Raw genomic sequence first — 275,944 nt, forward strand, 5'->3', positions numbered from 1 at the left:
TTAATACTACATAAATTCATCAAGTTCATGTACTTAGCAGTCATCCAGTATTCCAACTGTGTTCTAGCCAGTAGCACTGAAGTGTGTGTTGAATAAGACACTTTGGAGTACTGCTTAAAATTGTGATCTGTCTATAAGCATTCTGCTTGTACCCGCATTTCGTCAAATCCCACTAAAATGACAGCAAAGAAACAAAAAAGGTATGCACCACAAAAAACAAAGATAAGAGGAGGGAAAAACAGAGAATTACAGATTGCAACAAGTATTTGGCCAAGGATAAGTGTTTGGAAGATAGAAAGTAGACGAAGGAATAGTAATTAATTGAGCAGAGAGGAAGAATTCAAAATCTAAGAATGAAGGGGAGGGCCAGTTCCCCTCAGAGACTCTGTAAATCCTCAACATTTGGGACCTGCCAGGTCACTGAAGGGGAAATCAGATGCAGACTCAAAATAGGAGGGATAGGTGAAAGTCTACATATGAAATAGTTAGACCCCAGTTTCCTTTCTAAAATGACCCTGCCCAGCCAGACAACTTTTGCTCAGTGGATCAGAAAAGGTGCATTAAGGAAATGCTCAGTTCCCAGAGAAATAGAAGAGTGACAGAAAAAAAAAAAAAAAAAAAAAAAAAAAAGCTCTCCAGACATTTACAGTTGGGGTAGCTCAGTAAAATGCTAGTTCATTACTACAGCATCTACTTGTGAATTTCCCAAATTAGTACTCACACAGGGAATTTCTAATGAAATGTTTACTTTTTTTTTTCTTTTTAAGGTTTATTTATTTTTGAGAGAGAGCACAGCAGGGGAGGGGCGGGTTGGGGCGGGGACAGAAGATCCAAGGCAGGCTCCATGCTAACAGCAGGGAGCTTGATATGGGGATCAAACTCATGAACCACGAGATCATGACCTGAGCCTATATCAGATGCTCAGCCAACTGAACCACCCAGGTGCCCCTCTAATACAATTTTTAGAGTCTCATTCTTAAATATGAATAGCAACCCAAGAATCACAACATTTGATGAATATCTCCAACATGGTAAGAAAAGCATGAAGAAAGTAAAAGCAGGGCACCTACCAGGTGGCTACATTGGTTGAGTGTCTGACTCTTGATTTTGGCTCAGGTCATGATCTCATGGTTCATGGGATTGAGCCCCATGTCTGGCTCTTCACTGACAGCAGGGAGCCTGCTTGAGATTCTCTCTTTCTCTATCTCTCTCTCTCTCTGCCCCTCCCCTGCTCATTCATTCTCTCTTTCAAAAATAAATAAACTTGAAAAAAAAAAAAAGATCAGAGAAAACACAGGGGAACAAATTATCCAAGAAATAATAGAAGAAAACTTCCCGGATAGGGCCCACCCAGAACAACACACTTTTTAAAAAACCCACTTCAAGGTATAGCATCATTACATTTCAGAACACCTTGGATAAGGAAATGAATTATAAAACTTTTCAGAGAAAAAAAGCTGATCACAAAAAATGGAATGATTCAAATAGCATTGGAATTGCAACTAACCACTCTTGATGGCAGAAGACAATAAAGCACTACCTTAACAATTCAGAGGAAAAAACTGTTTTCGGCCTGGAATCCTTCACAAAACTAAACTGTAAATCAAGTAATGTAGAATATACAAAATTTTCATATATACAAGGTCTCAAGCATTATACCTCCATTCTTTCTTAAGCTGGAAGATGTATTTTAGCAAAATAGGGGATTAAAATATGAAAATGGAAGATACAGGAGAAGATCCTAGAAAGAAAAGCAGCAGGGAAAGTTGTGGCAGGAAGGAATGTCCCAGGACCTCTGAAAAACAACCAGGCCAGAGACGAGGAGGATGGTAGAGGGCTCCAGGAACAGCTGAGATAAATGGAATAGAAGTGTTTGAGCATACAGAACATAGTATAAATAAGTATATGGCAGAGATACTGGAACAAGGAGGAAAAACTAACAATAGGTAGATGGAAAACCATACAAAAGATAAAATGAGGCAATTACTAACTTCAGAAAAAGGAAAAGCTTATACAGAAATAGAGGTGTGATTGCAATGCATTACTTGGCTCAGTGAACAATATTTATACAGTTTCAATGATGTAATGCTATTGATTTAACAAAAAATTATATATAACACTAATCAAACTCAACACCCAAAAACCAAATAATCCAGTGAAGAAATGGGCAAAAGACATGAATAGACACTTCTCCAAAGAAGACATCCAGATAGCCAACCGACACATAAAAAAATGCTCAACATCACTCATCATCAGGGAAATACAAATCAGAACCACAATGAGATACCACCTTACACCTGTCAGAATGGCTAACATTAACAACTCAGGCAACAACAGATGTTGGTGAGGATGCGGAGAAAGAGGATCTCTTTTGCATTGTTGGTGGGAATGCAAGCTGGTGCACCAACTCTGGAAAACAGTATGGGGATTCCTCAAAAAACTAAAAATAGAACTACCCTACGACCCAGCAATTGCACTACTAGGCATTTATCCAAGGGATACAGGTGTGCTGTTTCGAAGGAACACATGCACCCCCATGTTTATAGCAGCACTATCAACAATAGCCAAAGTATGGAAAGAGCCCAAATGTCCATCGATGGATGAATAGATAAAGAGATGGTATATATATACAATGGAGTATTACTCGGCAATCAAAAAGAATGAAATCTTGCCATTTGCAACTACGTAGATGGAACTGGAGGGTATTATGCTGGGCGAAATTAGTCAGAGAAAGACAAAAATCCTATGACTTCACTCATATGAGGATTTTAAGAGACAAAACAGATGAACATAAGAGAAGGGAAACAAAAATAATATAAAAACAGGGAAGGGGACAAAACAGAAGAGCCTCATAAATATGGAGAACAAACAGAGGGTTACTGGAGGGGTTGTGGGAGGGGGGATGGGCTAAATGGGTAAGGGGCACTAAGGAATCTACTCCTGAAATCATTGTTGCACTATATGCTAACTAATTTGGATGTAAATTTTAAAAAATAAAAAATGAAATTAAAAAAATTATATATAACGATATTGGAGCATAGAAGAAGAAAATTGGAGTTGGGAAGTGATATTCCAGTATTTATTCACAATGGCAGGAAGTCAACAGGCAAATCAAGAAAATAGTGATATAAGCATATAAAGATATGGAGGAAAATTATCAGTGAAACTAACTAGGAAAGTTGAGGGTGTTGACCTGAAGGGCTGGGAATGGGTGTGGAGAAGGGTTGGGTAGAAGACTGCTGGTTTTTATCATAAGCTTTACAGTACTATTTGACTTTTAAAACGATATATATGAATGTACTTGTGTGTGTATGTGCTTTTTCCTTTGACAAAAATAATTTATTTTTGTGGTGCCCGGCTGGCTCGGTTGGTAGAGCATGAGACTCTTGAGCTAGCGTTTGTGAGTTTGAGTCCCACATTGAGTGTGGAGATTACTTAAAAGTAAACTCTTTAAAAGAATAGTTTATTTTTTATGTTTATTTATTTATTTTTTGAGAGAGAGCAAGTTAGGGAGGGGCAGAGAGAGGGGAGAGAAATCCCAAGTAAACTCTGTGCTCTCAGGGCAGAGTCCAGTGTGGGGCTCAGACTCACAAACCATGAGATCATGACCTGAGCCAAAACCAAGAGTCAGACGCTTAACTGACTGAGCCACCCAGACACCCCCCAAAATAGTTTTTTAAGTAGATTTACTGTGGACATTGTTAAAAGTCTTATTTTGGGGCTTGATCCTATGAGATTCCAATCCAGTAAATCTTCAGTGTAACTCAGGAATCTGAACTTTTAACTAGAACCTCAAGAAATTTGGATGCAGATGGTTCATGGGTGATACTTTGAGAAATATCACCCAGATCCCCTAAATTATATAGGATGTATTGTAAGAATGTGCAGTTTTTTTCTGGAAGAAGTCCATAATTTTCTGATTTTCTTTGATTTCTCAAACCCCCCAAAAAGTTTAAAAATTGCTATTCTATGTCTGCCTTCTTTCTTCCAAGAATAATTGAGATTCCATTAATTATTTAAGATCAAAAGATAGCTAATTATTGTTGTAGTGAATGAAACACTTCATAAAACTCATTACGTAATCACATGTATTGAAATCACCGGCAAAATTCTTAGTCAATTGCTTAGTATACTACCAAGGTAAAAACCAGAGCATTACTACTGCAGTGTATTGAATATAAATCTAGTAGCTTAAAAAAGTTAATGTGTATCCATTGGCACCTACCAGTAGTGTTGACCAAGTCTATAGTTAAATTTATCCAGCTGAAAAAAAAATGTTCATATATGGTCATTTAGTGTTATCTTTAACAGTAAAATAGTGCCACATAGTGCTAGAGTCCAACTAGAAAACTTAATGCAGGTATTCTGACAATTCACACTTTTATTTAACAAATTTAGTAATTTTATGGTGAAATCCAGCCTTTCTCAAACTTAAGCTTTCAGCCTATAAAACATTACAAGAGTTAATGAGATGTGATTTGGATTAAACTAGACAGCAAAATGTGATTTCAGATTAATTGCTAGAAGGAATTAAATTTTGTTTTATGTTTTTCTTTAAACTTTATACCTTAAGTTAGAGAAACGAATTTTTTAATTTTAGTGACTGTAAAAGGTATGAAACATTTTATTTATTTTTTACATTTATTTATTTTTGAGAGAGAGAGACAGAGCGTGAGCAGGGGAGGGGCAGAGAGAGAGGGAAACACAGAATCAGAAGCAGGCTCCAGGCTCCGAGCTGTCAGCACAGAGCTCGAATGGGGATTCCAACTCACAAAGCATGAGATCATGACCTGAGCCAAAGTCAGACGCTTAACTGACTGAGCCACCCAGGCGCTCCAGGTATGAAACATTTTAAAAGATAAATCACATAGACCAGCACAAATCAGTAACAAGTTAATATTAGTTGTATGAATAATAATATACAACATGGCTATTATTAGTTATTTAAGCTGATTATGCACCAATTTGCATATCAAGTGCCCCTTTTTCATATATTAAGTCATCTCTGATATCCTTAAATGTGACACACCATTTCTTTTTTTTTTTTAATGTTTATTTATTTTTGAGAGAGAAAGAGAGAGAAACAGAGTATGAGCAGAAGGGCAGAGAGAGACACACAGAACCCAAAGCAGCCTCCAGGTTCTGAGCTGTCAGCACAGTGCCGAAGGTGAAGTCACGGGTCACGAGATCATGACCTGAACTGAAGTTGACGCTTAACCGACTGAGCCACCCAGGCGTCCTGACACACCATTTCTTAAAAATAATAGCAAGGTCAGGGGCACCTGGGTGGCTCAGTCCATTCAGGGCCTCACTCTTGATTTCAGCTCAGGTCATGATCTCATGATGGGTGAGATTGAGGCCCAAGTCGGGCTCCGCGTTGACAGTGCTGATCCTGCTTGGGATTCTCTCTTTCTCTCTCTCTCTCTGTGCCTCCCTCCACCCTCTAAATAAATAAATAAATAAATAAATAAATAAATAAATAAATAAATAACAAAAAATAATAGCAAGGCCATTCATACCACTTTGTGTCCCAGACTTTGTTCTATGCATTTTCCTTGTATTATCTCATTTAACTCTGGCAACCCATGAGGTGTGGGGAAATAGGTTCTACTTACATAAATGGGTTAGAAAAAAGTTTAGGGCAGAAAGCCACCACCACAGGGTGAAAACACCCAAGGTTAGCTAGCCAGATACTGTACTGTAATGGGATCACGAGTAACTTGTTATATCACCTGCAGGAAATCGCTTTCCATCTGAAGCCAATAATCTATTGTACTTTGATCACAAACTCCACTCCCCACCCCCCAGCCTTTGCTACTCACACACAAGTTAATGATTACTCTATGATTGTTTTCTTCACGTTCCCCACGTGTGTGAGATCTTGTTTTCTTCACGTTCACCACGTGGGTAATATCTTGTGAGCTCAGTAAATATGGAGACAAAAACGCTGTTTGGGTCTCTTGTCTCCTCCCAGACTTAACCCTCTCTTGTATACAATTCTGCGTCCACTCTCTTGCTAGACAAGAGAGAACTCCAGACTTCTAGTCTGTGACAACAAGGGAAGTATTATTATTATTCCTATTTTACAGATAAGAAAACTGATACACAAAGCTATGTAGCTATATGCAACCAGTAAACAGCTGAGCTGTAAACGGAACTCATCTGTCTGGTATTGGAATCTGTCCTCTTAACTGCTCTGCTATACTCCCACAAGGCATATTATTGTAGAACAATCACATAAACAATTACATCAATATATAGTAACTTCTCATGTAGATTTTTAAAAGATGTATTTTAAAAGAAAAATATCACTATAAAATTTGTTTTCATTGTTTTCGCAGAACAACTGGCCACTGACATCTTGTGGAAACCTCATGTTTCAGGGAACACATTTTCTGAAATGAAGGCCTAAAGAATGGTTTGAAATTTTCATTTCTGTTGTTCCTTTTTAGGTATGGGTCTTTCTGTCAGCTTCTTCTAAATTTACTTGACTCCCCTCAGTTTCTTCTCTTTCAAGACTTAGTAAGAAGACACCTTCATGCAACCCTCTGGATACCAAAATGCTTGCTTAACAAGCCTGCATTTCCCATTCCTCCTTCCCACAATTAAATGCTTATTCTTTGAGCTACACTTCTTAATTATTTTCTAATCAAGGTGTAAGTGAGAGCTAAATATAACTACATTTCATTTTTTGGGAAAAAAGTTGCTAAACCATATTACATCAGTGTAAAAAAAAAACATATATCATATTAAATCTAAGTGTCATAATAAAGTGACAGCTTTTCTTTAATAGCCAAAAATTTTGGGGTGCCTGAGTGGCTCAGTTGGTTAAGTGTCTGACCCTTGATTTTAGCTGAGGCCATGATCTCACAGTTTCAGGGGTTTGAGCCCTGCATCAGGCTCTGTGCAGGCAGCACAGAGCCTGCTTGGGATTCTCTCTCTCTCCCTCTCTCCCTGCCCCTCCCCCACTCACTCTGTCTCTCTCAAAATTAATAAATAAACTCAAAAAAAGTAGCCAGAAATTTTTCATCATGCTTTGATATCCCTGAACTAATATTTCTACACCAATTCTCCCACGTGATTTTATCTTAATGTATAACAACCTTTATACTTGAAAATCTTTGATTATTCAATTGTTATACTCCATAAAAAAATATGGGTTAATTAAGGCTCTAAATGTTAAAATACTCTATCAGTGTAATTATTAGTAGTATGAAATTTATCAATATAACATAAATTTGTCATTCTTAAACATAAAAAATTAAATTGTGTTGTAAATGCTTTTCTCGGTGACAAATGGAGCTGGATTCAATTTTATTCACTCCTCCGGATGAAGATTATTCATTGTAAGAATGAGACAGGTTCAACATTCATTTATGCTTTTTGTTTGTTTTTATAGTCATAAATGCTGAGAAACTTTATTAAATATAAATAAGGAGATGAGAATGCAAGAAAGTTTGCACAGCATTATAATTTTTTCCATCTAAGTTATATTTTAAAAATCACTGTGTTCCGGGGCATCTGGGTGGCTTAGTCAGTTAAGCGTCCAACTCTTGATTTCAGCTCAGGTCATGATCTCTATTGCACGGTTTGTGGGATGGATCCCCGTGTTAGACTCTGAGCTGACAGCCTGGAGCCCACTTGGGATTCTCTCTCTCCTCTCTCTCTGCCCCTCCTCCACTCATGCTCCTTCTCTCTCTCTCTCTCTCTCTCTCTCTCTCTCAAAATAAATAAACCTAGAAAAAAATTACTGTGTTCTATCATCATAAATTAGACTGGTGTCCAGTAATGTGAAAAACTATTAGAAGTTAGCATTAAGTCTCAATTGTTTTTTTTTTTTTAATATTTATTTGTTTATTTTGAGAGAGAGTGTGTGAGCAGGGGAGGGGCAGAGAGAGAGAGTGAGAGAGAGAATCCCAAATAGGCCCCGTGCTATCAGCATGGAGCCCAACATGGGGCTCAGTCCCATGAACTATGAGCCCAAATCAAAAGTTGGACACTCAACTGACTGAGCCACCCAGGCTCCACCAAGTCTCAACTGTTTTTTTTTTTTTTTTTTTTAAATTTTTTTTTTCAACGTTTATTTATTTTTGGGACAGAGAGAGACAGAGCATGAACGGGGGAGGGGCAGAGAGAGAGGGAGACACAGAATCGGAAACAAGCTCCAGGCTCCGAGCCATCAGCCCAGAGCCTGACACGGGGCTCGAACTCACGGACCGCGAGATCGTGACCTGGCTGAAGTCGGACGCTTAACCGACTGCGCCACCCAGGCGCGCCAAGTCTCAACTGTTTTTAATGGGCTTTCTATTCTCTTCTATTTGTTTTCCCCCTTTCCAGTTAATTATCATACTCTGTAATTATTAAAGATTTAGAGGATATTTTGATATCTGTCAAGGGCCAGTCCCTCAATCTCAAAATTATTTTGGCTAGTATTTACCTTTCTCAAAGGTTTTTATGATCAAACTTGTCAAGTTTTAAAATCCTGGGTTAGTATGTTTATTGAAGTGTACTGAATTTTAAATTAATTTGGGCATATTTGATATAGCTCCAATACTGTCTGCTCATTCAAGACCTTACCAAGTCTCTCTGTTTATGCAAGCCTTGTTTCATGTCCCACAGTAAAGTTTTCTAGTTTTCTTTTCATGAGTTTCACATTTCTTTAGAATTTAAGATAACACATATATTTTGACCACTTTAAATGCATTTTTCTTTCTGTGTCCTTCCTCTCTTCTTTCTTTCCTTTTTCTTTTTCTCTTGCTATAATCTCTTACAAATAGATTGTAAATTCTCACAGGATTGGGAATGGACTGCCCTTATAACCTCCTAAGTGATTAAAGCTATGCTAGAATGGTTGCTAAGAAATACTTGTTGAATAAATAAATGAATGAAAGGCTTGATTCATAAACTAGAAATGCAACAGGAAGAATCTAGGGGATATTCCAGGAAAGACCTCAAAAGAATTATAATTCCTTAAAATGGATGACAAATTATGGCTTGGTTATACCACAGAACAGACTTGACAGGCTGTTCTATAAATACACATATAACATATATGTAACTTTAAAACAATGTTTATATTTTGAGAGAGAGAGAGAGTGAGAGCGTGAGCAGGGGAGGGGCAGAGAGAGAGGGAGGGAGACACAGAATCCAAAGCAGGCTCCAGGCTCTGAGCTGTCAGCACAGAGCTTGACGCAGGTCTCGAACCCATGAACCATGAGATCATGACCTGAGCTGAAGTCAGATGCTTAACTGACTGAGCCACCCAAGCACCCCTATACACACACATACACATAGACACACACACTTTTTTGTTTTTAATTAAAGAGACAAAATGACCTGGATATTAAATTCTCCTCCTGTAGAGTCACTCAGAGATCCAGAGGAGGTAAATATTTCTGATTTCCTCAGACTTTGAGAAAAATGCTAAAGTTTTTCTACCTGTGAGTTTTCCTGAAATATTATTTTCATTGCATATCAAGGGTAATTTAAACTTTTCTTTTAAAAAGGGTTTCTGCTGCCTCAACATCAAAGATATAATTGGTCATTTAAGTAAGGAACATGTTACACCCACAGACTAAGCGGTATCAGAGGTGGAGAAGGGATTTTTGAGGGGAGCCCTTCTGTACATTTTGTCTATCACTTCAACCACTCACATTTAGTCTGTTTCCTGGAAGATTATCATCATTGCAGACTGCTCCCATCCTCCTGTGTCTACCTACCACCTTGTAGACATGGCCATGGAGGTCGGTAGCCATTGCTATGGGCTAAGAAAAGTGTGTGCAGCCTCTGTACTCTGTGGGTGGGGCGATGGGTGGCAGGGGGTGGCATGTTTGAGGCACTAGAGAGGTTGCACCTCTGCCGAGGTGCAGAGGCACCTCTGCCGAGGCACTAGAGAGGTTGCACCTCTCCCGAGAGGAGAGACCCTCTCTGTTCTGGAGTTCGAAATTGAAAGTGGAAGATTTCTTAGGCAGCAGGAATGTGACAGGAAGTTCCCCTGACCTGAGACTTCTGCCACAGCTTAATGAATAGAGCCTGGGAATGTGGAGAAAGAACTGATCATTTTTGCAGCTTCACCTGCAGGCTTCCCTGTTGTCATGTGGCCTCAAGTGAGGCTGAGGAGCCACCAGAAAACATTAGAAGCTTTAATCCAGAGAAGCCTGAGGAGAACCCTGCTCTTCCTCAGGAGAGGGAAGTCCTTTAAAATGACATCTGTTTTTCTTACTCTGTAGGACTTCAGACCCTTCCTTCCCCTGGCTTTCTGTGCAGTGGCAGGAGCAAAGAGGTGGTCTCAGAATTTCTAGAAAGGCCTCAGTCCTTCCAACCCCACAACATGCACAGCCTTACTAACATTGTCTACCCTGAAACCATCAGGATTAATCACATTATCCCTTTATCCCGGTTTACATCATCACTGCGAGAAGCCAGTGGATTCCCAGGTCACCTCCTTTACTCCAATCCCCATACAGCTCTTAATCTCATTCTCCTCCCTTCTCCCACCCTCCCCTACTCTCAAAATGCATCCCCTGTGCTCACTATAATGCCTAATCTGTCAGCAGCAAAATTCCTACATATTCTCAGCCTGTCCTGTGAAGGTCCCCTTTCATTGTCCTGCTCCAGCTGAATTCTGAACCTCTCCAGATGAACCCTTCCTTGTAGCCCTCTCTAGTGGTGGTCCTTATCTCCATCACATCCTACATGCCCTTGGCCTAGAGACAGAGTGAGGGTGCTCCTTGCTTCCCCCAATCTCCAGCTTTGAATCTCATGTCATTAGATATACCACCTACTGTCCCTTATTGTCACTTGCTCTTATTTCTCAGAGATTAGCAGTTGACTCGTGGTCACTTTCTCCAGTAGTACTCCTAACATAATTCTAAGTAATTTCAATATCCATTTGGTCAGCTTTCAAATATCCTGGCTTTAGTTCCTTAACCTCTTCTTCCTATAATTTTGCCTTTCACCCTTTACCAATCGCTCACTATGAAACCATACCATAGACATTATCTGTAACAGTAACTCCTTCCTACTCTCAACACCAAGCGTCCCTCTAGTACCACCCCTACTCCCTCTAGGACCCTGACTCCAACAGCCCTGTCATTCTGCTGAGATCTACAGTCCCTTGACTCTACCACCATTCGCTTATGGGTTATGTCTCATTCTCCTTGGATCCTCTCATTCCTCATCACTTACCATTAAATGCCTCGGTCAGTAATTAGAATCACTCCCTTGCAGAGAGTTCTAATTACTTACTAAAATCCGTCCTCCTTTCTTCCAAAATGATAGAACTGTAGCTAAGCACAGACCTGACCATACACACTGCATTTCCCAGGCTTCCTTGCATTTAACCACAGACATGGAACTAAAATTTTGCTGATGGAATATGAGCCTAAGTAGCGTGTGGTACCTGTAGGCTAGTTCCCTAAAACAAAAGCAGTGCTTCCTCCTCGCACTTTCTTTGCCCCTCCTGATAACTGGTAGATGTGCCTGCTATCCAGTCTCTACTCTATAGCTTCAGACTGGATCTCTTCTAAGAAATCCAAATTCATATAGCCAGCTCTTTGACATAACCATCTGAGTGCCTCACAAGCACCTCAACTTGATCATGTCCATAATTTGATACCTGACCTCCTTCCAAATCTGCTTCTCTTTAGACTTCTCCATCTTATTTGATGGCAACTCCGTCTTTCCAGTTGTTGAGGTCAAAAATCTTAGAATCATTCTAGACACTTTCTTTCTCTCCACTCCAAATAGAATCTGTCAGCAGAACCCACAGTCTGGTCATTTATCCCCACATATACTGTTGTCATCTTGATTCAATCCATTGTCATCTCTTGCCTCTTACCATAGCCTCCCAGGTGATCTCTAACCCAGTCCTTTGTTCTCATTATAACAGCTAAAATGATCTTTTTATTTAAAAAAATTTTTAAAAAATGTTTATTTTATTTTTGACAGAGATAGACAGAGCATGAGCAGAGGAGGGTCAGAGAGAGAGGGAGACACAGAATCTGAAGCAGGCTACAGGCTCTGAGCTGTCAGCACAGAGCCTGACACGGGGCTCGAACTCACGGACCGCAAGATTATGACCTGAGCCGAAGTCAGACACTCAACCCACTGAGCCACCCAGGCGCCCCTAAAATGATCTTTTTAAAAATGTAGGTCACATCAGGTCATTCCACTGCTCAGAATATCCCAGTGATTTCCCTATTTCCTTACAGTCAAAGGTGAAGTTAATAAAATGGCCTTTAAGACCTTACATGTGCCGCTCTAACACTTCTCTGACATTTCTCCCAATATTCTACCTCCTTGCTTATTCTACTCAGGCCAGGGTGGTCCTCTTTCTGTTTCTATAACATACCTTCTCTCAACTCACCTTAGCATTTGGTATTTTGCCTGGGATGTTCCTCCCATGATATTAGCATGGCTCACTCCTTCACCTCCTTCAGGTTTTTACCTTTTCAGTGAATCCTTTCCAAGCCACTCTCTTTAAAATTACATTTCTCTAGAAGTAAGATTGATGGGTCAAAGAGCATAAGGGGCACCTGGGTAGCTCAGTTGGTTAAGTGACTGACTCTTGATTTTGGCTCATAATCTCACAGTTTGTGAGATCAAGTCCACATCAGGCTCTGCATGGACAGTGCAGAGCCTGCTTGGGATTCTCTCTTTCTCACTCTCTCTCTCTGTCCCTTCCCCACTCACTCTCTCTCAAAATAAATAAATAAACTTTAAAAAAAGCATAAGCATTTGTGTTTTGATATTAAAATATTACCGAATTACTTTCACCAGTTATATACGAATATACAAGTTTCCCGTAACCTGGTCAATTGAGGCTTCAATAGAGCCTCAATTGAATTTTGAATTTTTGACAATCACAAAAGCGGTGTAGTTTTAATTTTTATTTCTTCTCTTATGAAGGAATTTAAATATCAATTTAAGAGCACTTTGTATTTCCATTTCTGGAAACTGGAAGCTCATATCATTTTTCCACTTTTCTAAGGATGTTGGTCTCATTTATTTGTAGAAGCTCTTTGTACATCATGGAAACGAATACCTAGTTTGTCATATCTGTTAGAATAAAAATTTCCCGGTTTGTCATTGGTCTTTGACTTAACTTATGGTGGGCAGAATTTTTAAAAATTGAAAATCTAATTCATTAATATTTCCTTTTTTGGGCTCTGAGTATAGTGGCATACCATAAAAGAACATACAATATCTCCCACCTGCGATAATTTTTTTAGTCATACTTTTATCCCCCTAACATTTAAATCTTTTATCCATCTGGAATTCATTTTGATACAAGATGTGAGATATATTTCCAATTTTATTGTTTTTCCAGATAGCCACCTATTTTGTCCCAACACCATTTATTAAATGCTCTATTTTCTCCATTGACATAAAATGCCACTCAGGAGATTCTTAGGCAAACTTTAATGGCTGTGAGCTTAGGTTGATGTAACAACGTGTTTTCTCTTTGGAAACCTCTGCTGGCAGGCAGAGACCTCAAACTTGCCATGAAAGCTGCAAACAGGTCAAACCTGTAATATGCTGAAAACCCACACCCAGTAAATGCATACATAATGTCTTCAAATTGGAGCTTGAAATGTTGTGAGCACATGATTCTCATATCGTTAGTTCCTCCATCCCACACACATTCTCTCCAATAATGTCAAAAGATGGCAGGAGATAGTCACATGATCTTTGGCTGTTTTTTTTAATATGTGAGGAAAACCAGAATATTTGCAAATCGCTTTGAACTATGGAGAAGAAAACTGCTATTGTAACCCTCATGTTAACCTTTTATACATCAAGCATGTTGTTGTAACATCAGCATTCTGGGGTTAATGAAGTTTTATTTTGATTAGTATAAATTTATCTCTCTGTGTTCAACTAGCTATGAAACCAGGTCACTGGGTATGGATTATGAGGGCCGAAATTTTGAGAAATGGAATGAAACTTTTCAGAATTGATGATGTCATATCAGACCATTAAAGCTGTTTCACCTGGTATCTATTATGATGTTTTTTGAACTAGAACACACATTTATTGTTCAGTGATAATCATATTGATAGTGCTGACACAGATATACTGCAAAACACAGCCAAAACTTTTGAATTAAGTTCTTGAATCATCAAAAATAATTATGAGAAATATAATTTAAGTTTCGGGGCACCAGGGTGGCTCAGTCGGTTAATCGTCCAACTTTGGCTCAAGTCATGATCTCATGGTTCATGAATTTGAGCCCTGCATTGGGCTCTCTGCCTGTGCTCTCTCTCTCTCTCTGAAAAATAAATAAACATTAAAAAAAAAATAAGAATATAAGTTTCAAGGCTATTTGGCTGTGTTCCTTAATGGAAATACTGTATGACATAATAGGGGTTTTGTTCAAAATGTAGAGAGTGAATTTCTTGATCCTTCCACCTTTTACTTGAGTAATTTGAGCAAGTAATCTAACTTCTGTAAGCCTTAATTTCCTCATATATAAAATGGTGATGATAATAGTACTTACTGTTATAAGGATTAATAAGAAAATCCACTTAAACCATAAGTATGGCATTTCCTTCCTATCTGATTGGCAAAGATCAAAAAATTTAATCATATATTGGGTGGTGTGAATATGATGGAGACAGGTACTCTCATATATTGCTTGAGGGAGTATAAATAGGTACAGCCACCTAAAAAAGTTTGGGTATCTATCAAAATCACAAACACAAGTACAAACCTTTGACCAGCAATTCCTCTAGCTGGAATTTATCAAGCAGAGGTACTATTTATTTGTTTTTTAATTATTTTTTAAAATTTAAATCCAAGTTAGTCAACATATAGTGTAATAATGATTTCAGGAATAGAATTTAGTGATTCATCAGTTGCATATAACACCCAGTGCTCATTCCCAACAAGTGCCCTCCTTAATGTCCCTTGCTCGTTTAGCCCACCCCCCACCCAACACTCCTCCAGCAACCCTCAGTTTCTCTGTATTTGAGTCTCTTATGGTTTATCTTCCTCTCTGTTTTCATATTATTTTTGCTTCCCTTCCCTTATGTTCATCTGTTCTGTATCTTAAATTCCACATATGGGTGAAGTCATATGATTTTTGTCTTTCTTTGACAGACTTATTTTGCTTAGCATAATACACTTTAGTTCCATCCATGTTGCAAATGGCAAGATTTCATTCTTTTTGATTGCTGAGTATATTCCATTGTATTTATATATATGTGGTATAAGTATCCACATACATATATCCATTCATCAGTAGATGGACAAATTTGGACTCTTTCCATACTTTGGCTATTGTCGATAATGCTGTTATAAACATTAGGGTGCATGTGCCCCTTCGAAACAGCACTCCTGTTCAAGCAGATGAACTTTTTTTTATTAAAAAAATTCTTTTTTAACGTTTATTTATTTCTGACCATGAAAGGGGGAGGGTCAGAGAGAGAGGGAGACAGAATCTGAAACAGGCTGCAGGCTCTGAGCTGTCAGCACAGAGGCCGTCGCAGGGCTTGAACTCACAGACCGCAAGATCATGACCTGAGCCGAAGTTGGACCCTTAACCGACTGAGCCACCTAGGTGCCCCAAGCAGATGAACTTTTAAATGAACAAATTATTAATCATATGCTGAAATTTATTGCAGTGTTGTTATAGTAAGAAGAGTGGAAACAATCTAAATTTCCATCTACAAAGGACTGTTTTGGACCCATGCAAATCAAATACCATGCTGCAAAAATTTGAACAAGAAAATGGGGTGTCTGGGGGGCTAATCCTTTAAGTGTCTGACTTCAGTTCAGGTCAGGATCTCATAGTTCATGAGTTTGAGGCTGGAGTCAGGCTCGGTGCTGACAGCTCAGAGTCTGGAGCCTGCTTCAGTGTCTCCCTCTCTGCCCCTTTCCCGCTCATGCTCTGTGTCTCTCTCTCTCCCAAAAATAAACATTAAAAAAAGAATAAGGACATGTTTTTTAAGTTTATTCATTTATTATTTCTACGAGAGAGAGAGAGGAAGAGAGAGAGAGAGTTAGAGAGCGCAAGCACAAATGGGGGAAGGGCAGAGGGAGAGGGAGACACAGAATCTGAAGAAGGCTCCAGGCTCTGTGCTGTCAGCACAGAGCATGTTGTGGGGCTCGAACTCACAAACTGTGAACTGCGAGATAGTGACCTGAGCCAAAGTCCATGGCTTAACCAACTGAGCCACCCAGGTGCCCCAAACAAGGAAATATTTTTATTATTTAATGGGATATTACCCAAATATATTATTGGTAATTAGAAGAAGCAATGTATATAAACAGGTGATGGAAAGTACATGACATATATATACATTTGCTCGTATAATCACAGAAAAGCCTAAGAAAAACACTATGATCACAGAAAAGCTCAAGAAAAACACTCAGGAAATGGTAGCATTGATGTCCTCTACGGCTGGAATTTCCTGGTGGAAATTGTGTAAGAATTTCCTGAATGTCCCGGAAACTTTTCACTACATGTCTTTTTCATTCTTTGATTATATTCTGTGAATGTGTAACTTATTTTCTAAAAATAACTCAATATGGGGGTCCTGCCTGGCTCAGTCGGTAGAGCATGCAAATCTTGGTCTTGGGGTTGTAAGTTCAAGCCCCACACTGGGTGTAGTGATTACCTAAAAAAGAATTTTTAAATCTTTAACAAAAATTTAAAAAATAATAAAAATAAACCAATATAGGGATGCTTGGCTGGCTCAGTGGGTAGAGCAAGCAACTCTTGACTTCAGGGTTGTAAGTTTGAGCCCCATATTGGGTGTAGAGACTATTTAAAAATAAGATCTTTAAAAAAAAATAAATCAATATGAAGTATATAGAAAACTCATCACGCAGTAAGCATGCAATACATATTAGCATTTATATATATAAAATTCCAACTTCATTGTAATTATTTTGTAGTGAAATAAGATATCCAGAAAATTTTAAAAATCAGCTGTTTAAAAAACTAAATATTACTACAAGTTTTATAATATAGGAGGTAAGTTTGAACAAGAAAATTGGTCTTACTATAAATTGCAAAGACATTTCTTTTAGCCCAGGAAGTCTTATGATTTGGGTCTGTTATCATTTACATTTCTCATAAAGGTATTAAACTATTGGTAATTTTAAAAACCTACTTATGCAATAAACATGATTAGAAGGAAAAGTTTTCTGTATACAAATGCAAATGTCTCCTGTTAGTCATTGTGCAATTGGAGTTTTGGTAGATAAAGGTGTCATTTAAAACATTACTAGACTGTTTTTAAGAGGATTTTTATTTTTTATTTTTTTAATGTTTATTTTTGAAAGACAGAGAGAGAGAGAACAAGCTTGAGCAGATGAGGGTCAGAGAGAGAGGGAGATCCATAATCCGAAGCAGGCTCTAGGCTCTGAGCTGGCAGCACAGAGCCCAACGAGGGGCTCGAACCCACAAACTGTGAGATCATGACCTCAGCCAAAGTTGGCCGCTTAATCACCTAAGCCACCCAGGCACCCCAGACATTACTAGAATTTGACAAAGAAATAAAATACCGAGCATACTTTAGTTTGTTTATTTATTTATTTATTTATTTATTTATTTATTTATTTTCAACGTTTATTTATTTTTGGGACAGAGAGAGACAGAGCATGAACGGGGGAGGAGCAGAGAGAGAGGGAGACACAGAATCGGAAACAGGCTCCAGGCTCTGAGCCATCAGCCCAGAGCCCGACGCGGGGCTCGAACTCACGGACGGTGAGATCGTGACCTGGCTGAAGTCGGACGCTTAACCGACTGCGCCACCCAGGCGCCCCCCGAGCATACTTTAGAATCATTTCTTTATTTACAATTGAGTTTGCTTATAGTTCTGAGTTTTGAGTAAATTTGGATGAATTGAGAACAAATGGAGAATTCTTTTTCTATTTTACTTGTATGTATTTAGACGATCAGGCTGCCCTAGCTTCTTTCTCAATAGAATGCACAGCTAGGTTTGTCATTCTTATCAGATATTCTACTATTAATATCTTGTTCTCCCACATACTTTGGTGATAATACATTCTCTGGTTTTTAATTTCTTAGACATAGTTTTTAAGCTATGCTATAGATATATCATATTAACATGTATCCCTCTAGACTCTAATCTCACAGTCTGGTATTTTCCAGAATGTAAGAAAGCTTAGATCATATGGCATCTTGCCTGTGAAATTGTTAGAGATTTCCAAAGTTGGATCTCCCAATTTTTTTCACAGTGTCTTAAATCCACCTCTACATTATACATATACTATAACAATCTGTCTCTTTTAGCAAACAGTGAACTCCTGTAAAACAGTAACTCTATTTTTCATCCTCATACTAATGTCTGCTGAATAAAGACCATTTTTTCCAGTAGATGTTACACTACTAATGAAAGTATGTCAGCAAATATTATCACTTTATTATATCTGAGTGTTTTATTAAATATAAAAGTAAATCAAATGATTAGAGTTCTTATCCAGCATGTCTCAAAAATCTGAATACAGAGGAATTATTTTCCTAGATAAAATTCCAATTTAATAGTGTAATAAATAATTGTGTTCTAAATGCCTCATTTTAAGCTTAAAAGATTCATTATTTTTTAAGTAACTGAGTACACAGCCTCCTTCCAACAGCTTGGTCCAATGATCACTTCTAGGGGAATATTCAAAGAGCAACTGAATCTGTTGGCTACAGATTCAGCAACAATTCACATCACTAATAATAAAACCAAAGTTGTTAGCTTTGGCAGATGTTCCCAAATATCTAGATAGAGTAATAGAGAAATGTTTTTTTCTGACCTAAGGGGCAAGTTTTATGGCCTGCAATAGAAGCACACACAACTCTGATAGTTTGTCCTGGAGGCACATTCTTTAGCCTCTCAGCCAGTTTCTTCCTCTGTGAAATGGGATTGAAACACCAGCCTCACTCACAGTTTTTTATAGCCAAGGTTGTCTGTTTATCGATGATGCTTTGTAGTACAGATTTCTGGGGCTCTCAACAGAGTTCCAGAATCTAAATAGATCCACTGTTGCAAATTGAGAAAAGTCATAACCCCTTCTAAAACGTTCCTCTTTAACAAGGTGAGACATTCTTTCTGTGGGCAAAAATACAAACTCATTTCTTTGCTGCCCACTGGTCTGGTACCCAGGGCACTTAAATTACTCTTCAATCAACAGCACAGAAACTTTTCATTTCACATTGTCAGCAGTGATCTCAATGATGTAGCTACAATGCAGAGACTATTAAAAGCTTAGCTGATAACAAGTGAAAGGCAGCAGGAACTGCATAAGGAGCATTATAACCATGAAGTCCTATGACCTCACTAAATATATCCATCCTTCAAATTTGAGTTCTAGAAATCTGTACACCTGGATAGACAGCACTATTCTGGCCAGCTGTAAAAATGACTTAACAACATGTTCATTTGCATTTTTGTTTGAGGGTCAATAAAAGAAAAGACCTGGGGGAGTAGTACATTCTGTGCTTTTGGTATTATCGGGAACACTATCCATCATGCTATTTATGTTCTTCTTATAAATTAGGGGAGAACCTAGAAATGGCAGACCCATTAATAACTATTTCATTTAAGTTTGAAAGGTCCTGAATAGGAGGGGAGGCGGGTTTGAGAGACATCATTTGAAAGATAGGAGGGAGAATAGACAAATTATGACAATGAACACTACTGAGTACCTACTGTGTGCCAGATGCCTTTAAGTATTTCTAGCCTATGGTATCTTTAAACAGAACAGGGAAGGGGTGTCTGGGTAGCTCAGTCAGTTAAGTGTCTGTTTCTTGATTTCAGCTCAGGTCTTAATCTCACGATTGGTGAGTTGGAGCCCTGCATCGGGCTCTGTACTAATAGTGTGAAGCCTGCTTGGGATCCTCTCTCCCTCTCTCTCTGCCCCTCCCACCCACCTCCCATTACAAAGGATGTAATTTGAGTGTGGGAATTTATAGCTGAGAGCTCAGGTTTGAACACAGCAACTTTGGTGGGACAGGATATAGGAAAGAGGACTCAAAAACTTCCATGTGCCAGTGGTGCCTGGGTGGCTCAGTCAGTTAAGCACCTGACCCTTGATTTCAGCTTAGGTCATGGTCTCACGGTTTGTGAGTTTGAGCCCAGAGTGGGGCTCTGCACTTACAGTGTGGAGCCTACTTGGGATTCTACCTCTCTCCCTCTCTCTCAAAATAAATAAATAAACTTAAAAAAGAAACAAAAAACTTTCCATGTACCAACTCATCTTTTTAAACTTCAAACTGTCACCACCAGTTAATCAGTACTTATTCTGAGTGGTTGGCATTGACATTAGGATACAGAAGATAACTTATAAGATATGTAAAAGCATCTGGCACACTGTACGTATTCCGTAATGTTACTTTTACTTTTAATTCCCACAAATCATTCTGCCAAAGGAACTGGATCTCACCGTGGAGAAAAATTCTTTTTCCAAAGACATTTATAGGTCTAGAGGAATTCTATATTGTACTTATCATTTTCAGTAAATTTAAGGACATTAAAAATAATACTAAGATTATTCAGAATAAATGTCAATATTAAGCATTTAAGACATTAATAAACCCAAATTATTTCATTAGAGATACAATGCCATTGATTATAAATGTCTCAGCAATGCCATCAGTGACCTCCATGTCACTAAATTCAGTGGATGTTTATCAATCCCTTTTTTACTTAACCTCCCAGCTTTACCAGTCAACCTGCTTTCCACTCTCTCCTTGAAACACTCTTTCCTTGGATTCCATGATACAACATTCTCTTGCTGGTTTGTCTTCTTACTTTTCCTTTTTGCCTCCATTACAGACATATCTTTCTCTCTTTGGCCTTTAAATCCTGCAGTTCCTCAAGGCTCTGTCCTAGGACCTCTTCTTTACTCATTCCCTACCCTCTTCCCCCAGCAATACACCTGTCCTCGTGAAATTATCTGTATACTAATGTTACCTAAATTTCTATCTCTTAGACTTCTATTATATATCCAATTAACTATTCAACATCTCTACTTGAATGTCTCAGAGGCACCTGAGACTCAACGAGTCCAAATCCAAACTTATCGTGTTCCACTCAAATTATCATCTTCTTCCAGTGTCCCCATCCCAGTAAATAGCCTTACCACCCATCTACTTGTGTATCCCAGAAAGCCAGATATCATCCTCCATCCATTCTTCTAGGTCACGTCCCATATCCAATCTATTATTTGGAACTGTTGATTTTATACATACTCCCCATGTGCCTTTCTCATCCATCAATTTTCATCCATCTTTACTATCATCACTTCAGTATAGACTACTAACTGCCTCACTGCCCTCCTTACATCCATTATGACTCCCTTTGGTTTTATTCTCCATTTTAGAGCCAAAATAATCTTTTAAAATGCAAATATTTTAACATTAACCTATGAAAAATACTACACTGGCTTGCTTAGCATGTCATAAAAGTCTCTGTCAATCAATAGAAAGTAACACACCCTTTCTCTATAAACTCTTCTACTTAGTATAACCCTTGTCAGAGCCATCAGGATTTGTTACTTGCATATCTACTATTAGTTTCTTTTGCCTTCAATCTCTGCCTCAAATTAGGGAAATTCATGGAGATCCAGTAGATTGGCACCAAGTCTCCAACCTCCATGCAAAGTGATTAGGAGGAAATTTTATTACTGCTCTCATTTTCTATGGAAAAATGTTTCTTCTCGCTTCACATTCTATAGATATAGAATATCTCTCAGAAGGCAGAGAAGCCTAATCCGTGTTAGGATGCCAGATCAAAGCTAAGTTATGTAAAGATAAAACAAGTCCAATGTTAATGCCATGAGGAGCTCAAGGATCATTTACATATCATGGTATTTCTTACACAATATCTAAGTCTTATATATTTAAAGATAGATCATCAGGTTCTATCTTTCTAGCACATAGGAAAGTGGTTTTGGAATCATATCAAGCAACTTTCTTAACCTCTTCAGCACTTATCTGTCTGATAAATAAAATAGGATAGTAAGACTACTACCTCTGACACAGAGTTATTTTGAGGATTAACTAACATAAAGCATGTAAAGCACTTCGCAGAGAGCCTGGCACATAGCAATGATCAATAGGGCCTAGTTATTATTATTTGTGTTTGTGATAGTCATAATAAAATCCATTTTAAGGATGTACTTTTAGATTAAGCTAATTTTTTTTCCCTTGGAGGAAAGGAATATTAAAGATTTTTTAAAAGTTTACTTATTTGAGAGAGAGCGAGAGAGAGAGCGAGTGCAACAGCAGGAGAAGGGCAGAGAGATGTAGACAGAATCCCACTGATGGCGCAGAGCACGGTCGGTGCGGGGATCGAACTCATGAACCACAAGATCATGACTTGAGCCTAAAATGGACACTTAACCGACTGAGTCACCCAGGAGCTCCACGAATATTAAGGATTTGAACAATGGTTTTGTTAAATCATTGTATTATTAATTTTGTTCTATTAGATAAATACACATCTCACAACTGAAAACAGTTAAAATTAATCTTATTATTACTCCTCAGAAAAAGAATACGTGCAAACTCTAAATTAACATTCAATATCCTTTTTTGATCACATCACTTCCAGCTCCTAGATGATTCTTATCATTTTAAGAGTTCTCAGGCGCAAAGTCCACTGCACTATTTCCATCTGTGGGATGTTTTCTGCTGGTGGCAGAGACTCTACTGTCCCCTGGTGGCATCTGCTGTCTTCCTTGGGTTCAGTTTCCAGCTCAGAAAAAGTACAATTATTCTTACTCATAAATTTTAGCAGGCAGAGCTTTGAGAGTTGCTTTTCCATTCTGATCTGTCAGGGTAGAGATTCTCGGTTAGGACTCTCTCCTACATGTTAGTATCTCATCAACACCAATGCCTCCTTTAGAAGCAGAATCATTTAGTCTCCTTAAGGAGTTGCAGATTAGCCTCTTGGAGTTCAGTTTTGCTGTCAGAGCCTGACTCTCAACAGACAGGATCCTGAAACTTTCTTCCCAGACTCTGGTGTCCTTTCTGACATCTTACCTTTGATAAAGGGGTTGGGTGTTATTTCAAACTTGTCTGGCTCCTAGTTGGGATCTCAATGATCCACAGTCTATGCCCATATAAAGGTATGAACTCAGATGTGTGAAACAAAAGTTTTCTTTCTATTACTCACTTTAAGTTCAATTTTGAATGGTCTATTCCAAAGGGTTGATAATGCCATAATCTTTGCCAATTTCTGGTATCTTACTTTCTCCTCTTGGGATTGGATCTAAACTTGATAATGTCTAGTGTTGCAGCCAGTTTTGGGGCAATCCATATTCTCTCTGGGGCTTGCTGCCTTCCTGAGGCTGTATTCAGGAATCCAGGCACATATTTGCTCTGCTCTCAGATCTCATAAACCCATCTATGGAGGTTTGCTGGATTTCCCAGGGATGTGACTGGGGAAGATGGTTCAGAGACTTCTCGTCTCTGAGACAATGGAAATCTGCACCACCATTGCCTCTCCTCTTACTCTCCTCTCTACCATCCGACCCCCCCAGTCTCCAGGATAGGGGATGAGTTTGTTTATTTGAGTTTTACTACTACTATTATTTTTTTTGCAAGTGGAAAGCCATGCTCTTACAAAAGATGTTTTGTCCAAATCTCTTGCTATGCCAGGAGTCTTTTTTGTTCCTGTAAAGCCAAAACTTTTAGAACTCCAAAGCCAGGAAAACTGGTTTACCCTCTGTTTTCTTTGCTGTCACATATTTCTCCTACAGCAACGAGTACAGAGCCTAGCTGTTTGTTTGGGTGGAGTAAGGGGCAAAGAGATTGGAAAGGAGAATACTGCATGGGGGGTATGATCTATAAATATTATCCTACCACACTTATGAGGGACAGAAATAATAATAGAGCTCTTAGACAAATACTCATCCCTCTATTCAGATGAAATTATGTTCTTAGCCCTAAGAAATAGTGCATGCCGCTTGCTCTTTGTTTCTGCACACAGGCAAGACTTCAGAACTCTGAAGCCCTGTTTTAGTTAAGCGGACAATGGGACAGGTTGTCTTCTAGAAGGATTTATCTTTTCACTAGAGATCAGTACTGGAGTGGTTTTGAAAGGTATGATTCTGTTACCCAAGTTTGTTCTAGGAATGTGACAGTTTATATAAAGCTGCTACTTTACTGTGAAAAATCTAGACACAGTGAGAGTAACATTTAGTCTTTTACACTCAGAAACTTGTAGAACAGGAAGAATCACATTATATTTTCTGAGAATGCAGAGGTATCCTCAAAGCACCTTTGCAGTTTGAACTTTCATTTTGAAGTATGCTATTATTTTAATAAGGTATTAGCTATTTATAATTAATAATTGCTTATGCCTGTTGAGTACTATGTTTCTGATACTAAAACATCTAAATAATTCTTCACCTAATCCTCATAAAAACCTTAAGAAAGGGCACCTGGATGGCTGACGGTAGAGCATGCGACACTTGATCTTGGGGCTGCCAAGTTCAAGCCCCACGCTGGGTGTAGAGCTTAAAAACAAAACAAAACAAAACAAAAAAACAACTTAAGAGATACCTATAGTTATCCTAATTTACCAATGAGGGAACTGAAGCACACAGAGGTTAAGTAACTTGTCCAAAGTCACAAGTTAATTAGTGATTGAATTTGAACCCCGAAGCCTGATGGCACAGAAGTGCTTAACTATCCTAAGTAGTTAATCACAATGATATTCATAATGATAATAATGGTTAGGAGGTTATGGCGTAAAAGTGACAATTCTCAGAATAATAAGCTAAAGGCTACCTTTAAGCTAGAGGAGTAGAAAACTTTTAATGTGAATTTATGTTTTGATATTTGTGAGACAAACTGGAAATTGCCATTTGCAGCCTGGAAATGAGAATGGATTAGAGAACAATTTATTTTGATTCATATTCATCAAAGGACTCATGAGTTGTGTGCTGAGCTTACTTGATCCTCAGGGAACCACAAAGAATCAACACCATGGAATTCAAGGATGTCAACTGGTAAGGAATTAAGATTTTACATTAGTTTTAATGTGCTGGAATTTGAAAGGGTCAGCAGGAAGCACTGATAATCTTCTCAAAGCATACGCAAAGACACATGGAAATAAAATTTCTTGTTAGCATTCTGTATAACTCATTCATTCATTCAAAACAATTTATTGAGCACCTACTACCTGCTGGACACTGTTAGAAGTGCTCTGGATAAAGCAATGAACAAAACTAAATTCTTGTCCTAGCAGAGTAATTCTAATGGGAGAGGATAGATGGAATAATGAACAACTGGAATATCACAAAGTGCTAAAGAACATACCAGTTCTCTCCAAAATTAGGCTTGATCAGAGGTGAGTCTACGTTCCTATGAGTAGGTAAAATCTTTACACAAATTCCCATAAGGGGAAACTGGACCATAACACAGTTTTATCAGGGAACGAAACTGCTCTTTTCTGGACGTTCAGCTTCACAGTCATCAGTAAAAATGTTAACATTAAGAGTAACTTCTAACAATAAGGCAGTAATAACATGGCCACTATTGATTAGCTACCACCAGGCTGTGTTAGGCACTGTGCTAAGCAATTTACGTTTCAATCCTCAAAACGACCCCCCAAGGTGAGCATTTTGTCCCATTTTCCAGACAAGCAAAATGAGTTTCAGAGAAGCAGTCACTCATCCGTTAGCGGCAGACCTGAGGCTGGGATGGAGAGGACGGTCTCCAAAGCTCTTTTACACTACCGTGGTAGGAAAAGCGATGAAACATGTGCGAAAACAATAAAAACGATCGGGGCTGCAAATTCAGTACGCGAAAAGCAAGAAAGCACAGGGCAGAGAACTACAGAGAACGCGCACGAGCTCCAGCGCGCGGAAACGACGCCGGGAGGAGGCGCCGGAAGTCAGGGCGCGGCTTCCCGACCTCACGCCGGAAGTAGCTCGTCAGCGCCGCCGACAGATCGTCGCGGAGAAAGTAGCTTTGGGGTCGAAGGTGCTGGGCGTCTACGAGATTGTCTGAGTTCGCTCCCAAGCGCATCTGCAATTCAGTAATGTCTCACCCGTCCCCCCAGACTAAGCCCTCCAACCCCAGTAACCCCCGAGTCTTCTTTGACGTGGACATAGGAGGGGAGCGAGGTGAGCAGAGTCTGATACTTGGGGAGTGGCCCCGAGGAAGCTGGACTTACCAGGATTTGGGCGACTCCGAGGGTGGCGTGCGGTTCGGGCCAGGGGCTGCACTATGATGCGAAGGGGATGGCTCCCTAGACTGGACTGTTGGAACAAATACTGATTTCCAAGGCTGGGTGGAGCCCGCGCCCTTGTACCAATACCATCGGTCGCGCGGAAGTTTCTGGAAATTTCTGGTTTGGGGATTGTGGCGGCCTTTAGTTTGTCTCTCCTGATTTGGTTGTACTTCCTCGCCACCTTGCATCAAGCAGGCATGAAATAAGGTTGTTTTATGTACGTAGTGGGGCATTCGGACAACTGTGATAGGCGTTTGTTGAGTTCCGGTCACGCCGTGTCTTTTGCCACGCGAGGTATATATCAGCCGCTGCCATGTGGTTTATAAATAGAGCGACTTTTGTTTGTTGGTTTTTCTTATTACCTATTTTTAACTTAGAGGTACCGTCAGGTTGGTGAATATTTTCTGTTTTGGCATTGGGAAAAAGGAGCTCAATGTAGCAATGTGGTTGCCTAGGCTACGTCAGCGGCTCGGAAGCTCCTAGGGTCTTGTGAATTAGCGTATCGATTTGTAACTGAATTGCTCTTGTAGAACGGGTTAGGTTTGTGGGGCTAGGCTGTGTTAACGCAAATACTAACGGACACATCAGGATTTAGGGACCCCGTGGATGATAATGGACGCACATGTACATTTAGTTTGTTTTGAAATTAGCGCGAGGTTTATTTTACCTGCCTTAGGAGTTGTCTAAAATGGGAACAACTTCACATTTTTGCTTGAGCGGCTGCATTAGGCAGATTCCATAGAACACAGAGGCTACAGTTATACTTAAAACTCAGCCAACCTGACCACTCAAAGGATATTTAATTTTCTCCTATTGGTTACTTGGTGGTTATAATTTCTGAGTACAAGTTAGAAGAAATTACTCAGAATTTAAAACCATTTGCACTTCATAGTGTCCCTTATATGGTGTTAATCTTCTAGCTACTGTATTTATGATCTTTTGTTAAGATGTAGAAAAGTAATTGCTTCAGACTCATTAAGATACATGACACTTTACATTAGACTAAATTCGAATGTTAGAAAAATGACCAAAAAAGAGAACTTGATATTTCAGTCACTAGAATTTTACCAGCTCCCCTTTTAGCATTTGCATATTTGGTTGTTTGTATACTGACATGATTTCATTTTTTATTTTAGTTGGTCGAATTGTCTTAGAATTGTTTGCAGATATTGTACCGAAAACTGCAGAAAATTTTCGTGCATTGTGTACAGGAGAAAAAGGCATTGGACCCACCACTGGGAAACCTCTCCATTTCAAAGGATGTCCTTTCCATCGAAGTATGTGTAAAAATTTGAATCTGATTCTTTTTTTTTAACGCTTATTTTTGAGAGAGAGAGTGAGTGTGTGTGTGCGCGCGCGCGTGCACGTGGGGAAAGAGCAGAGAGAGGGAGACAGAAAATCTCAAGCAGGCTATCAGCACAAAGCCTGATGTGCGACTCGAACTCCCAAACAGTGGGATGGTTCCTGACCTGAGCCGAAACCAAGAGTTGGACGCTTAACCAACTGGACTACCCAGGTGCCCCTTGAATCTGATTATTGTAAATAATTCTGTAGGCATTAGGGAAGAAAATACCAAGTGATAAAGAGTGAAAGTTAAAAATTACTGCTGGTTTCAGGAGGATGCTTTGACATCTGAGGCAGTAGCTCAATTTTATAAAGGTTGAGCTGTGAAAAGTGGAATTCTGAGAGGGTGCTAAGGTTTACTTAGAAATGGAATGCCTTAGCTTCACCAGACATCTGGCTCTTCACACCAGTGGGATTAGATTGAGAAAAAAGGGTGTGCTATGATAAAGAACAGACTTTATTTTTATTTTTTATTTCTTAAAGTTCACTTATTTATTTTGAGAGATAGAGAGTGCATGCGTGTGTGCAGCACAAGCGGGGGAGGGGCATAGAGAGAGAGACGGAGAGTCCCAGAATCCCAAACAGGCTCTGTGCCTACAGCTACACTCACAAACTGAGATCACGACCTAAGCTAGATCAAGAGTTGGATGTTTGACTGATGGAGCCATCCACACGCCCCAAGAAGCAGACTTTAGCTTGACTGATGACAAAAAAGTTATACCTAGTACTGGACAGGATTGCCTGGGAAGGCTGTAGCTGATTGAAAGATTCAGTGTCTTGGTATTATTTTAATTAAAAGATGACACTTCACAATGCCTGTCACCCTTTGTTTAGTGATTATTTGATGGTTCCCTAGTAGGCTCTAGGTTCCATGAATTCAGGAACTAAATCTTTTCATCGTTTTGTCTTCAGCATACAGTATAGTTATTAAATAGGCATTCAATAAATATTTGCTTAATGAATAAATAAGTTAAAGCATAATCATGAGTAGTATTTTTAAAAGAAACTTAAGAAAAAATTAATGTTGATTATAAAATGTTTAAATGTTTTACATTTATGTTTAATAAAATACTAAAATATACTAATAGAATGTAGTATTCAGAAGAGAGTTGATGTAGGAGGCCTGAGACTGCTTTCCTTAGAAAGGTTTGCTTGCAGGATGGCCATTAGCTGGAGTTTAGGAACTTGGCACTTGAACGATTCCCTGAATCATAATGATGGTTTACTGTGCCTAGATTGTTTGTACACACACTTTGATTTATGCTGAACATCTCATTTCCTTTTGAGAGTCTGAAATTTTGGTACATGGCTAGGTAGAGAGTAACTGCATGATCAGCCCTGATGAAAACCCTGGATGAGTCTGTAATGGGCAACAACATTGTGCACATGTTGCTGCATTTTTTTTTTTTTGCTGGGGGAAGAATGTGCTATATGACCTCTCATAGAAGCGAGAGAGTGTAAGGAAGCACATGGATTCCTCCAGACTCTGTTTATTATCTTTTTCTTTTATCATCTAGTTGTGTATCTTTATTACATTATTGTAATGCAACCAAATGCTGAGGCCCATGAATCCTAGAAAATGTCTGAACATGGAGGTGGTCTTGGGAACCTTTGACACCAAGTGCTAATACTTGCTAAAGTACTTCCATTATCGTATAACAAATCTCAGAATAATTGATCTTATTTAGTAGACTTTAATGAGTAACGTGCCTAGCCATGTGCATGGTGAAAAGCAGTTGCTGTACTTAAATTGTTTCCTAGAAGAGACAGATCATTACAATATGTGTTGTAAAGGTAGAATCAAGATGCTGTGGGAGGAAAATTGATGAGATCCAACTTGGGGATCTCAGTGACGGTTTCACAAGGAGGTGCCGTTTGAACTAATTCTTTGAGTATTAGTGAGTGAGCAGGCAGTAAAAGTAGTTTGGACTCAGACTATGAAAAATCTTTTAAGAGTTTGGAGTTGTGGGGATGGGTGGGGAAAGACAGGAGAGTGCTAAGACTAGAGTCATGTTTTAGGAAGTTCATCTTTCTTATTACATGTTCATTAGTTAACATTACTATAGTCCTCCATATTTTAGTTTCTAATAGCTGTTTTCCTTTTTTGTAGTTATTAAGAAATTTATGATTCAGGGTGGAGACTTCTCAAATCAAAATGGGACAGGCGGAGAAAGTATTTATGGTGAAAAATTTGAAGATGAAAATTTCTATTATAAGGTAAAGTGGACAAAAGGGAATGTTTATTGCTAATAGTCTGGGATACTTGTTGGACTAAGAACCAATAAATGTTTCAACGTGTACTTAGATTCTCCTTTTCTTGTAAAAGGTATCATATTTGTAAATATATATTTAATATATATTTACTATTTTTAATATAGAAAAATTTGATCCACTAATTTTATTTGGCAAAAATACAATGGTTATGCCTGTGAGATCCAGGTTTACATACTTCAGTAAAGCCAATGAGTTTTTAAGAGTGGCCACCATATGGCAGAATTGTTTCCAGGAAAAATGTTCTCATTATCAGAAGGATGGTAACTTGTGCATCTTTATGCTTGAATTTGAAGAGCAACAAAACCATCGCTAATATCCAGGATGTCAGGGGATTTGCAAAGTAACGGATATGGTTAATGTCCAAGCTCCTAAAGGACATTAGTGGTGCCTATGCCTTCTTATCTTCATTTTCCCAAGATGTAATTGGGGTATATTGCATCATTCAAGTTGTAAGAAGGGACACGTAAGTACAAAAGTAAAGTAATATCTTTGGAAATGAGGAATATGAGCAAGGTAATTAGGATAATTTGAAAAGAAATTGTCATCAGTCTTTTAAACAGTATTCATTGGCTGCAATTGTATGTATTTAGTACTGTCACTGGCACCAGAGGGTTTATAAAAATGAATGGCTTTGATGATAATTTAAGATCTTACCAGGAAGACAAGATTAAAACACATGGGACAACTGGAGAATAAATAATATGCAAATTAATGCTAAATTGATTGAGACTTTATATATTCTAGGAGACAGGTATGATTTATATATTCTTAATTATTAGGGGAGACATTGAAGAGGAATGGGTACTTAAACTGGGCCTTGCAGGGTGGCCAAGACTTGGTTAGACAGGAACTAAAACATAGATGCCGGTTTGAAGGATATGAGTGAGGAAAGACAAAGGCAATAGAAAGCTAAGAAAATAAAGTTAATATTCTATTTGATATTGTGGGAAAAGCACCAAACTTTGGGAATGGAAAAAAGAGAAGCTACCTGAAGAATGAAAACTAAGATTATGTGATCACTTTGATCAAAAGAAAGGGGGCCTATTGAAATGATGGTTTGTGCCTTCTACAAACTTGGTAGCCTTGAAAGCTGAAGTTTTTTGGTTGCAGGGGTAAAAGGCATTTTTGGTGGGAAGACTAACAGGACAGTGCATGACCCGACAAAAATTTAGAAAGTCTAAGGATAAAGTGGAAAGATGAAGACATTGGGTTTCATAGAATCTTTGAATAGGTTGATGCCAAGTAGAAATTTGATTTTGAGATGTATGCAGCAGTTTGTTTAGGTCATTCTCTGGAATGGTTCTCTGAAGATTCACCTGGAGTGAAAGCCGTAATGTTTGTATTTTTTTTTTTTTAAGTTTTACTTATGTATTTATTTTGAGAGCATGCGTGTGTGTGCGCGCACACGTGCGCGTGCATGGGGTCAGGGCAGAGAGAGGGGAGAGAATCTCAAGCAGACTCCACGCTGCCAGCACAGAGCTGACCTGGGGCTAGATCCCACAAACTGTAAGATCATGATGTGAGCCAAAATCAAGAGTTGGATGCTTAACCACCTGAGCCACCCTGGTGCCCCTGTTTGGATTCTTCTGAGATTAGGAAAGTACCTAACGAATGTCCTGTCTAAATTGAATGTCCCATCACTGTTCCCAGTTTATTGATGTGTAAAGGAGGAATCAAAGTGTAGGCTCATAAAAATGGGAAGACTGTTTCCTGTTCTCAGACTGTTCCCTGTTCTCAGAAGAGAGAGCATTCCTTATGAAAAGAGGGCAGAGTACAATCATTAGATTTCCATAATGCAGCATCTTCATCTTAAGTTGAGATACAAATATGTTCTCAAAATGGCCTGTTTAGAAACCTGCCCCCCCCATTGTTTTCATTATTTTATTTGGTTTCATAAACTTTTCTTAAGGTCTAAAAAGTGATTAAGTGCCCCATGTTTGTGGATTAAAGGTTGCAATTTATACAAAATAAAATTACATTGTTTGCTCTGAATAACATTAAAGCCTGCCCTAGTTTTATGTGAATGGTCAGTGAAAGAATAATTCACACTAGGACCACTAACCTTGGTTTTCTTTTAATGATTTTTATTTCTACAGCATGACCAGGAAGGTTTATTGAGCATGGCAAACGCAGGCTGCAATACAAATGGTTCTCAGTTCTTTATCACAACAGTTCCGACTCCTCATTTGGATGGGAAACATGTGGTATTTGGTCAAGTAATTAAAGGAATGGGTGTGGCAAGGATACTGGAAAATGTAGAAGTGAAAGGTGAAAAACCTGCCAAAGTAAGTAAAAAGTTATAGTGAGATATACTTGTTATCTTAATTACTGCCTTAACCATAAGTAAAAGGATCAGGTGATTATTAGTTGGGAGAATGTTGGGATGACTTTTGGTATTGAAGCTTGGACTGCCACTTTTTTTTAAAACTTTTCTACAGTGGGAAAGATGAGATTAGGGTAGCTTTTAGGAGATTTTTATTATTTCAACTTCAATTTTGGTGATTTTTTTGTAGGTTTCTTAACTCTTTTCTATACCTGCAAAACTTTGAATCAGTATGTACAGTAGTACATAGTAGGAAGAGGACAGGAAACCAAGAATCCTGTCTAGACTCTGCCATTTAACTGGTGGTTTGGCCTTGATCTTGTTATTTAAGTTTTCTTGGCATGTTTCCTCATCCTGTATAAATTACTTGAGGGTTTAGACTAGATTATGTAACTCTGTAAAGAACCTCGTATTTTACATGTGTTTGAATCACAGTGGCCAGAATACTACCTAACCTAGTTGGCAGGGTTGTGTGTGGGAACTGGAAACTGAAATACTTAGAGGAAATAGACTGTTTCTCATTGTATGACAGAAACAGTAGTAAACTTGAAAGGACATGCCTCACCGAAAGAAAATTATATAGAAAATGATAACATTTTCAACTATTCTCTGTATACTGAGCCGCTAAATAGCAGTAAAACACTTGCATAAAATAGTGACATTGTATTGTATAGTGGAATGTATATAAAGGGCATTATTGTAATTAGAGCAGATAGATGAGACTTCGGTCAATCTGTCATTTTAGAAGTGACATGGACAGTGTTGCACATAACTTATACCTGTATAGCTTTTAAACCTAGATCTCTTGTTTTTAATCTCATTAATATGGTAGTGCATCTCTACAATTTAGGATTATTTTTACAGTTGTGCGTTATTGCAGAATGCGGAGAATTGAAGGAAGGGGATGATTGGGGCATATTCCCAAAAGATGGCTCTGGTGACAGTCATCCAGATTTCCCTGAGGATGCAGATATAGATTTAAAAGATGTGAGTACTTTCAGATTAGTCAAACTTTATTAAAAATAGTACTAAAATTTTGAGCTTTGTATCAGTCTGTCTTAATGATAGAACCTAGCATTTAGCTACATTAATTACTAAAATGCAACATATTTGTATTTTTTTTTATACAGGTAGATAAAATTTTACTAATAACAGAAGACTTAAAAAATATTGGAAATACTTTTTTCAAATCCCAGAATTGGGAGATGGCCATTAAAAAATATACAAAAGTTTTAAGGTAATAAAATATTTTTAGTAAGTTAATTTTAATAACTTGTAACTTGAATTATAAACTGAAATTCAGAGTTGTTTATTGTCTTTTGGGCAAAATTACTTTGTAGAGTAATAACCAGGTGTGTTGAAATAGTTGCATTTCTTTTGTTTCCTCTAACTTCTTATTTTGAAAATTTCAAAATACAGGAAAATTGAAAGAATAGTATGTGAATACTCATGTACCTTTACCTGTTTTCACTAATTTTTAACTTTTGCTACATTTGTTTTTGTAGAATCATTTTGAAAGGAAGTTACAGATACCATGACATTTACCCCTTCAATGGCTTAGCAGATATTTCCTAAGAATCAAAAACATGCTTCCACATAACCTTCTGGACCACTGAAAAAGACCCCCAGAATAACATTCATCCAATAATATTGTCTAATATGTAATCCGTGTGATTTCCCTAATTATTTCACTTGGTTTTGTGTCTCTAGTCTCCTTTAATCTTTGGTAGTTCCTATTTTACATTAGGTTTTCTAAGTCATTTGTATTTTGTGCAGTCTTAAGTCAGTTGTTTCATGGAATACCATCTGTATTTGTTTGCTCCCTCAAGATTATTTTGAGGTTAAATATTTTGGCAAGACCACTTAAATCAGTGGTGTTGAATATTTCCTATGATACCACATCCTGAAAGCACATGTCAATTTGGCCTATTTTGAGTTTTGGCATTTGGTTAAAGTGGCATTAGCCAGATGCTTGTGTCATAAAAGTACCTTTTCCTTTTGTAAATAATAAGTACTTTGTGAAGTGATCCTGTGAGATTGTGTAAATATCCAGCTCCTAATCTTTCTTTCATCCAGTGGGTGTTAGCATCATTGAAGATCTTTGCCCGAATCAGTTATTACATTGATGGTGACAGAACTGATTTTCTAATTTATCATTCATAGCTGGCATTCTAATGTTTGAAAGAGCCTCTTCCCTCTTCCCCGCCTCCCTTTTTAGTACCAGTGTAGATCTATGTTTTTGGTTTTTTTTTTTTTTCCAGTTCAGCTTGTTACTGTACTCTCCTTTTTGATGTTCAAAGGGTTCCAATTTGTCCAGTGGAAGTCCCCTTTCCTGTATCTGTTTGACATGTTCCTATTAGTCTCTGAGCACTTGCTTGCTTTCACAAGGTGTTCTATGTTCATCTTGTTTCTTGATTTGGTATTAGCAGTTTCTCCAAGGAGCCCTGGCTCTTTTTATTGGGGGATTGATTTTAGAAACCAGATTCTGAGAGCCAGGTGTGCTCATCATTTCTGGGCCTTCTTCCGTGGGCAGAGCTAAGAATTGTATTAAAATACAGTTCAAAGTCAACAGTTCAAAGTCAATAAAGTCAGCTGTATTAAAATACAGTTCAAAGTCAACTCATTCTATACCCTCTCCCACAGTGAGAACCTTGGCCCAAACATAATTACATTGGAACGTAAATAATGGAGATCGTGAGTTTTAAAAATTGGGACATGTTAGTAGTGCATGATTATCTTTAGATTTGGGGATTGTTGTTAAATTGGTTTCTTTGAACACTTTTGGGGAAAAAGTTGGAACAAATAAAAATAAATCTAAAGGAAAATAAAATTATGATCATTAAGAATATTAATATTAGTATTTGATGAGCTTTTTATATCAGAAGTGACATAATACTTTTTGACATAGTTGAAGGAGCAGGTTAAGTCGTATGTGGCGTTACATGCCAACTTTATTAATGTATTCTCCAGATACGTGGAAGGTTCAAAGGCTGTTATTGAGAAAGCAGACAGATTGAAGCTGCAACCTATAGCTTTAAGCTGCGTGCTGAATATTGGTGCTTGTAAACTGAAGATGTCAAATTGGCAGGGAGCAATTGACAGTTGTTTGGAGGTAAGTTTCTTTGACATCAGACTTTTTGAAGGGGTTGGTTTATGATTTATCAACTTGAACAAAAACAATTTTATATACATTAATATATTTTATTACATAGGACCTAATAAGACTTGATGAAAAAGTTCTTTTATCTCTAAATACTTTGGACCTTCAGTTCTTCCTGTTAATCCATTCATTTAGCTTATAACATTATGTAACTTAATACCAGTGAAGTTATTTTCCTTTTCCCTTCAGAGCACAGTATCAGCTCATTTATTCATTTTAACATATTGAGCACCTATTGTGTGCTAGGTATTGGAAGACAAAGCCAGGAATGATTAAGATTATGGGTTGTGGAGCCAGTCAGACTTGGGTGTTTTTGTTAGACTTCCGTTACTAACTTTGTGTTGGGTAAGTCCTAATTTTAGAGAGTTGTAACATCTTTATTATTTATTTATTTATTTGCTTATTTTAAAGTTTATTTACTTTTAGAGAGAGAGAGAGAGAGATGGCATGAGAAGGGAAGGGGAGGAGAGAGAGGGAGAGGCTCTCAAGCAGGCTCCGTATTGTCAGCACAGAGCCTGATGTGGGACTCAAACCCACAAACTGTGAGCTCGTGACCTGAGCTGAAGTCAGGAGTCAGACATTTGACAGACTGAGCCACCCAGATGCCCCAACATCTTTATATTAAATGAAAATAATGCTTGCCTTATGGAATTGTTACAAAGATTATATAACATGTAAGAACATTTAGCACAGTATTGGGTATAGTTTAAGCACCTAACAGAGATAGGGTGGTTTTTTTTTTTTTTTTAGATACGAGAGAGAGAGAGAGAGAGAGAGAGAGAGAGAGAGGTAGAGAGAGAGAATGTCAAGCAGACTCTGTGCTGTCAGCACAGAGCCTGAACTGGGCTCCAACTCACAAATCATGAGATCATGACCTGAGCCAAAACCAAGTAAGACATTTAACCAGCCGAGCCACCGAGGCACCCCGAGATTAGGTGTTTCAGTTAAAAGACTCATACTCTCAAGGAACTTTTTATTTGGCTGAAGAGGGAGTCCGTTTCAATTTAGGGTCATCAGGATTTACATAGGGAGAATGGATACTACTGAGACACTCAAAGGTCACCTGTCTTCATGGTGACATCCAGGGATACTGACTGATAAAGCTAGATAGGTGGCAGCATTATCTCCTTAATCGAGCAATTATGACATTCTTCCTATTGCATAGTTGAAAAATTTTCCAAACTGTGTATTTTAGAAAGACCCATCTCCAGTAATTTTTATGTATTTTGCACATTAAGCAATGTAATTAAATCAGCTATGCCCAGAGTAAGTAGAAATCAAATGAGATCTGGGGTGCCTGGTTAGCTCAGTTGGTAGAGCACGTGACTCTTGATCTTGAGGTTGTAAGTTTGAGTCCCATGCTGGGTGTAGAGATTACTTGAAAAAAAAATTTTTTTTTAATGAGATACTAATTTGGTAGGATAGGTAGAATAAGGGCTAGTATATTTAGAAGGGAGCATACAACAGGGAAAAATTTATCCAAGGAAAAGTTTGGTCTTCACTCTGGGTTTCTTTTCTTTCTTTCTTTCTTTCTTTCTTTTTTTTTTTTTTTTAAATGTTTATTTCTGAGACAGAGAGAGACAGAGCATGAGTGAGGGAGGGTCAGAGAGAGACGGAGACACAGAACCAGAAGCAGGCTCCAGGCACTGAGCTGTCAGCACAGAGCCCGATGCGGGGCTTGAACTCACAAACCATGAGATCATGACCTGAGCCGAAGTCGGTCTCTCAACCAACTGAGCCACCCAGGCGCCCCTCTTTTTTTTTTTTAAAGTAGTCTCCACACCCAATGCGGAGCTTGAACTCCTGACCCGGAGATTAAGAGTGGCATGGTCCACTGACTGAGCCAGCCAGGTGCCCCAACTCTGGATTTCTTTTGGACCTTTGTGAGGCAGATAATATGCCTTTTGTAGTAAAATCTTAGTATTGACCTTTAGAAGATGTGAATAAACAAAATAGGTTATTTCTAAAATGTTTGTTTCAGAGCAGAGACCTATTAAGTGTTAACTACTGCTCCTTAAACTCATAGATTGCAAGTAAAGAGTGTAACATTTTTATTCATGTTTTTCTCTGATAATTTAGGGTCCAATCAGGAGATAGAAACTATATAGTAATTTGAAAAGAGAAAGTTTAATATAAAAGTACATGTAAGAGGAGATTGGAATAATGAGGGATTGGCTAGTAAAGAGAATTCTGAAGAATATGGGAATAGCAGATAGATATCTATCTGCCATATATAAATACATGGAGCTGGGATGGAGCCTCAAGGAAAAGTCACCTCTTGAAGGCCCTTAGGCTGAGATCCGTACTTCATTGGAGAGAGGATAGCTGTGACTTACTGGTGGCAGAGAAGTTCAGTGGGTACCATACTTGTGATTCCCTGTAGTGCTTAGGGAAGTTACCTGCAAGGGAGCTCCTATTGACCAAGTAGTGCTGTTGACCAAGTTCAGTGCAGGAGGAGCCCAAGAGAAATGCACTGGAACCTGCAAGAGAAACAGCTTTTCTCATCCGTGTCCCTTTAGTGCCCTCTACTGACAAAATGTAATGTGCCAGCTGGCAGAGGGTATTTACAGGGTCCATCCAACTCCATTATCACAGAGCAGTAAAGGGTTGATTTGTAGCTGACTGGCAGTAAATTGAAATCTAGCACATATATTTAATAATATTTAGATAAAAATATTAATTTTACAATTTTTTTGTAGGCTCTTGAAATAGACCCATCAAATACGAAAGCATTGTACCGTAGAGCCCAAGGATGGCAAGGATTAAAAGAATACGATCAAGCTTTGGTAAAATTTTGTTCTAAATTTTAATTTTTTTAGACAACCACCTTCATAAATCATACATCTAATTTCTTTAAATGTTTTTTTTTCAATTAAAGGCTGATCTTAAGAAAGCTCAGGAGATAGCACCAGAAGATAAAGGTAAGTTTGTACTTTTTATAGTGAAAGTTCATTTTGTCCTGTAAGAATTCACCTTCATAAACCATTGTATTTTTTTGCCACTTAGAGACCTATTTGTTCAACATATATTACAGAATGTCTGTTATTGGGCTAGGCATTGGCCATACTGCAGTGAACATCAAGATCCCTGCTCTCAAGGAGCTTACATTCTGGTCTCTCTTCAGAATATTGATTTTCACACATCTGAATACTATTTTTCTATCATATCATTTGAGATCTGGTTCCTATTGCTGTAATTCTAGTTGAAAGCACAGCACTAAAAGATAAAGTATTTATGATGAATTTAATGTTTGGGACCATTCCTTAAGCTGAATGAGGCCATAATATAAGTATTCTAGTTACTGGATATGTTTTAGGAAAGCTATGGAAAGTTAGAGCACAAAAATTTGTTTTTCAAATAATGTCTGCTACAAATAGTGATGGTAGGCCTAGGTATTAAAATATATCTTCAGTTTCTTACTACTAAAGTAAAATAGGAAAGGCACTTCTTTCAAATTGACAATCTTCTAAAATTATGTTTCATGGTTTTTGTGTTTGTGTGATGTTTCCCCAGTAAAATATTCTGTTAATAGAGCTCAGTTACTTTATGGACAAGAAGAGTTTTATCAACGGCGGAGGGCGTTAACTGTCATACTAAAACATCAGTTTGTTGGGCATCCTCATTTTTTGGATGTTTTGAGAAATAACTCTTATTTACATATTTATTTTACAGCTATCCAGGCAGAATTGCTGAAAGTCAAACAAAAGATAAAGGCACAGAAAGATAAAGAGAAGGCAGCATATGCAAAAATGTTTGCCTAATAAGGAATTCAGTTTTACTTACATATGCATTGATTGTATAAAGGCAATAAGAAAATTTAAAGGTTTCTGTCTGTTATAGATGATCCCTGATGTGTTTCCTTTGATACTTCAGTTTCTCATTGTTTACAGTTTAGGAATACTGAAAAGGGTTCACTCTTAATAAAATGGTGTTACAAAATACAGTGAAGTTGGTTCTTTTTAATGGCTATTCTGCATTAGTTACAGAGAATAATGGTGTCCAGCCTGTTTCTAATCTCCTAAAGACACATCTGTTGGATAAACAGATTAAAGCTTAAGTTTGTATACTGTTTCCCTTGATTCTTTGATGTATTTCTTTGTGGTTGGTTTTTGCTGGCATTTTTATACTTACATATAATACAGATATACATGTTCAGGGGTTGGCAGACTTTATCCAGAGGCCAGAGAGTAAATATTTTAGGTTTTGTGGACCATGATCATCTGTCACAACTACTCAGTTCTACAGTTGTAGCCACAGACAGTATGTAAACCACTGGGCATGGCTGAGTTCCAATAAAACTTCATAAGAAAAGTGGTGGGCTGGATGCTCACCTCTGGTCTAGAATAATAATACGTTTATACTTGAAGTCTTGAATTTGACAAGTGCAATATACATTAAAGGCCAATAGTGTATTTGCTATTGGTACTGAATGTCTGAAGAATTAAAGAGGTAAGCAGATGCTACCTCATTGATAAGGTTTTATGTAAGAGGCATATTCATAATTTTTTATGGGACAATTTTAGGTATAGGTATAAAATTTTTATTTCGTTGATAATTTTATAAACATTCTGATCAGTAATACGTGGTAAGATAGTTTGACAACCTGTTGACTTCTAAATGTTTAGTTAGCTTGCCATACATTTTAAAGAAACTCTCACAATTGCCTGCAAATGAAATCAGTTGCAGTTTACATTCCATTGTAAGCAGGTCCTCCACCGCCTTCAGGTACCACCCAGTTAATATTCTGACTTGGATCTTTAATATCACATGTTTTACAATGCACACAATTCTGAGCATTTATCTGTAACCGAAATCCATCACCTTGTTCCAAAGGTACAAATTCATAAACTCCTGTAAGGAAAAATAAATAATACTATGAAGTGTGTATTTTGACTTTTAAAATTCAAACATAGAAATTGAACCCCTGCAAACAGTAGCTACAGAAACCTTAAAGGTTTGTTTTCTGAATGTTTACCCGTAGAGACTATTATGAAGATCTTGGTGTGTGCCATTGCTGTTAGTATAAATTATAGATAAAAGGGGTGCCTGGGTGGCTCAGTCGGTTAAGCGGCCGACTTCGGCTCAGGTCATGATCTCACAGCCCGTGAGTTCGAGCCCTGCGTCGGGCTCTGTGCTGACAGCTCAGAGCCTGGAGCCTGTTTCGGATTCTGTGTCTCCCTCTCTCTGACCCTCTCCCGTTCATGCTCTGTCTCTGTATGTCTCAAAAATAAACGTTAAAAAAAAAAAAAAAAAACTAGTTAATATTAAAAAAAAATAAATTATAGATAAAAGTAGAAGGTACAGCAGTATTGGCTGAGTTAGTCTTACTAACAAGGGAACAACATTTAGCAGTTTTTGAGCTCCAATGTTATATGTGTGCTATAACATAGCACATAGCTACAGTTGAAAAGACAGATTACATCCAGTCCTTCCCCCTTGAAGATTTTAAAACCAGTGTGATGACAGAAATTATTTAAAAGTAAAGTCAAAAGACAGTTGGGGTGCCTGCCCTCAGAGAGCTTATATTCAAATTCTAGTCCTTCCAGAATGTACTAATTTTCATATATCTACATACTATTCTACCATATCATTTGAGACCCAATTCCTATTACAATTCTCATTGAAAGTTCACACTAAAGGATACAGTATTCATGATGAATTTAATGTCTGGGACCATTTCTTTGAGCTGAATGTGGCTATACCCTAGTATTTTAGTATATATACTCTCTGTGTATGTGTGTGTAGGAGCAGCCATGACAGAAATGATTTTAAGTCCTGTGAACATGGAAAGAGGTATTCTTTGGTGTTCCATAATCCTTATCTTGGTCTGAGAGTAGAAAGGGAAAAGTTTTTGACAACTGTCCTCTGAATTAGGCTTACCAAAAAATCCCTATTATTTCAGCACTGATAGAATAAGAACCATAAAAATGAGCTTTCTAAAGGAAGGTGTATGTAGGGGGTCATTTACAATTTCCATGCAATGAAAATGGTAGACTTCCAATGGTAATGGAAGTCTATTACCAACATGGTTAAAACAAATACTTGTGTTTTAGGAATGGATGGAAATCACATTACTGACCTGCAGGGCAAAATCGCTGTTCTGGTCCATCATATATTGACAGATTTCTGTTTACAGGAATACTGTCATCCTTTAAGGTTAAATGTGCTGGCTGGTCATGTTCATGATTAGTACCACTTAGGGCCACAGATGACAACAGGTCAAAGCTGATCTGTCCATCAGGTTTTGGATACTCAATAGGTGTGCAGTCCTTGGCTGGCTTGAGCTGATCAGAGTCAGAACCTTAAACCATTTTGAGAAAGATGTTTAATAAAAATAAAACACTAATATAAAAGTACTTTATCAAACATTTTTATGAAAACTTGAAAATACCCTACCAAAGAAAAAAACTTTAACCCTCTTATGGTAACAACACACTATTAAAAATACTGAGTTCATTATTTCTCTACTAAGACAAGTTCAAAACGTTAAATTTACTTTCTCTACTACTTAATGGATTATATTCATGAGGTTAAAAAAATTTTTTTTAAAGGTAAGCTCTACCCCCATCATGGGGCTAGAACTCATGACCCCAAGATCAAGAGTCACATGCTCTACCAAATGAGCCAACTAGGTGCCCCCCATTCATGAGCAGCTAATGATTTTAATACTCATACTCAAGTATGTTGGAATTACCTTTATGTTTTAGAGTCCATGGCTCCATTCCTCTAAATATCCAGTAGAAGATTCCAGTGTAAATCATCCCTCCATATACACCCAGTATTCCATGGCAGGATGGTCTTATATTTCTAACAGAATATAGCTCTTTCCACACCCATGATTTCTTCAAATTGTCCTCATACTCAGTTACATGGAGTCCTTTTATTAAAAACATGAAGTGTTAGTGTCAAATCACCTCAAGGAGTATAAAATACTTTATCATGAAGGTATTTTGCTGCTGAAATACTTGATGAGTGAATCTTAAGTAAATTTAAACAGGTGGTCATGTGAGACCACATCTGAAGAATCTTTCCTGTGTAAATGTTGGCATCTTCCAAAAAAGATAACCATTTGATATATGTTGTTAACAGGCAGTAAGACATTTGATTTCTTAAACTAGTAGCGCAGAAAATCCATTTCAAAATTGAATGAACCTGAAATGGTTACTTACAAAGTTCATGCTACTATAAAAGTGAGGCATTTTATAACTGATTAAATGAAACACTTCTACCTCTTACAAGTTGAATTGTGTCCCCGCCCCCCCCCCCCCCAAAAAAAGATTATTTTGAAGTCCTAACCCCCAGGATCTCAGGATGGGTCAGAATAAGGTCACTGCAGATGTAATTAGTTGAGGTCATATTGGAATAGAGTGGGTCCTTCATCCATCGACTGGTGTCCTTATGCACATGGAAGAGAGGTGAAGATGGAGGCAGAGATCAGTTATTCTGCCACGAGCCAAGGAATGTCTGGAATGATCAGAAAGCTGGGGGGGTGAGAAGACTAGAGGCAGCAGAGTAAGGTCCCATCAATGCCTAGAGAACTCAGAATAAATTCCCGTTGTTTTAAGCAGCCCAGTTTGTGGTACTTTATTGTGGCAGCCCTAGGAAATTGTAACAATACCTAAAACTTGCTGCATGCATTTAACTGGTTCTTCTTAACTGTCACAAACTCCATAGTGACTATACACTTCCCAGTCACAATGTTGCCTCTTCTGGCTCCATTCCCTCTCCCTCAGGCTGTCATCCTCAATCTAGTCTTTGGTGATCTACTTGCTTCAGTATCATCTATGTGCTGGTACTGTGTGTCAAGAAGGTGAAAGTATGGCTGGTGGTCCCAATAAGGAAAGATAACTTGGCAAGAAAATTAGGAAAAAAGTTCCACTGCTCAACAATTACACTCCTTACCTATTCTGTTCTCCTTGAAGTAGCTTCTTGCCTTTTCTATGTTCTATCTATCTCCTTCCTCTTCCACATCCTAGACCTCCATTTCTACAAAGATACTTAAAGGCATAATCAGGTGTCATACTTCTACTTGGAGGAACACTTGTTATTTGGAATTCTAAGGAATAAGGTTTATTTATCAAATATCCGTTGAGTTGCTACTATATGCCAAGTATTTGGGATTCATAATGGACAAAGTCCCTGCTCTGCTGAAGCATTTTCTACAAGAGGCAGGAGATAAAGTTGATACATAAGTATCTTCCCAAAAGGGGGAGAATACTATATAAAAAACACCGTGTGTGTGTGTGTGTGTGTGTGTGTGTGTGTGTGTGTGTGTGTGGAGGGGCGGTGTTGGGAGTGCTCTGTGTGTGTTGCAAATTAAGTGGTATGGTGAATGTAAGGCCACCATGAATGCGAGTTTGACATTTGAGCAAAGGTGAAGGCAGAGAGGGAGTTAGCCATGAGTAAAGACCATGAGATGGGAACATGCTTGGCATGTTTCAGGAATAGTGAAGAAGCCAGTGTGGCTGGAATGGAGAGTAAAAAGAGATGAAATCAGAAGAGTAAGAAAGCTGAGGCTTTTATTTTGAGAAAAATTGAGAACTATTAAAGGGTCTTCATAGATTAACAGAGGTTTCAGTGTTCACTCTTCCTCTCCACCACCGCAGAAGGCAAAGCCTGCAAAGGAAAAGGTGCTGCCGGGTTCTGCAGTGTGCAAAGCTGTTCTGTTTTCAGATTGAAGACACTTCAGTATTTGTGAGGTATCTTAGTGTGTATATTACATACATGAAACGGAATGCAGTACTGTCGAACTTGAAATCATTTCTTCTTTTAAATTAAGAAAAACATTTTTTAGGTTTATTTGACCAATCTCTGCACTCACAACCCCGAGATCAAGAACAGCATGCTGTACCAACTGAGCCAGTGAGGCACCCCAAACTCGAAATCATTTCTAAGTAGGTGAGACATCATTGGTACTATTCTACTTTTGATCTGAATAAAACACAACATTGCTGGAAAAATCTAATTACTGAGGTTAGTTTTCTTCGCACAGCACACATTTGAGTGCTTTGTGTAAAGGGACAGATACAATATATATCTTTTAAATATCGGTTGAAATATGCATAAAAAAGACCTCAAGAATTTTAATTGTATTTATTTTCATTCTTTATCTGTATATTAAGTATATGTCTAAAAAGATTCTTTTTAATATCTCAATGAAGACCTTGACAATTTTCTATGCTTTAAATAGGAATTTCTTACCTATTGTCTTTGATTGGAGATTTTCACCAGTTAGTTGATTAAAAATAGATTCTGCTGCCAAAATTCCACTTTTCATTGCTGTGTGGGAACCTTTGATCTTGGGAACATTCATGAAACCAGGGCTACAACCAATTAGTAAACCACCAGGAAAGGTGAGCTTTGGTATAGACTGAAGGAAAGAAACATTCAAAGTGCATTTTTAGTTCAAATTAAACAAGCAGAACAATATTACAAATTATATTCTCTTAAAGTCTTCTAAAGCTATAGGGAAAAATTTGAAGGAAAAAATCAGAATAAGGGCAGTTTCCACCCCCCCCCCCTCCTTTTTAAGAATGAGGGTTACACTATTACTACTATTCTAGGACTTCTTCCTCTTCTGCCCCCTGACTAACCTACATGAGACAGATTTACAACCAGAAATTAACATACATTTTTATTTTTACATATCCACATCTAAAAATACTCTGTAAACTTAAACAACTATTATAGAAATTGTAATCTGCTTTTACATACATTCTTGGTAACATGATTTACAAAGGATGTTAACTCTATATCCCTGTATTATTTTACTTTGGTATCTAGAGATGGAAACTTAGGTTCTGATCATGGTATCGTGACAATTAGCTACTACTTTAAAGATGTATTTTAATTAAGTTAAGAATAAGTTGAATTTCCAAAACAAATTTTATTTATTTATTTATTTATTTATTTATTTATAAAGTTTACTTTTTTGAGAGAGTGAGAGCACAAGTTGGGGAGAGGGGCAGAGACAGAGGGACAGAGAATCTCAAGCAGGATCTGCACTGTCAGCATGGATCCTGATGCAGGGCTCAGTCTCACAGACCGTGAGATCATGACCTGAGCTAAAATCAAGTCGGACACTTAACCAACTGAACCACCCAGGCGCTCCCCCCACCACCAAATTTTAAGACAGTTGTCTGGGCCTTAGTATATACTTTTCATGAAAAACAATGTAATAAAAGGTAGTGCTGTTATTTGGGTTACCCAGTAAAGCTTATATATACCCTACAATGTAGTGGCTAAATTAGATTGCATGAGAAAATGTATTCTAACTATAGTTTGAAAACGAAAGAAGAGAGGACCAATGCAGAGTTTCCTCCTTCTTTATTTTTTCTTCTTTAAGGGCTTCCTAAAGTAAGCCACAAGACTGTGTTGAGAAAGTGGTGGGTGGTAAGAGTTTGGCTGATGGTGCCAAAAGGGACACAGAGGGAGGCAAACCGTAAGAGAATATTAGAGACAGAAGGGATCATCTTCATTTTACACATGATCCCACAAAGCCAGAGAAGATATGTAACTTGCTTCAAATCACTTGGTATAGATTTTAGAGCTAATTTTTAAGATCATCTTACATGTTTAATATTTTTACAATAGTACTAACAGCTTTTATTATTGCTTATTTCATTGTTTATATATAATTAATACATTAACTGCATTTGGTAAGATTTATTTTGAACATATACTAAAATAGAACAATTCAGGGTAAAAGCTTGACAGAGGCCACCTAAAAGGCATGACTGTTACTAGGTAGTTGGGATTAATTAATTACCTTTGTGGAAAACTAAATCTGTCTTTGTTTCCTTGCTGCTAAGGAGTAATGGAAAATATCTTGGATCATATAGTTTTAATTTTCGGGTTAAAAACCAAGCAACCAACAAGAAGCCTATAAATTTATCTCAAGAAATCAATATATTCTTAAAACTAAACTCACAGTGTAATTTAATTTAAACTATGGTGTGACACAGTTTTATAAACACTAGATGCTCTGCTTAAAAGTTTCTTTCTATAATTTTCTATTCTTTATCTAAATTTGTTACATTATATTTTCAATGTTTACTTTATAATACAGAAATAAATAAAAAATTTTGTTACCTGAAAGCCACCTTCATTCAGAGCTCTGGCTCCATATGCAATTCTTTTTCCACCTTCCAATGTCGGCTGAATGCTGGGATGGTGTTTCCACCTCTGGAACTCTCTAAATGGGCTCAGATATGGATTCTGGTAGTCTAGACCAACCTTAAAATTTTTATATTTAAATTTAGTAAATTTATATAGACATTTTTATTTTAAATTATATCAAACTAAAGTGTGAGCAATATTTATGAGAAAGCATTAAGTTTCCTGTGCTCAATAATACTTGGAGAACTATAGGCAGTAACTCAAACCTAACTGAATAAAATCTGTTTGGAAAAGAAAGGGTAAACAAAAGGATACCATGTGTTTGTATTTGGCCAAACTTTAAAAATGTAGACCGTATTAATAAATCTTTGTGCTCTGTAAATAAAAGTTCAAATTAGAAAAGTATTTGTAGGTAAGTGGCTAACATTATGTTTCTACGAAAGGAGCTGTAATTATTTTTCATGTATCAATACACACTCTGGTAATAAACTAATAAATTATATGTGGTGCTACTAAGGCACAAATGAAGAAACAGAATGTAATCATACTTAGAAAAAAAGAAGACAAGAAATATTAGAGGCTACATTTTACAAGGCATTATCAAAACGCTAAAATTAATACCCAAAACTTTTTTCCTCTCAAAAAATTAAGTCACTGGAATAACTATACAAAAATGATATACTGAACACTTGGCTATCTGTCAAAAAACAACAATAATGCAAATTTAATGTATCACATAAAAGTCTAATTATGACATTAAATTATAAAGTTGCGACCAACTGCAAGGCGCAGAAACTTTATTTTTTCCATTCCTTGCAAGGTTCAAGATGTAATTTACTGCAAAGACATAAGTGGCCAAAAAGGGAGAAAATGCTTACATTTAGAAGTTACAGATTTTTTTGAGGGGAACACGGCGGCGTAAGAGGACGCTGGGCTCACCGCGTCCTGCTGATCACTTAGATTCCACCTACACCTGCCTAAATAACCCAGAAAATCGCCAGAAGACTAGCAGAACGGATTCTCTGGAGCCAGGCGTAGACGAGAGGCCCACGGAAGAGGATGACGTGCTATTATACATGGAAAACCCGATAGACTCCACCAGAAGTCTGCTAGAACTGATACATGAATTTAGCAAAGTTGCAGGATACAAAATCAATGTACAGAAATCAGTTGCATTCTTATATACTAATAATGAAGCAACAGAAAGACAAATAAAGAAACTGATCCCATTCACAATTGCACCAAGAAGCATAAAATACCTAGGGATAAATCTAACCAAAGATGTAAAAGATCTGTATGCTGAAAACTATAGAAAGCTTATGAAGGAAATTGAAGAAGATACAAAGAAATGGAAAAACATTCTGTGCTTATGGATTGGAAGAATAAATAATATTAAAATGTCAATACTACCCAAAGCTATCTACACATTCAATGCAATCCCAATCAAAATTGCACCAGCATTCTTCTCGAAGCTAGCACAAGAAATCCTAAAATTTATACGGAACCACAAAAGACCCCAAATAGCCAAAGTAATTTTGAAGAAGAAGACCAAAGCAGGAGGCATCACAATCCCAGATTGTAGCCTCTACTACAAAGCTGTAATCATCAAGTAGGCATGGTATTGGCACAAAAACAGACACATAGACCAGTGGAATAGAATAGAAACCCCAGAACTAGACCCACAAACGTATGGCCAACTCATCTTTGACAAAGCAGGAAAGAACATCCAATGGAAAAAAGACTCTTTAACAAATGGTGCTGGGAGAACTGGACAGCAACATGCAGAAGATTGAAACTAGACCATTCACACTTTCTCACACCATTTACAAAAATAAACTCAAAATGGATAAAGGACCTGAATGTGAGACAGGAAACCATCAAAACCCTAGAGGAGAAAGCAGGAAAAGACTTCTCTCACCTCAGTCGTAGCAATTTCTTACTTGACACATCCCCAAAGGCAAGGGAATTAAAAGTAAAAATGAACTACTGGGACCCTATGAAGATAAAAAGCTTCTGCACAGCAAAGGAAACAACCAACAAAACTAAAAGGCAACCAATGGAATGGGAAAAGGTATTTGCAAATGACATATCAGACAAAGGGCTAGTATCCAAAATCTATAAAGAGCTCACCAAACTCCACACCCGAAAAACAACCCAGTGAAGAAATGGGCAGAAAACATGAATAGACACTTCTCTAAAGAAGACATCTGGATGGCCAACAGGCACATGAAAACACGCTCAACGTCGCTCCTCATCAGGGAAATACAAATCAAGCCACACTCAGATATCACCTCACGCCAGTCAGAGTGGCCAAAATGAACAAATCAGGAGACTATAGATGCTGGAGACGGTGTGGAGAAACGGGAACCCTCTTGCACTGTTGGTGGGAATGCAAACTGGTGCAGCCACTCTGGAAAACAGTGTGGAGGTTCCTCAAAAAATTAAAAATAGACCTACCCTATGACCCAGCAGTAGCACTGCTAGGAATTTACCCAAAGGATACAGGAGTACTGATGCATAGGGGCACTTGTACCCCAATGTTTATAGCAGCACTCTCAACAATAGCCAAATTATGGAAAGACCTGAAATGTCCATCAACTGACGAATGGATAAAGAAATTGTGGTTTATATACACAATGGAATACTACGTGGCAATGAGAAAGAATGAAATATGGCCCTTTGTAACAACGTGGATGGAACTGGAGAGTGTTCTGCTAAGTGAAATAAGCCATACAGGGGCGCCTGGGTGGCGCAGTCGGTTACGCGTCCGACTTCAGCCAGGTCACGATCTCGCGGTCCGTGAGTTCGAGCCCCGCGTCGGGCTCTGGGCTGATGGCTCAGAGCCTGGAGCCTGTTTCCGATTCTGTGTCTCCCTCTCTCTCTGCCCCTCCCCCGTTCATGCTCTGTCTCTCTCTGTCCCAAAAATAAATAAAAAACGTTGAAAAAAAAAAAAAAGAAATAAGCCATACAGAGAAAGACAGATACCATATGTTTTCACTCTTATGTGGATCCTGAGAAACTTAACAGAAACCCATGGGGGAGGGGAAGGAAAAAAAAAACAAAAGAGGTTAGAGTGGGAGAGAGCCAAAGCATAAGAGACTCTTAAAAACTGAGAACAAACTGAGGGTTGATGGGGGGTGAAAGGGAGGGGAGAGTGGGGGATGGATATTGAGGAGGGCACCTTTTGGGATGAGCACTGGGTGTTGTATGGAAACCAATTTGATAATAAATTTCATATATTGAAAAAATAAAATAAATAAAAGTTATAGATCCAAACCCAGTGCTGCTTTCATTTTTAGTGACAGCATGCCTAAGTGGAAAATGGGCTTTGAAGTCACACAGACTCAGGTGTGAATCCTGCCTCTTGTCATTTAATGGGTGTATTTGAGAAAGTTGTTTAACTTGTTTGGACTTCAGTGTCCTGTCAGTAAAATAAGGACAAACCTACTTCTTAGGATTATTATGAAACTTAGAATTCTCAGTGAAGCATCTAGCATAGTGTTGGGCATTTAGTAGCTATGATTCCTAAAGTATACATAAAGTATATTTATAGTGTTTAAAAAGCTATAGACTAATGCCAATAATAGCCACAAGCACTTTACAGACTGACAAAGTTAGAAAGGGACCTTTAAATGAAAAGCATTTTTTTTTTTTAAGTAAAAAGCATTTTACATGCTGCAGATATCATAACACTGATGATCCAATGACTCTAACAGAATTTTCCATATTGGGCATGTAACTTACCACAAAACCAAGAGCTACCAGGGGTTCACCTTCATTTAAATGGTAGAGGAAAGAGCCTCCATAAGTATGTCTGTCCAAGGGCCAACCAACAGTGTGATCTACTCTTCCAGGTTTCCACTTCTTTTCATCAATAATCCATAACTTAAAAAAAAAAAGTCCTAGAGTATTAAATATTTTCTATCACCACAATATATATAACTTGCCAAGTTTTATGTCTTAGTTATGAAAGTTTCAAGTCAAAGACTGTAATACACAAAAAAAGTAATACACTGAGAAACACAAAAAAAAGTACTTCGCATATCAAAGAAAATTATATCAAACTGCAGTGTGATAAACCGGACTAAAGGAAACAGGTCAGAAAAGTTATGAAGTCTATAGGAAACACCCTGAAGAGATGAGGAAAACTTCTGGGGTGCTGGTAATGTTCTGCATCTTGATCTGGCTGGTGGTTACATGGGTGTGTTCACCTTACAAGAATTACTTGAGCTGTACACTTAAGACCTGTTGCTTTACATATGTTATTCTTCAATAATATAGTTTATGCTTTCCTGCACTACCCCCCCAAATGAAAAAAATTGCTCATCTATTTTCAGAATGGTTAGTTTTAATTTTAAACAATTTCCATCTGAAATATTATTTAAAAATCAGATAATGTTACGTGCTATCTGCAACCTACCAAAACAATTAAGCCTTTACTCACAATAAATCTAGTTATATATGGAATTTGAAACTTTCTGAGCTTTACCCTAAAAAAAATTAAACAAAAGGGTTATAATTAATCTTTTACACTCTAATAAGCACAAGGTTTGGGAAAACAGAGATCGGATAAACTGAGAATATATACAATACTTAACCTAATTAAATTTTAGGTTTCAAATCAATATACTATGGCTGAGCATATATTTCATAAACTAAATTATCTTCACAGTGCAATTTTGAAGAAACAATTCTTGTAAGATGCGGTCACCCTACAAACAGCATATGGGTATCAGGTCAAATCTTATTAGGGCAGATGGCATTATAATGAAAAAAATTAATATTACAAGTATTTTTGGGGTGCCTGGGTGGGTCAGTTGGTTGAGCATCTGACTCTTGATTTTGGCTCACGTCATGATCTCACAGTTTATGAGTCCGAGCCCCACGCTGGGCTCTGCACTGACAGTGTGGAGCCTGCTTTGGGATTCTTTCTCTCTCTGCCCCTCCCCCATTCGCTCCCTCTCTCTCCCCAAATAAATAAACTTAAAAAAATATTTAAGTTCAAGACTTTGATTTCAAACAACATTTTTTAAAAAAAGTTTATTTAGTTATTTATTTTGAGAGAGAGAATACAAGCAGGGAAGGGGCAGAGAGAGAGAATCCCAAGCAGGCTCTAGGCTGTCAGTGGAGAGCCCGATGCAGGGCTCGATTCCATGAACTGTGAGATCATGACCTGAGCTGAAACAGTCAGATCCTTAACCGAATGAGCCACCCAGGCACCCTTCAAGCAACATTTGATAAAACAATTACATGTAGATACAATTTAGATAATAATGGAATTTGATTAGCAGTGCTTTCTAGCCCCTTAAAAAATATCTGAAATCTTTTTACTCATAATGAACATCTCAAGTCAAGGAAAAATATAACAACTATAAAATTATATCAATGTTATAAACTACATAACAATACAAACAAGTTTAAATTCCATATTTCAAAATGAAAATTACAAAAAACAAATCAGGATACCTCCTTGAGTCCAATTCCATAGGTTTGGGGATCACAATTGGCTCTCAAATCAAACTTCTTATATAGTTGCTTGGCTAGATGTCCATGGCAACCCTCTGCAAAAATTGTAACTTTGGCATGTAGTTCTAGTCCTCGCTCAAATGTTGTCTAAAAAACAAAAACGTTAAATTGCAACATTTGACAATTTAAAAAATATTCACATTCTAGTCAGTTTTTTTTTAATATGAAATTTATTGTCAAATTGGTTTCCATACAACATCCAGCACTCATCCCAACAGGTGCCCTCCTCAATACCCATCACCTCCCCTCCCCTCCCTCCCACCCCCCACGAAACCTCAGTTTGTTCTCTGTTTTTAAGAGTCTCTTAGGTTTTGGCTTCCTCCCTCTCTAACCTTTTTTTTTTTTTTTCCTTCCCCTCCCCCATGGTCTTCTGTAAAGTTTCTCAGGATCCACATAAGAGTGAAAACATATGGTATCTGTCTTTCTCTGTATGACTTATTTCACTCAGCGTAACACTCTCCAGTTCCATCCACGTTGCTACAAAGGGCCATATTTCATTCTTTCTCATTGCCAAGTAGTATTCCATTATGTATATAAACCACAATTTCTTCATCCATTCATCAGTTGTCTGGTCAGTTTTGAACTGAACCATGATTCAGGTATGGAAGAAACAGTACAAATACATAACCCTAGAAATAAAACTAGGTACTGCTGTAAGTGGAATCTAATTTAAAATGTTATAATATATCCTGTGTCTCTGTTGTATTTTTCTTTATAACTTCCAAAGTACCTGAATGAATGCATAAGAATTAAAAAGGAAATAAAGCATGCTCCTGCTAAAAAAATTCTCTCCAAGTGAAAATAAAGTGAAAAGTGAAAAGCCATTTCCCCCTGCTCAATTTTCCAGTCTCATCATCTGAAGCAAAAAACACTATTAATAGTTTTCTTGTGAATCATCCCAGAAAATTTCCATGAATAAAAAATTATACAGAGACTATTTATATCCTTCTAACACAATCATACCAAATATACTCTTTAGCTACTTGTTTTTCACTTTAATTATACTTGTCCTCTATTGTTCAATGTATATTATAAAACTGAAATTTTTTTCCAAGTAGAAAAAAAGCTACAATTAAAGTCTTTACTTCTTTTTTGCTCTATATATTTTGCGCTTAACACCTACCATGATGTAGATACTCAATAAAGTTACTTAATAAAGGAATACAGAATAATCAGGAAAGTCTATTATGAAGCATATCTTTTCTGATATTTCTCTACTCATTTTGTTTGCATGTATGTGTGTGTGCAGACATTCATACAGATAGTAGTTTTACACTGACAAACTGTTTTATAACTGCTTTCACGTTAGTGATTTGTCTAAGGCAATATACACCAAAGAAGGCATTCATTTTTAAAAAATATTTATTTATTTATTTATTTTGATGGAGAGAGAGAGCAAGCAGGGGGAGGGGCATAGAAAGGGAGAGAAAGAATCCCAAGCAGGCTCCATGCTGTCAGCACAAAGCGTGATGTGGGGTTCGATCCCACAAACTGTGAGATCATGGCCTAGGCTGAAATCAAGAGTCTTGATAAAGTTAACTGACTGAGCCACCCAGGCATCCTCCTATAGCACTCAGTTTTAATGCTTGAATAGAGTCCCCTAATTTTTTAAACAATTCTCAATAGTGGGACAATCACACCGTTCCAGTGTGTTTCACTATTATAAAGCATTTCTTACATGAATATACTTGGTGCTAAATATTTTCGGTCTGAATGGTAAGAATTATCTCATTAATTTAACAATAAATTAATTTCTTTGGTTACTGGAAATTCTGAACATCTGTCACGTGCTTACTGGTAACTTTTTTTTCTTGAGCAATACTTACTAGTGTCATAATAATGCATACATGTATATTACACTTGCATACACATCCTATAAGTACTCTCACTCAGTACCTTTTTATTTTGTTCTTGCCTGCTTCCTTTTATTATACTTCATCCATAAACCATATTAACAATCTAGTAATGTACAGTTTTACCCAAATACATAAACATACGTATATTCTGAGATACATACACACTTAAATTTTTTCGATTCTTGATTTATTCTACAAAAAATGAGATCATATAATACAAACTGTTCTGTATCTTTTCTCAATACTACATGAAAATCTTTTCAAGTCACTGTATGGTTCAAATTTTTCTTTTCAAAGGCTGTATAGTAGTAGTCCATGTGGAAATACCATAGCTTATTCACCTGTTCTGCTAATGCATAATAACCATTAACTCTGTTTCCAGTTTATTTGTGATCAAAAACAATGTTTATAAAACATACACCCTCGTATATATATATTCTTACAATACTGGTGCTGTGAGTGCAGAGCCCGCTTCCAATCCTATGTCTCTCTCTCTGCCCCTCCCTTGCACTCTCAAAAATAAGCATTAAAAAAAACCCAGAAACAAAAAGAAAAAACTTCTTGGGCCCTACTATAGGACACACTGAGTCCCAGACCTCATATAATTCTGATGAATCTGGTCAAACCCTTAGAAGAACAATGAAGTAGGTAAGACTCCAAAGCTTTGCCATTTGCTTATTTCTAGGCAGGAAGCAGTAAGAAACAGGAACATCTGCAGGGAGACTCAATACGAGATTCCCAATTCTGTTCAAGAATGGCAGAAGGAAGGATAAATTCTAAATTAACAAATATTTATTGAGGACCTGATATTACCTGGTACTATACGGTAGGTACTGGAGTAACCCTCCATGATCTCTGCCCTCATGGAGCTTATGATCTAGTTGAGAAATTAAGACAATAAACACATAAATATGAATTGACAAATTAATTTATTGAGATGCTAACTTGTGTTTTGTCCTATTGTTACAGGAAAGCAATGTGTTTTTTTTCCTTGTCCTTTCCAGGGAATCTTATGGATCCATCCCCTTAGAGCTTTTCTTTGCAAATTCAAAAATAAAAGTTGAAAACCTGAAAACCAACCAGGATTATATCTGAATGAAAGGAAAGCAATCAGTTTAATATTTACCAAAAGATATTAAAATCATGTCAAAGACTCTATCAACATGACTGATAGTAATACAAATTACTCTTGTCCATAGAAATGAAAATTGTGGAAGTGGCAATGCAGTTTACTGATGACCTACACATGGGTATGTTTTTTGAATTCTCCTTGAACTGCTCACTGAGTCTGTCATTTATTAATGAGTAAAATAAAATCTGTCACATGTTTGTTTTATATTTGTATGAGTCATGTTTTTCTCTTTAAAAAAGTATTCTTAAACACATTATATCGACTTGTCTAAGTCATTTTTTAGTTCAAAAATGCTTCTGTATTTTTTAACAAGAGAAAAATTCCACATTAATCATATTCTAACACACACTATTAGCATACACTCTGTAACAAAACTAAATTATTGCATTTAAGTTGATTCTCTTTTTTTTGTTTGTCAGTTTGTTAAGCTCATAACTGTTAAGATGTTTACCTTTGGGGCACCATCCTTTTGTATCCCTACATCATTAGTGGCAATCCCCTTTACACTACTATCTTCATGAAAAAGGACCTAAAATGAAAACATATTTTGTTATCACCTAGGATTCACAACCACCTTGAAAAGAAACAATAAACAGTCTTAGATTTTTAAGAAAGTGAGCATGTTCTCTAGATTACAGAAATATAGGCTTTAAAACATTTAGGCAAAAAAAAAAAGACACATGTTTTAAAGATACTCCCTTCTAGCATATAAAAGAACACAGCTCTAAGAGTTGGAAATGAAAGAAATGCCACAACTTTTTGAAGAAAAGTGGTAAGCTACTACAGAGGTCACTAAAGAAACCAGTAACAATAAACAAAAAGCTCTCTGAAGAGATCAGATATCAAAAACACGTATACAGAACCTGAAATCAGGGCCTGTAACAAATGAAGACCATCAGTGTGGGTGGGAAGACAATAGTGTCAGGAAAGCCTCTGTTCCAAATGAGCTAAGACTCCCTCCCCCCACCAAAAAAACAAAACAAAACAAAACACCAAAGAAAATGAAACCACAAAACAAAACAGAAAGAGGCTCAAGACAGCCCAAAGGTGATCAAAGTTTATTTCTGGAGCAAGAAGGATTGGCAAAAACTGGTCAAAAGGGTAATTCTGAGGATGAGAAATAGCAATCAATCCTCTGTAACCCTTACTTGGCTTCCGATTCCCCTATGAAGAAAAATGCTCTTGAGAAAGGAAGTACAAAACGTACACTAGAATCACACAGAAAGCACAGGTGTGAAAAGATGAAACAAGGATTAGTGGCAATGGATATGAAAAGAAAAACATATAAATATTTTATTTCTTACCCTAAAAATGAATCAACTGTAGAATGTGGCTTTGAACTAGAACTGAAGTCTGACTCAGAGTACAAAGAAACCCAACAAACAGATCATTAATCTATTGATGATGATCTTTAATGGACTGAGGAAAAGAAGAAAAGCGTAAGAGACTATGTGTATATGTGTGTGTCTGTTCACAAAAAGTAAAAATCATAGATTCTACAAAGTGTGACTTTTACACTGATCCCAGTCAAGAATATTTTAATCAGGAAAATGCAAAACCCCACATTTGGGTCTAAAAACCCAAATGCATATATATGAGCTGGGAAAACAAAAATTAGTATAGCACCAAGTATAATACAGGGACTTACATGTTTTATTTGACTTACATATTGTAAGGGTAAAAACAAATCTAAAAAATTTTTGAGGGACACTTGGGTGGCTCAGTCAGTTAAGTCTGACTTTGGCTCAGGTCATGATCTCACAGCTTCGCTCGTGAATTCAAGCCCTGCATCGGGCTCTCTGCTGTCAGCACAGAGCTGGCTTTGGATCCTCTGTCCCCTTCTCTCTCTGCCCCTCCCCAGCTCGTTTTCTCTCTCTGAATAAAAAAACTTAAAAAAATTTTTTTTTCAATTTTCCCTGAGGCCGAAAACAAAAGAACTCCCCTCCCCCTCCTGCCGATTCTTCCAATTCTTTCCTCTAGAAAACTTAGCTGTAAACTCTTTCTATGTCTCTCTGAGATATAGGAATGTTTTTAAAAGTCTTATTTAAGACTCCTGCCAGATCTGCATCTCAGAAATGTGTTTCTCCAAATATGGAGACATATTTGAAATGTAACACCATGGAGAATGGTGTCCTATTTCCCTGTCTCTGTGGGAACAGAACCAAGCTAGGTGCTTGGTTCTAAGTTATAACTTCCTGCTTGTCGGGGCACCTGGGTGGCGCAGTCGGTTAAGCGTCTGACTTCAGCCAGGTCACGATCTCGCGGTCCGTGAGTTCGAGCCCCGCGTCGGGCTCTGGGCTGATGGCTCAGAGCCTGGAGCCTGCTTCCGATTCTGTGTCTCCCTCTCTCTCTGCCCCTCCCCCGTTCATGCTCTGTCTCTCTCTGTCCCAAAAATAAATAAACGTTGAAAAAAAAAAAATTGTTAACTTCCTGCTTGTCAAAAAAATACAAGAAATTTTATTTTTCCTCTGGATAAAGACACTTAAACTATATGTAATGGATTGTATCTGTGTGGCTATGTGAGAGAATGATATTTCTTTCTGTTTTGGCAATCTCCCTAGCAGACTGCCTGTGCACGCATTGCAGTCTTGGTTTAATGCTCATTAAATAATAAAACTTTTTTTTATAACTTATACAGATTTTTCTGGGTTTGTAGGAGATTTTATTTTATCTATCTATCTATCTATCTATCTATCTATTTTTATTTATTTTGAGAGATAGAGAGTGTGAGCAGGGAAGGAGCAGAGAGAGGGGGAGAGAGAGAATCCCAGGCAGGCTCTGTACTGTGATCGCAGAGCCTGACGTGGGGCTCGAGCTCACGAACTTTGAGATCATGACTGGAGCAGAAATCAAGAGTCAGAGGCTTAACCAACTGAGCTACACAGGAGCCCCAGTAAGGGATTTTATTTTTAATCATTTCCCCAATAACACTCAGCGCGAATCAATAGTATGGTATGTTTGCCAAAAGAGTTATTTTGAGAGAAACAGAACAGATTCCAGAATGAAGAAGGCAATAGCTCTTCTCTTGAAGCAGTTTTTTCATTTGGGGTGCCGCTTTATAAAGGGGATAAAAAGGGAAGAATCTCAGGGCACTGAGGAACACTGAAGGAACTCAAACTATGTAACATTATGGTTGAAAGAACTGAGAATATTTAACCTAGGAAAGAAAAAACACCAGAGTGAAAGTGAGGAAGAAGAGAGGAGGGCATAATTATAATTGGAAAACTGTCCTTGGAAGAGGACAACAACAAATCTGTTGTTGTTCTACATGGTGTGAAACAGAAGATGTATTTCTATTCAATATAAGAGAGTATTATCAACAATCCAAACATCAGATAGAGATTATTTCACTCCTGATGGTGTTCATTTGTAAATTAGACAATCACTTGATGAAGGTACAAAATAAGGAATTCAAGTACTCTTTGGATTAGATCTTTTCACGATTCCTTCTAATCTTACAATTCTGAAATTCCATGGCTTTTCTAAAATATCTATTTCTTTACATTTGTACTATCCTTGGTTTATATTCAAAAGAAAAGAGATTCTTATAAATATTAAAACCAAAATAAAGCTGTACAAACCTCAGCAGCAGCATAGCCAGGGTATACTTCAACACCAAGGGCTTCTGCTTGTTCTCCCATCCAGCTTACTAAATGTCCCAAGCGGACAATGTAATTGCCATGATTATTCATTGGAAGACCTACAAATATATGCTTATCAGTCTGACATTTTATCAATAAAATATCTAAATAAAATACACAAATACTTAACTTAAAAATTCTAATCAATATAGGGGTGCCTGGGTGGCTCAGTTAGTTGAGTGGCCAACTTCGGCTCAGGTCATGATCTCACAGTTCGTGAGTTTGAGCCCCATACTGGGCTTGCTTCTGTCAGCACAGAGCCTGCTTCGGGTCCTCTGTCCCCCCCTCTCTCTGCCCCTTCCCCACTTGTGCTCTCTCTTCCAAAAAATAAATAAAACATTTAAAAAATTCCAATCAATGTATAATTTCTGTGTAAATATACACACTACCTAATGGTCATAATTTCATTTATTTTCTACAATTTTGGCAAAAATTCTAATCACTAAATTAAAAACAACATTACAACATTAAATTAAAATTCTGAGTGGCTTACAAGGCTATCTCAATTGTTCTAGACTAAAAGACAAAGAACCAGGTTCTATTCTTGTTTTACTACAAGTTAGCTATGTAACTTTGGGTAAGTCCTTCAAATCTCTGGGCCTCAGTTTTCTCATCTGTAAGAGGAAGGGATTTCACCAGATGAAATGTAGTTCCTTCCATGTATGGAATTCTAAGATACTACAAATATTTATCATACCTTACCTGGAAGAATTGGCACTGGAATTCTGTATTTCTCCGTTAAAATTCCAAATCTGTCTTCTGTTACGGGAGTGTTAAGTGGAGCCTGAAAACAAAAGAAGGAAAAAGAAGGAAATTTTTAGTTCATATTTGTAATGATAAATAGAAATAATAAAAAAAAACTGTCAAAGGGAAAGTGAACTACTTTCCTCACTTTTCTTTCATCATTTCCTTTAGAAAACTTGGAACTATAAATCCTCTTTGTCTCTTTGAGATGTTTAGGAATCTTTTTAGAACCTACATAAGCCAGTTTTACATCCCAGAAATGTCTTTGTTGGGGGGGGCTTGGAGACATCTTGGACATGGCTTCCTGTCTCCCTCTCTCTGTGGGAGGTTAGCCTAGGTGCTTGCTCCAAGTTGTAACTTCCTGCTTGATGAAAACAGAAGAGAAGTTTTATTTTTCCTTTGGATACAGACAATTAACATGTATATAATGGACTGTATCTGCTCAGTTGGGCTTAGAAAATCTTTTTCTAATATAGCAATTCATACTATAGCAATTCAATGAGATCTATTTTTGATACAATATTGTAAAAAGGAAGTTAATTAGGTATAACTAAAGTATTTCTAGTTTAAAGGAGCTTGGTCTTTTATTTTAAAGTCTTTTCTTTAGTGTTTATTTATTTTTGAGAGAGAGATCAGGAGAGTGTGCGAGAGCGAGGGACGGGCAGACAGTGACGGAAACAGAGGATCCAAAGTGGGCTTTGCGCAGATAGCAGGCCGATGTGGGGCTTGAACTCACCATCCTGAGCCCAAGTCAGACACTTAACTGACTGAGTGAGTCACCCCAGTGCCCTGAGCTTGGTGTTTTAGAAAGAAAAACATAGATGAAATTTTTGGAATTCAATTTACTCCATACAGAAATAATACAGAAATCATATAATTTTTGACATTTACAAAGTATATTCACAGGTAGTGAATATTCTAATGTTGGCAGATATAACATAACCCATCTTATAGAAGAAAAAACTAAGACATGTAAAGTGTAAGATTTTAACCAAGGTCCTACAAATTATGAAAGCAGTAAAACTAACACAGTTCTCTATGTATCATACCAGTGCCTTTTCTGCTTAGGTTATGAGAGGCCATATTAATTTCTTTCTTTAGACCATTTGGTTAGACTATCCTCTTTGGCTTTACATATTGCACTGTTCCAGGAAATTGACAGAAAGCTTTAATAAGAACAATGATATAAACACCTATGGAACAAGTTAGGAAATACCCTCAAAATCTGATAGGACTCAATTTTTTTCATTCTTTTTAAGTTAAAAAAATACCTATCTATAATAATCCTCTAAGAGGTAGAATTATGTGAAAAGGGTTTTCCATATTCTATAATTTGGAAATAGAATAAAGATTATGCTTTGTATAAAAACCAATTTTTCATACTCCCTTCTCCTTCCAGTCTGGGAATAATTCTTCAAAAGCACGTGGATCCAGGCAGGCCCCTGAGAGAGTATGAGCTCCTATTTGAGCAGCTTTCTCTACGAGACACACACGGATGTCCTTTTCATGTTTAGTAGCCAGCTGCTTTAGACGGACTGCTGCAGAGAGTCCTGCGGGGCCTGCGCCAACGATAACTACATCTGCTTCTTCCGCAAACCTCTCCATGTTCACTCCTGGAAGGAAAAAATGTTTAAAAAAATACATGAAAATTCTGTGATGAACATGATCTGATAAAAATCACATACTGGGTTACAAATACTATACTGTACTAAGCATTACTTATAGAAATTGCCCCTCTGCTTTGCATGAAAATTATACTAAGTATATTACTGTATTAATTGGACGTTCTGTTAGGTTCTTTTCCAGTGTAGATCTTACTTTAGCTTCTAGAAGCCAACTTTCGGCTTTGGGATTTACTACTATAAACTTAGCAGATATTTGCTTATCTCAATATCAGTAAGTGATAGTGTTGGTAAAGCTATGAAATATTATTAGATGATTTTATACTATCATGAAAAATATTTCTCTCCACAAAACGATACAAAGTATCTAGAAAAGCCTCGACTCTTCTACAGAAATTATTACTTACCTTCCCATCGCTTGTCTTTATCCCGGGGATAAATAGTATAGTGGGTAGTAATTCGAGGTACAACAGAAGTTGAAGACCATCTTGTACCACACAGAGGTAGATAATTTTTCTTAATTTTTAAGGCATGAAAGCACTGATATGCTGCATGAAAATTATGAACATTATTATTTCTTTTTCAATTAGCTTTCCTCAGGAATAGGCTGCAAAAACATTTTTTAAGAGAAAAAATTTCTAAGATTGGGAATCAGATCTGGTTTTTGTTAAATTTTCTATTAATTAGCCCTAAAACCTTAAACAAATCACTTAACCTTTCTAGATTTCAGTGTCCTCATCCAAAAAACGAAAGGGTCACTAGATGATGATTTTTATTTATTTATTTTTTTAACATGAAATTTATTGTCAAATTTGTTTCCATACAACACGCAGTGCTCATCCCAACAGGTACCCTCCTCAATGCCCATCACCCACTTTTCTGCCCCCTTCCCCCCCCCCCATCAACCCTCAGTTTATTCTCAGTTTTTAAGAGTCTCTTATGGTTTGGCTCCCTCCCTAACTTTTTTTTTCCCCCTTCCCCTCCCCCATGGTCTTCTGTTAAGTTTCTCAGGATCCACGTAAGAGTGAAAACATATGGTATCTGTCTTTCTCTGTAGGACTTATTTCACTTAGCATAATACTCTCCAGTTCCATCCACATTGCTACAAAAGGCCAGATTTCATTCTTTCTCATTGCCAAGTAGTATTCCATTGTGTATATAAACCACAATTTCTTTATCCATTCATCAGTTGATGGACATTTAGGCTCTTTCCATAATTTGGCTATTGTTGAGAGTGCTGCTATAAACATTGGGGTACAAGTGCCCCTATGCATCAGCACTCCTGTATCCCTTGGGTAAATTCCTAGCAGTGCTATTGCTGGGTCATAGGGTAGATCTATTTTTAATTTTTTGAGGAACCTCCACACTGTTTTCCAGAGTGGCTGCACCAGTTTGCATTCCCACCAACAGTGCAAGAGGGTTCCCATTTCTCTACATCCTCTCCAGCATCTATAGTCTCCTGATTTGTTCATTTTAGCCACTCTGACTGGCATGAGATGATTAAGGTAACTTTTTGATCTAAAATTGTATGATTCCATATGATGTCTTATATTTGGAAATCTGTGTTCACATTCTGACCATATCAATACCGCATTCAATTAATAGTTAGGTCTATGTTGTTCAGCCATTAGTTGTGCATGTACTGAAACACACTATACTATTTCCTAGACGAACAATTAAAATTTTCTTCTTAACGTTTGTTTATTTTTGAGAGACAGAGAGAGACACAGCACAAGTGGGGTTGGGGCAGAGAGAGAGGGAGACACAGAATTGGAAGCAGGCTCCAGGCTCTGAGCTGTCAGCAGAGAGACCAACGTGGGGCTTGAATACATGAACTGAGAGATCATGACCTGAGCCTAAGCCGAGGTTGGATGCTTAACTGACTGAGGCATCCAGGTGCCCCAGGTGAACAATTTAGTTAGTTTCTCCTCATTAAAGTAATGTTTTCAAACTATAATATTTTAGAAGTATCTAATAAACTAATTTTTCAATATAGCTCGTATCAAGCCTAACCTATAAATAGGATGACCATATAATTTATCAACTGGATACTTGTGAGAGTAACAAGGGGCAGTATTAATTATGCTGGGACAATGCAGGCAAACTAGGTTTTATGGTCAGCCTTTTAAAAAATTAACTCTCCCATATGGCAGTATCTTCTGAGAGCCTCAAAAATGTACCTATACTTTAAGTTAGAAAATAGAAATAAACAGAAGTGTGCAAAGATTTATCTGCAATAATTTTCTTTAAACCTCTGTTGTCCTAAAATCTTCAACTCTACCTCCTCCCCCCCTTATCTGAAGCAGATACTCTAACACACCAAACATCATAGAAAGATAGAAGCAATTAGGTGGGAACTTCCCTATTTCCTTGGCAACAACTTCTAATGTAATCTGTATTTGTATCTACTCTTTGTTCATTCTCTTAGGTTATAATAGATGTCGTTTCCCTTCACTTAGATTAATCCTTCCATCTGGATGATGAGGCTTATCCCTCCCATATTTGTAGGGACATCCCTCCATCTGAGGCCTTCCCTTTGACCTGTATCTTCAATTTCAGTCTCTCTTCTCCGGTACTCTTCTTCATAATTTTTCCCATTATAAAAAAAAAAAAAAAAAAAAAAAAAAAAAAGGGACAGAGAATCCTCCCTTGGGAATAGCCCTGAAAAGTATAAAAACTTGTATTTGGAGCTATAATAATTAAAAGTCTGTTATAGGAGAAGGGAGAGAATAATCAAAGGAAAAGAATAAAGAGTTCAGGATTTGATGTCTGATAAAGATGCCATTTCTAATCAGGGAGAAGAGATGGTTACTCACTAAATCATCAAAGATAGGGAGACAGTCATTTGGGAAAAAAGTGTACCTTTTTCTTCCTATCAAAATGAATTCCACTTGGCCTATAATTTTAACAGAAAAAGTCAAAGTATAAAAGATTATGGTGATACATCCACAGATTATTTGTTTCTCTGCTTCTGAGTGTAGGTTGCAATTAGTTACTAGCTTCCCACAAGTAGAGCATGAAAGGGAAAAATATTACTTTTACAGTGGAGAAATATAGCAGACCCTTTAACCAAATGATCAAGTTTAACATTACTGGCAATAAGATATGTTGGTAAAACATACTCCCTGATATGGTAAGAAGAGCTCTTCACCTATGTGTCATACTTCCCCCAAAATCTATAACCTCAGTGTAATTATGAGAAGTCAGAAAAATTCAGATTGAGGAACATTCTACAAAATGCCTGGCTAGTACATATCAAAAGTATGAAAGACAAGAAAAGACAGAGGAACTATCACATTGAGGTAGACTAAGGAGACATGACAACTAAAAGCAACGTGGTGTCCTGGATTGGATCCTGGAACAGAATAATAAAATCCAAATAGAGTCAGTAGTTTAGTTAAGAGTATTACATCAATATCAATTTCTTAGTTTTGATAATTATACTATGCTTATGTAAGGAGTTAAGCTGGGCAAAGGGTATATGGGAACTCTGTGTTATCTTTACAATGCTTCTGTAAGTGTAAAATTATTTAAAAATACAAAGTTAAAAGATTAAGATTATGGTGATACAAAAGTTAACTCAAAAAGCTTCAAAGACCCAAATGTGAGAGCTAATACTATAATTTTTTTTTAAACATGGGTATAAATCTTTGTGACCCTGGATTAGACAAAGGTTTCTTTGCTATGATACCAAAACCACAAGCAACAAAAGAGAAAATAGGTAAACTATACTTCAACAAAATAAAAACCTTTTATCTTCAAGGGATGCCATCAAGAAAGTGAAAAGATAACTCATGGACTGGGAGAAAATATTTGCAAATCATATATCTCATAAGGGACTTGTATCAAGCATATATAACAAACTCATCTCTAATAATAAAAAGACAACCAGATTAAAAAAGAGACAAAGGATCTGAATAGACATTTCTCCAAAGGAGATATATAAATGGCCAATAAGCACATAAAAAGATTCTCAACATCATTAACCATCAGGGAAATACAAATCAAAACCACAATGAGACAATACTTTATATCCACTAGGAGGGCTATAAGCAGTAAGAGGGATAATAACAAATGTTGATGAGGATGTGGAAAAACTGGAACCCTCATACACAACTGGTGGGAATGTGAAATGGTGCAGCCACTTTGGAAAACAGTCTCCCAGTTCCTCAAAACCTTAGGCATAGAATTTCTATATAGCTCTCCCCTAGGTATATACCTAAGACAAATGAAAACACACAAGAGCTTGTACATGAATCTTCACAGATGCATAATTCATAACAGCTAAATTATAGAGAAAATCCAAATGTCTGTTTGTGGATGGATAAAAGGTGATATATTCATACAATGGAGTATTATTTAGCAACAAAAAGAAATAAAGTAGTGATATATGCTACAATATGGTACACTTTGAAAACATATTGCTAAATGAAAGAAGCCAGCAGGGAAAGATCACGTATTATAGAATTCCATGTATATGAAATATCCAGACTAGACTAATTTATAGAGACAGAAAATAGATTAGTTGTTGCCTAGGGCTGGAGAGGTTGAAGAGTGACTGCTAATGGTGTGAGGTTTCTTTTTAAGGTGATGAAAATGTTCTGAAATAGACTCTGGTGAGGGCTGCACAACTGTTATGTTTGTATTAAAAGCCATTGAGCTGTGTAGTTTAGATGGTGTGATTGTATGGTATGTGACATATCTCAATAAAACGATTATTAAAAAAAGAATATTCACAACCACACACAATAAAGATTATGAGAAAAACACTGGAAATTTTTTTTCTAACAGAGTTGTGGGGCAAAAGGATCTCTCATCCATTGCTAGTGGGAATGCAAAGTGGTACAGCCACTTTGGGAGATGGCGTGGCATTTCTTAACAAAGCTCAACATGCTCTTAACAAATGATCCAGCAATTGCACCCGTTGGTATTTACCCAAATGAGTTGAAAATTAATGTCCACACAAAAACCTGCAGTCAAGCAAGATGAGTAAGCTCTAGAGATCTGATGTTCAACACTGTACCTATAGTCAACAATAACATACATTTAAACATTTGTCAAGAGGGTCTATGTCATGTTAAGAGTTCTCATCACAATAAAATAAAAGAAAGAAAATGGCCAATATTAAAAACAAAGCCCTTCACATGAATGTATAGCAGCATTATTTATAATTGTCAAAACTTGGAAGATGTCCTTCAATAGGTGAATGGATAAACAGATACACTGGGGTGCATCCAAACAATAGAATATTATTTAGCACTAAAAAGAAATGAACTATTAGACATGAAAAGACATGGAGGAAACTTAAATGCATATTAAAAGAAGGCAATCTGAAAATGCCAGTCTACATACTGCATGATTTCAACTACGTGACATTCTATAGATAAAATTATAGAGACATTACAAAAAAATCAGTGGTTGCCATGGGTTCTGGAAGAGAGAAGAAGGGATGAATATGTGGAACACAGGGGATCTGGGGGTAAACTATTCTATACAATAATGTAACTAATGGTGGATACATGTCATTACACATTGTCAAATGCACTTATAAAATGTACAATACAAAGAATGAACTCTAATAACAATGTATCAAAATTGGTTCACCAATTGTAACAAATGTACCGCCAATACCAGATGTTAATGGGGAATGGGGGAAAGTTATATGGAAACTCTGTGTATTTTCTGCTCAACTTTTCTTTAAACCTAAAACTGCCCCCCCAAAACTAAGTTTATTAATTAAAAACAAAACAAATAGAAAAGGGCAACATGGAAAAAAGCAGTGGTTAAGTGCATAGGTTTTGGAGTCTGTTTACATTGTGTTTGAATTCATTAACAGCAACAAACATTCAGCATGTTATTCTAACTCTGCTCACCCCATCAGCTCTAAAGTTTATGGTCAGTCTTTGCCTTGGAAATACTATGATATATGATCTAGTATAACTCTTACAAAAAGCAAGGGGCTAATACATATTTGATAATTAAATAGATATCTTCCTAGTTACAATTTTCACTGTAATTTGCAGGAACCTGCAAATCTGTGGTTTAATTTCCAAAAAGTAACTTGGGTTATACAGCGATAACAATAATAATGAGGCCTTTCCTAGTTTTTAACTTGTCTCTTATAAGGAAGCATCTATCTGCAAATGAACAAGTTTCTTTTTCTTTTAAGATTTTATTTTATTTAAAAAAATTTTTTTTAATGTTTATTTGAGAGAGAGAGAGACAGAGTGAGAGTGGGGGAGGGGCAGAGAGAGAGTGAGACACAGAATCTGAAGCAGGCTCCAGGCTCTGGGCTGTCAGCGCAGAGCCCGGGACATGGGGCTTGAACCCACAAACTGCGAGATCATGACTGGAGCTGAAGTCAGACACTTAACTGACTGAGCCACCCAAGCGCCCCTAAGATTTTATTTTTAAGTAAACTCTACACCCAATGTAGGGCTCGAACTCACACTCCCGATATAAAGAGTCACATGCTCTACTGACTTTGTCAGCTAGACATCCCAAAAATAAAGTTTCTAAATATGGGCTATAACAAATAATTAGTAAAGATCAACAAAGACTTTTACATGGATTTGAAATATACAATAAAATTTACATTTTAATGGACATACTGAACAGTTCAAAATTTTCAATTTTAGGGGTGCCTGGGTGACTCAGTCAGTTAAGCATCCTACTTGATCTCGGCTTAGGTCATGATCTGAGGGTTCATGGGACTGAGCCCAGCCTCGGGCTCTGCTGATAGCGCAGAGCCTGATGCTTGGGATTATCTCTTTCTCTGCTCTCCCCTGCTTGTGCGTGCCTGTGCACTCATGTGCTCTCCCTCTCTCAAAGTAAATCAACTTAAAAATTAAAAAACAAGAATTTTCAATTTTAATACATCTTATCCTTCATGACCTTATAAAAATTGTGGGGCAGCTCATCCCCATTTACAGTAGATAAATAGGCATTCAGATGATCCCACTCAAGATCAGTCTCAATCCTTCCAACATCAGTCAAGCTCTGAGACTATGATTGGATTTGGAATGATTTGTGAATGGAAACTGTGCTGTGATGAAAACAAGATTTTTTTTTTCCTTTCTTTTCTAATTACATGGAGAGATAATTGCCTGGCATAGTCTAATTATTTTTTAGTACCTAATTGCAGAACTAGCATATTTTTATGATTTATTCTTTCCAATAAAATATTTTTTTAAAGCAAAAATCTGGCCTCAGAAAATCAATGAGTAAAGATTGTGGGAAACAGGAAGGAAAGAGATGTCTAATGGCTGAACTCTAAGGACTTTTAAACACTAAAAAATATCTTGGGGCACCCAGGTGGCTCAGTCGGGTAAGCATCTGACCTTGGCTCAGGTCATGATCTCATGGTTGTGGGTTCAAGCCCCGGGATGGGCTCTGTTCTGACAGCTTGGAGCCTGAAGTCTATTTCAGATTCTGTGTCTCCCTCTCTCTCTCTGCCCTTCTTCCACTTGTGCATGTGCTCTCTCTCTCTCAAAAATAAATGTTTTTGATAATCTTAAAAAGAGTGGCAAGGAAACTAATTTTCTCTACTTACAGAGGCGTACTAAAAATTTTAATATTGGGAATAATGTTTTAACTATTAGGTAACTTTTCACATATCCTAAATCTTGAAAAAAATGTATCTAAAATACATAAATAAAGATATTACAGGAGAATTCAGTTCTAGAGTTCAGTTCAAATAGAGCATTATCATTATTCAAAATAATATTTATTAATTATTTGTATTATTAAAAGATATTAAAAATCTTTATTTTGTGATGAATTGTAGTTTAGTGTATAGAAGTTATCATTTGCTGCTGCAAACTGTTGACCTGGTATCAGACAAAACTAATTCTATTGCTTACATAGCCAGTGGTTTTCTTGAGAATATTTGGAATTGGGTAGTTTGATTTTCCCCAGGGGATAAAAATTAAAAAGTCATGACCTTTACTCTTCTTCTGAAAACAAATCTGGTACTCCACTTTAAACATCTGAACCATTAGGCAACTTGGCTGAATTTTGGTAGAGAAGGTCAAAAAGTCCATTGAACTCATAACATCACTGCCAACACATTTGTGTCCCATCTCTTTGTTGCCAGTAGTGCTAACACTGAGCTATGAAAATGGCAATGATTTAAGTATCCATGGAAAATGGAAAAATGCTGGAATTTGGTTAACGCTTGGCCCAAGAATGGTTTCAGCTAAATTAGGCAGTAGGGTAGATAGCATCTGACTACTTTGATATTCCACAAAACATAAAGCATAATACACATTAGGTGTAGTAATACATGTATGAGTAACAGGAACTTTAAACAAAATTCTAATTTAACATAAGGTAGCCAAATCTGACAAAATTCTACTTTCATAAAATGTACATAATAAGAACATCCGTGAATGTGCAGTATGTATACTTGTTTATTCCATAACCAAAAATTAAATAAAAGATAAAAAAATTAAGACAACTGTGAGAAAATTCAAGATTCTGCAGTGAAGTTTTTTGAATTTTTAAACTTTTTTTGTTTTTAAGTAAAACCAAAGACCATTCAACTGCATTATTATTATTATTATTTTTACTTAAGAGAAAGGGAAGGTAATGAGGTATTTTCACAAATCATCATGATGGTTCTAGGAGCACCCATAACACGGTAAGCCTCTAAAGTTAATTTTAGACAATGTAGAAAAATTTCTGGCTCCAGATGTAATCTGGTGACTTGGGGCAGCACATGGATGTTAATCATGATGTGACAGATCGGACTTCAAATTCTTAAGAATGGAGTAGGCTGGGTGCAAAGACGAAAGTCAGTACACGACCAAGAAGAAAAACTGTGCAAATATTATTTTGTCCATTTAAAACAATGCAACATATAACACCTGAGCTATGGGATAAGAGTTTTAGGACCAGGATTTGGGAATATTCGGTTCAGGAGTCCACCGGAGGGTCATGTTGACAAGGTTCCTCAGCCCACGACCTTTAACCTAGTTGTTAATTCTTCCAATTGGGGCAACTCAATGGGGAGGAATTTAGGGTCCATTAGCAGGCGCAGACAGCGTGGCCTTCGTCCTAGTTTAACCAGTGAACGCCAGGAGAGCCGGAGGAGAGAGGTAGGTGTCCAGCCGCACCCCCCCCCCCCCCCCCCCCCCGCCCCAGGTGTGGCCCTGTCCTTTTCGCCCTGACTCCTCGACCTTCCTCCATTTATCCCCGCCCGGAGTTCTCTCTCACCCGGGCAGGACAGCTTGGCTAGCGGCACCAACATATTCACTGTTCCCAGGACTGTCGGTGGGACACAACGAAGGGCTGTCTGTGGCTCGCCGCGGGCGCTGGACCTCTAGGCCGCGGGGGGCGCCATCACCTGCCAAGAAGGACCAACACCTCCGCTGAAGTTTGCCTAGAGTTCGGCCCAACACTGTGGCTTCACCGTGTTCCCGCCTCTTTCTCGCTCTGCGCCGGCGCCACGCATGGACGCGATGGCCAGCAGAGACTTCCGGGTCACGTTCCGAAAGAGGAAAAGGAAAGAGACTCTTAGTCCCAGCCCGCCCCCGGCTTCAGGCTGAGGATTGGTTCTGAGTTTGCGTCTCACCAAGGCGTGGTGAGGCCTCCGGGGGCTTGTGAGAGAGACCACAGATCCGGTAGTGTAATGCGCTCGCATCAAAAGCAGTGGGAGGCGGCGCGCTGCATACGGCATTCTGGGAGTTGTAGTCCTCTGCTCAAGCGTCTTCTGAGCCTGACTGGAAGTTTGCGCAAGAGCGTTGAGCTACCCAAGGTGAATTAACTGACATTTGATTGGCTGTCCCGAAAAAATGACTGGTATCCGCGGATTTGGCTAGAGACCCACTAGCATACTGGGCGGGATTGCGGCCGGGAGGAGGCGGGGCTTCTGGGCGTTGGGCGCGAGCAGTTTGAAAGACTGTTGGTGTCGGTTCGGCTGCTAAGGTCGGATTCTGCAGTCCCAGCCCCGCTCAATGGCAAACCCTGAGGACGTGCGGATTTCTTCGCCGCCCCCGCCACCTCCTTCGTCTCCCTCGTCTTCAGACGCCTCGTCAACATCTTCCCCCGGCGTCCCAGTGAGTTTGGGCTGGCCAGTTCCAAGCAGAAGCAGCAGCCGAACAGTGGACCCGCTGGAGGAAGTGGAGCTGCAGATCGGAGACGTGAGTGTTGGTAGACAGGTCCCCATTCAGCCCTTTTTGGAAGACAGACCGTGGCGGTGCAAGGGAGAAAAGGACCAGGAGTCCGCGCACCCAGTCCTGCGCGTCTCGCGCTTCTGCCCTTTCAGAGTATGGGCTGGGGGATGGGTTGAGTAAACTGGCGACCCCCTTTGTCCCCCATCTATGAGGATTCCGCCTTTAGATTTAGTGTTGAGGAATAAGGGGTTATCCCTCCACCGCCCCACCCCTATTTTCTTTTAGTCTTGCCTTCTGGTTTCAATCACCCTCTGTAACCTGAAACCGTTCTGCTCTACTGCGCCGACTTGTGCAGGCGGTGTCTGTGCTCTCCTTGTTGCCTGTTGGTGCTTAGAATCAGGCTGTGATTTCTTTCCTTGGGACTTAAGATCCCGCTGCTCTAGTTGGCCACCTGCCAGAGCCAGCTGGCAATGCTATTATTGTCTGTTTTAGGCTTGCTGTGCGCTGGACCCAGTTTGGAGGGATTACTTAACTGCGCTTGTAGTCTAGATTGGGTTTCATTAAAGGTTAGGTCAAAAACCCCTCCCTATGATTGCTAGAATGCATAGTATGGTTTCTGTTGAATTGCGAATTCCCAGTGGCGCGCACACCCACCTACTCACCCATCACCGGAGTTTCAGTATAAAAAGACTCTTGGATGGGTCAAGTGAGTGAGGTATGTAGGGTGTGATCCTCCTGGGAGAACTTTGTGGAATAGACCCTGTTGTGCAGACTGGAAACTGGATAATGAACTCGATTATCTTAACAAGTATTTGTTTGTTTGCTTGTTTAAAGATGACTAAAATGGTGAACAAAACAGTGTTTTTGCTGAACAAGACTGGTTTCAAGAGAATATGTAGACTGGACTGCTGATGTGTTAGTGTAGGAACAGTGTTATTCTATATTATAGGTGAAGAAAACATTTCTGTATGCTTGATTTTGTTCATTTTGATTTTGTTCATGTATGTCAGCTCAGAGTATCTGTTCTTTGTTCTATATATTTTCATGGTTTAAATAGTGTTCACAGGTAAAATTAGTGGAGCACTGCCCTTGTTACTAAATATCAGTGAATTTTTTATTTTTTAGTGAGTTGTTTATGATGAAGTAAGTCTGTAAGTCCTTCTTCAGATACTTCTGGTCCTTAGTGTCAAGGGATCCAAGTCCTCTTGTTGAGTTAAATGAGATTCTAGTGTATTTTTTTTTTTTTTACTTTCTTTTTTCTTTTAAGGATTTTTTTTTTTTTTAAGTAATCTCTACACCCAAAGTGGGACTTGAACTCAACCCCCCAGATGAAGTTTCATGTTCTATGGACTGAGACAGCTAGGCACCCCTAGTGTATTTTCAGTTAAAAAAAAAAATACTGATTTGTTATGTTTGGTGCATAATGGATGCCTTTCCAGCAGACATATTTCCTCAAAGCTTACTTCATATGAAAGAATTTCTTGGGTTCCCTGAAAGAGCTGGTATTTTCGTTTGAAGATTTTTTTGTTACTTTTAAGGAAAATAACTTAGGCAATGGAGTCAAGGTTTTAAGCTATTTTTAGACTATTTATAAAATGAGATGAAAATCTTAAAAATAAACTTCTGTTGTTTCTCTTTCTTTCTTTCTCTCTCTCTCTCTCTCTCTTTCTCTCTCTCTCTTTCTCTCTTTCTCTCTTTCTTTCTTTCTTTTTAAATTTCAGGCAGCATTTTCATTAACCAAACTTCTTGAAGCCACATCTGCAGTATCAGCTCAAGTGGAAGAGCTTGCCTTCAAATGTACAGAAAATGCACGTTTCCTTAAAACATGGAGGGACCTCTTGAAAGAAGGTTATGATTCTTTGAAGCCTGACAACTGATTTGGCTGTGTAATAATTCCTACTTCCTCATTGATGATATTTGCACGTGTACCATAAGTATAAGGTAGTCTCCAGTAGTTCTGTGTATTCAGAATGAAATTTTTTTGGTTTCCTTCACTTTTGTGAAAGCAGAATACTGATGTTATATTTGATGTTGGCAATATTTATCTTTAAATACTTTCTGTCCTCTAAACTTTCATAGAATCTTTTATGGAAGTTAATTTCATCAGTGGATATTGTTATTTATAGTTTTAATGGCAGAAAAAAAATAGTTAAATCATTATTCTATTTGATTTGCAAGAAGATGCCAAGAATGCCAGAGTTTGAAGTTGAGCTTTATTTTACAGACCTAGGGGGAGGTAACTTTAAGGCTACCAATGTTGGCCCAGTGCCACTAGGCCAAGGTCCCTGGAACTAATGATTGTGTCTTGTTTATCTCCAGCACCTAGAACAACTGTGTCACACGGCAATCAGTAAATGTTTGTTGAATAAAAGAGTTGACAGTACAGTTAAAAGCTGTTTTTTTTTGTTCCTGTTTTTACCATGAAAATTGTAATTGTTTTTCTAAAAAAGTATTTGACTCAGAACCTCACTGACTTGAAGGAATACAATCTCTCTCTCTTTTTTTTTTTACAAGAATTTGAACTTTGAGGACAACTTTTTAAAATATATGATAAATATTTTTTTATCCTTTATGATGCTTTCTAAAAAGCTTTTATTTCAGAAAATGAAAGGCTGTCTAGAAAGAATGTTTATATTTTTTCCTTGTTTATTTCTCAGGTTAACTCTTTTTGATGTTGTTGTATGTTTGGTTGTTCTCTTTAAAGTGCCTTGTCAAAATTATGGCTCTGTACTATTACTATTTGAGCTTTGCACATAATAATTTAAATTCTAAATATAATTCTAAAGAAATTACTGTGTTTTTAAGCCAACAAATTTAAATGATGTGATTGCTTGCATATAATTTGACTTTATTGACAATGTTCTACTTTACTTGTTCTGTATCTTATATTCTCTCTGTCTCTCTTTGGTGGTTTGTGTCGACAATTAAGCCAACTAATTTTCCGTAATTTCTAGACATCTTTGATAATGCATCTTAGTTCTTTGTAGATATGGAGTTGTGTACAGATATGTATTCTAAAGACCCACAGTGGGGTTATGAAAGGGGACAAACGGATGGGCAAAGAATAGTTTCATTGAGTATATTAGGTCATAGTTCTTGGTCCCCTTTTTTTTTTAATTTTTTCTTTTTAGTTAAAGATAACACAAATGGTGTGCTTCTATACCAAAGAGATACTTATTTTCATATTAGAAAAATATTTTTCTGACATGTCACGAAAATTGCAATTTTTAAAATGTATGAAAATAAACTTGTTCAAAGCAAATTTTATTTCCATTTCTTTGGGTTCATTATTTTAAAACTTTTTATTGAAATATTTCAAACATAACAGGAAAAGTGAATGATTAAAGAATATATCCCTACCATACAGATTTAATAAATATTAGCATTTGGGGCAGCTGGGTGGCTCAGTCTGTTAAGCGTCCAGACTTCAGCTCATGTCTTGATCTCACAGTTCGTGGATTTGAGCCCCGCATCGGGCTCTGTGTGGACAGCACAGATCTTTGGCTCTTCTGTCCCTCTTTCTCTCTGCCCCTCCCCACTTTTGCTTTCTCTCTCAAGAATAAATAAACATTTAAATAAATAAATAAATGTTAGCATTTGGCTATACTTTCTTCAGATCTATGTTTGTAAATGTCAGATACATTTGAAACTTTTGCTACCTCTTTGATCCCACCCCTTCTCTCCCCAGAGGTAACCATTGTCCTGGAGGTGGTGTATATTCTAGTTTGTGTTTTTATATTTTTAATACATGTGTATGTTTTCAAAGCACTACAAAATACTTTTTTGTGTATGTGGTAGCTAGCCTCCAGATGGCCACAATGGTCAGCCTCCTGGTATTCATGCCCTTGTATAGTCTCACATGTTGAATAGTGCTGACTTTAATAACTACTAGGAGATTGAAGAAATGCAGTGTGTGATTTCTGAGGCCATACCTTTGTCCATTTTTCTATTAGGTTTTGTCTTTTCCTTATCAATTTGTAGGTGTTCCATATATTGAATACTAACTAATGACCTGTTCTGTGTTTCAACTATCTATTGTAGCTTGTGGTTTATCTTTGTATTTGAGTGTGGAGTTTTCTTAAATAAAGGCTTTTAATTAATGGAATTTTACCAGTTTTTCATAATAGTGCTTTCTGGGGCTTGTATAGGAAATATCATAGGGGCGCCTGGGTGGCGCAGTCGGTTAAGCGTCCGACTTCAGCCAGGTCACGATCTCACGGTCCGTGAGTTCGAGCCCCGCGTCGGGCTCTGGGCTGATGGCTCAGAGCCTGGAGCCTGTTTCCGATTCTGTGTCTCCCTCTCTCTCTGCCCCTCCCCCGTTCATGCTCTGTCTCTCTCTGTCCCAAAAATAAATAAAAAAACGTTAAAAAAAAAAAAATTTAAATAAAAAAAAAAAAAAAAAAGGAAATATCATAAAGATACTCTCCTTTATGTCTTTCCAAAAGTTAAATTTTTGTTTTTAATGTTGAGGTGTTTATTCGTCTGATTAACTTTTGCTTATGGTGCGATTTTGGGATCTTGTTTATTTTTGTATGTCTGTTGCTGTTCCTTCAAGTATCAGTATTTCAAATGGTACATCTGTCATTCAATTACCATGTAAGTGTTTGGTTCTGAGCTCCATATTGTATTCTGATTTATTTGCTTAGCCCTATGCTAAGGTCCCCTATAACTTTTTCTGTTATAGCTGTATAAGTATGATCTGTACTACTTTGATTTTTGTGTGTGTGACTTCCTCTCCCCACCATGTATGTTTTTATGTTAGAAAAGAAGAGCCATGTTAGTTGATTTATAATTTTGTTGAACTGCAGTCAGCTTAGGTTAACCCCTGATTTCAGGAGGTGAGGCTTCTGTGGACACTTTCAGTTCATTCCTCATCACTAAAACTCATAGCTGCTAGTGTCAGGAGTCTGGTATCCCCTCAGCTCAGCTCTGTTGACAGTTTTTGTTGTCATGTGTGGCCCACAGAGAAGTCCATCTTATTTTTAATAGCGGCTTTTTAAAAAAGTATCCCTTTTTGTATTTCTTTTTGCTCTGCTTCATGGCAGGGGTTGGGGAAGAGCTCAAAACATAAACATTTACTTAAAGACTTAAGAAATTGTTTTCTTAACTAGGTAGCTCATTACCAGTTCTATATACACCTTAGAGAAAAACTCAGTATTTTGATGTAATTAAAAGCCTCAAGAGGTTTTTGAGAGCCTCGGTGGCTCAGTCAGTCGCTGGAGTATCTGACTCTTGATTTCAGCTTGGGTCATGATCCCATGATCCTGCTCAGCACAGAGCCTGCTTGGGATATTCTCTCTCTCTCTCTCTCTCTCTCTCTCTCTCTCTCTCTCTCTCTCTCTCTCTCTCTCTCTCTCCCCCCCCCCCTTTGCCCCCCTCTGCCGTTTGTGCTCTCTCTCTTAAAAAAAAAAGGCCTCAAGAGGGTAAAAGTCACATAATGAAATTTTTAGTATTACAAATAATGTGTTTCAAAAATTCTGAGTTAGGCATTATGCTAGGAGCTTTATAAGCATTATTTAATATTAACTTTTGAGGAAAGTGATGTTATTTCTGTCTATAGAGACAGAATAGGAAGTAAGCTGAGATGGAATTTGCCTGTGGGTCTCTTACACCAAAATTAGTATTCTCTCTCTCTCTCTCTCTCTCTCTCTCTCTCTCTCTGCCCCTCCCTTGCTTGTTGGTCTCTCTCAAAATAAATAAATAAATAAATAAATAAATAAATAAATAAATAAAAACAAAAAGTTTGTTTTTGAGAGAGAGAGGGAGACAGAATCCCAAGCAGGCCCTGCACTGTCAGCACACAGCCCGATGCGGGGCCCGAACCCACAGACCATGAAAGCATGACCTGAGTTGAAATCAAGAGTCAGCGCTTACCTGACTGAGCCACCCAAGAGCCCATAGATTAGTTTTTTGAGAGCTCTAAATATGGATAAAAATCACTTGAACAAATTACAACTGGAGGTATAGAAACTTGTTAGAAGGTTATTGCAAATACGGCAACAATACATGATGTCCACACAAACTAAGGTACTGGAAATCGGGATAAAGCCAAGTGGATAGATTTAAGAGTTGTTTTTTAGGTAGAATAAAGGTAGGGCTAGGTGATTTGATATGATGGATAAAGGAGAAGGAAGAGCTAAAGACTGATTCTAGGATTTCTAGGTTGGGCTTTTGGTACCATTCACTAAGACAGGGTCTCAAAGGACTCTATAGGTTTTTGGAGATTAAGCTGTTGATAAGATAAGGTGTCAGTACAGAGTCTTAGTAAGGCAGAGTCCATAATGATGAAGGAGCATAAGGCAAGCTGAGGGCAAAGCTCAAGCTAAGAATAACCATCCCCCGCCCCAACCCCTCCTACTCACCTGGTGGGATATGTGTGACATTCCTCAGGCACTCTTGGCTGCCCAAGAGCAGAGGAAAGGGGGAAACAAATGGTTAACTGATGGAGATCATAGTCCTGCAGGATATGAGTTTCCATTAGTTTATGAAAATAGAATTACCCTACAACCTAGCAATAGCACTATTAGGAATTTATCCAAAGGATACAGGAGTGCTGGTTCATAGGGGCATGTGTACCCCAATGTTTATAGAAGTGCTATCAACAATAGCCAAATTATGGAAAAAGCTCAAATCTCCATCAACTGATGAATGGATAAAGATGTTTTATATATATATATATATATATACACACACACACACATACATACATATATGTGTATATATACACATATATATGGTATACATGTGTATACATATAATATATGCATTATATATATATAATGGAATACTACTTGACAATGAAAAAGAATGAAATCTTGCCATTTGCAACAACATGGATGGAACTGGAGGGGATTACGCTAAGTGAAATAAGTCAGAGTAAGATACGTTTTCACTCATGTGGAATTTGAGAAACTTAACAGAAGACTATTGGGGAAGGGAAAGGGAAAAAATAATTTCAAACAGAGAGGGAGGCAAACCATAAAAGACTTAAATACAGAGAACAAGCAGGGTTGATGGAGGGACGGTGGGGAGGGAAAAATGGGTGATGGGCATTGAGGAGGACACTTATTGGGATGAGCACTGGGTGTTGTATGTAAGCAATGAATCATGGGAATCTACTCCCAAAGCCAAGAGTACACTGTATATACCATTTGTTAGCTAACTTGACAATTATATTAAAAAAATGTCTTCATAAATTATAGGAAAAAGGCAATCTTATAAGTAGCTTAATCTCCAAAAACCTATAGACTCCGTTTCCTGGAGCCCTAACATCACCCTCCCCTCCATAGTGATGTGGGGAACAAAGACAAGAAGGAAATGATATGCATAGTTAAATTTCTTTATAACCTGCAGCCCATTGACAAATTCTTGAGGTAAATACAGAGTATGTGTAACATTTCTCCAGGAACTCTCTACTATCTTAATGTCTTACCAGAGGGAAAACAACCTAAGCTTGACAATAACAAGGCCTCTGGTATCTTTAGCATATGAAAGTCCTTTTGAAAGCCTTTTTGCCTTTACCTCTCCAAACTACATAGCATATAATCAGTCACTCTTTACAACCCCAGTGCATCTTTTTCTGCCTGGGAGTCCTATCCCAGTGCTTTAATAAAATCACCTTTTTGCATCAAAGACATCTCAAGAATTCTTTCATGGCCATCAGCTCTGGACCCCCACCACTCTAAATCCCCATCACATGATAATGTACATGAAAGAGCCAGAGAGATACTCAATGTTCAGTGGGCAGTTGTATGCATAAGTGACTAATTTAGGAGAGAGAATAGGCTAAAGGCAAAAATGTGGGAATCATCAGTATATATAATTGAAACCATAGAAATAGATAAGGGACGCCTGGGTGGCTCAGCTGGGTAAGCATCCGGATTCAGCTCAAGTCATGATCTCATGGTTTATGGGTTCAAGCCCCACATCAGGCTCTGTGCTGATAGCTCAAAGCCTGGAGCCCACTTTGGATTCTGTCTCGGTCTCTCTCCGCCCCTACCCTGCTCACGCTCTTTCTCTCTCTTAAAAATAAACATTAAAATAAATAAAAACATTAAAAAAATTTAAAAAAAGCATTAAAAAAATCTTTTGTTTTAAAAAGTCTTAAGAAAAGATAAGAAAAGGATTTAAAACAGTAACTGAGGCTTCTAGTGAAAGATTTTTATTTAAAAGAGGAGTACATTGGGGTGCCTGGGTGGCTCAGATGATTAAACATCCAACTCTTGATTTCAGCTCAGGTCATGATCTAATAATGGTTTATGGGTTCAAGCCCCACATCAGGCTCCACACTGACAGCACAGAGCCTGCTTGGGATCCTCTCCCTCTGTCTCTGTCCCTCCACCACTCATTCTCTCTCTCTTTCTCTCAGGAAATAAACTTAAAAAAAAAATACATTAAAAATTCAATGTATTTTTGAAGTCTCTTAGAGTGGTTCACTCCATCACATTCAAGTATCAATTTACTTATTACTTAGGTAAGCAGTAAAATGCATGGACTTGAGTATTCTGGCTGCATATATCTCTTTCTCATTTGTTTTCCTTCAATTTTATCAATATCTAAGTTGCTAAAAGGCAGTAATTGCTTTGTGAGGGATTAGGTAGTAGCCAAATGCATTAGGAACCCTTAAACTGAAAATGGTAAAAAAAAAAAAAAAAAAAAAAAAAAAAAAAAAAAGTTGAAGTCTTCCTGGTATTTATTTTTAAATTTTAAAATACTTTGGTTTAACTTAGAGACATTGATTTGACCTAGAAGCATAGACCATGAGTTTTGGACCAAAGTTATTTTTGCAAGAGAGAAAACCATAACTTCTATCTGAGTTAACTTAGGGCTTCTATTGCACCTTCCTTCGAAGTTAGTAGGAACTAGTTATGTGGTATGCCAGTGATTACTTACCAAAATAAGTTAAATAGAAGTTACCCTATTTGGAGAGGTGGAAGAATGGAAGAGTGAGTAGCCTGAATAAACAGGAAACTAAATGGCTTCTAGAAAATTATTGGAAAATAGTTTAATGCTAAAAAGTTGTTTCAGATTATTTTGTAAATTCATGCATTTCTAAGACCCTTAAACACAGGTTACGATCATGATTTTTGTAGTATTACATTTTATCTATTTTGTCTTCATAATTATTGCTTTTTTTTTTTAGAAATTATTTTTAAGAAAAATATTTTTCTTCTAATTTTTTAATGTTTATTTTTGACAGAGAGAGAGAGAGAGAGCGAGCGTGAGCAAGTGCGGGGGAGGGGCAGAGAGAGAGAGGGAGATACAGAATCCAAAGCTGGCTTCAGGCTCTGAGCTGTCAGCACAGAGCCTGACATGGGACTTGAACTCACAGGCTGTGAGATCATGACCTGAGCCGGAGTCAGATGCTCAACCAACTCAGCCACTTTTCTATTGTAATATTTATTAGCAATAAGATTTAAGAATAACAAATAATCCCAAAATAAACTTATAAGAATTTAAATATTTTTGTTTTTGTGAGCTTTAAAAATTATATAGTTTCAGCAGTTAGAGAATTGAATATTATAAGCAGAACTATAGCTTTCTATTATTTTCTGATTTTTTGTTGGAAGTGTAACCATATTCCTCATGTAGAAAATTTATTGTCATTATTCCAAGTAAGAACAAAAAGGACTCAAAGTAATCCATGTTTTTAATAGATGTAAGTTTCAGGTAACTTACTTTCCAAAGAAATCTATACAATTATATATTCAATAAATACATTTCTGATTCCAGTAATTTCATGTGTTAAACATTTTTAGTGTATTTAAAACTACCTGAAAACATTTTGTTCCTATTTAAAGGTTTCAAATTACTAAACCAAAAAAATTCCAATAGCTCAGTTAGAGACCAGAAAAATAAGTAGCGAAAAAGTTAGTATCTTATGAACTGACTGGCCATGCAAAAGGAAGGTAAATCCATCTCTTGATGACAGCTACTTTGTCTTTGAAGTAAAACATGTGCATGCTGACCTTTCCTTCCTTAAGTTCCTGAATCATTGCATTCTAGCTCTTCTTTTTCCCTTTAACTGCTTTATTGAGACTAATTCACAAACCATAAAATTCACCCATCTAACATCTACAATTCAGTGGCTTTTAGCATTTTCACAGAGTTGTTTATCCATCACCACAATCAATTTTATAACTTTTTTTGTCCAGGAAAATACTCTGTACTTCTTAGGCAGCATCCTTCTGACCCTCTCACCCCCAGTGACCTCTAATCTATTTTCTATCTCTATGAATTTGCTTATCCTAGATATTTCATGTAAGTGGAATCATATGGTATTTGTCCTTTTGTGTTTGGGTTATTTGATACTCATCACATTGTAGCATGTGTCAGAACTTTATTATTTTTTATAAATGGCTGATTGATATTCCATTGTATGTATATACCACATTTTGTTTTTCCGTTTATTAGTTGATGGGCACTTGAGTTGTTTCCATCTTTTGGCTACTGTGAATAATGCAATGAGCATTTGTATTCAAGTGTCTGTTTGGATCCTGTTTTCTATTCTTTTGGGTTTACACCTGGGAGTGAAATTGCTGGATCATATGTTAATCCTATGATAAGCTTTTGAAGAACCACCACACTACTGTCTATGATAACAGCTGCATCATTTTACATTTCAACCAGCAATGCAGAAGGGTTTCAATCTCCACATCCTTGTCAGTATTTGTTTTCTCTTTTTTTCTTTGTCTTTTGTTGTTTTAGTTACAGCCTTTTTAGTAGGTGTAAAGTGTTATCTCATTGTGGTTCTAATTTTCATTTTTCTAATGATTAGTGATGTTGAGCGACTTTTCAAGTGCTTATTGGCCATTTGTATATCTTGTTTGGAGAAATGGCTTTTTAAGTTCTTTGTCCACTTTTAAATTGGCTTGTTCATCTTGTGGTTGAGTTGTAGGAGTTCTTTATATGTTCTGGATATTAAAACCTTCTCAGATATATGATTTGCAAATATTTTCTTCCATTCTGTAGGTTGTCTTTTTACTTTTTTAAAAAAGATTTCATTTTTAAGTAATCTACACCCAACGTGGGGCTCGAACTTATAACCCCGAGATCGAGAGGTACACTCCACTGACTGAACCAGCTAGGCGCCCATCTTTTTTACTTTTTTGATAGTGTTGTTTGGTACACAAAAGTTTTTAATTTAGATGAAGTCCAATTTATCAATTTTTTCCCCTTTGTTGCTTATGCTTTTGTTGACACACCTAACAAACCATTGCTAAATCCAAGGTCTTGAAGATTTAGTCATATGTTTTCTTCTAAGAGTTTTGTCTTATTTTTAGGTTGTTGATTAATTTTGAGTTAATTTTTATATATGGTGTAAGGTAAGGGTCCAATTTCCTTCTTTTGCATGTGAATATCTAGTTGTTCCAGCATCATTTGTTGAACAGACAGTTCTTTCCTCATTTGATTGTCTTGGCATCTTTGTTGAAAATTAGTTGACTGTAAAATGCTTTTTTGAGTTTATCAGAATATCTTTTTTCATAGAAATAGATATCTTGTACTACCTCTCAAATGTACAGCAACTTGAGAGGTAAGATGAATTGTTAAAATATTTTGCAAACAATCAGACATTTTCTCATTTCTCATTTTTCATTACATTGAGTATTACAAAACCTTAAACCTTTATTTAAAAGTGTCCATGATTATTATGTTTGCTATGTGCATGACAGATAAAGCTCTACCTTCATCTAAGAGCTGCATCTATTCTGTTGTAGCTAAACATAATTTAACATTGCAAATTGAAAAGGTTCTATACTATTCTATACTTCCAGGTTCTATACTTCCAGAAATTTACTGCAGTGCTATACACATAGTGGGTACTCAATAAATGCCTAGTAAAAGAATGAATGAGTCTTTCTGAAATAGATTTCTCTTAATTTCCTATGCAAAATATGTACTAATATATACACATTATCAGTATAATTTATTTCCCTTTATATGGGCATCAGTCACTTTGATTTTTCCCAAATAACCTCATGTCTTTGTAATGGTTTTATCTCAGCCATTATAAATTATTAATTTTGTGGCATTCATTTTATACTAATAAATCCATCATGAAGCATCCCATAATATTCTCTGTGTAGAAATGGGTTTCAAAGTCCGTTATGAATAGGAATTGAGTCTAGTTGATTGAGAAATTAGTGACAATTCACAGGGGTCTGTGAAAAGAGCTGGCTTTATTAACTCAGGTGGCATCTCCTGCAGCGGCCACATTTCTACCCAGATGAAAGACGGAGCATATGTTTTCTGACTTCCTTTGCTGTCAATAGATCTTCTTTTTCTGTAGTTATACCAAAACTGATGAATCATTTCCTTGAATGGTCTTGTGGTCAGAGTATACAGAATTGGGTTCAAAGCACTGTTGATAGGCAGAATAAAAATCACTACCCAAGAGGTTATGGTACCTGAAAGAGAAAAATGTGATAGTTTTAGTGTTTGTGGATGTTTACAAGGTATAGAAGCCCCTTTTCCTTGTTTTTCCCCCAGTCCTCTTTTGAGTCTTAATTTTTTCTCTTTGATGTCACATAATTAAATACCAAATCTAATGTGTTTCCAGAACGTCTTTCCAGGGTGTCAGTGTTTGAAGGGAGTGCTAGTAGAGCAAAAAACAGGGTTCTTTGCTAAGTAGCTTTTCTTGAATACATCAACAAAAGTATTCCATTAGGTAGAACCATTTTCTACCAAGTGATTACATATTATTGTGATATGATTCCATTTTAGGAAAAATAATATTGTTTAGCATCCAGATCAAACCTTTCCCAATATTTTAATTGCTGGATAGAACATATAGTATTTCTGAGAATATACAGTCTTTAAAAAGATTTCTTTTCTGCTCTTTTTTTGGTTTTAAAAACAGGTATGCATTTTTAGGCTTTTGACTAGATATTTCAGTAAAAAAATCTTTGGCTAAACTTATCTTAAAAATCACTGTAGTACATAGGTAACTCATCATATTTGCTATTATAATTTTACTGATGCTATTTTCCTTCTTTGTTGCTTATGAAATGTAAGATAATATCACCCTAACCATGGGGTGAAAAAAATTAAAATTGTATGTTCATAAATTTTAAGAATGTGAATATATACTGTATTATAATTAATAGCATTTTGGACACTTTTTTATTGTGGTAAAATATACATAAAGTAAAATTTACCATTTTAATCAGTTTTAAGTGTGCAGTTCAGTGGCATTAAGTACATTCATACTGTTGTACAACCATCACCACCGTCCGTCTCTAGAACTTTTTCATCCTCCCAAACTGAAACTACACATCTATGTAAACAATAACTTTTCATGCCCTTTCCCTCCCAACCTGATAACACCTTCACAAACTGTCTGTCTCTATGAATTTGACTATCCTAGTTACGTCATATAAGTGGAATCATACAATATTTGTGTTTTTGTGACTGGCTTATCTCACTTAGTATAATGTCTTCAAGGTCCATTCATGGTACCATGTTTCTGAATTTCCTCCCTTTTTAAGGCTGAGTAATAATCTTTTGTGTGTATAGGATACATTTTGCTTATCCATTCATACATTGATGGACACGGGTTATTTCTACCTTTTGGCTATAGTGAATAATGCTGCTATGAACATAGGTGAACCAATGTCTGTTTGAGTTCCTGCTTTTAATTCCTTTAACTCCCAGAAGAGGAATTGCTGGGTCATATGGTATTTCTATGTTTAATTTTCTGAGGAACCACCATGCTGTTTTCTGTAGCAGCTGTGCTATTTTACATTCCTACCAGTGATGCTCTAGTTTCTCCAAATCCTCACCAATTTTTGCTACTTTCTGTGTTTTTGATAATAGCTATCCTAATGAGTGTGATGTACATTATTTTTAAATACCGATAATGCATTCTTCAATCATCTCTCACACTCTGGCGTCATGCTCTCTAAATTGCTATGTGTTCTAGGAAGATAAATGTCTTATGTTCTCAAAAAAAAAATGAAGTAAATATTTGATAATCATTTTCACCTGTTTGGTCATCTTAAGCATGGGATTATCAGAATTACAAAGCATAGAGTGTTATTTATTTGAGTTGTTCTTTGCTTCAATGGTAATAGGGTTTTGGGGCATTTATGGAAATAATTGAACAGCTTACTCCTGGTAAACATTTGATTGATGAACAGAGCCTAAGGTACATATAACTCTGACTTATAATTCTTAAAACGAGTTGATGTTAAGGATCTTAATTTTCTTTCTTGGAGGAACACTGCAGAAAGAGACTTGTTATTTCTTTACAGAAAGAAAAAAAAACATTGTACCTGGTATTTCTACCTGAAGCAATGAAAGAAATTTCAGCACAAAAATGGGTATCCAGCATAATGCATCAGTAAATACAATAAAGAAAAACCGTTTGGCAAGGATCATCTCTTTTTTAACTTGATTCCGTATTTCAGTTGCTGTTATGGCACTTTGATGAATGCTATAAAACATGCTTCCATAAGAAAAAACTATGATGATAAATGCTGCCAAGTTAATACCTATTTAGAACACAAAGATTATTATTAATGTGATGATCATTCTTTCAAAACAAACACACATACTCTTAGCTGTTTGAATGTGAACATGTGTTTTGTTTTTTATAAGAATTATGAAGAAAAATAATGATTTTTAAAAAAAATTTGAAGTTTTGTTGAACTAATGTGGAATGAAGAAATTTTAATTTAAAAATGGCATATTAGGGGCCCCTGGGTGGCTTAGTCGGTTAAGCATCTGACTTCCACTCAGGTCATGATCTCACAGTTCATGTGTTTCAGCTCTGCAACAGGCTCTGTGCTGACAGCCCAGAGCCTGGAGCCTGCCTCAGATTCTGTGTCTCCCTCTCTTTCTGCCCCAACCCCGACAGGCCCACGTGTACTCTCTCTCTCAAAAATAAACATTAAAAAAATCAAAAAAGGCATATTAAAATGAGAGTATAGTGATTCAGTGAATATCCTGGGCCTTCTAAATTAATCTTTATAATTTTTTAAAATAATGCAATTAGTGTATATATATATATATATATATATATATATATATATATATATACACACACACACATTTTTTTTAACTTACCCCTGAAACATTTTTTACAGTAGAAAAACACTTGTATGTCTATTTTCAAGCCAAAGACTTGTGTGGGTGGCTACTTTGAGTTTATTTATCTTATAAGGGCAAAGAGTTAAATATATATTTTGTTTAGTATTATTAGGGTGAATGCATGAACTACAAGTATTTACTGTTTTGTCTTTTATTAAGGAGCATGTTGGAATTTATATAAGAAAGTGGTAATTCAGGGGGAAAAAATCCCTTTAGGGGATTCTGACAGAATCCATCCCCAATGTTGATGAGAAAAACTGGCTAGAAGTTCTGAAATAAAAATGTATAAACATTAGAAGAAATAATGAGATTGAAAATGTGATTTATTCTAATATTTGAATGAAAGGGCTTATAATACACAGTTTCTTACCGAGAAAAATTGCCACGGAGTAAATCTGAGCTCCAGTACTTTCTGTGTCTTCTGAATGAAGAGGGAAGCACACGCCATTGGTGCCATAGTAGTTTTTGAAAAATTCCTTATTGGTCAATGGAATGAAAGCCACGATAAACCCAGTCATCCAAATGAGAATCAGAACTGTAATTGTTCTGCATTTTTTAGGTCTTAAACATCTAAAAGGATAGACAATGCAGATATATTTTTCCAGTGTCAGAAACGTTAGAAGTAACACTGATACTTCTGTGGATAGAATGGCCAAAGATCCTACAATCTGACAGTGAATGCTCTCCATCCACAGCTGCGCGTGCTTGTTGTATTCTCCACGAAACTTGAGATCGAAGGCTCCAATGACAAACAAATATATTCCCATTAGGCAGTCAGCACCTATAGGATCAGTAAATGTTGCAAATTTAGAGAAATAAGTAAGTATAATAGAATTAATGACAAACAGTAATATTTTTAGTATTAGCAAAAAATACCTAATTTACTTCTATTTTGGGGTGAGGTAATTTTTTTTAATGTTTATTTATGTATTTTGGGAGAGAGAATCCCAAGCAAGCTCCATACTGTCAGCACAGAACCCAAGTAGGGCTTGAACCCGTGAACCCCAAGATCATGATCTGAGCCTGAAGTCAGATGCTTAACTGACTGAGCCACCCAGGTGCCCTTTGGGGGGAGGTAATTTTTATTCTAACAATTTGTTGATGGATAAGGACCTTTTCATCAGCTCTATTCAATACGTACTCTTATAGCACCATCTACAGCTAATTATGTAATCATTTCTCTGTTTTTGTTTTTGTTTTTATTTTGTTTTTTGTTTTTGTTTTTTCTAATTTTCAAGTCTGTGTGAGCAGGGATATTGTGTATTTTGTTTTCCATTCTGGTCCCATCACCTAGAAGTGTTGAGTAATTTATGCAATTATGTTGAGCGTTTGATTAGGGACCAATATGGGGATGTTGTTATTTGGATCCTCTCTTCCAGTGAAATGCTCCCAGCTTATTAACATGCTAGGGATATCATCCAAAATCCTAGAGAAAGTAATTCAGAAATTGCTGTGATAGACTAATGACTATGAATTTCGGGGTCTATAATTTAGAAGAAAGGAATAATTAAGAAGTGCTCTGTAGTCAGTATAATTTTGGAGGGCTTAAATTATTTACCCAGAGCTGGTCTAAGCAAACCTGTTCTCTCTGATTCTCTCTTCCATTTTTACATCTTTCTCTGTCTCTTTTTAGGCTTTCCCATCCCCCAAATCAGTTGTCAATGTGATGCACTACTTGGTGATTTTGCTTTTTAAATGAACATTTCATGTCAGAGGGTAGGTGAGATTTTTTTTGACTTTATAAGCATTCTATACAAACCTTCCAAAAATCACATCACTGTATAAATCATAAGGCTGGCCCTAATCCTTAAATATTGCTGTGATATTCTAGCCTTCACCAGGGAAATTTAGCATACTCAAAATTTTGTAGTTAATGATACAACGTAGTAAACAATTTCTGAGTTCTATTTCTTAGATAGCTTGCAGTGAAAAAAACAATTAGATATTAGACTTTGAATGAGGCTGGGGGTAAGACATGGACAGCATGCGTAAAGTAGAACATTGTATAGATTGATACTCACTGGAGAAAATATGGACCACTTGACCCACACTATAAAAAACCTGAGGACTGGTCTTGCTTATTTTTCTTTGTAGTCCTCACTTAACATAATACCTCGCAATCACATTTCAAAAACTTAAAAATATTTAATTCTACCTAAAAACATTTTATTATTTAAATATTTCAAATTATGGGGGTGCCTGGGTGGCTCAGTCAGTTAAGCATCTGACTTCGGCTCAGGTCATGATCTTACGGTTCATAGGTTTGAGCTCCACATCGAGCTCTGTGCTGACCGCTCAGAGCCTGGAACCTGCTTCAGATTCTGTGTCTCCCTCTGTCTCTCTGCTCCTCCCTGACTAGTGCTCTGTCTCTCTCTCAAACATAAATGTTAAAAAAATTCTTTTAAATATTTCAAATAATGAATGGAAAAGATTTTAGTAGCTCAGAGACCAGAAAAACAGCCATCAGTTAAGTCAATGTCTATATCTGGACATGCAAACAAAACGGTAAATACACCTCTGGATGTAAAAATTAAAGGTTGCCATTTTATTCACAGTAAAATATTTTACCTGCTTTAACAAAATGTCTTCAGAGAAGAAAACCAATGAATGACAGCTTCTTTAATATGTATAAGGTAATTGAATTTTCTTGTTTTAAAAACGTATTTTCTTCTCACTAAAGGAATTTCATTTTCATTGCAACGAATGTGAACACAATATATAAGCAAAAAGGAGAAAGACTTAAAATCTCATAATTCCACCACTCTTTTTACTCATTTTTGAATAGCAGTGCTTTCATATATTGCAAAAGTGTAATTCCTCTTCAACCAGGAAATACTCACAGCAGAGAGAAATGATTGACATGGCATGCAGTCTGTTCTCAGACCTGATATAAGGTCTCATACAAATGACAAAGACGTTTCCAAAGCATGTGACTGCAGATACAACCCAGACAAATACTCTCTGAATAATGCTTGCCAAGAGGTTCTCGAGAGATGAGATTCCATCAGTGTTTGGTTTACAGCTGCGAACATGTGGTGCATACCCACAGTACTGGAATTTCTTAAAATATCTGATGAACAAAGTGAGAGTACAAGAAGAATTTACATTTAATTCAGTGCCATTATACATTAATATTTCTTTCCTACATTTTCTCAATAGAAAGAAAATATCTTAATATGAGACTCACAGGAATGTAAAACATTAAGGACACTAAGTGAACTTGATTTCACTGTAAAAGAGTTTGAGGGTCAGAGCAGCAAGTGGCCATCATGAATATACAAGTGTTAGACGTGTCTTGAAACATAAACAAGCCATTAGCATGTGGTCAAGAGAATTAAAGGAAACTTTTATTGCATTTTTAGTGTTTAGTACAGGTGAGTGCATTGTTACACAGCTCCTATTGTTGCTGAAACCAGTCTAGCCCTCCAGGGAAGAGACAGCCATATGTTTTCTCCTTTATGCTTCCATGGCTTTTCCACTATATAGTTATGTGATCTGTAACTACGTGTTAACATGCTTATCTCTCAACTAGATTTTGGTACCTAGATGAGTGTTCAATAAGTTTTGTTGAGTTAATTATTTCATTAATAGACTAATCTTACTGATAAAGTTGATCAATAATTATGACTGTTACCACCAACACCAACACCACGTATTCAGCATCTTCGTATCAGGAATAAATTCTCCAGTCAACTCCATGGGACAGGTATTAACATCACCATAGGAGGAGATGAATATTCAATGGAGGCAAATTATTTGCTGTGAAATTTCTAATAAATGTAAAAATTGAAGTTCAAATCTACTTAGAGCTTTAGAGTACATAGCTCTAAAGCTATGTACTCTGGCAAAAGAATAGAAATGATCTTTATAGTATAGACAGCTGTAGCAATACAAGATAAAAGCATGTCAATCACAGTATATTGTCCTATTGTTTAACCCTTCCTTCCTGAGTCCCTTAGACCTGATATGGTTTCTGCCCCAATTCAGGTTTATTCCTTGAGTTGTTTCTTGGGTTTTGTGAGCTACACCATTTTCTCCCAATAAACTATGTTTGGCTTACTTTAGTCAGAGTGTTTTATGTTGTGTGCAACCAAAGAAACTTTTAAAAGCATCCTCTGTGAGGAGTTAGGAAAAACAAAAAGAATGTCCCGTGTGAGACTTAAAACATAAGCGAAATTATAGAGTGGTGACATGACACTTTGTAAATTATTGAGAATTAATTACCCTGGCATGGAGATCATTCTCATATCTGCTGTAAGATTGCATTCAATTAAAGAAAATGTTCCCAAAGCATGGAATCAATGGTACTATAATACACACTGTTTGAATAAAAGATTTTTCAAAGTTTACCAGTTTATCCATACACACTTGCTCCAATCATGTCCTAACATTGGAGGCAATTTTTACTGAGGAGGATTTCTCCATACTGTCCTCCATTTACAGCAATTGTTTATTTATAGTTATTTTGTGTTGCTTATGTAAATTCTTCTTTTTTCATCTGGTAGCACTTATACCATGTGTGCAAATTACTAGCTCCTCAGGCAAACATCACTATGTATGAATGGTGTCAGTGCTGAGGAGAGCTTATAGGAATGGGTGGGTTCCGTCCACACTCATGTTCTCTGACATTTAAAAAATCACCTTTGATTCTACCAAACCATGGAACGGTAAAAATCATCCCACCCCATAGCAACACTTTAAGAATAATATTGTTTAGGCAAATTAGTTAGTAGAAAATTTGATAGATTGGATGCATTGGGTATGGATGTATTAGCATAGTGCACATGGAAACATAAAAGATTAAAATCAAGGTGAAAAACAAGGAAAACATCTGCTTACATGTGAGAGAGATTCATTAGAGGTCTAAACATCCTTTGTTGGATATTTGAAATTTCAATTCCTTCTAGGCTGCTAAAAATACCAAATTAATTATCAAAATAACATATGTTATAAGGGTATAATAAAATGACTTTTTGTGATGGACAATTAATAAGATACTGTCAGTCAACACTGATTGTGAACCAAACATTCATCCTCAGCCTGCCCTACACCCTTACTTCCCCAACTCCTTTCTGATTCTAGCATTTATACACATATATCTCTTCTATTTGAAGTTTTGGATCCTTGTAGATCATAACACAATGCTTTGTGTATAGTAACTACTCAATAAATATTTGTAGAATAAATGAACAAACATCTTTTAGACAACGTTACAATAGCAGAGGAGTTTTACATTTTGAAATTTTTCTAATAATTTTTAAATAACAATTTTTTTTTCTAGTAAGATGCCATCTAACTGAGGGACATTTAAATTAAATTAACTGAGACATCTTTTAGAGGCAATTGTTAGACCATAAAAGATTTTTTTGTGTGTGGTATAAATAATGATTTATATAAGAGAATATTGCATCTTTGGCTAAAATTAGCTATGATAAATTCTTAGATACCAGTGCTAATAGAGAAATAGATATGCAGAGATGCCTTCAGAGGATCAAAATAAATGATCCAATATAAACTCCTGGTGATTACAGCAAAATATAAAATCATTACCTAATTCTTAGTTTATAAACATGTAAGATAAAACTAATAGCACTCACATGATTTGGTTTATAGTGAGCACTCACATGATTTGGTGGCACTTAACTAACATCCTGGAAAAGCGCTTCTGATTTGAAAGATTCTACAAATCTTACAGAATTTATTAGTCAGTATATAAATAATGATTTCATCATAAAACTATCCCCATAGGTATATACTTACAGAGACTTGAGTTTGACAAGATAATCAAATTGATTTGCTTGAATTTTCTGGATTGGGTTATAGGAAAGATTCCTGTTTTTTAAAAAAGGCAGCAGTAGGTCATTTCTAGAAACTTCTTAAGTAAAGAGAAAATGTATCTCGACTTTGGTACCAAAAACAAAACAAAACAAAACAAAACAAAACAAAACAAAACAAGTGTAGTAATAGCACTTGCCTTACAGAGCTCATTAAATATTTACAGAAATTAATGGAGATAAAACACTTAGAATAGTGCCTGGCTCTTAGGATTTTGTTAGTGTAGAGAGGGAACTAAGACAACATAAGAATGGAAGTGAACTAGTCAAGAAATGGCTCTCACCAAAGAAGTGATAGGGTACCCTGAGAGAAACCACACATACCTCACATTTTGCCTAGGTTCTCATTTAGTTAAATGAAAACAATCTCATTTTGTCAAAAATTGAATTAATAGAATTACCCTGAATACTTTTTCCAATAAATCTTATTCCAAAGAGTGATGTTTGTTCTAATGATTTGTGAGGCATGAAATGAACAGTGAAAGGCTAGAGCTGGGAACAAAGAGATATAGACCAGAATGACAGTGCAGCTGAATTTTGATGGAAAAAATTTCATAATCCTTTTTGAAAAAAACAAAAAACAAACAAGAAGCATTGAAACAAGAATCATTGATTAACGGGGCTTCTCAGGGCAAATTCTTTTAGAAATTTATTCTAGGTTAGACCATTAGTTAAATGGAGGAGCTATTGGGGAGTGGTGATTGCAGAAAGAAGGAAAGAGAGGAAGAAAGACAAATGAAAATTGAGTTGTATAAAGGAACAAAGTGAACTCAACAGTCTAGGACTAGAAGGAAATTATCTGAACACAATACAGGCTGTCTATGAAAAGCCCACAGCTAATATCATGCTCAATGGTAAAAGCCTGAAAATTTTTCCTCCCAAATCAGTAACCAGACCAGGATAATCCATTTTTCTTCTATTTAATGTAGTACTGGAAGCCCTAGTCAGAGTAATTAGGCAAGGGAAAAACAGGGCATTCAAAATGGAAAGGGAGAAGTAAAATTATTTCTGTTTGCAGATGATATGAAACCATGTATAGAAAACTCTAAAGCTTTCATGCTCGCGCACACACGTGCGCGCGCGCACACACACACACACACACAACTGTTGGAACTTATAATAAAATTCAGGAAAGTTGCCAAATGCAAAACCACACAAAAATTGAATGTGTTTCTTTACACTAACAACGAACAATCCAAAAAAGGAATTCAAAAGATAATTCCGTTTACAATAGCATTGAAAGAATAAAATACTTAGGAATAAACTTAACCAAAGAAGTGAAAGACTTGACTTTGAAAGTACAGTGTTGCAGAAACAAATTTACAAAGATACCAGTAAATGGAAAGACATTCTATGTTTATGGATTAGAAGACTTAATGTTGTGAAGATGTCAATACTCCCCAAAGTGACCCACAGATTCAGTTCAATCTCTATCAAAATCCTAATATATTTTGTAGAGATAGAAAAATCCATTCTGAAATTTGCATGAAATCTCAAGGGACCTTGAATAGCTAAAGCAACTTTGAAAAAGAAGAACAAAATTGGAGGCTTCACACTTCCTAATTTCAAAACTTATTATAAAGCTACAGTAATCAGAACAATGTGGTACTGTTACAAAGACAGGCATATAGACCAGTGCAGTAGGATAGAGAGCACAGGGATAAACCCTTGTATATACGGTCAAGTGATTTTCAACAAGTGCACCAAGACTATTTAATGGGAAAAGGACAGTCTTCAACAAATGGTGCTGGGAAAACCAGATAGCTATTCACATACAAAAGAATGAACTTAGAACCATACCTTACATCATGTATAAAATTAACTGAAAATGGATGAAAGACCTAAATATAAAAGCTAGAACTATAAAACTCTTACAAGAAAACATAGGAGAAAAGCTTCAGGGCATTGGATTAAGCATTATTCTTGTATATGACACCAAAAGCATAGGCAACAACAACAACAAAACAGAAAAATTGGACTACATCTAAATTAAAAACTTCAGTGTGTCAAAGGAGACCATCAACAGAGTGGAGAGGCAATTTACAGAATATAGAAGAAAGTATTTGTAAATCATATATTGAAAAGGATTTAATATCTAAAACACATAAAGAATTCCTATAATTCAACACCAAAAAACAACCCAATTTAAAAAATAGGCAAAAGACTTGAATAGACATTTCTTCGAAGAAGATATATGGCCAATAAGTCCATGAAAAGGTGCTCAGCATCACTAACCATTAGGGAAATGAAAATCAAAACCGCAATGAGATATCATTTCACATCCATTAGGATGGCTATTATCCAAAAAAGTGTTGTTGAAGATGTAGAGAAATTGGAATTCTTGTGCACTACTAGTGGGAATGTAAAACGGTGTAGCTGCTTGGAAAACAGTATGTTGTTTCCTTAAAAAATTAAAAATAGAATTACCGTATGATCCAGCAATTTTACTTCTGGGGCTATATACTGAAAAGGATTGAAAGAAAGGTCTCAAACAGGGATTTGTACACCCATGTTCATAGCAGTATTACTCACAATAGCTAAAAGGTGGGAGGAACTCAAGTATCCATGAATGGGTGAATGAATAAACACAATGTTTATGTTTATATGTGTATATATGTATCTCTCTCTCTCTCTCTATGTGTGTGTGTATATATATATATATATATATATATGCACACACACACAGACACACACACACACATAATGAATTATTTAGAATAGTATTATTACTAATTAATGCTATTATTCAGAGTAATAACCAGAAATTCTGACACATGCTACAACAAGTATGAACCTTGAAGACATTATATTAAGTGAAATTAGCCAGTCACAAAAGCTTAAATATTGAATGATTCCACCTAATGGGTACCTACAGTAGTCAAATTAATAAATACAGAAGAGAGATGTCAGTCAGGGGAGGTGATGGGGAAATATTGTTTTATAGGTATGGAGTATCAGTTTGGGAGGATGAAAAAGTTCTGGAGATGGAAGTGATAGTTGTATAACAATATGAATGTACATAATGCCACTGAACTGTACATTTAAAAATGGTTAAACTGGTAAATTTTATGTTACAGATATTATTACAATTTAAAAAATAAAAGAAATTAAAAATAGAGAAATGAAGTGACAAAATTAGTATCAGTCTTACAATTGTGAGAGCTCCTTCAGATCCTTAAATACTTGTGGTGGAAGATTTTCAATCTTATTACTTCCTAAATCCCTAGAGAAATAATTGCAACCATGTCATATTATTTTCTTAAGACTTTATTGATTGTACTGCAATTTGTTAGGGAACCATTATACAACTTTAAACAGTGCTATTAGTGAGTTATATTAATTACCAGAAGTCTAAACGTTTTAAAAAAGGAGTGTAACAGGAAAATATAAGAATAACCCATTTCGTAACTTTTTCAGAGACAAATGCTTGATGGTATTTGATCTTATCCCAACAGATCCAATTTTCTCATTTAATTAATATATGTGTTGTGCCTCTTTTCCCCTTTCCTTCATTCCCTTCAACCTTTTACATTAGAGCAGTAGTATAATTTGGAGCCTTAAGTTTTTCATTTGCTTGGGTTTACTATGATTACCAAATGGAAATGGATTCTTGTGGGGGCAAGCATCTTTCACAGGTGACATGCATGGGATCTCATATGCTCTTCGGGCAGGATACTTTGGGTGTATGTGTAGAAGTTGGGTTGCCTAGCATAGTATGACCTTGTAGCTTAGTATGACCTTGTAAGAATGTTTTTTTTTGTTTTATTTTATTTTTTAAATTTATTTATTTTGAGAGAGAGAGAAAGCAGGCAGGGGATGGGCACAGAGAGAGAGAGAGAGAGAGAGAGAGAGAGAGAGAGAGAATCCCAAGCAGGCTCCACACCGTGAGCGCAGAGCCAATGTGGGGCTCAAACTCACGAACTGTGAGATGATGATCTGAGCCGAAACCAAGAGTTGGATGCTCAACTGACTGAGCCACCCAGGAGCCCCTGTAAGAAGGGTTGTGAAGGTAACAGATCTTGTGGTAGCTTTGGTGGTGGCAGCACTCATGAAAAAGGTTCAGATTCTTCTAAACAAGATAACATTTCAATAGGTTTTAGTTCTCCAAAGTGATCAAGAGATGCTAAGATAAAGCCTAACCACTTTCCCTACCCATCTCCAAATTCTATTAGTTGCCACAAGGAAAAGTAGGAGAATGTATGTATTTGTTACATGAGTTGGAGTGCTTATAAATCAAAAGTGAGATTATTCAACTTTGAAGGGCATGATAGTTTTAGATTTGAGGTTCTTTAAAACTTATTGATTGATTGATATTTTTGAGAGATAGAGAAACAGAGTGCTCATGGGGGAGGGGCAGGAGAGAGGGAGACAGAATCTGAAGGAGGCTGCAGGCTCTGAGCTGTCAGCACAAAGCCCAACTTGGGGCTAGAACTCACAAACTGTGAGATCAGGACCTGAGCTGAGGTCGGCTCCTTAACTGACTGAGCCGCCCCTAGAACCACCCATTTTAAACTATTGCCTCTTAGAAAACATGCCATTTTCATCCTTGGAAATCGGATTTTTCAAGCCAGTGTTTAATATGGGATTCAGCAGGCTTTTGGTAGGACTAATGATTCACCTTGGTTATGCTCTCTGCAGGTTTTCTTGCTCATTCCTTTACCCCTGAACCTGGATTAGCACTGGTTATGGACTTCACTGTTTGTGTTTCATGTTCCCTGCTGGTTATTGATACTCACATAGAACCTGCACCTTAATGTCACCATGAAAGTTAGGATTTGGAGAATTGCTTTTTTTTTTTATAAAATTTTTTTTTAGGGGCGCCTGGGTGGCTCAGTCGGTTAAGCGTCCGACTTCAGCTCAGGTCACGATCTCGCGGTCTGTGGGTTCGAGCCCCGCGTCGGGCTCTGGGCTGATGGCTCAGAGCCTGGAGCCTGCTTCCGATTCTGTGTCTCCCTCTCTCTCTGCCCCTCCCCCATTCATGCTCTGTCTCTCTCTGTCTCAAAAATAAAAAGGTTAAAAAAAAATTAAAAAAAAAAAATTTTTTTTTAATGTTTATTCATTTTTGAGAGACAGAGAGAGACAGAGCATGAGCGGGGGAGGAGCAGAGAGAGAGGGAGACGCAGAATCCAAAGCAGGCTCCAGGCTCTGAGCTGTCAGCACAGAGCCCGATGCGGGGCTCGAATTCACAAACTGTGAGATCATGACCTGAGCCGAAGTTGGGTGCTCAACTGACGGAGCTACCCAGGCGCCCCTGGAGAATTGCTTTCTGATACTCACACAGTGGTTGCAAGTAGGATAAAACAAGGAAAAGTATGGATCCCATGACTAACTAATCTAATTATCTAATACCTAGATAATAACTTTGGATCACCTGTTTGCATGTCTCCTTAGTATTGAGAATAAAATAATTTCCTATTTACTGATGATGTGGTTCAGTTGCCAAATACCAAGAGTTGTTACAAAACTTGCTTGGGTCTAATACCTATTGAGATTTTCTTGCACATTTAGTGAATGATTGCTACTGCCTACCAAAAAATGTTTCATTTCAAAAAAATGAAAAAATTGGGGGTTTCAATGGCTTGTTTATTGATGTTTTCAAGCAGAATGCGGCATATAAATTACCTCCATCTGTCTCAGTATGTAGGTAAGGTATCCAGAGAAACATTCTAGTTTACATTCTTTAGTTTTTTTATGGAAAAATTTTAATAACTTAATGTTCTGCCCAGCTTATTGTCAAAACATGTTGATGTGTCCACAATCCAGATTCTTTCCAGAAAACACAAAACCAAACTACAGCTGACCCTTGAACAATGTGGAGGTTAGGGGTGCTGACCGCCTTACCCCTATGCAGTTGAAAATCCACATATAACTTTTGACTTCCCCAGAACTTAACTACTAATAGCCTACTGTTGCCCAGAGGCCTTACTGATAACATAAACAGTGAATTAACACATATTTTGTATGTTATATGTCTTATATACTGTATTCTTTCAATAAAGGAAGTTAGAAAAAAATAAAGTGTTATTAAGAAAGTCATAAGGAAGAGAACATACATTTACAGTTCTGTGCTGTATTTACTGAAAAAAATCCAGGTACAAGTGGACCATCACAGTTCAGACCTATGTTGTTTAAGGGTCAACCGTAGTTGTTAGCTCAAACTTTAGCAAAAATCCAATTGAGAAAATTAATACTAAAACATTAAAAAAATTGTCCGAAGAACACGGACTTCATCCATTGCTCAATATATATTTTATTCTGACAATCAGCTACTATGTGCTTGGGCCACAAAGCTTTGGTTTATCAGAGAGTTGTTTTTAAAACTCTTTGGAATTCTGTCATTGATCTTAAAAAAGGGACATTATAAATAGCTGATTCAACTTATGTCTCTCTTCCATTATTATAGGCTGGGATGTTATCCAAGGATGTCTGATTTCTTTTGGATCCAAGATTATCTTTTGTTTCTAGAATTAGCAAAGTATGTCTTTTTGTTTTAAGGTCTCTGAATCCTAACTCTTTAAGAAACTTAAAAACAAATGTGCTGTTCCTCTCTAGCAATGGGACAGAGGATGTATTTTATTTATTAATTTTACCCTGACTTTATTATTTAGCTATGTTTCCTTTATCTCCTTTTCCTTAGGGCACCTGGGTGGCTGAGTCAGTGAAGCATCTGACTCCAGCTCAGGTCGTTATCTTGTGGTTTGTGAGTTTGAGCCCTGCATCTGGCTTGCTGATGTCAGCATAGACCCCGCTTCGGATCATATGTCCTCCTCTGTCTCTGCCCGTCCCTTGCTCATGCTGTCTCTCTCAAAAATAAAAGAAAAAAAAATCTCATTTTCCTCAATACTTATCTTATATATATTTTAAAGTGTATTTTTCTAAGCTGTCTGAGTTCATTTATGGTTCAAAGCGTATACAAATAATGCTAGGAAAAGAGATAAATATTTCTCAAATGTATAAAAGCATATATATGTAACAAGTGTGAACTAAAACAATAGAAAGAAAAGTCTTATCAGTATATGCATAATCAAACTTACAATTCATCTAGCTTTTGTAGAGGTGCAAAAGTATTTTCACTTAGATGATTAATTTTGTTTTTCCTCATTACCCTGAAAGTAAAAAGAAAAATATGTTGTAGCTCTTTGAGGTAAGTGATAAATGAGTTTTTGGAGACAGGATTAACAGCCTAAAAAAAGGAAATAATTATATATAGTGATTTGCACATCAAGTATCTTGTAGTATGATAAATTACCCAGTCTTGTTTTAGTCTTAAATTTCTCAAAATTTTTAATGATGAAAAAAAATTATTTGATTTTTTAAGTGAGGTAGGGAAGAATTCTGCAAGGGAGTTAGCGAAAACTTCAACGCTTGAGAAAACAGACTGAATATCATGCAACCGAGAGCACAGGGAGCTGTTATAGAACTGCCTCTTCTCCAGCCTGTATCGCATGTCTCTCTAACAGAATACCCTGCACACGAGCACTCACACACATTGGAGTTGATGTGATTTAGAGTGGAGTTACCTAAGGAAGTGTAATCTAAGCTGGACCAATTCAGAAGATCTCTAGTTTGGGATGTTGAATCAGACTGTATATAATTCTTGACCAGTTCAGTTTCTTTCTTTCTTTTTTTCTTTTTCTTTCCTTTCTTTCTCTTTCTTTCTCTTTTTTCTTTCTTTTCTTTATTCTTTCTTTCTTTCTGCTTTTCTTTTTTCTTTTTCTCTTCTTTCTTTCTCTCTTTATTTCTCTTTCATGTTTCTTTCGTTATCGAAATGGTTTCGTGGATCTTTCTTCGAGTCTTTCTTGGGTTCTTTCTTCACTCTTTCTTGCTTCTCTGGGGGGAGATTCTTTTCTTTTCGTTGTGAGTTTTTCTTCGTTTCTTTCAGTTTTTCTTTCTTTAGTACTCTTTTCTTCTCTTAAGACGTTTTTATTTTTGAGAGCAGAGAGACCAGAGAATAGTACAAAGCAGGGGAGGTGAAGAGAGGAGAGAGAGAGAGGAGACAGAATCCAAAGCAAGGCTCCAGGCTCTGAGCTGTCAGCACAAGCAGACCGATGCAGGCTCAACCCTCAAAACTGTTGAGCTTCATGGACTTGAGCTTTTGCAAGTTGGATGCTTAACAGACTGAGCCACCCAGGCACCCCTTGATTCATTTCTGCACTGATCTTATGTGTTCTGAATGTTTCCAATTCTTTAAACATTGTGAGGCACGACCCTGGAGGTTGGTCTTGTCCCATCCTAAAGTATTTATTTCTTCTCAGCTCTCCAAACCATTATCATCTCCTGCCAGGATCTCTAGACCAGAAAAGAGCAAGCACCTGCCAAGAGGAAATTCACAAATGATATCTTCACAAAGAGGCTTCTTTAAAAACAAATACAAGTAGAACAACAAAGAAGTTGTAAGTTTTTCAAATATCTATTTGGTCTATGGCCTTTAGTTGCAATTTGGTTTCCTTTGGGCAGTAATAGGAACTGTTTTTTGCATGACTGATATATAAGCATCCTGCAGCCGAAGACTGCTGAGCTCGTTGCACAAGAGTTCAAACATCTCAGTGACCTGAACCCATTGGAATGGGGGGAGCATACTGGAGAAAAAGTTATTGTATCAGTGGTAACTATTGCATTGCCTGTACACAGGGGTCCTAGTATTTTGGTTTCTAGTATGGATTTCTAGATGGATTCTAGTGTGGTTTCCAGATGGATTCTAGTATAATGGTTTTCAAACTTTTCCCACGACAAACACCCACACGAGCCAAGATTTATAAAACAATACATTTAATGATCCAAATTGTGCTACGACATTTTTACCCAATTCAATTCAACTTTCACTAAAAAAGCTAATCAGGGGGCGCCTGGGTGGCGCAGTCGGTTAAGCGTCCGACTTCAGCCAGGTCACGATCTCGCGGTCCGTGAGTTCGAGCCCCGCGTCAGGCTCTGGGCTGATGGCTCGGAGCCTGGAGCCTGTTTCCGATTCTGTGTCTCCCTCTCTCTCTGCCCCTCCCCCGTTCATGCTCTGTCTCTCTCTGTCCCAAAAATAAATAAACGTTGAAAAAAAAAATTATAAAAAAAAAATAAATAAATAAAAAAAAAAAAAGCTAATCAGGAGGTACCATATTGCTTTCATCATCCACTTGTGAGTTTGAACCCACAGTTTGAAAAACACTGATCTGAGAAACTGTAAATGAGGCAGTTGTGTTTTCATATTGCAAGACACCTCAGCATCCTTCACTTTCATGGGAAAAGCCATGTGAATTTAAAATAGGCCAATAGGGGCGCTTGGGTGGCTTAGCTCCTTAAGCGTCTGATTCGGCTCAGGTCACTATCTCACATTCTATGAGTTTGAGCCTCGCGTCTGGCTCTGTGCTGACAGCTCAGAGCCTGGAGCTGATTCAGATTCTGTGTCTCCCTCTCTCTCTGCCCCTCTGCCATGAGCACTCTGTCCCTTTCTCTCTCTCAAAAGTAAATAAACATTAAAATAAATAAATAAATAAATAAATAAATAAATAAATAAATAAATAAAATAGGCTAGAGAGGCAGATGGAGAAATTATACCCAGTAACATTCTAAAGTTTATCCTGGTGTCCACAATTATAGCGTTAGAGGTGTAGACATTCTGCAGTGTTTTAAAAAAATGTAGTTGTAATTCAATTTGTCCCCACAATCTTTACAGTAATAATTTGCAAAGGGCAAACATTCTTATAGAATACGACTAATTTGGTGTTTCTCAAACTGAGATCCAAGGAGAGATTTTAGGTGGTCTGTGAACATTTCTTTCCATTAAAGTGGGTATCACTTAAGTTCGAGAAAAACAGGTCTCAAATAATACAGTACCGTTGCGATGATCCATGTTATGTTGTGAATCTTTGTTAAGCTTGGTTTGAACTCCAATAATTTTGCCAATATGCTTCAGTTTCAGAAAATTTTAAGTCATCAGTGAACATTTGCCATAATTACTGTGCATGTTTATGCTAACTAATGTTCACATAAATGATTCATTTTGTTTGTAAAGAGATAGGCCATCAAAAGGATAAAACACTACTTACAAAACAGTTAAATTACTGCAGGAAATAAAAGTCAAATTTCTTAAATTATGGATATGGTTGCCTTCAAAGTCCCTGAAACATAAAAACAAAAATAATAAAGCTAAATTTTAATCATAGAAATAAATTGATCAAGAATTATTTGATTTCTAATAAAGTATCTTTTTTTCACATACTGTTTGTTTCATATAGATTCTCATATGTAGCCACTTACATAATAGCTGAAATAATATATATATATGTAATGCTTCTTTTTCTGTGTTCATAGTAAAAATGTTTTGAGTCATATCTGAATCATATGTTCATATAGGCACATATGTTATCCTGAGAAATGTGAAGAGAATGAGAAGTCAAATTAAAAAACTTTGTTATGATAAATATCCACTTAACAGACATTTAATAGTGATCTGTATTAAACATCTGTCTAGAGAGTTACCAATAGCATTGTTCTAAGTGGGGTGACCCTATTTGCTACACTCTGTAGAAGATTTTATTATCCTGCTGCCAAAAAAATATTTTACCTCTAACTCCCTTGCCTAAACACCCCCTGGAAAAAATCTCAATAGCATTTTACCACTGAGAACACCACTGTTTGCTTTATTATATTGCCACACAAGCCAATGCTATCCTTGGTTTACAATTTCTAATTCAGGGAGATAAATGTAGACCCTAATTACACTCCCTTGCTGTGTGATGCTATGTCACCATCAGAAGTCTGGTCTGAGCAGTAAAACTTGTCAAAAAACTTATGTTTAGTGTCTCTTCTTCGTGGTGATCATGAAAGCATCCTTTTATTGCCCGTCTTTTATCTTTTGTTAGGTTTATCGTGGAAGTTTGTAGGAAAGAGTTAGCTGAGGTTAGGGATATACTTTCAGGAATAAATACTTGTCCTTAAATCTACTCAGTCTATCCCAACACTTAGTTTACTCTTCACCATATAATATAGAGCTATTCAAGAATAATTGTGACGAATGTATATGAGCTGAAGTGTGACACAGCTACTAAAATCTGCAGGGGAAACATGGGTAGCATTAAAAGAAGTACCTATATTCTGCTGGCTAGGCTACATACATGTGGGAAAATTGGTTCTATTTTGAGCATTGCAATAAAAATAAATGTTGACAAATCAAGGAATATTTGAACAATCTGGAAGACCAAGATGTAAGGGGTTTAGAAACCAAGTCGGTTGAGGAAAAGGGTGTATTTGTAATGGAAAAGAGCGAAATAAGAGAGATATATTTGAAGTCAGGCTGTAGAAGATATTATAGGGTTCTCCTATGTTGCATCAGATTGCAAAATTAGATTTTCTGGTTGAATGACACAAAATATTTAAAGTTCAAGCTCACAATCTATAGTGTCCAGGGAATAAGCTTATTATCACTACAGATATTTAGCAGAAGAAATATACTGTAATTCAAGAATTTTGTAGATAGGATTTCTGTACTATACAGAATATTACATTAAGTCTTAAATCTTGATTCTAGGTCATCCTTCTAAAGAAAAATTCTACTAATCTATTAAATTGGAAATTAAGTGCTTATGGTACTGCTTTTTTTGGTCATCAGCTTTGGTCTAAGCTTTTGGTCGCTCACAATATATATTGTCAGTAACAGAGACTGTCCATTTCTTTCCTCTTTTACTGTCGTTACCACGAGTCTGCCACCAGATGGTGATGCTCTCTTAAGTCTCACACAGTATTCTTAAGGTGAGTTGATAACACTTTTCTTTTTAGCTACTATTGTAACTTTCTTTTTCCTATTAAGCGAACAAAAGCATTTAAGTTAGTATTAATTCATCATTGGTATAAATCAGTAAGAGGTACACACCGAGCCATAAATTAGGGACTTTTGACTAAATTGTTAATTTTGAGTTTATTTTAACATTTATTTGGGAATTTGTTTTGGCTTTCTTCCCACAATTAGAGGTTTTTATCCTTGATACACAGGGATCTGGTTTGAGGCTTCTTGTTCCTTAGCTCCAAGCTCTAAGGGAGCTGACAAGGAGTGTTTTCATTACCTTATGTCTAGATTACTTTTCCAACTTAATGAGCCTCTGAATTTACCCATTTAATTTTTTCCCTTTATACATGGTCATTAAGTTTGGCTAATCTGGTTATTGGTTGAAAGTGAAAATATGGTTCTTTGATCTGAAGAACAACAAAAACAAAACCCCAAAGCATCAACAATCTTGCGTTTCTTCTCAACTTCCTCTCTTATCCCCTAGAATGTAGTGGCATTCTAAACATGCAAATCTCGTAAACCTCTACTTCCTCCCCTACCTTCCAAAACCTTTCTGGCTCCTTTTTCATGGAGAAAACCGAGGTGATGAAGCAGGGAGAAGCCCTTGACCTTCTGCCCAACATCTACAAACTTACCTGTATATGCACCTGGTCTCCTTCTAGTCTCAAGAGGAAGAGATGACCCTTCTCCTGCTTTAGGCTAATCCCTCCATCTGTTTTCTTGAGTTTGGCTTATGTATGTGTATGTCCTAAAATATATGGTCAATTTTGGTGAATGTTCTTTGGACATTCTTTGCTTTCAGGTTTACTTCTATCAGAATTAGGTGCAGGCACATATAACAGACACCCAACTATAACAGCATAAATACACATCTACTGTTAAGCAGTCCAGGGCTAGTATGGTAGTTTTACAAAGTTGTTAGAAACATCTTTCATATTCACTGTTTACATGCCCTTGTCTTCATGGTCCAGGGTGATGCTAAGCTTGAGCCATCATATCTACGTTTTCTGGATAGCGAAAGAGAGTAAGGGGATGCCTTTTTCTTTTTAGGGAGATTCCCCAGAAGTCCACATGATACTTCTTCCACATCATTAATTAGAGCTTAGTCATGTGGTTACATCAAGATGCAGGGAAGTCTGGGAATGTCGTATTTTAGCTGGGCACACTGCTGTCCCAAATAGATCAGTTCTGTTATTGAGAAGTACATTGCACTTTGATATACATCAATTAGAGTTAGTTCATTAATTATGTTATTTAGTTCTTCATATCCCTTTTGGTTATACTTGATATTTCACGGATGAAAAGAGGTGGATTATTATCTCTTATTCCTTGTGTATGCCTGTTATTCCCTTTGGTTACTATATGAATTATTTGGTGCGCATATACTTATAATGTAATGCCTTTTATTAGAAATTGCACCCTGTTGGGGCGCCTGGGTGGCTCAGTCGGTTAAGTGTCCAGCTTTGGCTGAGGTCATGAACTCACGGCTTGTGGGTTTGAGCCCCTCTTTGGGCTCTGTGCTGACAGCTCAGAGCCCAGAGCCTGCTTCATATTCTGTCTCCATCTCTCTCTCTGCCCCTCCCCTGCTTGTGCACTATCTCTCTCTCTCAAATATAAATAAACATGAAAAAGATAATAGAAAAAGATAATAAAAAAGAAATTGTACATTGTAGCATTTAAATGAACTTAGTGTTGTTTAATGCAAATTGGCCAGAATTTTATTTATTTAGATAAAAAATATGATCCCTGCTTTTTAAATTTTGATTTGCATCTACATGGAATACTTTAGGCCAGCCTTTTATTTTTGATCTTTCTTAATCACTTAGATATAGTTTTTTGGTTTTTTTTGTAAATATGGCTGAATTAGGTTTGTTTTTTTTTTTTTTTTTTTTTTTTTTAATGTTTATTTATTTTTGGGACAGAGAGAGACAGAGCATGAACGGGGGAGGGGCAGAGAGAGAGGGAGACACAGCATCGGAAACAGGCTCCAGGCTCTGGGCCATCAGCCCAGAGCCCGATGCGGGGCTCGAACTCACAGACCGCGAGATCATGACCCGGCTGAAGTCGGACGCTTAACCGACTGCGCCACCCAGGCGCCCCTAGGTTTTGTTTTGTGAGCCAATTTGAAAATCTTTTTCTTTTCAATAGGTAAGTTAAGCCCACTTAAGTTTATTGATATGACTAATATATCTGACTTAAGTCTTCTATTTAAAAATCTTACTGTGTGGTGGGGTGCCTGGGTGGCTCAGTCGGTTAAGCATCTGACTCTTGATTGTGGCTCAGGTCATGACCTCATGAGTTCGTGATCTCATGATCTCATGATCTCATGATCTCATGATCTCATTCATCCAGCACCGTGGTGGGCTGTGTGCTGAGAGTGCCAAGGCTGCTTGGTATTTCTCTCTCCCTTTCTCTCTGCCCCTCCCTTGCTTGCACATGCACATGCACGTGCGCTCACTCTCTCAAAAATAGACATTAAAAAAATTTAAAAATATTACTATATGGTTTTATAGGTTAAAAAGCTTTCAACAAATATAAAAACTCTTGGGGCACCTGGGTGGCTCAGTCAGTCGAGCGTCCGACTTTGGCTCAGGTCGTGATCTTGCTGTTCGTGGGTTCGGGCCCTGCGTCGTGCTCTGTGCAGACGGCTCAGAGCCGGGAGCCTGCTTCGGATTCTGTGTTTCCCTCTCTCTCTGCCCCTCCCCCACACGCGCTCTGTCTCTCTCTGCCTCTCAAAAATAAAGAAAACTAATTAAAAAAATTTTTTTTAACAAATAAAAACTCTTCATATTTAGAAACGTTTGTATATTCTATTGGTTATATTTACAATGATAATTTTACCCAATACAGTCTTTCTTTCTTCTTTTTTTTTTTTTTTAAAGTGTTTATTTATATTTGAGAGGGAGAGAGGGAGTGAACCTGAGTAGGGTAGGGGCAGAGAGAGAGGGAAACAGAGGATCTGAAGCAGGCTCTGCACTGACAATAGAGAGTCTGATGTTGGGCTCGAACTCACGAATCATGAGATTATGACCTGAGTTCGAGTCAGGTGCTTAATGGACTGAGTCACCCAGGCACCCCAATACATTGTCTTTCTTAAAGAATAACAATATTTATTAGTTTCCTATAATAAGAAATGATAAAATGAGTATATATTATTTTCCTTTCTGCTTTTACTTCTCTCCCACCATATGATTTTGATCAGTTATATGCTTTTTATTAATGTTCACTTTAGGAATCTTTCACCTTAGGAATATCAAATATCTGCATTTTAGTGGATTTGTTGGTTTTAACTGGTGTCTTATGACTCCTAGTTAGTTTTCTTTATATTTCTGTGGTTATCATCTTAATCATTTTGAAACTGTTTACTCATTTAAGATTATTATTATGTCTTGCTGAATTGACCCTTTTATCATTATGTGATATACCTCTTTATCCTTGGTTATCGTCCCTGTTCTAAAGTCTATTTTTTTTTCAGTATTATTTTGTAGATGATAAAGTTCTTTCTCATCAGTAGAAAGGGAGCAATGTTGTTTTGCAGTTCTATATCCTAAGCATAATATTGTTGGAATAGAATTGTAATACATGTCTCTTCGATGACTTTTTCCTTATAATTCGTATTTTGTTCTTGAAACTGAGCCATGTTGATTGAAGTAGGGCAGGTTCATTAATTTTAAATGTGATATATGTATCACATTTTATTTTTTCTGTCTGTTTCCACATCTCCAGCACCTTGCTCCATAGTGTATCCCTATCATTGTCTGTATTTTCAAATTCTTTATACCCGCTTCTCCTGCCTACAAATAAACTTGCGTTGTCTCATATAGGAGTAAGTTTAATTTACCCTCTTGATCTTTAGTTTACCTTTGGCTATTGCCTCATGTGCTTATTTATTACTTATATTTCTAACTCATTGAATTTCCCAACTTCTGTTGTGGTGTTTACAGTTTTTATTTTTTGCTTTGAAAGAACTATAATAAAGGCCTTAATATATTGCCTGTCATGTATCTTGCAAGCAAATTATCCTGGGCTGTCATATGTCTTTTATTTTATGTGTATTTTTCCACTAAATCAGTTAAAGAATATATATATATTTTTACCAACACATCTATCAGATATTTTAGTTTATGCTTTGCTAAATAAAAGTTCATGTGCAAGGTAGAGGCACTTTATATATTTATTTATTTATTTATTTATTTATTTATTTATTTATTTAAATCCAAGTTAGTTAACATATAGTGTAATAATAATTTTGGGAATAGAATTTAGTAATTCATCACTTACATGTAACACCCAGTGCTCATCTCAGAAAGTGTCCTCCTCCTTAATGCCTCTCATCTCTTTAGCCCTTCCCCCTACCCAACACCCCACCAGCAACCCTCAGTTTGTTCTCTGTATTTTAAGTCTCTTGTGGTTTGTCTCCTTCTCTGTTTTTATCTTATTTTTGCTTCCCTTCCCTTATGTTCATCTATTTTGTATCTTAAATTCCACATATGAGTGAAATCATAATGATACTTGTCTTTCTCTGACTGACTTATTTCGCTTAGCATGATACACTTTAGTTCCATCCATGTTGTTGCAAATGTCAAGATTTCATTCTTTTTGATCGCCAAGTAATATTCCATTATATTTACACATACCACTTCTTTATCCATTCATCAGTTAATGGACATTTGGGCTCTTTCTATATATACTTTGACTATTGTCCATAGCACTGCTATAAACATTGGGGCACATGTGCCCCTTCGAATCAGCACACCTGTATCCCTTGGATAAATGCCTAGTAGTGCAATTGCTGGGTCATAGGGTACTTCTATTTTTAATTTTTTGAGGAACCTCCATACTGTTTTCCAGAGGGGCTGCACTAGTTTGTATTCCCACCGGCAGTGCAAAAGAGTTCCTTTTCTTCCACATCCTCGCCAACATCTGTTATTGCCTGAGTTGTTAATTTTAGCCATTCTGATTGGTGTGAGGTGGTATCTCATTGTGGTTTTGATTTGTATTTCTCTGATGATGAGTGATGTTGAGCATTTTTTCATGTGTCGCTTGGCCATCTGGATGTCTTCTTTGGAGAAGTGTCTATTCATGAATTTTGCCCATTTCTTCACTGGATTATTTGTTTTTTGGGAGTTGAGTTTGATAAGTTCTTTATAGATTTTGGATACTAACCCTTTATCTGATATGTCACTTGCAAATATCTTCTCCCATTCTGTCAATTGCCTTTTGGTTTGCTGATTGTTTCCTTCACTGTACAGAAGATTTTTATCTTGATGAGTTCCCAACAGTTCATTTTTGCTTTTGTTTCCCTTGCCTCTGGAAACATGTCAAGTAAGAAGTTGCTGTGGCTGAGGTCAAAGAGGTAGTTGCCTGTTTTCTCCTCTAGGATTTTGATGGCTTCCTTTCTTACATTTAGGTCTTTCATCCATTTTGAGTTTATTGTTGTACATGGTGTAAGAAAGTGGTCCATGTTCATTCTTCTACATGCCACTGTGCAGTTTTCCCAACACCATTTGCTGAAGAGACTGTCCTTACTCCATTGGATATTCTTTCCTGCTTTGTTAAAGATTAGCTACCCATATGGGGCATCTGGGTGGCTCAGTTGGTTGAGCGTCTGACTTCGGCTCAGGTCATGATCTCACAGTCTGTGAGTTTGAGCCCCGTGTCGGGCTCTGTGCTGACAGCTCTGACGGAGCCTGGAGTCTGCTTCAGATTCTGTGTCTCCCTCTCTCTCTGCCTCTCTCCTGCTCATGCTCTGTCTCTCTCTGTCTCAAAATAAATAAAAACGTTAAAAAAAAAAGATTAGTTATCCATGCATTTGTGGGTCCATTTCTGGGTTCTCTATTCTGCTCCATTGATCTTCATGTCTGTTTTTGCACCAGTACTACACTGTCTTAATGATTACAGTTTTGTAATACAAATTGAAGTCCAGGATTGTGACACCTCCAGCTGTGCTTTTCTTTTTCAGGATTTCTTTGGCTATTCAGGGTCTTTTCTGTTTCCATATAAATTTTAAGATTGTTTGTTCTAGCTCTGTGAAAAATGCTGGTGGTATTTTGATAAGGATTGCATTGAGTGTGTAGATTGCTTTGAGAAGTATAGTCATTTTAATAATATTTGTTCTTCCAACCCATGAACATGGAATGTTTTTCCATTTTTTGTGTGTCTTCTTCAATTTCTTTCATAGGCTTTCTATAGTTTTCAGTGTATAGATTTTTCACCTCTTTGGTTAGATTTCTTCCTATGTATTTTATGGTTTTTGGCACATTGTAAATGGGATCAATTCCTTGATTTCTCTTTCTGCTGCTTCATTATTGCTGTACAGAAATGCAACTGGTTTCTGTACATTGATTTTATATCCTGTGACTTTGCTGAATTCTTGGATCAGTTCTAGCAGTTTTTTTTGTGGAGTCATTTGGGTTTTCCACATAGAGTATCATGTCATCTGCAAAGAGTGAAAGTTTGACTTCCTCCTTTCCAATCCGGATGCCTTTTATTTCTTTGTGTTGTCTGATTGCTGAGGCTAGGACTTCCAACACTGTGTTGAATAACAGTGGTGAGAGTGGACATCCTTGTTGTGTTCCTGACCTTAGGAGGAAAGCTCTCAGTTTTTCCCCATTGAGGATGATATTAGGTGTGGGTCTTTTGTGTATGGCCTTTATGATGTTGAGGTATGATCCTTCTATCCTTACTCTCTTGAGGGTTGTTATCAAGAAAGGATGTTGTATTTCGTCAAATCCTTTTTCAGCATGTATTGAGAGGATCATGTGGTTCTTATCCTTTCTTTTTTAATGTGATGTATCACACTGATTGATTTGTGGATATTAAAATAGACCTGCATCCCATTAATAAATCTCACTTGATCGTGGTGAATAATTCTTCTAATGTATTGTTGGACCTGGTTTGCTAGTATCTTGTTGAAAATTTTTGCATCCGTGTTCATCAGGGAAATTGGTCTGTAGTTCTCCTTTTTAGTGGGGTCTTTGGTTTTGGAACCAAGGTAATGCTGGCCTCATAGAATGAGTTTGGAAGTTTTCCTTCCATTTCTATTTTTTGGAACAACTTCAAAAGAATAGGTGTTAACTCTTCTTTAAATGTTTGGTAGAATTCCCCTGGAAAGCCATCCAGCCCTGGACTTGTTTGGGAGGGAGATTTTTGATTACTGATTCAATGTCTTTACTGGCTATGGCACTGTGATTAGTTTTAAAAGAAATGAATACTCATAAAGCAAAAATTATTATTACTGGCATTAAAATTGGGATAATGTTATCAGGAATGCATATGAAATGTGTTATTTTAGATAGCTAAAGTTTAAAGATGGTAACTTTAGTGATGAAATTGTAAAAAGTCCACCTCTTTAGTAGTATAACTTAATCATTTAAATTTTTATCTGAGATGTATATTTGGCTGCCTTTTTAAAGGCAAAGGAAATGTTTATTAGTGTATTGCATAATATCTCCTACATTTGCTGCTGGTGTCAGTGCATGAATTTTTAATTGCTAATTTATGTATGTAAATATTAACCAATTTTGCTTTATTATTAAGTTTGGATTACTGAGCACATAATAACTGTTAATGTGCTCATTTGAAACAAAATTTAATTACAACAAGGAGATTGAACTTAATTTGCCCTTTTCTTGAATACTTTAGCTGTCATCAATGCGGGTACTGTGCTGTCATACCAAGACGCCCTCTGGACTTAGTAATGACTCCGGGGATGTTTGTCTTCCCCTAAATGGTTCCAAACTAGTGTGTTTTGAATTATTATGTCTGTTCTTTATAGCACTCCCATTCCTGCTTTATTATCAGGTTGATAGTTGTCACTTCTCACTGATGTTTTGAACTTCATCTTTCCCCTCTACTTTTAATCTGGCACTTCTAATCTGCTGTGAGCTTAAAAATTAAACAGCAAACAAAACTTCTGAGAATTTCACACAAAATGAGACACAGAGGAGGTTTTCATATAATACTGTATATGCGGTTTATTGTTGAACTTTTAAACAGTTATTTTGGTCACTTATTTCTTCATTTTTACTGTGTTTTAAATGGGCAAATTTACTGGTTCTTAATAGGTAGAGTGATTCTTATTATCATATGCAAAGCTACTGTGTAAAAAACTTTATGGAACATTCTGTTGTGATTAGAGTTAAATATAAATTCTAAATATCATGTTCTCATTATGCAGAATTTAGGAATGAGGCTAAAGTGATTTAGTCTTTCTGTATCAAATTAAAAGGTGAAAATAGATCGACAGAGGGAAGGAGGAGATGTTCTATAGCTACTGTGACATCCTTTCTATCTTTTTTCTTCCTGCCTCTCAATTTTTTTGTTTTTAAAGATGGTTTATGTTGGCGAGAATCTAGAGGAGTTAGTTTAGTCAATGGGGCTGTTCAGTAACAAAAACATGCTAAAGTAATCTGAGGAAATATGATATCACATTAACAACCTATCATTTTTAAAAACCTAATATCCAAAGGGAACTAGGCAAAACCAGAAAAGTTAGCTGACTCCTTTAAGGAAAGGTACAGCAACTTACAGCCAGTGCAGTCTTGGCATGTGCTGGCAAAGAGGTTTATCCGGCAAATGGGTGAGGACATTATTCATCAGTGCTCTGAAAAAAAAAAAGAAAGAGAAGAAGCACCTTTTTCTGGTTCTTTTTTCGTCTTAAGTCAAATATGGTATTATCATTATTCTTTATGAAACCATGAAAATCTATTAAGTTAGTTATCTTCTCTTTTTTTTTCTGTAAGTTTTGTTATATTTGAGTGCTTGTTAGTAATAAAATTCAACAAATGATAGTTGTCATATGGAGGAAGCAGCAATGTTAGTAACTGAAAAAAAGCCTGTACCCTTCAACAGTGGGTAGTGAGAAGGAGGTGATTTTAAATGAATATTATTATTATTATTGTTATTATTATTATTATTTTTACTAAGATGAATACAGGGCAGTAGTGGTATGCTTGAGAATATTTCAATAAAATATAGCAGTGAGGCTGTATTCAGTTTTGAGGGGCTGATGTTCTAGAGGACAGAAGGTCTTATATAATTGTTAAAACTACAATATAGCCTCATAGGATATGATTAAGAGATGATTTTTAGTCAGAAAGGCCTTTCTGGGGCTTGAACAATTCCAAATTGAATGCTGTTGAACTTAAGGCAGTAACTTTTATTCATGTCTTTTCTTTCCATTGAAATAGTTGTCTTAATTTTTAGTACTTACAAGAGAATAAGAGAATTTAGTCCATAAAATGTTAGTGGGGAAATTCGACTGAGGTGATTATCTTCAATTATCCTGCCAGCCAGAAGAAAAAATGGATTCATTTATATATTTAGAATATAAAAACTAATACTATAAAATGACACATAAATTAAACATACAGCCATTCTAGTCTGTGGAGATCTTCAAAAACACCCGGCTTCAAGAAAGTTATTCTGTTATGACTGAGATACCTGAAAAAAGAGAAATGACTACATTAAATGTGTTATCTTCTTCTTTTTCTTTTTTTAAGATTTCATTTTTAAGTAATCTCTACACCCAATGTGGGGTTCACACTCACAACCTTGAGACGGAGTGTTGTATGCTCTACTGACTGAGGCAGCCTGGCACCCCAAATGTGTTACCTTCTTGATATCTAACAATAAGGAAAGGAAAAACAATAATCATCCATCTTAGATTTTCTTGTATACTATTCTTATCAGATCTTTTCCCTTCTTTTGGGTCTCTAAAAGTTCTTTATCACTTACCTTTTCATGTCTAGGTTTTAATTCCCCCACAATCAATCAATCAATCAGTCAGTCATTCCATTCATTTATGCCTTTATTCATTAAACTTTTTTGGGTACCTATACTCTACGGCAGTGTGCTAGGCATATCATCTCTTTCTTTGAGGGGCTTTGAGTCTAGAGGGAAGACAGAGTATGAACAGGTTATTACTGCAACATGGGGAAAAGAGAAGCATATAATGTAGGGTTGCTCTGAATTGCCGAGGAGAAGGCATCTGCCTTTGTTGGGGGCAGGGACTGCAATGCTCCGCAGAGTCAGGAGACAGAAGGCTTTACTAGAGAATGCACAACTGGATGGATAGAGATTCGGATGAAGATATCATTCACAAAGCAAAGAATGGGTAGGAGTTAACATAGGCAGAGGAGATGGCTTATGCAGAGGCAAGAGAGATGAGAGAGAACGACAAGGTAAGGGATCACCAGGTATTTCAGTGAGGCCTCACCATGAAAGCATTGTGAAGAGGGACAGGGGATGAACCTGGGAGGCAGGCAGGGACTGTTCTGGAAAAAAGGACATGGCAACATTGTATGCTTGTTAAGGAGTTTGACATCCACCTCTTCAGTTCTTACTCTTCTGCAGATTGAGTCAACTCTGTTCTGTTCATGTTTCTTTCTTTCTTTTTAAAGTTTTTATTTATTTTTGAGAGAAAGAGAAAAGAGAGAGAGAGACAGAGAGAGAGAACTAGTGGGGGAGGGGCAGAGAGGGAGACACAGAATCCGAAGCAGGTGCCAGGCTGTGAGCTGGTAGCACAGAGCCTGATGCAGGGCTTGAAATCCTGAACCAGGAAATCATGACCTGAGCTAAAGTCGGAGGCTTGACCGACTCAGCCACCCAGGTACCCCTTGCCATGTTTATTTCTACATCCATGTCCATACAGCAGTTTGCTGCTCTGACTCTGACGTCAGATAGTTCAATTCCTAGCTTTGCTACTTATTAATAGTGTGACCTTAAGCAGTTAGCTCCTGAAAGCCTCAGTTTCCCCAACTCTAAAATGGAGGTAATCTTAGTACCTACTTTATTGGGTTGTAACACGTCATAAGCATTCAGTACATATTATTTATGATGCCTCTATTCATGCCTCCCATTCTTATATCCGTCTTCTTTTTCCCTTCTGCCTATGATTCATATGCAAGTTTTACTTAAAATTTCACTTCCACAGATATATGGACCACACTGATGTTGCACTTTTCTCTACTCTTACAATTTGACAGCTTATAAAATTTCTCCCGCTGGGAGACTCCCCGTTCCCACCATATTTGACTTTTGCTTAGGGGTAACTGGAGATGATGCCCCATATTAGAGCCACTTCTCTCCTTGCCTTGTAGGTCTAGAACCCCATTTGGGCACAGGAAGGGTAAAGAATAGCTACAATACTTCCCTATGACCGCCTCAGGGGGCTCCGTTAAAAGCCAATAGCAATCCCTCAGGTAAAAGCATTTGATCCACCCCTGTACTCTATACTCATCTGTTTTTCCCAGTCCTCTTCATTTTCCCCAGCCATCCTTCATTGCTCCAGACCCCAAACAGTCACTTGTTTCAGTGAAACTTAACAAGAATTTTGGTCTGAACAACACGGGTTTCGGATTTAATCGTTCTCTAATTGTTCTCTAATTGTTGTGTGTATATTGGCATAGTTTCCCACCCTAGATCATAAGCCTCTGGAGAGCAAGAGGCATGCCTTGCCCCAGTGGTATCAAAGCCCTTTACTTGAAATATTAAAGTGTAAACTGTTGGAAGGCAGCATGTCTGACTTATCTTTCTGTGCCACCTCCCCATGGTGTCTTGCTGAAAAATTTGCACATTGTAAGGACTAATGAATATTTACAGGTGAATGGAAAGGAGGAATCTAATGATTATCTATGAAAACCCAGAAGTATGTGACATCTTTAACATCTAAACAATAGTCCAGTGCTATGAATAACCATGGAAAGAGATGGGGAACTCTTCAAAATTTGTGGTACTACCCTTCACATCCGTTGGATACTAAACCAAGACTGTAGTATCTTTCACACCCATTGAACTAATGTTCAGACACTGCTTATAAGTTTTGAACAGATTTATGCGGGGTTGGAGAGAAAGATAGGAGCCTGATGGGAATGAATCCGATATTGACTTTGGGTGATTTGTCAAGACACAAAAGAGCAGGGATGGGATAGAAGGGAAGAGGATTTGGTAAAAGTGGTTACTGTTAAGACTCTGAGTCTCCAGGGCCCTTCTTCCATTTTGCTAGTAAAATTATTAGACAGCTGTCTCTCAATCCTAAACCCTGATACCACAAAGTAGGAATCTGACTGGAATGAGTTTCTTGGATTAGGATTAAAAAAAGTGGTGTAGGATAGAAAACAAGGCGACAGAAATAGAAATATAGGGAGTTGTTGATTTATGTGCCTTTTGGTTATATTTCCATACAATTATTTCCTATAGGAGGTTAGGTTCAGATGCTGAAATGGAACATTTAGTAGACTATTTTATTTACTTATATATTTACTTAATTTTTTAAATTTTTTAGAGAGAGGGAGAGAGAGAGTGCATGAGCAGGGGAGAGGGGCAGAGAGAGAGAGAGAATCCCAAGCAGGCTCCAGTCTGAGTGTGAAGCCTGATGTGGGGCTTGAGCCCATGACTCTGGGATCATGACCTGAGCTGAAATTAATAAGAGTTGGACACTCAAACAAACGACTGAGCCATCCAGGCGCCCCAAGAAAACTAATTTTAAAAAGCTTTGCTTTTAACTACAATGAAATACGACTTCATATCCATTAGGATGGCTGTTTTAAAAAGACAAATTCTTAAACAACAAAACCTCAGAAAACAAGAAGTGCTGGTGAAGGCGTGAAGGGATTAGTCCCCTTGTATGTTGTTGGTGCAGATGCTGTGGAAAACGGTATGGTGGTTCCTCCAAAAGTTAAACCTGGAATTATCATGTGACTCACCAATTCCCCTTCTGGGTATATACCCCAAAGAATTGAAGGCAAAGACTCAAACAGATATTTATATACCAATGTTCACGGCAGCATTATTCATAATAGCCAAAAGATAAAAACAACCAAAAATGTTCACTGACGGGTGTGCATGCAAAAACAAATGGATGAACCTTGAAGACATCATGCTAAATGAAATAAGCCTGACACAAAAGGACAAATATTGTATGGTTCCACTTAGGGTAGTCATATTCAGAGATACAGAAAGTAGAATGGTGATTGCCAAGGGTCAGGGGAGGAGGAGTTACTGTTTGGTGGGTACAGAGTTTCGGCTTGGGAAGATGAAATGTTCTGGAGATGGATGGTGGTGATGTTTGCACAACAATGTGAATATACTCAATGCCACAGAACTTCACATTTAAAAATGGTTAAAATGATAAATTTTATGTCATATGTATTTAATCACAATAAAAAAGCTTTACTCTTTTAACCTTACAGCGCTGTATGTATTCATAAAAGCAGGAGTAGTGGAAAAAGAATTACTGGAAAAGTCTGGGTTTTTTCCTTCGAAGATTCTAATTATCATCAGCGTTTCTTATTTTGAATAAGTTCTAATGGCCATCATTCCTGTCACCATGGCCAGTATGTATTGAGTTCTATTTATGCGTCAGATGTAGTGTGCCTAATTCTTCCCAGGGATTTCCTCGTTTGTTTCTTACAACAATCCTGAGGAAGGTACTGTTATAATTTGTATCTTACGCTAGAGGGAATCAATGCCTAGAAAGGAAAATAAACTGCTCAAGTTTATGGACCAAGGGAGTGGTGAATCAGGACTTAAGTGGAAGCCTGTTCAAGTCAGAATTCCATGCCCTCGACCATAGTGCCCTGCGTGCCCCTTCAACTGTTGTGGGCAGGAGGGCTACCATGGAGGGCGGTGGGTCAGCCTGACAGACCACAGTGGAATGGGCAAACTAATTGGCACTGGTACTTACAGTTTAGTAAGACTGTATAGTCCTCTGAAAGCATAGATGGATATGGATCTAATATTATTGTTTTGCAGGCACCTGTGAACATAATTATAAAAAAAACATAATGAAACAGAATTTCAGTTTTGCAAGATGTAAAGAGCTCTTTGGATGGGTGGTGGTGAGGGTGGCACAACAATATAAATGTACTTAATGGCTCTGAATGTAATTGGTTTAAGATGGTACATTTTACAGCATATGTATTTACCACAATAGACTTTTTTTTAATTAAAAAAGGTAAACATAACAAAATAGTGAAACTAGATATGTTATTTTGTTTGCTATTAAATTCGTGTATGATTAGGCTAGTTTTTATTTAGAAACTTAGTTGTAAAGATAAACATGTGATAGTTAAAATTTAATATTTGAACTTTCTTCTTTTTCTTTTTTGCTTTTCAAGTTTTTATTTAAATTCTAGTTAGTTAACATATAAGGTAAAATTGGTTCCAGGTGCAGAATTTAGTGATTCATCACTTACATATAACATCCAGTGCTCATCACAACAAATGCCCTCCTTAATACCATCACCCATTTAGCCCATCACCCACCCATCTCCCTCAATCAACCCTCAGTTTGCTCTCTATTGTTAAGAGTCTTTTATAGAGTGTTTCCCTCTCTCTTTTTTCCCTTCCCCTATGTTCATCTGTTTTGTTTCTTAAATTCCACATATGAGTGAAATCATATAGTATTTGTCTTTCTCTATTTCACTTAGCATAATACAGTCTAGTTCCATCCACATAGTTGGAAACGGCTAGATTTCATTCTTTTAGATGGCTGAGTAATATTCCATTGTATGTATATACCACATCTTTATCCATTCATTATTGATGGACATTGGGCTCTTTCCATAGTTTGGCAATTGTTGATAGTGCTGCTACAGACATTGCTGTGCATGTGACCCTTCAAATCTGTATTTTTGTATCTTTTGGGTAAGTAACTAGTAATGCAATTGCTGGGTTATTGGGTAGTTCTATTTTTAATTTTTTGAGGCGCCTCCATCCTGTTTTCCAGTGTGGCTGCACCAGTTTACATTCCCACCAATGGTGTAAGAGGGTTGGTTCCTCTTTCTCCACATCCTCACCAACATCTATTGTTTCCTCTGTTGTTAATTTTAGCCATTCTGACAGGTGTGAGGTGGTATCTCATAATGGTTTTCATTTCTATTTCCCCGATGATGAGTGATGTTGAACATCTTTTCATGTGTTTATTAGCCATCTGGATGCCTTCTTTTGACAAATGTCTATTCATGGCTTCTGCCTATTTATTAGCTGGATTATTATTATTATTATTATTATTATTATTTGAGTGTTGAATTTGAAAAGTTATTTATATATTTTGGATACTAGCCCATTATCAGATATGTCATTTGCAAATAACTTCTCCCACTCCATAGACTGCCTTCTAGTTTTGTTGATTGTTTCCTTCTCTGTGCCAAGAAGTCCCAATAGTTTATTTTTGCTTTTATTTCCCTTGGCTCTGGAGATATGTCTAGTAAGAAGTTGGTACAGCCAAGGTCAAAGATGTTGCTGCCTGTGTTCTCTAGGATTTTGATGGTTTCCTGGCTCCCATTTAGGTATTTTATCCATTTAGAATTTGTTTTTGTGTATGGTGTAAGAAAGTGGTCCAGTTTCATTATTCTACATGTCACTATCTAGTTTTCCCAAAACTATTTGTTGAAGAGATTGTATTTTTTCCATTGGATATTATTTCCTGCTTTGTCAAAGATTTGTTGACCATATAGTTGTGGGTCCATTTCTGGGATTTCTATTCTGTTTCATTGGTCTATGTGTCTGTGTTTGTGTCAGTACCATACTGTCTTGATGACTACAGCTTTGTAACATAGCTTGAAGTCCAGAATCGGGATGCCTCCAGCTTTGCTTTTCTGTTTTCAGAATTGCCTTGGCTATTTGGAGTCTTTTGTGGTTCCATACAAATTTTAGGATTGTTTATTCTGGCTCTGTCAAAAGTGCTGGTGGTATAGGGATTGCATTAAAAGTGTAGATTGCTCTGGGTAGTATAGACATTTTAACAATATTCTTCCAATCCATAAATATGAAATGTTTTTCCATTATTTGTGTTCTCTTCAATTTCTTTCATAAGTGTCTATAGTTTTTAGAGTACAGGTCTTTTACCTCTTTGGTTAGGTTTATTCCTAGGTATCTTATGGTTTTTGGTACAATTGTAAATGGGATCGAGTCCTTGATTTCTCTTTCTACTGCTTTATTATTGGTGTATAGAAGTGCAATTGATTTCTGACATTGATTTTATATCCTGCAACATTGCTGAGTTCATGTATTCATTGTAGCGATTTTTTTTTTGGTGGAATCTTTTTTTACATTAAGTAGCATGTTGTCTGTGAAGAGTTTAAAATTTCACTTCTTCCTTGAAGATTGGATCCCTTTTATTTCATTTTGTTGTCTGATTGCCGAGGCGAGGACTTCCAGTACTATGCTGAACAACAGTGGTGAAAGTAGACATCTCTGTCATGTTCCTGACCTTAGCGGGAAAGCTTTTAGTTTTTCCCCATTGAGGATGATATTAGCTGTGGGTCTTTCATGTATGGGCTTTATTATGTTGAGGTATGTTCCTTCTATCCTTACTTTATTGAGGGTTTTTATCAAGAAAGGATACTTTATATTGTCAGATGCCTTTTCTGCATCAATTGAGAGGATCAAATGGTTTTATCCTTTCTTTTATTAATGTGGTGTACCACATTGATTGATTTGCAAATATTGAACAACCCCTGCATCCTAGGAATAAATTCCAGTTGATGGTGGTGAATAATTCTTTTGATGTACTGTTGAATTTGATTTGTTAGTATCTTGTTGAGAATTTTTGCATCCATGATCATCAGGGATATTGGCCTGTAATTCTCCTTTTCAGTGGGGTCTTTGATTTTGGAATCAAGATAATTCTGGCCTTGTAGAATGAGTTTGGAAGTTTTCCTTCCAATTTTTTTTTTTTTTGGAATAATTTGAGAAGAATAAGTATTAACTCTTCTTTAAATTTCTGATAGAATTCCTCTGGGAAGCCATCTGGCCCTGGGCTTATTTTGTGGGGAGATTTTGATTATTAATTCAATTTCTTTGCTGGTTATGGGACTGTTCAAATTTTCTATTTCTTTCCAATTTCAGTTTTGGTAATTTGTATGTTTCTAGCAATTTGTCCATTTCTTTCAGATTGCCCAGTTTGTTGGCATATAATTTTCATAATATTCTCTTACAGTTGTTTGTATTTCCGTGGTGATGGTTGTGATCTCCCCTCTTTCATTCATGATTTTATTTGTTTGGGTCCTCTCTTCTTTTTGATAAGTCTGGCTACAGGTTTGTGAATTTAATTAATTCTTTCAAAGAACCAGCTCTTAATTTTGTTGATCTGTTCTACTGGGTTTTTGTTTCTGTATTGTTTATTTCTGCTCTAATCTTTATTATTTTCCTTCTTCTGCTGTTTTTAGGCTTTAGTTGCTGTTCTTTTTCTATATCCTTTGTGTAAGGTTAGGTTGTGTATTTGAGACTTTTCTTGTTTCTTGGGTAGGTATTTATTAGTATATACTTACGTCTTGGAATTGCCTTTGCTGTATCCAAAAGGTTTTGGACTGTCGTGTTTTCATTTTCATTTGCCCCATATATATGTTTTTTATGTCTTCTTTAATTTCCTGGTAGACCTATTCATTCTTTAATAGGATGTGACTTCAAGTTTCATTGTGTGGTGGTCAGAAAATTTGCATGCTATGATCTCAATCCTTTTGTACTTGTTGAGGCCTGGTTTGTGACCCAGTATGTGACTTATTGTGGTGAATGTTCTGTGTGCACTTGAAAAGAATATATATTCTGTTGCTTTAGGATGAAATGTTCTGAATATATCTGTTAAGTCCATCTGGCTCAGTGTGTCCTTCAAAGCCACTGTTTCCTTGTTGATTTTATGCTTAGACCATCTGTCCATTGCTGTAAGTGTGGGTTTAAAGCCCCCACTGTTATTGTATTATTATCAGTGAGTTTATGTTTTTGATTAATTGATTTATGTATTTGGGTGCTTTCAATATGGGGGCATAAATATTTACAATTGTTAGATCTTGATGGGTAGACCCCCTTAATTATGATATATTACCCTTCTTCATCTCTTGTTACAGTCTTTGGTTTAAAATCTAGTTTGTCCAGGGGCGCCTGGGTGGCTCAGTCTGTTGAGCTTCCGACTTTGGCTCAGGTCATGATCTCGCGGTTTGTGAGTTTGAGCCCTGCGTCGGGATCTGTGCTGACAGCTCAGAGCCTGGAGCCTGTTTCAGATTCTGTGTCCCCCCCCCCCCCCGCCCCACCCCTGCTTGTGCTCTGTCTCTCTCTGTCTTTCAAAAGTGAATAAACATTAAAAAAAATTTAAAATCTAGTTTGTCCAGGGGCACCTGGGTACCTCACTCGGTTAAGTGTCTGACTTCGACTCAGGTCATGAGCTCATGGCTTGGGAGTTTGAGCCCTGCGTTGAGCTCTGTGTTGACAGCTCAGAGCCTGGAGCCTGTTTTGGATTCTGTATCTCCCTCTCTCTTTACCCGTCCCCTGCTTGTGCTCTGTTTCTGTCTCTCAAAAATAGACACATGTTAAAAATTAAAAAAAAAAATCTAGTTTGTCTGATATAAGTATGGCTACTCTGGCTTTCTTTTGATGTCCATTAGCATGATATATGGTTCTCCATCCCTTCAATTTTAATCTGGAAGTGGCTTTAGGTCTAAGTGATTCTCTTGTAGGCAGCATATAGATGGGTCTTGTTTTCTTTATCCATTCTGGTACTCCATGTCTTTTTTTTTACATGTTATTCATTTTTGAGACAGTGCAAGTGGGGGAGGGGTAGAGAGAGGGGGACAGAGAATCTGAAGTGGGCTTTGTACTTACAGGCTGACAGCAGTGAGCCTGATGTGGGGCTCAATCTCACAAACTGTGAGATCATGACCTGAGCCGAAGTTGGACACTGAACCACCCTGGTGCCCCTACTCTATACCTTTTGATTGGAAATTTTAGTCCATTTACATTCAGAGTGATTACTGTTAGATACGAATTTAGTGCCGTTGTAATACCTGTAAAGTTGGTGTTTCTGGTGATGTTCTCTGTTTCTTTCTAGTCTTTGTTGCTTCGATCTTTTTTTCCCCATCAAAGCGTCCCCTTTAATGTTTCTTGCAGGGCTGGTTTAGTGGTTGTACTCTTCTAGTGTTTGTTTGTCTGGGAAATTCTTTATCTCTCCTTATATTCTGTATTACAGCCTTGCTGGATAATGTATTTTTGGCTGCATATTTTTCCCATCCAGTACATTGAAAAATCATGCCACTCCCTTCTGACCTGCCAAGTTTCTGTAGATAGATCTGCTGTAAACTTGATGTGTCTTCCCTTATAAGTTAAGGACTTTTTTCTCTTGCTGCTTTCCAGATTCTGTCCTTGTTTGTGTATAGTCAGTTTGACTATAATATGTCTTAGTGATGGCTGGCTTTTGTTGATTTTGATGAGAGTTCTCTGTGCCTTTTGGATTTCAATGTCTATTTCCTTCCCCAGATTAGGGAAGTTTTCAGTTATAATTTGCTCAAACAAACCTTCTGCCGCCTCTTCCTTGCCTTCTTCTTCTGGGACCTCTATGACACTAATGCTATTATGCTTAATGGAATCATTGAGTTCCCTAAGTCTACATTTGTGATCCAATATCTTTTTTTTCCTCTTTGTGTCAGCCTCATTGTTTTCCATAATTTTATCTTCTATATCATGGATTCATTCCTCCATTTTATCCATCCTTGTTGTCACTACATCCGGTCAGTTTTGCATCTCAGTTATAACATTTTTTTTATTAGGCCTTACTAGTTTTTAGTTCTTTTATATCTGTGGTAAGGTTCTCTCTGGTTTCTTCTATGCTTTTCTCAAGGCCAGCTAGTATACTCATGATTGTTGCTTTATATTCTGGTTCAGACATGTTACTTATATCTGTTTCGATTAGATCCCTGCCCATTACATCTTCCAGTTTTTCTTTTTGGATGAAGTCGTCCATCTTGGCCTTTGCCTAGACCTCTGTCTACTGTGTGTTAGGAAAACCTGTTTTGTTTCCTGCTTCTGAGAGTAATGGTTATATTAAGAAGTCATACTGTCCACGGCCTGGTACTTCAGGACATTTTTTTGGTGTTATGTTCTGTGCTTTCTGCTATTGTGATTTGGCTGCTCTTTCTCTTAGATCAGTCCTCTGCAGAGTTTCTCCCTGCCTGCAATGTGGAGTATTTGAACCTGGTCCAGTGTTTGGTGTGTTTTAACTAGAGATGTTTTGGTCTGCTTGTTAGAAAAGGCTAGATCCTGGGGTGCCTGGGTGGCCCAGTTGGTTAAGCTTCCAACTTCAACTCAGGTCATGATCTTATAGTTCGTGAGTTTGAGCCCCACATTGGGTTCTCTGCTGTCAGCCTGTCAGTGCAGAGCCCATTTCGGATCCTCTGTCCCCTCTCTCTGTCCCTCCCCCACTCATTCTCTCTCTTTCTCTCTCAAAAATAAATAAACATTAAAAAAAAAAAGGCTAGATCCTATATCCCCCAGAGCTGAGGCTTTGCACACTCTATGATCAGTGGACTTGGTATTTGCAGGGGGGTTTGTGCTAGTCTTCTGGGGGAGAGGCCTGCTGAACTGGTTCTCAGGCAGACTTGCCTTTGTAAAGATGACCCTGCAGGACATATTGGGATGAGGCTTAGTGTAAGCTGGGGGTGCTGTGTTGCTCACAGAAGTGCTGATGGGCAGAGGGAAAATGGCATCCCCCACTCTGTCATCTCTAGAGAGGGGAGTTCATGCCTGTTGCTGTTCAGGAAACCTTTACAGAAGAGCAAACAGTCTCCTCTCTTGTGTCTCAGGCTTCTTCCATCAGAAACCCTGCATTCATCCTCTCTGTTTCCAAGCCGTCTATTCTTCTGGCAGCACAGTACTCCTGTGTTTTATCTCAGGCGTGTGAGTGAGTTTCAAAGCTCCAAGTTCAGGGACGCAGTATAGCACAGACCCATGCTGATCCTCTGGAGGAGGGTCTTGCCACACTGTGGCTGGGGCTGGTTTTTCCCAGAAAAGCAGATGCACGACCGTGGGGGCTAGGAGTTTATGACAAAGCACACCCAAAAGCTGGCTTCTAGGTTAGCTACCTTCTGTAGGTGCCTCTGCTGCTATGCTAATTAATGGGAACATTCAATGATGTCCACCTTCTCTTTTGTCCCCTGAGAGGCAGTGCTGCCTCTCCCAAATGCACTCCAAGCAGAACTATTTCTCCCTGTGTGACCTAGGGGATCCTCAGAGCATGCTGTCTGCTCCTGGGCCTCTGCCCTCTTTCCCCACAGGAGCACCACTAAACCCACTAGGAATGACCGTGGTGATTTCACAGACTTCTAAAACTTTAGACTTTGAGCTCCACTACTTATAAAAACTTGTGATTGTCAGCCCCTCTCCTTTTCCAAGTCAATGGTTTTGGGGAAGAGTTTTTCTTGTGCAATCCCCTGTTCACTGCTTTCATGCTCTCTCTCTCTCTTTATCTCTCTCCTCTCTCCATGATCAGGGCTCCTACCCCTCTGCAGCCCTTGCAATTCTTTTCTCCCCCAAATCAACTCTCTGCAGCAACTAACTTCCATGATGCGGCTGTTTTTCTCCCTCTACTTGTGCAGTTTTGCTGTCTCAGTTCTCACATCGATTTCTTGGGTGCTCAGAATGATTTGATATTTATCTGGCTGTGTTCGAGGGATGAGGCAAGCAGAGGGTCTTCCTACTGCTCCACCATTTAACTCCTCCCCTTGAATTTTCTATAAGTGAAACTTTAATGCACAGTAAGGCACTCACTTATCAAACAGGCTCAGAAGTCAGACTTTTTAACATTTCCTGCTATAATGGAAATATAGGTGTTTAGCATAGTGCTGGCAAAAGTACAAAATGTGACACCTTTAAGGCCCCAAATCATATTCCATGTTAATCACAAATCTGCTAAGCAAGTCAGCTCCAATTTCATTAATTTGACACTCCAAGTCTTGCTTTAAAAAGTGTTTGAAGAAACTTATAAGAAGTATTTATGACAAAAGAAAAAAAAAGGAATAAAAATAAAGACTAGAAGAATATAAATTAGACTAGCATGTCAAGACAAGAATGTAGTTTTATATAATTAACTAGATTGGCCTGTGTTAATTGGAGGTCAAAGGAAACAGAGACCAGAGCACAAGAAATTGCATCAACTGCATCCTTGTAAAGCTTTGCATTTCTGCGTGCACTGGCCCCAGATTGTAGGGAATGACAAGGTAAGGCTTTGAGCCTGACTTCCTGTTCTGAGTATAGGCCATCGTTGTCCTTGAGGGTACTCTGAAGTTTATATATATATATTTATAAATATTAGGAGCAATAAGGAAGACACCAATACGAACAAATTCTTAGTTAATTAGAAATTTTGACTAAAAAAGATCCTCTATTTCTGCAACATGCAAGAAAACCTAACTTTGATTGTACGATGTTACACAATAAGTTATGTTAAACTATAAGTTTATTGTGCATATAACAATTTCACAGAACATGTTATGGTTCCAATCACATAATAGGGGATGCATCTTCCTCACTAATACACAGAGAAACTTTAGCATGTATTATTTGTTTCTAACTATTTTAATAATCTGCTAAGCAATAGACTGTATTGTGTGGAGGTTGAGCAAAGCTTATCTCTAATAACCAGGTAGAATTTTTTTTTTTTTTGTAATTAGGCTATTTTGATCTATTAGGTATAGCAAATTGGCTATTTGAGAATTAATTTGGGGCTCCTGGCTGCCTCAGTCAGTAGAGCATATGACTCTTGATCTTGGGGTTGTGGGTGTAAGGTTGGGTGTAGAGATTACTTAAAAATAAAATCTTAAAAAAATTATTAAAATGTTTATTATGGAAAAATGCTAAACTACCATTACATAAACCTGAATTTTGATATTTAAATTTGAAGTCCTAATTCCTTTTAAACATGTGGACATAAGGTGGTGCTACAGATCAGAAAAATTCTTCATACTCCAAAAATCAGGAAATAAAATACAGAAGCATCCTCTTGAAGATTTTATATAATGCCTAATTTTGAAAAGCTCTTCTCTGCTGATTGCTGAACATCCAGAATAAAGTTTTGAAAGTAATTTTTATTGAAATTTTTATTTTTAAATATAAAACATACTTTTTTTTCAGATTATCTGGGTTTTGAGTACATTTCATTTAATGAAGTAGATTAATATTTCTTCTGATTTTGCTTTCTATTTTTTAATCTTAATTTTTTAAATGTTTATTTATTTATTTTTGAGAGAGAGTGTATACGGTGGGAGAAAGGCAGAGAATCTCAAGCAGGCTCTGCACTGTCAGCACAGAGCCTGATGTGGGGCTCAAACTCATGAACCCTGAGATCATGACCTGAGCTGAAATCATGAGTCAGACACTTACTTACCCGATTGAACCACCCACATGCCTCATATTTGTTATCTTAAAGAAGAATATAGAGATATACATCTATGTGTGAAGTTTCTTCAGTATAAAACCAGAATCAAAAGCAACATAGGTATGAAAATGAAATGAAGAATTCTGAGATCTTTTCTAGATAGCGTGATTCATGAACAAGATGTTTAAACCCAGCAGTTCAAGTATGATATGATTTAGTCACAAAGTTGGCCTAGATATTAGGTAAACATAACCCGGACCATTATGGATTTTTGGAGTATGTATGAAAATGCTAAACTGATGGCAATCTAGCATGTCAGATAATACTTGAGGCCAAAAGAAAACTCAACCTACATGGCTGATGTGAAAATGGAATCAAGTCCCCCAGACAACATGCTCTGGGGTATCAAACCACCATGACTTGCTCTCTTAGTTGGAGACTGAATTTGCAAACATATGCAAGAAAGTTCTTCACAGTCTAGTGTGTGGCAGGAGAAGTCATAGCTCATATGCTCTAGTTTCTTTGGGAATAAGTATCTGAGGTTTTTCTAGAATGGCCTCTAGAACCTCTAAAAAAAAAGTTACCTGGTAGTCTTGAGCTAACAGCTAAATAATTTCCTGAAGAGGAATTAGACTTAAGCACCGGAACAGTGTTGGGTCTCCGCAGATGTAAGAAGAAACAGACATGCCAAAACAATGTTAGTGAATTAAATACTGGGGATTAAACTTTTTCTTACAGCTTCTGAAGGTGATGGTACTTCTTGAAGCCATCAGGAGGAAGCTTTCTTATTAAGTTCCGCTGAAGTGACCTGAAATAAATGTAAATTTATTAAAGTTTCTTAAAGTTTTTCTTCATTACTTTTAAACTACAAATAATACAATAAATTTAAAATAAAATAATTATAAGCTTTATTTACTTTGGTACCAGCTTTCAGGAAACATTTTATTTCATGATGTTAACGTTCATATCCATAGTACCATTTGAATTGGATCTAACTGTTAATTTTGTGTTACTAAAGATATTTATCTTTTCTTAAATTTAGGTTACAACATTGTAATTCTGGCAAAACACAAAAATAATTAAACTGGGAAAATAATTTTCAGTTACATTTTCCCTTTCTCTTTTTATTTAATAAACATTAGGTTTATAATCTCAATTTTGAAGTGACAATAAAAGTAGTGTTTTCTGCAAAGCACATTCAAATACGTAAGTAATTTTATATTCTTCAATATTTCATTGCTCACATCCCACTTTATTTTTTGCTTTTTTGTGTTGTGTTGTTTTATTTCTACTTCCTTTTAAAATTAGTTGTGAAGGAAACTGTCAGTTGGGAAGTACAATTGAGCCGTCTTTATTCAACAAGTGATTTTATTTGTTTCTAGTAAATTGTATGGAAAGTTTTCCCCTTGTATCACAATTTGATATGCAGCTTGACACAAATCAGGTCCACATAATTGTGGCTGTATTGGGATGGACCTAAACCTTTAATCTGTTAAGGAAAAGCAATGTAAGGTAGTAGGAACAAAATTAAAGAAGCAAAAAAGCAAACCAAACAGGGCAAAACGCAAATCATTACAGCTGGAGTCCCTTGCACGAATCATGAATCATACATAATCATTCCTTGTCAGTGTCTTTAACTGTGAAAGCATGGATTTGGACTAGAGGAACTGTAATAATATGATGCAATTATTATTACTATCTTTATATAATACAATGGAACAGACGATTGTCTGGAGGTTAACCACTGTGGGATAAACACTTGGAGATACTCGATCCTCATAAAGGACTCGGGTTATAACAGTGTTGTATAGTAGGCACTACCAATGTTAGTTGTTATGTTGGTTTTGGACCAATGTTGCTTAATCTTGGTAATGAAATCTTCTTAAATAAAAATAGTTTCTCAGATTCCCCAGGACACTTTTGGAATCTAATTTGAGAAATGCTATTCTAGAGTTTAGGAATGCAAGTATTTTCAATGGAGGTATTATTGCCCCAGGGTATGAAAATTGGTTCTAAAGGAATGAAAAAAAAATTTTAAAAGTCTTACCTTTTTAAATGGATGAAGAACAGGTATACATAAACAGATATATAGTATTAAAATTTCACAGGAGGGGACAAACAGAAAAACAATGTCTAAAAAGGCTTGGGGGGGCAGTAATGAAAAGAAAAAAAAATTAAGACACACTGTTCTAGAATATAAACACCAGTCACTTAGTAATTTTTTAATGAATGAGTGCCAAAGGTTGATTAACTATTAATCCTCTCTTGAAATCATTCTTAGCTGCCAGGCTATCACTAAATGTTCTTTCATTTCTTATGTTAGCTAATTGAGAATCCCCTTCCTACTAATCATTCTCCCTTGGCTTGGGTCTTCAGTTCTGCTTTACATCCTGTTTCAATGTTTGTGTTGTATACAAATAAACTGTTGAATATTTGGGTTTGATTTAAAAATATTGACAAAATCTTAGTGTGCTTTCAAAAATGTGCTCATTCATTCATGCATTCATTCATTTTCCCAACAAACATGTTAAATGCCTTCCATTTGCACTTTGGAAAATAACCAGTAATATCCCTGCTCTTCAGAGCTTATATTCTATTGGGGTGAAAAAGAACATATTTTATCTATAAATAGAGATTTTTCTTTGGAAAGTAACTTCAGTTTTATAGCCCAAGGCTAAAAAGGCAATCAGCTTGTTTTATTTTTATTATATATATTTTCTTATAAATTCAATTCAAAAACAGTGTTAAGAGCTTATTATACTCTATTGGGAACTTTGGAGGATATATAGAAAAACCATTTTGTAGGCCCCCATGGAGCTTATGGCATTTCCCTTTCTCTGATAGAGATTAGAACCCCAACCACTGTAGTACAAGGAAGAAATTTGATGTGCTTAAAGGAGACACAGGTGAGGTTCAATGAGAGAATAAAAGAGGAAGAGCTAATTCACCTGAGTGGGAAGGTTACTCTGGAGGAAAGGAAAGCTCATTTAAGGACTCCTAACTATGGTTTCTTAGGAAGTTGGTGTTTTGTTAAGAGTGCCTAGGATTTATAGGCTACTTCCTTCTAAGTGATGTCAAGTATTTTTACAAATAGCGTTCTTGATATTTTCATAATACCCTGTTGAAACGGAAAAAGGTAGGTGTTATTATTCTCACGGAATAGGACAAACTCCAAATTTTTTAATATAATAAATTCTTGAGTTTTAAAATGTAATATTCCAAGTCTGACTCTTCACAAAGTGAAGTGTGTGTGTGAAAGAGAGAAGCTACTTAGTTTAATTACTATTGTCAAAGCTAGCTGCAGTTTTGATAAAGAAAGCTCTTATAATCGATTATGTGGTTTAGTGGTTAAATTCCAGCATCTTATCGTCAGCTCTCATGCAGTCAAAATTAATGTTTAGGAAGCTAGAACAATGCACAAATAATCATGTTTATCTGTTTGTCTCTTTTGCTCATTAGCATTTATGTGAAATGTCTTAAAAATCCCAACTTCAATAAATATATATACATTTTTAAATGCGTATTTATTTTTGAGAGGAAGGGAGAAGAGTGAGAGCGGGGGAGGGGCAGAGAGAGAGGGAGACTCGGAATCTGAAGCAGCCCAGAGCCTGACACAGGGCTCGAACTCACAAACCCAAGAGATCATGATCTGAGCCGAACTTGGAAGCTTAACTGAGCCCCCCAGGTACCCCCCCCCAACTTTAATAAATATTATCTGGATTATTGGTTTCTTTAAAACTTATATATGATTTAGTCCATTTCTGACATTTCCCTATGAGAGTTCCAATTCAAAATATAGAATGAACTCAGTAATAAAATTTGATATTTACTCTTTTAATGTATTTGTTGTAAAGCCTAGTGTTCCTTTTCTCTATGGAATTGAATAAAGACTGGGGTGAGTATGATGCTGAGTCAGCTTTCTGCAGAAAAAAGTAGAAATGAGGAACTTGAATCAAGCTGCTCAATCCAAAGCACAAGAAAATGCATTTTTTTAAAACAAAACAGAAAAGAAAGTGTTACAGACAAACTCCTGAGCTTTATTTCTACATCTCCAAATGCCTGTTGAAAATTTCTGCTGAGTGACCTGTTAACCTCAAGTTGAAAAATCCATCTAAAATTGGAGTCCTAATCTTAGCCACTTACTGTCACCAAGTGTCCCCATTCTTGGATCACTCTATTTACTCAGGAGGGAAACTCTGAAATCATCTTGGACTCTTCCTTCTCTCTCGTTTTCCTGTAGTCAGTCATTCACAAGGAGCTGATCCCAGTTTTTTTTTTTTTTTCTCTGTACCAAGGGTTAAAAACTGGTGGCCCACAGGACTGCACACACCTCTTTATGAACGTTTGTGTGAATGGATGTGTGAATGTATGCATTGAGCCAAAACAGTTTTTTATTTAAATTTGGATCAGAATGCCTTTAGGTATTCTTTAGGGGTACACACTGTCTGGTTAGTCATTGCCTATCTTCTTCCATTCCTCCAGTTCTGTCCATCTCTTCCTTTCTTATGCAAAGTTTAGTTAAGTTGCAGAAGAACAGATTCAAATCTTACTTGTAGGAAAGTGAAAAATGGGACCGGCAGCATCAGGGTATTCTTTGATTTTCTGCTAATTTGATACAAGCAGTGGGGGTGATCAATGTTTTTCCTTGAAAATAGAATGCAATCATCATCAATTTTTATACCGAACAGGTCCAGTCATGACTTAAAGCATGGCAACTCTCCACGGAATCTCAGATTGTTATTTAATTCTAGTAAAATACTAAGACTAATTATCGAGAAAGAGCGAGGTGAGTTGGGGATAGGGTAGAATGCTTGCCTTAGTTCAGGTGGGATTATCACCTACCTTGGAAAATAAGTCTTTGTGGTTTCACCCGTTTGATATTCTTAGATTACCAAGTTGAATAAACTCCTCAGGTCACTATCAATTGAGTAAACCCTCCCAGATTCTGTTAATTTGATGGCACCACTATCCACAGGAACTCTGAACTCTAGCTCTCCCCACCTCTTATACTTCAAGCATATGAGTTGCTGTGTTATGTGGTTTGGGTTGACAAAGGCAGGACTTACCCGTATTTGTAAATTTAAGAATTACTCCGATTTTGTCTTCATATACTCAAAAGTCAGAACCATAAGGCACTAAAACACTTGGGTGAGACAAAAAACTCAGCAAAAATATTGGATGAAAATATCTATCCTCCACTGATTGCTTTTGAAAAGTTTCAGCCAAATGTGTGTGACTGTGTTCCTAAAGTTTGTTGAATTGGAATTATTACTGGATCAACAAACCACTTATTGTGAAGATAATTTTCTTTTATATATATAAGTTTGAGTTACTTGGGAAAAAAACAATAGCAACCTCTCTCAGTCAGATGTGATTCAGAAGAGTTAGATTTTAAATGTGAAGTTCTAGAAATATTTTATCCAGTTTTTGTCCCTTCTTTTCTTTTCTTTTTCTTTTTTTGCTTGTTTGTAGATAGGAATGTTTCTAACAAAGTCTAAAAGAACTCTTTCAATAAATGTCCATTCTTGTAATAAGAAAATTCTATATCATAGTTTAACTGGCAGTCTTTTCTCTTTACTTGCACATAAATGATGACATTTTTTGTTTAGGTAAAACGTGGAGACACTAAATACTTGATAGGATTATTATCAGGGACCAAAGAAATTAATATATAGATGAATTTAGAGTAGGGCCTAGCATTTACTAAATGTAAAATAAATATCAGCAATCATTATAATTGATGGAGAACAATGATATCATCTTTGAATAAAAATGCATTAATAATGACAAGGCCTTAAGTATGATACAATTTTCCAGGTGCTATTCTGGCTGTCAGGTTGAAGCCATTCTTTTCTACTTACATTTTAGTCACATTTGAAGAAACTGATGGAACAGCTCGTAAATTGGTCTCATCACAGTCAACCTCTAAACCTCGGCAAAGACATGGAACGGGCACAGAACCGACCACTGAATAAGGAGGAAGTAGTAAGGAATGGGGATAGTGAGGGACCAGGAAGAGGAGGGTAATGAAAAGAAAGAAATGAGAAACTATGAGAAAATTATTTAGTACAAAAGTATGTCCTGTTTTACCTAAGCAATTTGGGCACTGCTTTAAATTAAGTTTACAAAGTTTGCTTTTAATTTAATGTTAAAATGATGCTAGAACACTAAGATGAGAAAACACATACAATTTACTAACCCACGCATTTTTTGTTTTTTTTAAATAGCAGACTACTCTTCTCCATTTGCTGCAAAAATGAATGAAGTCATCTGCTTTTACTCATACAAGGAGAGTGGTTATGTCCAGGGGTCACATGACTGACAGTGTGTGATGGGCTTTAATGTCCATGTCAAAGCTGCTACTTAAGAATAAAGCATTTATCGGGGTGCCTGGGTGGAAGGTCAGTAAAGGTGAGCCTCGACGTCGACTCAGGTCATGATCTCACCATTCATGAGTTTGAGCCCCCAACTGGGCTTGCTGCTGTCAGTGCAGAGCCTGTTTCAGATCCTCTGTCCCTCTCTCTTTCTGCCCCTCTCACTCATGCTTGCTCTCTCTCTCTCTCTCTCTCTCTCTCAAAAGTAAGTAAAACATTAAAAAATAAAGTATTTATTAATAGCATAATCTAACCCTTAATGGAAGACTAAGTCATTTTTAACTAGCGAGAAAGAGGAGAACTAAACATGAATTATAGTGTTGGTAGAATTCTTTTTTTTTTTTTTCTGGAAAATTCAGGAGTTCTTTAAAGGATTTTTTATGATCTTCTTTTGGATTGGATTACATAGGGATGTAAGGATGTCAAAAATGTCATTTATGGGAGTGAACTTTTAAAAAAAATGTTTTATTTATTTTTGAGAGAGAGAGCACACAAGTGGAGGAGGGGCAGAGAGAGAAGGGAACAGAGGACCCAAAGTGGGCTGCATGCTGACATCAGCAAGCCTGATGTGGGGTTTGAACCCACCAACCGTGAGATCATGACCTGAGCTGTGAAATCATGACCTGAGCCAAAGTTAGACATTGAGCCGACTGAGCCACCCAGGCCCCCTGGGAGTGAACTTTTTTAATGCATAGCCAGCCATTCTATTTTAACTGCTGCCATTGGGAAGAGGAAGAGTTGAATGTATCCCTTTGGCCATCTTGTGGGGCTATAGTGATGGTCTTAAAGATGTGACCTCATAGTTCTAATGTCTGTTAGACTTTCAATGATGTGTTCGTATAGCTCAATAGTACAATAGGAATGGTTGATTAATGAGAACAATGAGGAGTGTTTTCCCTCTACGTTTACTTTGAAACCCTAACCTGTATGGTAGAGGTAACAGACTCTTATGTCCAGGGGACTGGCAAAATAGGTGTAGGCATTGTCCAGATGTCCCAGTGGAACAGCTTCTCCTAACTGTTGCCATATTAGGATAAGAACATGTGTAGTCAAGTCAACCAACTTTCTCAAAGAAGCCAGAAATACAATGTCATACATAGGTACTTATGTACCTATCTTAAAAAATGATAATAGCCAACTTAAAATATTTTAAAACATCACAGAACAAAGAAAACTTTCTATGAGAATTTTCTGCTTATAGGCTTCCAGTTTTTGACCTTTACTGTAAAGCCTCCAGAGAGTAGAAAAGTGTCTTAATGCAAACTAGAGATTTCCATGACAAAGGTGGTAGATGACTTTGACCTACTAAACTTCCCTTTGCTCAGCTATGGGATGACAGGTGTTCTACCTCTCCTCCCAAATAACTCTGCAGACTATTTTATAGGGTTACAAGAGATCAAAATCATAACTTAGGTTTTGTGTTTTTGTAAACAGTCTCCGCCAAGAACTTTTAAACAGTTTTATGGTTGTAAGTAACAATTTTGGCTATGGATCTCTGAAAATGGATTCTGTCTCCAAATTACAGCCATGTCTAACATGAGTGTTGTGGGGAAGGAAGGGTGTGGGTTGGGAAAGAAGATGAAGGTTCTGAGAGTGAGACTAGGAAGGGTTAAAATGGAGGGAGTGAAATTAGCATTACTTCCAGTGTGTTTTTTCTGTTTATATTGACAGAGTTAAAATAATTCATATACGTTGATTACAGGGTTACCTGTAATAGGGAAAAATGAAAAAAAAAATAACACCAAAATATCCAACAATCAAAGAATGAGTAAGCAAATTATGACACTTAAAAATATATAGTATATTCAAAAAGAGCTTATAATAGAATGGATACCTGATTATGTCAAAATGCTAAGTGAAAATATGATACAAATGGTTTATACAGGATATTTCAACTATGTTAAAATAAAAAAGATAAGTAATGCACCAGCAAGTTAGTGCTGGTAGCCTCTGAGTCTATAGACTCAGGAAAGGCTATACAATAAAACAAAAAAATAAAATCCATGTTTTGAGATAACATGGCATAATTCACTAGTTTTTTTGTTTGTTTTTAGTTTTTATTCTATTAGCAGTTAAATTATACCTGTTACCTTTTTCATTCTCAAAAAGTTTTAGCTTTTCAATGATCGAGTAATTTGGTTTCTGTACAAGGAGAAAATGTTAGACTGAGACAGATTGCTTGTAATCTGTGGATTGGCAGGATAGAAGTATGGTCCTTAAATTGGGGACTGTTAGTAGTAGTTTTTTATTATTCTCATCTGAATGCTGAAGACAAAAAAAATATTAAACCTTAAGAAAAAAACTATACTTTACAGCTTGTAATAGAACATAAAGGAAATAATATAGTAAAGGATTCTCTCCACTCCCACCCCCAACTATTTAACCAAGGTTTTGCAGAGCTAAGATCAAATTGTAACTCTCTGGCACAAATTTACATTTGCATAATTTATCAGAATGAACACAAATTATTTAAAAGGAAAAATTGACAAGATCTTCATGTTCTAAAATATTGCAGAGTCCGTCCTAAGGTCATACCCTCCCACAGCCCCTCCTGTGTGTTGGAAGTTTTCAGTATGCGACTAAACATAGCAGGTTATAGCTCTTGTATCAATAGCTCTTGTATTAATGAGACTTTTTTGTATTTCTAAAGTAGTTTAGACCCCAGAAGCTTTTTCACTTGCAAACATTAAAATCCAAACAGCTTCTCTGCCCTTCTGTTTCTACAGTTCCCTTTGTGTCAGAGTCTATAGTGATTGTGAAAAAGGGACATATAATAGCAACCCTGACTGACAGACATTAATTTTGTTCATAACAGTATCTGGCATAATGTATTGTTTTTTTTACTTGGGATCCCTGAGTCACTTTTGAATAGAATTCTCAAATTAAGGCTACATGTCTGATAGAGTTTGCAGTTAGAAAACTATAATTAACCTTTTAAAAAATATGTTGGATCCAACTTTTAAAAACATGATATCTTATTATGAACTCATGGAAAAGGAGACTCAATCCCTCTGATTACTTACGGCATTCAGATGTTCGTGTCTCAAAGTGATACAAGGAAGTCATTTTGTAGTAACTGGCAAAGTATTTGTCAAATTGTATAGGCCATCCATTGTTGTCTCCTAAAATAAAAATGAGAAAGCAGAAAATTCAAGAAAACAGAAATACTCTGGTGTGTTGGGAAAAATAGGTCCTCTCTTTAAAATAAACAGGTGATTGTCACAAGAGAGACAAGCATCATCTGGGAGCTTGTTGAGAAATGGAAATTTCTGGGCCCCCACCTAGAGGTCCTGATTTCACATGTCTGAGATGGGTCCCCACATCTCCACTATGGGCACTGTAGGTGATTCTTTGGCAAGTAGTGTTTGAACCACATTTTAAGAAACAGTGCTTTCTTAAGTACTGAAACACAGCATACAGTTCCTAGCATATTAATTATGATTCTCTCTTCTATCATTTAAACTGATATTGGAGATGTATTAACATGGATAGATGATCATGACTGTTAAAGAAAAAAAGAACCTGACCAGCATGATCACGTTGCTTACTTTTTTCTTTCTTTCTCTCTCTTCCTTCCTTCCTTCCTTCCTTCCTTCCTTCCTTCCTTCCTTCCTTCCTTCCTTTTGTTCGTTCGTTCGTTCGTTCTTTCTCTCTTTTAAAGGGCACCATGGTGTCATGGATGGTTTTAACAGGAATTATCTTCTGAGTGCTTACATATTTTCTCATTTATATTTTCTGATTTTGATATTAAGCTCTTGTATCATTTAAAAAACCATAAAAATTGGGGCGCCTGGGTGGCTCAGTTGGTTAAGCGTCTGACTTTGGCCCAGGTCATGATCTCATGGTTCATGAGTTCAGAGCCCCGTGTCGTGCTCTGTGCTGACAGCTCAGAGCCTGGAGCCTGCTTCAGATTCTGTGCCTCCCTCTCTCTCTGCCCCTTCCCTGCTCATGTTCTGTCTCTATCTCTCAAAAATAAATAAACAATAAACAAAATTTAAAAACATAAAAATTATAAAAGTCCTTCTTTGGGGAGAAAACCAAAGAAATAATTTTACTGTACAAAATTCCTTATGACCTTTTAGTTAATACTAAACATAAGAGACAAGGAAGCCAATCATGTGATAGAACGGACTTTGCATGGGGGTATAGGAGCAACTTCTCTGGACATCTTTGCAGATGGTACAAGCCTTCCAGAGATTCTTTCCAGAGGTTTTAAAATTTTTTCAGAATGTTGCCAAGACTCTTTAAGGATGCATAAACATATGAGAAGATGACAAAACCTATAAAATTTTCTTGTTTTTAAAAAAAAATTTTTTTTTTTTAAAGATTTTTTTTCAACGTTTTTATTTATTTTTGGGACAGAGAGAGACAGAGCATGAATTGGGGAGGGGCAGAGAGAGAGGGAGGCACAGAATCGGAAACAGGCTCCAGGCTCCGAGCCATCAGCCCAGAGCCTGACGTGGGGCTCGAACTCACGGACCGCGAGATCGTGACCTGGCTGAAGTCGGACGCTTAACCGACTGCGCCACCCAGGCGCCCCAAAAAATTTTTAAAGTTTATTTATTTTGAGAGACAGAGCAGAAGAGGGGCAGAGAGAGAGGGAGACAGAGAATCCCAGGCAGGCTCTTCACTGTCAGCATGGAGCCTGATGCAGGGTCCAAACTCACAAACCATGAGATCATGACTTGAGCTGAAGCCAAGAGACGGAGGCTTAACCGACTGAGCCACCCAGCCACCCCAAAATTTTCCTGTTTTTATAAATTAGTATTAAGTCTAGCATAAATGCTATTTATACTTGTAAAATTAGTCTTGCTTTTAGAAATCCCACTAAAAGTGAAAAATTGAATACAAGTTTATTTAAACATTGTATTTAAAATATTCTTCCTTTAGCATGCCTCTTTAGTTTTAAAACTTGTCTATTACAGAAGATTTCAAAATAGAAGTAGCAAAATAATATAATGAGATCTCAGTTCAGAGGGAGATAAGTGATGGCCCTCAAGTTTACCAACCACACTCTTCAGCATGAGACCCCAGATGGGTACCAGTAACTAGGTGGCCAGGAACAACATCCTAGAAACAGAAAATACCATCCACTGAATACCCAGGTATCAGTTCAAGGTGCCTCCCCAGCCTCTGACACCATGAGGATGGTATCTTAGAGAAACAGGAAGAATGGGAGGAAATGGGAAGGACTGAGGTTATACAGCCAAATAGAGACTACAAGCTATTGAGTCTGTGGTAGATTTTGTGCAATTTGTTCCTGTTCTATACTGGGTTTAGAATGCTTTCTTGTTCTTTAGAAGTTGGTAGCTGAAATCTATGTTTTCCATACCTTTAGCAACTAGGGTTCTTGTTACAGATAAGTTCTTCCATTTGAATGCACACATGTGAGATCGGAAGTTTATAGACACCAGTCTTGTGGGTATATAGTGGGAGTTGGGGCAGCTACTGCAACCAGTCTCAGGGTTCAGTTTCACAAGTAAAGAGATTATTAGCAGTACTAGTGACAGTGACAGAATGTCACTAGTACTTCTTGATCTTGGGCTTGCAATTATGGTGATTTGTTCTCCACTCCTGATTCTTGCTTCTATAGCCTTTACAGTGATTCTATAAACACCTTCTTCCTAGCATGAAATCTGCTTTTTCTTAAGCCCCCCCCCCCCCCCGCAAAACGAGAGTGGTTTCTGTTTCTTCCTTCCAGAAGGGATTTCAGATAATGCTTTCAAGGATGGAAACATTAGATTGATTATTTGAACTGGTTGGTGTTGAAGATAATGGCAGTACTGTTACTATTAGAAAATGGGACTCTCAAAGTTTATGTCACACTGTGACAAAGAAGTGACTTCAATGATCACTTATGGCTTCCTTATGATGTGCCTCTTAGAAGGCTACACTCTGGCACAGTAGTTGCTATGGTAAATCATTAGAATGAAAATGAGCAATTTCTAGAGTTGTGGAATAAGATAGCTATGGAGATGTCCTGGGGAGATTAAAGCTAGAAAATGATAAGCCCAGGGTTTAGGTTCAATCTTATCGGTATGAAAAAGTTCAGAGAACTACTGAGCTTCCATGATCACTCTAAGATAATCTTTTATCTCTTGTGATCTCAGGATTGATGTAACCTCAAATCTGATAGACTCTGATCCAGTGGATTACAAAGGTTACAGCATAAGCTGAATTCATGTTTTGCTATCTCTTTTAAGTGAACATTAGGACACTGATTTGGAAGGAGAGAAGCCCTGCAAATTATAATGGGACATTTGAGTACGTTGAGTTGAATTTAAATACTTTGAATCCCCATCCCATGGAACCTTTCCTGTCAGCAAAAACCTCTCCCTTCCCTGTCCCATAAGGTTGGTTGTAGTCTGTTGGAGACGTGCTAGTTACTTTACTTGAGGTAAATAACTTTTGAGGTCTCTTCAGGCCCCACATTTTGAGTATTCTTTCCTGCTTCCCATACTATTATAACTAGAGTCAGATCCTAACACACCCAAGAAGCCAAGCACAAGTTGGACTCAGAAAAAGAAGATCTACATACCAAAAGATTTTGCCATTTTAAATAAACAGAAACTCAAGGGAATTGTTTGGGAACAATTTCTAAGTATACTATACTAGGAGGAGGGACTATAACTTTGAGCACAGCTAATTAATACAGGTTTCTGGATTCAGTGTGCTGGCTCAAGCAGTAGTTTGCCAGATTGTTGACGGGAATCAAGACTCATTGTTGCCTTAGACTAAATAAAGTCAAGAGGCAAACACTTATGGGCATTGAGTCACCAAAGGGGTGGATTATGAGGGACATGGCCCATGTATTGTAGAGCTGAAATGGACCTATGGTGGATACTGTAGATTGGCTTGCTCAACCTCTGTTCAACTCCCCCTTCATTGGTGTGTTCCTGGAAAACAGAGACTGCAAAGCTCACAACATTTCACATCTTCTTTACAGCCAGGATCATGTGCACTCACAATATTTTGGTTGATAGAAGAAAGGTAGAGATCATTTTCCTGCTGCTATGTCTAAAACAGAGACACTGTGTTAAGAGGCACTTATGGCAGCAGCATGACAATTCGAGTATTACCAGCTCTGTGGGTGTGAAGAGGCAGTTGTGTTAGTGGTAGGGACAGCAGGATCAGCAGTGATTGGGGTAGTCACTGTCTCAGTCTTTGGATTGCAGCTATGTTGATGTATTCTTGGATTCAATGGCACCAATGGGAGCCTTGCTGATGCCCACTCTTCCAGCCTTACCGGGAATTTTGTATCTAAATTCTGTTTAACATACCTAGAATGGGTTCTGGTTTTTCCATTAAACCCTGATAGATACAGAGACCTTTTGAATTATTGGATTAAAATATGGTTTAAGTGTGGTTGGACATTTATAGCATTTTGGGAGCCCAGGTGGAATCTCAAGTGTGAGAACAAAGCAGTGCATTTTTTCTGAAACTATGAGCTTCGGTGTAGTTTAATTTTGTGGTCTCACTACAGAAATGATGACATTTTCCAACATTTTTCTGCATCTCCAGTATGAGTTCTAGGGATAGGTTTAAGAGCCTTACAAAATGATCTACTCTTCTGGGCTCAGAATTACCTATTTGTTTCCTTGGCTGTCCGGTTTTGGTTTACGGCATTGGCTTTCCCCCTTTCCTGGTTTGGCTGTGTTTGTTGATTTTTTGGCAAGGTTTTGCTTTAAAAAACTTGGTTCATATCTTTAGATATAAGAAAGGAGGATTCTGTGAGAGATTTTAATTCTCCCATTTTAACAGAGAAATTGAATATTAGCACTTAGCTCTGAGAGAACTTGTGTTTAGCAAATACCTACTACATTGTACTAGGTACTTTATTTTATCCTCATAATTCTATTTGGTCACTATTGTCACTTCATTGACAGATGGAAAAACTGCTTCTAAGATGTTTAAGTGAAACAGATTATCAAAATTTACTAAAGAGTTAAAATAATAAAATAATTAAAAATTTTTCTTTCCTAGGCCAAATAGATGATTTATCAATACATAGTCTACCTACAGAATTTCAGCTTTTGTGTGACATTGGCTTTAAATATTTAAGCAATACTATTTATTGCTTATTTTTCTGTTGTCTATTTCATTTCCATTATTGAGGCTCTTATATCAGAATTGTGTGAATTATACAAAAATTCATTTATTAATTTTTTTTAACATTTACTTAGTTTTGAGAGACAGAGTGTGAGAAGGGGTAGGGCAGAGAGAGAGGGAGACACAGAATCTGAAGCAGCCTCCAGGCTCTGAGCTTACAGCACAGAGCCCAATGCGGGGCTCGAATTTACTAACCATGAGATGGTGACCTGAGCTGGAGTCAGATGCTTACTCAACTGAGCCACCCAGGCATCCCCCAAAATTCATTTAAATAACAACCAGAAGTAGTTATTAACTGGAATTTAAGCTCATCACTATTGCTACTTATGGAATCAATGAAAACATTGTAAATCATTAAAGTATTACTAAAACATTAATTTAAAAAATAAATTTTTTTATAGATTTATGCTATGATTTTTTATACATTTGCATGTTATAAATAACACATGTAAGATAAGTCATTTGGCTCTGGATATGTTGAGGCACTGATTATTTTTATAAACAAGCTCGTTGTGTATCTAGAGAGCAAAGGCAGAAGTGGTTTGCAAAGGTCTGAAGAATTTCTCCTTTCAGGCTGCCAGCGCCTTGTTGGCTTTGTAGGAGGAGGAGGAGGACACCCCCTGCCCCACGTTCATGTTCATGTTCATGTTCCTGACACATCCGCCCAGACCTCAGAAAACAGCAATGGAAATGAGGTGAGGTGACAGCATTCCAGAAACACAGGGCTGTTTCTATGGTTAGTGTTTCACTGCTGCTGGGAAATTTATGAGATCAGGGATGGGGTGAGTGCCAGTAGATGTTGATTTTCTTTCACTCTGGTTCTTTAGCAGGCCCTGTATGGAACTGAATTTTTACAACTGAACTATTTCAATTTGCCGCATTTTTTACCATTAACTGATAGTTCAGTGCTTAAAATCATGGGCTCGGCACCCTGTGCTAATACTTTGTCCCTCACCATTGCTCTCTATTTTAAGAGGTTCACTCTGTGGCCTTGGTTGCAATGATTGAGTCCAACAAATTGACATGTGTAGTTATTTATGCTGCTTCTCTTTTCATTTTCTTAATCCTACTCCTTTTTTCTCCTTTTCTACCTTATTGTACCTCAACACAACATACTCACTCACACTCACACACACACACACACACACACACACACACACACACACACAGAGTCAAAAAAAAAAAAAAGGAAAGAGATGTGATATTAGTATAGATGTGGGTACTTTTAGAATGCAGAAAGAAGCAAGACAAACCTGCTTATACTTCCCTAGATAGAGCATATCTTTTTTGGGACGATCTCTTTTTAAACAGCAACATCTTCAAACACACAGCTTTTTAGGAATTAGTTTTTACCTTTCTTTCTGCCTTCCCAAAGCATTTGCTTCTTCCCACTCATTACTTCCCCCCACCAGAAGGCAGGAATATAGAACATAGGAATTATAGCCAAAATTGCAAAGTTGGAAAGTTAGCATTTTTAAGAAAACAGCTTTTGGAATATGTGCTTCTATATTTTAAATCCTTCATTCTTAAGGATGTTTGGGGCAGTGAGCAGAATGGTTTTTCATACTTTGGTAATGATCCCACTAAAGTTTGCTTGTCTGGTTTTTTTGTGTGCATCATAAGGTCATATAATGAGCACTTTACTAGAAGACCATTGTGTTAGGGCGTATCATTTCCTTATGTATTGCTGAGTGAATAATAGTGTTTAACAATATAAATGTTTATTGAAAAAGAATTTTTTCTAGCTAAAAAATGATGGAATGATACTATTGTTAAAAATGAGACAGCAGACTCCAAATAATGTCACTTGTGCTAATCCCCAAATCAGCAAAGCAAGACTTAATACCTAACCTAATTGTAGTCTTAACTCCCCAGGAATGTGACCTTTAACCAGTCAATTTGAAATTTCCTCGTCAGCACTAGGAGATAATCCACTGATAAACCCCCTCTGTTTCTCTTAGTAGGGCAACCTTGCCTAAAACAATGCATTCTTGGTTAATTATTTCCTTTTTTTTTTTTCCTCCTCTGTCTTTAGAAACTTTTCCTTTTCTGCAGCTCAAAGGAACTTCTTTCTACCTGCTATATTGGATGCTGCTTGATTCACGAATCCTTACATAAAGCCAATTTGATCAGTTTATTCAGTTGAATATTTGTTATTTAACAATGTAAATAAAAATTAATGACACAGATGAAGAAAAATCTGGTGGTGTATGCCACATGAGCTCAGTACATATTTGCTAACTGAGTGAGTGAATGAATAAATGAATGAATGAGGCTCTACCCTCAAAGGCTCCTCAGAGAAAACCCAGTCTCTCTTATTCTACAATAAAATTTGGGAACTGGAGCACTTATCAAAAACACAGTTTTCCAGGTTCTACTGTAGATTCTGATTTGTTTGGTTAGTATGGGGTCTAGGAATCCATAGTTTCCACTGGTGTCCCATGTGAGTCTTAGATCAAGTTTTGGGAGAACTGCGTTATGAAATTCACCCTAGTTAGCTGGAGCCCTTCTCCCACTGCAGTAGAGCACAGCTAATTTAGTCACACAAAAATCTTGTCCATCAGAAGAGGCATACTTCTTTTCTTTAGCAAAGTTGTTGATTGTTAATAATGAGTAGCTCAAACACTCCAATAAGATTGTAAGTGGTCCTTAATTTACATATGTATATATATTTATTTATATAATTACTTATAATTTACTTAAATTGCTTATATCTTTCTTATTATGCTTATTGTAATCTGCTTCATACTCTACTTATTTGTATATGCATTTTGTCTCCTTATGGCAGTATAGTAGGAAATAATCTTATAAACCTATGCATTTTTTATATACTTCATTGACTACAAAGCTACTTTAAATATATTTAAAATATGGCTCTTACTAGCTCCTCTAAAGTATATGAAGTATATGAAATACTAAAACATCATTTCACTTGCATCAAGTATTTGTTATAATTTAGTTTTTTTTAAGATTTTATTTTTAAGTAATCTCTACACCCAAATGTAGGGCTTGAATTTACAACACTGAGATTAAGAGTCACGCGCTCCACCGACCAAGCCTGCCAGGTACCCATTATAATTTTAGTTTTATGGAAAAGTGGATTACACAATGATTTGTATTCTGGACAATGTACCTGCCCCTCCCATGCTCTCAGATTCTTCTGGCACTGGGGCAGAAATATAGGGGTGGGGGTGGTTCGAGGGATGAGGTCTAGATGGGAATGGGAAAGGTCCAAGTTTCTTAAAATGCACTAATTTGTTATGGTGCTATATTGGGCTTTCCTCAAATAGTTTCCCAGGATCCTCCTTGAGGAAAGAGCTCTGTGGTGAAATACATTTGGACATGCTGCATCCTATATCTCCACTTAGGATTAATAATGCATGCTAATATGATGAAAGAGAACACAGGCATTAAAGAAATATCTTTAGGGGCATCTGGGTGGCTCAGTCGGTTAAGTGTCTGACTTTTGATTTCAGCTCAGGTCATGATCTCATAGTTTATGAGTTCAAGCCCCTGTGGGGCTCTGTCCTGACTGCACCGAGCCTGCTTGGGATTTTCTTTTTCCCTCTATCTCTGCCTCTCCCCTGCTTGCTCTATTTCTTTCTCAAAATAAATAAGATAAACGTTAAAAAATTTTTTTAAAAAGAGGTATTTTTAATTTTGTTTAATTCTTGTTATAAGTTGCCATACATTTTGGAAAGTGTTTGTTTTCTCAGACTCTAGAAAGAGTCTGTCTAGATCACTTGGTTTTCAAAGTGTAGATCCAGGACTAGCAGCATTAGCATCACTTGGGGACTTCAAACAAAAGCAAATTCTTGAGTCTTACTCCAGAGACATTGAATCAGAAACTGTAGATGGGGGGAGGAGGGAGGAGCAATCTAGGTTTTTACAAGCCTGATCTGATGCTTTTGAAAACCACTGCTCTATACTAATTAACCACTTTCTAGGTGTTCTAAACAGGGTAATAATATTGTCTGTGCATTGGGAAGTGAATCATTTCAAAACGTTAACAAGTATGTTCATCTGCCATGTTTGTTAAAAATGCAGATTTCTGGGCTCCAAAACTACCTAGGAGATCAGCATTTCTGGGGGTGGAGCTCAGAACTGCAGCACCTCTCGCCAGCCCTCAGGCGAGGCTGCTGCCTCTAGTTCTCGGAGCAGGATTCCCAAAAGTTCCCATCAATTTTCAGCAGCCACTCCTGGGCACCCCTGATGTTTGGGTTTGGAATAATCCAAGGTTAAGGGACTTGTGTCTCTGACAGAGAGGAGGCCAAAACAAAGGATGATGTAATAATGCTGTGTCAAATGGTCTCCTTTTTTTTTTTAATTATTAAAATGAAGGCATAAATCTTATGGGTTACAAAGTATGCATGTTTATTGACTAATGAATGAACAGATAATTTATAAAGTTTGGGTTTATGTAAAGTGGAGCATTCCTGATTCTGAGACATTTACTCACCTCAGCACCCATTCTTGGGAGTATCTTTTTCTCAGAAAGGAATGATCCCCAGAGTAAAGGTGCCCTGGGCCATTAGAATAAACCTTTGGATGCTGACTGGCCAGGCAGAACAATTCATCCAACTAACTGTATGGGATCTCCTTGAATTTGAATGACAATAGTAATTTGCTGGACAGAAAGTATTAGCCTCTTTGTAGGCTCCTAATACCTTTGGAGGCAGCTCTGAATGAATTAAAGGGTGTGACATTATCCTGGGCATATTTAAAGAAAATTAAGGCCACTGAAGAAACTACCTTTTATGGCCTCTCAAGTAGGAAGTGTTCTGAGATGAAAGTCTTTGTGAAGTTAACCCAAACATTGTTTAAGCATTGTTTGATAAACGAGCTTGAGGTTAAAATGAGGTTTGTCCAGCAAAGGGAAACAAGAGAGAGAAGCAAACCAAGAAACAGACTCTTAAATGTAGAGAACAAACTGATGGTTACCAGAGGGGAGGTAAGTGGGGGATGGGTTAAATAGGTGATGGGGATTAAGGAACACTCTTGTGATGAGCACCAGGTATTGTATGTAAGTGTTGAATCACTAAATTCTACACCTGAAACTAATATTACACTGTATGATAACTAACTGGAATTTAAATAAAAACTTAAGAAAAAAATAAAATGAGGTTTGTGTGTAGAGAAAAGTGAAAGTTTCAGTTCCTTAGGTATTTCCAGTGCTATTTTGAGAATAAGAAATAGAAAACCACATATTTTTGAACAGACAATGCATGGTTGTGTATTAATACATATTTATGACCCATGTCACTTTTCCTCTTGTGTTTTTAACCTTGAAAAAGGCAGACCACTAACTTTAATGGAATATTCTAAAATGCGAAGAGCTAAGTTCTACATCAAACTGCCTGCCTTTCCCATCATTCTGACCGTTGTATAAAAAACTGTATTTAGGAAATGAAAGAATATTTGGTATTCCAGAGTTTTAAATGCAGGCCCACTTAAAAATTTAAAAATTATATTTAAAAATACATATCATCACCATCACACTCATAAATAAATACTGTTTATCTAATTCTTATAGATTAGTAAGTGCAGAAAAATATTTTGGGATATTAACAAAGTTTTTCTTCCCTTGAAGTTTTCTCATTCTCTGTCCTTTTTCCTAGAGCAGGCAGCTAAAGTTTTCCGCTTTTGTTGTTTTGGAGAAAGGATGACACAGAGGCTTGCAGATAACAAAAGGAATCAAATTCTTAGTATTTGATTTTCAAAGGCCTATATTTGAGCACTGAAATTTGGAAAAACATAACAGAAGAACGAGCTTTGCTATTCCCAGTCTGCACAGGACAGTTGGACCAGAGAGGGAGAGTAGAAGGGCCTTCTTGTCCTCCCATTTCCCTAGACAGCAGAATCTGGGGGAAACCAGAAACTCTTTACTTCATTACATCTGCAAAGACATTATTTCCAAGTAAGGTCACATTCTGAGGTTTGAGGTGGACATACCTTTTTAGCAGATACTAACCTGCTACACTACCCAAAATGTATTAGAAGAGATTTCTATTTCCCCTGTGGATTATAGAAAAACTAACACGGAAACGGAATAACGAAAGTCTTCACCTTTTTTCCTGTAGACATCATTTTCCTCTGCTAAAGTGAGGAGTGTTCAGAGAAAGAGTCTACAGAGGGGCAGCGTCAGAACTCAGGTCTTCATGGTAGAGTAACTCAACTTGGCTCCAACTGGGAGATGAAGTTGGGTTGTTGTAACTTCGAAGGGGAGCCCTCTCTGTACAACCATCCATTTATAACGCAGAGGAAATGCTAACAAATTCTCATCTGGAAATGCGGAGTTCCTTTTAAATAAAAATCTAGAGGTAGTGAATAAATGCCATAGTATCTGCGAATTTGACACTACTTTAATATTTCATGTTTACTACTGAGTTATGCTCAGTTTAAAATGGACATAAGTGATTTCTGAATGAGGGTCCTAACATTTTTGTAATCTGATTCCTTTGGTATTTACCCAGATATATTCATCCAGGTATCTCAGAGTTTTAGCTGAAAAAGCAAAAGGTCCCTTTTCTTTTGGTTTGCCATTGTGATACCAAGTACTACTCTAAGGACTCTTTGAGACTCTTTTGGGTCTCTAGTCTGTTTGATTGCATCTTAGATAGTTCTGAGTAGAGATGAAAAGTGGGTTAGGATACACAGCAAACACGTATGGAAATTGTATGGGAACTGTATCAAATTTTTCAGGGGAAAAAATTATACATTTCATATTGAAGTTTATCAGTAAGGATCAAAGTTATTATAAAAATGGTGTAACCAATTTTGATATATGTATGTCTAAATTCTGTATTGCCCAAATATTTTAGAAAGAAAGGGATTCGGGGAGAGGCGCAGGAAGATGGCGGCGTAGGAGGACGCTGGGCTCACCGCGCGTCCTGCTGATCACTTAGATTCCACCTACACCTGCCTAAATAACCCAGAAAACCGCCAGAGGATTAGCAGAACGGAGTCACCGGACCCAAGTGCAGACGAGAGGCCCACGGAAGAGGGTAGGAAGGGCGGCGAGGCGGTGCGCGCTCCACGGACTGGCGGGAGGGAGCCGGGGCGGAGGGGCGGCTCGCCGGCCAAGCAGAGCCCCTGAGTCTGGCTTGCAAAAGCGGAGGGGCCTGACGGACTGTGTTCCAACAGCAAGCGCGACTTAGCGTCTGGGAGGTCATAAGTTAACAGCTCTGCTCGGAAAGCGGGAAGGCTGGAGGACAAAGGGAGGGTGAGCTGCGGAGCCCCCGGACGACAGAGCTCAGTTTGGCGGGGAACAAAGGCGCTCGCCAGCGCCATCTCCCCCGCCCATCCCCCAGCCAAAATCCCAAAGGGAACCGGTTCCGGCCAGGGAAATTGCTCGCTCCGCGCAAACACCCAACTCTGTGCTTCTGCGGAGCCAAACCTCCGGCAGCGGATCTGACTCCCTCCGGCTGCCACAGGGCCCCTCCTGAAGTGGATCACCTAAGGAGAAGCGAGCTAAGCCTGCCCCCCCTCCCGCCGTGCACCTTGCCTTCCCACCCCAGCTAATACGCCAGATCCCCAGCATCACAAGCCTGGCAGTGTGCAAGTAGCCCAGACGGGCCACGCCACCCCACAGTGAATCCCGCCCCTAGGAGAGGGGAAGAGAAGGCACACACCAGTCTGACTGTGGCCCCAGCGGTGGGCTGGGGGCAGACATCAGGACTGACTGCGGCCCCGCCCACCAACTCCAGTTATACACCACAGCACAGGGGAAGTGCCCTGCAGGTCCTCACCACACCAGGGACTATCCAAAATGACCAAGCGGAAGAATTCCCCTCAGAAGAATCTCCAGGAAATAACAACAGCTAATGAGCTGATCAAAAAGGATTTAAATAATATAACAGAAAGTGAATTTAGAATAATAGTCATAAAATTAATCGCTGGGCTGGAAAACAGTATACAGGACAGCAGAGAATCTCTTGCTACAGAGATCAAGGGACTAAGGAACAGTCACGAGGAGCTGAAAAACGCTTTAAAGGAAATGCAAAACAAAATGCAAACCACCACAGCTCGGATGGAAGAGGCAGAGGAGAGAATAGGTGAACTAGAAGATAAAGTTATGGAAAAAGAGGAAGCTGAGAGAAAGAGAGATAAAAAAATCCAGGAGTATGAGGGGAAAATTAGAGAACTAAGTGATACACTAAAAAGAAATAATATACGCATAATTGGTATTCCAGAGGAGGAAGAGAGAGGGAAAGGTGCTGAAGGGGTACTTGAAGAAATCATAGCTGAGAACTTCCCTGAACTGGGGAAGGAAAAAGGCATTGAAATCCAAGAGGCACAGAGAACTCCCTTCAGACGTAACTTGAATCGATCTTCTGCACGACATATCATAGTGAAACTGGCAAAATACAAGGATAAAGAGAAAATTCTGAAAGCAGCAAGGGGTAAACGTGCCCTCACATATAAAGGGAGACCTATAAGACTCGTGACTGATCTCTCTTTTGAAACTTGGCAGGCCAGAAAGAACTGGCACGAGATTTTCAGGGTGCTAGACAGCAAAAATATGCAGCCGAGAATCCTTTATCCAGCAAGTCTGTCATTTAGAATAGAAGGAGAGATAAAGGTCTTCCCAAACAAACAAAAACTGAAGGAATTTGTCACCACTAAACCAGCCCTACAAGAGATCCTAAGGGGGACCCTGTGAGACAAAGTACCAGAGACATCACTACAAGCATAAAACATACAGACATCACAATGACTCTAAACCCGTATCTTTCTATAATAACACTGAATGTAAACGGATTAAATGCGCCAACCAAAAGACATAGGGTATCAGAATGGATAAAAAAACAAGACCCATCTATTTGCTGTCTACAAGAGACTCATTTTAGACCTGAGGACACCTTTAGATTCAGAGTGAGGGGATGGAGAACTATTTATCATGCTACTGGAAGCCAAAAGAAAGCTGGAGTAGCCATACTTATATCAGACAAACTAGACTTTAAATTAAAGGCTGTAACAAGAGATGAAGAAGGACATTATATAATAGTTACAGGGTCTATCCATCAGGAAGAGCTAACAATTATAAATGTCTATGCGCCGAATACCGGAGCCCCCAAGTATATAAAACAATTACTCATAAACAGAAGCAACCTTATTGATAAGAATGTGGTAATTGCAGGGGACTTTAACACCCCACTTACAGAAATGGATAGATCATCTAGACACACAGTCAATAAAGAAACATGGGCCCTGAATGAGACATTGGATCAGATGGACTTGACAGATCTATTTAGAACTCTGCATCCCAAAGCAACAGAATATACTTTCTTCTCGAGTGCACATGGAACATTCTCCAAGATAGATCATATACTGGGTCACAAAACAGCCCTTCATAAGTTTACAAGAATTGAAATTATACCATGCATACTTTCAGACCACAATGCTATGAAGCTTGAAATCAACCACAGGAAAAAGTCTGGAAAACCTCCAAAAGCGTGGAGGTTAAAGAACACCCTACTAACGAATGAGTGGGTCAACCAGGCAATTAGAGAAGAAATCAAAAAATATATGGAAACAAACGAAAATGAAAATACAACAATCCAAATGCTTTGGGACGCAGCGAAGGCAGTCCTGAGAGGAAAATACATTGCAATCCAGGCCTATCTCAAGAAACAAGAAAAATCCCAAATACAAAATCTAACAGCACACCTAAAGGAAATAGAAGCAGAACAGCAAAGGCAGCCTAAACCCAGCAGAAGAAGAGAAATAATAAAGATCAGAGCAGAAATAAACAATATAGAATCTAAAAAAACTGTAGAGCAGATCAACGAAACCAAGAGTTGGTTTTTTGAAAAAATAAACAAAATTGACAAACCTCTAGCCAGGCTTCTCAAAAAGAAAAGGGAGATGACCCAAATAGATAAAATCATGAATGAAAATGGAATGATTACAACCAATCCCTCAGAGATACAAACAATTATCAGGGAATACTATGAAAAATTATATGCCAACAAATTGGACAACCTGGAAGAAATGGACACATTCCTGAACACCCACACTCTTCCAAAACTCAATCAGGAGGAAATAGAAAGCTTGAACAGACCCATAACCAGCGAAGAAATTGAATCGGTTATCAAAAATCTCCCAACGAATAAGAGTCCAGGACCAGATGGCTTCCCAGGGGAGTTCTACCAGACATTTAAAGCAGAGATAATACCTATCCTTCTCAAGCTATTCCAAGAAATAGAAAGGGAAGGAAAACTTCCAGACTCATTCTATGAAGCCAGTATTACTTTGATTCCTAAACCAGACAGAGACCCAGTAAAAAAAGAGAACTACAGGCCAATATCCCTGATGAATATGGATGCAAAAATTCTCAATAAGATACTAGCAAATCGAATTCAACAGCATATAAAAAGAATTATTCACCATGATCAAGTGGGATTCATTCCTGGGATGCAGGGCTGGTTCAACATTCGCAAATCAATCAACGTGATACATCACATTAACAAAAAAAAAAAGAAGAACCATATGATCCTGTCAATCGATGCAGAAAAGGCCTTTGACAAAATCCAGCACCCTTTCTTAATAAAAACCCTTGAGAAAGTCGGGATAGAAGGAACATACTTAAAGATCATAAAAGCCATTTATGAAAAGCCCACAGCTAACATCATCCTCAACGGGGAAAAACTGAGAGCTTTTTCCCTGAGATCAGGAACACGACAGGGATGCCCACTCTCACCGCTGTTGTTTAACATAGTGCTGGAAGTTCTAGCATCAGCAATCAGACAACAAAAGGAAATCAAAGGCATCCAAATTGGCAAAGATGAAGTCAAGCTTTCGCTTTTTGCAGATGACATGATATTATACATGGAAAATCCGATAGACTCCACCAAAAGTCTGCTAGAACTGATACATGAATTCAGCAAAGTTGCAGGATACAAAATCAATGTCCAGAAATCAGTTGCATTCTTATACACTAACAATGAAGCAACAGAAAGACAAATAAAGAAAATGATCCCATTCACAATTGCACCAAGAAGCATAAAATACCTAGGAATAAATCTAACCAAAGATGTAAAGGATCTGTATGCTGAAAACTATAGAAAGCTTATGAAGGTAATTGAAGAAGACTTAAAGAAATGGAAAGACATTCCCTGCTCATGGATTGGAAAAATAAATATTGTCAAAATGTCAATACTACCCAAAGCTATCTACACATTCAATGCAATCCCAATCAAAATTGCACCAGCATTCTTCTCGAAATTAGAACAAGCAATCCTAAAATTCATATGGAACCACAAAAGGCCCCGAATAGCCAAAGGAATTTTGAAGAAGAAGACCAAAGCAGGAGGCATCACAATCCCAGACTTTAGCCTCTACTACAAAGCTGTAATCATCAAGACAGCATGGTATTGGCACAAAAACAGACACACAGACCAATGGAATAGAATAGAAACCCCAGAACTAGACCCACAAACGTATGGCCAACTCATCTTTGACAAAGCAGGAAAGAACATCCAATGGAAAAAAGACAGCCTCTTTAACAAATGGTGCTGGGAGAACTGGACAGCAACATGCAGAAGGTTGAAACTAGACCACTTTCTCACACCATTTACAAAAATAAACTCAAAATGGATAAAGGACCTAAATGTGAGACAGGAAACCATCAAAACCTTAGAGGAGAAAGCAGGAAAAGATCTCTCTGACCTCAGCCGTAGCAATCTCTTACTCGACACATCCCCAAAGGCAAGGGAATTAAAAGCAAAAGTGAATTACTGGGACCTTATGAAGATAAAAAGCTTCTGCACAGCAAAGGAAACAACCACCAAAACTAAAAGGCAACCAACGGAATGGGAAAAGATATTTGCAAATGACATATCGGACAAAGGGCTAGTATCTAAAATCTATAAAGAGCTCACCAAACTCCACACCCGAAAAACAAATAACCCAGTGAAGAAATGGGCAGAAAACATGAATAGACACTTCTCTAAAGAAGACATCCAGATGGCCAACAGGCACATGAAAAGATGTTCAGCGTCGCTCCTTATCAGGGAAATACAAATCAAAACCACACTCAGGTATCACCTCACGCCAGTCAGAGTGGCCAAAATGAACAAATCAGGAGACTATAGATGCTGGAGAGGATGTGGAGAAACGGGAACCCTCTTGCACTGTTGGTGGGAATGCAAATTGGTGCAGCCGCTCTGGAAAGCAGTGTGGAGGTTCCTCAGAAAATTAAAAATAGACCTACCCTATGACCCAGCAATAGCACTGCTAGGAATTTATCCAAGGGATACAGGAGTACTGATGCATAGGGGCACTTGTACCCCAATGTTCATAGCAGCACTCTCAACAATAGCCAAATTATGGAAAGAGCCTAAATGTCCATCAACTGATGAATGGATAAAGAAATTGTGGTATATATACACAATGGAGTACTATGTGGCAATGAGAAAAAATGAAATATGGCCCTTTGTAGCAACGTGGATGGAACTGGAGAGTGTAATGCTAAGTGAAATAAGCCATACAGAGAAAGACAGATACCATATGGTTTCACTCTTATGTGGATCCTGAGAAACTTAACAGGAACCCATGGGGGTGGGGAAGGAAAAAAAAAAAAAAAAAGAGGTTAGAGTGGGAGAGAGCCAAAGCATAAGAGACTGTTAAAAACTGAGAACAAACTGAGGGTTGATGGGGGGTGGGAGGGAGGGGAGGGTGGGTGATGGGTATTGAGGAGGGCACCTTTTGGGATGAGCACTGGGTGTTGTATGGAAACCAATTTGTCAATAAATTTCATAAAAAAAAAAAAAAGAAAGAAAGGGATTCTTATGAATTCAATGGAAAACTTCAAGTCTATTGCTTTTGCTTGCCTTGTGTCACTGAAAAATGTTCAGTGAGTAGATGTGTTATACCTTTTATACTGAGATATTTTATTTTTGTATTCAGTAAACTATTCCATTATAGAGAAATTATTTTTGTAAAGAAAAGTAGGAACTCAATAAGCAAATAGGAGTGCTTGTTTAAAATGCCTGAGATAATACGAAAGTCATATTTTTCTCCCTAAATATATTTAGTTCATATTATAGTTCAATATATGGGGAGTCAGTTTAATTTATTTAATGGTGTTTCATTTTGGGGGTGACTCTGCTAAATTTTATGGCTACTATTTTGATTTGACTTACTTTTCCACTTTAATAATTATTACTGGTGTCAATGGTAATAGCTTGGAGGTATTTTTTAGGGTGTATCTTAAAAGTTCTAATTAAGGAAAAGTCTCCTTTCCATTACAGAAAGATTTTTTATTTGGCAATACATTATTAACTTATAAATGAGCACTCTAAAAGTGATTTTTAACTGTGGATTTTTCTTTTATTCATATGTTAAGATACTATATTTTATGTGATTGTAAATATATTTAATGCTGCTTATTCAAATATGCATGAAGTTTACATATTCTGAAAAGAACCAACTTTCTGACCTAATTTATTTTTTTTTAATTTTTTTTTTTAACATTTATTTTTGAGACAGAGAGAGACAGAGCATGAAGGGGGGAGGGGCAGAGAGAGAAGGAGACACAGAATCGGAAGCAGGCTCCAGGCTCTGAGCCATCAGCCCAGAGCCTGACGCGGGGCTCGAACTCACAGACCGCAAGATCGTGACCTGAGCTGAAGTCGGATGCTTAACCGACTGCGCCACCCCGGCCGCCCATTTCTGACCTAATGTAATTAGCATTAAACAGAATGTAAACATGAATGTCTTAAAAAATGAACAGTCAGGGGAGCACAAATTATGTAGATATTCTAAAATAAAAAAAAAAAAAAAGAAAACAATTCACAGCCAGTGAAGGAAATTCAGTAATAAGAAGCAAGAGGAAATAACTGCATTTCATAATTTTTGTCACCTGGACCCTAAAGGTGATGATAAAATTCTGTTTTCCTTCCTGGGATGTTCCAACCTGTACATGCATGGACGCAGCAACATGTCAACTTACCATTGCTGAGGTTTTGACTAGAGTTCAACTTAAATTCTTCTTTTTTTAATTTCTAGATGACTGCAACCAATACAGTGCCAATGTTTCTTATAAAAGCTAACAAATTGGTAATAATGATAATGGAGTTAGCAAGTTAGTAAGTCTGCATACCATATTGAGAGTTTTACTCTAGTTTATTTCTACTCTTGCTACTATCTCACCTGCATTCCTTGTTTTCCACTCACTTGGGTCTAGGTCAGTGGTTCTCGAAATGTAGTGTGCGGGGTGACTTGAAGAGCTTTCAGAAACATTGCTGAGCCACCGGCAGAGTTTCTGATCCAGTCAGGTTGGGATGGGGACTGAGAACCTGCGTTCCTAGTAGCTTCGTGGCTAATGCTGATGGCTTTGGTCCAGAACTTCAGTGGAAGATCTGCTGGCCTAGATAAATTTCAGGAGAGTACTTTTTTTCTGACATAGGAAGTCCAGGAATAGTTTAAGATAGTATTTGTTACATAGACATGTTTTCATAAGAACAGATTATGATTTTGCCCATATTTCCAAAACTGGACTTGGGTTTTTAATTTTTTTGATGTTGACAATGGTGAATAAAGGAGGTTTAAAACAGCATTAAGCAGGGGCACCTGGGTGGCTCAGTCAGTTGAATGTCTGACTTCGGCTCAGGTCATGATCTCACAGCTTGTGGGTTCGAGCCCTGCCTCGGGCTCTGTGCTGACAGCTCAGAGCCTGGAGCCTGCTTTGGATTCTGTGACTCCGTCTCTCTCTCTCTGCCCCTCCCCCTCTGGCTCTCTCTCTCAAAAATAAATGAACATTAAAAAAATTTTTAAATAGCATTAAACAGAATATTTTTTTGTCTAATAAACAGAATCTTTTTTGTCTAATAAATATTTTAATATTAATTGCTATTCAAGTCGCCTGCATTTTTAATAATTAGTATTTTTGATTAAACAAAATGCTGTTCACTTTCATATGCCATATACACCTATAGCTGGAACTTGACTTATTTCATCTGTGCCCTATTTTATTTTTATGAATGCTGGTGGTGCACACCACTCCCTGCTCACATCAGGGGTCCCTAAGATAACCATTTTGCAAAACCTTTGGAACAGATTGCTTATACTACTTTGACTCAACTTGCTTCACCCTTCCCTACATGCATACAAACCAGGATTTCCCTGGTTTGAAGTCCAATCAAATATAAACTATTCCTGGGATAGAGTGAAAAAGATGTGAACTCCAGAGTAACTACTGAGTAACTCCAGAGTAACTACTGAGGTCAATAATCTGGTCCACACAGATTTATTGAGTACCTGTTTTATGTGTGTGTGTATGCATTTCTATACATGCAATTAATTTAATTCTCACAACAAATTTATTATTCCAATTTCACAAATAAGGAAAGTGAGACTGAGCCAAAAGAAATGACTTGTCCAAGTATCAACAGATAGAAAAAGACACTTCCAGGATTTGAGCCTGAACTTTCTGATGTCAGGTTGAGGAGTCTTCCAACAATTCTGTTTCTATTTAAAAAGAAATCAAAGAGGGTAAGGAAAAGTCATTATTGTTGACCGTAAAATACAAGCCACTATTCTGAGATACACAGTCCAAGGGTAGAGAAGGGGGGTGGGGGCAGGAATCTATTTAGTGCTACATAGAAATTAAAAGCAACTGCTTGGGTTTTTTCTTTGGAGGTAATGATATTAAAATATTAATAATGCAGTTTGTAAACTTAATGGGATGAACAGAATAATAACTAAAGTCTAATTTACAAATACTGTGAAGGACTTGGTTTGAAAGAGAAAAGAATAGAGGAAAAGACAAGCATGAAGTAGAAAGGGAATTGAGAGACAGTGAAAAAAGGGATGAGGACAGTTAGGGAGGCAGAATGGAAGTGGGGAGACACATGGAAATGAGACAGAAAAAGAGAGAATGGCCCTCAGATACACAGAGAGCGGGGGGGGGGGGATTGGGAGGGAGATAAAGGCAAAGAGGTGGAAGAAAGAAGAAACCATGATGGATCTCTAGCCTGATTTTTGTTCCGATGGTATTGTTTTCACAAGAGTTAAGCCCCTGCTTGTCATCAGAATTCAAACTCTAAGAGTAAAGATGTAGGCCTTAGTATTTTCTCTAATGTATATTTTCTTTGTTAAATTTCAACAGGATAGTTAAGCAGGATAATTAACATAATTAAGGTCCAAATATACAAATAAAATATAGTTTATTTGGTCCTGCCCAAATAAACTATAGTTACATTTTCAGGAAATGGGGGAAAGCTTACCTACCTCCTGACTATCTCATAATCAATAGGACACACACACACACACACACACACACACACACACACACACAGAGCTATTTATATAAACATAAAACTACAAAAACAAGAATATGGAAAAATAGTGTTCCTTCAAATATGAGCTGCTGTTTCAATAAGTAAATAGACAAACCATGGTTGTTCCTAGAAATATTTAAATTGCTTAACAGACAGGACTTCCTAAAGTCACACAGGTGGGGACTCTGAGTCACCGAGAGTTAATATCAACGTTTGTGGGAAAAGCAATCTCTGAGTCACCGAGAGTTAATATCAATGTTTGTGGGAAAAGCAATGATAATACCAACTGGGGTAGAATTTGCAAAAGTGGTTGCAGTGGCTGCCCTCCCTCTGCCCAACCCCCTTGCAGTGTGACTTTGCAGCTCTCTCAGCAAGAGAAGTCAATTTTATCCCTTGAAACTGGACTGGTCTTGTGACTCCCTTCAACAAGGATGTGGGGCAAGTGGGTCATTTTTTGAGCATAGGCTTCAAGAGTCCTTTTATACCTCCAGTTACCCCTGGGTGCCATGTCTCTACCACTAGCAGAAAGCTTAGCCTACTGGAGGGCCAGAGCTGAGTCACTCTGGTTATCTCAGCCAAGGTCCCAGGCATGACGACAAAGCTGATCCACAGATAATGGAGGGTACATGAAAAAGTCCCAACTAGGTTGAGAACTGTGGAGCTGATCTCAGCTGAGCCCAGCCCAAGTTGTTGACCCACAGAATTGCAAGCTAAAGAAATGATTACTTCTTATGTCATTAAGTTTGTAAGGTAGCTACAACTGGCTGATACACAAGTTAACATTTTACTGAATGCCAATTTTGTGTCAGGTGCTGGGCTAAGCATCCTAGATACAGTATCTCACTGAATCTTTTTAAGACATGTGGACACAGATATTTTTATTATTCCCACGTCACAGAAAAGACAACAGCCATTGTTACCCTCTTCAGAGCCAGATTTTAAATCCAGGTCACCCAAGCCTGATCTCTGCATTCCAATGCATATCGCCTCCATCTGAATTTGCTGGTTGGTGAATCCTGAAAAACTTGAGTAATTAGGATTACTACTTTGAAGATTGTTACTTTTGTTACTTGGTTTCTTTAAATGCAGCACTAGACCAAGAGCTCCCAAGCTATTTTTCACTGAGAAACTACTTTTGGTGGCAAGTTTCCTGTCCTACCAAGTTTTTTCCTGCTTTCTGTCAACATATCAGTTGGTAGGAAACTCTCAAGCCACTCTCTCTAAATGAACTACTAGCAGCTTAAGGGGGAAGTGGCTGGCGGTGGGCAGAGCACTTTTATCTTGGTTTTTAAAAAGTTTATATGGTAATCAGGTGTTTTAAGAAGATAGAACATATATATACATATATGTATATATACGTATGTATATGTATACATATACACACACACACGTATTCATATGTATACATATATATAAATATATAAAAGGTTTTGGCTCAGGTCCTGATCTCATGGTTTGTGGGTTTGAGCCCTGTGTCTGGCTCTGTGTTGACAGCTCAGAGCCTGGAGCCTGTTTCAAATTCTGTGTCTCCCCCTCTCTCTGTTCCTCCCCCACTCGTGCTCTGTCTCAAAAATAGATAAACATTAAAAAATTATAAAAAAAGAAGACAACACATATGTATAGCCATCCAAATCAAAGATAATCATAGCTTAAGCTCACCAGTTTAGATAGTGTGTTTACTCTTGAGTTAACTGCTACCACCTAGAGAAGTGTTAATTCCTTCAGTGTAGGGTCTTAAAAAGTCTGTAATACTCTAGGGAGTGAAAACAGCAAGTCTCTTCAGTGTATTATTTATGCAGCACTTCTGATTGTTATGTATGTCTTTATCCTCCAAAAATAGTACCTTATTTCCCCATGAGTAAGAAACCTCATTATTTTACATTATTAACCAAAGCTCATTTTCCCAGTGGGTCAGATCCAGCCAGTTGAAGTTCTTTTATAAATTTGTGTTGTTACGGCTTCAGAAATTTGAACAGGATATTTGGAGGTATGGTAGTGGAGGAGTAGTGAGACCATAGGCTTGCCTTGTCCCTTTTTAGAGTAGAGGTGAAAAAAACCGCCACATCTTAGAAGGTAGGAGCTGCAGAGAGTTGATTTGGGGGAGAGAAGAGCTGCAGGTACTCCAATGGGGAGGGAGCCCTGATCACAGGGAGAGGAGCGAGAGAAGGAGAGAGAGAGTGACAGAGTGTGCAGGGAATTACACAAGAAAAAGCCTCCCTTAAAGCCATTGACTGTGACAGGGAGAGGCATGGAATTACCACAAGATTTTATAAATGGTGGAGTGCAGAGTTTGAAGTTTCAGAAGTCTGCACCATCGCCAGGGACACGCCTAGTAGGCTTAGTGGTGCTCCAGTGGGGGAGGAGGGTGGAGACCTGGGAGTGGGCAGTGTGGGCTGAAGATCTCCTGGGTCAAATGGGGAGAAGCAGTTCTCTGCCTTCAGTACATTTGGGAGAGATGGCCCGGCCTCTCCAATGAGGGCTTCCTGAAGAGTGGGTGGCTGCAAACTCCCTGCTCCAGGGACAAGAGAGCGGGTGACGCCATTTTCAGTCTGCCCAATAGCGCTGACCCACTTCAGTGCGCAAAATAGCACCACCAACCAGAGGCTGGAGCCCCTTTTACCAAGCCTTGCTACTCTGTGCCCTGCAGGTGCATTTCCACTAGGGCAAGTCAGCTTAGGGTAAGTACAGCAGGTCCCACCCCCAGAAGATCAGTACAAACCCCTTGCATGCACCAAGTCTACTGATCATAGGCTGCTACGAAGCCTCACCTCTAGGGGAAATAGGATCTAGCTTCTTTTGTTCAGCCCTTCTTGGGATACCAGAAAAAGCAATTTTAATCTTTATTGTTATTTTAAACTTATTTTATTATTATTATTATTATTATTATTATTATTATTATTTTGGATCTAGCTTCTTTTAACAAGCAGAACAAAACACACCTAGGATCGATCTTCTTTCTTTCTTTCTTTCTTTCTTTCTTCTTCCTTCCTTCCTTCCTTCCTTTCCTTCTTCTTTTCTTCTTCTTTCTTTCTTCTCTTCTCTTTCTTTCTTTCTTTCTTTCTCTTCTCTTTCTTTCTTTCTTTCTTTCTTTCTTTCTTTCTTTCTTTCTTTCTTTCTTCCACCTTGACAACATGACAAGATGGAGGAATTTACCCCAAAAGAAAGAAAAGAAAGAAGCCAGGGCCAGGGATTTAATCAATACAGATATAAGTAAGATGTCTGAACTAAAATTTAAAACAGTAATTATAAAGATGATGGCTGGGCTTGAGAAAAGCATAGGAGACACTAGAGAATCCCTTACCATAGAGATAATGGAACTAAAAACTAGTCAGGCTAAAATTAAAAATAATATAACTGATATGCAAATCTGAATGCATGTTATGACGACAAGGATGGATGAAACAGAGGGGGAAAATCAGTGATATAGAAGATAAAATTATGGAAAATAACAAAGCTGAAAAGAAGAGGGAAAGAAAAATATTGGATCACAAATGTAGACTTAGGGAACTCAGCAACTCCTTATAGCATAATAACATTTGTATCCTAGGGGTCCCAGAAGAAGAGAGGTAAAAATGGGCAGAAGGTATTTGAGCAAATGATAGCTGGAAACTTCCCTAATCTGGGGAAGGAAACAGATATTGAATTCCAAAAATCACAGAAAAACTCCCATTATTCAACAAAACTGACCATCACCAAAATATAAATGAACTATTGAGACTTCATCAAGATAAAAAACCTTTAGGGTGCCTGGGTGGTTAAGTCAGTTAAGCATCTGACCTTACTTAGGTCATGATTTCACAGTTCATGAGTTCAAACCCCACATTGGGCCCTGTTCTGACAGCTCAGAGCCTGGAGCCTGCTTGGGATTCTCTGTCCCCTCTGTCTTTGCCCCTTCCCCACTTGCAATCTCTCTCTCTCTCGCAAAATAGATAAATGTTAAAAAAGAAAAAGAAAGCTTGAAATAAAGATAAAAAGGTTTTGCACAGCAAAGGGAACAATCAACATTCCCTACAGAATGGGAGAAGATATTTGCTAATGACATAAAGGGTTAATATCCAAAAATATGTAAAGAACTTATGAAAGTCAACACCCAAAAAATAAATAATCCAGTTAAGAAATGGGTAGACTACATGAATAGACATTTTTCCAAAGAAGACATCCAGGTGGCTAACAGACACATGAAAAGATGCTCAGTATTACTCATCATCAGGGAAATACAAATCAAAACTACAAAGAGAGATCACCTCACACCCATCAGAATGGCTAAAATTAACAACACAGGAAACAACAGATGTTGGCAAGGATGTAGAGAAAGGGGAACCCTCTAGCACTGCTGATGGGAAGGTACATTGGTGTAGCCACTCTGATAAACAGTATGGAGGTTACTCAAAAGTTAAAAATAGAACTACCCTGGGGGCGCCTGGGTGGCGCAGTCGGTTGAGCGTCCGACTTCAGCCAGGTCACGATCTCGCGGTCTGTGAGTTCGAGCCCCACGTCGGGCTCTGAGCTGATGGCTCAGAGCCTGGAGCCTGTTTCCGATTCTGTGTCTCCCTCTCTCTCTGCCCCTCCCCCGTTCATGCTCTGTCTCTCTCTGTCCCAAAAATAAAAAAAAAAAAAAAAAAATAGAACTACCCTATAACCCAGCAATTGCACTACGGGGTATTTTACCCAAAGATACAAAATACAGATTTTGAAGGGGGACATGCACACCTTGGCAGCATTCTCAGCAATAGCCAAATTATGGAGAGAGCCCAATGTCCATCAACTGATGATGACAAAGACAATATGATATATATATGCAATGGAATATTACTCAGCTATCTAAAAGAATGAAATCTTGCCAATTGCAATGATGTGGATGGAACTAGGGAGTATTATGCTAAGCACAATAACTTGGAGAAAAACTTGGAGAAATAACTCAGAGAAAAACAAATACCATATGATTTCACTCATATGTGGAATTTAAGAAACAAGAGATGAACAAAGGGGAAAGGAAGGTAAAATAAAAAGATAAAAACAGAGTGTGAGGCAAAAATATAGGAGACTCAAATATAGAGAACATGGTAGGTTGCTGGAGGGGAGGGGCTGGATGGGCTAATGGGTAACAGGTATTAAGGAGGGCACTCATTTTGTTGAGCACTGGGTGTTACATGTAAGTGATGAATCACTAAAGTCTACTCCTGAACCAAAACTACACTAAATATTAATGACCTAGAATTTAAATAAATATTTGGATAAAAAAAGGAATGAAATATTGCCATTTGCAACAACATGGATGGAGCTAGAGACTATCATGCTAAGTGAAATAAGTCAGTCACAGAAAGACAAATAGCATATGATTTCACTCATATGTGGAATTTAGGAAATAAAACAGATGAACATATGGGAAGGGAGGAAAAAGAGAGAAACAAACTATAAGAGACTCTATGATAGAGAATAAACTGAGGGTTGATGGAGGGAAGGTGGATGGGGAGATGGGCTAAATTGGCAACAGGTATTAAGGAGGGCACTTGTGTTGAGCAGTGGGTGTTATATGTAAGTGATGAATCACTAAATTCTATTTTTGAAACAATATTACACTGTATTTTAACTAACTAGAATTTTAAAAATTTGAAAACAATAAATATACTAAACAAAATTTGAGCAAAATTCTAACCAAAAGCCAAGTTTTCCTGGTATTCTCTTTGGTCAGAAGCTCTACTTGTTGACTTTATTAGGTTATAAATTTGATTGTTGGTAAATAATAAGTTAGCTGGACTTATTGTTTGTTCTTTATTAGGCAGTCTCGTTTGTCCATCAGAATTGTAGTTAGCAACAGATAATAAGAAAGAGCAATAGCTGTTCACACTTAGCTAGTACCTGCTGTATGCTTGCATTTCTCTAATCCCTTACATTTAATCTTCCCAAGTTATCTTAGCATAGGGACAATTTCCAAACCCTTTTCTAATATCAGGAAAGAGAGTCAAAAGAGAGGTTTAGAAACATTCTCAAGACTACATAATTGGTCATTGTTGTACCCAGATTCAAACCAGACAGTCTTGTCTCCAGCCCCCAAATTCCCAATTCCTACACCATTTTGCTTGTAAGATGTTAACTGGATGGATTCGTGGGATACAAAACTTACTATGTGCACAATCACCACTTTCCTCAAATACTGGTGGTGATAATATAAAGAATGGATGTTTGAAGCTAATAAAAAAAATGTACGATTTCCTTAAGTGACATATTTTTTTCAATTTAGTTTTCTCTTTTCTCTTGTTATGAGCAGTCTCAGAGACTTTACCTGCAGTGATTTTGCCCTGATTCCTGCTGTGACTACAAGTGCTTCACTCACCGCAGTTGTCCTCATCCGCTTGGTTGCCACAGTCGTCCACACCATTGCAATGAAGAAGCTGAGGCAAGCACTTGGTGATATTCCCACAGGGGAAATAGCCGAGGGAGCACTTGACATCCTGCCCACTCCCGTGAAGGACTGTGATGAAGAAGGAGGAGAGAAGGTTAATACAAAGGCTTGGCAAACAATGGTTTCTCCCCAGTATCCTAAAACCTGTAATCTCATTCTGGCTTGTACTGCCCACTGTGTGGCCGCCTCACCTTGCTTACTAGCCTCATGACAACTGTTTTCCAAGAACCTCCACGCCAATGGGATGTTCTCTTCTGTGTCCCCAGAAGATGCCAGGATTGTCCTTTCTTTGCCTTTTCTCATGCTGTTTCCCACGTGGAATGTCCTCCACCCCCATCCTTTTTCTATGCAATGTCTGCCCATACTTTAGAGTTTATCTCAATTCCCTTCTTCTCCCTTTCAAAAATATTTTAACCAATCATTTTAAAAATCGGGAATTTATTGAATTCTTAGAATCAAGACTCTTCTGGTATTAAAGGAAGAAGACATAGAGGACATCAGGAAAGTACATGCCCATGCTCACTCACAGACTGGATAGTGCCTGTGTGTGAGGCTCTGTGCAAGATTTTGTGTAAACCACACTGAATGAAACAAAGTTCCTGCCCAAACTTTCAGATGGGCTTCTTTCACTTAGTAATACACATTTGAGGGTCCTCTATGTCTTTTTATGGCTTAATAACTAATTTATTTTAGCACTGAATAATATTCCATTGTTTGAACGTACCATAGTTTATTTATCTTTACTTACTGAAGGACATTTCAGTTTCACCCAAGTTTTGGCAATTATGAATAAAGCTGCTATAAGCATCCATCCACATGCAGGTGTTTGTGTGGATATAAGTTAACTATGCCATTTTAAACCTTAGATTTATATAAATTTTAAAGATTATTGGAGACTCCAAATGTAGTTCTGTTACTTACGATCCTTACCAAGTTTGTACATGTTTGGAACTTTCTAGAATTTTGTCAATTAAAAGAAATAAAAACAGAATAGCTTGAATTGTCAATAACATTTATTATATAAAAATGTATTTGTGATCTGTCACCAAGACGTGAAAAGAATAAAAAAGACTATTTTCTTTGTAAGATGCAGCAGGACATTTTAATAACAGGGCAAGTGACATTTTTACACAGAAGAAATCTAGCAATGTCAGGTTTTGACTGTACTTAGTTGTTTCAGAGCACATCATTTGATGAAGGAAATAGTTAAATCTATGTAATAATGAGCTGTGTTGTAAGTGGTGTTCTCACTTGTGAAATTATTTTTAATTTTTTTTAATTTTTAAATTATTTTAGTTTAATTTTTTTTAACGTTTATTTATTATTGAGAGGCAGAGACAGACAGAGCATGAGAGGGGCAGAGAGAGGGGGAGACACAAAATCTGAAGCAGGCTCCAGGATCCAGCTGTCAGCACAGAGCCTGATGTGAGGCTTGAACTCATGAACCGAGAGATCATGACCTGAGCCGAAGTTGGACGCTTAACTGACTGAGCCACCCAGGTGCCTCTCACTTGCGAAATTATTTTAAAATTATTTATCAATATTTTTTCAACAAATTGATTAAAATGAAATCAAAGGATTTGTATGCCGCAGGATGGCCCTGGCAGGACATCACGTATTTCAGAGACTTCAAGTGTACATAAAATAAGGTAATCTGTGTTGATACTGACTTCTGATGTCTTTATTAATTTTTTTAATCAATTTTTTAAGAACAAAATTTAAAAATCAAGGGTTTCAGGGATACCTGACTGGCTCAGTTAGTAGAGCATGTGACTCTTGATATTGGGTTTGTGAGTTTGAGCCCACCATTGGGTATACAGCTTACTTAAAAAAAAAAAAATCAAGGATTTCAGAAAAATTCTGTGATGAGTTGTCAGTCTTCAGCTGAGAGTTACTATTTGAAGATGTTTTAACTAGACGAGACATACCTGCCTGTGTTTTCATGCTGCTGTTTTGAAAATTCTCTTCTGAGTAACTTACTTTTAGGGATATTATGTTTTTACGTCCTATCTTTTAAGTTTATATTTAGAAGCAGATATAGCCCTTCAATGATTGTGTCATGGAATGAGTTCTACATTTTTATAACATTATGATTCAAAAGATACATTTAAGGTCTTAAATAGTGATATTTTAAAAATAACTTTGATATTATCTCAGATTTAAAGTTGCAAATAGAGTATAAATAATGATTTTTCCTCCTGAATCATTTGAGAGTAAGTTCCTGACTAGATGCTCCATCACCCCTAAAAACTTCGGCTGTGTTTTTTCTCTGAATAAGGATGTTCTCCTCCTATATAATCATGCTAGAACCATAAAAATCAGGAAATTAATATTAATACCTTATTACCATTTGAACCACAGAATCCGTTCACTTTTCACATACTGTTCAAAAAATGTCCTTCATAGTAAAAGGATCTAGTTTATAATCCTTATATTTAATTGTCCCATTTCTTTAGTTTCCTTTGATCTGGAATAGTATCTTAGTTTTTCCTTATCTTTCATGACCTCAACACTTTTGAAGATTGTAAGTTAAATATTTTGTAGAATGTCCCTAAATTTTGGTTGTATGATATTTCATCAAAATTAGATTTAGATTATGCAACTTTGGTAAGAAAGTCACAGAAGTGACGCTTATTTCAACCTGTCAGGTTATGCAAGGTTTGATTTGTCCCATTACTGATGATGATCACTTTTGGTCGCTTGGTTAGGGTGATATCTGCAAAACTTTTCCACTGTGAAGTTAGTCTTTGTGATTAATAAGCATTTTTGTAGGGGCACCTGAGTGGCTCAGTTGGTTAAGCCTCCAATTCTTAATTTTGGTTCAGGTCATGATCTCATGATTCATGAGTTTGAGCCCTGCATCGGGCTCTGCACTGGCAATGCGGAATCTGCTTGGTATCCTGTCTCCCTCTCTCTCTGTCCCTCCCCTGCTTGCTTTCTATATCTCTATAAAAATAAATTTAAAAAAAAATTAAAAATAAGTATTTCGTGGAAGGGTGTCCAATTCCTAGCTAACACCATATGGTTCGGTCTAGTTTTCTCCCTTTACATATCTCTAGCTCCCCTTTCTGACAGTGAGAAAGTGCTTTCTATTATCCTTAATACAGTTATTATCTTGACAAATCCTCTTCCTGCATAGTTACCTTCCTCACCCCTCTTTAGTTCTGACTCCCAATAATGGACATTTTTCCTGCATGAGCACTCTCCTTGCCCTGTTAGCCATCTGTTACAGAATGCCAGGCACCACCTTCCTCTGTGGACACCCTCCTTATCCCATTGTGGCCCCAAAATTCCTCTCTGGGATGCCATAGGTCCTCTGTCACATCCAGCACAGAAGAATACCTTTCTGTGGTTCACCAAATAGCTTTAGGGCTCAATTGTTCAGGAAGAGAATGATAGAGTAAGGGGCAGGTAAGTGATGGTTATAGGAAAATTTAGGAGAAGTTGAAGGGGATCATCTTATACCACTCCCAAATGTGCATGCCACTTAAAATGAAGACAATTGAAAATAAGCAAACATAGAGCCCTCCACCCTTCCCCTATCTGCCTAAAAGCAGGACATATATTTCCCTTTGTAAGGGTGTCTTCCTCCTCCCTCCATACCAGGAGGAGAACAGCTCTTGTCACTGGAGATGGAAAGTTGGCACTGAGGTGAGTCTGCACAAACAAACATTATTAAATAGCCCCTTTTCTCTCTCTCAGGACTAAAATCTTAGGGGTTTCAATAAACACTTTTTGGAGGCTAAGTTCCAAGTGATTTATCATTAGTGAAATAAAATTTAGCTTCTACTTTTTTGACAGACCTTGACAGAAATGCACAAGCACTTACAATTTTGCCTAGGAAAATGCACAAAAGTACCATTTCAGTGAAATTATAACTCTTACTCTGTAGCAAACTTAAATGTGAACATGGAAAATTTTAACATGGTTGCTCTGAAGTCAATGCCTTAAGGGCATCTCTGTTCAGTTAAATTTAAGTAGTGAGTGTAATTGGCACATTTAATTAAAATGTTTATTGTGTTTCTGTACAACTTTGACTTGTGTAAACACTAAGATGGGAGTTTCATTGGATTCTATAACTTATTTCCAGCATTTGAAATCCTCCTCACAATCTATGGAAAAAATATGCAATATTCTATTTTCTTAGATAATTACAGCATCAAAAGTATAGAGGTAGTTTACTACCTTGTTAGGAAGTAAAATACACACACACACACACACACGCACACATACACACACACACACACACAAACTGACACAAAGACAAACTTTCCCTATATTCAGTCCATTTATTTTAAAAAAAGATAATTTCTATCTTAAATGATGACTATCAATAGCTATTTAAGATGTTTAGAAATAAAAAATAGAAGTATCAGATGTGGGGGTGCCTGGGTGGCTCAGTTGGTTAAGCATCCAACTCTTGATTTTGTCTCAGGCATGGAATCAGGTTAGTGAGATCGGGCTCCATGTCAGGCTCTGCACTGACAGCACACAGCCTGCTTGGGATTCTCTCTCTCCCTCTCTGCCCCTCCATCTCCCCTGCTCATGCTCTCTCTCTCAAAATAAATAAGTAAACTTAAAAAATACTGGATGTAGTGGAGGATTGTTAAATAAATTACGTGGTGTAGTTTCAGAACTACATATTTGCACATGTTGAACAATAGTCTATATTGTTTGTTCTTATTTATATAAAATAAAAGCTATATGTGTGTTTATAAAATGCTGATATATTCACAATGAACTGTTAACAGTGGTCATCTTTGGGAAATGGGACAAATAATTTAAGGAAAAATGGGAGATTTTATTCTGCAGTTTATACCTTTAAGAAAAGAAAATTTGGACTTGTGTTTTAAAAATGAGTATTCCTGGGGCACCTGGGTGGCTCAGTCGGTTGAGTGTCCGACTTCGGCTCAGGTCAGGATCTCGCCATTTGTGAGTTCAAGCCCCGCGTCGGGCTCTGTGCTGACGGCTCAGAGCCTGGAGCCTGTTTCAGATTCTGTGTCTCCCTCTCTCTGCCCCTTCCCCGCTCATGCTCTGTCTCTCTCTGTCTCTCAAAAATGAATAAACATTAAAAAAATTTAAAAAATAAATAAAAATGAGTATTCCTTTAATAATAATAAAAATAATCTGAAGTTATTTATAGACAATTCAAATATGTGAAAATTTGGTTTCTTAGCTATAGATTAAAAACCTGATTGTAATATTAGCTCTCTTTAGACCTTTTGAAAGAAGGTGAGTATGAGATCAGTGGTTCTTAATCAGGGATGATTTTGTTCCTCAGGGGTCAAATAGCAAAGTCTGGAGACATTTTTTTACGTCACAACTTAGGGGGCTGCTATTAGCATCTAATTAAGGTAGAGTCCAGGGATACTGTTAAACATCTCACAAAGCACAGGAAACCTCCCCCAAACAAAAACTTATCTGTCCTAATATGTCAGTAGTACCCAGGATGAGAAACCCAGGACTTGTCATTGGTGAAGAATCAATAGGAAAACACTTCATGCCAGCAGATGACTAACACATGAGCTCACTTGCAGAACAGGCAATTGATTACTTCAGTGGCTGTTTATCCTTCTAGTGGAGACTTTCTAATTGATTTTAAGAGGTTTTAGAAATAGATGGACATTACCAGTGCAGCTTTTGTGTCTCTGGAAAGGTTGCAAATGCTATTGTTTTGACAACTGGGAAAGAGGTTGCACATTGTTATGTCCACTAGTCCCAGGGACTCATGGTAGTTAGAATCATTTCTTAAAAAAAAATTTTTTTAATGTTTATTTATTTTTGAGAGAGAGAAAGAGAGAGAGAGAGAGAGAGAGAGAGAGAGAGAGAGAGTGTGTGTGTGTGTGTGTGTGTGTGTGTGTGTGTGTGTGTGTGTGTGCAAGCAGGGGAGAGGCAGAGAGAGAGGGAGACACAGCATCTGAAGCGGGTTCCAGGCTCTAAGCTGTCGGCATAGAGCCCGATGCAGGGTTTGAACTCATGAACTGTGAGATCATGACCTGAGCTGAAGTTGGACGCTTAACTGACTGAGCCACCCAGGCACCCCTAGAAAGAATCATTTCTTAAGTGCAAGAATTATTAAACAATGGGTTGGGTTACTAAGACAGTCTCTGGAAGTTTTGAGAAATTGGATAGATAATTTAAGCATATTCTGCCAAAAGTAAAAGAATTGGCCACAGAATATTTTCAGGCCTCTTGAACGAGTTCCATGAATCTTTGAATAGCAAAACAGATGTTTTAAGGAAGATATTATTTAAAAAGAACGTTTTAGACTTCAAATCTGAGAGTTTGAGATGTGTGTACTCTGTACACACAAAAAATATTGACAAAAATTCAATCATCTCTACCTCAAGAGAGCTTAAAAATTAGCCAAAAAAATTCATTTGTCCTGACAAAATTCCGGGTACTTAATATCTCTGAATTTTATTGCTTCAGCCCAGTTTCTCATTATAAATATTGTATTATGATCTTTCCCATAACTTATGCTCCTCCAGATAAATTAAACACTTGGTTTCCCAAGAAACATGCCTTTCTCTAGGAGAAGAGGATTAAGAGTACACTTATCGTAAAGAGCACTGAGTAATCCATGGATTGTTGAATCACTATAGGGTACACCTGAAACTAATATAACACTCTAGGTTAATTACAATTGAATAAATCAATTAAATAACATTCTGCAACAAACACAAAGAAACCATTCTTCCACCAACAATAACAAAAAAATATGACTTTATCATTGCCTGTCCTGATTCCAGTTTGACTTAAAACCTCACATAGAACTGACTGACTGTTTGCAGTCCCCAAATATGTCATGCACATTGCTGTTACCTACCAATAAAATGACAGTACATAGGCACTGGGATTTCTTCATTTACTTGCCAATATCCTGTGCTTTCTTTAGGATTCAGGTATTACCTTCTTCTGAAAGCATCTAGTTCTTTAGGCTGGGTTGTATACCTACTCTCCGTTTTCTTAGCATTCTGAACCTATCTCATTCCAACGGCCCCTGTTGCACTATACTGTAATTGCTGCCCACATGTCTCTTCTGTAAGCTTTCTTTTTTTAAAAATTTTTTTAATGTTTATTTATTTTTGAGACAGGGGGAGACAGAGTGCTAGTGGGGGAGGGACAGAGAGAGAGGGAGACACAGAATCTGAAACAGACTCCAGGCTCTGAGCTGTCAGCACAGAGCCTGATGTGGGGGTTGAACCCACAAACTGTGAGATCATGACCTGGGCCGAAGTCAGACGCTTAACCGACTGAGCCCCCCAGGTGCCCCAGCTTTTTGAGGGCAGACAGACCATGTGTCAAATCATGGTCATATTCTCTGTACTTAACATTATAGTGTAAGATGGCAATAAATATTTGTGAATGAATGAATAAATGAATGAATTAGAATGAAAGATATGTGGTGAACTGAATTAACTGGAGATGGACTGAATTTTCATTAGCCTTATCTACTCACTGTCACCAGCATAATAGTCCGTGTCCTATTTCACTCATATTCTTCCTATATCATTAACCTAGGAGAGCATAAGAACATGCCTGTTACAACTAATTTCCTATAAAAACCAAAATTAAAAAACTGAGAAAAACTAGGAAAAATATGTTAAATTTTTATTAAGTTCATATCTTTCATATCTTTCCATTAAATTTGATATGGTTTTTAAAAATCTTGGCTTATGTAGCAGCTTCTTACCAGATACGTCTCCTGAGGCAAAGGAAACAAAAGCAAAAATGAACTATTGGGATTTCATCAAGATAAAAAGCTTCTGCACAGCAGAGGAAACAATCAACAAATTAAAAGGCAGCCAGTGGAATGGGAGAAGATAGTTGCAAATAAAATATATGATGAAGGGTTAGTCTCCAAAGTCTATAAAGAACTTACCAAACTCAACACCCAAAAAACAAATAATCCAGTGAAGAAATGGACAGAAGACATGAATAGACATTTTTTTTCAAAGAGGCCATATAGATGGCTAATAGACACATGAAAAGATGCTCAACATCACTCATAATCAGGGAAATACAAATCAAAACTACAATGAGATATTACTTCACACCTGTCAGAATAGCTAAAATTAACAACTTATGAAACAACAGATGTTGACAAGGATGTGGAGAAAGGGGAACCTTCTTGTGCTGCTGGTGGGAATGCAAACTGCTGCAGCCACTCTGGAAAACAGTATGGAGCTTCCTCAGAAAGTTAAAACCCAGCAATTGCACTAGTAGGTATTTATACAAAGGATACAAAAATGCTGATTCAAAGAGATACATTCACCCTGATGTTTATAACAGCACTATCAACAATAGCCAAATTATGGAAAGAGCCCAAATGCCTATATATATATATATATATATATATATATATATATATAATGGAATATTAGTCATAAAAAAGAATGAAATCTTGCCATTTGCAATGATGTGGACTGTTCCTCCCCTGCTCGTTCTCTGTCTGTCTCTCAAAAATAAATAAACGTTAAAAAAAAACAACATTTTACGGGGCGCCTGGGTGGCTCAGTCGGTTAACAATGGCATGGAAGCTAGAGGGTAGTATGCTAAGTGAAATAAGTTAGTCAGAGAAAGACAAATACCATATGATTTCACTCATATGTGGAATTTAAGAAACAAAGCAAATGAGCAAAGGTGGAAAAAGAGAGAAAGGCAAACCAAGAAACAGACTCTTAACCATAGAGAACAAACTGATGGTTACCAGAGGGGAGGTGGGCAAGGTGATGGGTGAGATGAGTGATGGGCATTAAGGAGGGCACTTACAGTGATGAGCACTGGGTGTTGTATGTAAGTGATGAATCATTAAATTCTCTACCTGAAACTAATAATACACTGCATGTTAACTAACTTGAATTTAAATAAAAATTTGGAGAAAGAGAAAACAATCTTGGCTTATTTGTGGGGTCTTATAAATTGGTGAGATAACCTTTAAAAATAGTGACTGAAATTTTTTTTTCTTTCCTGAAATTTTTTTGTTGCATGGGCTTTTCATCCATTTCAGTGATATTCATTGCTTCATGAGGTGGGCAAGTATAACTGAGAACCAAGGAGTACATTACTACTGCAATTAACATATTTTTACATGAATTATTATTTTTCTTTTAGAGAGAGAAGGGGGGGAGACTGTGTGCAAGTGGGGGAGGGGCAGAGGGAGAGAGAGAGAGAATCTTAAGCAGGTTCCACATTCAGCACAGAGCCTGATGTGGGACTTGATCTCACCACTGTGAGGACATGACCTGAGCTGAAATCAAGAGTCAGGGGCTTAACCAACTACGCCACCCAGTTGCCCCTAGATGAAGCATTATTATTGACAGCCTGGGTTTCCATTGTAAGAGCCAAAATTTTGGAAAGAAAGTAAGTGTCTTTTCCTTTAAGTTCCAAAGGCTGATTTGTGTGGAGGACTTAGAACATGGAGTTTATACATAAACCACAGAGTGAGAACCCATAGGTAATGGTTAGTTTTATGTGTTAACGTGGCTAGGTCATTGTAGCCAGTTTTTCATTCCAGTACTAATCTAGGCATTACTGTGAAGGCATTATGTAAATGTGTTTAATGTCCACAAAAGCTTTACTGTAAGTAAAAGAGATTGATAATGTGGGTGGGTCTCATCTAATCAGTTGAAGGCCTTAAGAGCAGAAATTGAGGTTTCTCTGAGGAAGAAATTCTACCTGTGGATCACAGTGTTAGGTCCTTCCTAAGAGTTTCTAGCCTTATGGATTTCAGACTTGCCCAGACAGACCCCACAACTGAGCAAACCAGTTCACTGAAATAAATCACTATATATCTATATCTATCAATCCATATATGTGTGTATATATATATATATATATGTATATGAGTATATATGCAAATAATATAAACATAAGAATCACTGCATATATGTATATATATATACGGATAGATAGATCAAAATGAAAATAATATATATCTTACTGCTTCTTTTTCTTTGAAAGAACCTTGATTGATTCAGCATGTGATGGGGCAATTTTCCTGCCTCCTAAAGATAAAAGAATTTGTCAGAAGGCAGGAAGAAGTGGATTGCAGGGAACCTCCATTCCCTGGGCTGGGACCAAACAACAATCTGGAAGGAGGATCAACAAGTAGTGGGAGGAATGCCTGGGTGGCTCAGTTGTTTAAGCATCAGATTTCAGCTCAGGTCATAATCTCATAGTTCATGAGTTTGAGCCCCACATTGGGCTCTGTGCTGACAGCATGAAGCCTCCTTGGGATTCTCTCTCTGTCCCTCCCCCTGCTCTCTCTCTCGCACTCTCTCCCTCAAAAATAAGTAAATAAACATAAAAAAACCCCTCCATATATATATATATATATATATATATATATATACACACACACACACACACACATACATACATACAATGGAGTATTACTCTGCAATCAAAAAGAATGAAATCTTGCCATTTGCAACTATGTGGATGGAACTGGAGAGTATTAAGCTAAGTGAAATTAGTCAGAGAAAGACAAATATAATATGACTTCACTCATATGAGGACTTTAAGAGACAAAACAGATGAACATAAGGGAAGGGAAACAAAAATAATATAAAAACAGGGAGGGGAACAAAACATAAGAGACTCATAAATATGGAGAACAAACAGAGGGTTACTGGAGGGGGTGTGGGAGGGGAGATGGGCTAAATGGGTAAGGGGCACTAAGGAATCTACTCCTGAGATCATTGTTGCACTATATGCTAACTAATTTGGATGTAAATTAAAAAAAAATAAATAAAATTTAAAAAATAAAAAAACATACAAAAAGCCCCACAAAACCTTTAAAAAAATAGGAAATAGCGCCCTGGGTGAGTGAAGGGATCACAAATCTCAATGGACCTTTTTCATCCCCCACCACACGGTGTAAGCCACAGTAGAATAAAAAGAAGATGTGATGCATTTAAGGACAGAGACCCAAGGCCTCCTTTTTACAGTCTCTTATTTTATGAAATCCTAGACTGGAACAGAACAGTGTCCTGATGTTTACAGTGTTCCCCAGAGGGGACAGAAGTAGCCAAGAAGCTAGCCAACTGGGAGAGGTCTGACGAGCGGGAGGAGGATAATGCAGACTGACCAATGTGAAGCCGACTGCAGGACGGTGTGGGGAAGCAGATGCCTCTACACCAGATATGACAGAGCCAGGGGACCGGGAACTAAGCACGGGTGGCGCGATTTCCCGGGTGAATGATCCAGCAGTGGACCATAGGACCAAAAGCAGAGGCCCCTCCCACCACAGTCTAGATGACACAAAAACTATGGCCCAGCTTTGGTCACTCCTGGAAAAGAGAGAAGAGAAGAAGACAGAGAAGGTAGAGAGCTTTGAATTGGCAAAATATTTACCCAAAAGATACTGAAGGGAAAAAGTAGTGGGAAGAAAATAAGTGATGGGATTACCTGGAAGTACGTTAGGTTTTCTGTCATATGCAGGAGTGGACATTCAGATTAATTTCATTTACTGAGAAATGAATTTCCATTATTCTGCCCTTAAGTTTCTAAAAGGAGTTGTACTGCTTCTGTTTTACTTGTGTCTAAATTGTAGAGTTAGAGCACATTAAAAAAAATGGCATATTCTACCGTGTGTGCATTTTTAAAAACTGATTTAAATCAAGCATTGTGGAGTTCAAAATATATTTAAAATGGGTTCTTTCCAGAATTACAGAATCACTGAGAAGAATACCAATGTTTATCTACTCAAAGGCTACCAAGGTCCTGCCACGCAAATCCTTTCTGGAAGAAGATAGCTCCTTAAGAAAAGTGTGTAGGATTAGCTCATCTGGCATCTCTGGAAAAGAGCTGCTTGGTTTATTCTGCATGCTCAGTGATGGGCTCTTCCTGGGAAGCATTTGAAAAATTGTCTTTGAGGGAATAAGTAGTATCCCTTTAAACAGAGTAGTTGAGATTCATGAATTTGGCTGTTGTTGATTTGCAGCATTTAAAATATATCCCCTCTAGATTTACTTTTATGGCAAAGCCGTAACTTCAGTTCTATCCAATTCTGTTTCTCTTAGACCTGCACTGTTGTGGCTAAACTTGACAGGAGAAAAGCACATGATTCATTTCATAACAGGACCCAAATGTTGGGGGGCTCTTAAAGCTGCTAAGAGGAGCCCCACTGGTCCTCCCGCTGTGTCTCCCCACAGATCGCCCTCATATGTTCTTCGCCCTTGTTATGGATGAACCCTCTGTGCTCTTGCTGAAAGTTGGCCCATTCTCTGAGCTCCAGGCACCACCTCCTCTATCCTACTCAGGACACATTTCAGTGGTTCCTTCCTCGTGCTAAGCATTATCAAATTTTACCTCTCACCTGGCTCATTCTCAACAGTCTGAAAACGTGCCGTTACCTCTCCCTTCTTTTTCTTTTTTACATCTCCCTTCTTAAAAACAAAACAAAACAGAACAAAGCAAGAGAAAAAGAATTTTGTGATCCCATTTCCCATACTAGTCCCATTTCCAGTTTTGTCTCCCCCTTTTAGCAAAACTTGTCAAAATTTTTCTACACTGGTGTTTGTGATATAACTTTTGTGTTTAGCTTTACCTCTAAAGTGTTGGGAAGCTATTGAATACAACATTAATCTTCCTTTGTGAATTTACGTTATCATGTTGAACAGTACAAGAATGCCTTTAAGGCACTTTGAGGGAATTTGTGTCCTATAAATTTGACCACAGACTCCTGCACTTTGAGTTGTCAACTTTGTATAGTTTTTCTCCAAAATTCTTCACCAGGTGTTGCATCACCCATCATTAATTTGTTTGCCTCTGTAGTCTCAGTATCTTCATTACTATTTTTAATTTTTTACTTGAACTGGTTGTAGCTACAAATGCAGATACTCAGACACGGTAAACTTCTGTGTAAAGAATGAGTCAATACGCTATGAATGAGATCCTAAAAAGGACAAAATTCTTTTTCTTCTTCTTTTGTTTTTTAATGGTTTTTAAGAATCAAATTAAAAAAAAATTTTTAGGGGCGCCTGGGTGGCTCAGTCGGTTAAGCGTCCGACTTCGGCTCAGGTCGTGATCTCGCGGTCCATGAGTTCAAGCCCGGCGTCAGGCTCTGTGCTGACCGCTCAGAGCCTGGAGCCTGTTTCGGATTCTGTGTCTCCCTCTCTCTCTGACCCTCCCCCATTCATTCTCTGTCTCTCTCTGTCTCAAAAATAAATAAACGTTAAAAAAAATAAAAAAAATTTTTAATGTTTTCCTATGTTGAGAGAGAGAAAAAGAGAGAGCAAATAGGGAAGGAGCGGAGAGAGAGGAAGAGAGAGAATTCCAAGCAGCTCTGCATTGTCAGCACATCAGTGAGCCAGCCAGGTGCCTCAAGAATGACATTTTTTTGGGTTCTAGGATATGTGATCTACAATTGGGTGTGATGTTATTGTAAACATTTTTTAGAGCTTAGTATTCTGCCATAATAAGCATTCAGTAAGAATTTATTGAATGGATGCACATATTTCCCAACACAGAGAGCAGCCAAGATTTCTGAATTTTCTATTTATGCATTTTTAGCATATTTCTCAAACTATGACAAAACTGTTTTTCTTGACTATCCAACCATCACATTTTATTCCTACTCACCAGTACAACAGCAGTAAGCTTTATTGATTACTCTAGTAGTGCAGCCAAGAAATAGAGATCTTAAATCAAGGGCAGTTGTATTTCTTAATAGCTCTTCCATTCAGTACCTTATTTCCATTCCTACTGTCTCAACTTATTTCAATCTGTATGATATCCTGTCCAGGTAATAAATTTTTAATGGTTTCTTTTTTGATCGCACTTTAGCCTTATAGTCAAACGGCCCCAACTCGCTGTAACCTGCTTTTTAAAACCTAAAAATCCATTACTTTAACTTTTGCTCTGATCAGCAGTTCTTTCTTTCATGTTTTTGAGCACTTATAATATGTTAGGCCCTAGGCTAAGCATTTTGCATGCCTTGCTTCATTTTATCCTCATAATAATTCCACTAAATAATTATCAATATTACCTGACTTTAAGACTTAGAAGGGAAGGCATAGAGGAGTAAGTTGCTTGGGATCCAAGAACTGGTAAGTGGCAAAACTGATTCAGACTCACAGCCAACTCATTCCAGAGCATGCGTTCTTAACCATGGTGCCTCTACTCATTCCCCCCATATTGACCTGCTCATGAGCCCCTGAAAAATTTTCAGATTTTGGCCTTCCTTTTTTGGCATATGATGGTGTCCCCACATTTCTTCTTTTTCTAAATCTTACCTTTCATGATCAATTATCCTTTCTGACTGACTTCCTTTTGGATTTCTATTCTGGGTGAAATGTCTTTCTTTTGAAATCTTTCAGTGCAAGGATGAGATACTGCTTTATCAGGGTATTTTGTATTTGTGTTTCCCTGGATGTTCTAAGATATTTCCCCAAAGGTCAAAGGCAAACATAATGCATCTAAACAGACATTTTCTTATTGTTTCTTGGCAGATGGTATTGGAGATGGCGGGTTTATAAATTCAGACTCATGGTTCATATGGAACAATGATTCCAGTGAAGACAAGGATTTCTTCCCATGGTTTCCCCTTACTTATATTTACTCATATTTAGAGAGTAAAAAAAAAATTAAAAAGGGGGAAAACACAATTCTCATTATCTTTCCTCTTTAGAGAGGTCTCCAGAAATAAACAACTGAATTGATAAATCCTTGTGGAGAACGTTATATTTCAGTGGCCAAAGTATGGGCAAAAGGGACCAAGCAGAACAAAGTGGACTACTATGCACCATATATTCTGATATTTACAGTAAATACTAATGTCCAGCAGACTTATGTTTTATTCTTGGCTATGCCTCTAAATTGATGGGAAAATTTGGGCAAGTCACTTCATCTTGCTGGATGTGAGGTTTCCTCCAATGTTGGGAGAGGAGACGGTACCAGCTCTTGTAATGTTATTTGATTCTGGGTGGAAGATAAAATGTTAATAAAAATATTTGAAAGTTCATCTTTCAAGGGGAAGTACTAGGAAGAGAAGATACATGAAGAAAAATAGGGAAGAAATATTGAATGAAATTGAGAAGTAGAGAATGGATATAGTTAAATAGTGATTGGGAGGAGACAGAGGAACTTCTAGTTGCCTGCTTATTATTTATTTCTTCCTCTCCCTTTCATAATGGAATCCTGCCTCCCTTTTTTTGTGGTGACGATGTGTTCAGTACTGGAAGATGAGATGACAGGCCTCAACAATAATGGTACTTCTATTTCCTGTGTTCCCTGCTTCCTTGGCAGTTAGGCGGGCTATGTGACCAAATACCTACCAATGAGATCTAAGAAGTAGAAGTCTTCTTGGGGAATTTTTGGAAAAGCTATTGCCTTCCTGATAAAAAGGGGAAAATGGAGCTTCATGTCAGTTTTTCTTTTCTTCCTGCTTTGAATATGGACTTCATATCAGGTGCTACAGGGATGCCTGGGTGGCTCAGTCAGTTAAGCATCCAACTCGTGGTTTCGGATCAGGTCATGATCTCATGGTTTGTAAATTTGAGCCCCACATCTGGCTCTATGCTGATGGTGAGGGGCCTTCTTGGGATTCTCCCTCTCTCTCTCTCTCTCTCTCTCTCTCTCTCTCAAAATAAATAAATAAATAAATAAAATTAACAAAAAATTACTTAAAAAATGATCTGATGCTACAGTCGTCACCTTTGCATTCATCAGGAGATAAGTGTTTAACACAATAACCAATGCACAAAAGATGGTGGAGTGAAAGATAGAGCCTAGGATCCTAATGGAATGCCTAAACAGCTGATCCAGTGCCAGCAAACACTTACTTCTGGACAGTGTTCATCTGAGAAAACAAGCTCTCATTTGTTTAAGCCACTGTTGCTTGGTCCTTCTCTTTGCGGCACCTAGAATGCATTTCGAATACAGAGGGGATTTATGTAAATAATGATACAGACTCCCTTCCCTGGAGGGAAGTAGGAGAACTATGAGCGTAGGCAGGTAAAGGAAGGTAGGAAAATGAAAATGATTGCCAACAGGTGAAGGCAAAGTGTGCGTTTAGGGTGAAGGCTTCAGAAATGACCTTAAAAGTTAGGATAGATAAGTGTGACAATGAAAAGAACAAATGAGACATGGAAACAGGGAGTTCTGTGAGTCCTATCTGAAACAAAAAAATGATGTAATATGAAGAGGAACTTTAACAGGAGATCGGCCTCCATGTAGGCTTCCTCTGGAATATTTCTATGACAACTTTTGTTAACAGTCTTGTGTTCGCAGAAGGCATTATTTTAGGTATTTATAAAAGCATACCCTTGAATCAGACAAACCCAAACTGAGAATGTTTTACATAACAACATTCTTCAAAATTCATGTCATTGTCTTCAAATTAAAGGAGACTACAGAGCTGTGGTTGGTGAATGCAAGGTGTGATCCTGGATTGGAGCTTGGATTAGAAAAAAAATAATTTTTTCTTTAAAGAAAAATTAGGACAGTGATGAAATATGAATATGGACTTTATAGTATGATTTTATCAATGTTAGATTTTTCTGAATTTAATCATCATATGGGGGCTAAGAAAATGTAATTCTTAGGAGATACAGCTTGAAGCATTTAGGAATGAGGGATCATGATGTCTGCAACTTATTCTCAAATCATTCAGCAAGAAAAAAAATGTGTAAGTTTGTATGATTGGTGAGAGACAGAAAGCAAGTGTGGGACAACATTAGCAACAGGTGGTCCAGGTGAAAGGTATGTGGGTGTTTGTCTACCACTTTTGTAATATCTTATAGGTTTAAATTTTTTCAACATAAAATTTAAAAAAGTTTAGTAAATATGTAATCTATTAAACCTACTATAGCTGAAAAGCTTTGTAAAGTTTCCAGGTTTTAAAAGTTTTATTATTTGAAAAATATTTAACCTCTCCTTTATCTGGTGTTTGGGCACATAACCCACACAATTTTTGAATAAACATGAAATTATCTGGACACTATGTATGTGTGTGTGTACTATATGTACACTGTAAGATTTCTGAGAATTATGTGTGTGAGACACAAATAGCTTTAAATGCCAGACATATTATTTATAAGAGATGTCCTTCCATATTATCTGTGTGTTCATGACTTGGAGTTTGTAGTTATTCCCCCTATCTTTAACCCAAAGGACAATTTCAAAGGCATTTATAGGCTATGAGAGTTGCACAAGATTTTATCTGATGTGACATAGATGTCTCAAGGTACAGAGTAGGGATATTATATCTGAGGGGGAAATACAATAAGCAATACTCTGAATATCATTAAGGGTCTGCTTCAGGCACCACTGACTATTGACTGACTGCACGTCCACAGGCTACAGGTTAAATGCCATTGCTTCCTTTTTAGAATTTCCAGGATGGCTATTATTTTGTTAATAACATCTGTCATGGACTTAATTTTAATGCTTTTCCATATAACTACTTATTATTCAGAAAAATCAAAGAGGTTTATTTAAATTTGAATACTGTATTTTCCTGCTTTTGCCTTTTCTTGGAATTATCACAACCTCAGACAACAGCAATCCTCAAGACTCGCTCCACACACCAGCACCGCACGTCCTCAGTGTAGGCTAAGTGTGGCTGCTGCAGGGCAGGGAGAGTTATTCTTGGGAGTTCCCAGTTATGCCATTGTGGATTTTTTGTGCAGGTTTCATAACTTCTCAATTTCCTCTTCTAGAACACAGGGGTTAGTAAATCTTCCTTCCAGGTTTTTTGGTATGATTAGATGAAGCTAATGGATGTGAAAGAGTCTCTCACTGCCTTTCACAGAGATCACATGTAGTACGTGCGAATTTCCCTTCTACGTCATTGTTTTTAATTTCTAGAGTATTTCTATTGTGAGAGAGAGAGAGAGCATGCGTGAGCATGAGTAGGGGAGGGGCAGAGAGAGAATCTTAAGCAGACGCCATGTCCAGCACAGAGGCAGACACTGGGCTCCATCTTACGACTGTGAAATCATGATCAGAGCCAAAATCAAGAGGTGGATGCTTAACTGCCTGGGCCACCCAGGCATCCCATGAATATATTTAATAGAATCCATTCCCTCTAATCAATCATTGACCCATGAAATTGTAAGCATAATGGGCTGAATATTGGCTGAGATGGTAAGAGTCACATGTAGCCCACTTTGATGCTAAGACCCCCTCTGATACCAAGTAGATATTGCCTATACCTCTCTCTTCTTACTGATGTCTACTGAGAATTAGTTAATATTCTCCTTAATCTTTTGTAGGGCACCCTCACCCTCAAACCTTTCATGATTGATTTCTAATCAACATAGCTATCTGTGGGTACTTATTTGTGTTGTTGACTGCCTGACTTCCTATTTCTGTCTAAATTGCCATCTCAGATTAAGCGGAAGCCTATACTGGGAGATGGTTGCTAATTCAGGTCACCAGGTTAAGCAGTGAGGAAGAATTCATCTTCTTTGGTCATATTCTAGTATGGCTTTTGCCAGCTGGGGTCCCTCTGAGTGTCTGCCTGCTGACCTGCCCATCTGTACCCAGCTCATTAGACCAATAAATGGGTTGGATGCTCATCTGTGGCAGGTAAGGGGAAGCACCATTCCTCCAGAATTGAATTATTAAGTAGAGAAGCTGTAGATTATATGGCCATTTTCCTACATAGTCTTCTCTCCTTTAAAAGAAAATTCCTTTAGCTTCTCTCTGACCCTTAAAATTCCTTTTGCCTTTTCTCACCTTTCAGGGATAAAGGAATGGCTTTCTCTCTGCCCTCACTTCCCACCTGTGATCCTTTAGCAAGGGCTGGTGACTCTCTTTATAGCTATCCTGAATGTGCCAATGTCTTCTCCTCTTGGCTTTTTTCTTTCCTTATAGGGTCAGCCACTGTCTTTTCTTAGCTGTAGTTGTCTCTCACTTGGACTTCCTGCTTCTCTTTTCAATCTGTTCTCCATATAGCAGCCAGAGGGATCTTTCAAAAATAAATCACATCACAAAAATATCCTCTTTCGAAACTTATAATGTCACCCCATTGTTCTTAGGATAAAAATCCAAACTTTCTATCCTCCCCTTCTGACCTTACTTGAGTGAACCTTTCCTATTCACTGATTTGGTTTCTTTCCACTTTTCCTGCTTCACTTAATTTCATCCGTATTGACTGTCCTCTAGATGGGCTGTTTGTTCTTACTTTAGGGTCTTTGAGTTAGCTGTTCCAACAACCTGGATGCCTGGACTATTCTTCCCCCAGGTCATGGCTGATTATTCCTCATTATTCAGGTCTCAGCATAAATATCTCTGCCTTACAAAAACTGGGGTCACCTATCTCAAGTCCCTCCACATTCCTAGCTGGTTACTCTCCTATTACACTATTGGTTCCCTCCCCGCCCTTCTTCTTCACAACACTTATTTCTATCAGGGACATTTTATTTATTAGTTTATTTTTTTGTTATTTGAATATTGCCCCCAGAATATAAATTCTCATAGGCAAGGGATCTTTCTTGTTTTGTACACCATTAATCTCTGATGCCTGTATCAGTGCTAGACATATTGCAAGAACTCAAAAAAATATTAGTCAAAGGAAAGGAAGAATGAATAATTGCCTATGAATTTGAAACATTTGGAATAGTATTTTTCCAAATACTATTGGTGGTGCCTTGAAGATCTCTTTAAAGGCTGTGGCCTGGGCTTTTCTTCCAGACTCTGACTTGAGCTAGTTAGGGTCCAATTTCTATAAATATTCTCCAAACACATCCTGGGCCTGATGTTAGTGTAGTTGGCCACAAAGTCTTTGTTTCCTCAAAGGACATGAGGCCCTTTACCAGACCTATAGCAACTCTAGGGACCACAGATTTTTGTCTATGAAACAACTAGATAAAGGAAACTTAGTTGTATTTTTGGGGCAAGGGGAGGAAAGGAAGAGAAAATTAAGAGAAGAAAGAGATGCAAAGAGAAATATTTAAAATTAGGACTAGCTCTTCAGTATAGCTAGTGGTGGAATAACACCATGTTTACTCCAGCTGTATTCTGTCATCCCATGATAGTAAAAATCCTAAAAACAGGTTGGATTTTAGATTTAGAATCTAGAATATATATCTGTAAGTGAACAAATAATATAATCACTATAATCAAGTGAACAAAAATCAATTTTCCTATATTAGCTAGGTTTTCATGAATTGACAAATTGGCATGGAATTTACTTTTTTAAGGAAAACCATAAACAGAACTTTGTGCATTCTATACGTGTGGAATTCTTTGCTCACCACTGTAAACCCTAAATAGTACATCAATATTGCAACTCTGGAATGTATGTGATTTTTTGAGTCTGTTATTTTTAAAAAATGTTTATATATTTATTTTGAAAGAGAGTGAGAGAGCACATGTGCACGAGTGGGGGAGAGGCAGAGAGAGAGAGAGAGTGAGGGAGAGAGAAAAATCCCAAGCAGGCTCCACACTCAGCATGGAGCCCAATGTGGTGCTCTATCTCATGACCATGAAGTCATGACCTGAGCCAAAATCAAGAGTCGGGCACACAACCTACTGAGCCACCCAGGTGCCCTCTGTGTTATTTTTAAGAGTTAATATATTTTCCAAATATGCATTTAATTTACACCAGAAAGTAATTTATCCAGTGGAAGGATTTGTTCAGCTGAAAGTAAATGTCTTGTTTTTTTTTGTAAATGTATTGAAACTACTTTTTAGTTTTCTATGACTAGTAGTTGTAACATTTCTAATCATATTAGAAGCCATTAGCAATGGTTTTTACATAATGTTTACAATATTTCCCCAAAGAGCCCATTTTCAGTCATGTGTCTCTTTTCAGCACCATGATCTAACCAACTAAGCTAACTGGCCAACTCATTCATGTAGCTCCTTTAGTTTAATGCTTGAGTTAATAGTAACTTGCAGGAATACTATAATATGCTATTATTTTGAAGATGTTCTGGACAAGCTACTTTTCTAGATAGCATGACCATGAATGTGCAATTTTTAGGGAGATTAGAAGTATGCTGAGGGTCAAGGGCCTCTCTGATGCATGGTCAGTATTTGTGCCATAAACTTTCAGCACCATTTCACCCCATTCTTACTGTGCCCTTCATCAAGGAAACTTAAAGAAATAAAGTAATGAATGTACACTTGGGCCTAAAACTTATCACAAGTAGTGTTATCGATTAAAACATGAACATATTAAAGCAAAGGGTAAAATTATATCTTACAGATATTATGCCTTGGCCCTATGAACACAATATTTTAAGTTATTTATATAAATACTGTTTTTCCACTATGGTGAGGTCACTGAGTATTGTGAGTTGCTAAGTAAAATCCCTGAAGTTTGTTTACTGATACTTTCTTAGTAACAGCTTTGTGCTGCCAAGTTACTCATTGATTAAAGAGTAGAGATTGTACTTCTAGATAGTACCTTCCATTTGATTCAAATAAACACTGTGGCCACCTATTGTCCATTATCGTATGTACTTTTGTTAACAATGTTTTCTATTATGTTTTGTCTTCTGACTTATTTTCAAATTGGATCCCAAACTTTATGCAGTTAAAGAAAACAGTGAGAAAATACCACATGAAAAACAAGAAACATGTAAATACAGGCACAGAGTGGATCAAAAGAGTTTTGGGAACTAGAAGTAGAGATAATAGTTGGATTTTTGTGGAGCGCAATGTCACAAAAGGCCAATATTATCATATTCAGTGTAGTAGACAATATGTATTCCACACATATTTTGTGTATTTTATAGGTACTGGACAGGGAGAAAATACATTAAAAATGTATCAAGTTCCTATGAAAATAATGTAAAACCCAGCAGCTAACTTGACTTGGTCACAGTCTTCTCTAGTGACTCGAGTGCAGTGGACACTTCCTTTAAGGGTTGTTTTCAACGGCTCAGTGATCTAGAAACCACTTTTGGTAAGCTGCTGGGATACCTTCCTAAAAGATAAATCTCTTTATATCATTCTGTGCATATATGACAAAGTCCATTGTTGAGCGTGGTTTACAAAGACTACATAATCTGGTTCCAAAGATCTTCTAGCTTCTCTAACTCCAAGCACTTGCTTTAGCCCTATTTCTTAAGCCACCCAAACTTCCCATCATTTCCTAAACCTTCCATGCCATTTCCTGCCCACACTCTACCTGTTCCTGCCAGTGCTTTCTCTTTTTTTCCCCACGAAACAGTAAGTGGTAGATCTGAATTGAGTTCAGATTGCTTGATCAGTTTGCTTATCTGTAAATGGGAATAAAAATATTTGTCCTATAAAATGAGAGATAATATACCATAATTAAGTATCATGACTTTGGTGCTTGTATGATGAGTGGAAAGAACTCAGACTTGGGTGCCAGATAAACCCGAGTTCAAGTTCTAAATTAAGCACTTACGAGCTGGTGATCTTAGCAAGTTTCTAAATCTGAGGCAGTCCCTCATGTAGAGAGAGGAGAATACATTACCCTTCAAGGTTCATGTGAGGATTTAATTAGACAACACCCTGACATGTTTATCTTCAACCAGAACTTCAATAATGTAACTGACTCTAATTACAACTTCAGCAATATAAATAATTCATGTTAATAATCAGAATATGGTAGCTTTGGTCTAGTACATTTTGTGTATCTAAGACAGCACATTATAATATATATTAAACTTTTGCAACAATTACCCTGGAATAAATTTACAAGTAGTGTAGATTCCTGGAGACTGATTGGAGGATGTGTGATAGCACAGCTTCTGGTGGAGGAGAGCATCATGTCAGACCACTCTTTGTTCCTTCCTAATATTTGTCAGAAACTCTATTGTTTTACAGATTCTTATTTTTTAAGCTTATTTATTTATTTTGAGACAGAGAGAGAGAGAGAGAGAGAGAGAGAGAGAGAGAGAGAGAGAAGGGGAGGGATAGAGAGAGGGCTCGATCCCATGAACCAAACCCATCATGATCTGAGCTGAAACCAAGAGTCTGATGCTTGATGGACTGAGCCACCCAGGTGCCCCTCGCATATTCTGGAAGAAAGATAATAGATAGACACAATGATTTGCGATTTTTCACAATCTGAATAAAACTTTTATGTTTTGGTGTTTTCATCTATAATAAGGTACAATATTATAATATTGTGTTGTTAGAACAGGAAAAGAAAGCATACAGTAAAATGTAGGGAAGAGAGATTAAAAATAAAAATTACAGAAAAGGTAGGTGTAAATGAAATAAGAGAAACCAGTTTGGGCAACAGAATGAAAGAGTGGAAGGAGATGGTACCAGAAAGAATATAAGATTTGTGTCATGATATTTGAATTAGGATCCAAGTAGGATGGGCACATTTTCATGTGACTTAAAAAACAACAAAACCACCAAATGAAGATATTCCTTTGATAAAGTGAATAACCCTACCCACCATTAAGTTGTGAATATTCTGATTTTTCTTTAGAATTTTCTTGAAAGTGAAAATAAATAAATACTGAAGGACTCAGAGCACTGAGGTTTTCCCCAACCTATAGAGGTGAGTAAGCATGTGTGATGTCCTTAAAGCAGTTTTTTTTGAACTTGGGGGGGAACCAAATGGGAGGATGAAGCACCCTGTCAACTTGGAATCCAAAACTCTGTTGGGGAAGGGGGAAGGCGAAAATCACTGAGGGAGCTTGGGGGATTGCCCAAACAGAGGTGATTCTTGTCCCAAATCCAAATATGCAGTCCAAGGAAAGGGCAAGTCTCTAGCAGAAGCCATGTGCTCTGAGTGATGTGAGGGGCCAGGGGAGCTGTGGCACAGAGGTAAGTCAGAACAGGGTCTGAGTCAACCTCAAATCACCCCAGGGTTCCTGGCAGATGAAGGACATTTGAGGATTTCTTATGCTGTTCTGAGAAGGCTGGCTATGAGCAGACAGTCAATGTAGGTGGGCATTGTTGCTGGGTGAGAAGCATGTGGATTATCTGGTAGCTGGAGAACATGAAAGTGTTTGAGTGCTTTGGTGAGTGCTGATGCCAAAATCCAACAGGAGCTAAACCTCACACAGGACTGACGAAGTTACTGTAGATGTTCATCTCTCCACCTGTCCTCCACTTTCATGTTTCAGAAGCTGCCTCTGAGTCTAGATGCTATTGGGCAGAAGGGGAAAATGGGTGGAGTGGATAAGAATTCTTAGGTGATTAAGATTGTATCTTTAAAAAAATTTTATTTTAATGTTTATTTAATTTTGAGAGAGAGGGACAGAGAGACAGACAGAAGGTGAGTGGGGGAGGGCCAGAGAGGGAGGTAGGGAGAGAGAATCCCAAGCAGGCTTTACACTGTCAGCACAGAGCCCAAGGCAGGGCTTGAACTCACGAACCATGAAATCATGACCTGAGCCAAAGTTGGACACTTGCTTAACTGACTGAGCCACCTAGGTGCCCCTAAAGTTCCTGATTTTTAAACCAAGCTACTTTGAATTAGCAAATTTAAATGTTTATCATTTTATGTAGGAGTCACAAGCTCTGAGTTTAGTCACAGAAACAAAATTTCACTTTTATGCATCTGAGATTTGTGGACTAAAAATGAAAATTTGTATATTATATACTATGTCTGGTTTTGATATACTTAATATTAATGATCGGACAAAGCTGTTATTTTGTGTGTGTGTGTGTGTGTGTGTGTGTGTAATAGTTTACAACCTTTCCCTGCACCCTTAAATTTTATGACCAGAATGTTGGCATTGCCTTTTAACCTTCTTCTCTGAACTTCTCCCCTACCCTGTGTTTTCCGAGGGAAAAAAAAAAAAAAAACGCGAGAGGTGAATTTTCCTGAAAAAAGTAGACTAGAAGAAACAAGACACATTTTGTGCCCAAGGAGACCGTGTGGCAGAGGAGTGTGCTGTGTCAGGAGTGTGTTAGGAATGAGGGTTGAGTGATGGGGGCAGGAGGCTGAAGGGAGGCCATGCAGTCTTGCATCCAAGAAAGAAATCTGGGGAGAGGAGTCAAAAAGCTCTTGGAGATTGAAGAGTAATAGAGAAGAGAGGCCATGGAACTTCAGTAGGATTCGTGTAGATTGCATACAATGGAGGAGTCTAAATTTTTCGGAGGCATGAATAAAGGGAACACCTTTGTTCTGTATGAGTGTCATTAAATGTGAACCCATTCTGGGATTGGATCACATATAATAAAGTTTACGCTGGTACTAACACCACCACCAACACATAAATGCCTCTGTTAGTTCCTTATCCTGCCTCTACGTCACAGACTGCTGGGTGATTTCACTGAATTCTTTAATGTCTTAAAACTTACTGTCCATCTGCAAACACTACTTATATTTATTCCATATGACGTGGCATCATTCTTGCTTTCATTCCTCCACAACACACTGCCTTGTCAGGTTCCATTTTTCTTGATCACTACCACATTCACTCCTCAGTTATCTGTTCAGGTATTCATTATAGCTGTACCATAAGCAAAATGTGGAGGGGATTTAATCAGGACAAAACATTTGGCCTTGACCTATCTGTTCACATCTTAAGTTGATAATGCTAGCCTGTGTCTATTTGTATCCATCTTATACAACAGGCATTAAAGCTGTCATAGGTTGTAAACTCCTAGAGAGAAGGGAATGAGTCTGTTTAATTTCTTCATGCAGCTCCTCCTAGGTAATGACTACAATGGACCATGAGAATAATATTGAAGCCACTGTATATTACCAGCATAGAAACTTTGAAAAAGATGCCTAAGAACCAGGAGCACGACAAAAAGATTTGTATAGATTTTTTGCCACTAAAGTGGATTTGATGGACAAATGATTTCCTCTATTATTTCAGGTCAACACTGGGGGTGAATGCTCAGTTGCTGAGAAAAGTTATGGGGTTTCAACAAATAAAAACAATCCCTCTTTCCAGGGAGCCTGCACTGTTGTGCTGTGGGCACTCAAGATCGGGGGTAAGGGCTGCAGGCAGAAGGGAAGAAACAAAAATCTAAATTTAACTTAGCTAAACTAGCCAGCTCTCCTGATTTTACCACAAAGAAGGAGGTTAAGTGGAGGTTAGGAGAATCGAACAGAAAGCATGACCGATGACGTCTTCTTGTCCAAGCTGGAAACGTGTGAGAAAGTAGAAACATTTATAAACCATGAAGCAGTTTTGCGGTGTCCAATAAATCAGCCACAACCAGGAGAGCAAATCTTCTGGACCATTGAAAATGAGTCAAACATTTCTAGCCTGCGCTGGGAAAAGCCTATTAAAATATCCAAAGGCTGGGGGTGAGCAGGAAGATGAGGGCAGAGGCTGAAAAGGAAAGACAAGGATCAGAGGTTTTGTGAGTGGCCGAGGTAGTGGTGCCAGTTGTGTTCTGTCTCAGAAGCTAGTGCCTGATGCACCCGAGAGCTTAACCGGTTCTTTCCCTTAATTTATACCTGCACCATGGAACCTGGACAAAAGCTTTATCAAAACAGCTTTGTGTGGTAACTTACGTGATGTCTCTCAGATCCAGGCATGCACATTTCATGTCCATCAGCATGTTTTATCCTATAACATTTCAATTTCGAATCTATGAAGTAAGATTTATCTGCTTAAATGGCTACAACACAGGAATCTGTAGGGTGATAATTCCCTTATACTGTGAGGATCAGATGGGGGCACCATCTTACTAAATGCTTCAAAAATGAGCCAGAATGTCCGTGAATGCAGGTAGCTGCAGAATGGATTGTGCATATGTGATCTGTCGAAAACCTGTTTAATAGGGAACTATCCTTCATGAAGGTCCTAACTCACGAGGGGGGATAGTAAGGATAAGAGGTGGGTAGAACTAAGAATTCTGGTTGCAAGATGTGCGACCAAGAGACGAGAGTTTCTCTTTGTGTGTGTTTCTTCATGACGTATGGTGAGTCTGAGGAATAGAGAGAATGGTTAGGATGAAAAGGGAGAAATCAGGTGGTAGAGAGGGTGCAGAAGAGCTTGTTGATCAGAATTAGAAATCGATATCTGGGCCTCTTGGAAGTCAGGGAAGGAAATGCTGCTGATTCCACTTGGCACTAAGCAGCCTGAATGTGGGGGAGATGAAAAAGAGGAGAAACTGAGCACGCAGCAGGATCAAAGCCTGAAGGAGGTGGGAAAGTGGCCAAGGAGACGTGTTCAGTGTCGGCATACCCACTTCATCTCAATGCAAAGCCTGCCTCCCCCCACAGGATAAAGAGGAAATCAGCCTGGCATGGTAACAGACAGCTTATTACCAGTGTGGGATGTATTTGCTACCAAATCATGAATCGTTAATGCCTTTGGGTAGCTTCGCACAGCAGTGAGGATGCGTTGCATTGCTTCTCTACGTGTCTCTGCCATCTCCTTGAAATTGGGAGACGTGTGGCTACCATCTCAGGGAATTGTGTGTGTGTGCTGAGGCAGGGCGAAGGAGGAAGGAGCAAGTTAGGGTGACTCTATTCAGTATGAACACGGTCTCAAATGTATCTCCCTTCTCTGGGCACCAGCCTCGGCACAGGCAGAATGACAGAAGACACGGTATTCTTTTTTGGGGGAGAGGTGATGGGAGAGGTCAAGTGTGTAGGTATTTGGCAACCAAGCTATTTGGGGTTACCTGGAGAAAAGAAAGCATCTGTCTGAAACTAGAAGTGTCAGGAAGTGGGTCGCTTTCGTGGCTCAGTAGATTAAGTAGCTGACTCTTGATTTCAGCTCAGGTCACGATCTCACGGCTATGAGTTCCAGCCTCTTGTCAAGCTTTGTGCTGACAGTGTGTAGATTCTCTCTCTCTCCCGCTCTCTCTTGCCCTCCCCTGCTGTTTTTTTTTTTCTCTCTCTCTCTCAAAATAATTAAATAAACTTAAAAACAAAACAAAAAAAAGAAGTGTTGGGCAGATCCTGGTAGTTTACAAATTACTCCTGAGAAGTTGACAAAGTTTCTTCCACTGTGGCTTCACCTGACACCTGTATAGCAATCTTCAGCCTCAGGTTTCCTACAGCCTATCAAGACTCCTCCACCTTAGATGGAATGCCCCCAAGGGCCAGATTCAGGGCCCTTTCAGATGGAAAGGGCTGTATCTTTAAGGAAAATGTAGTTGTCTGAGGGATAGCATGGGAGTATGGACTGGAGAGGGAATAGAGATAATGAAAACATCCACTGGATCTTAATCACTTGGAGATTTATAAAAGCCCCTTTCGTTAAAGTTCCTCTGGGCCTGACTGCAAGCATGGACTTGGAGAAGTGTGATCAGACCCTTCTCTCCCTGCTCATTCTCTCACTGGCTGTGAGAATGATTTAAAATGTTTATCTACTAGGTAGGTATGTGAATAATGATTATACTAAGCTTAGTGTATTGGCAAAATCTTAATCTTTAAGGCTAGGATTTTGGGTGATAATAAATTTGTTTTAATAACATTATTGTAGGTTCTCTCTACTTTAAGGTGACATTCTACCCTTCTATATTTCCTGCCCTTCTTGCCCTACATATGAAATTGGAGGCCCATTTTTAAGAGTAAGTAAAGAATAATACAACTGATGACAAAAGGGAACACAGCTATATGGCCTCAGTTTCTTGCTATGTAAAAAATGAGGGTGTTGTACTCTATAAGTTTTTGACTTTCCCCTGAACTCAAAAGTCTGATTTTATGAGACTTAAATTAAAAAAGTACTTGAGAGACAGAAGATGAAACTGTCTAACTAGATAGTAATTCACTAAAGATTCAGATGCTGGAAACAGAAAAAAACTTACTATTTTTCTTTAAATATATTAGATAAGAATTAAGAGAAATGATTAGGGGACAGCAGTGTAATTAGATGTTTTGATCAATTAATTAGCTCATATAATTGGATGGCCTTTCAGTTCAAGTGCATATTCAATCCTCTAATAAAAACAAAAAAAAAATTTAAATGTTAGTTGCCTTTTAAGAAGGGTGAATCTTGGGGCGCATGAGTGGCTCAGTCGGTGAAGCATCCAACTTTGCCTCAGGACATGATCTCGCAGTCTGTGGGTTTGAGCCTCGTGTTGGGCTTTGTGCTGACAGATCAGAGCCTGGAGCTTGCTTAGGATTCTGTGTCTCCCTGTCTCTTGGCCCCTCCCATGCTCATGCTCTGTCTCTCTCTGTCTCTCAATAATAAATGAATGTTAAAAAAAATTAAAAAAAAAAAAGAAGGGTGAATCTTACTATTAAAGACTGTATCAGATTGTCTGCGTTCCTTTTTGTAGCTAATCATGTGGTGACATTTTGGTTCAACAGAGCACCTTGACCAAAGGTGGACCTGGAGTTGAGTTTGGAGACAGGGGCTCAGGCCAGACAGCTGTGTGTGTGTGTGTGTGTGTTAAATGTTTATTTATTTGGGAGAGAGAGAGAGAGAGAGAGAGCGAGCGAGCTCTTGCATGAGTGGGAGAGGGGCAGAGAGACAGGAGAGAATCCCAAGCAGGCTCTATGCTATCAGAGCAGAGCCTGATGCAGGGCTTGATCCCATGACCCTGGGAATATGACCTGAGAGGAACAAAGAGTTGGATGCTTAACCAACTGAGCTCCCAGGTGCTCCTATGTTGTTCTTCACTATGGAGGAGAACTTGAGTTCTGGAGACAATATCAGGGAGGGGTGATAGGTTGAGGAGGAATGATGGAGAGAGAGAGGTGGAGAGAGGAACTGGTGTAGTTGTCAGAGGCAAGGCCTCTGAGAGTCCTCCTCACAAAGAATAATCCTTGGAGGTTTTTTTTCTTTCTTTTTTTTTTTTTTGAGAGTATTGATTATTAAAAAAAAGGTATATTCATTATTATGGGGGATTTAAGAAATAAGGTGACCCTAGTAAATTGAGGTAATATTGAAATAATTATAAAATGAATCTACTTAGCAAAAAAAAAAAATCAAACAAATTACTATAAACTACAACTATTTAGCAGGAAAGTATCAGTTTCTAACACAAGTAACAGGAGACCTCACTTTATACTATTTTTTTTTTAACTTGACTTCTAGCTTTGCTGTAACAGAGAACAAAACCTAAATTTGAAATATACATGACGTGCCAGCCCCTGCTTACCTTCAAAGAAGGACAAAGCTTTTGGTTGTTCTGATCAGGGTGATGGGTGAAGGTGCAAAAAGGATGAGAGAGTATTGGATGACTATGTACAAGAAGTAGAGCTACTGAGGTTGTGGGGATATTGAGGGGAGAATATATCCAGGAGGAGGGGGAGGTAAACTGACATTGGAATGGAGTAAATATTTATTGGTACTTCTAATGTGTATAGTTCCATGTCATGAGGTACAAACAAAAGTGCTTTCTAAGAAAAATCCTAAGATCAATACAAGTGGAGTCTAATTTTCTATTCATTCAAATTATTTACTTGTGTATCCTAATTCCTCAGTTGGGGGACACTGAGAGATATACGTAGAGCAGATGGCACCAGCTCATAGGAGGAGAGCCATAAACAATGGGCATGGGTTTCTTCAACTTCCCTGGGATGGGGAGGGCCTCACCTGGGGATGTGCAACCTGGTGTTGTTTGGATTTACTAGTTTTATGACTCTGGGATGGTCAATAGTTCTTTTTTGCTTAATCTCTGAAATGGAGAAATATCTGATTTGCCTGTAGGCCAATGGGCTAGATTAGAGGATCTGTTAAAATCCCCTTTAATTCTCAGATATTATGGTATTAGAAAATATTAGAACTGAATCATGTTTTGCTAGCATAGGCTTTTCAGGGAGACAGGCTTGGAATCAAATCTCTTTTGCAACAATTACTAGGGAATGGTGCCAGGCATACTACTTAATATTTCTCATTTTCTGTTTCTTCTTTTGCTAAATGAGAATATCTCTTTGTGTTTTTATAGGGGTAAAATCAGATAATGTTTATAAAGCACTTAGTACATAGTTTGTGGTTCATGGGAAATTCTCAATAAGTGGTAAATATAAAAACAACCACATCTATAACCACAATCATAGTCCTTGAAATCAAATGGTATGAATGCTTATAGTTTTTCAGACAAAACAAAGAACAAAAAAACACACCTAACTAGAATACCCAATTCCAAGCATTTCACTTTGCACTTCACTTTGCAAACAAGTTTGTCCTAATGTGCGAAATTATGCTTGCAAAACTATTAGTTTTGTTCACAAATATTTAGTTCACAAATATAATCATGTCTTTCCTTGATGCAGATTATGATGATGTATTTGCACAGATCTGTTAATTTTCTTCCTATTCGAAACTTAAAAATATTATTCCAAACTCACAGCAAGAACAATAAAAAATTATTAGTAACCTTCAAAAACATAGGGCGGCATAATAGATACTTCTGTAGTGTGCACATTGGAAAGTTTATTCTCTCATCTTTTGGATATGGGTAAATATGCCAGTATTCTCTTTTTTTTTTTTTTTTTTTATATACTAATGGTCGGTTCTGGGAAAACCCTTTCCTTTCTTCTTCTGAATGGTTTGAGAAAAAAATATTAGAAGGTACGCCTGTCGTAGGACTTAAGGCAAAGCTCAGATGGTCTTGTAAGTATCCATTCAGAATTGAAAAGTGAGGACGTGGTGCATCTAAGTGGCTTAGTCGGTTGAGTGTCCGACTTTGGCTCAGGTCATGATCTCACGGTCTGTGAGTTTGAGCCCCATGTCGGGCTCTGTGCTGACAGCTTGGAGCCTAGAGCCTGCTTCAGATTCTGTGTCTCCCTCTCTCTCTCTGCATCACACTTTGTCTCTCTCTCCCTCTCAAAAATAAATAAACATTTAAAAAAGTTAAAAAAAAAAAAAGAAAATGAGGACGTTCCCAGCTGTGCCAGCTCTCGGCAAAATACTTCAGTGGATCAAGTTTATGTTTGGGCCTCTTCTATTTCCTATTTCCTCACTTGTTCTCCGTCTATCCAAAGTATTGAGTGAAATGATTGTTTTTGTTTAATGATACTGGTTAAGTAATAAGTAAAGCATTTGCTGATAAGGACTTAAGATACAATTCTTCCTGGGGATTGTTTTTTAACTTTTAATTTCAAAATATTATGGACTCAAAAGAAGCTGCACAAATAGCACAGAGAAGTCCTATATACCCTTCACCCAGTTTCCCCAATGGTAAAATCTTGTATAATCATAGTACATTATCGAACTAATAAATCAACACTGGCATAATACAACTAACTAGACTATACACAGAGGAATTTTTATTATTTATTATTATTATTTTTTTAACGTTTATTTATTTTTGAGAAGAGAGAGACAGAGCACGCATGGGGGAGGAGAGAGAAAGAGGGAGACACAGAATCTGAAACAGCTCCAGGCTCTGAGTTGTCAGTACAGAGCCCGACGCAGGGCTCGAACTCACGGACTGGGAGATCACAACCTGAGCCGAAGTCAGACGCTTAACCAACTGTGCCACCCAGGCGCCCCAAGACAGAGGAATTTTTAAAGAATTAGAAATTCTCAAGGGTCAAAGAAAACCTTTTCTATATCTAAATGTTGCCCCTGTCTGTGTGCACCTAGGTTTTTGCCCGTCTCACTGTTTGGGAATCCTAGATTAACTTTCTGTCTTCCCACCCTACCCCTTCAGAGCAGGGATCATGCTTTAGTCACCCCTTAGTCTTATTGCTTATTAAGGTCATTGGCATTCAAAAAGTATTTTTGGTTAACAAGGTGACTAATAATTGCTTAGGTCTTTATACACATTATCTCTCAGAATGTTCATGGTCTAGGGGAAAGAGTATAGACTTGAAAAACATTCAAATCCTGGTATTTATTAGCTTGAGTCTTGTGACAAGGTACTGAATGTCCTTGGGTCTTGCCTTCCTCACGTATTTCATTACATCTACATAATAGAGTTGTTGTAAAATTCAAGCAGGTAATTTATGTAAAAAAGAAGCAAACATAAGGGCTTGGGATGTGGTTAGGGTAAAATATTTTATTGCCATTTATAAACTAAGGGTCAATGATTTTATTGCCATTTTACAAACTAAGGCTCAGGGAAGGTCAGTCATTGCTGCAAATCTTAGAGCGGATACATAAAGTGCTGGTAAGCACCTTAGACTAGCAGCCTTCCATGATAGCACATTGTCTTTTCCAGGCCACTGGAAGAGTAGATTAAAAAAACAAAGAAAGAAAGAAAGAAACAAACAAACAACCACCACCACAGGGAAGTTACAGAGATTTAAGATTTTGTCCTTATGTAGTTGTTGACTTCTTTTGCTAAGTGCATAGGAAACCCTCTCTTAGTGGAGCTGGATGATGAGATAAACTAGAAGGTCAATCATGGGTGTGGGGTGCTATTTTAGAGGTCCCTGCCAAATGCCCGTTCACCCTCCCCATTCCGTTGACACCCTATAGCGAGGAATGTTGCTTGCCAAACTGCATCAGATGTTTATATCCTCATCCCTTGCTGAAGGCATGGAGGGATGAGAAATTGGAGCCCTTAAGTATTCACAGTACATTGTAAAAATTTGTTTTTAAATCACAAATTAAACTTAATTTTTTAAATCACAAAATAAACTTAAATTTAAAAAGTTGGAGGGGGGTGTCTGGGTGGCTCAGTCAGTTAAGTGTCTGACTTCGGCTCAGGTCTTGATCTCATGGCTTGTGAGTTCAAGCCCCATGTTGATCTCTGTGCCGACAGCTCAGAGCCTGGAGCCTGCTTCAGATTCTGTGTGCGTGTGTGTGTGTGTGTGTGTGTGTGTGTGTGTCTGCCCCTCCCCTACTCACGTTCTGTCTCTCAAAAATAAATAAACACTTAAAAAAAGTTGGAGGGTTTTGACATCATCATCATCATCATCTACTTTTATTTTCTGCTCATGAAATAATTTTTTTTTAACAAAAGAGAATATGTAAACATGGAAATTTTTTACTAACCTGAATTGGCTGGAAACACATTAGCCAAAGTTGCTTTTCAACTTGCTCTGATCACCTTTTTTTTTTTTAAAGTTTATTTATTATTTATTTTGAGAGAGAGGGTGCACAGGAGGGGCAGAGAGAGAGAGAGAGAGAGAGAGGAAGAGAGACAGAGAATCCCAAGTAGGCTCCACACTGTCAATACAGAGCCCAAAGTGGGGCTCAAAGTCATGAAACATGAGATTATGACCTGAGCCAAAACCAAGAGCTGGACACTTAACAGACTGAGCCACTCAGGCACCCCTGCCCTCAACACCTTTTACATACCCTTGAATTCCTCATATTAGAATGTCTAATTCTAATTGGAAGTATCTTTTTGGCCTATTTCATCTATTCATTTCATTGAAATGGAATAGGAGATGGTAAAATATGTTATTGATTTATGAGGCTGTTGGCTACAAGTGTCAAAAACTCGGGTAGCTTAAATACTTGGATTACAGTGAGAAACATTCCATTTTTGGTGGTGGTTTGCAATTTGTTTTTTGGTCCTCTAATTAATAAAATGGGTAATGGGTCTTAAATGTAGGAACTGAAACCATGAAACTTCTGGGAGAAGACATAGAACAAAGCTCTTTGACATGGATTTTGGTAGTGATTTTTTGGATATGGCACATGAGACACAAGCAACACAATACAAAATAAACCAGTGGGACTGCCCCAAACTAACACGCTTCTGCACACCAAAGAAAACCATCAAAAAAGTGAAAAGAAAACATACAGAAAAATATTTGCAAATCATATATGTGATGTGGGGTTAATATCCAAAAACATAAAAAGAACCCATGCAATTCAGTGGCAAAAAACAAAATAACCCAATTAAAAGATGGGCAAAGGACCTGAACAGATGTTTCTCCAAAGAAGACATATTTCAACAGGGCCAACAGGTGCATGAAAAGATGCTCAACATCACCAGTCATGCACAAGGAAAAGGTAAATCAAAACCACAATAAGATATCAGCTCACACTTTTTAGAATGGCTGTCATTAAAAGGACAAGGGGAAGAAAGCTGGTATGGATGTGGAGGAAAGGGAACCCTTGCACACTGTTGATGGAATTGGAACTGGAAATTGGTATACTCACTAAAGAAGGACCCTCAAAATGTTAAAAATACAACTACCATATGACCCAGCAATTGCACTTCTGGGAGTATATCCAAAGGTAATAAAAACACTAACTCAAAAAAAGATACATACCCCTGTATTCATAGCAGCATTACTTACAATAGTCAAGACATGAAAACAAGCTAAATGTCCGTCAGTAAATGAGAGAATAAAGAAGTTGTGGCCTATATATGCAATGGAGTAGTATTCAGTGATTAAAAACAACAACAAGAAAATTCTACCATTTGCAAAACATGGATGGACCTTGAACGCATTATGCTAAGTGAAATAAGGTAGACAGAGAAAGACAAATACTGTATGATCTCACTTATATCTGGAATCTCTACAACAAAAGGAAAGTCTCAAAACTCATGGAAAAAGAGATAAAATTTGTGGTTGCCAGAAATAATGGTGGGAGGTGGAGGAAGGTGCTGTATGATGTACGGGACAATTGTTAAAAGAGTAAATCCTAAGAGTTCTCATCACAAGGAAACAATTTTTACCCATATTTCTTTTCTTCTTTCTTTTCTTTTATACTGTATTTATATAATATGGATGTTAGCTGAACCTATGGTGTCATCATTTCACAATATATATAAATCAAACCATCGTTCTGTAGGAATTAAACTTACACAGAGATGTATGTCAGGTATTTCTCAACAAAACTGGAATGAAAAATGGAGTACCAGCTACCAAGATTAGAGATAGAGAGAGCTAAGAAATAGGATGCTTTTCCAGGATTCTGAACTGTTTCCTCGGTTTCAATGCCGTCTCCCACCCTCTGACCATTAAAAATAAGGTATACCAGAGACCAAGAGAGGAAAGGAAAAAAAATCACTTTGATGCAGTACAGGCCATCGGAACTGGGAAAGTTAGGATTGAAATTTACTTGGAGATATTCTCAATAGAATATCTCAGTGAAAACCACCTTCTGCAAACTTTGAAGACATGGAGGAGTGTAAACATGCGTGTGAATTCTAAATGTGTTAAAGTTTGTCATTCCCAACATCAGAAGGTGTTAAAGACACCCAGAAAGTTTTCTTTCTTGATTTCCTTGGACTGTCTCATAATTTAGTACCTAAGAGACATAAACATTTTATTTCTACTTACATAATATAATTTAAAGAGGGTGTAATGCAGAATGCCTCTCCTTGGATTAAAAAAATTTTTTTTTTCTGAAAAATAAACTACAGCATACATGGAGAAAGCAAAAATTGTCATAGTAACAAAAGTAAAAATGCCCATCTGGGCTCCTGGTGTGTCTGTGCCTTTTACTGCTTTGTGCTTTTCCTTTTTTTTTTTTTTCCCCAAGGCATAGCAAGAGAGCTTGTTGAATAAAAAAGATTTTATGAATGCATTTCTCAGTGAGAAGGCACACCTGTGATATCAAATCACAAAGGACCGGGACCACAAAGTGTTAAAACTACACAGAAAGCTGAATACACGTAAAGTCTTTCCCAGAATATTTCAATGGGTATCTTACTTGAACACGATCTCTTTAAGGACTGCTTCTCTTGACACATTATAAAATTACTTATAAAATAATTATTGCTTAAACAAATTGGTTTTTATGAAGCATAGGTTTGTATGGCACGTTAATCTTGCTCAACTATTGACTCTGCCAGGATAGTCCAGTTTCTAATATAAATACCAGAAATGACTTAAGAATAATTCTGAAGTGAGATTACAATTTTATCAGAAAAAAAAATTATCTCAAAAGCATAAATGTAAGTAATAAACATTTGTAATTGTGATTAGTTCATACAATATTATTAAGGTATATAAAATTAAATACTGAGCATACTTACAATATTTACCCAAAATTAAGATGTAGAAGAAGACAGGACCAGATGTCATTTCCTTCTTTCTGAGCAACTGATTAATAAAAGTGAATACAATTTGGTCTTGGTTTCTGAGTCGCACACAGCTCACGGTGGTTGTGTGCTATTTCTGTCTGCAATCTTAGCAGCTACAAAGCAGTTCACCCTCCTTCCTCTCTCATTTCCTCTCCCTCTCTTTCCATTCCCTTTTCTTTTCTTTCTTCCTTTCTGTTTCTCAGAATCTCTCCTCCCACCCTCCTTTGCAAAAAGTCTTAATATCCTTCTTTACACCCTCTCCACACACACCCCCCCAGTAGACGTGCGCGCGTGCGCACGCGCGCACACACACACACACACACACACACACACACACACAAAAGAGGGAACACAAAGCTGAGCAGTGAGCAAAAGTTTCAGACAGAGAACATACAAGCTCTTCTTGACTCTAAACATCTTGTTTCTATGTCCTGCCGCAGTGTACAAATGAGAGTGTGTGTGAACTGACAAATGTCTGAGCTGATCAAAGTCACACTACTAGAAAGAAACTGAGCTAGAGATACATTACAAATGAAAACTATTTTTTCTCCTCAGTGACTTGGGACTAGGAAAAGAACAGAACTACACGGGGCAAAATGCCTTTGTGGAATTAACTATAAGGCAAGGATTAAAATGTAACTGTAGCATTCTTTTGTGATCTGAGTTTAGGCATTTGAATGATAGGATATTGTTTACAGAAAAATACAAAGGAATAAAAAACAAATCTTAAATTTTCTTGAGCCCATGAATTTGTTTTTTTTTTTTTTTATGAAATTTATTGACAAATTGGTTTCCATACAACACCCAGTGCTCATCCCAAAAGGTGCCCTCCTCAATACCCATGAATTTGACTGCAGTGGAGAGAGCACGACAAGTCATTGGTTGTGGAGTAAAGCCTTCCTGGGTTTGAATTATGGTCTGATTCAAACTATAGTTGTGTAGTTGCTTGCTCTTGGCTGACCTTTGGTTTTCTGGAGAAAAATATTTGGAGGAAAAAGGCAAGGTGGCTGGGATGATCAGCATAGTGCATACTGAATATCTGGCATAGGTTCTAGGGCATAGTAGGTGGTTACCAAATGGCAGCCATTCATATGATGATGACTTGTATAAGTAGGAAAAAAAAAAAAGGAAAGGAAAACAAGGAAAAACATTTCCATGCAGTGCTTTCTTCTTTTAACCAGGCTATATCATTCTTATTTTTCAGTTTGCTAATTTATTGCTAAAGCAATGGGCAGCACCTTGCCATGAGAAATTTGCTCATGAGGTTAATGCCTCCTAATCTCTCTCTACATATAGACTCTGTAAGTTACACATCACGATATCATTTATTTCATCACAGGAAGCCTCTTTCTTTCTTTCTTTCTTTCTTTCTTTCTTTCTTTCTTTCTTTTTTTCAGGAAGCTTATTTCTAAAATGTGGCTAAAAGGTTATATTAACACTACTTTTCTTTTTTCCTGTAGAAGTAATTAATACCATGAAAGGAGAAATGAGGTATAGGAATCTTTATAAGTCCTTTATTTATCAGATTTATTCAATGAAGACACTGTTATTTTAGTAGAAATGTTTATGGTTAACTGAATTTGAATGCTCATTTAATGATCAGTAAGTGTTCATTCAGTGTTTATTCTTTATAATAATGCTTGAAATGACTTAAGTGATTAATGATTTTTTATTTATTTTAGAAACAGTGTTTCCTAGAAGGATGCTAAGGGGCATATTAGGGCAATATCTGAAGGGAAGCCCATCGGAAGCTTCTCAACAGTAAAGCTGAGGCACTTGCTTTGGGAATCTTCCAGCAGAAAGTCGTTTTCAAAGTAATCCTGATGTTATTTTGTTAGCTTTGAGCATTTTGTCTGAGCTGATGATACAATTAGTGGGCCAGTAGTCAGGAAGTACTTTTAACAATATATACATGCATTGTATTTTTAATCTCAAATTATCCATGCTAAACTTCAAAATAATTTCTCATTTCACTAAGATTGTAGTATATTTTACTAAAATGGATATTTATCTGGAGGAACAATTTAAGACTTTTTTTTTAAATAGAATATCACTTCTTTCTTATTTTAAGCCAATACAATGAATCTGGAGTATTAGTTTCATATTGGTATATTGGTGGAAAAAACCCAGGAGTGAAAAAAAAGTACCCTTACCATACAGTGCAGCAGGCACTATTGGGATTTTGGACCAGAAAATTATTGTGAGGTGCTATCCTTTGCATTGTAGAATATTCAGCAGCATCCCTGTCCTCTACCCACTAGATGTCAATAGCACTCTCTAGTTGGGACAATTAAACACGTCTCCAAACTTATGCAAACGTTCCCTGGGGGGCAAACTTGTTCCTGGTTGACAACAACTGCATTGTAGACAAAGCCTTGCCTGAACAATGTTTAACTATTGATTTTTACTTAATAATTAAAGTAGAATTCTTCTCAACCTTCTAATTAAAATGTATTTTCTTCTTTTGTTGTTTTGCAATTTAAAGACATACATTAAAGAGTTTTAAAAAGAGATGGTGTATGTTCCTAGCTTTCTCTTCCTGCTCATATCGTTCAATTCCAAGCTTACATTATGGGTCTGATAGGATCTGTGACGTCATTCCCTCTGTTTGTGAGTATTTACTTCATGGTTTTCCACATCAGATTTGGTGGCGATTCAGGCTAACAGTTAACACCCTTTCTTACCTTGGAGTCTCTTTTAAAATCTTATTGAGACTCTCTGAATAATCACAAAACTTTATATTTGAAAATTACTTCTCAGAACAACCTAGAGTCAAGCCAGATAAGCATTATCAACCTGTGTGCACTGTATAGATTCAAATTTCTAATCTGTGGTTTTTCCTTCCCACTACCACTGAACTATTCTAGTACATTTTTAGCATCATATTTTAAAATTTGATAATGAGACTCAAAGGTTTTTTGTCTATGTGTCTCAACCTATTTGCCACCATCATTTCCAACAGTAGAAAGAACCATTTTGCTTAATGTGTTTTTTAATTTTTTTTTAAAGTTTACTTATTTATTTTTGAAAGAGAGTGAGAACCAGCGAGCAAGGAGCAGAGAGAGAGAGGGGAACAGAGTATCCGAATGGGCTCTGGGCTGATAATAGAGAGCCGGTTGCGGGGCTCAAACTCATGAACCATGAGATCATGACCTGAGCCGAAGTTGGACATTGAGCCACTCAGGCTCCCCTAAATATTTGTTTGATTGCAGACCTGGGAAAGTCTCAGTGAAAGAGATTGGTAAGATCTCAGTCAGAGCCTCATGATTCAAAGATATTCAGGCAATAGTAAACCAACTCTTGAATCAAGACTAAGTGTGATCCTGGAGCTAAAATGCATGCTGTCAAATGCCTGGATCCCATGGATCCATTCCTAATTGACAGCTGTCAACCAGGTAATACTCTTGAGATACTCATCATTTCTAAGTCATACCAAGGCAATTTTAGCTATCTCAATTTAGCATTAATTACACAATTCTGAAATGAAATGACTTCTGGAGAATGATATGAAGTAAGATGTGCACTGGGACAGAGCAATGAAGAGGTACAGGTATTTCAAGAGACATTTTACACAGAATCTAAACAATTTCACTCTAGATGGAAGCTATTATGTCATTTTAGCAGAAAATCAACCATTAAATGTAAACCAAATCCCATATGGATTCGTGTGTTGCCTTGATGGTTATAATAGGGGTGTGACAGAATTGAGTAATCCTCTGTGAAACCGATGGTGTGAAGACGGCGAGGACATGGTTAACAAGCTCAACACCATCTATCCATGTATGTATCTATCTGTTTGTCTATCTATCAATCATCACCTTATGCAGTAGATATCAGTTGATGGTTTTTGTTAAGTGAAAATTATGTGCATAATTTAGTATTACTAACCTTGCCTTACTTAGTTTCCTCAAACAATTGTAATTGATGACCTTCAAGTTTCAGGCTCCTTGTATCAAGATTGAGCCTACCTAGTTCAAGACCAACAGTATAAAAGGAGAAATAAAGTCTGTTGCTTGAGCCAGTAGATGGGGTCTGGAAACTAAACCTGCTGGTTCATATCTAGCAGCCTGCATGCTCTCTGAGCAGCCATCTCTGTCCCTTTTTCTGCACATGGCCATTGTTCCTGCTCAGTTGTGATAAGCTTCAGCTGCTTCAGGTTCCTAGCTGGAGCGTCGGCATCCATGCTGCCTTGCCTCTAATCCCAGCTCACTTGCCTATGATTTAGCTTGTTCTTCACTCCATGGGGTTGACCCTACAGGAGATTTACTGCTCTTAGCCCTAGCTTCCTAATCCCAGTGTTCTCCCTTTAATGCACTGCCAGTCTGCTGCTGATGCCTCTGCATGGCTCACCCAAGACTGCCTGATCTATGCAAGGGGCATCTCCTACATGCTGGAAGAAAACTTAAATCAGAAAAGTAAAGATGGCTTGTTCCAGTAGTGTCAGTAGAGGATGGCAAGTTACGCTCCCAGTTTTGCCACTGATTAGACATGTAACCTCTGATAAGTCACTTAAATGCCCTGGTTCTCGGTTGTCTCACCTGTGAAATCAATAGTTGATCTTTCATTTATTTATTTTGTTAAAGATTTATTTATTTAAGTAATTTATTTATTAAGTAATCTCTACACCCAACATGGGGCTTAAACTCACAATCCCCAGATCAAGAGTCGCACGCTCTACTGATGGAGACAGCCAGGCATCCCAACAATTGATCTTTTAGAGGAGTTATAACTCTGTAATTTTATGAAATATAATAATCTGCTTCAGAAAAAATGATAAATTGGGGCGCCTGGGTGGCTCAGTTGGTTAAGCATCCGACTTTGGCTCAGGTCATGATCCCGGGGTTTGTGGGTTTGAGCCCTGCATCGGCTCTGTGCTGACAGCTCAGAGCCTGGAGCCTGCTTCAGATTCTGTGTCTCCCTCTCTCTCTCTGCACCTCCCCCATGTGCTTTCTCTCTCTCTTCAAAAATAAATAAACATTAAAAAAATTTAAAAAAAGAAAAAAAATAAATTATTATGGAGACAGAATTCATACATATGAATTACCTAAAATGTATTTTTACCAGATTTTTCAACAAATGTAAATTGTTGCCATGAGTATAGTGTTGTAAAGAAGGTATGAGAAGGTGTCAAGGAGGCTGGTACAGACAACTAGGTGGGGTCAATTATGGATGATCCTTTAGGGAAGAAAATCTGTGTAGTGAATATGGAAGACAAAGAAAGTCATGGGCTGACAGGGAGTCATAGAAACAACATTTTACTTCAAAAACAAGTGCGTGTAAACATGTGCAAACAGCAGATCTGGATGGGTCTAGGCCAAAATATAACCAAGAAATGCTATTATAAAGTTATGGAGTAATCAATCACTTGTTGGAAAGTGTCAGACATGAGGTTGACTAGATAACAAAAAGTAGGATATAAAAGTTGATATCAATTTCTGAGCAGTAAATTGATATAATAAAAAAAAAGACTAATAAAGACGACTAGTCTCATGACCGTGTGATGCAAAAGATGAGAAAGAACAGACTTTAGCTACGGAGATGAGGCTGTTGTGTAACAGATGTAAGTCAGCTATTCGGGTTTGGTGTCACTGCAAAGGCTGCAAACACCAGCCGCTGCCAGAAAGAAAACTGTTCTAATTATGGTTGATTATGAACAGACTTTGACTATTTGTTTACCTATTTATTTTGTTCAGACTTTGACTTTAGATGAGGGATGTCCAATGGAAGTAAAAAATGAGCCACGTGTGCAATTCAAAATTTTCTAGTAGCCACATTAAGAAAGTAAAAGGAAATAGGTAAAATTAATTTTAATAATACATTTTATTTAACTCAATATATCCACTATATTACCACTTCAACGTGGAATCAGTATGAGAATTATTAATGGGTATTTAAGTCCTTTTAAAAATTTTTACTATCTTTGAAATCTGGTATGTGTGTGTTACACACACAGCACATCTCAGTTTGGGCTAGCCACATTTCAAGTACTCAGGAACCATGTGTGGTTAGTGGCTATCATATTGGACAGTGCAGCTCTAGAGGAGGACACAAGAGGTTTTCTTTAAGATCACATCAAAAGTTTTTAGATCTTAAGAGCAAATAAAAATAATCATTTTATAAGTAAGTAGAATTTTAACAAAAACAATGGGAACAACATAAGGTTACCAACCAGTTTTATCAAGTAAAAAAATTAACAACAGCAACAAAAGCCTTACTTACCATTTTTTGGCCATCATTTTATGAATCTGAGGACGTTTGGTTACTGCACAATTAGGGAAAATACAATGTTCAAACACAAAACAGTCCTTTAAACTAAACACAATTAGCTTCATAAAACATGATGACATTGTATTTATTTTTCTTGTTTCATTGCAAATCAGTAACGACTTCTCCAGATCCTATCTGTGGACCATAATTTAGGAACTACTGATCTAGTCTAGGCTCAGAATCTGTTTGGTAGCTCAAGTCCTTTAAAACCCTGGTAGACTGCTAGTGCCTTTGATTTTGGGGCACTCAGCAGTTAACCAAAGTTTTTAGAGTCTGGATCAATCAATCTAGGGGCTGCCTTTGTAGGTCTTCCTTTTAGTATGTGCTGGAGTTCCTAACCCTGTTTTAATGGCAGCTAACTTGGCTTCTGCTTCAAAGCAAGGAGAATAATATATGGGTCCATGTGGCAGAGCTAATCTTTCATCTAATGCCAGGATAGATTCTAGTGATTGGTGCTTAATGAAGGGAGGTATTGTTACCCCTGTAACTCAGAGGTGATCCTGTGGGGCATTTTGGAGAAAGGTTGGGAAGCCAGGGTTTCCTTATTGCTTTGGCTCCTTCTAAGTATTCCTCTTCCTAGTCTGGACCCTAATTTTTGATTTGGGTATGTAATTGGACTTTTACAGTGCTGTAAAGAAATCATCATCTGACCTAAAAGTGATCTTTGTAGAAAAGGCCTTTCTTACTTTTTTTTTCTTTTTTCCTAAAGGCCTCTCAGTCAATATCCACTAGATTATGCTGTTATAAAATACAACCACAAAAATATTAGTTGCTCAAATCAACAGAAATTTGTTTCTCACTCTACATGACCATCATGGGTCAGTAGGAGGCTCTGGTCATTATGGTCTCTCAGCTATCGGGCTGATGGAGGTTTCATAATGACACATGCATCCATGATCATCAGGGCAGGAAGAAGGTAACATGGTAAATTGCACACTGGCTTTTAAAGATTCTACCTGAAAGTGATATACATCATATCTGCTCACATTTCATTGGCCTAATTTCAAAATGATAAGGGAAGGGACAATTCAACCATGTGCCTGGAAGAAGAGGAACAGAAATATTATGATGAACAGCACTAATGATAGCTTCAATCTGCTTTTCTGAATACCGGTAAGCATAATACACTAATCTCTTTTCTAAGGCAGACATTCCAGAAGTCAAATCTAGTCATAATATCAAGCCCACAGATCAGGATCTCTGAATGACATATAAAATGGGTACTTCTGACATGATATCTATCTGTGGCTTCTCTTGACTAATCATATACGAACTAAAAAGACACACTATCCTCCCCCAATATGCAGTGGTGGAACAGGGACAAGATAATCACAATGAATATTCTTACTAGAAAGCACAAGGTGAGGAGAAACCCTATAGATAGTTGTGGGTAGCAATTTTGAAATTCTGCTGGGCAGATGAGGTGAGGCTCCTTACCCTGAGGATGGGGAATGTTTGTTAATTGGCTGAGTCTACTCCCTGGAAGGGGCTCCCCTGTCCATTGTTCACTGTGGCCTTCGGTTTGCACACTGGAGGGTCCTTCCTTTGTATTATATGATTTTCCATGTTGAAGAATATGTTCTTCCACATTAGAGTTGGGGGCTGAACAGAATACACAGCTTCCTTTTTTTTCAAATTTTTTTAATGTTTATTTTTGAGAGAGAGAGAGAGACCGAGTGAGCGAGCAGGAGAGGGGCAGAGAGAGAGGGAGACACAGATTCTGAAGCAGGCTCCAGGCTCTGAGCTGTCAGCACAGAGCCCAACATGGGCTTGAACCCATGAACCATGAGCCAAAGTCTGATGCTTAACCAACTGAGCCACCCAGGTGCCCCTATACATCTTCTTTTTTCCTTTCAGATGGTTGGGTATCCAAGGTTGTTTCATAAATAGAACAATCACCATTTTTGCTTTTAAGCTGAGGTTGATAGTCTTTGTAGTAGTACATCTCTCTCAAGGACTTAGTTGTGTTCTTATTTATTTGATTCCAATTAACTTCATGTGTTGATGGCCACCTCAATAGTTCTTTTCTCAGAAAAGTTTTGTGGACACAATTTCCTGATTTACCTACCATGCTACTTTTTTTGCCCCCATACCTATGTATCTCTTTGTATTTAATGACATAATTTCAAGTAACTTGAGTCCATTGAGTTTTGTTGGGGCAGCCACTTCCTGTCTTCTCCCTGAGCTATTTGGTCTTTGCTCTTTCAATTATATTTTTTACTGGTTGTGGATGAAAAGCACACAGTTCTCCCAATCCTTCAAGGGCTGAATTTCTGGATTCTATTTCTTTTTCTTTTCTTTTTTTCCCCAAACTGGACAATTCTCTGCTAAGTTTATTTGCTTTTTATAAAATCTTATGAAACATAGACAATGACAACCAGCAACAGCAACAACTAAATTTCTATAATCTCTTGTCCTAGGATTATAAATTCTTTAGGTACACCATCTGCTTGCCAGGTTATCAATGGTGACGATATTACGAAATGCTTTGTCACTATGCAACATGGATAACTATCCTTAAAGCTTTGACAACAGTTTCTTTCCTATGTGCCACCTGGCCTTTAAGTCAATGCCATATGTTCTCTTTTTGTTATGACAGCACACCATGTCTAGTTACCAATTTCTGAATCAGCCAGTATATGCTAGGTGTGGGGGGGGGTGGGCTGCAGTAAGAAACATCTCCCATGGAAGTTTATTTCTCACATTATGATCACTCAGGGACCTGACAATATTCTGTCTTGATACATATTTCCACAATTGTTGTGGTAGGAAAAAGGGAAAGTGGCATGCCATACCCTCGTCCTAAGACATGACAGGTGATAGTTTTAATCGCATGACTTTATATTGAATGACTAAGTTGCCAATTTCCCAGTCTGGGATGGAAGAATTATTATTGCTTTCTACCCTTATCAATTATCAGTTATGCCTGCATTTTAGCTTTTCTTATTTATGACAATCCACTTCCCATTTTTGTATTCATCAGAATTCCCTGGAGTGCAGATGACGGAAATCCAACTCAGTCAAGTTCATCAAGTCTCTTTGTCTATTTCCATAGGTCTCTTCCTCCTTTCTCTATTTTTTATCTCTGCTTCTCTATGCTTTATTACTTTAGATAGATTTTCTCTGTGTGGTTGACATAATGGCTGTTGTTAATCTCTGGTTCTTATCTTTTCTGGTCCATGATCCCCAAAGCAAGGAAACATCTCTTTGTCTAATTAAAGAATTGTTGGTGCAGGTCTCTACTTTTAGGTTACATGTTTGGCCATGAATTAAGCATTGTGTCTACGAGAAAAGAACCTTATAATTATTTGAGACTAGGTTTTGCATTTACTTTATGATTAGAAGGTAGTATAGGACACATTATCAGAAAAGAGAAGATGGGTAGGATTAGTGAGCAGATACACAGTCTACCAAAATCCAGAACTTTCCTCTGCCAGTAAGTATAGAAGGAAGTAGCACCAAGGCTGAAAATGTTTAGGAGATGTTCAGAGATAGTATAAGTAAGAAGAAAATGGGGCAAGGGTTGGGGGTGAAGACTGAGAAAAAGAAAGATTGACAAAGGTAAAGATAGATGGTAAATAATTTACAAATGGTAACTAAAATGGATCAGTAACTAAACTGAGTGAGAATGTTGTCAGGTTTTCTGAGTTGGTGTATACGAACTTATGGAGATCATGAAAAGTAATTGTCACAATAGTCATAAAAGCAAATATTAAAAAAGTAACATATAATTATGCAATTAAGTTTATGATTTTGCTATGTGAAGACAGATCAGTTCTGTCATATTCCTCTTCTCCTGGTGAGATAACACTCTTCAGGCTGTGTGACTAAAGTAAGAAGGTGTTGGAATAAGAAATCCTAGTTGTGAAAACAAAAATGTGTCTCCTATTTCTCGTTTAATCTTCTTTTAGAATTACTAGAGGTCAACTGGGATTTCTAATTTATGTTCCAGTCCTGTGTTAGCTTGTCATGAAATAGCTTCAGGGAATTTCTCAGCTATTGCCCCTTCTAGAGACTAATCGAACTTGGGTCTGGGGGTAAAAATCTTAATGAAGACATTTTTTGGCAGCTCCTGATTCCTTACATGTTTAGAGCTTGCTATTTACCTTTTGAAATGTGAAGTTGGGTTTTCTCCACAATGTGTCAATCTGTAAATATATCAAATAGACATATATTTATAAGGGTCAAATGCCATACCAAATTTGCTGTAGGGAAGTCAGGAATTTTCTGGGTGGAATATTGTGGTACATGTGCACTTGTTGGAACCAAGGGGGAGGTGGCAAGGAGGTACTAGAGAAACAACAGCTTCAATCCTGGCATAGAGGGACAAATTGTGGACTGAAGCTAAGGGGAATCATGAAAATTCACACCGCAAGTACCAAGAATCAAACAGGTACTTAAAAAAAGTTAAGGTACTAACAATTATTGGGCACTAACAATGAATAAATAGGAAAAAAAGGCAGGTGGGAGGAGAATGAGGTTCTGGAAGTAGATGCTTAATGAGTCAACCTTGTAGGATGGACCTCTTGCCTCGGGGACTATTATTAGCAAGGAGACGGGACACTTTAGACTTTGTTCTTGATACCAGTATATGTCTGGTACCTGATTCCTGGTGATTTCCTGAAAGAGAGAAGCTTGAGAAAATAGTGATGCACTAAAGGATTGGGTAGAATAGGGTTGAAGAGACAATGAATCCAGGTGTGTTATGTCAAATTAGTCAATTGATTGTTACCTTTATTTTCTCGCATATCTTTGATGATTGTTATTGGATTCATCTTTTTTCTTTTTTTTATTTAAAAAAATTTTTTTTAATGTTTATTTATTTTTGAGACAGAGAGAGACAGAGCATGAATGGGGGAGGGTCAGAGACAGGGAGACACAGAATCTGAAACAGGCTCCAGGCTCTGAGTGGTGAGCACAGAGCCTGACACGGGGCTCAAACTCATGACCTGAGCCGAAGTCAGACGCTTAACCGACTGAGCCACCCAGGCGCCCCTTTTCTTTCTCTCTAAGATAAGTAGTAACTATTCTTTACCTCCGGCAATTTACTCATCTTTGTTAAGTAAAAATAAATTTTATTTTTGAGAGAGAGAGACAGAGAGTGAGCAGGGGAGGGGCAAGAGAGAGAGGGAAACACAGATTCTGAAGCAGGCTCTAGGCTCTGAGCTGTCAGCACAGAGCCCGACGCAGAACTTGAACCCACGAACCTTAAGATCATGACCCGAGCCAAAGTCGTATGCTTAACCGACTGAGCCACCCAGGAGCCTCTCATCTTTGTTAATTTTAAAGTTAATTTAACTTTATACGTTAATTTAGAATTTAGACTTTATAAGTCTCCACATCATAGTAGTAAGTCCCTTCCTTTGGAAAGGCTGGGAGAACTGGTGTTCTTAGCATCATTAAAATGAGTTTCTTGAGAAGGTTGTTATTAAGACCACACTTGATTACTAAATGACACAATAAGAAAAGCAATCCAAAGTCCTGAGAAGTAAACTTGTCACCTTGAGGTTATCCTCGCCACAAAATTCTCTTTACCTGCCCTAGTCAACGTGCAGCAGAGGGGTTAGTTTTCAGAGAGCTAAACAGTGAGAGGCAGTCAACAAACTTGTTAGCTTTAAAAAGTGCTTCAAATTAACATGAAAATACACAGGGCGTAAAGTCGACTAAAATCCAGTTCTTAGGCACACATATTTAATAATGTGAAGTTTTAAATCATTACTGAATGAAAAATATTTCCTTTAGACATTAAGTTACACCATAAGATTCAGGAAACTGATGTGGGGCAGTAATTTGTTACAAGGGCTACACTTATTTATTCTCTAACATATGATGTGCATTTAGGATTCTAAGGTAAGTTGATTTTTTGATTAAATCCCATTTCTTACATTATCACATAATTGGTGACAGAATATATTGCGCAAACTGGAAATGAAAAAAAAAAGTGACTTTGTTTTAAAAAGAGGTACAAATAATTGGTAGCAAACCACACCCATAATCATGTACGCCTTTAGAAAAATTTTACTTTACTGTAGTTAGAGTTTGCTTTGTAACTTTCGGAAGATCTGTAAACATGTGGAGTCAATTTTAACTCAGTTAATTAAGCTGTTTTTTAAGAGTTATAGTGTCTTTAACTTTGTATTATTCTGAAATGAAAAATACGTTTGTTCTTTGGAAACTGTCTAAAAACTGAGGTAAAATAAATTGTTGTGCTTAAACTTAAAAATATGGTAGAGGGGAGGAGCCAAGATGGCGGAACAGCATGGAAAGCTTTCGTGTGTCTCGCGTCCATGAAATACAGCCAAGCAACACTAAACCATCCTACACACCTAGAAAACTGACTGGAGGATTAACACAACAATCTGCACAACCTGAACCACAGAATTCAGCAGGTATGCGGAGCGGAAAGCTGAACTTGGGGAGCGGTAAGGGAGGTGTTTTTGCAAGCAGAGAGAGGACTGGTGGGGGGAGAATATGGGAAAAGCACCCCTCCCCAAAAGCAGCTGCAGAGAAAGTGGAAAATTGGAAACAGCCGCAGGGACTAAGCTAAAAAGGGAGAAAGGAGAAAGGAGACGGTTTAAATTCCATTGAGACTGTAAACAGGGGGAGCGCAAAGGCTGCAACTCCGCAGCGCCATACCTTGTGGTGCTCTGGTGGGAAGCGCGAATCTCCAGGAACAGAGTGGGGCCTGGGAGGTTCTCAGGCCACACGGGGAAAAGCGGCTCCACTGCTGTAAGGACATTTGGTAGAGACTGTTGAAGCCACCTTGTCCCAGCAGACCCCAGAAAATGGCCACATTCGCTGGTGCTGGAACAAGGTCGTTAAGGGTGAAGCCCGGTGCCAGATGTGTGTTGTGATTTTCCATAATCCCTGAAAAGCTGCTGCTACACTATCTCACGAACTTTTTCCGGGGCGGCCTGGCACCTGGCCGCAGTCTCGGGGCACCAGCAGAAGCAGGGTCCGGCAAGCATTCCTGGGTGCAGCCGACATTCAGCCATTGCTCATTCGGCCATTGCTCCGTGAGACCTTCCCGCAGAGGGGCGGAGCGGGCCAAAGCCGCAGTCCTTCAGAAGTAAGGGGCCGGGGAAAACAGTTGCATCTGAGACAAAACTCAGGAGAGAGGTACTGCCTGGGGCCTGGTCACGGACAGTGAAAAAGCGGGGAGTGGACAAGAGCTGAAGACAGAGGACAGGTGTGCAACTGCTGATCCGGGAGAACAGACTGGATAGCTGGGTGGTGCCTTTTTCACCTATGGGCCCCACAACACTCCACCCCAGTAGACTAGCAGCGCCATCTAGTGGAGAACGGAGTCTTTACACTGAGCCCCGCCCAACTGGGCCAACCTCGCTCTTCAAGAACACAAGTCTCACTGCCTGCTTAGTTTATGGACTATAAAGTGCTACATAGTCTGACTTCTATGACTTTTCCCCTATGGGGAAAATGAAGTAATTTCAGTCCTATTTCAATCTGTTAGCAGGTCCATCAATTCAGTTTTCTTTCTTTCTTTTTCTCTTTTACACTTCTTTTCTTTTTCTTGATTACAGAAAGAAAAAAAATCATTTTTATTTTTAATTTTTACTAAAAATATTTTTCTTTAATTTTTATTACTATATTTTTTACTTTTGTGTAAATTTTTTCAAATTCTATTTTACTTCCATCATTTTATTTTAGTCTACTTCAGTGTATTCACCTTTTCAAATTTTCAAATGATTTCCTTTTCTTTTTCTTGAATGCAGAAAGAGAAAAACTTCATTTTTACTTTCAATTTCTATTAAAAATATTTTTCTTTAATTTTTTACTATATTTTTTGCTTTTATGTAAATTTTTTCAAATTCTATTTTACTTCCATCATTTTATTTTAGTCTATGACAGTGTATTCACTTTTTCAAATTTTTGAATAATTTTCTTTTTTTCATTTTTCTCTTTTTTGTTTCTTTTCTTTTTCTTGAATACAGAAAAGAAAAAAATTCATTTGTATTTTTAATTTTTATTAAAAATATTTTTCTTTAATTTTTTCTAATATATTCTTTACTTTTGTGTATACTTTTTCAAATTCTGTTTTACTCCCATCGTCTCATTTTAGTCTACTTCACTGTATTCATTTTTTCAAATTCTCAAATGATTTCCTTTTTTTCCCTTTCTTCCCCCACCTTTTTTCCCTCTAATCTGCCAAACCACTTTCAACACCCAGACCAAAACACACCTAGGATATAGCATCATTTATTATATTTTTATGTGTGTGTGTTTTTAATTTTTTAATTTTAATATTTTTTAATTTTAATTTTTTTCTTTCAATTTTTCTACCTCATTAATTCCTTTTCTCCCTTCAAAATGACAAAATGAAGGAATTCACCCCAAAAGAAAGAGCACGAAGAAACGACAGCCATGGATTTAACCAACACAGATACAAGCAAGAGGTCTCAACCAAAATTTAGAATCATGATAATAAGAATACTAGCTGAAGTCAAAAATAGATTAGAATGCCTTTCTGCAGAGATAAAAGAAGTAAAAAATAGAATGAAATTAAAAATGCTATAACTGAGCTGCAATCACAGATGGATGCAGTGGTGGCAAGGATGGATGAGGCAGAACACAGAATCAGTGATATAGAGGACAAACTTATAGAGAATAATGAAGCAGAAAAAAAAGAGGGAGATGAAGGCAAAAGAGCACGATTTAAGAATTAGAGAAATTAGTGACTCATTAAAAATGAACAACATCAGAATCATAGGGGTCCCAGAAGAGGAAGAGAGAGAAATAGGGGTAGAAAGGTTATGTGAGCAAATCAGAGTGGAAAACTTTCCTAACCTGGGGAAAGACACAGACATCAAAATCCAGGAAGCACAGAGGACCCCCATTAGATTCAACAAAAACTGACCATCAACAAGGCATATCATAGTCAAATTCACAAAATACTCAGGCAAGGAGAATATCATGAAAGCAGCAAGGGGAAAAAAAGGTCCCTAACCTACAAGGGAAGACAGATCAGGTTTGCAGCAGACCTAGCCACAGAAACTTGGCAGACCAGAAAGGAGTGGTGGGATATATTCAGTGTGCTGAATCAGAAAAATATGCAGCCAAGATTTCTTTATCCAGAAAGCTGTCATTCAAAATAGAAGGAGAGATAAAAAGTTTCCCAGAAAAAGGAAAATTAAAGGAGTTTGTGACCACTAAACCAGCCCTGCAAGAAATTTTTAGGGGAACTTTTTGAGGGGAGTAAAGATGAAAAAAAATTATATATATCAAAAGCAACAAAAGATTAGAAAGGACCAGAGAACACCACCAGAAACTCCAACTCTACAAGCATCATAATGGCAATAAATTCATATCTTTCAGTACTCACTCTAAACATCAATGGACTTGAAGCTCCCATCAAAAGACATAGGGTAACAGAATGGATAAGAAAACAAGATCCATCTATATGCTGTTTACAAGAGACCCACTTTAGACCTAAAGATACTTCAAATTGAAAATAAGGGGATGGAGAATCATCTATCATGTTAATGGTCAACAGTAGCCATACTTATATCAGACAATCTAGACTTTAAAATAAATATTGTATCAAGAGATGCAGAAGGGCATTATATAATAATCAAGGGGTCTATCCACCAAGAAGACCTAACAACTGTAAACATTTATGCACCAAATGTGAAAGGACACAAATATATAAATCAAAGAACCACAAACATAAAGAAACTCTTCAAGGGGTGCCTGGGTGGCTCAGTTGAGCGTCTGACTTTGGCTCAGGTCATGATCTCACAGCTCGTGAGTTTGAGCCCCATGTCAGGCTCTGTGCTGACAGCTTGGAGCCTGGAGCCTGGAGCCTGCTTCAGATTCTGTGCCTCCCTCTCTCTATGCCCCAACCCACTTGCATTCTGTCTCTGTCTCTCTCAAAAATAAATAAACATTAAAAAAAATTTAAAAAAGAAAAAGAAACTCATCAATAGTAATACCATAATAGGAGACTTCAACACCCCACTTACAGCAATGGACACATCATCTAATAAAAAAAATCAACAAGGAAACAATGGCTTTGAATGACACACTGGACCAGATGGACTCAACAGATATATTCAGAACATTTCATGCTAAAGCAGTAGAATATACATTCTTCTCCAGTGCACATGGAACGTTCTCCAGAATAGACCACATACTGGGACACAAATCAGCCCTAAGTACATACAGAAGGATCGAGATCATACCATGCATATTTTCAGACCACAATGCTATGAAACTCAAAATCAGCCACTTGGGGATTGAGGAACATCCTACTAAAGAATGAATGGGTTAACCAAGAAGTTAAAGAGGAAATTAAAAAATATATGGAAGTCAATGAAAATGATAACACCACAACCCAAAACCTCAGGGATGCAGCAAAGGCAGTCATAAAAGGAAAGTATATAGCAATCCAGGCCTTCCTAAAGAAGGAAGAAAATCTCACACAACCTAACCTTATGCCTTAAGAAGTTGGAAAAAGAACAACTAATAAAACCCAAAACCAGCAGAAGACAGGAAATAATAAAGATTAGAGCAGAAATTGCTATCAAAACCAAAAAAAAAAAAAAAAACAAAAAACAAAAAACAAAAAACAGTAGAACAGATCAGGGAAACTAGAAGCTGGTTCTTTCAAAGAATTAACAAAACTGATAAACCACTAGCCAGTTTGATCAAAAAGAAAAAGGAAAGGGCCTAAATAAATAAAATCAAGAATGAAAGAGAAGAGATCAGAACCAACACAACAGAAATAAAAACAATAATACGAGAATATTATGAGCAATTATATGCCAATAAAATGGGCAATCTGGAAGAAATGGACAAATTCCTAGAAACATATACACTACCAAAACTGAAACAGGAAGAAATAAAAAATTTGAACAGATCCATAACCAGTAAGGAAATCGAATTAGAAATCAAAAATCTGCCAAAAAACCAGAGTCCAGGGCCAGATGCCTTTCCAGGGGAATTCTACCAAACATTTAAGGAAGAGTTAACACCTATTCTCTTGAAGCTGTTCCAAAAAATAGAAATGGAAGGAAAACTTCCAAACTCTTTCTATGAAGCCGCATTACCTTAATTCCAAAACCAGAGACCCCACTAAAAAGGAGAACTATAGACCAATTTCCTGATGAACATGGATGCAAAAATCCTCAACAAGATATTAGCCAACCAGCTCCAACAATACATTAAAAAAATTATTTACCACCACCAAGCGGGATTTATACCTGGGATGCAGTTTCAATATCTGCAAAATAATTAACGTGATTCATCACATCAATAAAAGAAAGGACAAGAACCATATGATCCTCTCAATAGATGCAGAGAAAGCATTTGACAAAATACAGCATCCTTTCTTGATAAAAACTCTCAAGAAAGTAGGGATAGAAGGAGCATACCTTGAGATCATAAAAGCCATATATGAACAACCCAATGCTAATATCATCCTCAATGGGGAAAAACTGAGAGTTTTCCCCCTGAGGTCAGGAACAAGACAGGGATGTCCACTCTCGCCACTGTTATCCAACATAGTATTGGAAGTCTTAGCCTCTGCAATCAGACAACACAAAGAAAGAAAAGGCATTCAAATCGGCCAGGAGGAGGTCAAACTTTCACTCTTCGCAGATGACATGATACTCTATATGGAAAACCCAAAAGAATCCACCAAAAAAACTGCTAGAACTGATTCACGAATTCAGCAAAGTTGCAGGATATAAAATCAATGCACGGAAATTGGTTGCATTCCTATACACCAATAATGAAGCGACAGAAAGAGAAATCAAGGAATTGATCCCATTTACAGTTGCACCAAAAGCCATAAAATACCTAGGAATGAATCTAACCAAAGAGGTGAAAAATCTATATGCTGAAAACTATAGAAAGCTTATGAAAGAAACTGAAGAAGACACAAAAAAATGGAAAAAGATTCCATGCTCCTGGATAGGAAGAACAAATATTGTTAAAATGTCAATACTACTCAAAGCAATCTATATATTTAAAGCAGTCCCTATCAAAATAATACCAGCATTCTTCACAGAGCTAGAACAAATAAACCTAAAATTTGTATGGAACCAGAAAAGACCCCGAATAGCCAAAGTGATCTGGAAAAAGAAAAGCAAAGCAGGAGGCATCACAATCCCAGGCTTCAAGCTATACTACAGAGCTGTAATCATCAAGACAGTATGGTACTGGCTCAAGAACAGACACTCAGATCAATGGAACTGAAAAGAGAACCCAGGAATGGAACCACAAAGGTATGGGCAACTAATCTTTGACAGAGCAGGAAAGAATATCCAATGGAATAAAGACAGTCTCTTCAGCAAGTGGTGCTGGGAAAACTGGACAGTGAGATGCAGAACAATGAACCTGGACCACTTTCTTACATCAAACACAAAAATAAACTCAAAGTGGATTAAAGCCCTAAATGTAAGACAGGAAGCCATCAAAATCCTTGAGGAGAAAGCAGGCAAAAACCTCTTTGATCTTAGCTGCAGCAACTTCTTACTCAACACGTCTCCGGAGGGAAGGGAAACAAAAGCAAAAATGAACTACTGGGACCTCATCAAAACAAAAAGCTTCTGCACAGCGAAGGAAACAATTAGCAAAACTAAAAGGCAACTAATGGAATGGGAGAAGATATTTGCAAATGACATATCAGATAAAGGGTTAGTATCCAAAATCTATAAAGAACTTATAAAACTCAACTCCCAAAAAACAAATAACCCAGTGAAAAAATGGGCAAAAGACATGAATAGACACTTCTCCAAAGAAGACATCCAGATGGCCAACCAACACATGAAAAATGCTCAACATCACTCATCATCAGGGAAATACAAATCAAAACCACAATGAGAAACCACCTTACACCTGTCAGAATGGCTAACATTAACAACTCAGGCAACAACAGATGTTGGCAAGGATGAGGAGAAAGAGGATCTCTTTTGCATTGTTGGTGGCAATGCAAGCTGGTGCAGCCACTCTGGAAAACAGCATGGAGGTTCCTCAAAAAACAAAATAGTACTACCCTATGACCCAGCAATTGCACTACTAGGCATTTATCCACGGGATACACTTATATTTTTTCAAAGGGACACATGCACCCCCATGTTTATAGCAGCACTATCAACAATAGCCAAAGTATGGACAGAGCCCAAATGTCCATTGATGGATGAATGGATAAAGAAAATGTGGTATATATATACAATGGAGTATTACTCGGCAATCAAAAAGAATGAAATCTTTCCATTTGCAAGTATGTGGATGGAACTGGAGGGTATTATGCTAAGTGAAATTAGTCAGAGAAAGACAAAAATCCTATGACTTCACTCATATGAAGACTTTAAGAGACAAAACAGATGAACATAAGGGAAGGGAAACAAAAAGAATATAAAAACAGGGAGGCGGACAAAACATAAGAGACTCATAAATATGGAGAACAAACTGAGGGTTACTGGAGGGGTTGTGGGAGGGGGGATAGGCTACATGGGTAAGGGGCATTAAGGAATCTACTCCTGAAATCATTGTTGCACTATATGTTAAGTAATTCGGATGTAAATTAAAAAAATAAAAAATAAAAATAAGTAAATACAGTATAATAATTTTAGACGTATTTTTATTTGAAAGAATGGATATTTATAATATTTACTAAAATTCTTTTAAGAAATATTATGAGGTTGATACATTTTAGAATCAGAAGTATGAATGTTTTAATTTTCTTCAGTAGTATTTTAAAGGTGTTTTGTGAACATTTTTTGTTTCTTTTCGGACCTCTAGGACAGTCTCTAACAGTGGTTTTTCATAGTGTGGACCTGAGAAGTGGTTACAAACACGAATTCTCCAGTCCTTTCTACTGATTCATAAATTCAGGGGTGGAGCCCACTCACCTGTGGTTTAACAAGCTTTCCAAGTGATTGTGATACACACTTAGGTTCGAGAAATGTTGGTCTAGAAGGTGTGGGATCTGTGTTGTCTCATTTGACCCATGAAAAAACAGTGAAGAATTTTTGTCCTCGAGTAGAAGTCCCACTCATTTGAATGGGTAAAACCACATTGCTAAAGAATACCCATCAGCACAGATCATTAAACAAAAACAATGAGAGTTCCTTTTATGGCGACTTTTCAAGTTGGCAATGTGGAAAATAAGCCACAATAACAATGCAGGAAGATTGCAGGGAAAATTATGTTTACTTAATTTCCAGAAAAATGCATTTTTGAAAGTGGTTAAAAATTAAAATGATGGTAGTCTAGAAGACCAATCAGTGGCTTGAAATAAAAACTACTTTATCTGTTAATTGTTTATTTTGGAAAATATGTCTTAGGAACCTATGAAGGAATTTAAAAACATTAAATGTTTGGGGCTCCTGTGTGGCTCATTTGGTTAAGTTTCTGACTTCTGCTCAGTCAAGATCTCGTGGTTTATGGGTTCAAGCCCTGCATGGGGCTCTGCACTGTTGGTACAGAGTCTGCTTGGGATTCTCTCTCTGCCCTTTGCTCTCACTCTTGCTCTCGATCTGTCTCTAAATAAATAAATAAACTTAAAAAAAAAGAATGTTAAATGTTCTCTTAATAATGTAGGAAGCAACGGGGGAAATGTATATAAGCAACTGGTTTTACATAGCCTGCTTTTGATGGGGACAAAAAAAAATCTTGTATTTTATTTTATTTTATTTATTTATTTTTTTTGGCTGAATTATAGAGTTTATTAATGAAATGATCTTATTACTTCCATTTGTTTTATTGTAACTGTATATAAGTAAAGTCTCTGATAAGAACTAATCTTCACATTCCTTTTTTTTTTATATGAAATTTATTGACAAATTGGTTTCCATACAACACCCAGTGCTCATCCCAAAAGGTGCCCTCCTCAATACCCATCACCCACCCTCCCCTCCCTCCCACCCCCCAAAATCTTGTATTTTAAATAGCCCATGTGAGGCCCAGTGATTTTAGAAAGTTCTTTTATGAAGACCTAAAGCCAAGCTCTATTTAAAACAATTTTTTTTCAATGCTTATTGATTATTGAGAGACAGAGCACAAGCAGGGAAGGGACAGAGAGAGGGAGACACAGAATCCAAGGCAGGCTCCAGGCTCTGAACTGTCAGCCCAGAGCCCGATATGAGGCTCAAACTCATGAACCCCAATATCATGACCTGAGCTGAAGTCAGACACTCAACAGACTGAGCTACCCAGGCACCCGCAAAAGTCAAGCTCTATTATTGGAACCAAACTTGGGCCTGCTGTATCTAATTCCAAGTGAAACACCTGTTCATAGATCACATTGCCATTTTAAGTGCAGTGAAGCAAAGGTAATTGTGACTTTGATAGTTGTAGGAATAAAGATTATTGCCAAATGCCATATTACAACCTGATGAAATATTTCCTGAACTAATTTACATTAACTGATTTACTTCATTGAAAAAATACACACAGTTCTTAAAGAATCTCCAAGGTTATGTATGGCTTCTCCCACTGAGCTAAAAGTGATTTCAGTTGTATAAGTAAGCAGGCTGTGGTTACCAGCTGAACAGATTTTCTTTCTTTAGAAGCAAATGATGTAAGTAATAGTTACGAATATCTAGTGTAGAAGAGGGTTTGTTTTGTTGAGTTCTGCATTTTAATTTAAATGCCTACCCATGTTATTTAAAAGAGGTTTCAGAATTTTGCAGTTATAAAAAATTGTGTAACTTGGATTTAAGTGGAAATGATCTAATGTGAAAAGGTAAAAATAAATAAAGACAAATAATGTTATGATATTTATATGTGGAATCTAAAAAAGCTGAACTGGTAGAACCAGGGAGTAGAAAGGTGATTACTGGGGGCTTTGAGGGTGGTGGAGGAATCAGGAAGTTATTGTTTAAGGGCATAAACTTGAAACTAGAAGATGAAGAGTTCTGGAGATCTAATGCACACCATGGTTACTATAGTCAATAATACTGTATTATGTACTTGAAAATTTCTAAGAGACTAGATCTTGTCTGTTCTCACCATAAAAAAGAGATGTTAATTATGTGATAGCAAAGAAGTGTTAGCTAATGTTACAATGGTAATTATATGGCAATACGTATCAAATCAACATGTACAACTTAAACTGTAAGGTGTGTAACAATGTTATATGTAAATTATATCTCAGTCAAAAAGAATAGACTGGGTGTATTTTTTCTTGAGCTCAAGTAAGAAGTGGTTATGAGACCAATGCAGGAAATGTTAAATTTTCTTCACTTTTCTAAATACATTAAATACGATTCTACACCCACACCCACCTGGCTCCATTCTTCTCTTCATTGGATGACACAGGAATCCTGGACCCTGGATGTCCAGGGTGGTCGCCATAGTTACCATTGCTTTTTTGATATGTGATTGTAGATGTCAACAACTTTGCAGCCCTGTCGCTTGAGACAGTGATGCTGTTTTCAGAGCCTGGCTCCTCTATAAGGTCAAACACAGTGGACGTTTACCCTTACCTTCTAAGCCAGGTGTGTAAGGCTCAGAACCCAGCTCTCCACTTTCTGCATGAGAACTTTTCTTCCCCTTTGAAATATTGCTGATGAGCTGGGTGCAGACTCAGCACTTAACAGAACCTGCCATCCTGTGGACCTCCTAGCCTTGCAGAAGCCAAACCTCTCACTGGAAACTTAAGCTAAGTCCCTCTTCTGGTCTAGAGCAGCTGCTTTCCCTATGTTTCCCTCAGGGACCCCTGGAACTCTAGTATTTCCTGGATTGTCACAATAGCAGGTTCTTTTTTTTTTTTTTTGAGAAGTTTCTAAAATCTAATCTCTAATCTCTTTCTCCCCTGGTAAAATTGAGACTGGGAACAGAAAGATTTGGTCATTCTTTAGGGAAAGGAAGTTGAGCAAGACTCAAGGGAGTACAGAATAAGCATGCCACATCTATGTCTAAGGAGGGGCTGCACTGAAAGCCCCAAAGGACTCACTTTCCTTTCCAACCAGACTTGCTCTAAAAGCAGGCAATGGCTTCTCAAAAACACCAGTGCCTTAGGGGCCCTAGCATATCCTTGCTTCCTTGTTTCCTGCTGTTACTTCCATACACTAGCTAACCATTCACCCAGAGAACATGACACAGAAAGAGAGTGAAAAATAGAGTGACTCAGAGTTCCTTTTCTTTTCAGCCCCTTCGGATTTTTAGTAAGCCAGAGGCAGAGAGTATTGCATAAGGTCCTGTGTGAAGAAGTGACACGACGAGTTAAGTTAGCTCTGTGCCGTGTTTCCACTGTTTCATGAAGTATTAATGTATGAGCTACAGAATACAAATCATATAAGTTTGATGATTTTGTATATAAGTTAAGTGCTTCTTCCTTCCTTCCTTTTTTTTCTTTCTCTCACTCTGGCTCTCTCTCTTTCTTTTGGCACAGAGCCCAATGCGGGGCTTGAACTCATGACCCTGAGATCAAGACCTTGAGCTGATATCAAGAGTTGGATGCTTCAATGAGCCACCTGGACACCCCCAAGTTAAATGTTCTTATAGTTGCACTGAAAACCAGCATCGCACAAGGTAAATGTGGACAGAAAAATTCATGCTGATAATTTAAAATTTTAATTTCTCTTTACTTAGAACGATATTAAATAGGAAATAAAAAACACTGTGACAAGTCGGGAGAGAGAAATAGAGAGAAACCATGGGAAAAAAGAAAAGGGTTTATACTTCCATACTTTTAATGGCAGTTTCCTCTCCTTTTTTTTTTTTTTTAAAAAAAGGATACCCACATTTTTGTTGTGCACTGGGTCTTGCACAGTTGTACAGCTGGTCTTGTGCCTGTAGCAACGTGAACTGTGCACTATGTCCACTTTGCTTTGTCCTTTCTCAGCTCTTTGGAGTCTGCAAATGAATCAGGGCATGGCAGCAACTTTGAAAATACTGCTGTCCCACAGAGTACTTGTTTAAGGTGAATCTGTAAAAAACGCACCAGTTTATACAAGCTGTTTGATCGCAGAGACCATCGTCTGCCTGCACTGTTTATTATGTAGCAATTCTTTTCCCTATTGTTAGATTCATATATTTGCCACACCTGCATCTCAGAAGCTGAATTTAATATTTGCAAACGAACTCAACTGTTGTTATGAGTATCTCAGAGCATAAGTATTAAGTTCGGTGCCTAAGGTGGGATTTCCTTCTTGTCTTGTTCTTTATAGCAAGTATTAAGCATGGCTTAAATATTAAAAATAAGAAAACATGTCTGGGTTCTATGATGTAATTTTCTACAACTCTGAGAAATCATATATTTTATTGGAAATGAGCATGTAGCTCATGTTAAACCTGTTGAAATAGCTTTTAATGTTTTTTTTTATAAATGATTTTAACATTCTTGTAACTGAAATTGCCTAGTGAAGCAGACTTCATTTTTTCCTCAGTGAACATTTACAGCCTAAATGCCTCAGGACATTATATTTCATAGCATTCAGCTTAGAATAAAAACCTTTTGAATATTCCAGTTTGGTAGGCCTTTAGTAAATTTTGACAACCACATCAGTTCCTATTTACTAGCATTTTATTTTATGTATTCTTTTTAAAAATTTTGTTTAATGTTTATTTATTTTTGAGAGAAACAGAGAGACAGAGCATGAGCAGGGGAGGGGCAGACAGAGAGGGAGACAACAGAATCCGAGGCAGGCTCCAGGCTCTGAGCTGTCAGCGGAGCCCCATGCGGGCCTCGAACTCATAGTGAGATCACAACCTGAGCTGAAGTCGGACGCTTAACTTACTGAGCCACCCTGCCCTCCCTTTAGTAGCATTTTAGATTATAGAATAATATAGAACGTGTAGATAAATAGTAATTTTTATTAATGGGAAAGAAAACTGACAAATGAATATAAATTTCAGTGATAAATCCTTTTAGATATTTTATTGTTTAGTTATCTGTTTTATTTTTCTCCTCCCCCCATTCTATGATGTCACTCTGCTGGTATTGTTATTTGAAGCATTAGGAAACAAATGGGAAGATACATGTTCATTTGTTCATTTAGTCATTCCATCAAAAAATTTATATAAACCGCCTCAATCTACTCTATTTTTGGAATAGGAAAGGGCAAAATTGAATGTAACCAATTGCAGATTGTCTCCAATAGCAATCAAATCACTCAACAATTATATTCCCTGGGTTCCTGGCACTGAGAACTCAGGCTTCCTGCCCACAGAAAACTTTGCTTTTCGTGGTGGAGATTTACAATAAATACATATGTGTGCTTGAGCTAAGTAGTCAGAGAAAGCCTTGCTGAGAGTTGACATTTGAGTTGTACCCTTAATAATGGGATAGAGCATTCTCATACCTCCCTTCTTTTGGACCCAGCCCCGCATCTTTCTGTTTCTCTGACTCTCTTTCCGCCAGTGACTTTTCAGACTCCATCTTGGCTCATGATTCCCCTTATGTGTATGAACATTATGTTCTTCAGGGCATGCTTCCTAGATATCATTTCTGAATCCACACTTCTGGTTCAAAACTCTTTGGGATAGGAGTGCCTGGGTGGCTCAGTTGGTTAAGCATCCGACTTCAGCTCAGGTCATGATCTTAGTTAGTGAGTTCAAATCCCACACAGGGCTCTCTGCTGTCAGTGCAGAGCCTGCTTTGGATCCTCTGTCTCCTCTCTCTGCCCCTCCCCTGGCCTGGTTGCTCTCTCTCTCTCTCTCAAAAACAAAACAAAACAAAACAAAACAAAACAAAACAAAACAAAACATCTAGGAGGTCATTGATACTATTGGCAAGGGAAGCCCCTTAAAAGGTGGTGGCAAAATCAGATTAAAATGATCTTTGGGAAGTAGATGAAAGGTAGTAATGAGGAGTGGGTGACTAAAAACATTAAAAAAAAAAAGACCTTTTAGGGTAGAGAATTTGAAGAAAAATATAGACCCTATTTCCATGTAAATCATACAAAATTTTTAGGGGATTAAAGAACCATTTGAAGATTACTCATTGAAACAATGGGGGAGCATTAACAGGCAGTTGAGGACCCCTCCTTAACCTCCTCTTCCTGGTTAATTTCAACCACACTAATGACATTAGACACACCAAGGATTCTGAAACCTGTGTCCTCAGCTCATCCTCAGCTGTGTATATTTGACTGCTTTCCAGACATTTTCACTTCATATCCCTAAATCACCTTGATTCTATATGTTCAACAGGGAACATACCTGTCACCCCTAATCATCACCATTTTGTAACAGGGAGAAGCTTAGCATGTCTGACTCCATATTACTTCTATTTTCCTTGCTGCTGTGACCTATAGTGTATAAACTTCTGTCTATCCCTGCACATAGGCACATTACAACTAAGATTTGTAAAAACTGCTTTTTATGTGAAATCTACCTCCCCCGAGGAGATTATCTCTCTCTCCCCCGAGGAGATAGGAAGTATGTACAGAAATGACTATACTAGGTTTGAGTTTTACAGGAACAATATGACCAGACTCCTGTACACAAAGATCAACTGACCAAGGACAAAGGAGTTACATGACCTTCCTCAGATGTCTGCAAGATGTCAGTCATCTTTTGACTCCAACCCCTTCCACTTCCTCCTTTTGGTAACATAAAAGAAGCTCTAATATTATGCCAAGGAGAGGTGGTTCTTTGGGACAATAGTCTGCCATCTCCTGGTTTGCTGGCCTTCTGAATGAAGTCACTTTCCTCACCCCAGCATCTTGCCTCTTGACTTATTGGCCTGTCCTGTGGCATGTAGAATGAGCTTGGACGCAGTTACAATTTGTTCCTTTCCATTTCACCTTCTGCTTCCTCCTTCATGCTCTGTCCTGGTGAACAGTAGCACCAGTCAGTGACTGACCTATTAATCAACCATTCTTTCTTTCATGGTTCCAAGGAGTTGCCACACCCATCATCTTTCCCTCATTCCCAATGCCACATCTGCTCTGTAATCCCACCCCCATTGCCTTTATTTATACCTTCTAATCTCTTTCTTGGATATTTTCAGAGAGTAAGAGTGCCACAGAGATCTTGAAGAATATGGCAAATACTTGCAAAAGCCATTTGAAAGAATGGGCAAGTTTGCTGACTTGGGATTGCTGAGTAGCACTGGGGGCCCAGTCAGTTCCCATTAAGAAAGAATTGTCCTCTCTTTCCTGACTTAAGTTCCTCATGAAATAGCAAGGGTGGAGAAGTTACCAATGCTTAATGTCTTTCCCCACATCTAACCTGAAGATAGTTACTAAGTTTCTCATTACATGGTGGTCATTGACCAGTTAAACAGGTTCACTTCCTTTGATTTCGATATGTTTTCATCTGTATTTCTTTCCTTTGAATTCTTTCAATATTTTCCTCATACATGTTAATGTTTAATTCAGAACTGGACATTTGGTCCTAGTACTTTAGCCAATTCAGCAATTATATGTATATTTTGTCCTCAAAACATTGGAGACCTTGTTGTATATGGGAGTTAGGGAATGTTAATTAGATTTGTGCATGTTACAATTAGGTAAAGCAATTTAAGGCAATGCAATACAGAAAGTAAAAATGCTGAAAAAATATACATGGTTAAGCGTCAACATATCTGGCATTGAGATGGGTGGATAAAATGTGAAGCCAACATAAACGATTGATTAAGCATTGCCTGCAGGCATATCAATGAGTTTTGATTGTAGGAAAGTCTTAATGGGAAACTATTATGGCAGCCTGAAGAGATTTTTTTTTTTTTCTTTTTCTGTGATTCTTCCCAGTGTGCTTTTGTCTTCAGTGGTACTCCAAAAAGCCCATGTAAGGAAAGAGCTGTACTCTGGGTTTTTTTCCCAATCTGAGCTCCTACCTCTTACTCCCACAGAAGCAATTCTGGTTTCATTTGTTTTACATATTTGTCTTCTCTGAAAAATTGTACTTAAATGCAGAGTTCTAGGAAAGAAAAAGAAGGAAAATCACTGTTATGTCTGATGAATGAAGTTACTCTTTACACAAAATATGTCTTGTCATTATTTGGATTCTTCCCTCAGAAGTCAGAATGTTAAAATGTTATATTAGACAGCATTATTTATGTTTCCTATATGCCTGTATGATGTGTCTGATTTGAGAGTTCTAAGATTTACAAGATTTTACTGTCTAGGTCTTAAGTGAGAAATTCCTTTCATTCTTCCTAGCGCTAATTTTGTAGAATCATAGACTTTAGCAGTGAAAGAAAACCCAAGGCAATGTCTGGTCACCCTTCTGACTTTCATGGGTTTGTTCTAATTATTTACATTTTACAGATGTCATATCTGAAGCTTAAAAAAGTGACTTGGCCCATATGTATTATGACAATGGGTGCCAATGAAGATTAGATCTTTCATGTAAATCGGATTAGATTTTGCATTAAATATAGTTAAATATTCACATCTTGAATACTTTGCTAATTAATATCAACAAAATGTGAATAAATCAGTGGATTAAATTTTTACAATTTCAACATGGGGGTAATATATTACTTAATTGCTAGATGTCATCAGTTTTATTTTTATTCAATGATACTTTCCTTTTTTCTTTAATGGAAACTGGTTCTCATTTTGTGGCTACTGTTGCCTTGTGGCTACTGCTGGAGCCACCTGAAAGGAGTCTATGTATTCTCTCACTTCAGGGAGACACTGGAAACCCATCCTGCATTTTCCTTTATTCTAGTAGCAGTTGCTGATCATACTACCCCCTGATAAAAGCTTATTTCTGCCTCTGAGATTTATCCTTTCACCTACCTCTCTTTCTTCCCCTCTGTTTTGCTGTCATTTACCTTCCTCTCAGTTACTTCCTCTCATTCAGTGAAGACTAACCAACTCACTAATGATCTACCCTCAGTCTTGCCATTATGAGTGACTTCCAGGTCCACATTGAATATCCCACACCATTTTCTAGAAGTTTCTTGACTTTTTTTCCTTCATTGACTTTCCTTTCCACTTCATTTTAGTCAGCCTTCTGTGCATGTATCTGGGGCATCACCACAAATTGTTCCACCTCTCACTTTGGACCAATATGTCACGGACATGGTCCCGGCCTAGACTCTTCAATCTCACAGGGAATTTGTGTCTGAGACATTTAGCTAATGTACCCAAAATTTAGGTTCCCTTTCCTTAATGTAGAGTTTTTGTTTGTTAGGAAGTGGCTGTATAACCAAGTTATTGTATTACTTAGCTCTCACATTTAGGTGGGAGCATTAATTCTTCCCAAGGACCCTGAGTGTAAGTGATGTGTGGTAATTTTAAGTCCAAGTTATTAGGAAGCAAATGAACTTTCTTCAGTTTGCTGGATGAATGTCATGTCCAGGGTCACCTTGGAAAGCAATGTTGAAAATATTAGGTCATCTGTTAGCCTATGTCCCTGAATGACTTTTGGAGCAGAAGGCTTTATCTATCCTGATAATCAATACTCAAGTGAGTGAGTTATTGTATTAAGCTATTGAAATACTGGTGTTTATTATGGCAGTCAGTAATGGTCTGATTATTATTAATAGCTAAATACCTATTTTCTTGCTCTTCCCCTGTCTACCTTTTTCACTTTTTTCTATAATCCATTTAGATTACTTGGCTAACACTTTCTTGATAATCTTTAACCAGGTAAACCCTTGTCTTTATCTCACTTCTGCTGGGAAAACCTACAAATTTGGATTTGACTAATCGTATATTATTTTGCTTATGTTTGTGCTATTCTGTGCCACTGGAGAATATCACCTAGCCATGTAGATTTGCACCATGATCTCCATTTTCTGAGTGGTGTTCTGAAATGCTATTTTTTTTTTTCATATCAGTCTCTTGTCTAAGAATCTTTATCAAAGCAATCTTGAGAAAGAACAAACCTGGAGGCATGATGCTTCCTGATTCCAAACTATATTGCAAAGCTATAGAAATCAAAACAGTGTGGTACTGGCATGAAAACAGACAACATTGATCAACAGAACAGAATAGGGAGCCCAGAAATAAATCCATGCATTTAGGGTCAATTAATTTATAACAAAAGATCCAAGAATGTACAATAGGGAAAGGACAGTCTCTTCAATAAATAGTACTGAGAAACTAGAAAGCCACATGCAAAAGAATAAAACTGGACCACTGTCTTACACCATACACAAAAATTAACTCAAAGTAGATTAAAGACCTGAAATCATAAAAAGTCTCAGAAGAAAACATAAGCTCCTTGACCTGAGTCTTGGCAATGATTTTTTTTGGATTTGACACCAAAAGCAAAGGCAACAAAGGCAAAAATAAACAAGAAGGACTAAAGTAAACTAAAAGCTTCTGTGCAGCAAAGGAAACCAACAACAAAATGAAAAGGCAACTTATCAAATGCAGAAAATATTTGTAAATCATACATCTGATAAGGGGTTAATACCCACAATATATAAAGAACTGATACAATAAAATAGCCAAAAAAAAAATCCAATTAAAGAATGACCAGAAGATCAGAATAGACATTTTTCCAAAGAAGATATGCATATGGCCAATGGGTACATGAAAAAATACAACATTACTAATCATCAGAGAACTGCAAATCAAAACCACAATGAGATATCACCTCACATCTCTTAGAATGGCTGTCATCAAGAAGATGAGAAATAACAAGTGTTGGTGAGGATATGCAGAAAATAAAACCTTTGTGCACTGTCAATGGGACTATAAACTGGTGCAGCCACCATGGAAAACAGTATGGAAGGTCCTCAAAAATTAAAAACAGAGCTACTATATAATCCAGAAATTCTACTTCTGGGCATTTATCTGAAAAACAAAACAAAACAAAACAAAAAACAACAACTCCCAAAACACTAACTTGAAAAGATATATTTACCCTCATGTTCATTGCAACATCATTTATAATAGCCAAGATACAGGAGCAACCTGTGTCCATTGATGGATGAATGGATAAAATATTGTAGTGTGTATACATAATGGAATATTATTTATAAAAAAGAAAGAAAGTTTCCCATTTGTGACAACATTGATGGGTCTTGAGGACATTATGCTAAGTGAAGGAAGTCAAACAGACTGTATGTCAAACATACTGTATGATCTCACTTATATGTGCAATCTAAACACACACACACACACACACACAAACACACACTCACAATGAGCTCATAGATACAGAGAACAGACTGGTGATTGCTGGAGGTAGGGGCTGGAGGGTGGGTAAAATTGGTGGAGGAGTTAAAAGTTACAACTTCCAGTTATAAAATAAATAAGTCATGGAAATGTAATGTACAGCATAGTGACTATAGATAATCCTGTATTGCATATTTGAAAGTTGCTAAGAGAATAAATCTCAAAAGTTCTCATTTCAGGAAAACAAATTTGTAACTGTGTATAGTGATGGATACTAACTAGACTTATCGTGGTGATTATTTCAGAATATACACAAATATAAAATTATTATGTTGTATACCTAAAGCAAATATAATGTCACATGTCAGTTATATCTCAATAAAAAATACTTAATGGTTCTTCATTGCTTTAAGAATAAAACAGTAGTATGGGTGCCTGGGTGGCTCAGTTGGTTAAGGGTCCGACTTCGGCTCAGGTCATGATCTCATGGTTCAGGGGTTCGAGCCCTGCGTCAGGCTCTGTGCTGGCAGCTCAAAGCCTGGAGCCTGCTTCAGATTCTGTGTCTCCCTCTCTCTCTGCCCCTCCCCTGCTCACTCTCTGTCTCTCTCTCAAAAATAAATAAACATTAAAAAAAAAGAATAAGACAGTAGTAGACATCAATACACTGCTATGTAAGAGTAAACAAACCCAATTATGCATATTTGTTGATTATTGGTAAACATTGTAGATTGATATTAGCAGCACTGTTAGTCTAACTTTTTATTGTCTTAATCAAATTTAGCTCTTTTTTCAGAAATCATTTATGTTTTAATGAAAATTTTAAATCATTCTGTTGGTTGCTGAGAGTGGAGTGTTAAAATCTACAAGTATTGTTCATTGCTCCATTAATTCTGCTTTTTTCATATGCTTTAAAAGTGTTATTAGGTGCATACGCATTTATGATTGCTATATCCTTCTGATATATTGGTCCTTTTATCATTATAAAATGTCCTCATCATCTCTGATAATACCCTTTGTCTTGAAGACTACTTTACCTGATATTAATATAGACACTCTAGCCTTCCTCATGCTTACAGTTTGCATGGCGTAAGCATGGCAGTTTCCCCCAATGATTTAATTTCCATCTATTTGCATATTTATATTTAAAGTGTGTCTCTTTAAAATAGCATATATTTGGGTCTCTCAAAAGTTTATTCTGTAATCTCTGTCTTATAATAGGGGGTGTTTAGTCCAATAACAATACAATTATTGGTATGATTAGATTTAGGTCTATCATTTTACTATTTGTTTTCTGTTTGTTCCTTTTTGTTGTTGTTTCTCTGTTCTTCCTTGGTGGCTTTCTTTCAGATCAATTGAATATATTTTTTTGGAACTCCATTTTAATTTACATATTGGGTCTTTAGTTCTACTTCTTTGCGTTAGTTTTAGCAGTTGTTCTTGGGGTTATAATATGCAAACTTAACTTTCACAGTCTACGTAGAGTTAATATTTTATGACTTCATGTAAAATGGAGCCACTTTATGATTCTGTCGGTCCAAGCCAAAGACCAGGAACCATCTCACAGTTATCAGAGAAGTAGTCGAGAGCTTAAAAGCTATGAATATAAGCTAAGTCTCGAAGACCAAATGTCACCAGTTCTTCTAAGTGTGTTGTTATAGTGGGTGGTGGGATGGTGGTGCTGGTGGTAGTGTGCATGTGTTTATACCAAGAAGCAAGAGAACCAGACAAAATCTGTTGGCAACATAAATGGTATTCCACCTGGATTTCATTGTCTCCAGCACCACGTACTGCTCCTTTACAGTTCACAAGATGATTAGATATAAATTCTATTTAATAATCATAATTAATTCTTCTGGGTTTTATTATGTGATTGATTCTGACATTTGAAAATCAGCAAATACCACTTACTTTGTGATAGCAATGCAACTACTTTTGCTCTGGCTACCAGTATGCTACGATTATATTTTCTTTTTCAGGTATCTTTTTGTTTTTATCTGAAGATTTTAGTTAGGTTTCTAATTTGTTGCACTGTCTTTATTATACTCTGAAGTTCCTAGTAACATCTCAAAAATAATATTAAATCTACAAATATTTTTCTCAGACAGCTTCTTCCTAGAACCCTGTGTCTTCCTGTTACAAGGTTTCTTGTGAGTTTATATCTATTTTATTCCTTTTTAATAATTTTAAGAAGTCTTGTTAAAGAGCATAGATAAATACTTGTGGTTACTCTTCCATTTTGACCTTTGTTATTCCTTGACATTTACTGTAGCAGGAAGATGCTTGCTGGAACTCAATTCTAATCTAGTTTCTTTTTGGGTTTTTTAGTCTCCTTAAACTTTGGATATATGACATGGAGCTCACTATCTACCCAACCCCTGTTTCAACTTGCACTTCCTTAAAACTGCAAATGTTTCTTCCTCTTTTTTTTTTTTAACGTTTATTTATTTTTGAGAGAAAGAGAAAGAGAGAGAGAGAGCAAGTGAACATGAGCATGGGAGGGGCAGAGAGAGAGGGAGACACAGAATCTGAAGCAAGCTCCAGACTCTGAGCTGCCAGCACAGAGCCCAGCACAGGGCTGGAACTCACAGACCAAACCGTGAGATCATGGCTTGAGCTGAAGTCAGAGGCTTAACCAACTGAGCCACCTAGGCGCCCCAAACTTATTCCATTTTTTACTATCCACTGCCACTGCTTTAGCTGATGCCACTATCTGAATGATGGCAACAGCTTCCCAACTAGTTTCTTTGGTTCCCTTTACCTCTATCTGGGCACACTTCTCCCTCTTTTTGCTCTGACTAAACTCCTATTCATCTTTTGGGTGGTTTTCCTTTAGGAAGATAGGAAACTCCATATGTGAGGTTAGTTGTTCATGCTAAGTATTTGCATATGACATCAAGCTTTTCCTATCTGTAACAGCATCTCGCTTTGTAGTATAATTTTCCTCTTCTATCTTCTTCTGTTGACAATGAAAATTATAACTGTCTTAAGTCAATATTGTGTCCCTAGTCTCTAGCACAACATCTGGAATATAGGAGAGGCTAAATGCAAGTTTTAAGTGTTGAATAAATGAATGAATGTTGTGTTTGGTATTCTTTTGGAAGCTCTTTACCCACTGTAGTTTTTTTAGTGTCTGAATATCAAATTAGGTTAATCATGTATCAAGAGACACTTCTTAACTAATGTCTCATTTGGTTATTAAATACCTATTATCTTGATTTTCACTCATAAGTGGAATTGTTTTCTTTCATTGCCTGCAAAAAGCATCTCTCACTTTTAAATTTATTTTACTTTCTATTTATCAGGGCCATGACTGTGTTTTTGCTATTCTCTGGGGCCTCCTGGTTTCTCTTGTAATAATTGAGTCATTTAAAGATAATTTGTGAAGATAACTTTTCAATTAGAACTATGGCAAAGAGCTTTATCTACAAAGGCAAAATATAATTGAATACAGATAAAAACCATGGAAATTTAGCTGACAAATTAGGATACATATCCTGGTAAGCCTTTGAACTTTTGAATGATTATCTTAATTTAAAATTTTTAAAATCAGAAGCTGCCTCAGTTATGAGTTGATTTATTTATTTATTTTTAAATGTTTATTACTGAGAGAGAAGAGAGAAAGAGAGAGGGAGAGAGAGGTGGGGAGGGACAGAGAGAGAGGGAGACACAGAATCTGAAGCAAGCTCCAGGCTCTGAGCTGTCAGCACAGAGCCTGACGTGGGGCTTGAACTCTTGAACGGTGAGATCATGACCTAAGCTGAAGTCAGACGCCAACTGATTGAGTCACACAGGCACCCCAAGTTATGAGTTTAATACATGGAATGATAAATATGTGACAGCATGATGGGCACATCACGTAGTGACACTTTTCATAGGTTACAAAAGTTATATCCTGGTGTATGCTGAAAACCATGTCATTCAGAGTGGGGAATTTGGGCAAACCAACACAGTACATAAAGTTGCTTTCTTTTTTCAAATCACATATGTGGAAACTGAAGGGGATGAGGACGCGCCTAATGCTACTGTGGCATTAGGATTTTTTTGAGCTGAAGGCAATTGAGAATCAGCAGATGCAGGAAGAGTTCTCTTCCCTCCCCCTTTTCTGCCTACAAGCAGAGCATAAATTTTCCCATGTGAAGGTGTCCCCTTTTCCTGTTCCAGGAAGGGGAAAGCAACTCTTATCACCAGAGATGCAGAGATGACAATGAGATGGGTCTGCATCAACAAACCTGACTAAAATAACCCTTATCTTCCATTAGTTCCCCCATATATTTCCTAGTCACTTACCCACAATTTATTATACCTCAAAGCCCAAACCCCCTTTCCTTTGTTAAAATGATATATAAACCCCTGAGTCTAAGTGCTGCTTTGAGTTTCACTTTTTCTGTGAACTCCTATGCATTAAATACTAATCAAATTTGTGTTCTTTTTCCCCTGTTAACCTGTCTTTTGTCAGTTAAATTTGCAGACTGCCAGGCAATGAACCTAACAGGGAAAAGGACAAAACAAAATAATTTTAACACTTTCTGAGGAAGCAAATGATGGAATCACCATCAAAACTGATTAGAAGCCTCTGCTTTGTGAGGTTCATTTCTGGTTAGTTTCTAGTGTATCCAGAGAGCTCCCAAAATGGGGTTTTCAGGATGGACAAATCTTTGCTTCTTTATAAGCATAGGGAATGAGTCGATGGAAAGGTGAAAATTTAGAAAAGGGAGATGTATGTGGACCTTCAGGTCCCTTAGTAGTTGGGAAAGCTTGGAATCTAGGATGTAGGAGGAATTTGCCTTAGAGGATAATGGAAGGATGAAGTAGAAATGAGAAATTATATATAATAAAGAAGTGAAGAAGATGGCAGTTGATGGAACTTTCATAGAATGAACCTTGTTTTAATGACAGTGTAGGAGGCCAAGGTCTCTGGCTAGACTGGGGGAAGGGAGGTGTTCCATGGGGAATTTTATCTTCAGTGTGCAGTATCGCATCTGGCTAGTAAGGGATTCACTTGTCTCCTCTTTCAGTGCAAGTTAATATGTTGAAGTCCTGATCCCCAATACCTCAGAGCGTAACTGTATTTGGAAATAGGGTCCACAGATGTAATAAGTCAAGATGAGGTCATATTGGAATAGGGTAGGCCCCTAATCCAATATAACTGGTGTTCTTATAAAAAAGGGTGAAATCTGGACACAGACACATGGAGAAGGAAGATGATGAAATGAAGGGAGAAGGGAGAAGATGGTCATCTACAAGCCAAGGTGAGATGCCTAGAACAGATCCTTCCTTCACAGCTCTTAGAAGGAATCAACTCTACTGACACCTATTTTTGGACTTAGCCTTAAGAACTACGAGACAATACGTTTCTGTTGTTTAAACTGCTCAGTCTGTGTTACTTTGTCATGGCAACCCAAACAAACAAATATACTGGAGTCAATACTTGGGGAGCAGAATGGATGAATGCATAAATAAATGTATGGACAAGTGGAAAATGACTCTCAGGAGTGAGGATAACAAGAAAAATTTCAATCAGTTGTTAAGTTACCCCAGAGGGTGGAAGTATTTCTCAGAGTTCAGCTGATGATTTGGAGAAAATAGTAAATTTGAAATTCAAATGAAGATAACTGGAAGGAAGGTGATGCATGGATTGCTTAGAAATAAGGAGATAGAGTAAGGCAAGGATAAACCCTTCATCCTGTCCCACTGAATTAAGGTGGAGTTGGAAAAAGTGAATCTTAACCGAGTGAGCAGGTGGGGATGTGGTTTAAAAAGTACTCATTATCTTCATTGTACTAGATCTCATGTTCATATATTCATCATTGAAGTACTCTGGCAGATCCTCTTTTAAGCTACCAGCATCCACAAAGCAGTTGAGTGTTAAGCCGAGAGCCCAAAGATGTGTGTGCATACTAATGTTTTCTACTATGATAATTTTGGTATTCTTTTTGAATAGGTCCTTTGGATAGTTTCCCACTGTCTACCTTGATAAAATCATTAATGCTTTCAAATATTCTTCCTCACAACTCCTTAGGTGCTTTGAACACCTAAGTGATATCACATACAGTGATATGCTATAGAAACCGAAGGGGAAAATACAAATGCTTTCTAGGTAATGTCAAAATTTAGTCATTAAGTTTCAGAGATTTTTTATAGGCAATATCTATAAAAGTAACAGGTGATAATGGGTAGACTGCCTTGCATTGAAAATAACAAAATATTTAGAAATAAGACATTAGATTATAAATGTGTTTTATGTTATATTTGCATTTTGGTCAAAGAGGAAAATATTTACAAGATGATGTTGGATTCACAGAAGAGTGGATGCCATGGTTATAATGCTGCTGAAAGGATCTTTTGTGTGTTGTTACAGTCTCAGGGAAGTCAGTGGACCCTGTAGCATGGTGCTTACTGAGTTTTGGAGCGTCTTCAGGCTAGACTGTAAATGACCTAGAAGTGTTGCCTTTTATTTGGCCTTGGCACTTCTTACTGGAAAAAGCTTCTTTTCTCGTGCCTGTTCTTCCTATGCAGTATGTATGTTTCTAGCATTATGGAGTTAACTTAAAAATATATATATATCTCTTGAAGTCACACAACTGACTCCTATCCAGGGAGATCATACAGAAAATATGTGTTAACCTGCTAGTTTTATGTTGGGGTCATTTGCCTGGGAATTAGATAATCTATGAAAAAATTGTAAAGTTAATATCCCACTTCTTACGTTGGTGCAGATAATTAACATGGTTTTTCTGCCCAAGGAAGTCATCTAAACTATTTCTTCTTCAGTAGAACCTGGAGAGCCTTAGAGAAACAGAACCTATAGGAGATCTCTCTCTCTCTCTCTGTCTATCATCTCTATCTCTATCTATGGAGAGTTTCTATCGATCTATCAATCTGTCATCTATCTATCTAAGAGATATACAATATTGGCACATGCGATTATGGAGACTGACAAGTCTCTGTGAGCTGGAGACCCAGGAAAGCCAGCGGTGTGTTTGAAGACATAAGAATTGGAGTGTTTATGGTGTAGATTCCAATCTGGGTTAGAAGGTCTGAGAACCAGAAGTGCCTAGGGCTGGAAAAGATTGATGTCCCAACTAAAATAGTCAGGCAATAAGTGAATTCAAACTTCCTCTACCTTTTAGTGGATTAGATGATGTCTGCCCACGTTGGGGAGGGACATCTGCTTTACTCAGTCTACCAATTCAAATACTAATCTCTTCTAGAAAGACCCCACATACACACCCGGAAATAACTTTTAATTAGTTATTGAGGCATCCCTTGGCCCTGTCAAGTTGATGCACAAAATTAACCATCACAACTATCTAACCCAGGAAGCTGTCTTCTCTCTAGAAGTTGATATCAGTTCCATATTGTTATTCAACCCACCATTGAGTTATGCTGTATAGTTAACTTTATACAGCCTTCCTTTTGGTTTGTAGCTTCTTGTCCTGGAACAGAGTTATGTCTATTTTTCTCCTTTATCTCCCTCTCTAATCTGGATAATGCCACTTGCCTTAGCCTGTTCCATAAATTCAGCCTTAAGTCTCCTAGGCAAGGTCTTTTTGTTGCTCCCAAAAGACCTACCAAATTGTGAGACATACAGCAGACATTGCAGAAATACAGGCTGATATTTGCACAATTAATTGCCTGGACTCAGATTGCACTTAAACAGTTAAGAATTTAACAACCAGACTGAGTTTACCCAGGGAGCTCACAGTTCAGTGGGCCCTTTCCAGCCAATTCATAAATGTCTGGGATGGCAGGTAATTTGAGAACCAAAGGAAACCTGGTGAGAAACAAATGGAATGCTTCTAAATATTAGGTTATTAATGTTATTAATGTTGATTATTTTAGCTAACCTTTGTTGAGCACTTACTTTGTGCCAAACACTGGAGTAAAGGGCTTTACATTTAGCAGTAATTATAGGAAAGTCCCTATTTTTCAGATAAGGAAATTAAGGCTTAAAGAATTAAGGAACTTGCTCAAAGTCAGAGAACTTAAATGGCACTTAAGTAGTTGGGGTTTGAACCAAAATCTGTCTAAATTTCCAGGTCATGCTCTTGACCAGGGAAATACTTTTTGTTATGAAGTTATGTTTGAGACATGGACTCAACTGCTGTCAGAGAGAGATACCTGCACTGAACTGCTCTGACGGTTGTCAATGGCTGCCTCTAACAATTATCTCCTTACCCAGTTTTCTCTTAGACATTTATTTAACCCTGCCTCACATTCTTGAGCATGTTTCCTATAAATATTTCTGGTTTTAGCTTGACTGCCTTTGTTCTATGTTCCTTTCAAAGGTTATGATACTAGTTTGAGCTGAGGGAGTGATTTTTGCCTTAACACCCTGGCTACATGAGAACATAGGGGCATCTGAGGTTTTCTTACGTAATTACTGCATAACCTGCTCCAGACCCTGCCCCCGTAAAGGATATATTACACAACCCTGGTTATTATTCCCATGGTGATTTTAGAGTTTCTGTGTGCATGTGTTTGTGTGTGCATACATATTGGGAAAGCGAAGATAAAACATGATAAATGGATGTAACCTTAAGATCTCTTCGTTTTCTTTAGTAATTGCACAAGTCACACGTGAGACTAATTACAAATGGTCATACTGAGCAGTACACTAGTTAAAATGCTTTGGGTTTACATTATTCATGAAAAGATTAGGTATAGGAAAAAAATCCAGTTTTTGTAAAAATTATTTAAAAAAAGAGTCAAATAACTTTGAAATCACTATAGATTGGGTGCCCTTCTATTTCAGTGAAATGGTACTCTGAAAAATGCACATTTTGTTTTGTTTACAAAGATAGCTAATATATTATGCTTGGCATTTTCAACCCACCCCACTCAGCAAATTAGTTTTTACCCAAACATTTTATGTGTGCTGTATTATTTGACCATCTGTTGTCTTTGACATATTGTTTTCCTCTCTAGGTTGATTTATTATTTTTAAAGTTGCCTTTCAGTGAGTTGCCCGTTTAATTACTTATAGATACATGTCTGCATATGAAGTAAAGACAATTTTAAAGGGTTCTATTGGTAAATATGCACAATTCCCAGTTTCTATATGATATGTGTTTTCATGAATAGCTGTCAGTCCTGGGTGGTGAGTTGCTGTGAAGATTGGTCAGAACAAAATGGCACAAATATCCAGAGGCCATGATGGATGAAGGACAGAAAAGGAAACATGATGATATAAGCTGTAGAAAGCAAAGTGAGTTGACACTGAATATGAAAAAGGCAAGTATCATAAATTCAGAGGATGAAACTGACATTGAAGTCATGGGATGGTGACATCAGAGTCAAAGGTGTCGTGGGAAGTCTTCTGAAGAGAGGGAACAGAGATCTGGAGGATATGGTGCAATTGAGACGTGAGAGAAGGGCATAGGATTTAACAGAATAAGAATGCAGTGACCAGGAAGAGTCTTAGAGTCTAATACCCATCACTGGGTCTATAATAAATATAATTCTTCATTTCTGGAAAACAGAAGGATAATGTCTGGAAACTGGGTGGTACTTCCCAGCCTGGGGAAAGACATGGGACCAAAGATTTATTTATTTGTTTTTTGGTAAATCATTTCAATAAGGGAAAGGCTAAATTCTCCTGGGATATTGGCTTCTTGACTGCCATACTCTGGAGAATAATGATATATTTGTAATTGGTGAGAGTCAGTTGGGAATTATTCTATAAAATAAATATCAAGCACCTGGATGATCAGTCATTAAGCATCTGACTTTGGCTCAGGTCATGATCTCATGGTTTGTGAGTTCGAGTCCCATATTGGATGAGCTTGAGCCCTGCTTTGGGTGAGCCCCGCTTTGGATGAGCCCCCCTTCTCTCTCTCCGTCTCTCTACCCCTTGCTCACTTGTGCCCTCTCTCTCTCTCTCTAAAAAACAAAAAACATCAAAATGCTTGTCTTTTTTTGGTGCCAGATATCAGCTAAGGTATCTATGATCAGGAGTTTCAGCTATAAATATTTGCCCATCTTTTATTTATTTATTTTTTTTTTAATTTTTTTTTCAACGTTTATTTATTTTTGGGACAGAGAGAGACAGAGCATGAACGGGGGAGGGGCAGAGAGAGAGGGAGACACAGAATCGGAAACAGGCTCCAGGCTCTGAGCTGTCAGCCCAGAGCCTGACGCGGGGCTCGAACTCACGGACCGCGAGATCGTGACCTGGCTGAAGTCGGACGCTTAACCGACTGCGCCACCCAGGCGCCCCTATTTGCCCATCTTTTAAATAGTAACGTTGGGTTTTCCTTTTCAATAATTTTAAAATGTATCTCTGCAGCAAATAAAGAGGAAACCATGAGATTACTATAGAAATTCCAGTGTGAGGTTAGTATTCACATGAAGCTAAGTGGTCCATCTTTCCTGTATACCCATTCTTAATTAGCACTCACCACTCTTTCTGTGTCAGAAAACTCCAATTTTGATGGTGAGATTAGAGTTGCCAACCCCTTGATGAGGCCAGCAAAATGATTGATGGGCATAAGACAGGCAATTTTTGGAAAGGCCAGGTGCTGGTTTATGCAATTGGTCTGATGGCAGACACAGCTGATGGCTCAGAAAGGCAGACTTTGGAACTCTACATGTGGATCTTTCCATAAACATGAATCGTTCTTGAGGAATTTGTTGGGTTTATTGGATGTGGTAGTCCTCTTCTCCATGAGAGATGAATGTTTCCATTCACCAATGTCAAAAGACTAAATCTCACCAGTAGTTTTGGAAATCTCAAAGAGCAGAGCTGTTAAAAGGTATGTTTTTTTGTTTTTTAAAGATATTTGAAAAAAAATGTAAAGAGATATTTGAAACTCTGGCAAGTGTCTTGCACTATGATTTGTATAAAGTGGGATGCATTCATGGAAAAAGAGGTTATTGTGCAAACTAGTGGGATTCTGGGAAACTAAGATAACATCAGTATCATAATACTAAATTAGTAAACTTACACTTTATTTCTCCCTCTCCCACTGATTGAACTTACTGGATGACCTTAAGTGAGTCACTTAATGTCTTTGTACCTCAATTCTTCTTTTGAAAATGTAAATTAAGTTGACACACAGTACAAATAAGAGCTTATTTCTAATCCTTGGATCTTCAGGTATTTTGTGTGTACTTATGATAACATTGTCTATCCTCCAAATGAATTTATTAATCAATCAGATTTCAGAAGAATCAGATGTGGAAATAGCAAACCTGTTTACTTCTTGTTTGAAACTTATCCATTCCAGATAAATGAGGTTTTATATCCATTGCCTCTCCCCCTCCTTAAATACCAGTTTTCTTGAGCAAAACAAAATCACTGCTTCTTTCTTCAAGTTAGTTTTCAAGAATCATTAAAATTTTCTTATTGTGTTTTTATTCTGAATAAAGCATGCATGCATGTTAAAATAGGTCCTCCTTCCTATTTTACAAGCTAAATTTGTTTTTTAGATCGAGTCAGAGGTTCTTTATTTTATTTTATTTTTTTAATTTTTTTTTCAACGTTTATTTATTTTTGGGACAGAGAGAGACAGAGCATGAACGGGGGAGGGGCAGAGAGAGAGGGAGACACAGAATCGGAAACAGGCTCCAGGCTCCGAGCCATCAGCCCAGAGCCTGACGCGGGCTCGAACTCCCGGACCGCGAGATCGTGACCTGGCTGAAGTCGGACGCTTAACCGACTGCGCCACCCAGGCGCCCCGAGGTTCTTTATTTTAAAGTAATGATTTGACATTGAGGTCCCTCTCTAAAATTTAAATCAAGAGTATAATATTTCTCAAAAATTATCTTGAATAAAGTTAATAATAAAATATTTTATAAAATTTGCTTCACTTTTACTATTAAAACATGAATTCAAGTTTCTGTGTTAATTTTAGGAAAAGGGACTTGAAAGAGGAAACTTATTTCTAAGAGTGATCTCTAAATGAAACCATTGATAGATTGGGATATTTTATCCATTTTGGAATAAGTTCTTGATTCTGATTACATGTAACTTAAAACAATTTAATTAATTGATTTTATGTGAAGTTGGACATCAAATTTGGTTGCTTAATGGAATCACCTAGGAAGCTTAATATTTGTTACATAGTCTTTCCTCCAGATATTCTGATCCAATTGCTCTGAATTTGGCTTTGGTATCAGGAGTTTTAAGAGCTCTTAAAACCAGCTGATTCTCACATGCAGCCACTCGTCTAGAGACAGGACATGATTGGAAATTAAGAGACAACAGCTCCTGACATCACAGTCTACAAGTTTCAGGATGAGACAAGAGCTACTTAACTCTGATGGTGACTGAGAGTGGCACTAATACTAAGGGTTGGTCAATCTTTCATATATGAGAGGATGATCCAAAGTGGAGAATCATTAAATTAATTAAACAAGGAGGCCATTAGATTGATGTGGCTCTAATACTGTGGCAGCCTGAATAAACAAAGCATAATCTAAGACTGTAAATGCCCCAAGATTACAAAATTGAAACATAAAGACAACAAACAGCCAACTAGGCCTTCAGCTATAGCAAATCAATAATTTCCTTTCTTTGTTTCCACCTTTCCTCTATAAAAGTCCTTCCCCTAATTCCTGTCAATGGAGTGCTTCTAATCACTTGTAGTTTGGCACTGCTCGATTAGAATTGTTTTTTGCTCAGGGCGCCTGGGTGGCTCAGTCAGTTGAGTGTCTGACTTCGGCTCAGGTCATGATCTCGTGGTCTGTGAGTTTGAACCCAATGTCAGGCTCTGTGCTGACAGCTCATAGCCTGGAGCCTGCATTGGATAGTGTGTTTCCCTTTCTCTCTCTGCCCTTTCCTTGCTTGGTCTCTGTCTCTATCTCTCAAAAAAATATTTAAAAAATTAACAGAAAAGAATTGTTTTTTACTCAAATAAATTCTTAAAATAAAAAAAAAAAGATATCAGCCCCAATAATAACCTTTATCAAATAGAATAAGGTATTGGACAGAGGGTAAACATTATAGTGGCCATACTGCCTCTGGCAAAGATGAAGTTTCAAGATGGCAGATTGTGTTTTATTCTTCTCATCCAGAAGGTTTGACCTTGTAAAAGATAGTCTTAGATTGGCAGTGATGAATCATCCTAGGTTTCTGGAGGGTTTATCTGACTAATTCCTACTGTGCACATTTCTGTATTATTGTAATAATGAGAAGGAATAAGTCTTTGGCTTTTTTTAATCTCAGTTTTCTGGCAACAGGATCACAACATAACAGAAGATTAAAAGCATTTTCTGACCCCAGGGTGATTTCTCTTTAGAAATCTTTGAGAACAATTTTTTTTCCTGTATAAAGAAAAACTTTGCTTCGTTTGTCATAAATATTGAATATTTACAAGGGTCTGAGAGACCTTTGTTTCAGACAGATTTTGAAAAATCTCTGAAGAAAGCTGGATTGGCTTTCATCTAAGCATAATTATTCAGAAAATATAACAGATTCCTTCTTAGCTAATGATAAGCCAAAACAGTCCATCCTTTAATAAAAATAAGAGCTGCTACTCTAGGAAATGAAAATAGGAAAGGTGGCATGAATCAGTGTTTCTACAATTAAAAATGTCATTTAGGTGCTTTGTCTTGTGTACCCATCGTGACTCACTGTTATCTCATCTCTCTGCTTCCTGTGTGTAAGCAACCAAGACCATCACAACTGGTTCCCAATTTGGTGAAAATTTGGGTATCGAGTGAACTGCAACTCAGGTTAGTTTTGGAGGTGATGCTGACACTCTCTGGTTGCAGAATTTGCCTCTTAGTTGTTTTAGTTTTGAAGACGCTCAGGAAGGCTCATCATGATGACCTGCCAATATTTCTTTGGCTGATAATTAAAATATTTCACTAATTATATAACAATAATTAGGAATGACTCCAACAGTGTCGAACACTTTCCATATTGAGTCGACTCACTAGAAAATCAAACTAATTTGTGTAATAAAATGGAAAATCTTTTTTTTTTTATATATATATGAAATTTATTGACAAATTGGTTTCCATACAACACCCAGTGCTCATCCCAAAAGGTGCCCTCCTCAATACCCATCACCCACCCTCCCCTCCCTCCCACCCCCCATCAACCCTCAGTTTGTTCTCAGTTTTTAACAGTCTCTTATGCTTTGGCTCTCTCCCACTCTAACCTCTTTTTTTTTTTTTCCCTTCCCCTCCCCCATGGGTTCCTGTTAAGTTTCTCAGGATCCACATAAGAGTGAAACCATATTGTATCTGTCTTTCTCTGTATGGCTTATTTCACTTAGCATTACACTCTCCAGTTCCATCCACGTTGCTACAAAAGGCCATATTTCATTTTTTCTCATTGCCACATAATATTCCATTGTGTATATATACCACAATTTCTTTATCCATTCATCAGTTGATGGACATTTAGGCTCTTTCCATAATTTGGCTATTGTTGAGAGTGCTGCTATGAACATTGGGGTACAAGTGCCCCTATGCATCAGTACTCCTGTATCCCTTGGATAAATTCCTAGCAGTGCTATTGCTGGGTCATAGGGTAGGTCTATTTTTAATTTTCTGAGGAACCTCCACACTGCTTTCCAGAGCGGCTGCACTAATTTGCATTCCCACCAACAGTGCAAGAGGGTTCCCGTTTCTCCACATCCTCTCCAGCATCTATAGTCTCCTGATTTGTTCATTTTGGCCACTCTGACTGGCGTGAGGTGATACCTGAGTGTGGTTTTGATTTGTATTTCCCTGATAAGGAGCGACGCTGAACATCTTTTCATGTGCCTGTTGGCCATCTGGATGTCTTCTTTAGAGAAGTGTCTATTCATGTTTTCTGCCCATTTCTTCACTGGGTTATTTGTTTTTCGGGTGTGGAGTTTGGTGAGCTCTTTATAGATTTTAGATACTAGCCCTTTGTCCGATATGTCATTTGCAAATATCTTTTCCCATTCCGTTGGTTGCCTTTTAGTTTTGTTGGTTGTTTCCTTTGCTGTGCAGAAGCTTTTTATCTTCATAAGGTCCCAGTAATTCACTTTTGCTTTTAATTCCCTTGCCTTTGGGGATGTGTCGAGTAAGAGATTGCTATGGCTAAGGTCAGAGAGGTCTTTTCCTGCTTTCTCCTCTAAGGTTCTGATGGTTTCCTGTCTCACATTTAGGTCCTTTATCCATTTTGAGTTTATTTTTGTAAATGGTGTGAGAAAGTGGTCTAGTTTCAACCTTCTGCATGTTGCTGTCCAGTTCTCCCAGCACCATTTGTTAAAGAGGCTGTCTTTTTTCCATTGGATGTTCTTTCCTGCTTTGTCAAAGATGAGTTGGCCATACGTTTGTGGGTCTAGTTCTGGGGTTTCTATTCTATTCCATTGGTCTGTGTGTCTGTTTTTGTGCCATAAAATGGAAAATCTTTAAATAAAATCTGAATGAGGAAAAATATAAAATAATCCAAGACAGGAAAGAAAGACTGTGAATATGTATTCTACATACATAGTTACTAAAGTTGAGAAGGAAAGTGATTCTAGACTTCCTGGTTTTTGAAGAAAGAGAGGAATGAGAAAAGCCTAAATGTCCATCAACTGATGAATGGATAAAGAAATTGTGGTTTATATACACAATGGAGTACTACATGGCAATGAGAAAGAATGAAATATGGCCCTTTGTAGCAACGTGGATGGAACTGGAGAGTGTGATGCTAAGTGAAATAAGCCATACAGAGAAAGACAGATAACATATGTTCTCACTCTTATGTGGATCCAGAGAAACTTAACAGAAACCCATGGGGGAAGGGAAGGAAAAAAAAGGAAAAAAAGAGGTTAGAGTGGGAGAGAGAGCCAAAGCATAAGATTCTTAAAAACTGAGAACAAACTGAGGGTCGATGGGGGGGTGGGAGGGAGAGGAGGGTAGGTGATGGGCATTGAAGAGGGCATCTTTTGGGATAAGCACTGGGTGTTGTATGGAAACTAATTTGACAATAAATTTCATATAATAAAAAAAATTAAAAAAAGATTATATATGTCATTTATAAAGAGAAAATACACTATTCTTAGGGATATAGTTACATTATTCCTAGAAAAGAGAGACAAGTAAAATCACCAACAATCATTGTCTGAGAGAGGAGAGTTCAACTCTACTTTCCATGTCACCCTTGGTTAGTAAATTTCTTAACTCTTTAGAGGAACCACTTTTTTTTTTTTTTAAACTTTTTTTTTTTTTAACGTTTATTTATTTTTGGGACAGAGAGAGACAGAGCATGAACGGGGGAGGGGCAGAGAGAGAGGGAGACACAGAATCGGAAACAGGCTCCAGGCTCTGAGCCATCAGCCCAGAGCCTGACGCGGGGCTCGAACTCACGGACCACGAGATCGTGACCTGGCTGAAGTCGGACGCTTAGCCGACTGCGCCACCCAGGCGCCCCTAGAGGAACCACTTTTGTTAAGAACTTTGAGAAGGTTGGCTGTCAATCTGCTTTGGCTCAGTGGATGCAGAGTGTGCTATCAAATCTTTTCATGAGACCTCATCATCAATCAGGTCTGAGAATTTATAAGGAGTTGTGTTTATGTTAATCCACCATTTTTCAAATAATGTCAATGACTACTGTTATATACTGCTCAGTTAGATTCATTCCTGGAACCAACATGATATCCATATAAACCATTTGGATCCCTGGTGCTTTTAATTTATGTAATATGTATAGATTGTCCAGGGTGAAAATTAAGATGGGGGTTTTTATCCCTAGCAGTGCCTCAGAATCCTTTAGGGAAAAATGTGTGGATATTTCTGGGCTCCACATGAATTCCACAGAATCATAATATCTTGAGGCAAAAGACCAGCATAAATATTTTTAAAAATTTTTGCAGGCAATTTTGAAGTAAAGCCAGGGTTGAGAATCACTGCAATCGTAGTTGCTACTCTTTGCCAAAGAAAAGAGATATAGTTAAAAATGAGGAGGAGGATTATCTGTTAACAACTACCTTTGGAAATTGACTGGTACCCAGTTCTGTATTTTATAATTGCCTCACAATATAGCCATAGCCAGTTCGCTATAAAAATTTATTCATGTGCTGTTTATAAGAGGCATGGCATTTAAGAACTCTGATAGCATTGCTATTAATTATTCCCATAAAACGTTTAAGAAAAAATGACTTCACAATAGATTAAAACTTCTGTAATAATAACTTGATCCAAAATAGAGGTAACCCCTGGGCACCTCTGTTTCATGCCCTGATCTCATATATCTTTATTTTCTGCCTTCCACTTACATTAAGATAGTTTGCATAAGAGGCCCTAAACAATGTGGAATGGATAGTGTGCGGAGCTGAGTAAAGTCAAAATGACTTTCAGAAGTTTCCTATCCATTAGGCCTTCTTTCTGTAGTTACTATGACCAAGGACAGATGGTCTGTGAAATACAAAGACTGTACACGATGTTATCTCAAACAAATACCTCTGATTATTCAGTTGCACAGATAGGTTGCTAACACAGAAATAGAGTTTTTGGAATTTGACGTCTAACTTATCTCTGAAGGTGGGTGCATGCTTGCCATGAATTTTATTAATGCTTCTTTTAGATCCAAGACTCACACAATATGTTAGCGTGATGCATTTCAAACTGGAGTGTGTTTTAAATGAGAAAAAATATTGTAAAGTTTAAATTAGAAGGATAGAGCAGAAAGCTTATTTTTGTTCGTGGTATGAATCTGACACTCTACCATTTCATTGAGTTGTTTGAGTTTTGGTTATATGGCTCATGGTAAGAACTTACCTCAAGATTGCCAATACCTGGGGTCTAAAATCCATCCTATTTATCCTAACGCTCTATCTGTTTGCCTGGAGACCACACTGTTATAATAAATAGGTACAAGAGATATTTTCTACCTCCCATCTTACCTTTCCTAAAAGAACTAACACTTTCTTTGCTTCCCTCTATTGTGAGTCTTCCGTTCAGTCTCTGGGTCTTTCTGTCCATCCACCTGGGGTCTCTTACTTTCTCCATTTTGTGATGGGCTGTAGGAGTTAGTATCTCTCCTCTACTCGCTACACATTTTCACTGGTGTATTTAACAGGGGGCTGGAAAATTGCTATTATATACTTGGGATGAGTTCAGAGAGTAGTTTTTGACTCCTTATATGCCTAAGGTTTTTACATTATATGCATTTTATTCTGTTTGGGGTTGAAAACTTTGACTATAATATATGCAAATAAATTAGGAAAGATGTCTCAATTCATATGATAGGAATGAACAAAGAAACTTCTTGTGATATTAGACATTTTCAGCACTTTGTAGTCTGCACTTAAAGAAATAGGATAGAAATATCAGTATCTATTAATATTTGCATGTTAAGCATTAAAGACTGGGTAACACAGGTTTCCACTCTCAAAGAATTTATAGCATCGTTAGTTAGAAAAGACAAAAACTTTATAACAGACTTTAGTACATTTTAATTTGAAGCTTACTTTCCTAGTTTCTTCATTTTAACTCCCGATGGCTGAATTATGGTAGAGAATATTAAAAAATCATAATGATTGACTGCATTACACATCTTTGAATTGCTACTTTATCTGGGTCTTCAAAAGCAGTCTGACTTAATTCTAATCAATTCCTTTCCCTATTTCTCACACCAACTATCTCACATACCACCCCACCCTCCATTGGTTCTTTTTTTTTTTTTTAAAGCTACTTTAACCTTACCAACACCTGTTGTTTCCTGTGTTATTAATGTTAGCCATTCTGACAGGTGTCAGGTGATATCTTATTGTAGTTTTGATTTGTATTTCCCTGATGATCGGTGATGTTGAGCATCTTTTCATGTGTCTTTTGGACATCTGGATGTCTTTGGAAAAATGTCTGTCGTATCTTCTGCCCATTTTTTAGTTGGATTATTTGTTTTTCTGGGTGTTGAGTTTTATATATTTTGGATACTAACCCTTTATCAGAGAAGTCATTTGCAAATATCTTCTCCCATTCCACAGGTTGACTTTTAGTTTTGTTGATGGTTTTCTTTGCTGTGCAGAAGCTTTTTATCTTGATGAATTCCAATAGTTTATTATTGCTTTTGTTTCCCTTGCCTCAGGAGATATATTTAGTAAGAAGTTGCTATGGCCAATGTCAAAGAGGTTATTGCCTGTGTTGTCCTCTAGGATTTTAATGGTGAGGAAAGAGGAACACTCCTACACTGCTGGTGGGAATGCAAACTGGTAGAGTCACTGTGGAAAATAGTATGGAGGTTCCTCAAAAAGTTAAAAATAGAACTACCCTATAAGCCAGCAATTGCACTACTAGGTATTTATCTAAATAATACAAAAATAGAAGAAGGCAGAGCAGCATGGAGACCCTGAGCTTGTTCCATCCCTGAAATGCAGCCAGATTAGCACCAAACCATTCTGAACACCTAGGAAATTGATCTGAGGATTAACACAACAATCTACATAGCTTGAGCCACAGAAATCTACAGGTATGCGGTGCAGAGAGGTAAACTGGGGGAGAGAAAAGCCACGAAGGGTAGGGAGCTATTTTGTGGAGAGCAGAGAGAGAAAGGGAACGGGGGAGAGTGTGGTGCACAGGGATTGTGCAAGAAAAGCAGTCCCCCGAAACTAGCTGGAGAGGAAGAGAGAGAAAGAGTGAAAACATGCACAGGGGACTGAACAAAGAATCTGTTCCACAAAACCATTGAGGGAAGAAAGGAGAGGTTTCAATACTGCCAGGATTCTATAAACAGTGGAGAGCAGAGTCTGAAGTTTTGGAACTCAGTGCCTGGCAGTGCTCTGGTGAGGAAGCAGGGAAAATCCCCAGGAGCAGGCAGCAGGGTCTGAGGGGTCCATGTGCCACATGGGGAGAAACGGTTCTCCTGCCCGCCCATTTGGTAGAGACAATATGGCCTCCCAAGAGACAAAGGTCCCAGTGGACCACAGAGAGCAGCCATGTTTGCTGGTACTGGGACAGAGGCCAGAGTGTGGTGAAACCCTGCCCTGGCTGTGTGTTTTGGTTCATCATAATCTCAGAACCTCTGCTGCTGTATGATCACAGGAACATTTTTCTGAGGCAAGCCGTCCCCAGGCACTGGTCAGCAAGACCCTCCCCGCAAGAGAGTCAGTGCGTGTCCAAGCTTCAGGGGTCTCTGAAGTGTGGGATTTTAAAACACAGCCCCATCTGAGATAAAACTCTAGAGGGAGGTGCTGCCTGGCAAGTGGACAGCTTAGACATGGACAGGGTAGAGGCAGGGAGTGGACGGAGGCCTGAGACAAAGGAGGAGTACTTGATTGTGGATCAGTGAGAGCGTGAAGTTCCTGTGCCAGAGACTAGGCAGCTGGGTGAAGCCATTTCAATCTCTCCTGTGCTTGCTTATGTACGTGCACATGCATATGCACCACACTGATCCACCCCAGTAAGCTAAGCAGCTCAACCTAGTGAAGAACAGAGCCATTACACGAATTCCACCCAACTGCACCCTCCAAGCACATCCCCTAGAAAACCAACACAAGTTAATTCACCTGCTTAGTGAATGGACTATAGAAGGCTTCATAGTTCCAGTTCTAGGGGAAACTGGATATGACTTTATTCGGGTTTCATTCTGTTCACTGGTTTATTTATTTGTTCATTTTATTTGCTTCTATTTTTGCCTAAATTGTTTTCTTTTTTCCCTTTTCTTCCTCATTCTTGGATACAGAAAGAGAAAATTTTATTTTTATTTTTTTACTTTATTTTTATTAAAAATTTTAAATTCTATTTTATTTTATTCTATTTTATTCTATAATTTTTTAATTTTTAAATTTGTTCTTACCTTTTTTATTCTTTTTTTCTTTCCTTTTTTTCTCTGTTCTATCAAGCTTCTTTCAACAAGCAGACCAAAATACAACTGGGATCCAGATTTCTTTATTTGATTTTTTGTTTTGTTTTTAATTTTTTGCTTTATTAATTTTTCTTCTGCTAAAATGACAAAACAAAAGAATTCACACCAAAAGAAAGGAAAGGAAGAAATGACAGCCAGAGGCTTAATCGACACAGATATAAGCAAAATGTCTGAACTAGAATTTAGAACCATGATAATAAGAATATTAGCTGGGGTTGAAAAAGCATAGAATATCTTTCTGTGGAGATAAAAGAAATAAAACCTAGTCAGGACAAAATTAAAAATGCTATAACCAAGATGCAATGTTGAACGGATGCCACAATGGCAAGGATGGACAAAGTAGAGCAGTGAATCAGTGATTTATAAGACAAAATTATGGAGAATAATGAAGCAGAAAAAAAGAGGGAAACTAAGGCAAAAGAGCATGATACAAGACTCAGAGAACTCAGTGACTTATTAAAAAGGAACAATATCAGAAACATAGGAATCCCAGAAGATGAAGACAGAGAAAAAGGGACAAAAGGTTTACGTGAACAAATTATAGGGGGAAACTCTCCTAATCTGGAAAGGACATGGACATCAAAATCCAGATGCTCAGAGAACTCCCATTAGATTCAACAAAAACCGACCATCACCAAGATATATCATAGTCAAATTCACAAAATACTCAGACAAGGGAAGAATTATGAAAGCATCAAGGGGGAAAAAAAGAGTCCTTATCCTATAAGGGAAGACAGATCAGGTTTGCAGCAGACCTATCCACAGAAACTTGGCAGTCTAGAAAACAGTGGCAGGATATATATTCAACGTGCTAAATCAGAAAAAATATGCAGCCAAGAATTCTTATCCAGCAAGGCTGTCATTTAAAATAGAAGGAGAAATTGTTTCCCTGACAAACAAAAACTAAAGAAGTTTATGGACACTAAACCAACCCTGGAAGAAATTTTAAGGGGGACCCATTGAGAGGAGATAAGACAGAACAAAACAAAAAAGGCCGAAAGCAACAAAGACTAGAAAAGACCAGAGAGCAGCATCAGAAACACCAACTTAACAGGCAACACAATGGTGCTAAATTCATATCTTTCACTACTCACTTTCAATGTCAATGGACTAAACACTCTAATCAAAAGACATAAGGTATTAGAATGGATAAGAAAACAAGACCTATCTATATGCTGCTTACAAGTGACTCATTTTAGACTTAAAGACACCTGTAGATTGAAAGTAAGGGGATGGAGAACCATCTATTCATGCTAATGGTCATCAAAAGAAAGCTGCTGTAGCCATACTTGTATCAAACTAGATTTTAAAATAAAGATTGTAAGAAGAAATGAAGAAGGGCATTATATAATAACTAAGGGGTCTACCAAGAAGCTCTAACAATTGTAAATATTTATTCCCCCAATGTGGAACACCCAAATATATAAATCAATTAATCATGAACATAAAGAAACTCATTGAAAATAATACAATAATAGTAGGGGACTTCAACACCCCACTTACAGCAGTGGCAGATCATCTAAGCAGAAAATCAACAAGGAAACAATGGCTGTGAATGACACACTGGACCAGATGGACTTAACAGATATATTCAGAACATTTCACCCTAAAGCAGTGGAATATACATTCATCTCGAGTGCCTCTTGAGGAACATTCTCCAGAATAGATAACATACTGGGTCACAAATCAGCCCTTAACAAGTACAAAAAGAGATCATAACAAGCATATTTACAGACCACAATGCTATGAAATAAAGCATAAGAAAAAAATGAATACAATGAATACTTAGAGATTAAAGAACATCTGACTAAAGAATGAACGGGTTGGGGCGCCTGGGTGGCGCAGTCGGTTAAGCGTCCGACTTCAGCCAGGTCACGATCTCGCGGTCCGTGAGTTCGAGCCCCGCGTCGGGCTCTGGGCTGATGGCTCAGAGCCTGGAGCCTGTTTCCGATTCTGTGTCTCCCTCTCTCTCTGCCCCTCGCCCGTTCATGCTCTGTCTCTCTCTGTCCCAAAAATAAAAATAAACGTTGAAAAAAAAAAGAATGAACGGGTTAACCAATAAATTAAAGAGGAAATTTAAAAGTACATGGAAGCCAATGAAAATGAAAACACAACAACCCAGAACCTCTGGGATGCAGCAAAGGCAGTCATAAGAGGGAAATACATAGCAATCCAGACCTATCTAAAGAAGGGAGAAAGGTCTCAGATACACAACCTAACCTTACACCTAAAAAAGATGGAAAAAGAACAGCAAGTAAAGCCCAAAACCAGCAGAAGAAGGGAAATAATAAATCTAATAAAAAATCTAATAAAGATTAGAGCAGAAATCAATGCTATCAAAACAAACAAAAAACAAAAAACAAAAACAAAAACAAAACAAAACAGTAGGACAGATCAATGAAACCAGGAGCTGGTTCTTTGAAAGAATTAACAAAATTGATAAACCCCTAGCCAGATTGATCATAAAGAGAAAGGAAAGACCCAAATAAATAAAATCACGAATGAAAGAGGAGAGATCACAACCAGTACTGCAGAAATACAAACAATAATAACAGAATATTATGAGTAATTTATGCCAACAAATTGGGCAATCTGGAAGAAATTGACAAATTCCTAGAAGCATATAAACTACCAAAACTGAAACAGGAAGAAATAGAAAATTTGAATAGACCTATAACCAGCCAAGAAATTGAGTCAGTAATAAAAAAATCTCCCAATAAACAAGAGCCCAGGCAGGGCCAGATGGCTTTCCAGGGGAATTCTGCCAAACATTTAAAGAAGAGTTAACACATATTCTTTTGAAGCTGTTCCAAAAAATAGAAATGGAAGGAAAACTTCCAAACTGATTCTATGAGGCCAGCATCACCATGGTTCCATAACCAGACAAAGACCCCACTAAAAAGGAGCACTACAGACCAATTTCCCTGATGAACATGGATGCAAAAATTCTCAACAAGATACTAGCCGACTGGATCCAACAATATGTTAAAGAATTATTCACCACGATCAAGGGAATTTATTCCTGGGATGCAGGGCTGGTTCAATATCTGCAAATCAATCCATGTGATACATCACATTAATAAAAGGAAAGATAAGAACCACACGATCCTCTCAATATATACTGAAAGAGCATTTGACAAAATGCAGCATCCTTTCTTGATAAAAACCCTCAAGAAAGTAGTGATAGAAGGATCATACCTCAAAATCATAAAAGCCATATACAAAAGACCCACACCTAATATCATCCTCAATGGGGAAAAACTGAGAGCTTTTGCCCTAAGGTTAGGAACATGACAAAGATGTCCACTCTCACCACTCTTATTCCACATAGTACTGGAAGTCCTAGCCTCAGCAATCAGACAACACAAAGAAATAAAATACATCCAAATCAGAAAGGAGGAAGTCAGATTTCACTCTTTGCAGATGACATGATACTCCACATGGAAAACCCGAAAGACTCCTCCAAAAATTTGATAGAACTGATACATGAATTCATCAAAGTCACAGGATATAAAATCAATGTACAGAAACAAGTTGCATTTCTATACAGCAATAATGAAGCAGCAGAAAGAGAAATCAAGGAATTGATCCCATTTACAATGTGCCAAAACCATAAAATACGTAGGAATAAACCTAATACAAATTTATACACTGAAAACTATAGAAAGTTTATGAAAGAAATTGAAGAAGACGCCAAAAATGGAAAAAAACATTTCATGCTCCTGGATAGGAAGAACAAATATTGTTAAAATGACTATACTACCCAAAGCAATCTACATATTAATGTAATCCTTATCAAAATACCACCAGCATTTTTCATAGAGCTAGAACAAACAATTCTAAAATTTATATAAAACCAGAAAGACCCCAAATAGCCAAAGCAATGCTGAAAAAGCAAAACAAACCTGGAGGCATCACAATTCTGAACTTCAAGCTGAATTACAAAGCTATAATCATCAAGACAGTATGGTACTGACACAAAAATGGACACATATATCAATGGAACAGAATAGCAAACACAGAAATGGCCCACAAATGTATGGGTAACTGATCTTTGACAAAACAGGAAAGAGTATCCAATGGAATAAAGGCAGTCTCTTCAGCAAATGGTACTGGGAAAACTGGACAGCGACATGCAGAAGAATGAACCTGGGCCCCTTTATTACACCATACACAAAAATAAACTCAAAATGGTTGAAAGACCTAAACATAAGACAGGAAGCCATAAAAATTCTAGAGAAGAAAACAGGCAACAACCTCTTTGATTTCGGCCACAGCAACTTCTTACTTGACATGTCTCCGGAGGCAAGTGAAACAAAAGCACAAATGAACCATTGGGACCTCATCAAGATAAAAAGCTTCTGTACAGCTAAGGAAACAATCAGCAAAACTAAAAGGCAATTGATGGAATGGGAGAAGATATTTGCAAATGACATATCAGACAAAGGGTTAGTATCCAAAATTTATAAAGAACTATCAAAATCAACACCCAAAAGACAAATTATCCAGTGAAGAAATGGGAAAAAGACACAAATAGACATTTTTCCAAAGAAGACATCCAGAGGGCTAAAGACACATGAAAAAATGCTCAACATCACTCATCATCAGGGAAATACAAATCAAAACCACTGTGAGATACCACCTCACACCTATCAGAATGGCTAAAATTAACAACTCAAGCAACAACAGATGTTGGTGAGGATGTGGAGAAAGGGGAACCCTCTTGCACTGCTGGTGGGAATGCAAGCTGGGGAATGCAGCCACTCTGGAAAACAGTATGAAGTTTCCTCAAAAAATTAAAAATAGAACTACGCTGTGACCCTGTAATTACATCTCTAGGTATTTATCCAAAGGACACAAAAATGCTTATAAAGGGTCACACACACACTAATGTTTATAGCAGCACTATTGACAATAGCCAGAGTATGGAAAGACCAAATGTCCATCAACTGATAAATAGATAAAGAAGATGTGGTATATATATATATATATATATATATATATCCCCACACACACACCTCAGCGTTCACATCAGTACTCTCCACATGCAATTTCCTGTGCACATACTATGTGATCTTTCACATATTGGTTTCTACCTGCATCTCCATCTGCTTTCCAAATACACAAAATTTCTGCCATGTTACACTACTTACTGTAACGCCAACAAGTTTGAATTCTGAAACCATTTGAGAGAGTCCAGGAATGCTCTGGGCATTCTCAGTCTGAGGTAAAAAGAAAAGCAGTACAAAAGCATAATAAAATAATAAACAAAAACATTAAAGTAATTTTGCAATAAAGAAATACAATAAACCAAAAATACAGAGGGAACTATAAAGTGCTTAGATAAGTAAGGAAAGCTCTTAGATAAGTCAATTTCAACTATCAAATTAATATAAAATTAAAAAACAATGAATCATAGTATTGGTTATGTGTGAAAAGTTTTTATTATACTCACAATCACCTAGAAACAGGGGGCATGTCATACCTGTAGGGCCACACAAGAAAAGCACAGACAATATGAGCAGGCTGAGAGAGAGAGAGAGAGAGAGAGAGAGAAGCAACTGGGTAGGCCCTTTTTTCTGGCTTTTCTGGGAGGGACCAGATGAAACAAGGTAAACAAATTCAGCAAGTTTGAATAATTTGGGTGGGCTCTGGGCTCTTAGGTGATTCCTAGTTGTCTAGTAATTGGCTCTGGGTTGAATAGGTTGGGGATAGTGGTTCTCAGACTTGAGGAGCCCAATAAAATGAGACAGATGAGGGTTTGGTTGGGTGGCATAACAAGGACGTGCCCCCAGGCAAATACTTTACTATCTCAGGGAATTAGCTAACCCTGGGATGGACAGTTCCTCCTCAGTTAGCAATGCCCCAGATGCCAGGGCATCAGGAATACACAAAATAAGAAAATGTAGTCAACAAAATGATTGTGGGTATCTCATATACAAGTCAAAACAATTGTTTCCCTCTTTGAATCATCAATTTTCTCCAAGAGTATTAGAAGACAAGAACAAAGAGTACTTTCACCATGTGATTTCAAGGATTACTATAAAGCTATAGTAATCAAGACAGAGTGGTACTGATGTAAGGATAGATAAATAGATCAATGCAACAGAACAGGAGGTCCACACCAATTGATTTTTGAAAAGGTTACCAATTCAATTCAATTCAACTCAATTCACTGGGTAAAAACAGTCTTTTCAACAAGCAGGGCTGGAATAGTTGGTGAATATGTGGGAGAAAAATGGGCCTTGATACTCCTGTGACAATGCACTGAAAATTAATTTGGGTGAAGCATGGACCTAACATAAAAACTAAAGTCATAAAGTTTCTAGAGGAAAAAACTTCTTCCATAAGAACAAAACCTCCACATTACCTTCACGATCTTGGAGCAGGCAAAGATTTCTCAGGAGGACAATAAATCCACTAAGTGCAATAGAAAGAAAATTAAGAAATTTACCTCACTGAAATTAATGTATTAAGAGCAACATCCCAACAATAAAAAAAGAGCCTAATGAAAAGGAGCAAAACTATCGAATACATATCTCACTGAAGAAGCTCCAAATGGATAATAATCAAAAGAAGACATACTCAAATTCATTAGTTAACAGCGAAATGCAAATTAAGTACACTATGAATTGCCACTTTAACCCCACTGGAATGGCTAAAATTAAAAAGATTAGTAAGGGGTGCCTGGGTAGTTCAGTGGGTTAAGCTTCTGACTTTGGCTCAGGTCATGATCTCGTGGTTCGTGAGTTTGAGCCCCACATCGGGTTCTGTGCTGACAGCTCAGAGCCTGGAGCCTACTACAGATTCTGTGTCGCCCTCCCTCTCTGCCCCTCCACTGAACGCGCGCTCTCTCTCTCACTCTCTCTCTCAAAAATAAATAAACATTAAAAAAAAAGACCAATAATACCAAATATTAGTGATGAGGTGGCACAACAGGAGCTCTCACTTTGGAAATCTGTTACTGTTGGTTTGTAACCTCAGGAGTTCCCCAGGTGAACTCTGAAACTGGCCTCTGTACACAGAGGGCAAGGAGAGACCAAAGAAAGTGGCAGACCCCTTCAGATTGGCAGGTGGTAGGTTTTTATTATTATTATTTTATTTTTATTTTTAAGTGTTTATTTTTGAGAGAGGGGGAGGGGCAGAGAGAGAGGAGACACAGAATCAGAAGCAGGCCGTAGGCTCTGAGCTGTCAGCACAAAGCTCTTCGAGGGGCTTGAACTCACGAACCGTGAGATGATGACCTGAGCCAAAGTCAGTCGCTTAACCAACTGAGCCACCGAGGTGCCCCGGTAAGTGGCAGTTTTAAGAAGCAAGGGCACTTAACCATTAAGCTTGTCTTGGGCCGCTGTAAGATGAGACGATCTCTGCATTGTCCCATCAGGTTTTAAAAGTTTATATAAAGGCCTTCACTGGGTTCAGTTCCAGATGGTCTCAACAACACATTACCCCTTCAAAAGGCTGCATTCTTGACATGGCACCTAGTGTGGGAATGATGAATAGAACATATATTCCAACAGGCAAAGAGATAAGAGACTCCCAATGGCTGGGTCCAGCTTTGCAGATCAACCAGAAAGTCATGTCTTCTCAATGACCTCCCCCAACAGTTAGGTAGTTCCTTAAAAATTAATCATAAATTTATTTTACGATGTGCTAATTCTACTCCTAAGTATTTATCTGAAAGAACTGACATTTTCTTCCAGATTTTCATTTATCTTCTGACTAGGATTTGGCAATGCAGATTAAATATGTTTGTTTTTTGTTCTTGTTCTTATAATTAGGTGGAAACAATACTGCATGCCAATCTTTTTGTAGTCATTTATTTATTACTGATTTGGCTGAAGTTTATCTTCTAGTAAAGTTTATCTTCTTTCTTTAAGTTTATTTATTTATTTTTCTTTGAGAGAGAGATGGAGAGTGTGGAGGAGGGGCAAAGAGAGAGGAGGAGAGAGAATCCCAAGTAGGCCTTGCGTGCTGTCAGTTCAGAGTCCTTGATGTGGGGATCCAACTCAAAGTGTGAGATGGCGTCCTGAGTTGAAATCAAGAGTCGGATGCTTAGCTGACTGAGCCACCCAGGCGCCACTCTTCTAGTGGTTTCTTAAGTAAAAATTTATGTAAATTATGTTCTGAGTTTTAATATAACGTATTTTTTGGTGGCCTTTGTGCTTGAGTGACAGTTTGGCTGTATATGAAATTCTTAAGTTATACTTTCTTTGTTTGAGGGCTTTGTGGGTGTTGTTTTATTGTCTTCCAACAATGAATGTTTTCTCTAGAAAAGTAAGAGCTAGTCAGAATTTTTACTATGGAGGTTACCTGATCATTTTGCTTAGATTCCAATTTTCTTTAACTCTGTTTCATTACAATCATAATGCAGATGACAATAGTGTCTATAATAGCACAGCCTGCCTATCTCAGGATTAAATGAGATAGGTACTACACGTGAAACATAAATGTGGATGATGATGATGATGATGATGATGATAATTTATTAATCTGGTTCCATTTTTTTGTTTGGAAACTTTCTGGGACATTTCCTTAATTTATATCTTACTTATTTTTTTCTAGTCCTTTGATTTTACTCTTTGGTAACATGATGTATGCAAATGTTGGATCTCCTTTACCTATTTTCCTAAAGCACCATTTCCTTTCTAAAGTTTTAAAATCTTTTTTCATCTTATTAGTCCATATTATGTAACTGTGCTCTGTGTTTCTTATTGTGCTTTCCGTGTGTTTATTTTTGTGCTGCTGCTTATGTGATTGTCATTTCTGTGATGACTCTTTTTGCCCTTGTACTTCTTTCTTGAGCTCATCTAGCTGATTTTCCATCTTCTATTGTTATTTTTCCATGACCTCTGAATTCTCATATCTCTTATTTTTGTTTCTGTTTTAAAGAGGCCCTTGCTTCATTATGCTTTTCATACTTAGTACACTATATTTGACTACAACTTTTATTTACTGTTTTATTTTCCTCCTTTAAAAAATAGATCTTGTGTATTTTTCTTTTTTTTTTATTATTTGTTATTTTTGAATGAGGTGAATTGTCCTTGGATAATCTATTTGTAGGAGAGTTTGATAAACAAAGGACAGTGTTAGGATCCAGACTCACAAGAGTTTTACTTATGACATAATCTATATAAATTCATTTAGCTTTCATTCCTCTCTAGTCAACTAAAAATGGTACTTTAGACTGTTTTTAATCTTCATCCTTGTCTCCCACTGAGATAATTGCCAAAATATAGCTTATCTATGTTTCCTAAATTAGTTCCACTCTCTCAGATATTTTAGACTTGATGCCAAATAGAATCTGTTGGTTCACAACCTCTGGAGCTTCCCTGGGTGAAATTTGAAACTGACCCCTGTACAGGGAGGACAAGGAGAGGACTGAAGAAAGAGGCAGACTCCTCTGGATTGGTAGGTGGCAGGTTTAATAGACAAGGGAACTTACTTCCATTGCTTGTCTTAGCTGCAAGACAAGTGGATCTCTGTACCCACTCACCAAAATTTTAAGTTTATTTGGAAGCCTTAACTAGGTTCAGTCATGTATACCATCCAGATAGTTTCAACAACATATTGCTCTCAGGACTGTGTCCTTGAAAATGCCTTCCACTGTGGGAATGGTGGGGAGAATATACACCCAAAGACAGGGGAAGGGCTAAAGAGCCTCAGTTTCCCTGGTCACATCCTCTAGATTATCTCTTCCAATAGGATCCAAGGGGGCTTCCATTATTAGTTTACATACTTCATTTATCCTGTTGTAAGTATGAAATAATTAAAAAAAATATCTTAGAAGTATGTTCTGCTTGGGGCATCTGGGTGGCTCCATCGGTTAAGTATCAGATTCTTGATTTTGACTTGGGTCATGATCTCAAGGTTGGTTAGATCAGGCCCTGCACAGGGCTCTGGGCTGTCAGATTCTTGGGACTCGCTCTCTCTCCCTTTCTGTCTACCCGTCTCCCGCTTGCAAATGTTCTCTCTCTCTCTCTCTCTCTCTCAAAATAAATACATAAATAAACTTAAAAAAAAAAGAAATATGCTCTGCTGGCTTTTGTGAACTTTTTAGCTATGATTGTTGTCAGTCCATATCCTGCTGTACTTTCTATTTGACTTTCACAACTTTTTGTAACCTTTCTTTTGTTTTATTATATCGAGGTTGAGATTTCTCTAGTTCAAAGATAGATTTATACTTGTTTCTCACATTATTTATAGAAGAGGCAATGCTCAATTTATTTTATTACAATTGAATCAGAAGTTCCTCCAGACTCATATATATATATATACATCCCAATCTATCAAGGTGCTTAGTGGAACAAAATGGTCTTAATTTTGCCATAGTCGCTGAGGTTGGACAGTGGTGTGTTTCTAAATAGCAAATTTCTTTCCTCCTCCTCATATATGTCTGCATATATCTTAATATCTATGTGTACCTTTATTGATTTTAAAAAATAAACTTGAAGGGAAAATTCTGAAATACAGGTTGTGGTTATGCATGAAAGTAACTACTGAATCCCCATATTAGGTGAATATTCTAGATCCTAAGAAAGTACTAACCATCTAGCAGTTCACACATACCAAATGGGGAAAGATGTAGATATGTAAATCAGAGTATGGAACACAAGTCCAGGGAAAGGCAAATCAGGGATGAATTAGAAATTGGTGTGGGAGGAGAGATGAAGTCAAGAAGCTCTGTTGATCTCTTTAAACTTGCATTTCTGAGCCATGTGGGAAAATGGTATGTGGGCGTGTTGGTCTGGTTTAAAGGATGGTGTGTCAACAGGAAATGAGCATGTCGTATATATTCATTCCTCCATGCTACCTTAACCCTGCCAGCCTGGAAAATATGGCCTACAAATTTTTTTTTATTCATTCTTTTAGGTACAGTTCAAAGATGGTCAGTTCTCTTTGGCTTTCGGGATTCCTACTATCTCCCCTATTCCACTTCGATTTTTTTTCTTGATTCACCTAGCTGTTTGAGCATATCTCTGTTACAGCACCTAAAAGGTACCTTTAGATTATTATTTGTTTGTCTGTTTTCTGTTTTTACATTATTAATTCTTTGAAGGCTAGGATTTAATAACATGATTTTTACTGCCTGGCACATAACTTGAGATACATGAAATTCTTAATAAGGTTCATACATTTTATTGATCATGGTGTTTTCATGTAGCACTAAATGTTCTTGCATGATGGATGCCTTAGGAGTTTGGTAACATTTAGTTCAAAAATCTTTAATGCATCAGTTGAAGTTTTTGTAGTACTACTTGAAATATCTGTGTACAGTTATAGCTTCTATGATTTAAGTACCTAGAAATCTTTAATACAATTGCAAATATTTTAGTTATAAAAACATGTTTCATACATTGCAAGCCTTTTTGAAAAATGTTTATTTATTTTTTGGGACACCTGGGTGGCTCAGTCAGTTCAGCATCCGACTTTGACTCAGGTTATGATCCTGTGAGTCATGGGTTTGAGCCCTGGGTCAGTCTATAAGGACAGCTCCGAGACTGCTTCAAATTTTGTGTCTCCCTCTCTCTCTGCCCCTCCCCTGCTTACACTCTTTCTCAAAAATAAACATTAAAAACATTTTTAAAATGTTTATTTTTAAGAGAGAGAGAGAGAGGGAGAGAGAGAGAGAGAGAGGCAGAGAGAAGGAGACAGAGGATCTAAAGTGGACTCTGCACTGACAGTAGAGATCCTGATGTAGGGCTTGAACTCACAAACCATGAGATCATGACCTGAGCTAAAGTTGGATGCTTAACCAACTGAGCCACCCAGGCACCCCTCATTGCAAGCCTTTTTGACCATTCTGTGAAGAATTCTAATTTTAAGGAAAGTTACAGATCATAAAATTACAGTGTGTGAAATTTTCATTGCTTTCGCTTCATGAATTTTTCAATCACTCTGAGGAATTTTAGTTCAATTCAGCCTGGACAAAAATATGTTTCCTTAGGCTGCATTTAACTCATGGCAAGAGACCAGTTGCAGAATGAGTCTAAGAGTTACTTCCCAATGTTTTGATAATCTGTGACCTGAACATACTGTGTATACTAGCAAAGACTGCAAGTATGATTTTCTCTGTTATTTTGATCAATAAAATTATTGAATGCTTACTATTGCCAGGCACTGTGCTAAATACTTTACACAAATTGTAGACTTTGATGCCTCATTTTATTGATAAGAAAACTAAAACTTGGTGAGGTTAACATGCCAACCCCACCCAACTGGCAAGTGACTGAACAGATAGTGAAACCCCAAAGCCGTATTCTTAGCCACTATGTTACTTGACCGCTGTGAACGATGAATGAAAAACAGCTACTGAATTTGACTCAGTTTCATAAAATATTGTTCAGTGATACTTCTGGTTCTGCTTATGCAGACTCAAAGTCAGGTCGAGAGAGGCTCAGAGGTTTCTTGGCACATGATTCAACTTAACAGAATTTTTCAATTATTATACAGAGCATCATGGAGCCAGTCTCAAACTCATCTGACTTGTGTGTTTGAAATTCCAATCTCTTGTGAAATGTTCGAGGATGTTTAAAATTGGAAGATGTTTCAGTAAGCTGTCCTTCCATGACCTCTCTTTTTGCCTCAGTCACAATGATGATGTGACCCTGGGGAGAGCAAGAAGACGGAGACCATTCATAGCAACAAGGTTATATTGCTGGGGACTGTGTGTGTGCAAGTCTCTAATTTTAATTAAAAAGCACTCTGAAATGTTTTGTTCAAGACTGCAAATCAAGGCATGAATTTAACAAGAAAATTTTTACCTATTTTATTTTGCAAGTGCCAATAGAGTGTTTCAGAGTTAGAAATGGGCTCAGGTGCTTGCGGCGGGAAGATACTGGTTTGTGTGTTAATATGTAATAAAAAAACCCTAAAAATATCCTAAATCAACAAAGTGTTTTGTTTTAAAAAGAAATTTGAAACAAATTCTCTTAGGATGCGTGAATTCCAAAGAGTCAATTCGAACATATGGATATGGCTTTTTGGAGTTTCAGTCATTCAATCTGAAATGTAATTAATTTTTTTTTTTTAATTTAAGGCCAAGCTAAGGAAGTAACCGGGCAAGTAAACTGATAAACTATTTGAAAAACACAGCAAATAGTTTCTTAAAAACAAAAACAAAGTAAACCTACACAAGGACTAGAATGAATGACTTTGTATATACTGCTTCTCCTTTTTTTTTTTTTTTACTCTCTAAATTTATGCTATGTCTAAATAAAAGAGAGAGAAATTGAAGGAGGCAGGAAGCGGGGCACAGGCTATTGTAGCACCTCTCGTCTTCAAATCAACATAATACTTTGGGTGTGCGGTGAGCAGCTGTGAGAAAGATAGATGATTTCCCACCTCCCAGGAGTTATTTCCTCGGGACAGAGAATGAACAGCAACCCCTGCTGCTGGCAGTGAAGTGGGCACTTAATTTCAAAGACTCCTAATGCAATGAATAAGTAGTATAAAACCTACTAAAATTAGACCAGAATATGTATGTGGAATAAATTGGAGTATCAATTTATAGGAGAATTATTAACCTTTATATCATATCAGCTGTAATGATTGAATTTTGCTCTTGGATCTCTTACAATAATAATTACCAGATTATTTTTCCAATCTAGTTACACCTCTTGACTGTAATGAATGCTCCCTCTGCACTCAGAATGTACGGAGGGGAGGCATGCAGGGTCTCACCTAATCCAATCAACTGCTATAAATGTGGCCTTTAGAAACCTGAATAGATGTTTTTCCAAAGGAGTCTGTACAAATGACCAACAGGTACATGAAAAGGTGCTCACCATCATGAATCATCAGGGAAATGCAAATCAAAACTACAGTGAGATATCATCTTATATCTTTAGGGTGGTTATTACCAAACAGACAAGAGGTAAATGCTAGTGAGGATGAGGAGAAGGGAAATTTGTGCACTGTTGGTGGGAATGTAAACTGGTGTAGCCACCCTGGAGAACAGTATGGAGGTTCCCCAAGATATCCCATTTCTGGGTATATATCCAAGGAAGTGAAACCATTGTTTTGAAGAGATAACTGTTCCCAAGTTCATTATTCACAATAGCCAAGGTATGGGAACAGCTGAAATGTCTTAAGAATTTTTTTTCTTCCTCCACCCTTTTAAAATTGTGTTAAAACATACATAAAATAAAATTTACCATGTTAACCATTTTTAAGTGTACACTTCAGTGGTGTTAAATACATTCACTTTGTTATGCAATGATTTTGACCTATTCTAAGTACCTCTTACAGGTAGCATGATGCAGTATCTGGTTTTTTCACTTAACATAATTTCCTCAGGGTTCATCCTGTTGTAACTTTTGCAGAATTTCCTTCCTTTTCAAAGCTGAATATTCATTTCATTGCGTGTGTATACCACATTTTGCTTATCCACTTATTGGCTGGATGGACACTTGTATGCTTCCCTGTTTTGGCTATTGTGAATAATGGTGCTATAAACATGGCATACAAATAATTCTTTGAGATCCTGCTTTTAATTCTTTTGGGTACATATCCAGTGGAATTGCTAAATCATATGATAGTTCTATTTTTAATATTTTGAGGAAACTCCATACTGTTTTTCACAGCAGCTGTACCATTTTACATTCCCACCTAACACTTGTTGCTAACACTTGTTTTTTTTTTCTGAAAGTAGCCATCCTAATGGTGTGAGGTGATATCTCATTGTAGTTTCGATATGCATTTTCTTTCTATAGAGCATCTTTTCAGGAGCTTATTGGCCATTTGTGTGTCTTCTTTGGAAAAATGTCTATTTCAAGTCCTTGTCCATTTTTGAATCAAGTTGTTTGTTGTGTTTTAAGAGTTCTCTATTCTCTCTCTCTCTCTCTCTATTTGATATACCTTATCAAATATATGACTTGAATATATTTTCTTACATTTATGGGTTGACTTTTTACTCTGTGGATACTGTTTATTGATAGATAAGGACGATGTGATATAAATAGACAATGGAGTATTATTCAGCCTTAAGAAAGAAAGAAACCTTGGGAGCCTGCCTGGGTGGCTCAGTCAGTTAAGCTTCTGACTTCGGTTCAGGTCATGATCTCACAGTTGATCAGGTTGATTCCTGTGTCGTGCTTTGTGTTGACAGCTCAGAGCTTGGAGACTGCCTTGGATTCCGTGTCTCTCTCTGTCTTTCTCTCCCTCCCCCACTCATGCTCTGTCTCTCTCTCTCTCTCACAAAAATAAATAAACGTTAAAAAAATTAATTAAAAAAAAGAAACAAAAGAAGAAAAAAAGAAATCCTGTCATTTGTGACAACATGAATGAATCTGGAGGGCATTAGTCTAAATGAAATAAGCCAGATAGAGAAAGACAAATACTGCAGGATATCATTCATATGTGGAATGTGAAAAAATAAAAAGTTGAACCTCTAAAAACAGAGTCGAAAAATAGTTGCCAGAGGTTGGGGGCTGAGGGGTGGAGAAAATACGGAGAGGTTGGTAAAAGGATGCAAACTTCCAGTTACAAGATCAATAAGGCCTGAGGATCTAATGTATAACATGGTGACTATGTTGATAGCACTGAATCAAAAAATTGAAATTTGCTAAGAGAGTAAAGTGTAAAAGTTTTCACCAAAAAAAGAAAAAATGAAATACATGAGGTGATGGATGTATTAATTAATTCCATGTGTAAATCCTTTCTCAATGTATACATATATCAAATCATCATAGTGTGCACTTAAAATATTTTTTAAATATTTATTTATTTTTGAGAGAGAGAGACAGAGAGAGAGAGAGAGAGAGACAGAGAGAGAGAGAGACAGCATGAGCAGCGGAAGGGCACAGATAGAGGGAGACAGAATCCGAATCAGGCTTCAGGCTCTGAGCTCTCAGCACAGACCCCGACGCGGGGCTGGAACTCACGGACTGCGAGATCATGACCTGAGCTGAAGTCAGAGGCTCAACCAACTGAGCCATCCAGACGACTGTCACTTTCCTCCTTTGTAAATCGAAGATGATACTAATGTTCTGCTACAATGTGTGTTTGTGTAATGTGAATTGCCTTTCATGATTGGTACATGAAAGAATGTTGTCAATATAATGCAGTAATGTGCTGGTTCATATGAGATTTTCTCCACACTTGTGTTTCATATCACTAAGTTATCAGCAGCTGAATGGGAAGTGTCTGAAGACCCCAGTGCAGGCAGCTGTGGGGAAGGTAGGACTGTGCCTGGTGCCAGCTGGTGCTCCCTCTAAGGGTTGGGTAAGTTCAACCACATGATCTTGCTTGCAATGGTTATCTGCATGGTTCTTCCTGACTTTGATGCAGGTCATTGCTGTAAAGACTGTCCATTCTTTCCTACACCCCCATCAGTCCCACGAATTCCACATTTTTAGAAAGTTAAAGTCCTGTATTTTCTATAGCATTTTTTTCTTACTTACTGAGAAGGAGAAAACCACACATAAACTCTCATTTTACTTACTGGGCATTTGTCACATTTAAAAAATGTGCTAGGGGCGCCTGGGTGGCGCAGTCGGTTAAGCGTCCGACTTCAGCCAGGTCACAATCTCGCGGTCCGTGAGTTCGAGCCCCGCGTCAGGCTCTGGGCGGATGGCTCGGAGCCTGGAGCCTGTTTCCGATTCTGTGTCTCCCTCTCTCTCTGCCCCTCCCCCGTTCATGCTCTGTCTCTCTCTGTCCCAAAAATAAATAAACACGTTGAGAAAAAAAAAAAATTAAAAATGTGCTATTTTAGGGGCGCCTGGATGGCTCAGTTGGTTAAGTGTCAGACTTTTGATTTTGGCCAAGGTCATGATCTCATGGTGTGTGGGATCAAGCCCCATGTCAGGCTCTGAGCTGACAGCATACAGCCTGCTTGGATTCTCTCTTTCTCCCTTTCTCTCTGCCTCTCTCCCACTTGTGTGCATGCACACTCTCTCTGTCTCTCTCAGAATAAATAAATTATTATTAAAAAGAAAAATGTGCTATTTTAATTAATTCTATTAACACGGTGCTTAGAAAGTTTTGTTTGTTTTGGATGGTCTCCTTTTAACCCTATCTTCACTATGAACCCTGCTGGTTTAGTGCAAACTTTTGCAGAATGTGAATTTTTTTTTTTTTTTTTTAGGAATGTGTGTATTTCATTTTAGTGGAAAAACCTATATTATCTATCCTGTAGAATTTTTTTGTGTGTGGCTCAAGTGGGTTAGTAACATACAAATCTCTGCTACCAATTACTGTGTTCTAGGTATAGCTCTGAGCACTTTACATGTAAGTGTCAGATGAAGCTGGCACTCAGGAAATATTCATTTTTATCAGAGGAAACACTTAACTAATTTACATGCTCATGGTGTCCTGAATCAGGGTCATAGGTTATGCATTGCGTTGCTCAGAGGAGTGGTGAGATGCACACCAAGGACGTTGCATATATATATATATATATATATATATATATATATATATAATGACAATTTCCTGCTGGATAGAAGTACACCATCTGGTTTTAACAAAATCATGATGGTGAAATCTGTGTTGAAGAGGACTCCTTTCTAAATAGTAGTTAGGGCCAGCAAAGGACCTGCCATGAATAGTCTTTTTAGCTCATATAAGCCTCCATTTGTAAGCCTGAAGTTATAAGAGGTAGCATATTAATTTACATTTATTTTAAAACTGTGATTAGTGATTTATCTCTTACACCATCATGGCATTTTAGGCGGAGACAAGCTATGACATTAGGGCAATGGAGGCCCCAGTGATTTTTAGGTTGCATAAGTGATTTCTTCCTAATCAAGGCTCAAGGCCGATTTGGTAGTTTATCTTTGATGCCCTTTTTCTTCCTTTCCTTTTCTTGTTGGGCTTTGTGATCAGGTAGTGTGGTCTTGAATCCCAGCTCCACCAATGTGAGGCCTTGATTAAGATGCTTAACATCTTTGGGGTGCCTGGGTGGCTCAGTTGATTGAGTGTCTGCCTCTTGCTTTCAGCTCAGGTCATGATCCCACAGTGGTGGGATTGAGCCCTGTGTTGTGCTGTGTGCTAAGCGTGGAGCCTGCTTAAGATTCTCTCTCTCTCCTTCTGCCCCTCTCCCCTGCTTGCACACACCCTCTGTCTCTAAAATAATAATAAAAAAATATACTTAAAGTCTTTGCTCCTTCAGTTTCGTGCTTTGTGAAATGGAGGCAATAATACCCACTGGAGGAATGCCTGGAAGTATTTTTTTCCAATACCATGAAAAGTGATATATCAAATAAAACTAACCAAACATTTAATTCTTGGTAAAATAGCCCACAGACACCTTAAAGTATCCAGTGGCAGCAGGCAGTATCGATTAAGAAAAATGCACAGAAGAAAAAATCTAAATTGAGAAAATATAGTTCATTAAGTCAGCTTATTGAAAAAGAAAACTAGAGCTCTATTTTCATGGTTTTATAACTTTAGTCATTTCTTAGAAATGCTGAGATTAGTCTGATATAGAATGCACTCGGCCCTGGACTTGTAATGTAGTACTTCCTCTCTTATTCAATGGCTACTGAGTACCTACCATATGTCGGGCACGTGTCTAGGCACTGGAGAGGCAGAGGTGAGCAGGACACAATTCCTGGAGGGATTTTGGAGCGAGGCCAACCATACACAAGCTAGGGGGAGGTGAGTGAAGTAGGGCAAAGTTAGAAAGTCAATGTAGAGTTCATCAGAGCGATGAACTGATGGTGGCTCAGGCCAAAAACCCAGGAATCATTCCTGAACCTCTCTTTCTTTCACTTCTAGCCCTATCCAGCCCAACTGCAATTTCTGTAAACTCTGCCTTCAACACATTTTCTGAATCTCATTGCTTCTCACAGCCGCTGCTGTCACCCTAGATTTTGGCCTGAGCCATCTTGTAACTGGTGGATCATCACTCTCCTACCTGTACCCTTTACCCTGACTGCAGGTAATTAGTGTCCCCAAGCTGCCTTCTGGATGTCTGCAATAACACCCACCTGGGACCCTCTGTCTACATTTTCTCTCTCCCAAGTTATTTCTCCTATTTTAGGATGACTGCCTGTTGAGACTAATTCCTGCAGCTTTCAATCCAGTGGTGACTCAGATGTCAGCTGTTCCCTCATTGCTGTCTGTGAACTCCCCCCAAAAGAATTTGCTTCAGAAAAAACAGTGTGTTATATAGAACTTGCTGGTTATTTCACAGGTGATTTGCAGGAAAGAGGAAATATCGTATATGTCTATAAGCAAAAAACCTGAGGTACTTAAACATTTTTCTTTAAAGTCTTTTTTTTTTTTTGGCCACAAGACCACCAAGTGTCACTTTGCTCACTTCCTTTCCTGATTTAGTGCCTAAATTTATAACATTATTCTCCTTCCTTCCACATTTTTTTCTAGACTTTCAAATGTAATTTTTATTAAGGAAGCAATCTATCTTATTCCTCAGTTCCTACCAGTTCACTTGCATACTAACATGGGAATCCAGCTGAATAGAATAATCTGGCTACAAGATGTAAACTCTTTGCCACTTGGGTGTTATAGTAACTAAGTTTTTTTTTTCTTTTTTTATTGCATACTTGTCATATGTAATTCACAATGTGGGCAAAATACCAATAGATTTAATTATCCCCCCCAAATATTTACTTTGAAACAAATTCGTTTTCAACAAAGCGTACTGACAAAATGATGTTTACTTGTTGTAGGACAGATTGTGTGTGTGTGTATGTGTGTGTGTGTTGCGTCCTTTACTCTTTCTTGGTCTCTTAGTCAATCACTCTAAGTCATCTATTGTGATAAAAGGCCATGCAACTGGTTTATGGGTTAAATTTGTGAAGAAAAATGATAATCCTGGCATAGGTTCTGGGTTAAGAAAAAAAGGAATCAAAGTTGGCTCCAGTGACCATTCACCCCTTATTAGCTATCATTTCCTTCCCGATGTTTTCTCTTTCTCTATTCACAGCAGGGATTCTCCAAGATGTTTCAGTGCACAGCTACCCACAAACACTTAATCACACATCTTAATGTTTTCCCTCGGGGTTCTATTTCAGTCTTAGAGTGATTTTAGGAATGTGTTCCCAGATAACTTGGCACACAGTTGCCTCAGTTGATAAGTTGCAGAACGTTTCGTCTAGTGTTTCAGGCAGGTTTCACAATTTGCCTTATGGGTGATTGAATCATACCTATAAGGATCATTGTGATTATCTTGGCCAAGCCATGCATGGGCCTTTCAGTCACCCAAACTTGTATTCTAAGAAGGAGAAAATTGATAAAATCTTAGTTTTTAATCAGTGATGTTTCCAATGAAAGCTAAGTGTTGCTATGGCTGATGTCAAAGAGGTTGCTGCCTGTTTTCTCTTCAGGATTTTGATGGTTCCCTTTAGGTGTTTCATCCATTTTGAATCTATTTTGTGTATGGTATAAGAAAGTGGTCCAGTTTCATTCTTGTGTACGTTGCTATCCAGTCTTCCCAACACCATTTGTTGGAGACTGTCTTTTTTCCAGTGGATATTCTTTTCTGCTTTCTCGAAGATTAGTTGACCATAGAGTTGTGGGCCCATTTCTGGGTTTTCTGTTCTGTTCCATTGATCTATGTGTCTGCTTTTGTGCCAGTACCATCCTGTCTTGATGGCTACAGCTTTGTAATATAGTTTGAAGATGTGATGCCTCCAGCTTTGCTTTTCTTTTGGAAGATTGCTTTGGCTGTTCAGGGTGTTTTGTGGTTCCATACAAAAGTTGGGATTATCTGTTCTAGTTCTGTGAAAAATACTGTTGGTATTTTGATAGGTATTGCATTAGATGTGATTGAATTAGATTACTTTGGGTAGTTAGATTGTCTATTCTTGTATGAGTTTTGCCAGATTTTGTCTTTTAAGGAACTGGTCCATTTCATCTAGGTTATCAAATCTATGTGCATAGAGTTATTCATCGTATTCTTTTATTATCCATGAAGTAAAGGATAACTATCTATTTAGTATACATTTTTATAAAGAGACCTGCAATGTTGTCCCCTCTTTCATTTCTGATATTGGAAATTTGTGTCTGCTTTCTTTTTTTTAAGTTATCCTGGCTACAGGCCTATTACGTTCATTCATCCTTTCAATCAGCTTTTGAATTTGTTGTTTTGCCTATTGATTTTCTGTTTTCAATTGCATCTCTAATTTTTATTATTTCTTTTCTTCAACTTACTTTGGATCTAATTAGCTCATTTTTTCTAGTTTCCTAAGGTAGGATCTTAGATGATTGATTTTAGATCTTTCTTCTTTACTAATATATACATTCAATGCTATAAATTTCCTAAGTACACTTTTCACTGCATCCCACCAATTTTGATAAGTTGTGTTTTCATTCCAATTTAGTTTAAAATATTTTAAAATTTTCCTTAAAATTTCTTCTCTAACACATGTATTGTATGGGAGTATGTTGTTTAATCTGCACGTATTTGGGGATTTTCCAGCTATCCTTTTGTTATTAATTTCTAGGTTACTTCCATTGTGGTCTAAGAGCAGACATTGTATGCCTTTTAGTTTTGGAGGTTTCTACTGAGTTATACTCGAGCACAGATATTATCTCCTCAGCCATGTATGATCTACTCATCAGCCCATCAAAGGTATTCTTCATTTCGGTTACAGTGTTTTTGATTTTTAGCATTCCCTATATGTATCTTCCTTGGAATTCCCATGCCTCTGCCTACCTGTTCTTGCATATGATCTACTTTTTTCATTACAGCCCTTAGTAGGTCAATCACACCCATTTTAAATTCCTCATCTGATCATTCCAACATCTCTGTCCTATCTGAGTCTGGTTCTAATGCTTGCTCTCTCTCTTCAAACTATGTTTTTTCCCTTTTTGTACATCTTGTAATTTTTTTCTTGATGCCTAAACATGATTTTCTGGGTAAAAAGAATTGTAGTAAATAGCTGTAGCAATATAGTGGTAAATTTTAAGGTAAGGGAAGCTTTCAATAGTCCTATGATTAAGTTTCAGGCTTTTAGTGAGCAATATGACTGAATATTAGCTAAATTAAAAAACTAGTAAGTATTGTTTTCTACTCTAGTAATAAACTTCAGTAAGGTAAATGAAAAAATTCTGGTAGTAACAAAACTATGGAATACTTAAGGACATATTTAGTAAATGACAAAGCTCATGTTTTAATTATTTAACAATTGGGAATCCATCATATGTGACAAATCAAGTATACAAAATAGGATAATAAAACTCCTACAATAAAATCTAGGATGTGGGTGCAGTCCAGGTTTGTGGAAGATCTTCTTAAATAAATCTAGAAACTTAGATAAGATATTTGATTAAAAAGTATTAAAATATATGGTAAAGGGGTGCCTGGATGGCTCAGTCAGTTGGGTGTCTGACTTTGGCTCAGGTCATGATCTCATGGCTCATGGGTTCGAGCCCAGTGTCAGGCTCTGTGTTAACAGCTTGGAGCCTGGAGCCTGCTTCAGATTCTGTGTTTCCATCTCTCTTTGTCCCTACCTACCCGGCTTGTGCTCTGTCTGTCTCTCTCTCTCTCTGTCAACAATAAACATTAAAAAAAAATATTTATGGGAAAAATACAACTAATATGGGAAAAATACAACTAACAAAACAAATGGATATAGAACTATTTGCTGTATTGTCTATTTCTTATATTAACAGACAAGCAATATAACAAACGTGACTAGACAATGAATAAAAGAGCAAATCCAAACCACCAACAAAAGCTGAAATTATGGCCAAACTCACTAATAATCAGGAAAAGTCAAATTTAAATTAATACACATTGGATAAAGGGCTAGTATCCAAAATCTATAAAGAACTCACCAAACTCCACACCTGAAAAACAAATAATCCAGTGAAGAAATGGGCAGAAGACATGAATAGACACTTTTCCAAAGAAGACATCTAGATGGCCAACAGACACATGAAAAGATGCTCAATGTCACTCATCATCAGAGAAAAACAAATCAAAACCACACTGAGATACCACCTAATGCTGGTCAGAAGACTGAAATGAACAAATCAGGAGACTGTAGATGCTGGTGAGGATGTGGAGAAATGGGAAACCTCTTGCACTATTGGTGGGAATGCAAACTGGTACAGCTGCTCTGGAAAACAGTGTGGAGGTTTCTCAAAAAGTTAAAATTAGAACTACTTTATGACCCAGCAATAGCACTGTTAGGAATTTACCTAAGGGATACAGGAATGCTGATGCAT

At 37.6% G+C, this 275,944-nt stretch overlaps 4 protein-coding genes across 8 annotated transcripts; 2 read left to right on the plus strand and 2 right to left on the minus strand.

Moving 5' to 3' along the window:
* Positions 1–25,912: 25,912 nt before the first annotated feature.
* PPID (peptidylprolyl isomerase D) lies at positions 25,913–39,376 on the plus strand. Its single transcript, XM_030312834.1, has 10 exons — positions 25,913–26,097; positions 27,341–27,481; positions 29,659–29,765; positions 31,919–32,107; positions 33,010–33,132; positions 33,276–33,382; positions 35,116–35,257; positions 38,005–38,091; positions 38,184–38,226; positions 38,978–39,376. The coding sequence occupies exons 1-10, from the start codon at positions 26,013–26,015 to the stop codon at positions 39,064–39,066; spliced, it is 1,113 nt and encodes a 370-aa protein (XP_030168694.1). The 5' UTR covers positions 25,913–26,012; the 3' UTR covers positions 39,067–39,376.
* Positions 38,093–70,383, minus strand: ETFDH (electron transfer flavoprotein dehydrogenase). Its single transcript, XM_030312833.1, has 13 exons — positions 70,161–70,383; positions 61,352–61,492; positions 60,706–60,935; positions 59,281–59,362; positions 58,519–58,637; positions 55,389–55,466; positions 51,890–52,036; positions 50,168–50,308; positions 46,397–46,540; positions 44,507–44,675; positions 42,000–42,182; positions 41,385–41,606; positions 38,093–40,156 (listed from the first exon to the last, which is right to left on the minus strand). Exons 1-13 carry the CDS (start codon positions 70,192–70,194, stop codon positions 39,993–39,995), a joined length of 1,854 nt encoding a protein of 617 aa, XP_030168693.1. The 5' UTR covers positions 70,195–70,383; the 3' UTR covers positions 38,093–39,992.
* A 121-nt stretch (positions 70,384–70,504) lies between these two features.
* On the plus strand, positions 70,505–75,163 carry CB1H4orf46 (chromosome B1 C4orf46 homolog). The gene is made up of 2 exons (XM_030312836.2): positions 70,505–71,086; positions 72,781–75,163. The coding sequence occupies exons 1-2, from the start codon at positions 70,901–70,903 to the stop codon at positions 72,934–72,936; spliced, it is 342 nt and encodes a 113-aa protein (XP_030168696.1). The 5' UTR covers positions 70,505–70,900; the 3' UTR covers positions 72,937–75,163.
* Positions 75,164–82,644: 7,481 nt separating this feature from the next.
* RXFP1 (relaxin family peptide receptor 1) lies at positions 82,645–200,944 on the minus strand. 5 transcript variants are annotated; one of them, XM_030312838.1, is made up of 18 exons: positions 200,723–200,944; positions 164,000–164,137; positions 136,297–136,395; positions 132,761–132,866; positions 127,636–127,707; positions 117,444–117,515; positions 113,129–113,200; positions 112,971–113,042; positions 112,287–112,361; positions 102,021–102,092; positions 99,018–99,089; positions 95,135–95,206; positions 91,910–91,981; positions 90,989–91,057; positions 88,990–89,219; positions 86,520–86,930; positions 85,333–85,551; positions 82,645–83,466 (listed from the first exon to the last, which is right to left on the minus strand). In XM_030312838.1, exons 1-18 carry the CDS (start codon positions 200,769–200,771, stop codon positions 83,165–83,167), a joined length of 2,274 nt encoding a protein of 757 aa, XP_030168698.1. In that variant the 5' UTR covers positions 200,772–200,944; the 3' UTR covers positions 82,645–83,164. The 5 variants fall into 5 exon arrangements, with proteins under 5 accessions (XP_030168698.1, XP_030168697.1, XP_030168702.1 ...); XM_030312837.1 differs by having other exon boundaries at positions 90,989–91,060; XM_030312842.1 differs by lacking the exon at positions 117,444–117,515 and having other exon boundaries at positions 90,989–91,060.
* Positions 200,945–275,944: the final 75,000 nt, after the last annotated feature.

The sequence above is a fragment of the Lynx canadensis genome, chromosome B1, assembly GCF_007474595.2.
Source record: "Lynx canadensis isolate LIC74 chromosome B1, mLynCan4.pri.v2, whole genome shotgun sequence".
Taxonomy (NCBI): domain Eukaryota; kingdom Metazoa; phylum Chordata; class Mammalia; order Carnivora; family Felidae; genus Lynx; species Lynx canadensis.

Coding starts and splice junctions, on each gene's coding strand:
- CB1H4orf46 (XM_030312836.2), top strand. CDS start 70,901: ATGGCAAACCCTGAGGACGTGCGGATTTCTTCGCCGCCCCCGCCACCT. Junction 71,087..72,780: donor TGGAGCTGCAGATCGGAGAC/GTGAGTGTTGGT, acceptor TTTAAATTTCAG/GCAGCATTTTCATTAACCAA.
- PPID (XM_030312834.1), top strand. CDS start 26,013: ATGTCTCACCCGTCCCCCCAGACTAAGCCCTCCAACCCCAGTAACCCC. Junction 33,383..35,115: donor AAATATACAAAAGTTTTAAG/GTAATAAAATAT, acceptor TGTATTCTCCAG/ATACGTGGAAGGTTCAAAGG. Junction 38,092..38,183: donor AAGAATACGATCAAGCTTTG/GTAAAATTTTGT, acceptor TTTCAATTAAAG/GCTGATCTTAAGAAAGCTCA.
- ETFDH (XM_030312833.1), bottom strand. CDS start 70,194: ATGTTGGTGCCGCTAGCCAAGCTGTCCTGCCCGG. Junction 61,493..70,160: donor AGCCAAGCTGTCCTGCCCGG/GTGAGAGAGAAC, acceptor ATTTTCATGCAG/CATATCAGTGCTTTCATGCC. Junction 55,467..58,518: donor CTGGCTATGCTGCTGCTGAG/GTTTGTACAGCT, acceptor TTTTCATTTTAG/GTCCTTTTTCATGAAGATAG.
- RXFP1 (XM_030312837.1), bottom strand. CDS start 200,771: ATGACATCTGGTCCTGTCTTCTTCTACATCTTAATTTTGGGTAAATAT. Junction 113,201..117,443: donor CTATACAGTCTTACTAAACT/GTAAGTACCAGT, acceptor CTCTTTTTTCAG/GTATCTCAGTCATAACAGAA. Junction 112,362..112,970: donor CTAAATTCTCTTATTCTCTT/GTAAGTACTAAA, acceptor TTTTTTTTTCAG/AGCACTGATGAATAATGTCC.